Source organism: Coregonus lavaretus (genome assembly GCF_964263955.1).
Source record: "Coregonus lavaretus genome assembly, chromosome: 12".
NCBI lineage: Eukaryota > Metazoa > Chordata > Actinopteri > Salmoniformes > Salmonidae > Coregonus > Coregonus lavaretus.
In genome coordinates this window covers 25,685,414-25,965,018 of record NC_139999.1, presented here as the reverse complement: position 1 = coordinate 25,965,018, position 279,605 = coordinate 25,685,414, and the positions used below count along the sequence as shown (strand labels likewise).

General features: G+C 43.4%; 13 protein-coding genes across 27 annotated transcripts; 7 read left to right on the top strand and 6 right to left on the bottom strand.

Moving 5' to 3' along the window:
• Positions 1 to 8,172: 8,172 nt before the first annotated feature.
• Positions 8,173 to 17,388, bottom strand: LOC311138784 (alkaline phosphatase-like; the record flags this gene model as incomplete). The annotated part of the gene is made up of 8 exons (XM_084173608.1): positions 8,173 to 11,703; positions 11,863 to 11,982; positions 12,115 to 12,306; positions 12,487 to 12,621; positions 12,763 to 12,832; positions 13,019 to 13,159; positions 17,019 to 17,194; positions 17,382 to 17,388. 8 exons carry the CDS (start codon positions 17,386 to 17,388, stop codon positions 11,438 to 11,440), a joined length of 1,107 nt encoding a protein of 368 aa, XP_084029734.1. The 3' UTR covers positions 8,173 to 11,437.
• Positions 17,389 to 38,943: 21,555 nt separating this feature from the next.
• On the top strand, positions 38,944 to 67,894 carry LOC311138495 (endothelin-converting enzyme 1-like). The gene is made up of 18 exons (XM_084173199.1): positions 38,944 to 39,418; positions 43,749 to 43,887; positions 49,305 to 49,517; positions 50,652 to 50,776; positions 51,028 to 51,174; positions 56,500 to 56,565; positions 57,876 to 58,064; positions 58,351 to 58,493; positions 58,749 to 58,863; positions 63,924 to 64,034; positions 64,141 to 64,239; positions 64,529 to 64,606; positions 64,818 to 64,921; positions 65,264 to 65,374; positions 65,591 to 65,658; positions 66,078 to 66,268; positions 66,514 to 66,609; positions 66,791 to 67,894. Exons 1-18 carry the CDS (start codon positions 39,293 to 39,295, stop codon positions 66,965 to 66,967), a joined length of 2,298 nt encoding a protein of 765 aa, XP_084029325.1. The 5' UTR covers positions 38,944 to 39,292; the 3' UTR covers positions 66,968 to 67,894.
• A 1,621-nt stretch (positions 67,895 to 69,515) lies between these two features.
• On the top strand, positions 69,516 to 152,724 carry LOC311138490 (eukaryotic translation initiation factor 4 gamma 3-like). 7 transcript variants are annotated; one of them, XM_084173189.1, is made up of 36 exons: positions 69,516 to 70,103; positions 89,356 to 89,455; positions 91,184 to 91,351; positions 92,500 to 92,592; positions 92,987 to 93,037; positions 93,243 to 93,275; positions 101,062 to 101,082; positions 102,803 to 102,982; positions 103,097 to 103,208; positions 103,450 to 103,556; positions 104,573 to 104,698; positions 108,011 to 108,146; positions 108,334 to 109,095; positions 109,389 to 109,477; positions 112,399 to 112,672; positions 112,801 to 112,925; positions 113,993 to 114,115; positions 114,557 to 114,718; positions 114,931 to 115,128; positions 120,620 to 120,763; positions 120,961 to 121,197; positions 127,886 to 127,990; positions 128,366 to 128,504; positions 128,763 to 128,899; positions 129,542 to 129,632; positions 129,749 to 129,875; positions 129,989 to 130,200; positions 130,325 to 130,440; positions 142,879 to 143,051; positions 143,157 to 143,282; positions 143,644 to 143,725; positions 143,985 to 144,083; positions 144,204 to 144,350; positions 148,636 to 148,717; positions 148,823 to 148,969; positions 151,663 to 152,724. In XM_084173189.1, exons 1-36 carry the CDS (start codon positions 69,940 to 69,942, stop codon positions 151,842 to 151,844), a joined length of 5,370 nt encoding a protein of 1,789 aa, XP_084029315.1. In that variant the 5' UTR covers positions 69,516 to 69,939; the 3' UTR covers positions 151,845 to 152,724. The 7 variants fall into 7 exon arrangements, with proteins under 7 accessions (XP_084029315.1, XP_084029314.1, XP_084029312.1 ...); XM_084173188.1 differs by having other exon boundaries at positions 114,554 to 114,718; XM_084173186.1 differs by having other exon boundaries at positions 113,993 to 114,148.
• Positions 122,350 to 125,558, top strand: LOC311138514 (uncharacterized protein). Its single transcript, XM_084173230.1, has 7 exons — positions 122,350 to 122,607; positions 122,691 to 122,884; positions 123,024 to 124,598; positions 124,689 to 124,751; positions 124,826 to 124,891; positions 125,013 to 125,201; positions 125,394 to 125,558. The coding sequence occupies exon 3, from the start codon at positions 123,787 to 123,789 to the stop codon at positions 124,558 to 124,560; it is 774 nt and encodes a 257-aa protein (XP_084029356.1). The 5' UTR covers positions 122,350 to 122,607; positions 122,691 to 122,884; positions 123,024 to 123,786; the 3' UTR covers positions 124,561 to 124,598; positions 124,689 to 124,751; positions 124,826 to 124,891; positions 125,013 to 125,201; positions 125,394 to 125,558.
• An 8,779-nt stretch (positions 152,725 to 161,503) lies between the features above and the next one.
• On the top strand, positions 161,504 to 163,840 carry LOC311138505 (E3 SUMO-protein ligase ZBED1-like). The gene is made up of 2 exons (XM_084173213.1): positions 161,504 to 162,919; positions 163,074 to 163,840. Exons 1-2 carry the CDS (start codon positions 161,739 to 161,741, stop codon positions 163,738 to 163,740), a joined length of 1,848 nt encoding a protein of 615 aa, XP_084029339.1. The 5' UTR covers positions 161,504 to 161,738; the 3' UTR covers positions 163,741 to 163,840.
• A 296-nt stretch (positions 163,841 to 164,136) lies between these two features.
• Positions 164,137 to 169,679, top strand: LOC311138499 (uncharacterized protein). Of its 3 annotated transcripts, none has more exons than XM_084173204.1 (12): positions 164,137 to 164,236; positions 164,770 to 164,845; positions 165,134 to 165,347; positions 165,449 to 165,611; positions 165,710 to 165,853; positions 166,390 to 166,461; positions 166,727 to 166,881; positions 167,138 to 167,228; positions 167,346 to 167,505; positions 167,652 to 167,763; positions 168,064 to 168,231; positions 168,346 to 169,679. In XM_084173204.1, the coding sequence occupies exons 2-12, from the start codon at positions 164,779 to 164,781 to the stop codon at positions 168,827 to 168,829; spliced, it is 1,830 nt and encodes a 609-aa protein (XP_084029330.1). In that variant the 5' UTR covers positions 164,137 to 164,236; positions 164,770 to 164,778; the 3' UTR covers positions 168,830 to 169,679. The 3 variants fall into 3 exon arrangements, with proteins under 3 accessions (XP_084029330.1, XP_084029331.1, XP_084029332.1); XM_084173205.1 differs by having other exon boundaries at positions 165,452 to 165,611; positions 168,346 to 169,678; XM_084173206.1 differs by lacking the exon at positions 164,137 to 164,236 and having other exon boundaries at positions 168,346 to 169,678.
• Positions 169,680 to 178,574: 8,895 nt separating this feature from the next.
• LOC311138508 (SH2 domain-containing protein 5-like) lies at positions 178,575 to 184,604 on the top strand. Of its 6 annotated transcripts, none has more exons than XM_084173216.1 (10): positions 178,583 to 178,698; positions 179,461 to 179,572; positions 179,776 to 179,856; positions 181,649 to 181,723; positions 181,820 to 181,966; positions 182,086 to 182,286; positions 182,435 to 182,627; positions 183,080 to 183,185; positions 183,496 to 183,655; positions 183,777 to 184,604. In XM_084173216.1, the coding sequence occupies exons 2-10, from the start codon at positions 179,522 to 179,524 to the stop codon at positions 183,963 to 183,965; spliced, it is 1,203 nt and encodes a 400-aa protein (XP_084029342.1). In that variant the 5' UTR covers positions 178,583 to 178,698; positions 179,461 to 179,521; the 3' UTR covers positions 183,966 to 184,604. The 6 variants fall into 6 exon arrangements, with proteins under 6 accessions (XP_084029346.1, XP_084029342.1, XP_084029343.1 ...); XM_084173217.1 differs by having other exon boundaries at positions 178,599 to 178,644; XM_084173218.1 differs by having other exon boundaries at positions 178,632 to 178,698; positions 179,468 to 179,572.
• Positions 184,605 to 196,660: 12,056 nt separating this feature from the next.
• Positions 196,661 to 203,845, bottom strand: LOC311138503 (specifically androgen-regulated gene protein-like; the record flags this gene model as incomplete). The annotated part of the gene is made up of 4 exons (XM_084173210.1): positions 196,661 to 197,883; positions 197,962 to 198,157; positions 198,353 to 198,513; positions 203,794 to 203,845. The coding sequence occupies 4 exons, from the start codon at positions 203,843 to 203,845 to the stop codon at positions 196,661 to 196,663; spliced, it is 1,632 nt and encodes a 543-aa protein (XP_084029336.1).
• A 10,601-nt stretch (positions 203,846 to 214,446) lies between these two features.
• Positions 214,447 to 218,908, bottom strand: LOC311138513 (ubiquitin thioesterase OTU1). The gene is made up of 3 exons (XM_084173229.1): positions 218,833 to 218,908; positions 217,999 to 218,221; positions 214,447 to 217,878 (listed from the first exon to the last, which is right to left on the bottom strand). The coding sequence occupies exons 2-3, from the start codon at positions 218,204 to 218,206 to the stop codon at positions 217,175 to 217,177; spliced, it is 912 nt and encodes a 303-aa protein (XP_084029355.1). The 5' UTR covers positions 218,207 to 218,221; positions 218,833 to 218,908; the 3' UTR covers positions 214,447 to 217,174.
• Positions 218,909 to 222,820: 3,912 nt separating this feature from the next.
• pfkfb2b (6-phosphofructo-2-kinase/fructose-2,6-biphosphatase 2b) lies at positions 222,821 to 242,617 on the bottom strand (the record flags this gene model as incomplete). Of its 2 annotated transcripts, XM_084173211.1 has the most annotated exons (16): positions 222,821 to 222,946; positions 225,198 to 225,220; positions 225,919 to 226,104; positions 230,365 to 230,429; positions 230,625 to 230,687; positions 230,785 to 230,914; positions 231,009 to 231,113; positions 231,340 to 231,486; positions 232,097 to 232,304; positions 232,526 to 232,650; positions 232,808 to 232,864; positions 233,055 to 233,129; positions 233,227 to 233,290; positions 241,175 to 241,271; positions 241,650 to 241,775; positions 242,530 to 242,617. In XM_084173211.1, the coding sequence occupies 16 exons, from the start codon at positions 242,615 to 242,617 to the stop codon at positions 222,877 to 222,879; spliced, it is 1,629 nt and encodes a 542-aa protein (XP_084029337.1). In that variant the 3' UTR covers positions 222,821 to 222,876. The 2 variants fall into 2 exon arrangements, with proteins under 2 accessions (XP_084029337.1, XP_084029338.1); XM_084173212.1 differs by lacking the exon at positions 225,198 to 225,220.
• Positions 242,618 to 245,469: 2,852 nt separating this feature from the next.
• LOC311138496 (protein PHTF1-like) lies at positions 245,470 to 255,641 on the bottom strand. Its single transcript, XM_084173200.1, has 17 exons — positions 255,014 to 255,641; positions 254,682 to 254,794; positions 254,533 to 254,589; positions 254,359 to 254,428; positions 254,091 to 254,249; positions 253,778 to 253,958; positions 253,493 to 253,601; positions 253,128 to 253,289; positions 252,803 to 253,042; positions 252,545 to 252,673; positions 252,068 to 252,337; positions 251,854 to 251,985; positions 251,637 to 251,723; positions 251,297 to 251,452; positions 246,973 to 247,068; positions 246,710 to 246,835; positions 245,470 to 246,541 (listed from the first exon to the last, which is right to left on the bottom strand). The coding sequence occupies exons 2-17, from the start codon at positions 254,709 to 254,711 to the stop codon at positions 246,521 to 246,523; spliced, it is 2,025 nt and encodes a 674-aa protein (XP_084029326.1). The 5' UTR covers positions 254,712 to 254,794; positions 255,014 to 255,641; the 3' UTR covers positions 245,470 to 246,520.
• Positions 255,642 to 256,149: 508 nt separating this feature from the next.
• ora1 (olfactory receptor class A related 1) lies at positions 256,150 to 257,106 on the bottom strand (the record flags this gene model as incomplete). The annotated part of the gene is made up of 1 exon (XM_084173223.1): positions 256,150 to 257,106. One exon carries the CDS (start codon positions 257,104 to 257,106, stop codon positions 256,150 to 256,152), a length of 957 nt encoding a protein of 318 aa, XP_084029349.1.
• Positions 257,107 to 260,804: 3,698 nt separating this feature from the next.
• ora2 (olfactory receptor class A related 2) lies at positions 260,805 to 261,935 on the top strand (the record flags this gene model as incomplete). Its single annotated transcript, XM_084173222.1, has 2 exons — positions 260,805 to 260,880; positions 260,983 to 261,935. 2 exons carry the CDS (start codon positions 260,805 to 260,807, stop codon positions 261,933 to 261,935), a joined length of 1,029 nt encoding a protein of 342 aa, XP_084029348.1.
• Positions 261,936 to 279,605: the final 17,670 nt, after the last annotated feature.

Genomic DNA, 279,605 nt, shown 5'->3' with positions numbered 1-279,605 from the left:
AAATAACCTAGCGATGGCAGCTATTAGTCTACTATAGCATGAGTCGGCTTGATTGGTTGCGTTCTCTCCCTCCTCTCCTCCCTGCACCCCATGTCACCCACTCACAATACGCCCCATCCCCCGCCTGCTAGAACGCTACCTCTCTCCCTCCTCTCGCGCTTTCTTAGCTCCAGTTAATAAAGTAGCTTAAAAAATGACTTTTCTGCTGCTTCCCTCACTCGGATCGGACCGGGTCTGGATCCTCCCAGGTCTATAAGGAATGGGTCTAGTTTTCCTCAGGTACGTTTGGAATGGGTCTCTATATTTAGATAATGGTTTCAGTATAGTTGTGTTTTTTTGTTTACGAAATAGTTTTAGCATTAAAAAAATTATATATATATTTTCAGTTTTCGTTTACTATAATAACCTTGCTGAGATACAATAAACATTCATCACAGTGGATTACAATGTCATTGAAGAGAATGCCCTGAGGCAGCAAGGCTAGGTACATAGGGGATAGGACTGTCTATAGGGGATGTCATAGGGGATAGGGATAGTCTGCGCTCCAGTGGGTATATCTCACTGGTCATCCCCAAAGCCAACACCTCCTTTGGCCGCAATTCCTTCCAGTTCTCTGCTGCCAATGACTGGAACAAATTGCAAAAATCTCTGAAGCTGGAGACACTTATCTCCCTCACTAACTTTAAGCATCAGTTGTCAGAGCACCTTACCGATCACTGCACCTGTACACAGCCCATCTGAAATTAGCCCGCCCAACTACCTCATCCCTATATTGTTATTTATTTTGCTCATTTGTACCCCAGTATCTCTATTTGCACATCATCTCTTGCACATCTATCATTCCAGTGTTAATACTAATTGTAATTATTTTGCACTATAGCCTATTTTATTGCCTTACCTCCATAACTTGCTAAATTTGCACACACTGTATATATATGTATTTCTGTTGTATTTTTTGACTTTGTTTTGTTTTACCCCATATGTAACTCTGTGTTGTTGTTTTTATCGCACTGCTTTGCTTTATCTTGGCCAGGTCGCAGTTGTAAATGAGAACTTGTTCTCAACTGGTTTACCTGGTTAAATAAAGGTGAAATAAAAAGGACTGGGGACAGAACTTACCACAAACTCAGAACACACATTTTTCTTCACTATTTTGAGTGGGTTTCTAAAAAATAAGTAATAACCCATTTCAACCTCTCACATCTAAATAAATATATTTGTTACAGTTAATAGGATTTTTTCCCTGCTGTTGCATTTTTTATTTATTGTGTAAAGAGTGTTTGCAATTAGCCACTTAGGTTTGCGGAGTATGTACTTTATCTCCTCTGATTGCAAATTTCCTCACTCTAAATGTGACGTAAGTCTTGGTTTCATTCTTGAGTTCACAAAATTGGATGCTCCAGTTTCCTAACATCACAGGGCATTTTAGGCCTTTATTTATCATAATTATCATAATAGGGAGGCTGTAGGGAGGATAATTAAAGGAAACCAAATGGAAATATGCACAGCAGGGAAAGCAGGGCTTTCCGGTATTTCCACACTCATTAAAACACAATACAGAGAGAGGGCTGGAGAGGAATTTGCTTTCCTATTCATAAGAAACATTTGTTGTCAATACAACAGTTGTCAATACCGGCAGAGGTCGAAAGGGCACAAATTCGAATGAACAATTGGAACTTGTTCAGTTCTCTTTAGTAATATGGCTTTGTGATATAATACACAACAATTATTAGATTACTGTAAACTGCCCAGTGAATGGCTGGCTTTCACTTATTCACCCTGTGTAGCTCTGTGTACTATTCCATCTATCAAACACCATACTAAAACTGAACTCTCAAAGACCATACTAATACTGAACTGGGTGAGAGGGAGTTGATTGGCTGTGGCATGCTTATAACGGTGCTCTACTAAGCTCAATCACTATGGGGAGCAGGGTCAGGGGCTATTGTTACATTATACAGTTATCTGGTGAACAATCCACAACTCAAAAGTGACAACTTACAGTGGGGAAAAAAAGTATTTAGTCAGCCACCAATTGTGCAAGTTCTCCCACTTAAAAAGATGAGAGAGGCCTGTAATTTTCATCATAGGTACACGTCATCTATGACAGACAAATTGAGAATTTTTTTTCCAGAAAATCACATTGTAGGATTTTTTATGAATCTATTTGCAAATTATGGTGGAAAATAAGTATTTGGTCACCTACAAACAAGCAAAAAATAAGTATTTGGTCACCTGGCTCTCACAGACCTGTAACTTCTTCTTTAAGAGGCTCCTCTGTCCTCCACTCGTTACCTGTATTAATGGCACCTGTTTGAACTTGTTATCAGTATAAAAGACACCTGTCCACAACCTCAAACAGTCACACTCCAAACTCCACTATGGCCAAGACCAAAGAGCTGTCAAAGGACACCAGAAACACAATTGTAGACCTGCACCAGGCTGGGAAGACTGAATCTGCAATAGGTAAGCAGCTTGGTTTGAAGAAATCAACTGTGGGAGCAATTATTAGGAAATGGAAGACATACAAGACCCCTGATAATCTCCCTCGATCTGGGGCTCCACGCAAGATCTCACCCCGTGGGGTCAAAATGATCACAAGAACGGTGAGCAAAAATCCCAGAACCACACGGGGGGACCTAGTGAATGACCTGCAGAGAGCTGGGACCAAAGTAACAAAGCCTACCATCAGTAACACACTACGCCGCCAGGGACTCAAATCCTGCAGTGCCAGACGTGTCCCCCTGCTTAAGCCAGTACATGTCCAGGCCCGTCTGAAGTTTGCTAGAGTGCATTTGGATGATCCAGAAGAGGATTGGGAGAATGTCATATGGTCAGATGAAACCAAAATATAACTTTTTGGTAAAAACTCAACTCGTCGTGTTTGGAGGACAAAGAATGCTGAGTTGCATCCAAAGAACACCATACCTACTGTGAAGCATGGGGGTGGAAACATCATGCTTTGGGGCTGTTTTTCTGCAAAGGGACCAGGACGACTGATCCGTGTAAAGGAAAGAATGAATGGGGCCATGTATCGTGAGATTTTGAGTGAAAACCTCCTTCCATCAGCAAGGGCATTGAATATGAAACGTGGCTGGGTCTTTCAGCATGACAATGATCCCAAACACACCACCCGGGCAACGAAGGAGTGGCTTCGTAAGAAGCATTTCAAGGTCCTGGAGTGGCCTAGCCAGTCTCCAGATCTCAACCCCATAGAAAATCTTTGGAGGGAGTTGAAAGTCCGTGTTGCCCAGCGACAGCCCCAAAACATCACTGCTCTAGAGGAGATCTGCATGGAGGAATGGGCCAAAATACCAGCAACAGTGTGTGAAAACCTTGTGAAGACTTACAGAAAATGTTTGACCTGTGTCATTGCCAACAAAGGGTATATAACAAAGTATTGAGAAACTTTTGTTATTGACCAAATACATATTTTCCACCATAATTTGCAAATAAATTCATTAAAAATCCTACAATGTGATTTTCTAGAATTTTTTTCTCATTTTGTCTGTCATAGTTGACGTGTACCTATGATGAAAATTACAGGCCTCTCTCATCTTTTTAAGTGGGAGAACTTGCACAATTGGTGGCTGACTAAATACTTTTTTCCCCCACTGTATATAAGATGTTAACCATCAATTACTTTCCAAAGAGCAAAAACAATTGTGATATCAGGAGAGGTGTTGCAAGTTTGCAACAGATAGTTGAACAAATATTTATTGAGAATCCAAAACCCACATTTTACATGCCGGACATGAGAACACCTTGGGAACAATTGTAGTGGGGTGATATTTTATATGTATATTATATACTATACACCACACAGGTGACTCGTAATAAGACTATGCAATTAGCCCATGAAATGAATGATCTGTCTCCATAGGATAAATAACAATATACAAGCAAGCATTAGGCAATGAGTTGATGTTGACTAGCAAGAATTGGTCTGAGAATTGTCTATATCAAAGGTAGATATTTAATTACATTGTAAAATGAATGAATTCGCTTACAAGGCATAAAGCTGAAGTTACAAGGCAATACTGACATTAACAAAGCATTATCCTAGGCATATACAGTGGCTTGCGAAAGTATTCACCCCCCTTGGCATTTTTCCTATTTTGTTGCCTTACAACCTGGAATTAAAATGGATTTTTGGGGGGTTTGTATCATTTGATTTACACAACATGCCTACCACTTTGACGATGCAAAATATGTTTTATTGTCAAACAAACAAGAAATAATACAATAGAACAAAAAACTTCAGCGTGCATAACTATTCACCCCCCCAGACATAGCGTTTTCCTTGATGGCCAAAAAGCGCCATTTTAGTATCATCTAACCAGAGTACCTTCTTCCATATGTTTGGGGAGTCTCCCACATGCCTTTTGGCGAACACCAATCGTGTTTGCTTATTTTTTTCTTGAAGCAATGGCTTTTTTCTGCCCACTCTTCCATAAAGCCCAGCTCTGTGGAGTGTACGGCTTAAAGTGGTCCTATGGACAGATACTCCGATCTCCGCTGTGGAGCTTTGCAGCTCCTTCAGGGTTATCTTTGGTGTCTTTGTTGCCTCTGATTAATGCCCTCCTTGCCTGGTCCGTGAGTTTTGGTGGGCGGCCCTCTCTTGGAATGGTGCCATATTCTTTCAAAAAAAAATTATAATGGATTTAATGGTGCTCCGTGGGATGTTCAACGTTTCAGATATTTTTTTATAACCCAACCCTGATCTATGTTTCTCCACAACTTTGTCCCTGACCTGTTTGGAGAGCTCCTTGGTCTTCATGGTGCCACTTGCTTGGTGATGCCCCTTGCTTAGTGGTGTTGCAGATTCTGGGGCCTTTCAGAACAGGTGTATATATACTGAGATCATGGGACAGATCATGTAACACTTAGATTGCACACAGGTGGACTTTATTTAACTAATTACAGTGGGGAGAACAAGTATTTGATACACTGCCGATTTTGCAGGTTTTCCCACTTACAAAGCATGTAGAGGTCTGTAATTTTTATCATAGGTACACTTCAACTGTGTGATCCAGAAAATCACAATGTATGATTTTTAAGTAATTAATTTGCATTTTATTGCATGACATAAGTATTTGATCACCTACCAACCAGTAAGAATTCCGGCTCTCACAGACCTGTTAGTTTTTCTTTAAGAAGCCCTCCTGTTCTCCACTCATTACCTGTATTAACTGCACCTGTTTGAACTCGTTACCTGTATAAAAGACACCTGTCCACACACTCAATCAAACAGACTCCAACCTCTCCACAATGGCCAAGACCAGAGAGCTGTGTAAGGACATCAGGGATACAATTGTAGACCTGCACAAGGCTGGGATGGGCTACAGGACAATAGGCAAGCAGCTTGGTGAGAAGGCAACAACTGTTGGCGCAATTATTAGAAAATGGAAGTAGTTCAAGATGACGGTCAATCACCCTCGGTCTGGGGCTCCATGCACGATCTCACCTCGTGGGGCATCAATGATCATGAGGAAGGTGAGGGATCAGCCCAGAACTACACGGCAGGACCTGGTCAATGACCTGAAGAGAGCTGGGACCACAGTCTCAAAGAAAACCATTAGTAACACACTACGCCGTCATGGATTAAAATCCTGCAGCGCACGCAACGTCCCCGTGCTCAAGCCAGCGCATGTCCAGGCCCGTCTGAAGTTTGCCAATGACCAGACTGGATGATCCAGAGTAGGAATGGGAGAAGGTAATGTGGTCTGATGAGACAAAAATAGAGCTTTTTGGTCTAAACTCCACTCGCCGTGTTTGGAGGAAGAAGAAGGATGAGTACAACCCCAAGAACACCATCCCAACCGTGAAGCATGGAGGTGGAAACATCATTCTTTGGGGATACTTTTCTGCAAAGGGGACAGGACGACTGCACCGTATTGAGGGGAGGATGGATGGGGCCATGTATCGCGAGATCTTGGCCAACAACCTCCTTCCCTCAGTAAGAGCATTGAAGATGGGTCGTGGCTGGGTCTTCCAGCATGACAACGACCCGAAACACACAGCCAGGGCAACTAAGGAGTGGCTCCGTAAGAAGCATCTCAAGGTCCTGGAGTGGCCTAGCCAGTCTCCAGACCTGAACCCAATAGAAAATCTTTGGAGGGAGCTGAAAGTCCGTATTGCCCAGCGACAGCCCCGAAACCTAAAGGATCTGGAGAAGGTCTGTATGGAGGAGTGGGCCAAAATCCCTGCTGCAGTGTGTGCAAACCTGGTCAAGACCTACAGGAAACGTATGATCTCTGTAATTGGAAACAAAGGTTTCTGTACCAAATATTAAGTTCTGCTTTTCTGATGTATCAAATACTTATGTCATGCAATAAAATGCAAATGAATTACTTAAAAATCATACAATGTGATTTTCTGGATTTTTGTTTTAGATTCCGTCTCTCACAGTTGAAGTGTACCTATGATAAAAATTACAGACCTCTACATGCTTTGTAAGTAGGAAAACCTGCAAAATCGGCAGTGTATCAAATACTTGTTCTCCCCACTGTATGTGACTTCTGAAGGTCATTGGTTGCACCAGATCGTATTTATGGGCTTCATAGCAAAGGGGGTGAAAACATATGCACGCACCACTTTTCCATTATTTATTTCTTAAGAGTTTTTTGAAACAAGTAGTTTTTTTCATTCCACTTCACCAATTTGGACTATTTTGTGTATGTCCATTACATGAAATCCAAATAAAAATACATTTAAATTACAGGTTGTAATGCAACAAAATAGAAAAAATGCCAAGGGGGATGAATACTTTTGCAAGGCACTGTAGATCCTAAGGTTAACTTACAAGACAAAACATGAAAAAAGAGATGCCTACTAAGCCAGAGGCAATTTGAATTGATCATACAATCTTCCTCCATGGGCTGGATACAGGATAAGAGTGAGAAGAAAGGCATTTAATTCCATTTATAAACATCTGAAGGTGTAACCTTCACAACCAAAACCAACGACCATTAACCAATCAAACGATACCAAGTTTACAGTGTGGGCCTTGGTGGTCAGTTTAATCTCCACATGGTATCACAGCATCTAAAGGTTTGTGTGGGGGATGAGGCCAACGTAAATGAGACAGAATTCCTGAGAAGACAATAACAACCCTTTGCATAGAGTAATTCAGAGTTCACCCTGTACAGATACAAGTTAGCAAAGAGATAATACATCCATATAATTTAGATAGCATCAGAGTTATCCTCAGTGAGCAAGTTTCAGATTGATATCAAACATGGATACTATAGTGTTATTGTATCACATATTCAATAGTCAGTCCTCTGGATACTGTAACAGAGATACATTTTGGCGCCTCAGAGGGGGAAGTGCTGACCAGTCATTGGGTATTGTCCTGTGTGCTTTCCTTGTGTCCCTGGACCATTTGCCGAGCCTAAACAATCCACAACTCAAAAGTGACACACTAAATATTATTGACAATCCAAAAACCCACATTTCACATGCCAACAAAGGTCCTGTGTGGCTCAGTTGGTAGAACATGGCGCTTGCAACGGCAGGGTTGTGGGTTCGATTCCCACGGGGACCAGTACGAAGAAAGTATGAAAATGAATGACCTCACTACTGTAAGTCCCTCTGGATAAGAGTGTCTGCTGAATGACAAAAATGTAAAATGTAACATCTGGTGAACAACTCAAAAGTGACTCACAACTTATATAATATATTTACCATGACAATGACTCTCCAAAAAGCAAATAAAATTGTGACTTCCAAGAGAGCTGTTGCAACAGATATTGTAGAATGGAGGGGAACTTTCTGACTGGATGATGCATCACATGCTTATTACTAGATCGAGTTGTGGTCAGGGAAACAATAAGAATCCAATCACAATTCTGGAATGCATTCTCGAGAATCCAAAACCCACATTTCGGATTCATCAAAGGACTGTGGCTGCAAGACTGCTGTGGTCTCCTTTGGTGCTAACTGAGAAAAGTTATCCTCTCCTGTTGGGAAGACAGTAGTGGTGCTGTGATGGGTGGGGAGGTACAGTATAAATAACAATGTAAAGAAAACTAACAACTCTACTATCAGCCTAGTTGGTTCATGATTAACCTTGTTTGAGATGGAGCAGGAAATGAAAACAGTTGGTGAAACTGGCCTCTTTCATTTAAGGCAAAGTACTTACGTTTGTGCATTACAGAAGAAGCCATATATTCCAGACTTATTTATTTTTTATTACTGTACTTTAAACAAGCATATAAATGAGTAGGGGAGGCAGTTAAAAGTATACTTCAATGTTTATGTTTTAAAGCTTGAAACTGTTAAATTCCCCCAATTATTCCTACAAAAGACAGGATTACAGAAATATCATCAGATAGATTGCCGTCTTATCTTGGCTGGTGGAAGATGAGATGATCAGAGTAAAGCGTCTCCTGCAGTGAGAAGGTTTATGTAGGAGGAAGACACCAGACACAGACCCCCAGGGCCCAGATTCCAAGCAGGCTCAATGTGCAGCACCCATATAAAGAATGCCCCAGAGTGTGTGAACTATATTTCATACCCATTTTAGCTAAACCTCCAATTTCATGCTCCAGTCACCATGAGTCCTTCTCTGTTTTTCCAATTACTATACTATGCCAAGGGCTATGTAGCTTGAGTCCATTCACATTCCACACAAACCACAGCAGTGCATGTTGTTGACAAGATGCACCATGCATCAAATGCTGGGTATGGGTTTGTTTGAACATAACATTCCAGCTATTCTACATTGTTGCAATTTTCTGTTTCTGTTGTCTATTTTGAAATCGCTTCCAACTGCACTATTTTAACATTTATTTAAATAGCTAAAATCTTCCTTTTGACAAGGTATTTGAAAAATTCCAATATGAAAAATGGAACAAATTAATTTGTGTAGCATTAAACATTCCTCAATGAAGTGACACATTTGTTATAATATATATTATATTATAATATTTATATTATTATATTATTATTATATATATTATTATTATATATATTATATTATTATATTCCATCCCAAATGGTACCCATAATGCTTATTGAAAGTGTAACCAAAATCAGTTCCTGGCAAACTGACACATTATCTACCATTTACAGTACACACACCAAGAATGTAAACACAACATTTTCAGAAAAACCAACAGGACCTAGTTTATTGGCTAACTTATTTTTATGAAATTCTGACAGTGGGCACTGAATTCAGTGCTTTAGGGAAGTATGTACAAATGACATGGAATGAATGTTTTGGGTTTGTTTGTTTAAACCATACATTCAAAATAGCTTCTACTTTCCTTATTGTAATGTTTACACGATTGTTTAGGGAATCTGATGAGAGCTTATGAAGTAGATTATTTTTCCTGTTTGTATATACTGTTTTAAAATATTCACATTCAAATCTAGGGGAACGTTATAAAAGGAACTGGCTTCTTTTAAAAATTGACTGATTCATAGTCATGCAATTGACAGAAAACAAATATATAGGTGGGCAGCAACATTGATTTGTCATTAATACTGGGAGATAATTTTTTCCCATACAATGATTGATATAAATTCAGAGATATACCCTTCTCTTAAACCCACTGATATGACAGAATTCTTCACATAGTTTTGGTGTTACCTGAATGGTGATAAATACCAAAGTAGAATAACACAACCTATCCTATATGATACAGTAGAAAGGAAGTGATATCCTCCTATTTTCCCTAACACTAAATCTGATTGAACTTCACCAATGCTCAAAACACTATTCTTTTAAAGTGGATCTGACAGCATTTTAGCAACATCTTATTAAAATCTGTTCATATACATCCCCAGGAAGAATTACTTATTTTATACATTTTCTGACTAGTGAGCACTTCGATATGGTCATTTTCACGTTTTCATAAATTCTTAGAATGTTTGAGAATTACGTATACTAAGGTATTAGTGCAAATTCTATAGCAATATAGAGTGGGAAAGCGGCCATGCGTTTGGACAATTAATAGACACTGCGGTAAATAAAACCTAATAAAAACATCTGTCTCGTCCAGGACCGGAGCCTACGCAGACCGGTGCACCATAGCCAATTAGATGTACAGTAGGCTTATATGCAAACAAGCCATTTCCCACAAGGGCCTGCCATCATTCACTTTGAACTGGACTGTGTGTTTACAGGCAGTTGCAACATCGCAAAAATGTAGCTAAATACCACGGGAGTCCACTTACATTTGGGAACTTTACAGTCCAATTGATCAAACAACCATAAAAAGGTAGGCTATATTTCCTTATATGCACGTCAACAACAACCCTCTCAAACTTTTTCAGCTAGTTGGCCATCAAAATTGCACTGATAAATGATGGGGAATAGCCTGTCCTTCTGCAGCTTGCTTGCCAATGCATGCGTTTCCCAACCAAGCACTCAAGCTAACTGGCCAAAGTTGACACAAATGACCATTTTACTCACCCTAGCAGAGCTGGTTAGGCTGTTTACATGTTATATAGAGTGTTCGTGACTAACTATTACTTTTTTTGCCTACGGTTACTGACACAGTCATATTCAGCAGGTCTTGCGCGTTCATAAATTCATCAGCTATTCAGCGCTCTGGCACATTCAGACAAGAGTGCTCTGAAATTGGAGAAGAACGCAAGAGATGTGCTAACTGGATAACAGTCATTCAGCATAGCTAGCAAAGCGATTAACTATTCTTGCTAGCTAACCAAATGACACGTGCATCTCTAGCTATGTAGCCACCGAAAAAACGATACGAGGGGAAAAAGTCGGTGAACGTCCTCACTCACTCATGACGTCCTCCTAGCAGCTAGCTAGCTATCTAGCTAACATTAGGCTCTGTGTTTTTAGCTAGTTACATAAATAGATATGCTAGCATATTAGCCACATTATGACTGACTTGTGATCATTGCCCTTGCTAGTTTGATTGTATTGACATTCACCCATTTTTGTCAAAAATATTGAGTAATTGAAACTGAAATAGTGCATCCCGAATGGAGGCAGCAAACAATGTACCAGGCCAGCTGTGATTTACAAGCTGATAGCAATATTTCTTCGACTACCAATTATATATGAATTTTTATTAATCATGCATTGAACTGCATCCATCTATTCTGCCAGCAATGCCTTAGTGTACGTCATGTAATGTTGAGCCAAATAGAACCAATTTTTAAAACCTCTTATCAAGTTGGTTTTGTAGCATAAACTGGGAATTTGATATTTTTGACTGATATTGTGATTGTCTTTCTGTTTCATATCTGCAAAGTAGTTAAAACACTGTCAGTTCCACTTTAAATGTCCTTACAGTTGTCCCAAAGTCATTAAACTGTACAGAATTATTTAAAAAAAATCAACATTAGAAAAAATAAAATCCACATTATATCGACACTATAAAAAAGGTGTGAGAGTAATACATGTATACAGAGAGGAGGGGTGGGTGTGGTGCAGGAGGGGGGCTGGGGTGAAAGGTCAGCAGAGGAGGTGGGTGAGTGTGAGGAGAGCTGTCAGGCTGGGCAGAGCAGCGCTGAGACTAGAGGCTCCACTGGATGACATGCAGTGGTCTCTATTCTGGCCGATGCAGGCAGCATAGGCCATGACATGGGGAATGTAGTTCTGCTCGTGGACACCGTGCAGCAGGTGAGCCATGGGGCCCTTAGCAAACACAGCCACATCCTCTCCTCCATGAGTCTCCATACTCAGCGGCACTGCAGACTGGGCCTGGTAGTTATTTTCCTCTGGATAGAGGGAGGGAAGGGAAAGGGTGGAGGTAGAGAAAGGGAAGGAGAAAGGGATCAGATGGATGATTTTCTGGCATGCCAAAGACCAAGTGGTGTTCTCTAAGAAAGAGGACTGTCAAAATGGCAATACTGCATTGATGATAAGATTTCAGTTACCGTAGTCAAGGGTGGAGACGTTCTCTCTCAGACCATTGACTACTTTGAACCCTGGTCCGTTCCCATATAAGATGGCGGTGAAGGGCTTCTGGTCCACATCACTCATCATGGGAGCCAGTCCTGTGGATAGAGAGGAAAATAATCAACCATCTCCATCACAAACAATTAATCACAACATCCACAACATCCAAGTGACTGATGACTGAGTGTAGCCACATACAATACATGGTTGCAAAATCATCCATTTCTCACCAAATATTGTGTTCCCCCTTGGCGTGTAGCCTCCGAAGTTGAACATGTGAGAGTGGTCAGCAGTGACGACAGTCATTGTGTCATATATGCTGGTCATGAGGCCGGCGTGGCCAATGGCCCGGTCCATCTCCACTGCCTCATGCAGGGCCTGCTTGGCTTTACCCTCGTGATGCCCATGGTCAATGCGCCCCCCTGCCGACGCACAGCCTGGTTAACCTCTCTCTCTCTCAGGCAGATGAGAAAATCTAGCATCAGCATTGGCAAAGCAGCCTCAGCTGTGCAAACTTCACATTCAACATGATATACATTATTAATTAACCTTATGCAACAGATACAGTATTTACTGGTGCCAGAGTGTAAAACAACACTCACCCTCCACCAGCAGGTAGAATCCCCTGGGGTTTTTCCTCAGGATCTTGATGGCCACCTCCACCATCTCTGTCAGGGAAGGATCTCTCTCATTGTTTCTCTCCAGGTCGTAGGGAAGATCTCCCGGCTCAAACAGACCTGTGTTAACACGGGAAGCTGGGTTTATTATATTGAGAAATAGGTAGAGAAGATGATCAACAGTGGTTAACATGAAAACAAAAGATGAAACAGGCCGATCGTGAAATCAGTATAGAGCAACAATTTTTAAAAATAACTCACCCAAAATGTAATCCACACTATTAGGATTTAGCGATAAAAGTTCCTTCTTGTTCCATACATAGTGGGCTTTCTGATCATTTAAAAAATAAAACAATACATAATATGGCATTGATCTAACCCTGTGACAACCTAAAATTATTCAAATGTTCTTGATACGAAAAATTGAGAAAGGTGGAGGACAGAGAAGAACAAGGAAGAAACAGCAGGACATGGTAGAAGAGGAGAGAGAAGGACTAAGACAGACTAAACAGCTGACCTTGTTTTTCATTCTGTTATTCCACTCCTCCACCAAGTTCCTTCCATCGATGCGGGTACCAAAGTGTTTCTTCTCTCCAGGATACTCCACATCTGACTGGTTTTTGGGGAACATGTACTTCCTCCCTCCTCCCATAATCACCTAGACACCCACCATAGAGATAAAACATTTGATTTATATCTATGGACATCCCCGGTAGGGTTGAATATTTTCCTGGTATTTTACAAATGTTCCATCCCGAGAATAAATCACTTTTCTCCCGGGTAACCTGGTATTTCCCGCCAAAACCGGAAGTGTCATTCAAAAGCATTTTTAAGCATATAAATAGGCCTGTCTGGATTTGATTAGAGCGTTGATCGAAAATTCATGCCTGATGCTACCTGAGCCTGATGAGCCATACATTAAAGACATTTAATGAGCCCTATCCCAAAAAAGGATTGTGCCGTTATCCAATAGCCTACATACAGTATGATAGTCTACTGTACATTACGCAGGACAGAAAAACATAAAAGCCCATAGATGTAGCTAGCTATATGCTCTCTTGGGTAAATAAATGATACTGGCTCCAGTAGGCTAATCCTTTTGAGTGTGTACTGTATTGTATTCTCCCGCATTATATGGACTGTAATTACGAACATCGTTCAGGCTAGCGAATTTGATTTTAATTTGGGAATATAATAGGTTTTATTTGTACACTGAACAAAAACATAAACGCAACATGTAAAGTGTTGGTCCCATGTTTCATGAGCTGAAATAAAAAATCTCAAATGTTCCGTACACACTAAAAGCATATTTCTCTCATTTTGTCCACAAATGTGTTTACATCCCTGTTAGTGAGCATTTCTCCTTTGCCAAGATAATCCATCCACCTGACAGGGGTGGTATATCAATAAGCTGATTTAAGCAGCATGATCATTACACAGGTGCACCTTGTGCTGGGGACAATAAAAGGCCACTTTATAATGTGCAGTTTTGTCACACAACACAATGCCACAGATGTCTCAAGTTTTGAGTGAGCGTGCAATTGGAATGCTGACTGCAGAGCTATTGCCAGATAATTGAATGTTCATTTTTCTACCATAAGCTGCCTCCAATGTCGTTTTAGAGAATGTGGCAGTATGTCCAACCGGCTTCACAACCGCAGACCACGTGTAACCACGCCAGCCCAGGACCTCCACATCCGGTTTCTTCACCTGTGGGATTGTCTGTAATAAAGCCCTTTTGTGGGGAAAAACTCATTCTGATTGGATGGGCCTGGCTGCCAAGTGGGTGGGCCTACAGTATGCCCTCCCAGGCCCACCCATGGCTGCCCCCCTGCCCACTCATGTGAAATCCATAGATTAGGGCCTAATGCATTTATTTCAATTTACTGATTTCCTTATATGAACTGTAACTCAGTAAAATCTTTGAAATTGTTGCATGTTGCGTTTATATTTTTGTTCAGTATATAAATAGTAGACTGACGCATATATACCTTTTCATAATATTTCCCCTAATGTTATTAGCCTACCTCATCTTTCTCTCTCTTGTTGCTTCATTCCTTCCTCCTTTCAACAGTTTGGCTAAATGAAATACATTTCATTGTCCTTATCTTTATCATTTTAATTACAACCTGGGGCGGCAGGTAGCTTAGTGGGTAAGAGCGTTGTGCCAGTAACCGAAAGGTCGCTGGTTCTAATCCCTGAGCCGACTAGGTGAAAAATCTGTCGATGTGCCCTTAAGCAAGGCACTTAACCCTAATTGCTCATGTAAGTCGCTCTGGATAAGAGCGTCTGCTAAATGACTAAAAAAATGACCTAGAAAAATAAAATTTAATAAAACCTTGAATAATATAGGACTACAATTCGATGCAGAAGGCTTTCACTTCTCTTCATAAAGATTGAATGGGTCTGAATAAATAAATGCTATAGCCTACCGCCATCGCGCGTTCGCTTTTCTGTCAAACTACCCGTGAGTTCTATTGGCTGCTGTATTTAACATTCAGCAAACAAGAGCTTGCATCCCTCTTTGAATAGTCTATTGGTATAAGAAATGCAACAACAAAAAAATAGAGTCTATTCTAGTCTAGCTTTTCCTGCATGCAAGAGAAAGAGGCTATAAATTAGAAGCGTATTATGCATAACCCATAGGCTGTTTTAAAACTCTGTTGCTGCAATTAAAAAAATAATCTTTACAATAAAAACATATGGTGACCCTTGAAAGCCAGATGGAGATGGGTAAATTAGACGCGTATTTGGTCTTTATATTACTGTAGCACAAACTATGCTGCAGCAAATGGAGGCCTACCTGTCACAAGGAAAAAAGTTACCATAATGAGATGATCGGTCTACATGCATTGTGAACGGCGCTCCATACTGAGATGCGCTGTCTGTCCACACCCTGAACGTTGATGATATACTGTATCATGCAGAGGCCGTATAGAAGCCAGATTTAGACATCACATATAATTTAACAGTTCCATTTCACGCCATGCTGTTCATATAAATAATGTATTATAATTTACAGGTTTCTCAAAGTTATTTATCCCGGGAAAAGGGAGTGGTTTTGGGCAACAAATCCCAGTAAATCTCGGTAACCGGGTTCCGCCATGCAACCTTAATCCATGACAAGAATAATCAGGAGAGGAATTATTTTTGAGCCATTACATTACAGGTGCAAGTTGCTCCAAATTACTGTCTGAACAATTTATACAGAATAAATAGCAATCATTGTTTTGGACAATAGTTGTTGCTTATAAAAATGCTCTGTTTTTAGCATGATTACTGGATATTTTCTGTAATATCAGGATCCATATTATATACACTACATGACCAAAAGTATGTGGAATCCTGCTCGTCTAACATCTCATTCCAAAATCATGGGTATTAATATGGAGTTGGTCCCCCCTTTGCTGCTATAACAGCCTCTTCTCTTCTGGGAAGGCTTTCCACTAGCTGTTGGAAAATTGCTGCGGGACCTGCTTCCATTCAGCCACAAGAGCATTAGTGAGGTCGGGCACTGATGTTGGGCAATTAGGCCTGGCTCGCAGTAGGCATTCCAATTCATTGGGTTGAGGTCAGGGCTCTGTGCAGTCCAGTCAAGTTCTTCCACACCGATCTTGACAAACCATTTCTGTATGGACCATGCTTTGTGCACAGGGGCATTGTCATGCTGAAACAGGAAAGGGCCTTCCCCAAACTGTTGCCACAAATTTGGAAGCACAGAATCATCTAGAATGTCATTATATGCTGTAACGTTAAGATTTCCCTTCACTGGAACTAAGAAAAACAGCCCAAGACCATTATTCCTCCTCCACCAAACTTTACAGTTGGCACTATGCATTGGGGCAGGTAGCTTTCTCCTGGCATCCGCCAAACCCAGATTTGTCCGTCTGACTGCCAGATGGTGAAGTGTGATTCATCACTCAAGAGAACGCGTTTCCACTGCTCTAGAGTCCAATGGCAGCGAACTTTACACACCTCTAGCTGATATTTGGCATTGCGCATGGTGATCTTAGGCTTGTGTGCGGCTACTCGGCCATGGAAACCCATTTCATGAAGCTCCAGACGAACAGTGCTTGTGCTGACGTTGCTTCCAGAGAAATGTTGGGACTCGGTAGTGAGTTTTGCAACAGAGGACAGACAGATTTGTACATGTTACGTGCTTCAGCACTATACAGGCCCGTTCTGTGAGCTTGTGTGGCCTACCACTTTGCGGCTGAGCCGTTGTTGCTCCTAGACATTTCCAATTTACAGTAACAGCACTTACAGTTGACCGGGGCAGCTCTAGCAGGACAAACTGACTTGTTGGAAAGGTGGCATTCTATGACGGTGCCATGTTGAAAGTCACTGAGCTCTTCAGTAAGGCCATTCTACCGCCGATGTTTTCCTATGGAGATTGCATGACTGTGTGCTCGATTTTATACCCTGTCAGCAACGGGTGTGGCTGAAATAGCCGAATCCACTAATTTGAAGGGGTGTCCACATACTTTTGTATATATAGTGTATATGCTGTGACTCACATCGATGTTGGGAATGTTCTCAAAGAGCTGCCTGGCGATATCCTTGCAGCCCGCCTGTACTGCCTCAGCAGGCATCTCTCCATCGGAGTACCAGTCCCTGTCCACACAGTGGGCGTAGGCCGCACTGGGGGTGGCATGGTTCACACGCGTTGTCGTGACTATTCCCACTGACTTGCCTGGGTAACAAACACACAAACAGTTTTTGAACCTGCTGCTTGGATTCTGTGCAATAGTCTGCCAGATCTGAAGACAACCAATTGCTCCAAAGAATCTGCTAATTCTAGTTGAACTTGAACAGAGTGTCAGTTCATTTTTCAGTCATTTGAGAAATGACCATTTCTGTATTTTTTGTTTGTTGATTACCTATCATGGTTATAGTACTTACTATGTTAGACAGAGAATTGTGGTTATACAAATATCTCCACTGAGGATGAGTGGGTCAGAAACTAAAGAGTTAAAGACTGTTCCTGATGTGAGTTATCTATTTCTGTATCCTTTGTCTCAAGAGGAGAGAAAAGCTATGGAAACTTACATAGCCGAATCTTTGAGACAGGGATACATACGGCCCTCCACTTTTCCCGCCTCCTCAAGCTTCTTTTTTGTGAAGAAGAAAGATGGAGGGTTGCGCCCGTGCATCGATTACCGTGGTCTCAATCAGATTACTGTGAAATACCGTTATCCACTCCCTCTGATTGCGACCATGACGGAGTCATTGCATGGAGCGCGGTTTTTCACAAAACTGGATCTCAGGAGCGCGTATAACTTGGTGCGCATTAGGGGGGGCGACGAATGGAAAACAGCGTTTAGTACCACGTCAGGTCATTTCGAGTATCTCGTCATGCCATATGGGTTGATGAATGCTCCATCAGTCTTCCAATCCTTCGTAGATGACATTTTCCGGGATATGCAGGTGCAAGGGGTGGTCGTGTACATTGATGACATTCTAGTGTACTCGTCTACCCGAGCCGAGCATATAGTCCTGGTGCGTCGTGTATTGAGGAGGCTGTTGGAGCACGACCTATATGTCAAGGCAGAGAAATGTCTGTTTTTCCAGGAGTCGGCCTCCTTTTTGGGTTATCGGGTCCGCGTCAGGGGTGAGAATGGAGGTGGATCGTGTGTCAGCTGTGCGTAATTGGCAAACCCCAACCACTGTCAAAGAGGTGCAGCAGTTCTTGGGCTTTGCGAATTACTACCGGAGGTTTATCTGGGGTTTTGGACAGGTGGCAGCTCCCATCACGTCCCTTCTGAAAGGGGATCCGGTGCGCCTGCAGTGGTCAGCTGATGCGGACAGGGCCTTTAGGAGACTGAAGGACCTGTTTACGTCGGCTCCGGTGCTGGCGCATCCGGATCCTGCATTACCCTTTCAGGTCGAGGTGGACGCGTCTGAGGCCGGTATAGGGGCCGTACTCTCTCAACGGTCCGGCACGCCACCTAAACTCCGCCCCTGTGCTTTTTACTCTAAAAAGCTCAGCCCGGCGGAGCGAAATTATGACGTCGGGGACAGGGAGCTGTTAGCTGTAGTTCAGGCCCTTAAGGTGTGGAGGCATTGGCTTGAGGGGGCTCAACACCCTTTCCTCATTTTGACTGACCATCGGAACCTGGAGTACATCCGGGCAGCGAGGAGACTGAACCCTCGCCAGGCTCGATGGAGTATGTTTCTCGCCAGGTTCGTATTTAAAATCACGTACATCCCTGGGTCCCAGAATGGTAAGGCAGATGCGCTGTCCCGGCGGTATGACACGGAGGAGAGGTCCGTTGAGCCTACTCCCATACTACCGGAGTCTTGTCTTGTGGCACCGGTGGTGTGGGAGGTCGATGCTGAAATCGAGCGAGCGTTGCGTACCGACCCCAGCCCTCCACAGTGTCCTGAGGGTCGGAAGTACGTTCCGCTCGAGATTCGGGATCGACTCATTTACTGGGCTCACACGTCACCCTCCTCTGGACATCCGGGTATTGGCCGGACAGTGCATTGTCTTAGCACTAAATACTGGTGGCCCACGTTAGCCAGGGATGTGAGGGTTTATGTCTCCTCCTGCTCGGTGTGCGCCCAGTGTAAGGCGCCCAGACACCTGCCCAGGGGTAAGTTACAACCCCTGCCCGTTCCACAGCGACCATGGTCCCACCTCTCGGTGGATTTTGTGACAGACCTTCCTCTCTCTCAGGGGAATACCACCATCCTGGTCGTTGTGGACCGGTTCTCTAAGGCCTGTCGTCTTCTCCCTATGTCGGGTCTTCCTACTGCCCTACAAACCGCGGAGGCACTATTTACCCACGTCTTCCGGCATTACGGGGTACCCGAGGATATAGTGTCTGATCGAGGCCCCCAGTTTACCTCCCGAGTATGGAGAGCGTTCATGGAGCGTTTGGGGATCTCGGTGAGCCTTACCTCAGGGTACCACCCGGAGAGTAACGGGCAGGTAGAACGAGTCAACCAGGATGTGGGTAGGTTTCTGAGGTCGTATTGCCAGGACCGGCCTGAGGAGTGGGCTCGGTACATTCCCTGGGCCGAGATGGCCCAGAACTCTCTCCGCCACTCCTCTACCAACCTAACCCCCTTCCAATGTGTGTTAGGTTACCAGCCGGTTCTGGCACCTTGGCAGCAGAGCCAGATCGAGGCCCCTGCGGTGGATGATTGGATGAGGCGCTCGGAGGAGACGTGGAACGCTGCACACGTCCACCTGCAGCGGGCCATCCGTCGTCACAAGGCGAGCGCCGATCTCCACCGCAGTGAGGGGCCGGTGTACGCACCCGGAGATCGAGTCTGGCTCTCTACCAGAAACCTACCCCTCCGCCTGCCCTGCCGGAAGCTGGGTTGGCGGTTTGTGGGGCCTTTTAAAGTCCTGAGAAGATTGAACGAGGTGTGTTATAGGTTACATCTGCCTGTTGAATATAAGAATATTAACCCCTCGTTCCATGTGTCTCTTCTCAGGCCGGTGGTAGCTGGTCCACTCCAGGAAGGTGAGATAGGAGAGACTCCTCCGCCCCCACTGGACATCGAGGGGGCTCCGGCGTACACCGTTCGGTCCATCTTGGACTCAAGACGCCGGATGGGTGGTCTCCAGTATCTCGTGGAGTGGGAGGGGTACGGCCCGGAGGAGCGGTGCTGGGTGCCGCGGAGGGACATCCTAGACCCATCTCTCCTGTCGGAGTTCCACCGGGACCATCCCGCGCGCCCTGCTCCGCGCCCTCCTGGTCGTCCCCGAGGCCGCGCGTCAGGGGGGGGGGGGGTACTGTCACGGTTTCGGCCGAGGCTGCTCCTCCTCCTTGTTCGGGCAGGTTTCGGCGGTCGTCGTCCCCGGAGTACTAGCTGCCACCGATCTATGTTTCATGTTCGTTTGGTTTTGTCTTGATGTTGTACACCTGTGTCTAGTTAGTCCTCATTAGTGTCCTATTTAGTTCTCGTTGTGTGTGTTTGGTGTTGTGTGTGATTGCTCATCTGTTTGGTGTTCTGAGCTACGTATCTTCCCTCCGTTGTTTGGAGAGGTTTTCGCACATGTTAGTGCGCCTTTTGTTTGACGCCTGTGTGCGCCTTTATTTCGCCTCCGGGCTTATTGTTCTCGTGTACTACGTGAATAATTCACTAAAGTCTTTTGGACTTAGCTTCTGCGTCCTGCGCTTGATTCCTGCACCACACCCACCTTCAGCACCCCTGACAGTAAGAACCTGTTCCATATCAAATGTATCTTAATTACAAACCTTATGTTTATGAACTGAATTTGTTGGCTGCCGTTGCTGTTAACAAATCATCTACATTTGGAGCATCTATGTGTGATGACCTGGTGCACAAAAAAAAAGTATAGTGTGCAATTACGATTTTCATTAACGTTTGCGACCATGACATGAGGTAATAACTTTAGCATAATTCCCGGGGCAACTGGTTTCTGCATTACCAAAACAAGTAATTCCCTGCATTTTAGTCTAGCCTACTCACTGACTTAATAATTGTTGCCTTATTATGATCATGTAGGCAGATAAAGCCTTCTACCATGTCTTGAACACACTTTCATTGTAGGAAAAAAATGATATGCTAATGTTAAATGCATAGTTGGTTTGTTACTAGCGGACTAAACTCAACTTTACGATTTAGGATGGTGTTGAGGAGCAACTAGTGTGGGCGGACTGGAATTCTGACGTCACATAAAACGCCCGCATTAACCCAATACAATGTCATGAGTAAATGCGGGCTATTCTTTTGGTGTTGAAATCCATAGTTTTTGATAAAAAAACGTTTTTATGTTAAGTCAGAGCTCCAGTCCACCAGTGGAGGCTGCTGAGGGGAGGACTTCTCATAATAATGGCTGGAACAGATACAATGGAATGTATTTGATACCATTCCGCTCCAGCCATTACCACAAGCCCGTCCTCCCCACTTAAGGTGCCACCAACCTCCTGTGCAGTCCACCCACACTGGTCGCTGCTCAACTCCATGGTAAATCGTGGAGTTTAGTTTATTCGGCTAGTTTGTTACTTGTCACCATCCTTGTTTGTATAGTGGTTATTCATTACCTAGGGCCCAAGGGTGAGCATGAGAGTTTCTTGGCAGTAAACATAGGCCTACATGCAGCAGCAGACACAGGTAATCTAATGTTATCTACCTGAGCTGTAATGTCCAGGTGTAAACAAGCTTCCATATGCCACTCCTTAAAAGGCGACTGCACCACAAATAGAATAATGAGCCAGATATTTCACCGGATGTATAAATGTGAAGTTTTCTGTTTCCAAAAGTAGAATCTGTAACAAACAGAGTGGATTGTGTTTTGTAGACTTTACCCTTTGCCACAGTTATTGTGCACTTCACAGAGTATGCAAATAAATGCTAGAACGCACCAATAGGATCTCACTAGCTCGTGCTTGGCTCTGCCCACCTTCATGCTTGTTCTGCCTACTATGATTAATTTGCTCCCATTGGAAACGACGGGCTCTGGTCTATCTTGGGTTAGTTGTAAAAATCTTTGACTGCATTTTTATGGTATAATGGCGGTCCGCAAACAAACGTTTAATATAAATAAACCCCTTCTAATTTCAAACAAACTCTCCCCATTATTATAATTGTTTTAGTCATTTAGCAGACACTCTTATCCAGAGCGACTTACAGGAGCAATTAGAGTTAAGTGCCTTGCTCGAGGGTATGTCGGCAGATCTTTCACTTAGTCGGCTCAGGGATTCGAACCAGCAACCTTTCGGTTACTGGCCAAACACTCTTAACCGTTAGGTTACCGCCCCCTCCCCAAAACCCTCCCAACCCCATCAAACTTATCTCTATCATGCTGAGACAATTAGCATTTCAAAAATCATGTCGACAGTAACATGTTACTCCTAATAACTGTTGCCATAACCACAATAATCTTCAACCTGGCATTTCTGCTTTCCACAATCCGAGTCGTGTTGATAACCTTTCCAATGAAAGCTATGAAGTCACTTTTATTTACTATCAAAGTGTCCTTTTGACACAGAACATTTATGGGAACAAGATTTCCAAACAGGCCTCGAAACCATGTCAGGACTAGTAGAAGCACCAGTTCTGACAGTAGGTCCACTTACTACGGGAGCAACCATGGTAGCTCCATCAGTCCGCCTATAGTTCTACCAATCTGTCTTACAGCCTCTGCATATGAGACATCATGATTCTATATCTCTGGGCCTCTCCAGCCTCTCTCTGCACCTGGCATCCACCAAATGCTGCACTGTGTTCCACCCCACAATTACAACACTTAGCCTTCACATTGTTCCCACAGTCACCGTAAACATGTTCCCCTCCACACTTTTGTTTTCTTTACACTGAGCAGCTACATGTCCCATTCTTTGTCATTTAAAACACCACAATGGGGATGGGACAAATTCTCTGACATTTAAACTAAGAAATCCAATGCAGTACTTTTCAGACAAAACCTTCTCAAACACATGGCTTTTGATCTTCTTCCCATTGAGAGTTTCTATTTGAAGAATCTTCCGCTGCTGACCACAGAATATTAGCAGTCTACCATTTCCAATGAACCAGGCTAGTTGTACTTCACCTATCTCTTTCTTTACGTTAATGGGATAGGGTGTAAATGCGGCCCTGTGGTCACATCAAACACCATCACAACTTTAAACTCAGACACATCATTACTCTTGTTTCCTATCTTCACCCTCTTCACGCTCTCTGCACTAGAAGCACCACTGCTTTCAGTAGTATGGTCTCTCTTTCTCCTATTACTTTCCACTACAGACCATTCAGGTCCTTGACACTCATTCTCCCAAACCATATCATCAGAACTATCAACCATATTGATCGCATTCCAGCGCAGCTGTTGCTTCTCCAACCTTCTCTCCATATCCTCCATCGCCGCAATAAATTGCACAATGTACTGTAAATGAGACAAATATTTTCATGTTGCACAATTTTTCATTTTCTTATTAAATGCGTTCAATATTTGTACATGCATTTCCACAATTTAATTTAAATTTGGAGCTATTGGAATTTTTACATATTGTTCCATGTACATTGTGTAATTTACCAATGGTGCCTAACTAGCCCCATAAGGATATCCAAAGTCAACCCAAATTTACCACAGGCATTACGATTGGGTCGTGTACAGCTGCACTTAGAATGGATGATTACTTATGTGCTGCCAGCTGTGGGCATGTGGGCAGGATTGAAACAAACCCAACCTTCATATAAGTTGTGATGCAGTCACGAGCACAAGTCTCACAAAACTCTGTTTTGGACACGATTGACTTTATGACCGTAATTAACGTATTTACACATTGTAGTCAATTTCGATAGTAGAATAAATGTTTCTGACTCATATCGATGCCACAAAGGCTTTCTAAATGAGGAGTTGTTTTTTAGAGGCAGTTGCTCTTTAAATCCCACATCATGCAGATAAAGTATTTCTCCATAGATATTCTCATGTTACACCTGGAAGGGAGCCTACATGATGTCTCTCATTCATTGAGCAGTAGCCCTTACTACTTTTTGTGGGTCGTTTTTGTGTGTGGAGAATTTAGGGTTATGTCCCTGACATCATATCGGATACGGAATGATCTCAACTGCAGTATTGTTTTACTGTACACATGACTGCATAAGGGTTCTGTAATGAAAATCATGAAGGGACACCAAGTTCATAGTGTCCTTTGACAAGGATGTGGGAATCACATTATCCAGGAGTTTTGTGATGGTTTATAGGGGATTGGTGGGGTTGAAGTGTTATAAAGGTATAATTAACTCTACAATCATTGCTTTATTAACAATTGCTTAAACAAACTCTACTTATAGTTTCTCTATGTTTTTGAATGATAATTTTATTTATTTAATGATATTAAAGCTGTTATTGGAGTCATTATCTGGTGATTTAATGTAGTATCTTTATGATGATAATGGATGTTGGGGCCACTCTGTGTATGCCTATATAGAAAGAGAACAGCGTATGAGAGGACGCACCTGGGTGTCAGAATTTACAGAACCTCTCAGAGTCATATTGATGTTATGTTCTGGGCTAATAAGGGTTATCCTATAGTTTTGTATGTTTAGCTTGTGTTGGAGAAAACGCCCTGATACTGCGAGGTGCCGGCTGAAAATAATATTTGTTTTCAGCCGGCACCTCTCAGTATCAGGGTTTTTTTTCCAAAGAAAACATGCAGAGAAAGACATTTACCACCAGGGCTTGTGTGACATCATAGGTCATGAGCTGCAGTCTTCAGCGACGCAGTCGGTCTCATCTATGGCCTCAAGAAGCCTGGGGTAGTAAAACATTAGACCTAATGTTGGGCCTACGTGATGTGTTGGACTGGTTTGTGTTGTGGGTTGGCTGTGATAACTGTGTCAAATCACAATGGAAAGCTATTTACATGGCTGTGTTTGTGTGTGTGATGTTGGAATCTTTTAAATATGTTCTTAGCTACAGCGGCTCCCCCTAGGGTACACTAAAGTGTTAACATTTGTTTTACTGCTGAGGGGCAGTATCTACAGTTGAAGTCGGAAATGTACATACACCTTAGCTTTTCACAATTCCTGACATTTAATCCTAGTAAAACGTCCCTGTCTTAGGTCAGTTAGGATCACCACTTTATTTTAAGAATGTGAAATGTCAGAATAATAGTAGAGAGAATGATTTATTTAAGCTTTTTTTCTTTCATCACATTCCCAGTGGGTCAGGAGTTTACATACACTCAATTAGTATTTGGTAGCATTGCCTTTAAATTGTGTAACTTGGGTCAAATGTTTGGGTAGCCTTCCACAAGCTTCCCACAATAAGTTGGGTGAATTTGGGTCAGGTTTGTAGGCCTCCTTGCTCGCACACGCTTTTTCAGTTCTGCCCACAAATTTGCTGTTGGAATGAGGTCAGGGCTTTGTGATGGCCACTCCAATACCTTGACTTTGTTGTCCTTAAGCCATTTTGCCACAACTTTGGAAGTATGCTTGGGGTCATTGTCCATTTGGAAGACCCACTTGCGACCAAGCTTTAACTTCCTGACTGATGTGTTGAGATGTTGCTTCAATATATCCATATAATTTTCCTTCCTCATGATGCCATCTATTTTGTGAAGTGCACCAGTCCCTCCTGCAGCAAAGCACCCCCTTCACGGTTGGGATGGTGTTCTTCGGCTTGCAAGCACCCCCTTTTTCCTCCAAACATAACAATGGTCAATATGGCCAAACAGTTCTATTTTTGTTTCATCAGACCAGAGGACATTTCTCCAAAAAGTACGATATTTGTCCCCATGTGCAGTTGTAAACCGTAGTCTGGCTTTTTTATGGTGGTTTTGGAGCAGTGGCTTCTTCCTTGCTGAACGGCCTTTCAGGTTATGTTGATATAGGACTTGTTTTACTGTGGATATAGATACTTTTGTACCTGTTTCCTCCAGCATCTTCACACGGTCCTTTGCTGTTGTTCTGGGATTGATTTGCACTTTTCGCACCAAAGTACGTTCATCTCTATGAGACAGAACGCGTCTCCTTCCTGAGCGGTATGACGGCTGCGTCGTCCCATGTTGTTTATACTTGTGTACTATTGTTTGTACAGATGAACGTGGTACCTTCAGGCATTTGGAAATTGCTCCCAATGATGAACCAGACCTGTGGAGGTCTACAATTTTTTTTCTGAGGTCTTGGCTGATTTCTTTTGATTTTCCCATGATGTCAAGCAAAGAGGCACTGAGTTTGAAGGTAGGCCTTGAAATACATCCACAGGTACACCTCCAATTGACTCAAATTATGTCAATTAGCCTATCAGAAGCTTCTAAAGCCATGACATCATTTTCTGGAATTTTCCAATCTGTTTAAAAGGCACAGTCAACTTAGTGTATGTACATTTCTGACCCACTGGAATTTTGATACAGTGAATTATAAGTGAAATAATCTGTCTGTAAACAATTGTTGGAAAAATGACTTGTGTCATGCACAAAGTAGATGTCCTAACCGACTTGCCAAAACTATAGTTTGTTAACAAGAAATTTGTGGAGTGGTTGAAAAACGAGTTTTAATGACTCCAACCTAAGTGTATGTAAACTTCCGACTTCAACTGTATATAGTACTGTAGTGTGGCTCACTGACTCTGGACAACCTACATGTGGCAGGGACAGGCTATGGTCCATGATCCCTCGGAGTGGCTCTGTGAGTTTAAAGCAAAAGCAGTTTAAGACAATTCTAGAAAAATATAAAGTACATATTCATTACACTCCTAGTAAGTCCACATGCATTGTAGGACACATGCAGTGTAGTTCACCAGTCCCAGTTTAATTAGCCTACATTCTAGGGGTGTAATGGTTAACTAAATCCACATACCTCGGTTTTTGGGTCACGATTCACATTTTTCGGTACAGAAGGAGGGAACACATTTTTATTACATTTAACTGCAGTAGATCACTGCATTTCATGTGTACCGCATCCCATGAACCAAGGTTCCATACCTTATGGTTCGAATAGGTAGGCTACAGTTAGAGACTTACTACATTCCTTTTACTAATGACTTGGCCGTTTCAGGAATACAGTTCCTTCTCATGTAAAGGAACATCAGTAGTTTAACAAAAGATGTAGGACAGGCCTACCTATCTCTCATCTGGCTTTACCTGTAGGGATGGTCACTTATAGGATGCAGTTTCCGTGACCTGCTTGTAACCCTGTTTACTCAGGAAAGGTAGGCCTACAGGTCTTAGAACAGGTGTGGAGAACTCATTTAGACAGCTTGGTAAGATAAAAGATGAACTGAATGGTATTTTCCCTCACTACTCTTGTCCAGCACATTATCATGATCTCCAGATATGATGCTTAACTTGTAAGTAAGATCAACAGCGACTTCCTGCCACAGTTACACTGTGTTTTGGAGGGTGACTAAAATGTTGTTTGATTAGTAAATTTGGAGAGAAAACGTTAACCCTTTATACTTGTGGGAATTTGCCTATTTGGATAGGCAAACATTTGATGTTTCTTACAGAAGAAATATGAAAAGCATTTGCATAAGTGTGGTAGCAATTGAAAGGAAACATTTGGAAGATTATGGGAAAATTATTAGACCAAAGTTGAGGACACAACACTGGACTGAATCCAAACATTACACTGTTGATTTTAGGGCTGACCCCAATTAGTCGACTGCTCTATTGTTTGGTCGATAGGCTGTTGGTCGACCAATATTTTTTTTTGTTGAGCAGTAGCAAATATATATATTTGTGCCCATCTCAGTGCACTAATACATTGCAGAGGCCTAGACTAAAAGCCAATTTATGCTTGACCCGAAAATGTGGTCGGAGGCATGCAGAGGCCAAATCAAACTCTGTACAGCATTGCTGTGCGCCTCCCAAATTTTGTAACAATACGGAGGGCTCTGTATAGCTCCGCATTGACATGATTGGTTGACAATAGGTGGGGGCGGTACATCCTGTATAAACACAAACTCACTTCCTTGACAACAGCTCTGCGCTGCTCCGCGAAGTGCAAGGAGTATGAATGCCCTGACTTCTACAAAGGCTGTATCACCGTAAATGCTGCACGGCCAATGCAGATGTCAGATTGACCATGCAGCGCCCAGATGCACAATGCACTTCTCTCTCCAGAATGTGCTCTCTCCCACCAATTTATGCACATTAATTGTTTCATAACTTCATTGTGTGAATTGTTAGCGTTTGATTGTTAGTGTCTATCGATTCCCCATTACATACAGTGGAGGAAAAAAAGTATTTAGTCAGCCACCAATTGTGCAAGTTCTCCCACTTAAAAAGATGAGAGAGGCCTGTAATTTTCATCATAGGTACACGTCAACTATGACAGACAAAATGAGAAAAAAATTCCAGAAAATCACATTGTAGGATTTTTTATGAATTTATTTGCAAATTATGGTGGAAAATAAGTATTTGGTCAATAACAAAAGTTTCTCAATACTTTGTTATATACCCTTTGTTGGCAATGACACAGGTCAAACGTTTTCTGTAAGTCTTCACAAGGTTTTCACACACTGTTGCTGGTATTTTGGCCCATTCCTCCATGCAGATCTCCTCTAGAGCAGTGATGTTTTGGGGCTGTCGCTGGGCAACACAGACTTTCAACTCCCTCCAAAGATTTTCTATGGGGTTGAGATCTGGAGACTGGCTAGGCCACTCCAGGACCTTGAAATGCTTCTTACGAAGCCACTCCTTCGTTGCCCGGGCGGTGTGTTTGGGATCATTGTCATGCTGAAAGACCCAGCCACGTTTCATCTTCAATGCCCTTGCTGATGGAAGGAGGTTTTCACTCAAAATCTCACGATACATGGCCCCATTCGTTCTTTCCTTTACACGGATCAGTCGTCCTGGTCCCTTTGCAGAAAAACAGCCCCAAAGCATGATGTTTCCACCCCCATGCTTCACAGTAGGTATGGTGTTCTTTGGATGCAACTCAGCATTCTTTGTCCTCCAAACACGACGAGTTGAGTTTTTAACAAAAAGTTCTATTTTGGTTTCATCTGACCATATGACATACTCCCAATCCTCTTCTGGATCATCCAAATGCACTCTAGCAAACTTCAGACGGGCCTGGACATGTACTGACTTAAGCAGGGGGACACGTCTGGCACTGCAGGATTTGAGTCCCTGGCGGTGTAGTGTGTTACTGATGGTAGGCTTTGTTACTTTGGTCCCAGCTCTCTGCAGGTCATTCACTAGGTCCCCCCGTGTGGTTCTGGGATTTTTGCTCACCGTTCTTGTGATAATTTTGACCCCACGGGGTGAGATCTTGCGTGGAGCTCCAGATCGAGGGAGATTATCAGTGGTCTTGTATGTCTTCCATTTCCTAATAATTGCTCCCACGGTTGATTTCTTCAAACCAAGCTGCTTACCTATTGCAGATTCAGTCTTCCCAGCCTGGTGCAGGTCTACAATTTTGTTTCTGGTGTCCTTTGACAGCTCTTTGGTCTTGGCCATAGTGGAGTTTGGAGTGTGACTGTTTGAGGTTGTGGACAGGTGTCTTTTATACTGATAACAAGTTCAAACAGGTGCCATTAACACAGGTAACGAGTGGAGGACAGAGGAGCCTCTTAAAGAAGAAGTTACAGGTCTGTGAGAGCCAGAAATCTTGCTTGTTTGTAGGTGACCAAATACTTATTTTCCACCATAATTTGCAAATAAATTCATTACAAATCCTACAATGTGATTTTCTGGATTTTTTTTTCTCAATTTGTCTGTCATAGTTGACGTGTACCTATGATGAAAATTACAGGCCTCTCTCATCTTTTTAAGTGGGAGAACTAGCACAATTGGTGGCTGACTAAATACTTTTTTCCCCCACTGTATTTCACCAGTAGTACATTTACCATTAATTCCTATAATTTCTAATCTACAGTGTTTGTTTGGTTACGGCATTTTCTAATGCATTCAATATATTATTATTCCAGTCTTTTACCGTTCTCATTGTCAGAGAGGACACATTGTTTGCAGAGTGCACAACCTATCCTACACTTGTGAGAAACAAGTTTTGGTTTATTTCATTCCTTTTAGGAGTTTTGTCAATTTAGTTATTGTCTTTTGTTTGGAGCCCTCCTGTCAATGTTGAGTAAGGACGCGCACCTGATTACACATAGACAAAAAACATGTGTAAGGGGTTTGATTGAGAGGACTAACTGGTATCCACACACCTCTCCAAAGTGTGCAAAGTTCCTAGGTCATTTTAATACACTTTTATGACTCAGAGACTAAGGTGCTTTTTTGAGCTCTCCTAGCTGTGTCGTTGAGGAACTAGACCAAGCACACTTGTAGTTATTTTGAACACAGCCCTGCATCCCCGCCATCACACAATTTAATGCTGTTGTTTACACAATTAATTTCAAAGCTTGTTCTATTGCCAACATGACTAGCTAAGTTATAAAATACGGTCTTACAGTGTTAGGCTTTTACAGAGCTATTCAGAGAAACTGATCATAATTTTGATGCACATAGAAAGGAGTCATGCGTGCATTCAGGTGCGTGTTCTGCTGCAAATGTTCTTCACAATAGACTTTTAACTGTACATCAAACAGTGATCATAAACGTTCACACTGTATATGACATGTTTTATGTTCTGGAAATGTGAAGAGCACATTTGGACTTACAGGTGTTTGGCTTGCTTGTATGACATCAAAGCGTTATTTATTATAATCATCAACGTCTCATCTTTCAAAATACATAGAGTCCTCTTAATTTATAGCATTTCCTTCACTCAGACAACAAAGCATTTTCAAAAGTTGCCCAATTAGCAGGAGGGATGGGGGCAACTTCTTGTTGCATGCAGTGCTCAAGTTCAGAACAACTGTCAGTCAAAACCCATACAATTAAGGCGCTTATGAGTGCCCAAATTTGCCATTTTCAACCCGGGTACGAGTGTAAAGCGTTAAGGAGATTGAAGGAGATCTGTTACTCACTTGTCAGTTATGAAATGAATTTAATTGATGGAGAGGATAATCTTCTTAGTTCTTTGCAATCCAGGGATAGCTATGTTTACGCCAAATTAACAAGATGCCAATGTCAGCCGTGGACCAAAACCACATAACCCTCTGTCATAGTCCATAGACATTTGGCCTTGTGAAACTGATATTTATTTGCAAATTGTGGTCCTAGCCATGCATGCCCATATCCCAGAAACACATACCCAAATACATGCACAAACACACACACCCCTTACACATGTAATGTTGTTATTCCTGGAGAATGCTCCTGTGCCACAAATAATTGTCTGGTTTGCAGGATCAGTGATGAATTACTGACTCATGCTTGTGGTTTACAGCCTCGCTCAGAAGCCATGGCTTCACTGGGGTCCAAGAATCCTGGAATATTGACCTCTCATAGCCATCTGCTGTTCTATGAGACACATCCCCACATGCTGTGGAGGAACACAAGCAAAGACACTATGTAGGGTCATGTCCCTGACCCAGTCCATGAGACCATGAGAAATAATAGTCCATGGATAAAAAGATGATAGTTGGAGCTGTATTCAGTGCAGCCTTCTCTATTTTTACAAATGATTTGCCACTGGTATTACACAAAGCTAGAATGACTATGTATGTGGGTGATTCTAAATGTCAGCACCCAAAGCCAGTGAGCTCTCTGAAATTCTAAATAAGGAGTTACAGTCAGTATCAGAATGGGTGATTATTAATAAACTGGTCTTAAATACATCTAAAAGCATTGTATTTGGTTCAAAACATTCTCAAAGACCTACATCTCAACTGGAGTTGTACATAAAGGGTGTGACATTGAGCAAGCTAAAGGTATAACATTGGAATGTCAATTATCATGGTCAAATCATATTGACATAATTGTTGTGAAGATGGGGAGGGGTCTGTCTGTTATAAAAATATGTTCTGCGTTTTTGACACAAATCAACTGTACTAGTTGTTCAGTCTCTGGTCTTGTCCAATCTTGATTACTGTCCGGTAATATGGTCAAGCGCAGCAAATAAAGACCTAGCAAAGCTGCAGCTGGCTCAAAACAGAGCAGCACACCTTAACTGCACATACAGAACAAACATCAACAACATGCATCCCAGTCTTTCCTGGTTGAGGGTTGATGAGATTAACTGCTTCTCTTCTAGTTTGTATGAGAAATATTACTGTGACGAAAATTCCAGATTGTCAGCACAATCAAATAACATTCAGCTCAGACACCCATACATACCCCACAAGACATGCCACCAGGGGCCTCTTCATAGTCCCCAAGTCCAAAACGAATTCACGGCAATGCACAGTTTTATACAGAGCCATGATCGCATGGAACTCCCATCTTCAATTACTCAAGCTAACAGCAAAATTACCTTTAAAAACCAGATTAAACAACAGCTCATGGAACGGCGGGGACTATGAGAGGACAAACACATGTAAACACATAGTTTTTTTGTTGTATTCTTTGTATCATTTTTTACTTGTATTGTTTGTATGTCATTGTATTTTACATTTGTGTGACTGTCCTTGTCCATCAGTGTATCAGTGTTTTGTTACTTGTTATGTTTTGTGTTTTTTTGTGGACCCCAGGAAGAGTAGCTTCTGCAAAAGCTAATGGAGATCCTAATAAACGAATAATAACACCACGGGACCAAGGGATCACTTGTATATGGTTGTTGTGGGTCATGTGGGGTTAATTTACCTGGTTGGTTGAACTGTTGTTTGTGTATCACAGTACGTTTTAGTCAATAATCACCTTTGGGTGCAGCAAAACAGTGAGCTGGCATTGCCTTTCATTATATGCACCAAACCCAGAAAGGCTTTAAGAAATCAGAGTGAATGTGTCCTTTCTTCCTGTTAGGATCTCATATAATTACGTTATGGAATGCCTATGACCTCACACTACCACTATCTGTGGCCTCGGTAGCATCCGACTCCTAAAATATAGAGGTGTTCTCATTGACAAAGTCTATTGACAGGATACACACTTACACAGGTGCTCCTGCTGAGTCATGAAATAACCCCCTAACCCTGACTAGCCTTACATTAGTCACTCCACCTCTCAACAGCAGGAAACGGAAGACCCTGTCACCATTGGGTCTTTGATGCAGTGTTAACTGTGGCAATCTGTGGCAACATGCAGGAATGCTTTGAGGCACATCTGCAGACACATCAGTGCCAGGAAAGTGTCTAAATATGAGTGTGTGCTCTTGGGAATGACTGTGCATTAGGTGGGTTTGTGCCAGTGAATATCCCAACTTATGTAGGTTTAGTACAGTAACGTGGTGCCTCGACTCATCAACAACATGTATTTATTGTAGATTGTGACTGAAGAGTTGCAGATGTTTTGGGTGTAAAATGCATTCGCTCCATACAAGGAGGCTTAGGGACAGCCATACACACTACCAGTCAAAAGTTTGGACACACCTACTCATTCAAGGGTGTTTCTTTGTCTTTTAGTATGTTTTACATTGTAGAATAATAGTGAAGACATCAAAACTATGAAATAACACATATGGAATCATGTAGTGCCCAAAAAAGTGTTAAACAAATCAAAATATGTTATATTTGAGATTCTTCAAACAGCCACCCTTTGCCTTGATGACAGCTTTGCACACTCTTATCATTCTCTCAACCAGCTTCACCTGGAATGCTTTTCCAACAGTTTTGAAGGAGTTCCCACATATGCTTAGCACTTGTTGACTGCTTTTTCTTCACTCTGCCGTCCGACTCATCCCAAACCATCTCAATTTGGTTGAGGTCGGGGGATTGTGGAGGCCAGGTCATCTGATGCAGCACTCCATCACTCTCCTTCTTGGTAAAATAGCCCTTACACAGCCTGGAGGTGTGTTGGGTCATTGTCCTGTTGAAAAACAAATGATTGGCCCACTAAGCCCAAACCAGATGGGATGGCGTATCGCTGCAGAATGCTGTGGTAGCCATGCTGGTTAAGTGTGCCTTGAATTCTAAATAAATCACAGACAGTGTCACCAGCAAAGCACCATCACACCTCCTCCTCCATGCTTCACTGTGGGAACTACACATGCGGAGATCATCCGTTCACCTACTCTGCGTCTCACAAAGACAAGACGGTTGGAACCAAAAATCTCAAATTTGGACTCCAGACCAAAGGACAGATTTCCATCGTTCTAATGTCCATTGCTCGTGTTTCTTGGCCCAAGCAAGTCTCTTCTTCTTATTGGTGTCCTTTAGTAGTGGTTTCTTTGCAGCAATTCGACCATGAATGCCTGATTCACACAGTCTACTCTGAACAGTTGATGTTGAGATGTGTCTGTTACTTGAACTTTGTGAAGCATTTATTTGGGCTGCAATCTGAGGTGCAGTTAACTCTAATGAACTTATCCTCTGCAGTAGAGGTAACTCTGGGTCTTCCTTTCCTGTGGCGGTCCTCATTAGAGCCAGTTTCATCATAGCGCTTGATGGTTTTTGCGACTGCACTTGAAGAAACTTTCAAAGTTCTTGAAGTTTTCCAGATTGACTGACCTTCATGTCTTAAAGTAATGATGGACTGTCATTTCTCTTTGCTTATTTGAGCTGTTCTTGCCATAATATGGACTTGGTCGTTTACCAAATAGGGCTATCATCTGTATACCCCCCTACCTTGTCACAACACAACTGATTGGCTCAAACGCATTAAGAAGGAAACAAATTAACTTTTGACAAGGCACACCTGTTAATTGAAATGCATTCCAGGTGACTACCTCATGAAGCTGGTTGAGAGAATGCCAAGAGTGTGCAAAGCTGTCATCAAGGCAATGGGTGGCTACTTTGAAGAATCTCAAATATAAAATATATTTTGATTTGTTTAACATTTTTTTGGTTACTACATGATTCCATATGTGTTATTTCATAGTTTTTATGTCTTCACTATTATTCTACAATGTAGAAAATAGAACAAATAAAGAAAAACCTTGGAATGAGTAGGTGTGTCCAAACTTTTGACTGGTACTGTGTGCGTGTGTGTGTGTGTGTGTATGTATATATATATATATAACAAACAGAAAAGGGGAGGAAAATGTCTGTCATTGGAATCTCAGTCATCAGCTATGCATATCAAATCAAATCACATTGTATTTGTCAAATGCTCCATAAACAGGTGTAGACTAACCTGTGATGATTACTTATGGGCCCTTCCCAACAATACAGAGAGAAGAAAATAGAAATTATTGAAAAATAATAACACAAGGCATAAATACACAATTGGCTATATACAAGGGGTACCAGTACCGAGTCGATGTGCAGGGGTACGAGGTCATTGAGGTAAATATGTACATATAGGTAGGGATAAAGTGACTAGGCAACAGGAAAGATAATAAACAGTAGCAGCAGCGTATGTGATGAGTCAAAAGGGGTCAATGCAGATAGTTAAATAGTAATCAATAGCTACCCTGACTAACAATTTTGGCTTGGGGGTAGAAGCTGTTCAGGGTTCTGTTAGTTCCAGACTTTCTGCATCGGTACCGCTTGCCGTGCGGTACCAGAGAGAACAGTCTATGACTTGGGTGGCTGAAGTCCTTGACACTTTTTAGGGCTTTCCGCTGACATCGCCTGGTGTAGAGGTCCTGGATGGCAGTGATGTACTGGCCCGTACGCACTACCCTCTGTAGCGCCAAGCAGTTGCCATACCAAGCGGTGATGCAGCCAGTCAAGATGCTCTCAATGGTGCAGCTGTATAACTTTGTGAGGATCTGAGGGCCCATGCCAAAACTTTTAAGCCTCCTGAGGGGGAAGAGGTGTTGTGCTTTCTTCACAACTATGTTGGTGTGTGTGGACCATGATAATTCCTTAGTGATGTGGACACGAGGAACTTGAAGCTCTCGACCCGCTCCACTACAGCCCTGCTGATGTGGATGGGGGCGTACTCGGCCCTCCGTTTCCAGTAGTCCACGATCATCTCCTTTGTCTTTTTGACGTTGAGGGAGAGGTTGTTGTCCTGGTACCACACTGCCATGTCACTGACCTCCTTCATATAGGCTGTCTCATTGTTGTCGGTGATCAGGCCAACCACCTTCATGTTGTCTGCAAACTTAATGACGGTGTTCGAGTCGTGTGCGGCCTTGCAGTCGTGGGTGAAAAGGGAGTACAGGAGGGGACTAAGCACGCACCCCTGAGGGGCCCCCGTGTTGAGGTTCAGCATGGTGGATGTGTTGTTGCCTACCCTCACCACCTGGTGGTGGCCCATCAGGAAGTCCAGGATCCAGTTGCAGAGCGAGGTATTCAGTCCCAGTGTCCTGATCTTAGTGATGAGTTTGAGGGCATTATGGTGTTGTACGCTGAGCTATAGTCAATGAACAGCATTCTGGCGTAGGTGTTCCTCTTGTCCAGGTGGGAGAGGGCAGTGTGGAGTGCAATAGAGATTGCGTCATCTGTGGATCTGTTGGGGCAGTATTCGAATTGGAGTGGGTCCAGGGTGTCTGGGATGATGGTGTTGATATGAGCCATGACCAGCCTTTCAAAGCATTTCATGGCTACAGATGTGAGTGCTACGGGGTGATAGTCATTTAGACGGGTTACCTTGGCGTTCTTGGGCACAGGGACTATGGTGGTCTGCTTGAAACATGTAGGTATTACAGACTGAGTCAGGGAGAGGTTAAACATTTCAGGGAAGATGCTCTTACTATGCGTCCTGGTAATCCGTCTGGCCCTGCAGCCTTGTGAATGTTAACCTGTTTAAAGGTCTTACTCACATTGGCTACGGAGAGCGAGATCACACATTAGTCCGGAACAGATGGTGCTCTCATGCATGGTTCAGTGCTGCTTGCCTCGAAGCGAGCATAGAAAGAAATGAGCTAATATGGTAGGCTCGTGTCACTGGGCAGCTCGCGGCTGGGTTTCCCTTTGTAATCCGTGGTAGTTTGCAAGCCCTGCCACATCCGACAGGCATAGTAGGATTCGATCTTAGTCCTGTATTGATGTTTTCATGGCTCGTCGGAGGTCGTAGCGGGATTTCTTATAAGTGTCCGGATTAGTGTCCCACTCCTTGATAGCGGCAGCTCTAGCCTTTAGCTCAGTGCTGATGTTGCCTGTAATCCATGGCTTCTGGTTGGGATATGTACATAAGGTCACTGTGGGAACGTCGTCGTTGATGTATTTATTAATGAAGCCGTTGACTGATGTGGTAAACTCCTCAATGTTATCGGATGAATCCTGGAACACATTCCAGTCTGTGCTAGTGAAACAGTCCTGTAGCTTAACATACGCTTCATCTGACCACTTGTTTGAGTTTTTGCTTGTAAGCAGGAATCAGGAGGATAGAGATAGGGCGAGGGAGAGTTTTGTGTGCGTTTCTGTGTGTGGACTAAAGGGGATGAAGAGTATGTTTGCCTCTAGTTGCACAGGTGATAAGCTAATAAAAAATTAGTTAAGACGGATTTCAGTTTCCCTGCATTAAAATCACCGGCCAAAAGGAGTTTGTGGTGGTAAATAGACAGCTACAAAAAATATTGGTAAACAGTATGGTCTCTTGGTAAATAGTATGGTCTGCAGCTTATCATGAGGTATTCTAACTCAGGCGAGCAAAACCTTGAGACTTCCTTAACAATAGAGATCAGCACTAGCATTAGAGATCGGCACTAGCTGTTGTTAACAAAGAGACACACACCTCCCCCTTAACCTTACCCGAAGCTGCTGTTCGGTCATGACGATGCATAGAAAAAACAGCTAGATGTATGTTATCCATTTCCTTGTTCAGCTACAACTCCAAGAAACATAGGATATTACAGTTCTTCAGCTCCCGTTGATGGGATAGTCTCGAACGGAGCTCATCCAACTTGTTCTCTAGTGATTGTAGGGTAGAGGCGGTTTATTTACTTGCCAACATAGTCTCGTCAGGGAGCCCGTTTGTTTAACTCTCTTGCGCCGTATCTTCCTCTTTCAAGTCCCGGGGATTAGGGCCTGGTCCGGAATGAGCAGTACATTGCCGACTTGTTGAAGTAGAAATCTTCATCCAAATCGAGGTTAGTGATCGCTGTTCTGATGTCCAGAAGTGGTTTTCGGTCATAGGAAATGATGGTGGAAATATTAACCAAAAAAAAGGATAAGATCAGGATAAAAAACACACAAAATAGCAGAATTGGTCAGGAGCCCGTAAGACGGCAGCTATCCACTGCAGCGCCATCTTCTTCCACATACAGTAGTAGGCATTATGCTGAGAACTGAAGCTCACTTCAGTCTGAAAATGTACTTGAAAACCACTAAAAATAAGTGGTTGCCACAGAAGTCGTCTCCCAGTCTTTTTCTCATCCCTCTCATCACCTCTGTGTGTCTCCCACCATCTCTCTCTCTCATCAGAACGGTCCCTCCACAGGGTGATGATGGGACTGAGCAGGACCTTGTCAAGGAGAGCAAAGTATATCAGTGTGGGCGTCAGTGGGCATGTTTGCAGAGTGGCCTGGTGGAGGTTAACAGAACACTAGTGGCTGTCCGCTGTGCTGTTCAGGCCTTGTGATACTGCCGGTAGGGTTGACTGGCGCTGTCCATGTACTAGAAAGCTGGGTTTGGTTTGGTAGGAGTGGAGTCTGTGGTTTGGCTGCAGGCTGGTCTAGCAGTTACAGCTGCCTATTTGGTGTCTGGAGGCTGAAGATGCATAGCTGTTGACAGGAGTTATAGGAGAAGGAAACTAAGCTTGGCCTAAGGGGAAGTGTCATGGATTAGATTGAAAACAGGAGAAGAACTAGTACTACACTTTTAAATTATAGCAGTTTACCTAATTACAATGGACATAATTTTTTAAGAAATGAAGGGTAAGGGGTTAGACAGGGTAAGGATTGGAACAATCGACTGTCATGCCTATCGGGTGACGGTAACCCGGGCAACAACTGAAAGCATGACGGAGGGCATTTCCATCCAGACTCCACCCTCTGGTCTTGAAAGTCCTATGGATAGGAGAGTGGGAGTGAACTAACCTACAAAAGTTCCCTCCCTAAATCTATATGAAACCCATCTGTGGAATGCGCACACTCCCTCTCACACTCCCTCACTCTCAGTCACGTAAGTCGATTAAGTCAATGCTCCTTCCTGTTTTTCGCAAGTTCCCTCTCTGTTTTGTTTCTTGTTTGGCTAGGTTGGGCTTAGTTGGAGCTCCAGGAGAGCGTGTACTGAAGGAGGGCTGAGCAGAACAACATAGTTGCTAGAGAGGAAGGGCTGTTTCTTTGAAAACCTTTACAGGACTTTTTAAGCAAAGTTTTGAGGGCGCCCACGAGATTAGCCCCCAGGAGTAGCCGAATGATGCAATGGGGGGTTGTTGAGTAGGGGGCAGGGAGGTGGTGAGTGTGCCTGGGAGGTGGAGGGAAGAGGGTAGGAAACACTGGGGCGCTGAATTTAATATTCCTGTTAAAGAGTAAACGTCACACACATCCTGACCGTAGGAAAGGAAAGGAGAGGGTCTTGAGGAGCATGGAAGCACTGAGGGAGTCTTTTCTGCATTTGACCTTTCAGATGTCCACGTACAAGAGAGCCACTCTGAATGAAGATGACCTGGTAGATTCCAACAGGGATGAGATCCACCCCTCTGGCATGCAGGTAGGCACAACTATTCCTTCGTATAAAAATAATGGAAGAGCTCTGACACATGCCAAGTCTGTCTATACGCACTCATTCTGCTGCTTCTGTTGTTACGTTATGATCTGCTTGCATTGAATGACAAATTCCATTCCAAAGAAATGAATAAGCATTGAGCTAATCAAATTCCAGATATTCTATTGTCTTTGTGAGGACTTTGAGCGTCATGGTATTTCCTGAGAGCCTGCTATTCTCTGTCAGCCATGTGCTACATTTAACATTGAGGGCTACTTGAGGAGAAATACTATAATCTGCTGATGCTGATACAGTATCTGTATTTCTGGGTGCTTCAAAACGCTTGGATAATCAGTTGCAGAGCCCATCCTACAGAACAGATGTCTCAAGTTGCATGTGTTTCTATAATATTTGACAGGCAAGGAGGAGCTCACTGCTTGTGGTATCCTAGGTTTCCTGTTGATACAAAGTCTGTCAGATTAACACTAAAGTTAATCATATTGAAAACCCATGTGTTCACTGTACCTGCACTGTTATGATAGGATTTTTCAGCCCACAGATGTAAGTATATAAACACACTCCATCTGTATTTTTACTCTCTGCCTAATGGATACAACAGTCTTCTAACCATAGAGATCCTATTAAAGTATTTTAATTCCTAATTCTATGCTTACAACTCTGAAATAACCCCTGTGCAAGATTCTTCTTTCTCCCCTGCACTAAATAGTCACCAAGAACCACTCATTTTTAACAGAGAAACACTACATGACCAAAAGTATGTGGACACCTGTTCGTCGAACAGCTCATTCCAAAATCATAGGCATTAACATGGAGTTGGCCCCCCCTTTGCTGCTATAACAGCCTCCACCAGACATTGGAATATTGCTGCAGGGACTAGCTTCCATTCAGCCACAAGAGCATTAGTGAGGTCGGGCATTGATGTTGGCCGATTAGGCCTGGCTCGCAGTCTGCGTTCCAATTCATCCCAAAGGTGTTCGATGGGGTTGAGGTCAAGGCTCTGTGCAGGCCAGTCAAGTTCTTCCACACCGATCTTGACAAACCATTTCTGTATGGACCTTGCTTTGTGCACGGGGGCATTGTCATGCTGAAACAGGAAAGTACAGAATCGTCTAGAATGTCACTGTATGCTGTAGCGTTAAGATTTCCCTTCACTGGAATTTAGGGGCCTAGGCCGAACCATGAAAAACAGCCCCAGACCATTATTCCTCCTCCACCAAACTTTACAGTTGGCATTATGCATTCGGGCATGTAGCGTTCTCCTGGCATCCGCCAAACCCAGATTTGTCCGTCGGACTGCCAGATGGTGAAGCGTGATTCATCACTCCAGAGAACGCGATTCCACTGCTCCAGAGTCGAATGGTGGCGAGCTTTACACCACTCCAGCCAACGTTTGGCATTGCGCATGGTGGTCTTAGGCTTGTGTGCGGCTGCTCAGCCATGGAAACCCATTTCATGAAGCTCCCGACGACAGTTCTTGTGCTAGCGATGCTTCCAGAGGCAGTTTGGAACTTGGTAGTGAGCGTTGCAACCGAGGACAGACTATCTTTACGTGCTTCAGCACTCGGCAGTCCTGTGAGATTGTGTGGCTTACCACTTTGCGGCTGAGCCGTTGTTGCTCCTAGACGTTTCCACTTCACAATAACAGCACTTACAGTTCACCAGGGCAGCTCTACTCGGGCAGAAATTTGACGAACTGACTTGTTGGAAAGGTGGTATTCTATGATGGTGCCACGTTGAAAGTCACTGAGCTCTTCAGTAAGGCCATTCTACTGCCAATGTTTGTCTATGGAGATTGCATGGTGGTGTGCTCGATTTTATACACCTGTCAGCAACGGGTGTGGCTGAATTAGCCGAATCCACTAATTTGAAGGGGTGTCCACATACTTTGTATATATAGTGTATATCCACTATCCACAACTGATTAAGTGGGAGAAAGCAGAACAACACACTGCACCTACTGTGGAATGTTGACAAACGTATCAGTAGATAAAGGTATATTGAAGACACTGTTGCCTAACTTTTTAGAGGCTGCAACAACAGTAGCTACGTAACTGAGAATCATAACAGGTTATACATTGGACCTGCGCTGTCTGAGTCAATGGCTTCACACATGTCTGGCTAGAAGTCTGTTATACTAGATAATTAAATATATAGGGTTAAATATTTCCATTTTACTTCAGCCAGCTCTTTTCCTCCTGCTGAGAATCTGAGCTTCCTCTGAAATCATATCATTCCTAACATATTTTCCTTTGGCTAAGAGGAGAAATAACATATCCAGAACGTTTAATCAAAAAAACTATTTTTCTACCATCACATTGTGCAGTGGTTTTTACTGTGAGAGTCTGCGATAAAGCACAGACCTCAACCACACTGACTTGGCAGAAGTACCTTCTCAATTGCACACAGAAATACAGATTAAAGTTTTTTTTAAACACCCAAACCTCTGAAAGTGGGGGGTGGCAGGTAGCCTAGCAGTTAAGAGCATTGGGCCAGTAACCGAAAGGTTGCTGGTTCGAATCCCCAACCCGACTAGGTGAAAAATCTGCCGACATGCCCTTGAGCAAGGTACTTAAATCTAATTACTCCTGTAAGTCTGCTAAATGACTAAAATGTAAATGTAAAAAATCAAAGTCTGAAGGATTAGGAACCCTGTTGCGGCTTTGGCACCAGGGCTGCTCACATTCAGTGTGACATTTGAACTCTTGCCTTAGCTAATGGGACTAAATCTAATTCTTTAACAGGTCTGGGATAATTGGTTTTCACAGGGTGTGTAAAGTTCAAAGTCAGGGGAAACCACACTAATTCCTACAGTAATTGAGCAGATCCTGCGCCCAAATAAGCTTCTTATCACCAATGAATGCCTATGTACACAATAACAAAAGAAGGACCAACATGAAAAGTTTACTGCTTTACAAATGTAGTTTAAGAGCGACTGCCCCTAAAAAGCAACTTCTTGTTTTGAAAACGCCTATGTGGTATCGATATGAGTCAGATACATTTATTATAGTGTAAAAATGTACTACAAAGTGTAAATAGGAGAATTTTGGTCATAGTCAGTCTTGTCCAAAATGGAGATTTGCGAGATAGGGGGAAAAAATTGTATGTCACGGAATGAAGGGTACCGTAGCAGTTTTCCTTGGGTTGGGTTTATTTCAATCCTGCCCACAGCTGGCAGCACACAAGTAATCATCAATTCGGAGAGCAGCTGCACATGACCTATCGGGTAATGCCCATGGTCAATTTGGTTTGACATTCGATATCCCTATGGGGCTAGTTAGGGATCATCAGTAAATGACATAGGACAATATTTTAAAATGTCAATAGCTCAACATTTATATGACTTAAAAACCTCAAACAACTATAAATTGTAGAAATTCATATAGAAATATTGAAAGTTTTTAATGATACAACTAAAAGATGTGCAACATGAAAATATTGTTCCATTTACATAGTGTAATTTATTGATGGTCCCCCCAGAGATAGGCTCTCCAATGTCAAACCAACATTGCCATGGTTGCGCACCAGCTGGCTGAAGCTAAATGGCGACTTCAAGACACAAGGCCTGGTTAGACTGTTTCAAATTATCTGGAAGGGTGAGTGACTGTGTACTGTTTAGGCAGAGTGAATGTACAAACGCTTGACACATGCTAACACACACACACAAGAGACACCCACATTAAACCATCCCCCCAAGACCACTCTTGTTTGGATTCAGTCATGGCTGCTGCATTTCTTAATGACCAAGCTGAAAAACGAGGCCAAATCGTTTTCACAGTTTCCCATGGATAATAATGACATGTTTTCTGTGGGGCCTGTGTTTTTATTTTTCTGACTGATGGCTCTTTCAGTTAAAAAACATGACAATGTCGTAGTTCATCCATTGTGGTTAGTGCTCTGCCTTCCCGTTATCTGGGGCAGAGGCACAATGCATTTTAATGATACCTTCTGAAGAACTAGAAAAGAATGAACAAAAGATGAATACATTACCTTCATATAGAGGGGTGTTGAAAGGCGATATGGTATATAATCTGTTATTAAAACCATGCGAGTCATTTCAACCATAACCAGGACATTCACACAGTACTAGCCCCAGTGCCTCTGTGGTATTGAGTGTATCATCTCTGACCAGACAGAGGATACCATTCATCATAGGATCATAGAACATAGTGGTTTGTTTGCCTGAGTACTGTGGTTAAGGGTGACTTGTGTACCAATCTTTGTAACCTTTACTCACATAACCAGTGTATGTGTATCTATGGAGATGACACTGTGGTGCCCTGTGCTCATTGCAGTGTGTGTGTGTGTGTGTGTACAGGTGACACTGCGACATGGTCCTGGTCCCAGGTGTTGGGCTGAGAAGACACACACTGAGCGGAGGCTGTTGGTCCTAGTGTGTGCACTGTCTGTTGCCTTGTTCTTCTCGCTCATCACTGTCGGGATCTTCTACAAAGAGAGTGAGTGACTGAGATTATTAAACCTGATTTGGCTAAATAATCCTGAGAAGAGAATTGACCAAACACAACCTAGGGTTGCTCCTTCATGTTCATATAATCTGCCAAGATTTTCTAAGGTACAAATCTTTACTGTACCGTCTGTATTTTCTCAGCTCAGTATTAATTTCCTTGTTTTTTGAAAAGGGAACCAAATGCCACTTCCTCATATTCAACCACCTATCAGCCCACACGACAAATCACTGTCGTCTGTTATGTGCTTTTACTAGACCATTCACCTTTCCACTCCTTTTATTCAGCTATAATTTTAATCATTGATTAAAAAACTAAACTTATTGTCCTAAAAAAACAGCCTTAAACATGAGACAGAATGAGAATGCACTAACTAGACTTTGGGTTATGAATTGTTATCCCTCTAAAAATATAAACATGTTTTCCACATCCTTTCCCAAAATAACACAAAGGGAGTTGCCAAATGCCCCTGGGCTGTCCCTCAGCTTTTGCAACTAGTCCCAAATTCCAGAGAACTTTCTAACAAAATTGTTATCCATCACCTTTCAGTCCAGTGAAAGGGAAAGAATACTCAGTGAGCTCAGTTTACACTCCTGCTTCCACAGCCAGTTAAATATATGCCAATCACGTCAAAGCCAACAAATGCCCATCTTAGAATGGCAGCAACGGACAATGGCCTGCTGAGAATTTTCCCCAACCGTGCTGCGGCATTGTCCATGAGTGAGGGAACCCAGAGAGAGGGGCCTGGCTGGGTGATTGATACCCTGCACCTGTGGAGCACATTCAGGTGTGACAGGTACAGTGCATTCGGAAAGTATTCAGACCCCTTATTCTAAAATGGATTAAATAAATAAAAATCCTCAATCTACACACAATACCCCATAATGACAAAGTGAAAACACGTTTGTAGAAATGTTTGCAAATGTATAGAAAAAATAAATATAAAAAATACCTTATTTACATAAGTATTCAGACCCTTTGCTATGAGACTCGAAATTGAGCTCAGGTGCACCCTGTTTCCATTGATCATTCTTAAGATGTTTCTACAACTTGATTGGAGTCCACCTGTGGTAAATTCAATTGATTGGACATGATTTGGAAAGGCACACACCCACAACCGTCTATATAAGGTCCCACAGTTGACAGTGCATGTCAGAGCATAAACCAAGCCATGAGGTCAAAGGAATTGTCCGTAGAGCTCTGAGACAGGATTGTGTCGAGGCACAGATCTGGGGAAGGGAACCAAAAACTTTCTGCAGCATTGAAGGTCTCCAAGAACACAGTGGCCTCCATCATTCTTAAATCCAAGAAGTTTGGAACCACCAAGACTCTTCCTAGATCTGACCGCCCGGCCAAACCGAGCAATCGGGGGAGAAGGGCCTTGGTCAGGGAGGTGACCAAGAACCATCTGGAGATGGGAGAACCTTCCAGAAGGACAACCATCTCTGCAGTACTTCACCAATCAGGCCTTTATGGTAGAGTGGCCAGATGTAAGCCACTCCTCAGTAAGAGGCACATGACAGCCAGCTTGGAGTTTGCCAAAAGGCACCTGAAGGACTCTGACCATGAGAAACAAGATTCTCTAATCTGATGAAACCAAGATTGAACTCTTTGGCCTGAATGCCAAGCGTCACATCTGGAGGAGACCTGGTATGGTGGTGGCAGCATCATTCTGTGGGGATGTTTTTCAGCGGCAGGGACTGGGAGACTAGTCAGGATCGAGGGAAAGCTGAACGGAGCAAAGTACAGAGAGACGCTTGATGAAAACCTGCTCCAGAGCACTCAGGACCTCAGACTGGGAGAAGGTTCACCTTCCAACAGGACAACGACCTAAGCACACAGCCAAGACAACGCAGGAGTGGCTTCGGGACAAGTCTCTGAATGTCTTTGAGTGGCCCAGCCAGAGCCTGAACTTGAACCTGATTGAACATCTCTGGAGAGACCTGAAAATAGCTGTGCAGCGACGCTCCCCATCCAACCTGACAGAGCTTGAGAGGATCTGCAGATACGAATGGGAGAAATTCCCCAAATACAGGTGTGCCAAGCTTGTAGCATCATACCCAAGAAGACTCGAGGCTGTAATCGCTGCTTAAGGTGCTTCAACAAAGTACTGAGTAAAGGGTCTGAATACAAACCGTGCCAATATATCCTCCAAACACCAGCTTCGAGGGCAATATCATTTTTATACAACGGGTTACCAACATATTCAAATAATAATTTACATATTTTCATTAATGTTATTTTGATAACTTTATTCATACTATTTGAACCTTCCACAAGATATAGTCCCGACACAAATCTAGGGTTGCTACCCAAGCCGGCTGGTCGTTCGTTCTATCGGTTCGGTTGCCAGAGACACAACCTTTTTGTTCTGTATCCAGTCGTTCTTTCTAAATGTTCCATTGCCATACTGGCTGACAATGTTCTTATCCCTTGCTTGCTAGCTAGCCAACTACAGCTAACTTAGTCACGTCAAACATTGCAGCCAGAATAACAACAAAGTAGCTGCATTTGTGTTTGTTTAAGCTGTGTTCTATTGACATTTATTTGGATATATCCATAACAATGAGCTAATGATGTGTAATTTTGCGTGGCGTAGAAAATGTGCTCTCTCGTCAGGACACTGTTGTTCAGAGGAGCTAGCCAACAACACAGCTAACACAATCACTTCAAACAAAGCTGTAAAGACAGCAAACTAGCTGCACTTCGTTTGACCTGTTTTCTATTGATAGTTCTTTGTATATATCCGTAAATATGATGCCGATTCATGATTTCGACTGGCTGAGAAAAGCTGCCTGCCTTTCTGTTTCATCCCAACTCCCGACACGTTCATTACTATGGGACAGCTGGAGATCGAATTTGAATATTGAAACAATGTTGCAAATGTCGGAGAGACAGACAAATCTCCGCTGTTGAAAACTAAATGTTAGTCTAAAAGAAATGTGAGAATGTCTAAATGCTTTTTATAGTGGCGATCAAATTTATAAATTGCCTTGCTGGGCTGATGAGACAGTGGATTGCGCAGTCAGATGGAACAGAGTAAATATGCATTTCCAGGGGCGCAACTTTCACTGGGGATGGGGGGGGGACATGTCCCCCCCCCACCCCCACACACACATTTTGAAATGGCATTTTTGTCCCCCCCAGTTTTAACATTTCAATGTGATACAAAACAATGCAACGGTGTGCTTTAGGACCATGTGGACGCCTCCGAGCAGTCGGGTAGGATGTTTGGAGTGTTTATCCAACTGAAAAAATTTACACTACCGTTCAAAAGTTTGGGGGTCACTTAGAAATGTCCTTGTTTTCGAAGGAAAAGCAATTTTTTGGACCATTACAATAACATCAAATTGATCAGAAATACAGTGTAAACATTGTTAATGTTGTAAATGGCTATTGTAGCTGGAAACGGCTGATTTCTAATGGAATATCTACATAGGCCCATTATCAGCAACATTTACATTTACATTTTAGTCATTTAGCAGACGCTCTTATCCAGAGCAACCATCGGTCCTGTGTTCCAATGGCACGTTGTGTTTGCTAATCCAAGTTTATCATTTTAAAAAGGCTAATTGATCATTAGAAAACCCTTTTGCAATTATGTTAGCACAGCTGAAAACTGTTGTGCTGATTAAAGAAGCAATACAACTGGCCTTCTTGAGACTAGTTGAGTATCTGGAGCATCAGCAATTGTGGGTTCGATTACAGGATTAAAATGGCCAGAAACAAATAACTTTCTTCTGAAACTCGTCAGTCTATTCTTGTTCTGAGAAATGAAGGCTATTCCATGTGAGAAATTGCTAAGAAACTGAAGATCTTGTACAACGCTGTGTACTAGAGAACAGCGCAAACTGGCTCTAACCAGAAGAGAAAGAGGAGTGGGAGGCCCCAGATCACAACTGAGCAAGAGGACAAATACATTAGTGTCTAGTTTGAGAAACAGACGCCTCACAGGTCCTCAACTGGCAGCTTCATTAAATAGTACCCGCAAAACACCAGTCTCAATGTCAACAGTGAAGAGGCGACTCCGGGATGCTGACCTTCTAGGCAGAGTTGCAAAGAAAAAGCCATATCTCAGACTGGCCAATAAAAAGAAAAGATTAAGATGGGCAAAAGAACACAGGCACTGGACAGAGGAAGATTGGAAAAAAGTGTTATGGACAGACTAATCGAAGTTTGAGGTGTTCGGATCACAAAGAAGAACATTTGTGAGACGCAGACCAAATGAAAAGATGCTGGAGGAGTGCTTGATGCTATCTGTCAAGCATGGTGGAGGAAATGTGATGGTCTGGGGGTGCTTTGGTGGTGGTAAAGTGGGAGATTTGTACAGGGTAAAAGGGATCTTGAAGAAGGAAGGCTATCACTCCATTTTGTGGATGGCGCTTGATTGGAGTCAATTTCCTCCTACAACAGGACAATGACCCAAAGCACAGCTCCAAATTATGCAATAACTATTTAGGGAAGAAGCAGTCAGTTGGTATTCTGTCTATAATGGAGTGGCCAGCACAGTCACCGGATCTCAACCCTATTGAGATGCTGTGGGAGCAGCTTGAACGTATGGTACGTAAGAAGTGCCCATCAAGCCAATCCAACTTGTGGGAGGTGCTTCAGGAAGCATGGGGCAAAATCTCTTCAGATTACCTCAACAAATTGACAACTAGAATGCCAAAGATCTGCAAGGCTGTAATTGCTGCAAATGGAGGATTCTTTGATGAAAGCAAAGTTTGAAGGACAATTATTATTTCTATTAAAAATAATTATTTCTAACCTTGTCAATGACTACATTTTCTATGCATTTTGCGATATTTCCTATTCAAACTCATTTGATGTATGTTTTCATGTAAAACAAGGACATTTCTAAGTGACCCCAAACTTTTGAACGGTAGTGTATGTCCCCCCCACTTCTAAAACCAAAGTTGCGCCCCTGGGCATTTCAACATCATAGATTTAGCAGGTGGTAACTTGTGGAATAGACATTGGTTGGAATGCGGTTTTAACCCATCAGCATTCAGGTTTAGATCCACCCGTTGTATAAAGTGGGACAATGACTGACAGTGACCTCGTCTGTGACACAACCTCTCGAGGGGCAGCCCTTCTCTCCTCTATGGAAACTCCATCTATCTATTTTTCACTGTTTATTTCAAGAGCTTAGAGAGAGAAGTTATTTTTCTGAGGTTATGTTTTGGCAGTTACCTGTAGAAAACAATGGTTTCCAGATGGTCTGAAAACACCCATGTGCGTTTTCGATCTCATTATATATTTTGGATGATTTATTTAAAGGCCCTGAAATATACTAGCTGTTTAAGCAAAGAGATAGTGTTGTCCAACTGTTGAGGCTAAAGTAGCAGTGTCTGTAAAATATATTATATACAGTATGTTTAGCTGCTTGTCCCACTCCCTGTTGGCAGCTCACCCTGGCATGTGTCGGACGGAGCCATGCGTTACTGTGGCCAGTGCTGTGATGGGAGCCATGGACCGCTCTGTGGACCCCTGCCATGACTTCTACAACTTTGCCTGTGGGGGATGGGTGAGGAACAACCCCCTCCCTGAGGGAAAGTCCCGATGGGGTCCCTTCAGCAACCTATGGGAGCGCAACATGGCCGTCATGAAGCACCTGCTAGGTAAGGTTCCTCCTTAGGGGATAGGGAGTCCTTAGCTGCCCCTCTCTCCCTAAACAACCTAGAGAAATACAAGCAAAAAGTTATGGCCTAAACTAAAAGTAGAGCATGCGTGATTTATTTTAGAATGCATTGTTGGGCGGGTTGTTTGCTTTGACATCTCGCTCAATTAGAAAGAGTCTCTTTTTGCATTTTATTGCTGGCACTGTAGTAACACAAAACAAAAATTGTGTCATTCACTTTTTTCTAGCTAATTTCAATTGGAAGAGGTAGCTTAGGGTTGAGGCTTTACCATACATGCTAAATTAGACCAATTTATCCACTTATGGAAACAACCTCGCTATAAGCAAAGATGATTGGCGATATGAACTATCCTGCTAGCATACAGTTACTGCTCTGCCTGTCCCGTCCTTTCCACCTGCCTCGCTCTGCTTGCTCCGCTCACCCGCTTCTGGTGAGTTTAGGCTTTATTGCCTCACTGTTCTTTCTACAGGTGTGTTATAGTTACGTTCCCCAGCAAGAAAACCAAACATTTCGCTCAAACCAAAGGGGGAACTAACAAAGAGTCACTGACCAACAACCAAAATGAAACCGGTGGGTTTCTGAAAAACACTCATGGGGGTGTCCACTGAAAGTTGACTAGCAACAACAACTGGGACCTAAAAGACACCCACCAGGAGCGCCCACTACATTTGCCCAAAAAGAGGCTAACAAAGAAAAACCCACACCAAACGTAAAGACAGGAACCAAACCAAAAAGTTGAGCAAAATGAACAGGGAAGATCAGATAAAGGATTGTTTGTCTAGAAATCAAAATATTGAGCACCAACTAAAGGTGATGACCCTCCACATCTCTCAAGACAACTGGAGCACTGGGCCAGTCACTCTTAAATAGCACCTGGGCCAGCACTGGTGAAACACCTTCCCACTAACGAGATGGCAACCAGCACAGGTGTAGCACATACTGACTAACGAGGTGTCACCAATCTGTGCGCCCTACGTGCTAAAGAGCTATACGGGCTGAAGTCCAACCTCAAAACATAAATGGAAAAACGAAAGCCAGTAACAGTTATCCTTTCATTGTTATGTAAGAGAAGTTTGGAGAAGACTTAACTGTAAAACATGTTGTGTTTGGCAGAGAACACCACCATGAAGGGGCTGAGCAAGGCTGAGGAGAAGGCCCAGAGGTATTACAAGGCCTGTATGAATGAGACTAAGATCGAGGAGTTAGGGGCTAAGCCTCTACAGGAGCTCATCAATCAAGTGAGTTCTCTCCTCAAGAGGCATCCTCATCTAGTCGTCTGACATGGCCCTATGTAGCTATAATGTCACGTTTGATGTGCTAATAGATGTGTAACGTATTCTTTATGACATACAGTAAATGTAAATAGTTACATACATTTATTTTTTTTCATTTATCCTTGATGTATCCATTGCCCTGATATTAAGGATCACAACCTCTCAGGTTTTAAGTGAGCCTCTCTCTGAAGGAGATCATACATTTTATTTTTCAGATGGGAGGATGGGCCCTAACTGGCTCCTGGGACAACAACAATTTCCAGGAGATTCTACGCACTGTGTCAGCCAACTACCACTGCTCCCCCTTCTTCACTGTGTTTGTCAGCACAGACTCCAAGAGCTCCAACAGCAATATTATCCAGGTGAGAGGAGAGCCAGTGGCCCCAGTGGCTCCAGGCTCAGACAGTGGCCCCAGGCCCAGACAGTGGCTCTAGGCCCAGCTACTCCCACAGGCCTTCTCCTAACTTATTTAGCTTTTGATTTACATTCCTATTTACATTTGGTAGAACATTAATCAAACATCACTTATCCCCAGATCTGCTCAGAGAGGATTTACAGTGGGGAAAAAAAGATTTTAGTCAGCCACCAATTGTGCAAGTTCTCCCACTTAAAAAGATGAGAGAGGCCTGTAATTTTCATCATAGGTACACGTCAACTATGACAGACAAAATGAGAAAAAAAATCCAGAAAATCACATTGTAGAATTTTTAATGAATTTATTTGCAAATTATGGTGGAAAATAAGTATTTGGTCAATAACAAAAGTTTCTCAATACTTTGTTATATACCCTTTGTTGGCAATGACACAGGTCAAACGTTTTCTGTAAGTCTTCACAAGGTTTTCACACACTGTTGCTGGTATTTTGGCCCATTCCTCCATGCAGATCTCCTCTAGAGCAGTGATGTTTTGGGGCTGTCGCTGGGCAACACAGACTTTCAAATCCCTCCAAAGATTTTCTATGGGGTTGAGATCTGGAAACTGGCTAGGCCACTCCAGGACCTTGAAATGCTTCTTACGAAGCCACTCCTTCGTTGCCCGGGCGGTGGGTTTGGGATCATTGTCATGCTGAAAGACCCAGCCACGTTTCATCTTCAATGCCCTTGCTGATGGAAGGAGGTTTTCACTCAAAATCTCACGATACATGGCCCCATTCATTCTTTCCTTTACACGGATCAGTCGTCCTGGTCCCTTTGCAGAAAAACAGCCCCAAAGCATGATGTTTCCACCCCCATGCTTCACAGTAGGTATGGTGTTCTTTGGATGCAACTCAGCATTCTTTGTCCTCCAAACACGACGAGTTGAGTTTTTACCAAAAAGTTCTATTTTGGTTTCATCTGACCATATGACATTCTCCCAATCCTCTTCTGGATCATCCAAATGCACTCTAGCAAACTTCAGACGGGCCTGGACATGTACTGGCTTCAAATCAAATCAAATTTTATTGGTCACATGCGCCGAATACAACAGGTGCAGACATTACAGTGAAATGCTTACTTACATCCCTTAACCAACAGTGCATTTATTTTAAACAAAAAAAGTAAGAATAAAACAACAACAAAAAAGTGTTGAGAAAAAAAGAGCAGAAGTAAAATAAAGTGACAGTAGGGAGGCTATATATACAGGGGGGTACCGTTGCATAGTCAATGTGCGGGGGCACCGGCTAGTTGAGGTAGTTGAGGTAATATGTACATGTGGGTAGAGTTAAAGTGACTATGCATAAATACTTAACAGAGTAGCAGCAGCGTAAAAAGGATGGGGTGGGGGGGCAGTGCAAATAGTCCGGGTAGCCATGATTAGCTGTTCAGGAGTCTTATGGCTTGGGGGTAGAAGCTGTTGAGAAGTCTTTTGGACCTAGACTTGGCACTCCGGTACCGCTTGCCGTGCGGTAGCAGAGAGAACAGTCTATGACTAGGGTGGCTGGAGTCTTTGACAATTTTGAGGGCCTTCCTCTGACACCGCCTGGTATAGAGGTCCTGGATGGCAGGGAGCTTTGCCCCAGTGATGTACTGGGCCGTACGCACTACCCTCTGTAGTGCCTTGCGGTCAGAGGCCAAGCAGTTGCCATACCAGGCGGTGATGCAACCAGTCAGGATGCTCTCGATGGTGCAGCTGTAGAATTTTTTGAGGATCTGAGGACCCATGCCAAATCTTTTTAGTCTCCTGAGGGGGAATAGGCTTTGTCGTGCCCTCTTCACGACTGTCTTGGTGTGTTTGGACCATGATAGTTCGTTGGTGATGTGGACACCAAGGAACTTGAAGCTCTCAACCTGTTCCACTACAGCCCCGTCGATGAGAATGGGGGCGTGCTCAGTCCTCTTTTTTTTCCTGTAGTCCACAATCATCTCCTTTGTCTTGGTCACGTTGAGGGAGAGGTTGTTGTCCTGGCACCACACGGCCAGATCTCTGACCTCCTCCCTATAGGCTGTCTCATCGTTGTCGGTGATCAGGCCTACCACTGTTGTGTCGTCGGCAAACTTAATGATGGTGTTGGAGTCGTGCCTGGCCATGCAGTCATGGGTGAACAGAGAGTACAGGAGGGGACTGAGCACGCACCCCTGAGGGGCCCCCGTGTTGAGGATCAGTGTGGCAGATGTGTTGTTACCTACCCTTACCACCTGGGGGCGGCCCGTCAGGAAGTCCAGGATCCAGTTGCAGAGGGAGGTGTTTAGTCCCAGGATCCTTAGCTTAGTGATGAGCTTAGAGGGCACTATGGTGTTGAATGCTGAGCTGTAGTCAATGAATAGCATTCTCACGTAGGTGTTCCTCTTGTCCAGGTGGGAAAGGGCAGTGTGGAGTGCGATAGAGATTGCATCATCTGTGGATCTGTTGGGGCGGTATGCAAATTGGAGTGGGTCTAGGGTTTCTGGGATTATGCTGTTGATGTGAGCCATGACCAGTCTTTCAAAGCACTTCATGGCTACAGACGTCAGTGCTACGGGTCGGTAGTCATTTAGGCAGGTTATCTTAGAGTTCTTGGGCACGGGGACTATGGTGGTCTGCTTGAAACATGTTGGTATTACAGACTCAGTCAGGGACATGTTGAAAATGTCAGTGAAGACACTTGCCAGTTGGTCAGCACATGCTCGGAGTACACGTCCTGGTAATCCGTCTGGCCCTGCGGCCTTGTGAATGTTGACCTGCTTAAAAGTCTTACTCACATCGGCTACGGAGAGCGTGATCACATAGTCGTCCGGAACAGCTGGTGCTCTCATGCATGCTTCAGTGTTGCTTGCCTCGAAGCGAGCATAGAAGTGGTTTAGCTCGTCTGGTAGGCTTGTGTCACTGGGCAGCTCGCGGCTGTGCTTCCCTTTGTAGTCTGTAATAGTTTTCAAGCCCTGCCACATCCGACGAGCGTCAGAGCCAGTGTAGTATGATTCAATCTTAGACCTGTATTGACTCTTTGCCTGTTTGATGGTTCGTCGGAGGTCATAGCGGGATTTCTTATAAGCGTCCGGGTTAGAGTCCCGTTCCTTGAAAGCGGCAGCTCTACCCTTTAGCTCAGTGCGGATGTTTCCTGTAATCCATGGCTTCTGGTTGGGGTATGTACGTACGGTCACTGTGGGGACGACATCATCGATGCACTTATTGATGAAGCCAGTGACTGATGTGGTGTACTCCTCAATGCTGTCTGAAGAATCCCGGAACATGTTCCAGTCTGTGCTAGCAAAACAGTCCTGTAGCTTAGCATCTGCGTCATCTGACCACTTTTTTATTAACCGAATCACTGGTGCTTCCTGCTTCAGTTTTTGCTTATAAGCAGGAATCAGGAGGATAGAGTTATGGTCAGATTTGCCAAATGGAGGGCGAGGGAGAGCTTTGTATGCGTCTCTGTGTGTGGAGTAAAGGTGGTCTAGAGTTTTTTCCCCTCTGGTTGCACATTTAACATGCTGGTAGAAATTAGGTAGAACGGATTTAAGTTTCCCTGCATTAAAGTCCCCGGCTACTAGGAGCGCTGCATCTGGATGAGCGTTTTCCTGTTGATTAATGGCCTTGTACAACTCATTCAGTGCAATCTTAATGCCAGCATTGGTTTGTGGTGGTAAATAGACAGCTATGAAAAATATAGATGAAAACTCTCTTGGTAAATAGTGTGGTCTACAGCTTATCATAAGATACTCTACCTCAGGCGAGCAAAACCTAGAGACTTCCTTAGTATTTGATTTTGTGCACCAGCTGTTGTTTACAAATATACACAGACCGCCGCCCCTTGTCTTACCAGAGTCAGACGTTCTGTCCTGCCGATGGAGCATATAGCCTGCTAGCTGAATGTTGTCATTGTTGTCGTTCAGCCACGACTCCGTGAAACATAAGATATTACAGTTTTTAATGTCCCGTTGGTAGGATAACCGTAATCTTAAATCGTCAATTTTATTCTCAAAAGATTGAACGTTGGCTAATAGGATTGATGGGAGAGGCAGTTTACTCGCTCGCCGTCGGATCCTTACAAGGCACCCGGATCTGCGTCCACGATATCTCCGTCTCTTCCTCACGGGGATCTGGGCCTTGTTGGGTGTCTGTAGAATATCCTTCGCAAACGCCTCGTTAAAGAAAAAGTCTTCGTCCAATGCGAGGTGAGTAATCGCTGTCCTGATATCCAGAAGCTCTCTTTGGTTATAAGAGACGATGGCAGAAACATTATGTACAAAATAAATTACAAATAACGCGGAAAAACACACATAATAGTACAATTGGTTAGAGGGCTGTAAAACGGCAGCCATCTTCTTCCGGCGCTGTTATCTTCTAGGCTTAAGCAGGGGGACACGTCTGACACTACAGGATTTGAGTCCCTGGCGGCGTAGTGTGTTACTGATGGTAGGCTTTGTTACTTTGGTCCCAGCTCTCTGCAGGTCATTCACTAGGTCCCCCGTGTGGTTCTGGGATTTTTGCTCACCATTCTTGTGATCATTTTGACCCCACGGGGTGAGATCTTGCGTGGAGCCCCAGATCGAGGGAGATTATCAGTGGTCTTGTATGTCTTCCATTTACTAATAATTGCTCCCACAGTTGATTTCTTCAAACCAAGCTGCTTACCTATTGCAGATTCAGTTTTTCCAGCCTGGTGCAGGTCTACAATTTTGTTTCTTGTGTCCTTTGACAGCTCTTTGGTCTTGGCCATAGTGGAGTTTGGAGTGTGACTGTTTGAGGTTGTGGACAGGTGTCTTTTATACTGATAACAAGTTCAAACAGATGCCATTAATACAGGTAACGAGTGGAGGACAGAGGAGCCTCTTAAAGAAGAAGTTACAGGTCTGTGAGAGCCAGAAATCTTGCTTGTTTGTATGTGACCAAATACTTATTTTCCACCATAATTTGCAAATAAATTCATTAAAAATCTTACAATTTGATTTTCTGGATTTTTTCTCTCTCCATTTGTCTGTCATAGTTGACATGTACCTATGATGAAAATTACAGGCCTCTCTCATCTTTTTAAGTGGGAGAACTTGCACAATTGGTGGCTGACTAAATAAAAAAATTCCCCACTGTACATGCACATTTACATGCTCTTTCTTGTAAAGGAGATGTTAGAAATTGTATGGTTAATCGAAGCTGCAGTATACTGTAGATCCTTTAATACTATACTGTCAAAGCAACAGTGGGGACACAGGCTCACTTTGCTCAGAGCGCTGAAATGTTTCAATGGGGTGTGAGCTGGTAGTCATGTGCTGTTCCTCTTACCTACTGTACAGGTGGATCAATCCGGGCTGGGGCTCCCCTCTCGCGATTATTACCTCAACAAAACTGCCAATGCAAAGGTACTGACAGGCGGCTGCACTATGGCTCTAAGGGTTCAACTGGGTGAATGGGCTTAAAAATTGCAAAAATTGTAGCATGATGAAAGACAGGGTAAGGGAGGACTTAAAATAGATCCGTGCCTTGATACAGAGGCCAGATTAAATTAGGAAATTAACTTTATAAATTGGCACACTATACTGAGAAACTTATCTCGCTAGATATTTATGTTTCAGTAGCTAGGTTTCCATCCAATTGGCGACAGATTTTCAGGTGAATATTCTAAAATGTACATAAAAATAATATGTTAATTTTCCCACCAGAGATGTGTTTCCATCAAATTGACTTGTTGCTGATAAAAGGCTATGCGTGACGATGTAGTGCACATAAAAATAACTTATGCGGTTACATTCCATGTACCGAATTTAAAAAAAAAAAGAAGTTAAATGGGTTTCCATCGTATTTTCAACTCTACTGATGGTTTTGTCACTACAAATGTTATATAGCGAATGTCTTGACACATGCATTCTAGTCAACAGCTCGCAGATACAGTGCGAGTATAGCCTAAATCAGGGGTATTCAACTCTTACCCTACGAGTTCCGGAGCCTGCTGGTATTCTGTTCTACCTGATAATGAATTGCACCACCTGGTGTCCCAGGTCTTAAATCAGTCCCTGGTTAGAGGGGAACAATGAAAAAACGCAGTGGAACTGGCTTCGAGGTCCAGAGTTCAGTTTGAGGGGCCTACATGATGAGATAATTATGGACAAAAGAGCGAGATTATTTTTATTGGTCAAACGGCAGCCAAGAATTGATCATCCTGTCACTAGAATAAGGAGCATCAAGCTCATCACTGTGCACTTTCACCACCCTGTGAAGTTCATCGTAACTTATTTCATCTGTAGCCTAATAAACAGCATGCGTTCCCGAGTCGTAGTGGAAGGACCACACAACTTATCATTGCGTGACTCAACGTTTACTTCGATATGATGGTTATTATATAAATATTTGGTTTTGTCTACATTTTTTTGTCGACAAATGTGCTGTTTCCATCAGGCCTGTTGTGACATTTTTTTATCCGACATGTACTTTACTGGCATAAAAAGGTTGGATGGAAACCTGGTTAGTAGGAATAGAAAACAACCAAAGGGGCAGTATAAAACCCTACAGTATCCCACTTGAACAGAAAATGAAGAAATAATAGAGAAAGAATGTATAGCTCAAGGGATAACGCTCTGCTTGTAATAGTCAGTATTTTCCTAGTGCTGGATTGTGTTTTTAATTGAATTTAACCAACATCTCTCCCTCTGTGCTGCCTACATGGTCTTGGCAGTATCTGAATGCATACCTAGACTTCCTGGTGGATTTAGGGGTCCTGTTGGGGGGCTCACAGGAGACGTCCAGATCGCTGATGCAGGAAATTGTGGACTTTGAGACCACCCTGGCCAACATCACCGTACCCCAGGAGGAGAGGAGGGACGAGGAGCTCATCTACCATAAGATCCAGGCAAAGGATCTGCCGGTCAGTACCAGCCCAACTTGCGTCTCTCTGCCCCTTCAGCTGATCCAAACATCAACACCATGTCCACCTGCAGTATCACCAGATACAAACATACAGTAGATTGAACTGTCTCAATCAACAAGTGTATTTTGAATAGATTGCATTTTTGGATTAACAGTGCCTTCTCCTAGGTCTTTCTTTCTACTTTCTGTTCATACCTGCTGATTAAAAAAGCAAAAAAATACAAATCTGATGGAAGTGCACGAGTAGATGTTGACAGTATCATTGTTTCTGTGTGTGTCTGTAGACCTTGGCTCCTGCGGTGGACTGGATGCCCTACCTCACGGATGTGTTTGCTCCTGTTCCCCTAAATGACTCGGAGCCTGTGGTGGTGTACGCCAAGGACTACCTCCAGAAGGTCTCTGACCTCATTGCAAGCACTAACAAGAGGTTAGAATCACTTCCTATCCCTTCCTTCCACTCATGATTCATATAAAAATTCTGATGGACAGCACTTTGTAATTAAGGTAACCATTGGGGTGATATGGTTTATGCAAGATTTCGGAGAGTGATATGATATGAGCAGCACAGGGGACATTATAAAACGTTATGCAAACTACATATAGAATATAACCTTTTGCTTCCTTTCCTGAAATGTTAATGCGATGAATGGTGTAATTATTTAATCTACTCCTACCTGAGCAGTGTCCTGAACAACTACATGATCATGAAGGTGGTGAGGAAGATGGTGTCCATCCTGGACAAGAAGTTCCAGGATGCTGAGCAACGCTTCTTTGAAGTCATGTACGGAACCAAGAAGGTGAGAGAGAGATGGAGATAGCGTCAGGGCTGTAAACTGGCAGGGAAATTGGCAACAGACCTACATATAAGGGTACTCAAGGGGGACCGGCTTTTCCTGCTGCCTCAGTCAGAGGTAAAGCTATATTTGCTTATAGCACAGATAAAAAATAAATTAGTGGCTGAAACTATGTGCCTATAAAGTAAACTGTAAACAGAAATTGGCATAGATAAAACTTAATGAGATGTGCACTTGTCAGTGGCGTTAAAGGGGAACTTAAAGGGACACTTTGGGATTTTGGCAGAGGCCTTTTATCTACTTCTCCAGAGTCTCTTTGTCCAGTATGAAGAAAGTTTGAGGTAATTTTGTGAGCCAATGCCAACTAGTGTTAGCGCAATGACTGGAAGTCTGTGGGTATCTACTAGCAACGCTAGTTAGCAATTGCACTAGTTAGCAACTTCCTTCAAAAAAAAAAAAAAAATGGTATCCACGAGTTCATCTGACTCTGGAGAAGTAGTTAAAGGGCCTCTGCCAAAATCCCAAAGTGTCCCTTTAATTAAACAAGGAGCTGATAAGAAATACTTTAGCTGAGTCACTGTCATCATTAGGCACACACAGTGGGGAAAAAAGTATTTAGTCAGCCACCAATTGTGCAAGTTCTCCCACTTAAAAAGATGAGAGAGGCCTGTAATTTTCATCATAGGTACACGTCAACTATGACAGACAAAATGAGAAAAACATTTCCAGAAAATCACATTGTAGGCTTTGTTAAGTATTTATTTGCAAATTATGGTGGAAAATAAGTATTTGGTCAATAACAAAAGTTTCTCAATACTTTGTCATATACCCTGTTGGCAATGACACAGGTCAAACGTTTTCTGTAAGTCTTCACAAGGTTTTCACACACTGTTGCTGGTATTTTGTCCCATTCCTCCATGCAGATCTCCTCTAGAGCAGTGATGTTTTGGGGCTGTCGCTGGGCAACACAGACTTTCAACTCCCTCCAAAGATGTTCTATTGGGTTGAGATCTGGAGACTGGCTAGGCCACTCCAGGACCTTGAAATGCTTCTTACGAAGCCACTCCTTCGTTGCCTGGGCGTTGTGTTTGGGATCATTGTCATGCTGAAAGACCCAGCCACGTTTCATCTTCAATGCCCTTGCTGATGGAAGGAGGTTTTCACTCAAAATCTCACGATACATGGCCCCATTCATTCTTTCCTTTACACGGATCAGTCGTCCTGGTCCCTTTGTTGATTTCTTCAAACCAAGCTGCTTACCTATTGCAGATTCAGTCTTCCCAGCCTGGTGCAGGTCTACAATTTTGTTTCTGGTGTCCTTTGACAGCTCTTTGGTCTTGGCCATAGTGGAGTTTGGAGTGTGACTGTTTGAGGTTGTGGACAGGTGTCTTTTATACTGAGAAGTTCAAACAGGTGCCATTAATACAGGTAACGAGTGGAGGACAGAGGAGCCTCTTAAAGAATAAGTTACAGGTCTGTGAGAGTCTGTTAGACCTGCACCAGGCTGGGAAGACTGAATCTGCAATAGGTACGCAGCTTGGTTTGAAGAAATCAACTGTGGGAGCAATTATTAGGAAATGGAAGACATACAAGACCACTGATAATCTCCCTCGATCTGGGGCTCCACGCAAGATCTCACCCCGTGGGGTCAAAATTATCACAAGAACGGTGAGCAGAAATCCCAGAAACACACGGGGGGACCTAATGAATGACCTGCAGAGAGCTGGGACCAAAGTAACAAAGCCTACCATCAGTAACACACTACGCCGCCAGGGACTCAAATCCTGCAGTGCCAGACGTGTCCCCCTGCTTAAGCCAGTACATGTCCAGGCCCGTCTGAAGTTTGCTAGAGTGCATTTGGATGATCCAGAAGAGGATTGGGAGAATGTCATATGGTCAGATGAAACCAAAATAGAACTCTTTGGTAAAAACTCAACTCGTCGTGTTTGGAGGACAAAGAATGCTGAGTTGCATCCAAAGAACACCATACCTACTGTGAAGTATGGGGGTGGAAACATCATGCTTTGGGGCTGTTTTTCTGCAAAGGGACCAGGACGACTGATCCGTGTAAAGGAAAGAATGAATGGGGCCATGTATCGTGAGATTTTGAGTGAAAACCTCCTTCCATCAGCAAGGGCATTGAAGATGAAACGTGGCTGGGTCTTTCAACATGACAATGATCCCAAACACACCGCCCGGGCAACGAAGGAGTGGCTTCGTAAGAAGCATTTCAAGGTCCTGGAGTGGCCTAGCCAGTCTCCAGATCTCAACCCCATTGAAAATCTTTGGAGAGAGTTGAAAGTCTGTGTTGCCCAGCGACAGCCCCAAAACATCACTGCTCTAGAGGAGATCTGCATGGAGGAATGGGCCAAAATGCCAGCAACAGTGTGTGAAAACCTTGTGAAGACTTACAGAAAACCTAATTGCCAACAAAGGGTATATAACAAAGTATTGAGAAACTTTTGTTATTGACCAAATACTTATTTTCCACCATAATTTGCAAATAAATTCATAAAAAATCCTACAATGTGATTTTCTGGAGAAAAAAAATCTCAATTTGTCTGTCATAGTTGACGTGTACCTATGATAAAAAATGACAGGCCTCTCTCATATTTTTAAGTGGGAGAACTTGCACAATTGGTGGCTGACTAAATACTTTTTTCCCCCACTGTATCTGAGAAAGATCCTGTTCCCCTGGCCTTGCTTTCCTCTGGGGTCACACTGTCAAAACATACCAAGAGCTTTCTCATCCTGGGGAGTTTGTGTGTGTGTTTATGCACGTGTGTGTGCACCAGTGGCGGTCAGTGCCGTTTATGATGAGGGAGGACTATTTTTTATTTTCATAAGCATGGCCTTATTTCTATTACAGCATGTTGGATGACTGTCATGCATATTCCATTCACCCAGTTCAATGTAACATTGATAGGTTTAGGCTACTACATGATACTCACATTTTCCCTATACCCATCATGAGTTTGCTACAACCTAGCCTATAAATGAAAGATTACAACGTAGGTGCACACAGGTCGAGAGAAAATGTTGAGATGACAGACAGTGACACATGGACAGACAGTGACACATTCAAAAGCGCCTTGCACACTCTTGCCTGCATCTAGCTTATCTAGGGTGTGATGATTAGTCCAACAGTTGCAAACAAGAGTTTCTATTGGACAAATTCAGGTATTTTTATCCCTGTTTCGTTTGCTTCCGTTTTAAGAAAAAAAATTCAACAGAATCAGCAGAATGAATACACCGCTGATCACGCATAAACACAGTTCCTCCTCTATGCAATCTCCTCCTCTCACCTTTTCCCTTCGTTTGTGGACTTCAATGAACAACACATCAGCTGTATGTGTTTGGAAAAAACCTTTCCAAACTATGTCATAACCGCTTACACACAGCCTACATCATTGTCCCCATATTAGCTAAGGTAACGTCCTAGTCAACATAGGTAATAAAACTAATGTATTAGTAAACCCGCTACAATCAAACAATAACGTTAGTGTATAGTCAGTAAGCAGTTACACCGGTGAGCCCCGGTGGCAATAACTTAATCAATCCAAAAGCTTACCTTGACTTGGAAGAGTTCCAGTGTTGTGTTGGATACATTTACATTTTAGTCATTTAGCAGACACTCTTATCCAGAGCGACTTACAGTTAGTGAGTGCATACATTTTTCATACTAGCCCCCCATGGGAATCGAACCCACAACCCTGGCGTTGCAAGCGCCATGCTCTACCAACTGAGCTACAGCTAGCTAACATAGCATCGCTCTGTTTGAGCTGGGTGTTTGAGTAACTAATCTAGCCAGCTGCATTTGCTAGCTAAGTAAGTGAAACTGAAACTGAAAAAAAATGACACTCTCTCCCTCTTTCTTGCTTCTCCTTCATTTTTGAATTAATTAATCTGCTGAAAACTGTTCAACTATTGTCTTTCTCTCTCTTTGAGTCAACTACTCACCACATGCACTGCACTGCTAGCTAGCTGTAGCTTATGCTTTCAGTACTACATTCATTCTCTGATCCTTTGATTGGGTGGACAACATGTCAGTTCATGCTGCAAGGGCTCTGATAGGTTGGAGGACGTCCTCCGGAAGTTGTTATAATTACTGTGTAAGTCTATGGAAGGGGGTGAGAACCAAGAGCCTCCTAGGTTTTGTATTGAAGTCAATGTACCAAGAGGAGGACGGAAGCTAGCTGTCCTCCAGCTACACCATGGTGCTACCTTACAGAGTGCTGTTGAGGCTACTGTAGACCTTCATTGCAAAACCGTGTGTTTAATCAATTATTTGGTGGCGTGAATATATTTAGTATAGTTTTATCTAAAAATAATGTTTTTCAATGTTTTACCATTTTTATTTTTATGAAATTCACTGAGGAGGATGGTCCTCCCCTTCCTCCTTTGAGGAGCCTCCACTGGTGTGCACAATTCCTGAAAGCCTCTACACAACACTTTTAGCACCTCTCCCTTTCTACCCCCCACTCACTGTGTCAATGTTTCCCCTGTCTCTACTCCTATCTCTCGTTCTCTCGCTCACCTGTTTCCACTCTGTTGACCTCTCCCTTTCCCCCTTTCCTCTGTCTGCATAGTCTTAGTTTGGATTCTAATATTCCCAGTAGTCGAGAGGAAGTTGGGGACGATAGGGCTGTCCTGTTGTTGCCAATCTCTGAGAGTCTTACAAAAACAACAGTCAGCCCTTTTAAAGGGGAACATGCTGTCTCCCTACACACTCTGATAAAGGCTTCACCTCCAAGGCATAGCCATGGATTCCAAGGAAATATTTTTTAGGTCATGGATTCCAAGGAAATATTTTTTAGGTCATGGATTCCAAGGAAATATTTTTTCTTCAAAAGCAACACTGTACTACTTATTTCATGCTTGAGGGGCATTTTAAAATCTAATACAGTTACAGACTGGGTTGATATCATGCAGTGTTTTCAAGTATTTGTATAGGTTTGGTATAGTCTGAGAGACAGTGCTATCTTGTGTGTAGGTGATGTCAGTGTTTTTGTGTATAGGTGGTTTGGTGTCATAGTTCTCATGTGTTTGGTGTGATGTTTCAGAGCTGCACCCCACGCTGGAAGCTGTGCGTCAGCGACACAGACAGTGCCCTCGGCTTTGCTCTCGGGGCCCTCTTTGTCAAAGCCACCTTCGCTAAGGACAGCAAGGCCATTGTAAGTGTTTCAAGGTATCGCCCACGCATGCACTACCTACCTCCACTGTGAGCTGCCACTGGGTGAGATTCTGACAAGCCTTTCCTTTTCCCTGTCTGTCTATCAGGCAGAAGATATGGTCTCTGAGATCAAATGGGCATTTGAGGACAGCCTGAAGTATGTGGACTGGATGGACCAGGGGACCAAAAAGGCAGCCAAAGAGAAGGTGGGAGAGATGGGTTGCTTTGACTAAGTTGTAGAAAGATGTTTTCCACTGCTGGGGAAAGGAACTTGTCATTACACAGACTAGCAACTCCGGAAAAGTTTATTCCCTTGTAACTAACATAAGGTATGTTGCAGCAATAGCATTTCCATTGTATTCCATAAGAGATTGCCAGACAGGACACAGAAAGCATAGTCCTTATTGCTTTATCGTACTGCTCGTGAAACAGTAACTCTGCAGTGCCATCTGGTGTTAGCATCTGTCTCAATTCACCTCATCTGCTCTGTTATAGGCTGATGCCATTTACAACATGGTTGGATATCCAAAATTCATAATGGACCCCAAGGAGCTTGACAAAGTGTTCAATGATGTAGGTAAATATGTGATTACATTGAATATGCATACTTCTATATTATGAAGTCCATGTCTCATCATATGTTGATAAAAAGACCCAACTCATTTATGTTATTTTATTGTAAGACACCCTGGTTCTGAGGGTTGCCAAATTTACAGTATCTCCTGTTTGCATTGCTTGTGTGTAAACCTCTTTCTCTCCCTAACCTGATTCCCCTCTTTCTCAGTTTGAGGTGGTGTCTGACCTGTATTTTCAAAATGTCATGCAGTACTACAACTTCTCTGCCAGAGTGACTGCGGACCAGCTAAGGAAAACCCCCAACAGAGACCAGTGAGTGTCTATAACCCCCCCCCCCCCCCCCCCCCCCCCCGTTGCTCGCCTCTCTAGGGAGGAGGTCAAATGCTCTGACAGGTACAAATTCCCATTCTGCTGACTCTATGGAATACTACTGGCATCCAGAAACGTTCCCCGGCAGCCAATTTCCCTCAGCTGAACTGATATTTTTATCTCAATACATAGTATAAGAGAGCAGTTTAGGGTTCTCATGCTTTCACACTGATCTCTAGTCAACAGCCTAGCTAAGGGGATAGGGGAGAGTCAACGACTGGTTGCCACCCTGATCTCAGGCTTTTGTTCCCTGTCTGTCTTATATCCTTTGTCTTGCATACACAGGTGGAGCATGACCCCTCCTACAGTAAATGCATACTATAATCCCACCAAGAATGAGATGGTGCTCCCTGCAGGAATCCTTCAAGCTCCTTTCTATAGCCGCTCATGGCCAAAGTAGGTCCCTCTTCCCTTTTCAGTTCCCTAATACCTCCCCATCTCAGGAAAAATTACAAGTACACCACATTTGTGTGTGTGCCTGCGTGAATTGTATACAGTATGTGTGTGGTGTCTCCTTGAGTGCCTTCACATAGCCCAGAATGTAATTGCTTTGTTATAAAATGCTTTTATTTACTTGAAAGGATTTTGTTGAACTGTTGAATACATTTCCAGGGCCCTGAACTTTGGGGGGATTGGTGTAGTTATGGGACATGAGTTGACACATGCTTTTGATGACCAAGGTAAGACTTTGTATTTTCATATACGTTGTAGTGTCTTAACTCTTGTTACTTTATATGGGAGACTCAGAATAAAAGGATGTGAATATAGAAGTTTTTCTACAAACTAAAAGACTCATTTTAGAACTATAGCTAGGCTGTACACTTACAGTACCTGGCAGGGGAGACACCTTGATCATGAAGGAGGTACACACAGGGTGAGGCTCGGCCCTCGAATTCCCCAGATGTGGGAATCTCTACTGCATAATTTGTGGTAGTGGGGGACTATGTCCGCACCCCCCCCCCCCAAAAAAAATAATTATTATTATTATTATAGGCTGTAATTTCTGTGAGTTGTAAGCATCACACCAATCAAACATATGGCACATTATGATTTCAAATGAGGTCTCCCTTTCTGAAGCATATTTGGCTTTATGTTAAAGGGAGGGAGTACGACAAGGATGGGAACCTCCGCTCCTGGTGGAAGAACTCGTCTGTGGAGGCCTTTAAGAAGCAGACCCAGTGTATGGTGGAGCAGTACAGTAACTACAGCATCAACAAGGAACCCCTCAATGGAAAACAAACCTTAGGAGAGAACATAGCTGACAATGGTGGCCTGAAGGCTGCCTACAAGGTTTGTATGATAGGGAGGTGTTGTTAGGGTGGGCTAGGGGGGAAGTAGACTTGACAATTCAACTTACAAACACGCATACTGAAATGTGCAGACGTTTCAGAATCATCAATGTGGGATGCAGTATTTGGAAGGTCTGAGGGCAAGAAAGAGACTCTTTAAAAATAAAAATAAATGTTTTACTGTTCTCTATGGCAAGAGGAGGATAATGCATGATGCCTGTAACATGACCCTTGTCTGCTTTGAAGGCTTATGTGAACTGGATTGCAAAGAATGGAGAGGATGCCACACTGCCCGCCCTGGGGATGACTAATCTTCAGTTATTTTTTGTTGGATTCGCCCAGGTTTGTGCCACTTACAGTACCTCCATGTCTGTGGCAAATTTAGTAATGCATTCTCTAGCATGCCTGCCTTCAACATTGTTATGTATTAATTTGAATGACCTATTACATTGATCATGTAAATAAAGGACTATTCACTCTAAAATCCTTAATAATATGTGTCTGTGCTTCCTGCTATGTGTAGGTATGGTGCTCAGTTCGAACTCCGGAAAGCTCGCATGAGGGCATCATCACAGATCCACACAGTCCGTCAAGATTTCGAGTTATTGGCACCATCTCCAATTCCCATGAGTTCTCCGAGCACTTTGGCTGCAAGGCAGATGCCCCAATGAACCCTAAACACAAGTGTGAGCTTTGGTGATGCCTAGCTACACATTGGTCGGTCTGGCAGGTGGCAAAATGGGCACTGGGGACATGGAGCAAAATAGAGGCAGAGGTAAAGTCTCTAAGGAAGGAGAGTACTGGTCTCGATACCACTGAAAATCTTACCGACTATACCGTTCTCATGGTCCTTATGAGGACTGAAGCTGGAAGTTGAGCCAGCCCCAACTTCCTCCATAAAGAAAATGTGTTATAGAAATCAGCCTCTCTTTCCCCAATGGAACTCTGAAAATGTGCCTTCATGTTCACATAAAGGAGGGACAATTTTAACACTGGAAACCAAAGGAATGGTTCTAAAAAAGGGGAAAACGAATGGGAACTTCTCTCAATCAGGTTTTATGAAGTTGTCATATGCGTTATTTTTCTACAGGGAGTGATATTTATTTTTTGTTTGTATCCAATCAATCCACCTCTATATGTTGTGTCTTCAGTTATTGTATATGTTTAGACTGCAAAATAAAATGACAAGAGTTGCAATTCCTGGATTTGGACTGAGATATAATCCAGAGGAAACAGTCAATCACATCTACAGTATAATACCAGTCAAATTCCTGTCATAACAAGTGGATTGTAAAAGCCATATTTTATTATTGCCCATGATTGAGCCGGTCAATGAGCTATATGTGTAGGCCTAGCTTGTTTCTGCATCAACAAAACCTAACACTACATCATATAATTTGTTTAAAGTCTGATTGGGTTAATGTCTCCAGTATATGCAGTAGTGGTGTTGTAAGGAAGTGACCCTCACAGAATTGCTGAATGCCTGATATGATAAGACATATTTGAATATATTTTTTAATCAGAGCATTCTGAAACTTAAGGATGTACTGAACAAAAATATAAACGCATCATGTAAATTGTTGGTCCCATTTTTCACAAGCTGAAATAAAAGATCCCAGAAAAGTTCCATATGCACAAAAAGCTTATTTCTCTCAAATGTTGTGCACAAATTTGTTTACATCCCTGTTAGTTAGCATTTCTCCTTTGCCAAGATAATCCATCCACCTGACAGGTGTGGCATATCAAGAAGGTGATTAAACAGCATGATCATTACACAGGTGCACCTTGTGTTGTGGACAATAAAAGGCCCCTCAAATGTATTTATGTCTGTAATAAAGCCTTTTGTAGGGAAAAACTCATTCTACATGGCTGCGCCCCTGCCCAGTCATGTCCATAGATTAGGGCCTAATTTATTTAAATTGACTGATTTCCTTCTATGAACTGTAACTCAGTAAAATCTTTGAAATTGTTGCATGTTGAGTTTATATTTTTGTTCAGTATATTCAGTGGTGGAAAAAGTACTCAATTGTCATACTTGAGTAAAAGTAACGATTCCTTAATAGAAAATGACTCAAGTGAAAGTCACCCAGTAAAATACTACTTGAGTAAAAGTCTAAAAGTATTTGTTTTTAAATGTACTTAAGTATCAACAGTAAATGGAACTGCTAAAATGTACTTAAGTATCAAAAGTAAAGTAAAAGTAAAAACCATTTCAAATTCCGTATATTAAGCAAACCAGCCGGCCCAATTTTATTTTATTTTTAATTGACGGTTAGCCAGGGGCACACTCCAACACTCAGACATAATTTACAAAAGAAGCATTTGTGTTTAGTGAGTCCGCCAGATCAGAGGCAGTAGGGATGACCAGGGATGTTCTCTTTATAAGTGTGTGAATTGGACGATTTTCCTGTCAAAATGTAACGAGTTCTTTTCTGTGTCAGGGAAAATGTATGGAGTAAAAATTATATATATATTTTTTGGAATATAGTGAAGTAAAAGTTGGCAAAAATATAAATAGTAAAGTACAGATACCCCAAAAAACTACTTAAGTAGTACTTTAAAGTGTGTTTACTTAAGTACTTTACACTACTGAGTATATTAACCATTGAACAAGTCACATAACAAAAATAGTTTTACCATTCAGTATCTGGTCATGCATGACATGACTTCTCTAATTGTTCTAATCTCATAGAAATGTTGTCACCATTCTATTTCGATGGCCCATCTGAGGCTTCATAGTGACACATTTAATGTAATGATGAGCCTCCGTTGTATTCCCAAACATTAAAACTAAATTAATAACATGTAAATTGATGGTTATCAACGCTAGATGTCGCTGCACACGAACAATACAGTACCGAGGACAGTACAATCTACTACAAAGTTCCCTTCTGCCTCTAAATACACCATCGGTCCATCATTATTATGTGTATAGATTACAGTACCTGAACCTGATTACATTTGTATACACATTATTCAGTGAGTGGTTCTTGAGAATGACCCTATACATATAGCAGGAGACAGTTTAGTTTACACACACACTTCAAGACAGCCACCACAGTTAAAATAATAAATACCATGCATTCTTTAAAAATAGCATAAAGCGTAGTTATTTAGAACAAGAATAATGCAGTACTCAATATACATGAATGTAGGCCTATGTGCCAGTCAGTATAGATAATTGGCCACATGAACGCAAGCGTCATTTTCTATAGCTGTAGTTAAGACGAACATACCCGTAATTGGACGAGAATAGCCGAATCATCTGTCCTACTGGACTGGAAGCGGCCGCAACGCCATGTTGACGAAGTCTCCCATCTCCGTGGAAAAATGATTATAGAAAAATCTATCGTTGAAAACAAATGTTAAATTTTCGAAGGAGAAAAGACGCCGGCGATAGTGCTCGGAAGAACTGAACCGGATCTGCAGAGGTCCAGGCGGGCAAGGGAGGCAAACCTCCCACTGTCCCCATGAATAGCACCACAGACCCGAACAGCGACTTTCCATGAAAAAAAGCTATTCTGAGTTGCTATAATAGCTAGCTAGCCCTGTCGGCAAAAGGACTTGCGGCCTGTTTCAATAATATTCAACGCTTGCTATATTTATGAAAGCTAGATATATTTTGTATCAGTATTTATTAGTGTATTGTTTTCTTTTGTTTATTTTTTTGCAATGAGTTTGCCGGCGAAAATAGTCCCAAAACCCGCCACTGTCGCAGTAAGTGGACCTGGAACTGGCCCGTCTCCGTCGAGCCAACTGCGGGCTACCCTGACCTCGGTGTCTTTACCGTCGGGAGCCCCAGGCGCTCCTCAGCCGAACGCCTTGCCGCCTCCTCAGTATCCTTCATTGACAAGAATAACCCTGCCATCTCTTGGTCAAGTATTCGGGGGAGAAACATTTAGGTAACTAGCTAGTAGGTAACGTATTGGTGAGCGGTTGGGTGCGGGTGAATGACTGATGTTTCCAAGAACAGGGAGGGGACAATTAGCTTGCTAACGTTAGCTAGCTAACAGATTAGTGGTTTATTGACAATTTGCTAAAATGGCTAGCTAGTCAATTTAGCTAAACTGCAGATAATGAATTTTATTGGCCAATGCAATTTGAACTGTTGTGCGTGTGGGGATCAGAAACTGCGGGCTAGACACAATTTCACGAGTTGGCGTAGCTAGTTAGCTAACTAACTGCTAGAGGGCCACCGCACCGGCTTTGTTCGGTTTACCGGTAGCTAGCTAACTAGTCAGCCACTTTCATATTTGCAGCTGTAGACACGTAACTAGCTAATCCGGCTAACATATTGGCAAACTATTTTATTCGGGCCAGTATTGTGTGAGAGACGAGAGGGTTGCGGTTTGGGTGGACTAGATTTTGTAGCCATCAAAACGTAGTTAGCTAATCGTCCTAAAACTATTTTCTTGCTACCTCGTATTAGTGAATGTAAACTAGCTGGGTACAGTAGTAACCTAGCTAACTAAGTTGGGCCTTCTCCCCGGTATCCATAAAGGGATGCTAACTGTATTTATTGAGTTAGCTAACTAGGCCGTGCGTTAAACCGGGTAGTAGATGGCAGCCGGTGCAACACCGGTATGCCCATCTTGACACGGTAGTGACGCCACATGCATATTTGCTGGTAGGCTACGTTAGCAACTGTAGTACAGTGTAATGAGTTTTATCCAGTTTGCGTTTACTGGTATTCCTATTTTATTTGTAGTTGGGGATATACATATTTCATGATTGTATGAATGATATTCAGTAAGCCTATGTCAAGTCACTGCATATTGAAACTCATGGCTTTTGGATTCTTTTGAGAGTTACCCTTGCTGTCAAGTTTGAGTAGCATCAATATACTTTTTGGAAACAGAAATGGATCAAGATTATTTTGGTGATTATTAGTTCTCAAAGATGATCTTGTTTAAAAATATATAGCTCCATTATAATTTCTACATACTTTATATCTGGTTTTAGCCTTTTAAGTTTACACTGAAGACGTTTTATCCTGAACATAATTTTCTAAAACAAATATATATTTTTTTGAGTGGCGGCAATGATTTGGCTAAATGAATATAGGGGAAATACTAAAATGAGATGCATCAAACTATGCTGATTTCTATCTATATAGAAAAACATCAATGTCATTAAGCTCACTGACCCTCCTGGTGACTTCCCCTCCTCTCACTCTGTGTGTGGTCAAGAGTGTGGGAGCATGTTATTCTCTGTCTGCCCTCTGCTTAACTAGCCTCTCAAAGCACTTCATGATGACAGAAGTGAGTGCTACGGGCGATAGTCATTTAGTTTAGTTACCTTTGCTTTCTTGGGTACAGGAACAATGGTGGACATCTTGAAGCAAGTGGGGACAGCAGACTGGGATAGGTAGAGATTGAATATGTCCGTAAACACTCCAGCCAGCTGGTCTGCGCATGCTCTGAGTACTCTGCTATGGATGCCGTCTGGGCCTGCAGCCTTGCGAGGGTTAACATGTTTAAATGTCTTACTCACATCGGCCACGGAGAATGAGAGCCCACAGTCCTTGGGAGCGGGCGAAGAAGGTGTTTAGCTTGTCCGGAGCAAGACGTCGGTGTCCGCGACGTGGCTGGTTTTCCCTTTGTAATCCGTGATTGTCTGTAGACCCTGCCACATACGTCTCGTGTCTGAGCCGTTGAATTGCGACTCCACTTTGTCTCTGTACTGACGTTTTCCTGTTTAATTGCCTTATGGAGGGAATAACTACACTGTTTGTATTCGACCATATTCCCAGTCACCTTGGTTAAATGCGGTGGTTTGCTCTTTCAGTTTTGCGCAAATGCTGCCATCTATCCACGGTTTCTTATTTGGGTAGGTTTTAATAATCACAGTGGGAACAACATCCGCTATACACTTCCTGATGAACTCAGTCACCGTGTCAGTGTATACGTCGATGTTATTCTCAGAGGCTACCCGGAACATACCCCAGTCTGCATGATCAAAACAATCTTGAAGCATGGATTCCGATTGGTCAGACCAGCGTTGAATAGACCTTAGTACAGGTACTTTCTGTTTGAGTTTCTGCCTATAGGAAGGGATGAGCAAAATGGAGATCAAAATCATGATCTGACTTGCTGAAGGGAGGGCGGGCCTTGTAGGCATCCTGGAAGTTGGAGTAGCAGTGGTCGAGTTATTTAGCTGTGCGAGTACTACAGCCAATGTGTTGATAGAACTTCAGTAGCGTTTTCCTCAAATGTGGTTTATTAAAATCCCCAGCTACAATAAATGCTGCCTCAGTCCAGTGTAGTTCCTTGAGGGCCGTCGTGGTATCGGCTTGAGGGGGAATATACACGGCTGTGACTATAACTAAAGAGAATAATACGGTAATACGGTCGACATTTGATTGTGAGGTATTCTAGGTTGGGTGAACAAAAGGACTTGAGTTTCTGTATGTTATCACACCATCAGTAGTTAAACAAACACAACCACCTTTCTTATTCCTGGAGAGTTCTTTATTCCTGTCTGTGTGATGTACTGAGAACCCAGCTGGCTGTATGGACGGGGACAGTATATCCGGAGAGAGCCATGATTCCGTGAAACAGAGTACGTTACAGTCCCTGATGTCTCTCTGGAAGGAGATCCTCGCCCTGAGCTTGTCTACTTTATTGTCCAGAGACTGAACATTAGCGAGTAATATACTCGGAAGCGGTGGATGGTGTGCACGCCTCCTGAGTCGGACTAGAAGTCCACTCCGAATACCTCTTCTCCGCCGGTGCCGTCTTGGAGCAGCTTCTGGGATAAGTTCAATTGCCCTGGGGGGTACGAACAAAGGATCCATTTGAGGAAAGTCATATTCCTGGTCGTAATGCTGGTGAGTTACCGCCACTCTGATATCCAAAAATTATTTCCGGCAGTATGTAATAACACAAACGTTCTGGGCTAATAATGTAAGAAATAACACACAAAAAAACAAAATACTGCAAAGTTGCTTAGGAGCTAGAAGCAGAGCTGCCATGTCTTCCTCTCCGGCAACTGAGTTAGGAAGGTTGCCTGTATCTTTGTAGTGACTGGGTGTATTGATACACCATCCAAGGCGCAGGCTAGACCTGCAGGCTAGACCTGGGTCGTCTGAATGCCTACTCAGTATTTTTTAAATATTAAAAAAAAATCTCCAACAGTTTGAGAACATTTCAACATGCATACATAACGCACCTGTCCTGAACTCTAACGGGTGCTATACGGCCCTACATGACCTCTCTGTTGGGTACATATTACTCAACTGCATTGCACAGTATAGGCTAGTGTTAATCTACTTCTAGTCTTAGCTGTTCCTACTGCTTTACAGCTCCACTGCATATATAGTGAACTTTACAAGTCCACTGCAGATATGTATACTGAATGTAGGGGTTACCCTGCTCAATAGAGCATACAACTACCCATGACGCCACATTCATTAATTTTAACAAGTTACTTTGCGCATGAACCCTGTTTCAATAATAATAATGATAATAATAAGCAAGACAAAACAATTGTATTAGAAAAGTAAAATGGAAGAAAAGGATGAAGCAATCAATGTCAGTAGAGAAAATAGGATTGAGGAAAAATAAAGAGTAAAGAGTAGTGATGGGGAGGGGGAATTGATAGTTACATAGCTTGACTCCAAGTATCGATTGAGAAGAAAAAAAAGGAGAACTAAAACTAGTCTGCTGTTTCTGCTCCAAACCGCCGTAATTTTTAATCCTATAGCTTGTTCTCCATCTTTTTAAATAGTGAGACATGTTTTGAGCACTTTTAGTCCCATAACTGATCAAAACTCATTTTCTCATGCTCTCTCGTCTCTCTGCAGCAGACATATAGTGAGCAATATGTTTGGAAAATCAAATCGCAATATCGAATAGCAATACATACAGAATCGTAAGAATTGCAATACATATTGTATCGGCACCTAAGTACCTTGATAATATCGTATCGTGAGGTCCCTGGCAATTCCCAGCCCTTGTAAAGAGTGAGCGAGTGAGAAGGGAGGCCTTTACTTCCCGGCTCAGCCCGGGCTGCTGTAGGCTGACCTGGGCCTTTGTTGGGAGACGGTGGGAAGAGCAGCCTTGGCCTCTCGTGCTGCATGCTAAGCAGCACTGCCATTGTCTGGGGTGTGCAGTAGGGATGGGGGTTTGACATAATTTCACTATTTGAATAGTATCATGAATATTTGTTGGATATCCGGATATTCTAAATACATGTTTTTATTTTTAACGTACATTTTTAAACTGAGCACTGCTGCGTGAGGGAGAGGCTGGCGCTCCATTGCTGCAGCGGAACAGGCTGAGAGAGAGATGGGAGTGAGCAGACTAAGGGAGATGCCAAGGCAACTCAGCTACAGCCAAGACTAGCTAGCTAACTTGCAGCAGCCACAATGAGTACGTTTACATGCACACAATACGATTATTGTGGATAGTCAGATGAATATAATAGTTTGTTTAAAACGTTTACATGCTTTGCAAGAAGAACGATTTCCCTAATAATCCTGTTTACATGGACACATCTGAAATCAGGCTACCTGATGAGACTTAAATACAGAAAATCGGCAATCAAAATAAACGTTCTACCACAGCGACCATGTAATTTCTGCAAAGCCTACTTGATTGTGAATTTGGACATATAAAGTTTGCTCGCGCAAAAGAGCTGACTGAGGCTTGCGCTGACTGTACTGGCACATGCACAGATCAAATACACCGCTGGAATGCCGACTTTAAGCAGTTTACGTGTCTTAATAATTTGAAAGATTGCTTAGAGCACCAAGGGTTTTAATCGGTATATGCAACCTTACGTTGATTAAGATAAGCAGAGTAAGGTGTTGACATGACTATTGCCATACTCTGCCGTAATCTGTTTAATATCTAATTATCATTGTGCAGATAAACATACTCAATTGTATTTAGAAACAGTGCCTCTCTTGACTGGAGTAGCCTAGGGAAGCTAGCTAGCTAGGCTAATTGAGGCCACATGATGCACTTTCTCCACAACCCAATTCAGATAAAACAAAAGCCTACCTGCTCGTTGTCGCCTACTCCTTTTTAAATCCGTAATTTGATTCCATCTTGCATTGCATTAGTGAACTCTCACTCCACTTACTTGAGCCATCTTTGCCGCTTTGATTGGCCAACATAAACAACAAGCTACACATGTGAATGCTACTGGTCTTTTTATTGGCTGCAATGTGCAAACTACATTGAAAAGTTTGTTTTATTAAATTAATCATTTGAAATGTCCTGGTATATCCTTGTATGTAACAATGTCACATGGCTATTTTAAATTAATTTAGAAAAAGGCTTTTCGGTTTAAAAAAAGGCCTATAAAAAAAGTCAAGTATTCAAATACTAACGTCCATTCGGATATTCAAATAATCGTGCACATCCCTAGAGTGCAGCAGCACAGGGTGTCTCTCTGGCAACCAGGAGCACCATCTCTGCCCACACACAGTTATTGTATAATTGTGTAACTGACTTATTATGGCTGAAGACTGTCATGAACATTTAAAGGGAAAGGGGATACCTAGTCAGCTGCACAACTGAATGCATTCAACCGAAATGTGTCTTCCGCATTCAACCCAACCCCTCAATCACAGAGGTGCTGGGGGCTGCCTTAATTGACGTCATCGGCGCCCAGGGAGCAGTTGACATTGATGTTTATCTATGTATATAGAGACATCTACATAGTTCTCATCTCAGTGTTTCCCTTGCTCAAGGGCAGAACGACAGATTTCTCCACCTTGCCGGCGCTGGGATTTGAACGAGTGACCTTTCGGTTACTGCCCGACGCTCTTAACCGATAGGCTACCTATAACAGTCATAACAGTTTTAATAATTTATTTTAAAAAACACTTTTAAAAAAATGTTTAACTTCATATTCAAGTCGACAAACTTTACCCAAAAGCAGCAAAGTAAAAGTAAGCTTGGTTTACATCTAACAGCCAATATACAGTCGTATGAAAAAGTTTGGGCACCCCTGACAATTTCCATGATATCCATTTATATGGGGCGGCAGGTAGCTTAGTGGGTAAGAGCGTTGTGCCAGTAACCGAAAGGTCGCTGGTTCTGAGCCGACTAGGTGAAAAATCTGTCGATGTGCCCTTAAGCAAGGCACTTAACCCTAATTGCTCATGTAAGTCGCTCTGGATAAGAGCGTCTGCTAAATGACTAAAATGTAAATGTATAAATAATTGGGTGTTTTGGATCAGCAATTTCATTTTGATCTCTCAAATAACTGATGGACACAGTCATATTTCAGTAGTGAAATGAGGTTTATTGTATTAACAGAAAATGTCCAATATGCATCAAAACGAAATTAGACCGGTGCATAAATTTGGGCACCCCAACAGAAAAATCACATCAATATTTAGTAGAGCCTCCTTTTGCTAAAATAACAGACTCTAGACTCTTCCTGTAGCCTCTAATGAGTGTCTGGATTCTGGATGAAGGTATTTTGGACCAGTACCGACACTGGCTACACAGCCCCACAGCATGATGGAACCCCCACCAAATTTTACTGTGGGTAGCAAGTAGGGGTGTAACGATTCGTTTTAACAACGATTCGATTTGTATCACGATTCGTGGTTGTCGATACGATTCAAGGACGATATTGGTTCATTTAGAACGATACGATCCGAAACGATTCAGTGACTTGAAATCGATTCAGTAACCTTTTAGCCAAAAATTCAACCAGTGTGACTGAAATAAATACCTGGATACTGGACAGTGCAGGTGAAGTTTCCTAGATTCCTGTTTCTTGTAAGGACCGCAATGGTGGCTTGATAATTTCTCGCTCGTCGGCTTCTCTGTTGTCGGCTTCTCCTCTGTTGTCCGCTTCTCCTCTGTTGTCCGCCATGCTTTGTTTTGTTGTCTTGGAGCCTTTGCGCTGCTGCTGGCGCGATGACGTCACGGATAGGCAGACTGAATCGAGTAATGTTTAAAGCCTTTATCATTAAAAGTGCTAAGAAAAAACATCCATATAAAGTCTGACGTGCTTAAATCCAATGGGTTATTTCCTAGTATCGATACAATCGATTTATTAAATTTTAAAACGATGTTAGATCGATATATGTTGTCCAAAAGGCCAACTCGCCGAGCACAGATCGATGTTGTTGGATCATAGGAATATAAATCGATACATCGATGTAGTAGATGGATCGTTACACCCCTAGTAGCAAGTGTTTTTCTTGGAACGCTGTGTTCTTTTGCCGCCATGCATAACGCCCCCTGTTATGACCAAATAACTCAATCTTTGTTTCATCAGTCCACAGCACCTTATTCCAAAATGAAGCTGGCTTGTCCAAATGTGCGTTTGCAAACCTCAAGCGACTCTGTTGGTGCCGTGTGTGCAGAAAAGGCTTCTTCCGCATCACTCTCCCGTACAGCTTCTCCTTGTGCAAAGTGCGCTGAATTGTTGAACGATGCACAGTGACACCATCTGCAGCAAGATGATGTTGTAGGTCTTTGGAGGTGGGCTGTTTTTGACCGTTCTCACCATCCTTCACCTTTGCCTCCAATATTTGTAGCCTTACCCTAAACCATAATGTTGAACAATCTTTGTTTTCAGGTCATTTGAGAGTTGTTTTGAGGCCCCCATGTTGCCACTCTTCAGAGGAGAGTCAAAGAGAACAACAACTAGCAATTGGCCACCTTAAATACCTTTTCTCATGATTGGATGCACTTGTCAATGAAGTTCAAGGCTTAATGAGCTCACCAAACCAATTGTGTGTTCCAATTAATCAGTGCTAAGTAGTTACAGGTATTCAAATCAACAGAATGACAAGGGTGGCCAAATTTTTGCATAGCCTATTTTTCACATCTGATTTAATTTCATACAACTTAATATTGCTACACTAAAAATCTTTGTCTGGACAATACTCCAGTACTCAGCTTTTATTAGAAAATGAATGGCATGCCTCTGTGATCATTTTCTGTGACGACAGAGTAAATTATTATGCAGCCTCAGAGGGGTGCCCAAACTTTTTCATACGACTGTATGTAAGAATGCTGTTCATTGACTATAGCTCAGCCTTCAACACCGTAGTACCCTCCAAGCTCATCATTAAGCTCGGGGCCCTGGGTCTGAACCCCGCCCTGTGCAACTGGGTCCTGGACTTCCTGATGGGCCGCCCTCAGGTGGTTAAGGTAGGAAAAAACCCCTCCACTTCGCTGATCCTCAACACAGGGGCCCCACATGGGTGTGTGCTCAGCCCCCTCCTGTACTCCCTGTTCACCCATGACTACGTGGCCACGCATGCCTCCAACTCAATCATCAAGTTTGCAGACGACACAACAGTTGTAGGCCTGATTACCAACAATGATGAGACTGCCTACAGGGAGGAGGTTAGGGCCCTGGTGGAGTGGTGCCAGGAAAATAACGTCAACAAAACGAAGGAGCTGATCGTGGACTTCAGGAAACAGCAGAGAGAGCATGCCCCTATCCACATCGACGGGACCGCAGTGGAGAAGTTCCTCGGCGTACACATCACTGACGATCTGAAATGGTCCACCCACGCAGACAGTGTGGTGAAGAAGGCGCAACAGCTTTTGGCTTGGCCCCTAAGACCCTCACAAACTTTTACAGATGCACAATTGAGAGCATCCTGTCGGGCTGTATCACCGCCTGGTACGGCAACTTCACTGCCCGCAACCGCAGGGCTCTCCAGAGGGTGGTGCGGTCTGCCCAACGCATCACCGGGGGCAAACTACCTGCCCTCCAGCACAACTACAGCACCCGATGTCACAGGAAGGCCAAAAAGATCATCAAGGACATCAACCACCCGAGCCACGGCCTGTTTACCCCGCTACCATCCAGAAGGCGAGGTCAGTACAGGTGCATCAAAGCTGGGACCGCGAGACTGAAAAACAGCTTCTATCTCAAGGCCATCAGACTGTTAAATAGCCATCACTAGCCGACTACCACCCGGTTACTCAACGCTGTACCTTAGAGGCTGCTGCCCTATATACATAGACATGGAATCACTGGTCACTTTAATAATGTTTACATACTGCTTTACTCATTTCATACGTATATACTGTATTCTATTCTACTGTATTTTAGTCAATGGCACTCCGACATTGCTCGTCCTAGTATTTATATATTTCTTAACTCCATTCTTTTACTTTAGATTTGTGTGTATTGTTGTGAATTGTTAGCTATTACTGCAATGTTGGAGCTAGAACACGAGCATTTCGCTACACCCGCAATACCATCTGCTAAATATGTGTATGTGACCAATAAGATTTGATTTTGATTTGATTTGAAACCGCTCAGGGATTTCACCAAGAGGCCATTGGTAACTTCAAAACAGTTACAGAATTAAATGGCTGTGATGGGAGAAAATTGTGGATGGATCAACAACATTGTAGTTACTTCACAATACTAACCTAAATGACAATGAAAAGAAGGAAGCCTGTACATAATACAAATATTCCTAAACATGCATCCTGGCACTAAAGTAAAACTTCAAAAAATATACTTTATGTTTTGAATAAAAAGTATTATGTTTGGGAAAATCCAATACAACATATCACTTGTGTACCACTCTCTTAATGCTTTCAAGCATGGTGGTAGCTGCATCATGTTATGTGTATGCTTGTCATTGGCAAGCACTAGGGAGTTTAAGGATAAAAATAAACGGAATAGAGCTACGCACAGGCAAAATCCTAGAGGAAAACATGGTCCAGTCTGCTTTCCAACAGACACTGGGAGACAAATTCACCTTTCAGCAGGACAATAACCTAAAACACAAGGCCAAATATATACAAGTTGCTTACCAAGACGAAATTGACTTTTCCTGAGTGGCATAATTGGTTTTAATTTAAATGTAATGTATGGCTAGACTTGAAAATGTCTGTCTAACAATGATCAACAACCAACTTGACAGCTTGAAGACATTTTAAAAGAATAATGGGCAAATATTGTATAATCCAGGTGTGCAAAGCTCTTATACTTACCCAGAATGACTCACAGTTGTAATCGCTGCCAAAGGTGATTCTAAAATGTATAGACTCGGGTGTCAATACTTATGTAAATGAGATATTTGTGTATTTCATTGTCAAAAAGTGTGCTAATATTACTAAACATGTTTTCATTTTCACACTATGGGGTAGTTTGTGTAGATGGGTGACCAATTTTTTTTTTTTTTATCCATTTTGAATTCAGGCCGTAACACAACAAAATCAAATCACATTTTATTTGTCACATACACGTCTTTAGCAAATGTTATTGCGGGTGTAGCGAAATGCTTGCGCTTCTAGCTCCGACAGTGCAGTAATATCCAACAATTTCACAACATGTACCCAATACACACAAATCTAAGTAAGGAATGGAATTTAAGAATGTATACAGATATGGACAAGCATATCTTTCTTGGGGTGCTCTAAGTTGATGTTATGTGTTTCTGGCATTGAGAAATAGGTGCTACACTCCCTTTTTAAGCATTTATTTGTTGTAGTGGGAACAGCAACTTAAGAACTCTATAATTTAAAAATGTATATATTTTTATTTAGAAATGATTGGCTTCTGTTCCGTTCCTACAACACTATGTATTGTTTTAAAAAAAAGTGTGTATTACAGTGTCTGTAATGAAGAAAAAATTAATAATAATCTTTGAAAACCTGTAGCTGTTGAAATGAAAACATGTAGCTCCCCTCTCTTCCCTACAAAGCAAACACAATATTGATGAGTATAATGTAAAACTGGAGAAGTTAATGCATGATCCCATAATAATAGGTTTTCAATATTGCTGACCAATTTAAGATCAATTTGATGTAAAGTTACTCCCCCATGAAGCCAGTAGAAAGAAATTGCAATAGTCAAGATCAATAAATGACTCTTAGTGCAATATAACGTAGGAACTGGTTCGCTCAGACTCTCTAAAAAACTTTATGTGATGTGTACACATTAGGAATTTTCCATGAGACTGACCAGGTGAAAGCTGTGATCCCTTATTGATGTCACTTGTTAAATCCACTTATATCAGTGTAGATGAAGGGAAGGAGACAGGTTAGAAGGATTTTTAAGCCTTGAAACAATTTAGACATGGATTGTGTATGTGTGCAATTCAGAGGGTGAATGGGCAAGGCAAAATATTTAGTGCATTCGGAAAGTATTCAGACCCCTTGACATTTTCTACATTTTGTTGCTTTACAGCCTTAATCTAAAATGGTTTAAATTGTTTTTTTCCCCTCATCAAAGGCCACTCTAAAAGGTGCAGTTTTGTCACACAACACAATGCCACTGACTGCAGGAATGTCCACCATAGCTGTTGCCAGAGAATTGAATGTTAATTTCTTTACCATAAGCCGACTCCAACGTTGTTTTAGAAAATTTGGCAGTACGTCCAACCGGCCTCACAACCGCAGACCACGTGTATGGTGTCGTGTGGGCGAGCGGTTTGCTGATGTCAACATTGTGAACAGAGTGCCCCATGGTGGCAGGTGGGTTATAGTATGGGCAGGCATAAGATACGGACAACGAACACAATTGCATTTTATCGATGGCAATTTCAATACACAGCGTTACCGTGACGAGATCCTGAGGCCCATTGTAGTGCCATTCATCCTCCGCAATCACCTCATGTTTCAGCATGATAATGCATGGCCCCATGTCGCAAGGAACTGTACAGAATTCCTGGAATCGTTCATCTTTCCCTCGATCCTGACTAGTCTCCCAGTGGTTTTTGCTCTGACATGGACTGTCAACTGTGGGGCCTTATATAGACAGGTGTGTGCCTTTTCAAAATTGTGTCCAATCAATTAAATTTACCACAGGTGAACTCTAATCAAGTTGTAGAAACATCTCAAGGATGATCAATGTAAACAGGATACACCTGAGCTCAATTTCGAATCTCATAGCAAAGGGTCTGAATACTTATGTAAATATGTTTTATAAATTTGCAAAAATGTCAACTGTTTTCGCTTTGTCATTATGGGGTATTGTGTGTAGATTGATGAGGGGAAAACATTTAATTAATCAATTTTAGAATAGGGCTGTAACGCAACAAAATTCAAGGGGTCTGAATACTTTCTGAATGCTGTGTGTGCTCAAAATCTGTTTTGTATTCCGCAGATTTCATTTAGAAAAAGCCCATGTTATCACACACGAACCTGCAGCCACTAGCTACAGTGGGGAAAAAAAGTATTTAGTCAGCCACCAATTGTGCAAGTTCTCCCACTTAAAAAGATGAGAGAGGCCTGTAATTTTCATCATAGGTACACGTCAACTATGACAGACAAAATGAGAAAAAAAAATCCATGAAATCACATTGTAGGATTTTTTATGAATTTATTTGCAAATTATGGTGGAAAATAAGTATTTGGTCACCTACAAACAAGCAAGATTTCTGGCTCTCACAGACCTGTAACTTCTTCTTTAAGAGGGTCCTCTGTCCTCCACTCGTTACCTGTATTAATGGCACCTGTTTGAACTTGTTATCAGTATAAAAGACACCTGTCCACAACCTCAAACAGTCACACTCCAAACTCCACTATGGCCAAGACCAAAGAGCTGTCAAAGAACACCAGAAACAAAATTGTAGACCTGCACCAGGCTGGGAAGACTGAATCTGCAATAGGTAAGCAGCTTGGTTTGAAGAAATCAACTGTGGGAGCAATTATTAGGAAATGGAAGACATACAAGACCACTGATAATCTCCCTCGATCTGGGGCTCCACGCAAGATCTCACCCCGTGGGGTCAAAATGATCACAAGAAAAATCCCAGAACCACACGGGGGAACCTAGTGAATGACCTGCAGAGAGCTGGGACCAAAGTAACAAAGCCTACCATCAGTAACACACTACGCCGCCACGGACTCAAATCCCCCTGCTTAAGCCAGTACATGTCCAGGCCCGTCTGAAGTTTGCTAGAGTGCATTTGGATGATCCAGAAGAGGATTGGGAGAATGTCATATGGTCAGATGAAACCAAAATAGAACTTTTTGGTAAAAACTCAACTGTCGTGTTTGGAGGACAAAGAATGCTGAGTTGCATCCAAAGAACACCATACCTACTGTGAAGCATGGGGGGTGGAAACATCATGCTTTGGGGCTGTTTTTCTGCAAAGGGACCAGGACGACTGATCCGTGTAAAGGAAAGAATGAATGGGGCCATGTATCGTGAGATTTTGAGTGAAAACCTCCTTCCATCAGCAAGGGCATTGAAGATGAAACGTGGCTGGGTCTTTCAGCATGACAATGATCCCAAACACACCGCCCGGGCAACAAAGGAGTGGCTTCGTAAGAAGCATTTCAAGGTCCTGGAGTGGCCTAGCCAGTCTCCAGATCTCAACCCCATAGAAAATCTTTGGAGGGAGTTGAAAGTCCGTGTTGCCCAGCGACAGCCCCAAAACATCCCTGCTCTAGAGGAGATATGCATGGAGGAATGGGCCAAAATACCAGCAACAGTGTGTGAAAACCTTGTGAAGACTTACAGAAAACGTTTGACCTGTGTCATTGCCAAAAAAGGGTATATAACAAAGTATTGAGAAACTTTTTTTTACTGACCAAATAATTATTTTCCACCATAATTTGCAAATAAATTCATTAAAAAACCTACAATGTGATTTTCTGGATTTTTTTTTCTCATTTTGTCTGTCATAGTTGACGTGTACCTATGATGAAAATTACAGGCCTCTCTCATCTTTTTAAGTGGGAGAACTTGCACAATTGGTGGCTGACTAAATACTTTTTTTCCCCACTGTAGCTTGTCAGTTGACGTTCGAAATTGGCGTTCTGCCCACGGAGCAGTGACAGAGTTCTATTGGGCAGCGGGACACACTTTTCACGGCACTTAGATACAAAGTGATTTTCGTAGCAGGTTAGGAGAGTATTTTTTCTAACCCTTTTCCTAACCTTAACCTCAGTCTCCTAACCTGCTTCGTTATGGAAGGATAATGTCCTCAAACTCGGGTTGGGCAGTATCCAGATTTTCATACCGTTCTTGTACCATACCAGGGTATATGGTATTACCAGCAGTACACACAAGGGATGCTATTTCTTTCCAAATGGGGGAAAAAATGACTAATTAGGGAAGCAGGGATCTGCTGTAACCAAGAAGCTTGATCTTTCAAGCTAGCCACTTAGCTATCAAGTTAGCAAACCAAATGCATAGCTGGAGCCCTGAGGTGGAGATAATTTATTTGGCACATCTAAGATAGTTATCTTAAAAGTTATAAGCAGTGGCATAGCATGAGCTTTAGGGCGCCCCAAACAAACAAAAACAAATTGACAGTATTGAAAATGTTTTTTTTCTTCTAAATACCCCGCCCAAGCCTACCTCACACTGATTAAAAGCCCAAGCCACACTTTGATGGCTCTTTTTAACACAGGAGACTTCTCATTAAAATTATAGTAAAGTCAACCTTACATTTTCTCAAGAACCTTGCTCCAAGATCTGCTAAAGGCGTCTGAATAAGCTAACTTCCCATGTATTGTCAGTAGTAACTGTAGTGAGAGGCAGTCCCAGGCCACAGCAGGCAGCGTCTTGAACCTTGTGTTTATTCAGTGCTGTGAGAACCTGGTCTGGTGGGCCAACGGAACGGAGCACAGTGAAGGGGTGGTTTTGTGTCTGCACCATCTTGGCTGTCTCCAGTCACTTCCTGTGCCTCCACTCTGAACCCAGTGCACTCTGCCTCAGGTAGGCTATAGCTCCAGGCTGCTACAACTACAGACTGGGAGGGAGCCTCAGGGTTAGTCACTGTGCTATTAGATGGGTAGAGGAGAATACTCTGTAGTAGATACAATTTGCATATCAATGCTATAACAAAAATGTCTGTTTCTTGTCATTATAAAGTGTAATGATTTCTTCACTCTTGAAAGTGACTCCTTTCTCTGGGCATTCTGTGAGTCTGGTGATTCAGAAGGTCATTTGAGATTTTGTTCATTTAGGCCAACATTTTGTTCTCACGGAAACACTTTTTAGTTGATCTAATTTGTCTGCAGAACAGTCAAGTCAGCAGAAAATCCTATTTGACTTTCTAACACTGAACTACTCCCTCTCCCTTTCCTTTCTCTTATTCTATCAGCACCTCTCGTTCTCTCTCTCTCTCGCACTCCCACATACACACGCCGCACATAAGTGGCTTTACATGATGATACAGGGACACAGCGGCTTTTCCAGTTGCTTTTCCTCCTTTGCTGGCTCTAATTGGGAAAAGTCGGTGGAGGGTCTTGGCTACTGTACGTTCAAAGGCAAAATAGGGGTCGGGATAGGATGCAGGATAGTGCCTGTAGCAGTGGCCCCAAAATGATTGGTAATGAACTAGACATTGGATTGGTAATGAACTACTAGACTGTTGCAGAACCTGGTGATCTGTGTCAGAGCCTGGATACCTGAACCTGTACTTGAGATCGGCTTTGGGGTTAGGTTACAGGTCTGGGCTGACCTGGCAGGAGGCAAAGGAGCAGAGTGGCTTAGAGGGTTGGTTTTTGTTAACATCATGGTACAGTGCCAGTGTCTACTGAGCTGTGATAGGTGCCCTTCACCGATCAGAGTGTTTTACATGCATGTAAAAAGGTTGCTGTCCGGGGCAGACCAGGGTTTCCCTTCCCAAGTTTCACTGTGTTCTGTCTGCTGCATCAAAACATGACATGTTTTCTAATGAAGCTGAAGCCTAGGTTCCCTACAGTTGCTAAAGCTCACTTGTTATCCAGTCCCTATTGGCCACAGGTAGCGATGAGCTGATTACCTGGCTGTGCATAATTGTACAGACATTAATTTATTTTGTCTGATCCCTTGGCCTTTTGTAACTCTAATAGATGACATATTTTCCTCCGCTCTCGCTGCAGAAACTAATTGAAGCTCAAACTAATGACTAATTAGTGTGGTCAGCAACTCTCATGGCTGTAGCTGGTGCTTGCAGGGTTGAATGGGTAGTGCCAGTTAGGGCTGGCACAATTACCGTTAACCGTGTAACTGACGGTTATGGATGAAGACAGTCATGAAAATACAATAACCCTCAAAACGGTAAACATTTTTTTATAATATTAGTTTTTTGTGTGTGTGTGGAACGAACAGCTGACGGATGAAGGGACGGCCGGTCATTTGTGCAGTAGAGTCAGTTTCTGCAGTAACTTGGATGAACTCTTTACAACGTGATGAAACGTTTGTTTCTCATTGCTGAAACAAGCAAGCAAGTCTTCGGTGTCTGCAGTCATTTGGCTGACCAGTAACCGTCATCTAAAATTTCATGACCATCACATCCCTAGTGCCATTGCCTCTGAGGGTAATATGTGGGTATGCATGTCATTATAAGGCCCAGTGGAATTGGGCTTGTATAACAAAATATGGTAGCTAGGACACTGGCCTTTGTTGACAGCCAGTTCTTTCCCCTCCAGTCGCCCTTTAGATCAAAGTCTAAGCCACATTTTGCCAAATGTATCAATGGATTCACACTTGTTTATGAATCATATTGTGTTAACAAAATCTTGCTTTGCACATGCAAAGGGATTTGGTTAGGCAATTCATCACTACATCGCAATTGCAGCAATCAGATCAAATTGTAATTCCAGTAAGAGACATGCGGTCCCTCCTGCCAAATCCCTGGCGGTGTCAGCTGTCTCGTCTCACTTGATCATTTTCCCCTCTGCTGTCGCGTGGCCTGCTAACCTCTGACCCCTGGAGGAAACGTCCTTGCTGCCTGCGAATCACATTCCCTTATTGTCACTACCCCCTTATCTCCAGCCCCTCTCACACAGACACACCACACAAGACCGCACCGTACCAGGATTCACTCCTGTCTGTTTTATCCCTAGACTGTGGCTATAGCTGTCCCCCTGACCATGTTAAAGGTTAGTGAAGTCACACTCACAGTAGGGATCTCCACTCAGACTCTGTTTGGCTTTATTTAGCACCTCCAAGTGCCTTTTTGATGCTCTATTTCCTCTTCCACATAAGGGATATTTATACCCTACGGAGACTGACCCTACGGAGCGTAGCGCAGTGTCGTTTTTCGTCACAAAAGGGGCGGCTCCTTGTAGTGCGCTGTGACATTCTATGTACTCCGTGCCACATGAAAATTGTAACGTGCCATATCATTCCTTGCATAGTCATGGGGGCATGGTTGTGTAGGCAATGAAGCTCGCTTGGTTCCTTAATCTGATCTATAGGCTATGCATCAAAGTAACCTATTTTGCATTGATAAGTAAATATAATCTCAGCGACTGTTCAAACAATAAACCAAACAACATTGTAGCCTTATTAGAATCCCCCCCCAAAATGAATTTTGTTTTAGAAGTAATAACTATTTATTCCAGGCTATTGGTAAAAACAGCTGTGAAATATGTACTTTTTCTCTGCGACCAAAACAGGATGACATTCTACTTTTAGAATACATTGAAGCAGCATATCAAATTGCGATAATGTAGGTTACAAGTATAAAAATATTAGCCAGGGCATATTATTTAATTCTGAATCTGATTATTTCACATGGCGATGTGGGAAGCTAAAGGGCTAGATAGCTTGCAGTGTTTAGCCAACTTGCTAGCAAGGGAATACATTTACATTTGAGTCATTTAGCAGACGCTCTTATCCAGAGTGACTTAGTTAGTGCATTCATCTTAAGATAGCTAGGTGGGACAACCACATATCAGTCATAGTAAGTACATTTTTCCTCAATAAAGTAGCTATTTTGTTAACACCAATATGATTCATTAACAAGTGCCAGTCCATTGACGCATCTGGCAACATGACTTAGACTTTAACAAGACAAGAGAGACTCTGATTTTGCTTTCACAACAAATGAGAAGATGAAAATAACCTCTGTCGCACCCTTGTGAATGTTGCTATTTTGGAGTCTGGACCTGCGAGGTATCATGTTACCAAAAGGTGCACATTACTCTAAAGAAAATCTGACTCCACCCAGCGCACGAACACCCGTAGATCTACGCACGTTAAGTGTGGAAACCTATAGCAGGCCCTCTTTATGCTGCGTAGCTGCTGTCTCCAGTTCCACCGTTATAAAACATATTGGGAGGAGTGGTGGTTTTTGGCGGGAAGCCAGGGGAGACTAGGGCCCCTGCAGGCAAGGAAAGAGTGAGGGAGAGAGGGATTGGTGGGAGGAGGGCGGGATTTGGGGAATGACTAAAAAGTGTCAAGAGGGGAAAGAAGAAAACCAGGCGTTCTATTTCCCTGAAATCATGTGACCAGTGTGTGTGCCGCTGTAAGTCCCAACAAACCGCCTGAGCAGGTTACTGAGCTCCTCTATCTGTCTGGCATTCCCCCTCTTTTCATCCTCCTCATCACTCCATCATTGCAGTCACTGATGAAATCAAAGTTTATTTGTCACATGGATACAGGGTGTAAAAGGTACAGTGAAATGCTTACTTGCAAGGTCTCCTCAACAGTGCAGTACACTATCAAAATATTAACAAATTAGTAATAAAAAGCAGTAAAAAATTGTGATGTTGGAAATATATACACAATAAGAATATACAGTAAATACTATGACATTTGCGAAATTGAACACAACCTGATAAACATCAGTCATGACTCATGATCACATGTTAACAACCCTATCAGGAAATAGAAAGACCAGACTGTCCCTGGATAAGGGGTTCTTTAAGTAGACTAGGCCTAGATGTGACACAGTACATTTCAGGAATTTATTTTCAGCAGTCATGATTGACCTATTAAGTTAGTAATAGATTCTAAAATGAACTTTGAATTTGGTACCTTGAATGAAACTCGTTTCTTGAGTAAAATAGGAATCGGCCATCTGGAACACGATCATTCCTAGAGTAGGAGTTTTGGAAGTCCATGTCGGGATTTCCCTTTGACACACGCTCCCTGGTAAAGGTACACAGTGTACTCTTGGAGATGGGGCATTTAGGGAGGGGGGCCAGTGGTGTCCGGGATGGGGAAACATTGGCTAAAAACCTGCTAAAGGAACTAGAGAACTTGAGGACAAAGATGTGATAAACTTGCGATGTATGAAAGTTTCAATTTAAAGACTTGAATGTTTTTGCCAGATTTATTAGCCGTAGACTGTTTAGAACAATGCATCAATATCCCAAAGCATGTGAATGTGTGTTGCTCCTGCTGTTGTTGAGGTTGTTGATGTCCCCACCTTTTACCCGTTTTGGCCTTAAGTTGACACTTTTTCAGAATTTTCCTTAATATGACGCGTCCCAGGTTCTCTCGGGTTCAGCCATCCCTGGATGACCGCATCTTCCCCACACAGCCCGGTGTCGCTGCCGTCTACAGCGTGAGTACATATACCCTGCACCACACACACTCACACATTCCTACTGCACCACATACCCATACGCTCATACCACACACACTCTGGTTGTGAACCTCGCAAGCAAACCTCAACCACATCTCAGGTCTGATGCACAGTCTGTTTAGTTCTCACATTCATAAAATCTAGAAAACAAAGGCCTGGTGTGTGTATGTAATGTTGCGTATGTGTAATGTATGACAGAAACAGAAGGGAGATCACTTCTCAACCTGACCTCGGCCTGCTGCTGGAAAGATGTGGCTTTCACCTCAGGGGCCCACTGCAACATAGTGATTCATAATAACCGTCAGCATCACACCCCACCTACCCCTGCTGTGCCCCCAGTCCACTTACTCTGATGCATGAGCTGACCCCCTCTCCACTGCAGTGTGTGTGTGTGTGTCTGAGCTGCTGCTCTGCTAGATGATGCTGTGCTGAACTGGAGGTAAGGGTCTGTGAGGGGGAGGAGACAGGAGACAGGAGCCACCCATACATTGGAGATGATGCTGTGGATTATTTGAGAACGTATGAAAAATAGAACATCATTTTCAGAACCTCTGCTTGGAAACCAGACACCGGCATCTCTTCCTATTGATTGTGGTCCAGTGGAAGTAAAGCATAAAGGTTTATACACAACAGGAGTCGAAAACCAAATCTGTAATAATGCACTGAGGTTATCAACTTTGCTATCTCACTTGTATTTAAGTTGAATACAGATTTGTGCGCAAGGTAGTTTTGTCATACGTTGTCTGATGTAATTGAGGTCCTATCACGTCATGCTAGCTAGTTGATAAGGACATACACAGCATTGAGAAGTGTCAGTTGCAAATGACTGTGTGGGATTGGTTAGCGGTTTGAAAGGCTTTGGTCTGCTCTGCTGCTGAGGAGAGGGCTGCTTTCTGGACTCTCTTCCCCTGCATGTGTGGCTCCTGCCCCTCCCCCACCCCGACTGTCACACTGCGTGTCAGTGGAATCAGTCACCGGCAGAGACTCCTCCCCTGGCAACAGAAGTCAGATTAGCTGCTTTATCCTGGGTCAACCAGGGGAAATGGGCCACACAGAGAGAGATGCTAGGGAGAGTAAACCAGCGTTAAGAGAAAAACAGTATAATTTTGTCGTAGGACAAACAGAGGAGTGTTACCGCTACCTCACAGAGACTCCTGTGCAGAAGCAGCAGCAGCGGTGTAGGCAGCACCTGCCTGCCTGCTGCCTGCATTATCTGCTGTGCCAGGCCTGCTGCCGCAGCAACACCTGCAGTGGGTTACAGCTCACAGTAGAGCACAGTGGCAAGGCAGGGGGATAGTACAGCATGAAGCACACTGCCTGCAAAACACTGCAAAGGGAAAGACCGGGCAGCACTTCACAGCCAGGGCAGAGCCTGAGTCTGCACAGCAGGGCACAACACACTTCATGTCCAGCATAGGCTCCTCTGCACAGAAACAGACAGGGGTTAATCCCTGCCTTAGCACCTTATTTATATTCCTCAGCAGGAGCAAGTCTAATGACCTGTGGAATCCTGTGCATGTGTGACTGTGAACATTCTCTGGGTGATTCTTTGCCAAAATGTATACAGCTTCAACACACTAACAAATACCGGATATCATGTAACTCAACACACATACAAGCATATACCCTCTATCTTCCTATGTCTTCAGTGACTCTTTCATTTTGTAATCATCTGATGTCCTCTCTATCTCTCTCTGTGTGCTGTAGGTACCGAGGCACCCTGGTCCTCCCTACACAACTCACGACTACACAAAGGGACACCCTAACCTGGCGGGCACGCCGCCAGGGCATGCCCACTCGCAGGCGCTCTCTCAGGTATCATTACCCACAGCTTCCCCATATCGCTACCCTAAGGGCTGGGAGGCAGGCGGAGGGGTGAGTGTAGCCGAGTCTCCGCCGTCATCCTCTCTGCATCTGACCATTAGTCTGTCCGTCCGTCTGCCTGTGTGTTTGTCTGTATTTCTCTCGCTCTCGCTAACATCTTTATCAAAATGCCTGTTGCAGCGTGCTTCGAGTGTGTGAGTTTGTTAATGAGTTAAATACACAGAGTGCCTGTTGATTGGTCGACGGTTGTGTTTTTGTAACTCTGTATGTCCTGTGCTGTTTGTCAATAGTCCAAGAGAAGCACATTTGTCTTAATGATCAGAATTCCATAGGACATCAGCAGCTTCCAGACTGCTGCGGCGCTCTCTTTTTTCCTCTCTGCTCTCCATAAGAGCCTGCTAAAGGGGTCATCAATTTGTCACTGAGACAGCAAGTCAATTACATTGCTTTTGCTGTGATTTGCTAGTTTCTCCTACTGCCTTGAAGTGCACACGCACACGCACACACATACACATAATCAAAAACACTTGGTTGCAATTCCATAATGTGTCAGCCTTTGCGGAAGCTGTGTGTGTGTGTGTGTTGAAAGGGTTCCCATGACCCTGTGTGTTCACCATGGTCCCCCCAGCCCACACACTGCCTCGGCCTGAAGGAGCTGCTCTCTCTGGCCTAATAATAGTGTCTGCAGCCGGTGGCACAACTTTAATTATCCCAGCTATATAGCCACACCACCAGCCTCTCATGAGGACAAGAAGAGCTGCTTAAATTCCCTACACTGCACACATGAAGTGATGCGATACAGGGGCTGGTATTATAAAAGCTCCTTGGAGATGTAGTCAAGCACAAGATATCCCCATATTTAGCTCTCAGGCCTAACCCCTGCAGAATGTACCAGATAGGCTGAGACATTGGTCTTTTTCAGTGTTTAACTAGACTACTACAGTAGATTTACCATGCTAACACACACACTGTCCATTATTCTCCATTGCTGAGGAGAACAACAGTTTGGTTGGTCTAAATAATTGTGAACTCAGGTGAAATGTCCAAACTGATGAGTCATCCCATCTCTCATCAGCTTGTTCTTAACTACTATTTTCCATCTCTCTTCCCTTTTTCTCTGTCCTAAATACGACCCCTTCTCTCTGTCCTTTCCTCTCTTTCCTACATCCATCCATCCCTCTGTCCCACCCCTATGACAGTCTCCATACACCACTGGACAGAATACTGGCTCAGCACCTCTAGTGTACTCTCCTCAGACCCAGCAAATGAACACACAGCCGCAGAGTCGCCCGGTAAGTGCCCGTTCTCTCTCTCTGCATCATTCGTATGTATTATGACTGGTGTGCTTTGGGAAACCCAGACAGATCATGTTTCATTTTGATTGGCCTGGAGGGGTACGGTGTCATCTGAGGTAGTGATTGACATGTTCTGGGTTCAGTAATGAGTCTGATGACGTGTCTTCCAGGAAGTCCTCTACACACCCTCTGGCATCTGCTGTGTCTGTGATGCTTTCCAGTCTTGAGTTATCTAAAAGTTGTTGATAATCATTCCCGTAAATGGTGTGATCATTTTGTGTTACCTGATTTTACAATGTCACCCAGTCATAATGCATTTATTCAGTGTGCCAATGACTTTAAGATGATATACTTAAAGGATTGTACTGTTCTATCTGCACTTTCAATGTAGTCATCCATGCCCAGCCCCAGCCCCAGCCCCCCTGTCATATGGAACCACCAGGTCTGCATCATCTCCTCTAATGGCAGTAAACATGACAACGTGGCAGATCTACTGCTCTCTCTGTGGTTTTGTATTACCGTGCCTCAGTGTGCCCCTCATTGTTCATCTTGTCTCTCTGTCTCTCTTTGTTACTGTCCTCCTCTCTCTGCTTTGCCATCGCTGCCTCACTCTCTTTCTGCCGGACCTCTCACCTTCTCCCCATCAGTTTGCGACGGGCCCTCGACCAACCCACCATCAGGTAACTTACCCCATTTTGTCTGTCCTCCCTTCTTTTCCCTTAGCAAGAACTGCTTAGTGCACTTTACCACACTACTGTTATTGGTTGGCAAAGAGCTTCTGCTCTCAGTGGAAATAGGCCCTGTTTATATAGGAAGTCAGTGTTTCCCAACTCCATTCCTCAAGTACGTTTTGGCTTCCCAGTAGATTACAACGGCGATGGACAGAGTATGTTGCCACTGCTCAATGAGAATAGCCTATGCAGCTGCCAACACCTCAAACGTGTTGACGCATTTACGCCGACATGACCCCAGTAATCCTACTGGGGTCAAGACAGAAATCCACAATAAAAAATAAAAACAAAAACAAGACTTTGTCTCCCCTCTGCATTCAAGCATCCCTTCGCAGCTGATTCTGACCAGGCCAAAGAAATTACAAGAGCGATAGATATGTTTATAGCCACGGAAATGCGCCCCTTCTCGGTGGTTGAGAAGAATAGGGGGTTTCAACACTTCGTGAAAGTACTTGAGCCACATAACGAACTTCGCCCTCTCGCACCCATTTCAGCAAACAGGTAGTACCCGCTCTACAGTTGAAGTCGGAAGTTTACATACACCTTAGCCAAATACATTTAAACTCAGTTTTTCACAATTCCTGACATTTAATCCTAGTAAAAATTCCCTGTTTTTAGGTCAGTTAGGATCACCACTTTATTTTAAGAATGTGAAATGTCAGAATAATAGTAGAGAGAATTATTTATTTTAGCTTTTATTTCTTTCATCACATTCCCAGTGGGTCAGAAGTTCACATACACTCAATTAGTATTTTGTAGCATTGCCTTTAAATTGTTTAACTTGGGTCAAACGTTTCGCGTAGCCTTCCACAAGCTTCCCACAATAAGTTGGGTGAATTTTGGCCCATTCCTCCTGACAGAGCTGGTGTAACTGAGTCAGGTTTGTAGGCCTCTTTGCTCGCACACGCGTTTTCAGGTCTGCCCACACATTTTCAATAGGATTGAGGTCAGGGAAATGTGATGGCCACTCCAATACCTTGACTTTGTTGTCCTTAAGCCATTTTGCCACAACTTTGGAAGAATGCTTGGGGTCATTGTCCATTTGGAAGACCCATTTGCGACCAAGCTTTAACTTCCTGACTAATGTCTTGAGATGTTGCTTCAATATATCCACATAATTGTCCTTCCTCATGATGCCATCTATTTTGTGAAGTGCACCAGTCCCTCCTGCAGCAAAGCACTACCCACAGCATGATGCTGCCACCCCCGTGCTTCACGGTTGGGATGGTGTTCTTCGGCTTGCAAGCACCCCCTTTTTCCTCCAAACATAACGATGGTCATTATGGCCAAACAGTTCTATTTTTGTTTTATCAGACCAGAGGACATTTCTCCAAAAAGTACGATCTTTGTCCCCATGTGGAGTTGCAAACCGTAGTCTGGCTTTTTTATGGCGGTTTTGGAGCAGTGGATTCTTCCTTGCTGAGCAGCCTTTCAGGTTATGTCAATATAGGACTCGTTTTACTGTGGATATAGATACTTTTGTACCTGTATCCTCCAGCATCTTCACAAGGTCCTTTGCTGTTGTTCTGGGATTGATTTGCACTTTTCTCACCAAAGTACGTTCATCTCTAGGAGACTGAACGCGTCTCCTTCCTGAGCGGTATGACGGCTGCGTGGTCCCATGGTGTTTATACTTGCATACTATTGTTTGTACAGATGAACGTGGTACCTTCAGGCGTTTGGAAATTGCTCCCAAGGATGAACCAGACTTGTGGAGGTCTACAATTTATTTTCTGAGGTCTTGGCTGATTTCTTTTGATTTTCCCATGATGTCAAGCAAAGAGGCACTGAGTTTGAAGGTAGGCCTTGAAATACATCCACAGGTACACCTCCAATTGACTCAAATTATGTCAATTAGCCTATCAGAAGCTTCTAAAGCCATGACATCATTTTCTGGAATTTTCCAAGCTGTTTAAAGGCACAGTCAAGTTAGTGTATGTAAACTTCTGACCCACTGGAATTGTGATACAGTGAATTATAAGTGAAATGATCTGTCTGTAAACAATTGTTGGAAAAATGACTTGTCATGCACAAAGTAGATGTCCTAACCGACTTGCCAAAACTATAGTTTGTTAAAAAGACATTTGTGGAGTGGTTGAAAAACTGGTTTTAATGACTCCAACCTAAGTGTATGTAAACTTCCGACTTCAACTGAATATAAGCAAGCTGAAGTTGTCAATGAATTACGCCGGATAGTGAAATGAGAAGTACCGTGCTACAGACACGCCCCCTTTGTGTGCCACACAAGTGTGCATATTTTTCTCTTTGTAAGAACATTACAGGATAGGCCTATACAATGTCTGAGCCATGTTTACATATTGATTTCACATGCATATTGTACTTTATTTTTGTGTTGTTGATGAGTAATTGTGTGTTTTTCATTTAAGAAAAAACAAAGTGTTGGTATTCCCGATTTGTGCTCTCATCAGGCATTATGACTCATGATCATACACTGCTCAAAAAAATAAAGGGAACACTAAAATAACACATCCTAGATCTGAATGAATGAAATAATCTTATTAAATACTTTTTTCTTTATATAGTTGAATGTGCTGACAACAAAATCACACAAAAATTATCAATGGAAATCAAATTTATCAACCCATGGAGGTCTGGATTTGGAGTCACCCTCAAAATTAAAGTGGAAAACCACACTACAGGCTGATCCAACTTTGATGTAATGTCCTTAAAACAAGTCAAAATGAGGCTCAGTAGTGTGTGTGGCCTCCACATGCCTGTATGACCTCCCTACAACGTCTGGGCATGCTCCTGATGAGGTGGCGGATGGTCTCCTGAGGGATCTCCTCCCAGACCTGGACTAAAGCATCCGCCAACTCCTGGACAGTCTGGTGCAACGTGGCGTTGGTGGATGGAGCGAGACATGATGTCCCAGATGTGCTCAATTGGATTCAGGTCTGGGGAACGGGCGGGCCAGTCCATAGCATCAATGCCTTCCTCTTGCAGGAACTGCTGACACACTCCAGCCACATGAGGTCTAGCATTGTCTTGCATTAGGAGGAACCCAGGGCCAACCGCACCAGCATATGGTCTCACAAGGGGTCTGAGGATCTCATCTCGGTACCTAATGGCAGTCAGGCTACCTCTGGTGAGCACATGGAGGGCTGTGCGGCCCCCCAAAGAAATGCCACCCCACACCATGACTGACCCACCGCCAAACCGGTCATGCTGGAGGATGTTGCAGGCAGCAGAACGTTCTCCACGGTGTCTCCAGACTCTGTCACGTCTGTCACGTGCTCAGTGTGAACCTGCTTTCATCTGTGAAGAGCACAGGGCACCAGTGGCGAATTTGCCAATCTTGGTGTTCTCTGGCAAATGTCAAACGTCCTGCACGGTGTTGGGCTGTAAGCACAACCCCCACCTGTGGACGTCGGGCCCTCATACCACCCTCATGGAGTCTGTTTCTGACCGTTTGAGCAGACACATGCACATTTGTGGCCTGCTGGAGGTCATTTTGCAGGGCTCTGGCAGTGCTCCTCCTGCTCCTCCTTGCACAAAGGCGGAGGTAGCAGTCCTGCTGCTGGGTTGTTGCCCTCCTTCGGCCTCCTCCACGTCTCCTGATGTACTGGCCTGTCTCCTGATAGCGCCTCCATGCTCTGGACACTACGCTGACAGACACAGCAAACCTTCTTGCCACAGCTCGCATTGATGTGCCATCCTGGATGAGCTGCAATACCTGAGCCACTTGTGTGGGTTGTAGACTCCGTCTCATGCTACCACTAGAGTGAAAGCACCGCCAGCATTCAAAAGTGACCAAAACATCAGCCAGGAAGCATAGGAACTGAGAAGTGGTCTGTGGTCACCACCTGCAAAACCAGTCCTTTATTGGGGGGTGTCTTGCTAATTGCCTATAATTTCCACCGGTTGTCTATTCCATTTGCACAACAGCATGTGAAATGTATTGTCAATCAGTGTTGCTTCCTAAGTGGACAGTTTGATTTCACAGAAGTGTGATTGACTTGGAGTTACATTGTGTTGTTTAAGTGTTCCCTTTTATTTTTTTGAGCAGTGTATATGGAATCAGGAATAACAATAGGTTGTATTTTCTTAAATAAACACAAATTAACTACAGTAACTTTTGCCGTTTCATTTTCCTGCTGTACCGAAACCGAACAGTCACCCCAAAACCGCAATACGTACCGAACTGTGGGTTTGGTGAACCGTTACACCCCTAGTGTTGGGGGTACTTGAGGACGGGAGTTGGGAAACTCTGAGAATATATGGCTCCCCTTCCCGCCTGCTTTCCACCCAGGCATGCAGTCTGATTGTGTTTGTCAACAGCCATTCTCTCTAGATTTTTGCCACATTGTTGTTAAAGGCATATCCAAGAAGCCTGTTGCCTGACTGCCAGTCGCACAATGATGCTAGATGTTTGCCATACTATAGTGATGACTTCTTCTCATGTTGTGGACTTGCTAGTCAAACTGTTAGTCAGACTTAGTGTCAACAAGTGTGGTACTGCTAGTAGTGCGCCAACATTTTGGAAACATCTTGTCCTGTTTTCTGACATTGGCATGCACTATGTTCTCGATTCTTCTCCTTTTAATGAGGGTTATACTGAGTCAATGTGTTTTTAGATTATCTGATGAATAGATGCTTCATATGAATATGATTGCATGTTTTGTTTGTGAATTGAGTGTGTGTGTGTATGTGTGTGATTGAGCATAACTATGTGATTGCTGAGACGATCCTGGGCACAGAAACGGAGCCCGTAGCACCTTCCTGGTGTCTCCTTCTGAGAAGCAGATGCCATTTAAAGACACTGGGTCCCATAGGCAGACAGGCACCCCCCACCCCGTCCATAACTTGTTGTCCAACATTCTCACCTTCTGGATCATTCTGTGTTGGTCATTTTGACAGACTATTAATAGGCAGCCTCCTATGTCAGTCAGGCTCAGTGTGTCTGAATCTGAACTGTTTACTGGCACAGAATACACAGGACATGCCCTGTCACATACTGGCTCTGCTCTGTGCTGGCACTGGCCTCTCTTGTGCCGCCACGGAAGTGGAGTCGGAAAGCAGATGAAGCAGAACTAAAGGGCTATTATACGGCCAGAGAAAATGGGCCTTGTCTCTGAAATAAGTTGCAATCCCCACGCACAAAAAGTGTTACATAGTGATCTGAAAATTCATTCATCTTCCGAAAACCTCTCTTTATTCAGCTGGATTACGTCATCCAACCTCTCCGTGTTACTCTTGATTTATCTTTGCTAAAGTAACGTCAGTCTTTTGCTCTTTTAAGGCTGCGAACCAAGAGGTCAGACATAAGGATAAAGTTGTTGTATGGTAGGACAATATTAGTTGTAGCCTATATCTCCACTTTAGAGACATCCAAGTAAATTGTATCGGTATTGTTTTTGAGCTGGTGTTTAATGTGAGTAGTTTTCATCCAGCTTTCCTAGTAAGAGTTCAAATTCAGTCATTGAAAGGTCCGATATTAGCATCATTAACATTTTGCATCTTGCATTAACATTTAACTTGCGCGGTTGAGGCCATGTCATTGTGGTCTGTTTGAAATACAGTGGGGGAAAAAATTATTTAGTCAGCCACCAATTGTGCATGTTCTCCCACTTAAAAAGATGAGAGAGGCCTGTAATTTAGTCAGCCACCAATTGTGCATGTTCTCCCACTTAAAAAGATGAAAGAGGCCTGTACACATCAACTATGACAGACAAAATGAGAAAAAAAAATCCAGAAAATCACACTGTAGGATTTTTAATGAATTTATTTGCAAATTATGGTGGAAAATAAGTATTTGGTCAATAACAAAAGTTTCTCAATACTTTGTTATATACCCTTTGTTGGCAATGACACAGGTCAAACGTTTTCTGTAAGTCTTCACAAGGTTTTCACACACTGTTGCTGGTATTTTGGCCCATTCCTCCATGCAGATCTCCTCTAGAGCAGTGATGTTTTGGGGCTGTCGCTGGGCAACACAGACTTTCAACTCCCTCCAAAGATTTTCTATGGGGTTGAGATCTGGAGACTGGCTAGGCCACTCCAGGACCTTGAAATGCTTCTTACGAAGCCACTCCTTTGTTGCCCGGGCGGTGTGTTTGGGATCATTGTCATGCTGAAAGACCCAGCCATGTTTCATCTTCAATGCCTTTGCTGATGGAAGGAGGTTTTCACTCAAAATCTCACGATACATGGCCCCATTCATTCTTTCCTTTACACGGATCAGTTGTCCTGGTCCCTTTGCAGAAAAACAGCCCCAAAGCATGATGTTTCCACCCCCATGCTTCACAGTAGGTATGGTGTTCTTTTGGATGCAACTCAGCATCTCAGCATTCTTTGTCCTCCAAACACGACGAGTTGAGTTTTTACCAAAAAGTTCTATTTTGGTTTCATCTGACCATATGACATTCTCCCAATCCTCTTCTGGATCATCCAAATGCACTCTAGCAAACTTCAGACGGGCCTGGACATGTACTGGCTTAAGCAGGGGGACACGTCTGGCACTGCAGGATTTGAGTCCCTGGCGGCGTAGTGTGTTACTGATGGTAGGCTTTGTTACTTTGGTCCCAGCTCTCTGCAGGTCATTCACAAGGTCCCCCGTGTGGTTCTGGGATTTTTGCTCACCGTTCTTGTGATCATTTTGACCCCACGGGGTGAGATCTTGCGTGGAGCCCCAGATCGAGGGAGATTATCAGTGGTCTTGTATGTCTTCTATTTCCTAATAATTGCTCCCAGTTGATTTCTTCAAACCAAGCTGCTTACCTATTGCAGATTCAGTCTTCCCAGCCTGGTGCAGGTCTACAATTTTGTTTCTGGTGTCCTTTGACAGCTCTTTGGTCTTGGCCATAGTGGAGTTTGGAGTGTGACTGTTTGAGGTTGTGGACAGGTGTATTTTATACTGATAACAAGTTCAAACAGGTGCCATTAATACAGGTAACGAGTGGAGGACAGAGGAGCCTCTTAAAGAAGAAGTTACAGGTCTGTGAGAGCCAGAAATCTTGCTTGTTTGTAGGTGACCAAATACTTATTTTTCACCATAATTTGCAAATAAATTCATTAAAATTCCTACAATGTGATTTTCTGGATTTTTTTTTCTGAATTTGTCTGTCATAGTTGACGTGTACCTATGATGAAAATTACAGGCCTCTCATCTTTTTAAGTGGGAGAACTTGCACAATTGGTGGCTGACTAAATACTTTTTTTCCCCACTGTAAGCAGAGCTATCATTGTTGGCACTCCTTGATACAAACAACAAGCTCATGTCTGCCAGCCAAAGTGGAGCAAAATCCTAGTTGGGCTACCATGCATGTTGCCAGGGCAAAGCAAACTGAAAGGGAATAAAAAGGAGCGTTCCCATCAGGATAGACTCGGACTCCCGCCTCCCTCACTCTCTCTGTCTTTACTCCGAGATGTTGGGAATAATACTGTGGTCACACTAGTGAGCCTGGCTGAGTTTATTCCTATGTGAATGGTAGCAGCTAGATAGACTCTGTGATGTCACATAACTCAAGAGTGTAGGCCCTGGCTCGCAGCCCTCGACACCCTGTCTGTGTTGCTAAGTCATCGCTGTGGGAATAGTCGGCTCCACACTGGGACTGATAACCACCCAGTTGGCAAAAGGGTCCACCGGCTGCATATTGTTACGGCGTGTGTGTGTGTGTGTGTGTGTGTTGTGAATGATTGCCCGCTGTGTTGGGCTCCACACTCATCAGTGCAGTCTCCCATTGGCTTTTCTCTCTTTCTTGCTTCAATACTCAAGGGAGGATTCAGGCCCATCCAGGTAATAATGACTCTTATCATAACTCTCTGCAGATGCATGAGGAACACTCCTACCTACCTACCTACCTACCGGTCCTAACCCCTAACATTTAACCTTTAACCTCAGAGTCTTCCTGTGGCCATCATCTTCACTACATTTTTCTAAGTAGAAAACCCCTCTCTCCCCCCAACATAATAATCTAAGACCACCACACTCACTCTCATCATCTTCTCTCTTTTTAACAAACAAAACCTTTTTTAATAATTCCATCATTTTGATCAATTTTTCTTTCCTCATGTTTGCTTAGTTTGGATGAACTGCATGCAGAATATTAGAACTGTTAACTCTTCCTTTTTTGTGTGTAATTTTTACCCCCTTTTTTCTCTGCAATTTTGTGATTACGATCTTGTCTCATCGCTGCAACTCCCCAACGGACTCGGGAGAGGCGACGGTTGATTCATGCATCCTCCGAAACATGACCCGCCAAACCGCGCTTCTTAACACCTGCCCGCTTAACCCAGAAGCCAGCCGCACCAATGTGTCGGAGGAAACACAGTTTAACTGACAACCGAAGTCAGCCTGCAGGCGCCCGGCCCGCCACAAGGAGTCGCTAGAGCGCGATGAGCCAAGTAAAGCCCCCCCGGCCTAACCCGGACGATGCTTGGCCAATTGTGCGCCGCCATATGGGACCCTCGGTCAAAGTTTTTATTTTTATGAAAGGAACCTGATTTAAAGAAAGGTTGTGTACACTTCAGGGTGCCTGGTCTCTGAAGAATTATTGGAACCTGAGTCAACTATGTGGTGAACTTGAGCTCTAGTCGTTAGGATGTCGGCCACAGCTGTTTGGAGTCTTTCATCTTTCCCCGAGTACATTGATTGCTGCGTAAAATGTTATGAGTTCCCCCAAAAGAGCCTGGAAGCACTGAGCATCCCATTGATTGTGATATTTAGTCTTCTGCAATCAGCATAACTTCTGCAGTCATGAGAACATTTTCATAATTTTGTGTTTTGACATGTGAAGAAGAGCTGTCTCCAAATCGTAAACACAACCTATACACAGAACTATATTACACTGTAACCCCAGGTATGTATAAATTAGCTATAGTATAAACAGTAACAATTTATCTTAGAGCACTATACAAATGTGAACGTTGTGGACACTGCATTGTAAAGGCCATTTGGTTGCATATAGAGTCAGCATGTGTGGCTGCGGAGATAGATAAGTAGGTACAGGTGTTGCTGTGCGCTGGTGGACTCTGGCAGCATGGCACAGTGCTCTCAAAGCCCTGTTGTAACAGCACAGCAAGTTGGGAGGCAGAGGCGGCTGGTAGACCGCTGTGTTCTGAGACCTTTCACAACCTCCATCTCTCTCTGATGAGAGGGCTGAGTGAACCCAGCTGGTGGGGTCAAGGAGTCCTATGGGTGTGCTATGGGTTTGTTAATGCTGCCTGGGGAAAGATGTGCTCTGACTGTTTGAGAGTGTCTCTCTGTAGACCAGAACAGAGAGTGATGGAGTGGAAGTGCCATCCACCTGGTCCTCTGAGATGATGCCGTCTGTCCCTAAGGCCTTAGTGGCTTCTCTCTCTGAGCCCCTGCGTCCCCAAAGCTGAAATGAGACCACACAGGACAGGCATGAAGAGATGAGTCTGCGGTTAGGACAGTTGTGGATCCTCTCTTGCTTCTCTGGGACTAACTTCTCTCTCATTTATTATCTTTGTCTCTCTGTGTGTGTGTGTCTCAGTTTTTCCAGAGGGCTCAGATGCAGACAGCGCGGCCAACCATCCCCACCAACGCTCACTCTATGCGGCCTGGCTCTCAGAACCCCACAGCGGCGGTGTACTCCCCCAACCAGCCCACCATGATGATGATGGCCCCCATGCCCTTCCCCTCCCCACAGGCTGCCCAGTACTACATCCCACAGGTGAGACTGACTGACTAGGCTGCTGCTACTCTCCAGCAGGCATTCCTCTCCTATTGCCCCACACTGCTTGTAACCCTTTGTTCTATTCTATCCCCTCCATTTGTCTCTCTGCAGTATCGCCACAGTACGCCCTATGTGGGGCCGCCCCAGCAGTTTTCAGTGCAGCCACCGGGGTCTGGCACCTTCTATCCTGGCCCTGGCCCGGGGGAGTACCCTGCTCAGTACGGTGAGTCTCAGCCAAGCACACAAACACCCCACCAGTAATGGCTGTGTCTCCCTCCACAAAGCACACAGATAGACTCTGTTAGCTGTTAACTGTGACTCTCTGTTAGCCCTTTCTAGTAAAATTATATTTTAGTACAGACCCCTTCAAGTCACAGTTTGTTCCTCAGCTACAAAAACACACACACACACACACACACACTGTACTCTGCTTACCCTTTTCTTCTTCCTCCTCCCTGACACAGCTCCCGGACCTCAATACTATCCAGGACAGCAGGTGTACCCCCCCCCACCCCCCATCATAGTGCCTACACCGCAGCAACCTCCACCAGCCAAGCGTGAGAAGAAACCAGTGAGTATCTCAGCATGCTGCCGTCTAGCATAGGCCATCTGCTCAGTGACGCACCAGCTTGTCTGTTTCCACATGCATACTGTGAGAGGATATGAGAAATGATCCCTGATATTTCTGATGAGACATTTCTGGATACATCAGCCCTTTTGAGTTACATTATAAAAGAAGGAAAGTATATGAGGGATGACATGGGTTGATTTGGATCAAGGCTGCCAGGAGAGTGTTTCTGTGTGTGGAAGGAGGGTTGGTTTGAAATGTATGCCAGGCCTTAATCTGGCTGTATAACACTAGAGAAGCCAGGCCTCGAGGGACCCCACTTTGAGCCTATTAGCAGTCATTTTGACTGCAACATTCTAACAGTCTAATAAATAGATTTCATATATGCTATCGGAACAAAATAATATTTTGGTTGTGTTTATGAAGGTCTTGGGTATTTCAAAGAACACAATAGCATTTATTAGTTTGTTACTGTAGGCTATCTGCTGCCGCATGCTCACTCGTGAAGCTCATGGAACAGCGTTTATTCTTTATATTTTGAAATGGAGGTAATCTCTTCAAATTTGAGACTTATTTTGCAAAGGTAAGTGTTGTTGAAACCTCAGAATCTGCTCTTTCTGGTACTATATAGAAATCAAAACGTCTTACCTGCATGCGACTGTAGGAGGATTTGAAAAAGTCACTTTTTGTCGCTCCATTTCCCTGCCTCTGTCAATTACAATATACAGTTTGACAATTCATAATTGTCAATGTAATCTCTTATGACACACTTGTGAAGACCCACATGAAAATATATTATCTTGCCAGAAACCTTTCAAGTGCCTTTGCTGAAATAGTGTTAAACTTTTTCTCTCTACATTTGCACAAGATGAATAAGAATGTCTGAAACTTTTGGTCACAGATGCACTCCTGTACGCACTACACAGCACACTCACTGTTTTGAATGGCTGAGGAAGGGTTGCTCTGAGACTCTGGCGCTTTAGTGAGATGCCGCTCTTTTCGTGTCATTGTCCTCCCAGATCCGTATCCGGGACCCCAACCAGGGCGGCAGGGACATCACAGAGGAGATCATGGCAGGGGGCACAGGGAGCAGAAATCCAACCCCCCCTGTCGGACGACCCTCCTCCACCCCCACCCCACCACAGGTAATGACACATCTACTCTCATGCTGCCTGCTCTTAGGCTTATTTTCTCTCTCTCACACACACACACAGGTTGCCATGGCGTGCCACTGGCCCACTGAACTGAGCTGTTAGCCTGTCACCCATGTCTGCCCAGGGCAGACTGCTTGGTGTTGGGAGGGAGTAGGCGATTAAGCCACCAGGGCTTTGGCACTACGACAGACAGAGCCATGCACCAGACCAGGCACAGCACATTTTCTGTGTTTGTAATCCATCCTCTGCCATGCTGCGTTAGACACAGCCAGCCACTCAGACTTCAGCCACTGTCCCTGACTCCCTGCCCCCCACCCATTGCTCTGCAACTGGGCCCAAACACACTCACCTGGCCTTACCTGGCCTCACCTTCATAACCTTTGCTATCCAATTTGAGTAACAGAAAACCTTGGCTATTTTACAAAGGTGACCTAAACACTATTTCATTGTTCATAGTAAATGAGTTATCATATTAATCTTGGACACACCGATATATGGCTTACACACACACTCATTGTTCATAGTAAATGAGTTATCATATTAATCTTGGACACACCAATATATGGTTTACACACACACACACACACACACACACACACACACACACACACACACACACATATATATATATATATATATATATATATATATATATATATATATACCTACCTGCATGTATCACTGTATCTCCTCCCTCACTTGTGCAGTAAATGTTGTTGTGGAACATGTAGTTTCTGGTTTCTGTCCCTCCATGAAGAATCCAGAATAAGATTCTATACTTATTCATTGATTCAAACAAAATGAGTCATATATGTGCTGAGAACATTTTAATAGACTGGTTAGCTGACAACGTCACAAACTATGCTCACGCTTTAATGGGGCAGAAATCCTTGTGTTGTGATTCTGGATGGTCAGATAGCTAGCAACAATGACAAGAAGCTGCCATGTGGGGAGTTGTACAGTGAGGGAAAACAGTATTTGATCCCCTGCTGATTTTGTACGTTTGCCCACTGACAAAGACATGATCAATCTATAATTTTAATGGTTGGTTTATTTGAACAGTGAGAGACAGAAGAACAAAACAAAATTCCTGAAAAACGCATGTCAAAAATGTTATAAATTGATTTGCATTTTATTGAGGGAAATAAGTATTTGACCCCTCTGCAAAACATTACTTAGTACTTGGTGGCAAAACCCTTGTTGGCAATCACAGAGGTCAGACGTTTCTTGTAGTTGGCCACCAGGTTTGCACACATCTCAGGAGGGATTTTGTCCCACTCCTCTTTGCAGATCTTCTCCAAGTCATTAAGGTTTCGAGGCTGACGTTTGGCAACTCGAACCTTCAGCTCCCTCCACAGATTTTCTATGGGATTAAGGTCTGGAGACTGGCTAGGCCACTCCAGGACCTTAATGTGCTTCTTCTTGAGCCACTCCTTTGTTGCCTTGGCCGTGTGTTTTGGGTCATTGTCATGCTGGAATTGCCATCCACGACCCATTTTCAATGCCCTGGCTGAGGGAAGGAGGTTCTCACCCAAGATTTGACGGTACATGGCCCCGTCCATCGTCCCTTTGATGCGGTGAAGTTGTCCTGTCCCCTTAGCAGAAAAACACCCCCAAATCATAATGTTTCCACCTCCATGTTTGATGGTGGGGATGGTGTTCTTGGGGTCATAGGCAGCATACCTCCTCCTCCAAACACGGCGAGTTGAGTTGATGCCAAAGAGCTCGATTTTGGTCTCATTTGACCACAACACTTTCACCCAGTTCTCCTCTGAATCATTCAGATGTTCATTGGCAAACTTCAGACGGGCCTGTATATGTGCTTTCTTGAGCAGGGGGACCTTGCGGGCGCTGCAGGATTTCAGTCCTTCACGGCGTAGTGTGTTACCAATTGTTTTCTTGGTGACTATGGTCCCAGCTGCCTTGAGATCATTGACAAGATCCTCCCGTGTAGTTCTGGGCTGATTCCTCACTGTTCTCATGATCATTGCAACTCCACAAGGTGAGATCTTGCATGGAGCCCCAGGCCGAGGGAGATTGACAGTTCTTTTGTGTTTCTTCCATTTGCGAATAATCGCACCAACTGTTGTCACCTTCTCACCAAGCTGCTTGGCGATGGTCTTGTAGCCCATTCCAGCCTTGTGTAGGTCTACAATATTGTCCCTGACATCCTTGGAGAGCTCTTTGGTCTTGGCCATGGTGGAGAGTTTGGAATCTGATTGATTGATTGCTTCTGTGGACAGGTGTCTTTTATACAGGTAACAAGCTGAGATTAGGAGCACTCCCTTTAAGAGTGTGCTCCTAATCTCAGCTCGTTACCTGTATAAAAGACACCTGGGAGCCATAAATCTTTCTGATTGAGAGGGGGTCAAATACTTATTTCCCTCATTAAAATGCAAATCAATTTATAACATTTTTGACATGCGTTTTTCTGGATTTTTTTGTTGTTATTCTGTCTCTCACTGTTCAAATAAACCTACCATTAAAATTATAGACTGATCATTTCTTTGTCAGTGGGCAAATGTGCAAAATCAGCAGGGGATCAAATACTTTTTTCCTTCACTGTAGGTGGCTTGTTTCAGCTAGTTTTATCTTGTTCTTGATACCATGACTTGTTTTGAGGTGTTTTGACTGTCTATGCTAATATGGCTCAAATTGGCTAGCTAGCCAACCAACAACTGTAACGATGTATTTGAGACGACAAGTGCTCATTGTGCAAATGTATTTATATTTTCAATAAACATTGGAGACGAATTATAGTTTACATGTTGTCAACAATCTAAGCCAACCCTGTCTGTATTGCCCCATAGTTGCGCACGCATCAGTTTTGTTAAACAACCAACCCGTGTATAGAAATAGGCAATCATCTTAAATTACAGTTCTTGTTCTGGATTCTGTGGAGGGAAAGCTTTTATTGTGACACTTCCTCCCTGTCCTCTCCTTGGACATTAACATTGTCTCTCCTCTCTTTCTGTCTTTTGTTGTTTCTTTTTACGCTCCCTTCTTTTGCTTTGTTTAACCTTGTGTGCCTCCATTTCCCTGTCATTCACTCTCCACCTCCCCTACTCTTGCACTCTTTATTTTTTGCTTCTTCATCTTCTCCTTTGCTCCGCTTTTGCCTGCTTTCTCCTTTCTTGTCTTCCTCCGTCTTTTCCTTGGCTAATGTATCTAACCATACCCACTGGTCTCCTTGTTTCCGCTTAATTCTATTTTTGTGCTCGTTTGTGCTTATTTGTCTGTCTGTGTTGCTAGTTTTTATGGACGCACCCTCATTATCCTCACATTTTCTACCTCAAATCGCAGCAGCAGCCGGGCGGCAGCCAGACTCCGGAGCAGGGCCAGGGCCAGGCCCACTCAGCCTACAGCCTGGAGCCCTCCCATCAGCAGCAGCCACAGCAGCAGCTCACGCCTGGGGCTGCAGCCAGCAAGCCAGGGCCAGGTCTGACCCTCTACCCCCGGCCCTCACCCCTCCACCCTCCAGGCAGAATACATCCCTGCTTTGAGAGCAGCGGACTGAGGAATAAAAAGCTTTTTAGAACCTGAACGTTGACTCAATAAAGAGATTGGCACAAAGAATTGTATTTTCTTTTGTGTTTAATTACAATGTTATCTGTTCTCTTTTCCAGTAGATGATAAGTCAAAATTGGAGTCGCTTGTCCAGAAGTCTTCCTCTCCCGGGCTTGGACAATCAGAACCTTCAATGGAAAGGCGAGAGGCCAGTGCACCTGTAACTGCTCCCTCTCCCCACTTGGATCCAGAGCTTCCCTCCCCAACCCCAGTGGTGGTTTCCCCCTTCCCGGCCCCTCTTCCTGTAGCTGGCCCCATTGAGCAGCCCTCTGCAGTGGAGCCCGCTGCTCCCCCTTCCTCCTCTGCAGCGGACCCCAAGCCCATGCCACCCACGACTCAGTCCCAGACCCCAAACACAGAGGAACTTCTTCCAGAAGCCCAATGCACCCTGGCTGCTTCCCCAGCCCTAACCCCTAAGGCTTTGAATGGCCATGCTGACACTGGGGCTGAGATGAACACCCAGGCCCAGGAGCCCTACCCCCTAGCTCCCTCCCTTTCCCCAACCCAGCCCCAGGCTTCAGCCCTGGCCTCCAGAGAAGACTGCAGTGAGGCTGTGCCCAGTGAGGTGAGGGCAGAGATGCCCCCTGCTGTCACAGACCCTATCGCACCAATCGCTGTAGTGCCAGTCACTCTGACCTCCAGCCCTGTGGTTCCAGCGCCTCCCCCTGGCCTTCCGCCACTAGTGCAGGCCACAGCGGAGCCCAGCAAGCCCTCGGACACTAAAGACGTCCTTCTCAAAGCAGGGACAGAGGCACTCATCACACCAGACAGCAAGCCTGAACCACAGCTACAAGCCCTTTCCAGAAAGAGTCCCACTACAGGTATGTGCATAGCCATGGGTACAGATATGACAGTGTGGATGTCACATGGATGCCTGTGTGTATACCATAAATCAACAGTTAAAGGTTGCTGATGGACAAGACTTGGATCAGCCAGACTGAACTCAATGCTGACTGCTGAGAACAGCACAGTGCTTACACTAACAGCTGGATTTTATGGTTATGCTGGGGAGAAGGCCACTTTTCTGCTTGTAAAAGTCTCTAGTCATTGATTTGTGGTAAATCGCTAGCCTATAGCTGACTTCAAAATGTATTTGCTGTTGTTTTCTCTGCAGTATGTCAGACTGCTCCTGCTACACCAAAGACCTGGAAGAAACCAAATGAAGGGAGTCCTGTTGGAGATGCACCACAGAGGGAGACTGAGGTAAGCAATGAGGCTTCCTATTCACTCTGCGGGGGGGGGGGGGGGGGGGAATTCAAATGGAAAATGTTTCCACATGTGCGGCAGTGGAACACAGACTTTAATGACTTGAAGTGTTGTTATCGTCAGATTTTTATTAGGATCCCCATCAGCCGACGCCAATGGCGACAGCTAGTCTTACTGGGGTCTGACATATAACTAAAAAGACTACAGACAAAAGTTAATTTACATACATTTAAAAACATGAATATGTAGTGTGTGTGTGTGCATCAGAGTATGTGAGCGGAGTTGAGCGGTTGGAAATCCCGCTCGTCACTCACGGAGCGGTGCTTGCACAACGCTCTGACGCTCCACGTCCTTTCCAGCCTCTCATTGAAAGAGGTAATATGTCAGCCCTATTGGGCCAAAATCAATGATCGCCTATTGTATAGATAATAGAACAAAACTTTTAAGTTATCTGATTTTTAAATACACTGCTCAAAAAAATAAAGGGGACACTTAAACAACACAATGTAACTCCAAGTCAATTACACTTCTGTGAAATCAAACTGTCCACTTAGGAAGCAACACTGATTGACAATAAATGTCACATGCTGTTGTGCAAATGGAATAGACAACAGGTGGAAATTATAGGCAATTAGCAAGACACCCCCAATAAAGGACTGGTTTTGCAAGTGGTGACCACAGACCACTTCTCAGTTCCTATGCTTCCTGGCTGATGTTTTGGTCACTTTTGAATGCTGGCGGTGCTTTCACTCTAGTGGTAGCATGAGACGGAGTCTACAACCCACACAAGTGGCTCAGGTAGTGCAGCTCATCCAGGATGGCACATCAATGCGAGCTGTGGCAAGAAGGTTTGCTGTGTCTGTCAGCGTAGTGTCCAGAGCATGGAGGCGCTACCAGGAGACAGGCCAATACATCAGGAGACGTGGAGGAGGCCGTAGGAGGGCAACAACCCAGCAGCAGGACTGCTACCTCCGCCATTGTGCAAGGAGGAGCAGGAGGAGCACTGCCAGAGCCCTGCAAAATGACCTCCAGCAGGCCACAAATGTGCCTGTGTCTGCTTAAACGGTCAGAAACAGACTCCATGAGGGTGGTATGAGGGCCCGACGTCCACAGGTGCTTACAGCCCAACACCGTGCAGGACATTTGGCATTTGCCAGAGAACACCAAGATTGGCAAATTCGCCACTGGCGCCCTGTGCTCTTCACAGATGAAAGCAGGTTCACACTGAGCACGTGACAGACGTGACAGAGTCTGGAGACGCCGTGGAGAACGTTCTGCTGCCTGCAACGTCCTCCAGCATGATCGGTTTGGCGGTGGGTCAGTCATGGTGTGGGGTGGCATTTCTTTGGGGGGCCGCACAGCCCTCCATGTGCTCACCAGAGGTAGCCTGACTGCCATTAGGTACCGAGATGAGATCCTCAGACCCCTTGTGAGACCATATGCTGGTGCGGTTGGCCCTGGGTTCCTCCTAATGCAAGACAATGCTAGACCTCATGTGGCTGGAGTGTGTCAGCAGTTCCTGCAAGAGGAAGGCATTGATGCTATGGACTGGCCCGCCCGTTCCCCAGACATGAATCCAATTGAGCACATCTGGGACATCATGTCTCGCTCCATCCACCAACGCCACGTTGCACCACAGACTGTCCAGGAGTTGGTGGATGCTTTAGTCCAGGTCTGGGAGGAGATGCCTCAGAAGACCATCTGCCACCTCATCAGGAGCATGCCCAGGCGTTGTAGGGAGGTCATACAGGCACGTGGAGGCCACACACACTACTGAGCCTCATTTTGACTTGTTTTAAGGACATTACATCAAAGTTGGATCAGCCTGTAGTGTGGTTTTCCACTTTCATTTTGAGGGTGACTCCAAATCCAGACCTCCATGGGTTGATACATTTTGATTTCCATTGATTCTTTTTGTGTGATTTTGTTGTCAGCACATTCAACTATGTAAAGAAAAAAGTATTTAATAAGATTATTTCATTCATTCAGATCTAGGATGTGTTATTTTAGTGTTCCCTTTATTTTTTTGAGCAGTGTACTTTGCTACAATGACACACTTAGCTAGCTACCCACCTCATTCCTTAGTTGTGGACACTACATCACCACACTCCCTCTCTTGCTCTTGATCCTCCTCATCTTTGTAAGTCATCTTGATTTTGAACCTGTGTCTTATCAGTTTCTTTATGAAAATATTTAGCGAACTACATGACACTAGCTAAAGCAAGGGGCTAACACAAGTAGCCTACAAATGCATGCTGGACCGGGCATGCCCTGAGCTCGTGAAGTGAGCGCTACTGGAGCGAAATTGGGAAAACGCGCTCCAGTCAAATTGGGCACGCTCCAGCTCCGCTCCGCACACATACTCTGGTGTGCATCTATCAGTTACACATACATGTCAATACATGCACGCAAAAAGTAGGCCACATGGGGGAGAGGCGTTGTGCCGTGAGGTATTGCTTTATTTGTTTTTTTAAACCAGGTTTACTGTTCACTTGTGCTATATGAGATGGGAGTTCCATTCAATCATGGCTCTGTATAATACTGTACATTTCCTTGAATTTGTTCTGGACCTGGGGACTGTGAAAAGACCCCTGGTGGCATGACTGGTGGGCTAAGTGTGTGTGTGTGTGTGTGTGTGTCAGTGCTGTGTTTCAGTTGACTATGCAAACAATTTGGAATTTCCAACACATTAATGTTTCTTATAAAAAAACAGAAGCAATGCAGTCAGTCTTTCCTGAACTCTTAGCCAAGAGAGACTGGCATGCATAGTGTTGATTGATATTAGCCCTCTGATTACAATGAAAAGTCAAGAGGACGTCGGAAAGGAGTTATCCATCATGATCAGTGTTCCAAGCCCCATGTTTGAAGTCCGCTCTATCCCTCTATCTCACCCCCTCTCCCTCCACTCCCTCCCCCAGGATGAGATCAAGCCTGTGGAGGAGGCTGCTGGAGACCAGGCCCTGCAGCCCGTCAGGCCCCGTAGTAGCAGCACCCCACCCCCACCCTCAGCAGCGCCTCCAGCCATGGAGGCAGAGGAGAAGCCCCCTGCCCCAGAGGAAAACTGGGAGGCTGAGCTGGAGCCCATGAGGAACGGGGCAGGGCACACCTCAGAGACGGAGAGCAGTGACAGTGGGGCCACCCCTGGGGACAAGGAGGGCTCTATAGGAGCACCCCCAGACCTCTTCCAGGAAGGTAGGAGGGCAGTTATTAGCCTCAGTTTCATTAGTGTTTTTCACTTCGTTTTCACAATCAAGTCATACAACCTTTGCACAGTATGAGATGAGCAGGGCTGTTTTCCTCACCTCTTGTTGTTTCCTCAGATCTGGCGGAGACCAACGGGAAGCGTCAGTACAACCGGGACTTCCTGCTAGGCTTCCAGTTTATGGCTGCCTGTACACAGAAGCCAGACGGGCTGCCTCAGATCAGTGACGTGGTTCTGGACAAGGTGTGTGTGAGTGGTCTGATCAGAGCTTCAACCTAGTGGACAGAATTAGTTAGCTGTGAGCAAGGCCCTAAACCCCACAGTGGTTCAGTAAATATTCTGGACTATAAATGGATAGTGTAAGATGTTAGCAAAGCAAGTTGCTTTTGAAAAGGGATTATGTATTTCTATAGAACAAATAGTGTGAGTAGCCTTATGTGATCCCTATAGTAAACATAAGACCAGATGTGTAGGTTTTTTCAGGTATTCAGTCTAATAGTCATTAATGAAATGATAGGCTTCTGGTAAATTAATCTCCCTCTTCTCCACATAGGCTCCATACTGTTGGAGCCTATAGTGGCTAGCCCATAGACATCCTGTTTTGATTAAAATCACATTGCTATTATGTCACACTTGGCAGTGTTGATAATTCAGCCCCAGAAAAGGAGCAATAAGACTGGCAACGATTGATGTACAGTCCCAGGAGTCATATTATTCTCCCTGAGAAAATGTTCACTAGTGGAGAGTACTAAGGGAAGTCAAGGACAGCTGAGAGAGCTGTAGTTGTTCTCCCCCTTCCCTTCCCCCACAATGTTCCCCTTAGTTCTCCTTCCACATCTGGTTCTGACTTCACTCACTTTGCCAGTCACAAAATGTGTTTAAACATAATTTATCAAAAGCATAGCTGAAACACAAAACAACATACAAAGTTGGTGGTGATCTAGGACTGTTATTGAGAATCCACCACCGCTCAGTGAACACCAGTGGGATAGACCTAAGGGAGGGGGGTCTGGCCAGTCTCTTTCTCCCCAGTGGTAGGCCAGAAACAACTCCCAACCCCTACCTCAGGCACTTCATGTAGATCTGAAAGGAGTTGATGGGTATAAGCAATATGGCGCTTTCACCATATTGATTATTATATTATTATATTGATTATTGCACCTATCCGGGGTATGTGACAATAAAACATTATTTGATTTTGATTATACAGCCACTTCTTTCCCCTATGGCTAGGCCCACAGTGTTAGAGAATCACTGCTCCCCCTGCTGGTCTGTCAGTTCACCATCTCGCTCCCTGTGTGTCTCTGCAGATAAACCAAAACAAGCTGCCAACCCGGGCTGTGGAATCCAGGGTGATCTCTCGAGGCCCTGACTTCACACCGGCCTTTGCTGATTTTGGCAGGCAGATGAGTGGAGGACGCGGCGGCGCTGCAGTGAGTCACGCACACGCTCAATCCCAGGCTCACGTAATTACTACCCCTCCTGACACCAACAGAAACACTGCTCTCTCTCTCTCAAATAATGTCTCTTGTCTTTGTGTTTCTCATCTTTCTGTCTCTCTCTCTCTCTCTCTCACACGCACTCACAGAATATTACCTTGTGAGTTTCATTTCCCACAGTCTTCTGGTATAGTAACAAACAACATCGCTGGGCTGGGATCATAGTGAGATAAATGAATCATGGGGAATGATTTGAATCTCTTGTTGGTTTGCTAGAGAAGTCATTTCCCAAAGTCTTACTCATTCAAGGAAAGTCGTAAACTGAATATGAGCACACAACCCAAGCCCTTATCTGAGGAGTCTTGGCGAGGTGTGTTTTGTTGGTGGTGAGCTGCAGAAGTGACGTGTTGTTCTCTCTTCTCTGTCCTCCAGCAGATGATGAACATGGGGGGTGGTGCCCGGCGGCCCCCGCCCAGGAAGATTATCCTGAACGTGTCGGCGAACGACGAGGTGCAGCTGAAGAAGGCCGAGAACGCCTGGAAACCTGGCATGAAGAGGGCAGGGCCATCAGACGACCCTGAGGTCATTACAACACAGGTAGGATGAGCCCAACCTTTCATCAGACAAAACCACACAGTCAAAACACACACCCTACTCAACTACAAGATATTATGAGTTTCTTCTGCAGTGGCTCCACACAGGAAAGAAATGTTGTGACCAAGGAGTTGTCAAGAGACCGAAGATGAAATGAAGTGTGAGTGAATGAATGTTCACCTCAATAAATGATGATGATGTTGGTGCCTTGTCAGGAGCTCTTCCGGAAGGTGCGCAGCATCCTCAACAAACTGACGCCTCAGATGTTCAACCAGCTGATGAAGCAGGTGACGGACCTCACTATCGACACGGAGGAACGCCTCAAGGGTGTCATCGACCTGGTCTTTGAGAAGGCCATCGACGAGCCCGGCTTCTCTGTGGCCTACGGGAACATGTGCCGCTGCCTCACCACGGTATGTAATGCTCAGTTCTTTATCATTCAGACATGATTACTTGTGGTTCCTCTGAATGCTGCTAGCCAACATCAAAAGATAATCTGTCAAGAGGAGTAAAAGGAGGTTGTCCACTATCGGCATATCTATTTATTATGGCCATGGAAATGTTATCTATTAAAATCAGATCCAACAATAATATCAAGGGATTAGAAATCCAGGGCTTATAAACAAAGGTGTCATTGTACTCTGATGATTCATGTTTTCTTTTAAATCCACAATTTGAATCCCACCACAGCCTCATAGAGGATCTAGATACATTTTCTAACCTCTCTGGATTACAACCAAATTATGATAAGTGTACTATATTATGTATTGGATCACAAAAAAAATACAACTTTTACATTACCGTGTAGTTTACCAATAAAATGGTATGATGGTGATGTGGATATACTCGGTATACATATCCCAAAATACATTTTAATAGAAAGTTAGCAAAATAGATAAGATCTTGCTACAATGGAAAGGTAAATACCTGTCTATTTGTGGAAAAATCACCTTGATTAACTCTTTAGTATTATCCCAGTTTACCTATTTGCTTATGGTCTTGCCTACGCCTAGCGAACAGTTTTTTAAATTATATGAGGAAAAAATATTCAATTTTATTTGGAACGGCAAGCCAGACAAAATTAAACGGGCCTATTATGAATTGATATGAATATGAATTCGGAGGACAGAAATTACTAAATATGAAAGCATTAGACCTATCACTAAAAGCTTCAGTCATACAAAAGTTATACTTAAATCCGAACTGGTTCTCTAGCAAATTAGTAACATTGTCTCACCCTATGTTCAAGAATGGCCTTTTTCCCTTTATTCCGATTACAACCTCTCACTTTCAGTTATTTGAAAAGGAAATAATCTCCCAAATATCACTATTTCTAAAACAAGCCGTAGAAAGTTGGTTGCAATTTCAATTTAAGACTCCAGAAACGACAGAACAAATAATGCAACAAATATTGTGGTTAAACTCAAATATACTAATTGATTTTAAAAAATGTAATTTTTTGAATAAAAAAAAAAAAGGTATAATCTTTGTAAATTATATCAGAGGTAGGACTGGTGGAGTTATGTCGCACATGCAGCAAACAAAAACATATGGAAATGTCTGCTCTACCCAAAATTACAACCAAATAATTGCAGCATTACCGCAAAAATGGAAGAGGAAAGTGGAAGGGGGAAAAGTAAGGAACTTGTCTGTTGGCCCTGTATTAAAGACCATAATTGGTTAAAGAAAATTGTGATAAATAAAAAAGTAAACCAGTTCCATTTAAGGGCCGAAGGTTTGACAGCTGTCCTATATAGATTGCAAAATAGTTGGGAAGAGATTTTTGACGTATCGATTCCATGGCACATGGTTTATGAACTGATACGCAAAACGACGCCGGATTCAAAACATAGAATTTTTCAATTTAAATTATTATACAAAATTCTTGCAACCAATAGAATGTTATTTATATGGGGGGATACAATCTTCCCAACTCTGCAGATTTTGCTGCGAAGAGACAGCATCATTAGATCATTTGTTTTGGTACTGTCCATTTGTAGCTTGTTTTTGGTCACAGGTCCAGGAATGGCTGAAGAATTGCAATATTTACCTGGAGCTAACCCTGCAGATAGCACTACTGGGTGATCTGAAAAGTCATAGTCAATCGATCAATAATATAATAATACTTTTAGCAAAAATAATGTTTATTTTCCATTTACAATCTGTAGAAACAATGAGAATAGAAAGGTTCAGAACTTTTGTGAAACATTACAGTACAGTTGAAAAATATATGGCAAATAGAAATCCAATATGGTTGGTGTTAAGAGATGAATGGGAGGGGTTGAATGGAGCTGAAGGTTGGGACTAATAACAACTAATAGCAACAAGATAACTAATGTAAAACATACGGTGTCCATAATACGTATATAGGTTATAGGTTAAGAACTTTTGTGAAAGAGCACAGTTTGAAAGATATGGCATATAGAAGCAAACCGGATGGACATCATGAAAATGATCGGATAGGTTGAGGATAGAGGAAGTTCAGGAGTAAAAACAAACAAAATATAACTATTGTAAAATTGACTGTGTCCATAAAATGTATAAGCTGGAAGTAGAGGCCTAAGCGTTGTTGTTCACTAGTTTACTCCAATTAGGGGAGGGGTGGTAGGGTTAAAAAGTAATAAAGGAAAATATATATTAAAAAAGGATATGTACACAACCGTTCAAAAGTTTGGGGTCACTTGGAAATGTCCTTGTTTTCGAAAGAAAAGCAATTGTTTTGTCCATTTAAAATAACATCAAATTGATCAGAAATACAGTGTGGACATTGTTAATGTTGTAAATAGCTATTGTAGCTGGAAACAGCTGATTGTTAATGGAATATCTACATAGGCGTACAGAGGCCCATTATCAGCAACCATCAGTCCTGTGTTCCAATGGCAAGTTTATCATTTTAAAAGGCTAATTTATCATTAGAAAACCTTTTTTGCAATTATATTAGCACAGCTGAAAACTGTTGTGCTGATTAAAGAAGCAATAAAACTGGCCTTCTTGAGACTAGTTGAGTATCTGGAGCATCAGCAATTGTGGGTTCGATTACAGGATCAAAATGGCCAGAAACAAATAACTTTCTTCTGAAACTCGTCAGTCTATTCTTGTTCTGAAAAATGAAGGCTATTCCATGCGAGAAATTGCCAAGAAACGGAAGATCTCGTACAACGCTGTGTACTACTCCCTTCACAGAACAGCGCAAACTGGCTCTAACCAGAATAGAAAGAGGAGTGGGAGGTCCCGGTGTACAACTGAGTTGCAAATAAAAAGCCATATCTCAGACTGGCCAATACAAATAAAAGATTAAGATGGGCAAAAGATCACAGACACTGGACAGAGAAAGATTGGAAAAAAGTGTTATGGACAAACAAATCGAAGTTTGAGGTGTTCGGATCACAAAGAATAACATTTGTGAGACGCAGACCAAATTAAAATATGCTGTAGGAGTGCTTGATGCCATCTGTCAAGCATTGTGGAGGCAATATGATGGTCTGGGGGTGCTTTGGTGGTGGTAAAGTGGGAGATTTGTATAGGGTAAAAGGGATCTTGAAGAAGGAAGGCTATCACTCCATTTTGCAACGCCATGCCATACCCTGTGGACGGCGCTTGATTGGAGCCAATTTCCTCCTACAACAGGACAATGACCCAAAGCACAGCTCCAAACTATGCAATAACTATTTAGGGAAGAAGCAGTCAACTGGTATTCTGTCTGTGCTGGCCACTCCATTATAGTCACCGGATCTCAACCCTATTGAGATGTTGTGGGAGCAGCTTGACCGTAAGAAGTGCCAATCAAGCCAATCCAACTTGTGGGAGATGCTTCAGGAAGCATGGGGTGAAATCTCTTCAGATTACCTCAACAAATTGACAACTAGAATGCCAAAGGTCTGCAAGGCTGTAATTGCTGCAAATGGAGGATTCTTTGACGAAAGCTAAGTTTGAATTGCACAATTTATTATTTCAATAAAAAATCATTATTTCTAACCTTGTCAATGACTACATTTCCTATGCATTTTGCTATATTTTCTATTCAAACTCATTTCATGTATGTTTTCATGGAAAACAAGGACATTTCTAAGTCACCCCAAACTTTTGAACGGTACTGTATATGTATATGTATGTATTTATGTGTATGTATGTCTATGTATATGTACAGTTGAAGTCGGAAGTTTACATATACTTAGATTGGAGTCATTAAAACTAGTTTTTTTCAACCACTCCACAAATTTCTTGTTAACAAACTATAGTTTTGGCAAGTTGGTTAGGACATCTACCGGTACTTTGTGCATGACACAAGTAATTTTTACAACAATTGTTTACAGACAGATTATTTCACTTATTATACACTGTATCACAATTCCAGTGGGTCAGAAGTTTGCATACACTAAGTTTGTGATGGCCACTCCAATACCTTGACTTTGTTGTCCTTAAGCCATTTTGCCACAACTTTGGAAGTATGCTTGGGGTCATTGTCCATTTGGAAGACCCATTTGCGACAAAGCTTTAACTTCCTGACTGATGTCTTGAGATGTTGCTTCAATATATCCATGTACTTTTCCTTCCTCATGATGCCATCTATTTTGTGAAGTGCACCAGTCCCTCCTGCAGCAAAGCACCTCCACAGCATGATGCTGCCACCCCTGTGCTTCACGGTTGGGATGGTGTTCATTGGCTTGCAAGCCTTCCCCTTTTTCCTCCAAACATAACAATTGTCATTATGGCCAAACAGTTATATTTTTGTTTCATCAGACCAGAGGACATTTCTCCAAAAAGTACGATCTCTGTCCCTGTGTGCAGTTGCAAACCGTAGTCTGGCTTTTTTATGGCAGTTTTGGAGCAGTGGCTTCTTCCTTGCTGAGCGGCCTTTCAGGTAATGTCGATATAGGACTCATTTTACTGTGGATATAGATACTTTTGTACGTGTTTCCTCCAGCATCTTCACAAGGTCCTTTTGCTGTTGTTCTGGGATTAATTTGCATTTTTCGCACCAAAGTACGTTAATCTCTAGGAGACAGAACGCGTCTCCTTCCTGAGCAGTATGACGGATGCGTGGTCCCATGGTGTTTATACTTGCGTACTATTGTTTGTACAAATGAACGTGGTACCTTCAGGCATTTGGAAATTGCACCCAAGGATGAACCAGACTTGTGGAGGTCTACAATTCTTTTTCTGAGGTCTTGGCTGATTTCTTTTGATTTTCCAATGATGTCAAGCAAAGAGGCACTGAGTTTGAAGGTAGGCCTTGAAATACATCCACAGGTACACCTCCAATTGACTCAAATGATGTCAATTAGCCTATCAGAAGCTTCTAAAGCCATGACATCATTTTCTGGAATTTTCCAAGCTGTTTAAAGGCACAGTCAACTTAGTGTATGTAAACTTCTGACCCACTGGAATTGTGATACAGTGAATTATAAGTGAAGTCATCTTTCTGTAAACAATTGTTGGAAAATGACTTGTCATGCACAAAGTAGATGACATAACCGACTTGCCAAAACTATAGTTTGTTAGCAAGAAATGTGTGGAGTGGTTGAAAAACAAGTTTTAATGACTCCAACCTAAGGGTATGTAAACTTCCGACTTCAACTGTATATGTTTGGGAAAATATATATATATGTGGGATTGGAAGTGATGCAGACACTTACATTGATGGAAGTTACAATGTATCTGCAATATTAAAGCTGTTCTTCCACCTAAAAAACCCCAAAAGAAAATAGATAATCTGTATATGCATGGGTCCTCTAAAGCCCCATAAACATTCAGCAAAATGTCCCTAAATATATATTTCTGTCCCCCATTTAACTCTTTCGACACCTCATCTCCCGTTCAACTCAAAATGTTTCTCTACTCTGTTCTTTCCCCCATTTTTCTTCCCCTCTAACCAAATTGTTCCTTATCTCGGTTGCTCTCCAGCTCAAAGTGCCCATGACGGAGAAACCCAGCACCACAGTGAACTTCCGTAAGCTTCTGCTCAACCGCTGTCAGAAGGAGTTTGAGCGGGACAAGGTGGACGACGTGGTGTTTGAGAGGAAACAGAAGGAGCTCGACTCTGCACAGGTACCTAAACCCTAAACACACACTACCCAGATCACCAACCTGTCTGTCACCTATTGTCCCTAGTAGGGGAATACAGAGCAGAGAATTCTATGGGACCCAGTCAGTTACTGATGTTAGTTGTGAATAGTTAGTGGGGGGCACTGGGGGCTCATTGTTTGCTGTTAAGTCTGACAATCTACTCTCCATCTCTTCTCCAGTCCAGTGATCAAGAGAGACTACGGTTAGAGCTGGAGGAGGCCAAGGACAAGGCCCGCCGGCGCTCCATAGGGAACATCCGGTTCATTGGGGAGCTGTTCAAACTCAAGATGCTGACAGAGGCCATCATGCACGACTGTGTGGTCAAGCTGCTGAAGAACCACGACGAGGAATCGCTGGAGTGCCTGTGCAGGCTGCTCACCACCATTGGCAAGGACCTGGACTTTGAGAAGGCCAAGGTGAGCCATAGGGATGAGCTGGGGAGGACAGGGGAAAGGAGGGGGCTTAAATGAATTCCAGCTGGTGGTATGGGGAAGCCTGCAGGGATGTGGGTGACGAGACATGGGTGAAGACATCTCACTGCTCCCTCTTGTCTGCTGTTGTCTGGCCTGTTTTAACCTGCTGCTGGCCAAAGGAAAGGCTCCTAGACATGTACAGAAGTGTTCTCCTCTTTGAGCTCTGCCAGAGTTTTAAGACGCTTTGGTCCTCACTCATACTACGCTGACTCTGCAACACACACACACACACACACACACACTACATACGCTCACACACACAAAACACACGCATGCATATTGACACAGTGCACAGACACACTCACACAAACACACTTACACACTTCACATACGCTGTTGCTACTCTGTTTATTATATATCCTGATTGCCTAGTCACTTTTACCCCTACCCACATGTACATACTGAATTACCTCAACTACCTCGTACCCCTGCACATTGACTCGGTACTGGTACTCCTTGTATATAGCTAATTTTGCCCCAACATCGGACATCCCCTAACTTCGGACACTCTCTAGCGGTTGGAGGACTAAATCACCTCGAGCTCAACATTTTAATGGACTGGAAAATAACGGTAAGTTTTGCGACTAAAGACACCCTTCTAGCTAGCTGACCACTGATTTTCAGTGTGATTTATGTAAGTTAAGTTAGGTTTTGAGAGTTTTCAAAAAAGTGATATATGTACACATTTTGTGGGACACGCTGCATATTGTAAAATTTGACTGCGCGACAGACCACACATAATTCAATATCCAACTTTTTACCTCTGAAATATAGCTAACAGATTTTCTAATGTTGCTAAATGTTGATAGAACTGCTAAGACAGCTAAAAAGGAAAGAAATTGTGAGCGTTAGATAATACATATCATGAAAACAGCTGAATGTTGTCAAGCTGTGAGTCCTCTTGACGGGGGCGTTTTGCACAATCTGCAAAAATCTATTTGGAACTTTGAACCATGAACTTTTTGACTCCTATCACTGTTGGGTATGTTTCATCTTACAACAGCTACATAGAGGCAGTATTTAGTCAAATGTTACAATGCATGCATCAATATTAAACTAATTGGGACACACATTTTCATTACAGATAACATCAAACAAAAAAACGTGGGTACACTTTCAGTTATTGTGAAAACTTTCATGACCTTTCAATGCCTTAGCTTTGAAATGTAAATGTTTATACATATTCAGATTGAGTTATCTTTCTAAAATGTATATAGAATGCCAAGTTATTTAGCTACATGTATTTACCACCACAGCATGGAGAAAGTCAAGAGGAAGCAGTGGAGTGAGGTGGACATGTTCCATGCCATGGAGGACTGCGTGGCAGGGATGGCTATCCACCAGGCTGGCAAGGTTAGGCATCTTTTGTTTTTAGTAGATTACCATGTGTATGTGAATTTTATCTGCTAGTAAGTTTTCTTTTCTTATCTACCAAGGTGCATGGTGTACCTCGGCAGACCATGGCAGACAGGCTGAGCGGCCGGGTGACCCATGGTTGTCGCAGTGGACCACCCACATTGCTTGCACCAGAGGATTAAAATTCTCTGGTGCAGTACTGTATCTACTGCGCCAGCCATGGGTTCCCCTTCACCAGACAGAGGCTGATTAAATACGACAACAAAATACACAGGTATTTGGTGTTCTATGTGTTTATGTATGTAGATTGCTGGACTGACTGTTCTCAATGTGTGTGATGTGGATGTGTATGGTGATGCCAAAACAAACATTTTCATCCTGGATGGACAATTATATATTCTATTCTATTGTAGGTTTCGGCACCCAGGGGAAACAATCCCACCACTGGGGAAGAGGTGGTGGGAAATGTTCAGGAGGAGGCACAAGAACCTGAGCATGAGGAGGCCGGACACCCTGGACAGGGGGAGAGCGTGTGCCACACGTCCAACGATGGACACATTTTTCACTTCTTATGAGAAGCACTTGGAGGAGAGTGGGTTGAGGGAGAAACCTAGACAAATCTATAACTGCGTTGAGTCTGGGTTTCGTAGCGACCAGAGCAGGCACAAAGTGCTGGCTCCCCGGGGCGCAAAACATGTGTACCAGCAGGCTCCGTGGACCAAGGAGCACATCACAGTGCTGGCCTGCTTCAACGCAGCTGGGGAGGACGTACCCCCATTTATCATCTACCCCAAGTGTTTCCCCGGTGGCCACTACACACTGGGAGCCCCCCCAAGCCTTGTATGGACGGTCAAACAGTGGCTACATTGACGGGGACCTGTTCAGGAAGTGGTTTCAGCACTTCATTAAGCATGCAGTGAAAGAGCGCCCTCTCCTTCTCCTCTTCGATGGGTACAAGAGCCACATAGACCCGGAGGTGCTCGTGGCGGCACTAAGGGAAGGGGTTATACTTCTTTGTCTTCCACCACACTGCACCCATGTCCTGCAACCGCTGGACGAGGCATACTTTGGCCCTTTAAAGGCTGAGTTCTCCAAGGTAGCTGGAGACCTTAGCCATTTTGACCACTCCTACATGGTAAACAAATCAGAATTTGCCAGTATCAGCGCTGCAAGGACATGCGCTATGTGGTGGAAGGGTATAAGAAGTGTGGCCACTTCCCTTTTGACCCTTCAGCCATTGAAGGGTCCCGTTTAATGCCGTCTCGGTCCCTACCGGGTCCCACCACCGCCTCTCCTGTAACCAGCAGCACTGTGCCGTCCATCAGCACCTCCTCCCCAGTGATCACAGGAGGACCCTCAGCCCCTGCTCCAGTCCCAGCCCTAGCTCTAGAAGAGCTCCCCCTAATAGAGGGGGGGCTGATAGCGAAGGACCTGGGGCACATCCTTACTGTCCTGAAGTATCGGCTAGACCGATACAGAAGACTCCCTGTGGTCGCCACATGCATCACCGGGGAGGAATACATGCGCCAGTGGCAGGAGAGGGGTGAGAAGGAGAGGGCCGAGGCAGAGGAGAAAGAGCGTCGGGCAGCCCTCAGAACACAGCGGGCACAGGAGAGGGCTGCCATGGATGAGACCATTGACGCCATCGCCTCTGCTGGACCCCCTGCTGGAACCACTCCTGACAGCTGCATCACCACTGCCTCCCAGTGTGCAACACCTGTAGGAGCCGCGGGAGTCCCCAGCTGCAGAAGAAGGCCACGTGCCTACTCTCCCGGCCACACCATCGTTGGCCCCTCAACCCCACCATTACAAACACCGACTCCTCCAAGCCATCGTCGGCGGTTTTGTCCACCACCACCACGATGCACACCACCCCCCCGTCTGTCACCACCAACACAGCCTCCTCTGGACCAACTGCCTCCTCCGTCTCCTCTGTTCACACCACCATAGCAGCCTCGTCTGCAATTTGAATACAGCCACCTCCACAGGTAAACACATGTTAAATTATGAAAAAATGACTTATCTGTTTTATAAAACAGCAATGTAAAAAAATATATATAATCTTTACATATCTACAGTCCATAGCACCAGCCCTCAAGTCATCTCCACCTCCTCCAAAACTTCTGCAGCTTCCTCCAGAGGTATTGATGTAAAAAAGTTAAAAGGGTTTTCATGAAACATACTCTGTCTAACACTACTTTTTCTTAAATTGCAGCACAGAAAAGGAAGAGAAAAGCTCCACTGGACACCTCTGTCACGCCACCCATGGCACCACTCTCAGGTACTTCATAATCTGTTTTTCTCTCTCTCAGTTGTATCAGTTACTATTGTTGTTGAAGACCTTCTACATTTTTCAAAACCATGTTAATCAATTTGATTATTATTTTATTTTTTTATAAAAGAAGACACCACCTCGCCATGGGGAGCATGATCCGCCTGCAAGCTCCCTTCAGGAGTGTAGATCCAAGGTGCCATGGGTGTGCTGTGACTTCTGCCAGCACTGGTTCCACTGCAGGTGTGTGCAGTGGGATCCAGAGGTAGCGGTGGAGCTGGATTTTTATTGTGATTTTTGTGACAATATAGGGATGGAGGTCTTTAAGGAATACCTGGGATAGGATAAAGTAATCCTTCTACCCCCCCCCCCCTTTTACTCCAACCCCCCCCAAAAAAAAAAAAAAACATTGTAAAGTGGTTATCCCACTGGCTATAAGGTGAATGCACCTATTTGTAAGTCGCTCTGGATAAGAGTGTCTGCTAAATGACGTAAATGTAATGTAAATGAGGTCGAGATTTAATTGTTTGTTTTGTTTGTGTTCATATGAAATTATTTATTTGTACAAAAAAATATGTCTAAAATATAATATATATATTTATTCAACCCATCTTGTGTATTTCTTCCTTTACTTTCCAAGTGCATCTCTGCAACACAAACTCCAACAGTGTTTTCATTGTTTATGTCAATGCACATTATTGAAATAAAAGTTTTATTTTATGTAAATTATTCATACTCATTTATATTTTAGTATTCAACTGTTATCTACTTTCTCAAAACATAAGATTAATCTGTAAAACAAATTGAGACATTATTTGGTTATAACAACACTGAATATGTTGGTGAAGAACAATTTTTTAAGAGTCCACAGGAGGCGCACCGGGCTACCCAATGAAAAGTTGACAGGCAAGTCATAATTCTTTACCGGAAGGCTAGCCAACTATCTAGTAAACACTTTGGATACGAGGTTGGTGTCTCTTTTTTTTTAAACAAAATTAAACGGATATATCTTGTAATTGAACAAAATAGTAAGGTGGCCAATAACTGGTGACCGTATGCCGATTATACGGGACGTATTTTTTTGCTAAACCGCTTATCAAAAAGCTTTTAATAGTAGTATTTCCACTGAAATGTCAAACATGCGAATTGCTAACCCGTTAGCTAACATTTTTACGACACCAATAATAAAAATAAATTGATGGCTTGATCACAAGATAACACTCTTGAAGGTAATATATTTCTTAGACGCTGTTGAATATGCAGATAATACGGGGTTCCACGCTAGTCTCGTTATTGTTTTTGTGTTACTATTTCCTTTTTTATTTAGCAAATATTTGTCTTACTTTTGAACTGCACTGTTGGGAATGGGCTTGTAAGTAAGCATTTCACTGGAAAGTGTACACCTGTTTTATTCGGCACATGTGACCAATAACATTTTATTTTATTTGATCTGGCACATTTAGCCCTGAGACTGTAAATCATATTTAGTAGTGTGTGTTTTGTAGGCCAAGAAAAGGCTTTTGTTTTACTTGCTCCCGAACTGCTCAGTTTAGTCTGGAGCAATACTACACTGAACAAAAATATAAACGCAACATGTAAAGTGTTGGTCCTATGTTTCATGAGGTGAAGTGAAATAAAATATCCCAGAAATGTTCCATGCTCACAAAAAGCTTATTTCTTTGTGCACAAATTTGTTTACATCCCTGTTAGTGAGCATTTATCATTTTCCGAGATAATCCATCCATCCATAATGTTAATTTCTCTACCATAAGCCGCCTCCAACATCGTTTTAGAGAATTTGGCATTACGTCGAACCGGCCTCACAGCGCAGACCGTGTGTAACCACGCCAGCCCGGGACCGCCACATCCGGCTTCTTCACCTGCGGGATCGTCTGAGACTAGCCACCCGGACAGCTGATGAAACTGTGGGTTTGCACAACCGAAGAATTTCTGCACAAACTGTCAGAAACCGTCTCAGGGAAGCTCATCTGTGTGTTTGTCATCCTCACCAGGGTCTTGACCTGACTGCAGTTTGGCGTCATTACTGACTTCAGTGGGCAAATGCTCACCTTCGATGGCCACTGGCATGCTGGAGAAGTGTGCTCTTCACTGATGAATCCCGGTTTCAACTGTACTGGGCAGATGGCAGACAGCGTGCATGTGGGCGAGCGGTTTCCTGATGTCAATGTTGTGAACCGAGTGCCCCATGGTGGCGGTGGGATTATGGTATGGGAAGGCATAAACTACGGACAACACACAATTGCATTTTATCAATGGCAATTTGAATGCAAAGAGATCCTGAGGCCCATTGTCTTGCTATTTATCCACCACCATAACCTCATGTTTCAGCAGGGTAATGCACAGCCCCATGTCACAAGGATCTGTACACAATTCCTAGAAGCTGAAAATGGTCCAGTTCTTCCATGGCCTGCATACTCACCAGACATGTCACCCATTGAGCATGTTTGGGATGCTCTGGATCGACGTTTACCACAGTGTGTTCCAGTTCCCACCAATATCCAGCAACTTCACACAGCCATTGAAGAGGAGTGGGACAACATTCCTCAGGCCACAATCAACAGCCTGATCAACTCTATGCAAAGGATATGTGATGCGCTGCATGAGGCAAAATGGTGGTCACACCAGATACTGACTGGTTCTCTGATCCACGCCCCTGCCTTTTCTTTTTTTTTAAGGTATCTGTGACCAACAGATGCATATCTGTATTCCCAGTCATGTGAAGTCCATAGATTAGGGCCTAATTTATTTATTTAAATTGACTGATTTCCTTATATGAACTGTAACTCAGTAAAATCTTTGAAATTGTTGCATATTGCGTTTAAAAAATATATAAAGTATAAAGATATAAAGTGCACAGTGAATTGCTTAATGGAGTGGAATGAAATGAATGGAGAGCATCTGGCTGTCCTCTGGAGTGAATAGTGAAAATGTATTAATACACCACTTTGCATTGACCCTTAATTTCTCTCTTTCTTGTCATAGCCTCGCATGGATCAGTATTTCAATCAGATGGAGAAAATTGTGAAGGAGCGGAAGACATCGTCTCGGATACGGTTTATGCTGCAAGATGTGATAGATCTCCGATTGGTAAGTTGTGTGTGTGTGTGTGTGTGTGTCTCCTGTGTGTTGGTGGGGATATGTGCATGCATGCATTCTTGAGATTTGTGGTTGTGTCTGTCCAGCTCAGCTGTGAGGATGTATTTTCCATTACAGTAAATCAAAATGTTCATTTTCAGTACCTCCATTTCACGCAGGCTCCCTGAGCACACCAATAATTAGATCTGAGGAAGAAAACTAATCAGTGAGATTTGAGCGTAGAATAAAAAATTGTTCTGCACAGCCCTCCACACAATACTGTGACTGTAGGCCAATTATGTTGTACACAGTTTACTAATTCAAAACACCAGATTGTCTCTCTGAGGAAACTCCTTGCGTAGGTCTAACACTGCTCTTTTCCTCCAGCACAACTGGGTGTCCAGGAGAGCTGACCAGGGACCCAAGACCATCGAGCAGATCCACAAAGAGGCCAAGATCGAAGAGCAGGAGGAGCAGAGGAAGGTGCACCAGCAGCTGCTCTCCAAGGACACCAAGAGAAGGCCAGGTCAGCCAGGCCCATGGGCTAAATCCTCTTTAAGGCTTACAGCCACACTGGCATCCCCTCCCCATAGCTTGCAGACTCAGAGATGCTACGGTGGCCCACAGTGGACAGAAGGCTCCCCCACTCTCTCCCATCTGTCAACTCACCCCACAGTATTCTCTCAAGCCTGGGCCATAAGGAGTTGATGTTGTCACTATTTGAGTTGTCTTTAATAAACCCATTAACATCTCATCCCCCGTGTGTGTTCCCTCTGTCCTCCAGAGCAACAGCAGAGAGAGCAGCAGAGAGACCAGCAGAGGGAGCAGCGTGTGCAGCAGAGAGAGGAGACCTGGAACACTGTGCCCATGACCAAGAACAGCAGGACCATCGACCCCACCAAGATCCCCAAGATCTCCAAGGTCAGCCCCGAAAACACCTGTAGACCTCAACTTTTGACTTCCTCTTTTGGGTGGTTTACCATGGAGGTAGTGTACTCCATTGTAATTACAAAATGGCATTAGACAATAATTGATGTTTGGTTCCTTCAAGTCTTTACAAGTTGGATGACATAAGTCAGCCTGACATTTTGAGTTATGTTTACCCGATCAATTAAGAATTGTGTCCTCATTGGTCTACAAGCACAAGTCTTCCTGGACATGTTTGCATTCGTATTAGGTACATGGTCTTCCCTACTGCCATACAATGCCAACTAGTAGATTAAACGCTACTGTGTTGTAATGTCTACAGTACACCGCATTAGCTATCTCCTCACTTATAGGAATCCTGTGGTTCTTCATTAATACTTCTATGTGGCACACAACCCTGTCCTCATGAAATTGTTCTAGTGGCGAAATAATACGTCCACCTGCTGGATAGCATGGCTCCCCCTGCTGGAGGAAATATGTTAGAAACCCAGACAGTCCTCTGTGTGTCAGGACCAATGATGTATGAGGCAGCTCTCCATTCTCAGAGACTCTTGGTCATTATAGCGTTGTAGGCCCAGATCACATGATATGAGTATTGGAAGGTGAACTGTTTCTGTCCGTCATCATCCTGTTTAGCCTCAGATGGATGAGAAGATCCAACTGGGACCACGGGCCTCACTCAACTGGATGAAGGGCAGCAGTGGAGGGGCCAAGGCCAGTGACTCCGGTAAGGAGACATACCGTCTCACACACACACACACACATTGGTGATCCAGTTGAATTAGTTGTAATTGTGTCCTGGTTGAATTGTAATGTCTGCTGCTTCATCTTGTCTCCCATCAGAATTATCCCGGTCTGGTGGTGGTGGTGCCAGTTTAAACCGGTATTCTGCACTCCAGTCCACCCCATCTCAACCCACCAGCCCACCTGCACAGAACCCAGAGTATGACACTAGAAGAGCCTTGGGCAGGTAATGATCATATTTTGAAACTTATATAATGGATTTGGTCTCTGAACTTCTTATTTCGAAGCAAAACATTCTGATTCGCATTGTGTGTGTGTGTGTGTTTTCTCCTCCCTCAGTCGAAGCAGTGCAGGGAGAGAGCGAAGCGAGAAGCCCCTGAGCTCAGCCCCGTCACGGCCTGGTTCCTTCGTCCGAGGCGTCAATGCCAAAGAGCTGCTGGAGAGCCCGGCCCTGAGCCCCGAGGAGCCCTGCAGAGAGCTGGAGAGCCCCAGGAGGCCCAGCGTCAGCGAAGACAAGACTGAGCCAGAGCGCTGCAGAGCCAGGGAGCCTGGTGAGGGAACAGAACCCAGTTCTAGAGACATACACTGACTAAACACACAGTCAGTGGACACACTCACACACACACTCTCTCTAGCAGGGGAGCGCTCTTGTAACAGTGTTGTTTCCCCCTGCAGTGAAAGCAGAGCCTGTGGTGGCCCATTCTCCAGACAGACCTGCTCTCTCTGAGGAGGAGATGGAGAGGAAGTCCAAAGCTATCATTGACGAGTTCTTGCACATCAACGACTTTAAGGTACAGTCATTTAAAGTGGAACTGACACCATTTGAACTGCTTTACAGAAATTAAACAAACAGATCATCATAATATCGGTCTACAATATCAAATTCACAGTTTATACTTCAAAACCAACTTTATAAGAGGTTCTATTTCACTCAAAATTCCATTACATAGATTAAGGCATTGTTGGCAGAATTAAATGGATGCAGTCAATGCATGATTAATAAAATTCACCAATAAATCGCTAGGTAGTCTATTAAATATTGCTATCAGGTTGTATATCACAGCTAGTACATTGTTTGCTGCCTCCATCCATTCAGGGGATGAACTGTTTCAGTTTCACTGACCCAATATTTTGAGAAAAAAACACGAAGTAAAGGGCAGTGATTGGGAATCTCAACACAATCAATCTAGCTATGCAGTCCCGTTACATGGCTAAGGCTAAAGCTAGCTTATCTATTTAAACTGAACAAAAATATAAATGCAACATGTAAAGTGTTGGTTTCATGAGCTGAAATAAAAGATCCCAGAAATGTTGATGGCTGCTAACGTTAGCCATCAAGCTAACGAAATTAGTCCCAGATTTGTTTTCCAATGGAGCCCTCTTTGTCTGGAGAAGTAAATGAACGGTTCCAGCGCTGTAGGAGCTGTATCTATTACGCTTCGTTTCGGGACAAACTGGATCACTCAGAGTTCCAATGCGGCAATTGTTTGCTTGCCGAGGATTATAGGCTTGAGGTGGCATCCTTGATTATGCAGGTAGCCAGCCTACGTAAGAAACTGGGGAAAACGCAGAGTGGAATGTTTACCTTTTCTACACCGGTGGCAGGACGGCGTTCGCATGTTGGATGCATCTCCATCTTGACGTTTTATGTTATCTGACTGGCCGGTGTTGCCCGGAGTTCGTTCGCCAGGGGAGCCATCTCCTGCCTCTCCTCCCCCATCTGATAGCGGAGTCGAAGGAGCACAGGAAGAGGAGCATGGCAATCAACAATGGTCGCATCTCACAAGCCGTGGAAGCCGAAGACAGCGGCCTCCCGCAAAGCAGTCTACACTCCCAACGAGAAGCCCGGAGTGGATACAAACAACGAATAGTTTCGCCGCCCTGGAGCCTGATCTTCCTGCACCTTCGTCACTGGGATTGCCTGTGTCTGCGGCCGCTGTGCCTACTCCTTCCCCTACAATTTCGAAGTCAACGTCGGCAACCTTCCTGCTCTGGATCGAGCGGGGATTCTCAATCTGTCAGAGGCCTGCACCATCCTGTGAAGCGTGGTAGTGGGCGGATTTCCTCGTCCTTCTCGCCAGTCATGATTTTGGGCAGCTCCATGGTAAGAAATGTGACTGTTCCTGGTGCAAAAACAATGTCCTATCCCAGAGCTTGAGTAAATTACATTACTAAGCTGCTCCCAAATGTACTACGCCAGGACACGGACATTGATTCTATCGTAGTCCATGTGGGTTTTAATGACATTATGAAGGCTAGCTCTGAACAGTTGAAACTGGATTTCAAAGAGCTGATTGACTCTGCTAGACACTAATAAAAGACCCATCATATTTACATTTTTACATTTTTAGTCATTTAGCAGACGCTCTTATCCAGAGCGACTTACAGTTAGCGCATACATTATTTTATCGAACCCACAACCCTGGCGTTGCAAACGCCATGCTCTACCAACTGAGCTACATCCCCTGCCGGCCATTCCCTCCCCTACCCTGGACGACGCTGGGCCAATTGTGCGCCGCCCCATGGGTCTCCCGGTCGCGGCCGGCTACGACAGAGCCTGGATTCGAACCAGGATCTCTAGTGACACAGCTAGCACTGCGATGCAGTGCCTTAGACCACTGCGCCACTCGGGACACCGAGGTCCTGTGCCCTCTCTGAATCGTGGCATTGAACGCTTTAGCAGGATTCTTTCTCTTCCCAACAGGCTACGGGATTATTGCAGTTCAATGGGTGTAACCCAAATAATTTGGGTTCCTGGATCCTTTCACAACATAAGGCTGCGTTGAGACAATGACTTATCAATGACCCAAGTTAATCCCTACCATTGTGTCGCTGAGTCATCATAATGCTTTAGCAAATGTACATTATACCAGGGGCATTGTTAGACACAATGTAAGTAACCTAATTTATGTCTCTCGAACTGCCCTGAATGCCTCTGCTGATCCTACAGCTATTGTATGCAGCAATCATGTGCCTATGAACCAGATTTATGCGGTTAGCGCTGAGGCGGTGTGCCCTAGTAGGAAGTCCACTGTGTGTAGCTCACCTTGCACTAACATAAATAACATGAGAATATCTACTTCTGCTAAGCTTCCCAGTAAAGCAATGAAAACAAGCAAGCATCCCAGAAAAGTGTTCAAAATAGCCTGCATTAACATATGTAGCTTAACAGATGACATTCATATTCTGACTATCTCTGAAACTCACTTAGACAATACCTTTGATACAGTGGTAGCAATACAAGGTTATAACATTTACAGAAAAGACAGAAATGCCAGTGGTGGAGGTGTTGCTGTTTATATTCAGAACCACATTCCTGTAAAGATTAGAGAGGATCTCATGTTAAATACTGTTGAAGTAATATGGCTACAGGCCTCACCTAAAGCCCATTCTTGTGGGAAGCTGCGATAGACCACCAAGTGCTAACAGTCAGTATCTGGATAACGTGTGAAATGCTTGATAATGTTAGTGATATCAACAGAGGTATATTTTCTGGGTGATTTTAAATATTGACTGGCTTTCATCAAGCTGCCCATTCAAGAAAAAGCTTCAAACTGTAACCAGTGCCTGCAACCTGGTTCAGGTAATCAGTCATCCTATCAGGGTAGTTATGGAACAGCGGGGACTGTGATGCAACACAAACATATGCACTATACACACACGTACACATGGATTTTGTGTTGTTGATATGGGGTATTTACAGTGCCTTGCAAAAGTATTCATCCCCCTTGGCGTTTTTCCTATTTTGTTGCATTACAACCTGTAATTTAAATGGATTTTTATTTGGATTTCATGTAATGGATATACACAAAATAGTGTAAGTGTAAATAGTGTAAAAAAGTGAAGTGAAATGAAACAAATAACTTGTTTCAGAAAATTCTAAAAAATAAATAACGGAAAAGTGGTGCGTGCATATGTATTCAGCCCCTTTGCTATGAAGCCCCTAAATAAGATCTGGTGCAACCAATTACCTTCAGAAGTCACATAATAAGTTAATTGCACACAGGTGGACTTTATTTAAGTGTCACATGATCTCAGTATATATACACCTGTTCTGAAAGGCCCCAGAGTCTGCAACACCACTAAGCAAGGGGCACCACCAAGCAAGCGGCACCATGAAGACCAAGGAGCTCTCCAAACAGGTCAGGGACAAAGTTGTGGAAAAGTACAGATCAGGGTTGGGTTATAAAAAAATATCAGAAACTTTGAACATCCCACGGAGCACCATTTAAATCCATTATTAAAAAATTGAAAGAATATGGCACCACAAAACCTGCCAAGAGAGGGCCAACCACCAAAACTCACGGACCAGGCAAGGAGGGCATTAATCAGAGAGGTAACAAAGAGACCAAAGTTAACCCTGAAGGAGCTGCAAAGCTCCACAGCAGAGATTGGAGTAACTGTCCATAGGACCACTTTAAGCCGTACACTCCACAGAGCTGGGCTTTACGGAAGAGTGGCCAGAAAAAAGCCATTGCTAAAGAAAAAAATAAGCAAACGTGGGAGACTCCCCAAACATATGGAAAAGGGTATTCTGGTCAGATGAGACTAAAATTGAGCATTTTGGCCATCAAGGAAAACGCTATGTCTGGCGCAAACCCAACACCTCTCATCACCCGAGAACACCATCCCCACAGTGAAGCATGGTGGTGGCAGCATCATGCTGTGGGGATGTTTTTCACACTTCTGGATGAATGATGGATGGCGCTAAATACAGGAACATTCTTTGAGGGAAACCTGTTTGTCTTCCGGAGATTTGAGACTGGGACGGAGGTTCACCTTCCAGCAGGACAATGACCCTAAGCATACTGCTAAAGCAACACTTGACTGTTTAAGGGGAAGCTCTCTCTGTGACCAAGAGATGCTTATCTTTATTCCCAGTCATGTGAAATCCATAGATTAGGGCCTAATGAATTTATTTCAATTAACAGATTTCCTTATATGAACTGTAACTCAGTAAAATCTTTGAAATTGTTGCATGTTGCGTTTATATTTTTGTTCAGTGTACAGTCGTGGTCAAATGTTTTGAGAATGACACACATATTAATTTCCCCAAGTCTGCTGCCTCAGTTTTTATGATGGCAGTTTGCATATACTCTAGAATGTTATGAAGAGTGATCAGATGAATTGCATTTAATTGCAAAGTCCCTCTTTGCCATGAAAATGAACTTAATCCCCCAAAAACATTTCCACTGCATTTCAGCCCTGCCACAAAAGGACCAGCTGACATCATGTCAGTGATTCTCTCGTTAACACAGGTGAGAGCGTTGACGAGGACAAGGCTGGAGATCACTATGTCATGCTGATTTAGTTAGAATAACAGACTGGAAGCTTTAAAAGGAGGGTGGTGCTTGAAACCAATGTTCTTCTTCTGTTAAACATGGTTACCTGCAAGGAAACGCGTGCCGTCATCATTGCTTTGCACAAAAAGGGCTTCACAGGCAAGGATATTGCTGCTAGTAAGATTGCACCTAAATCAACCATTTATCGGATCATCAAGAACTTCAAGGAGAGAGGTTCAATTGTTGTAAAGAAGGCGTCAGGGCGCCCAAGAACGTCCAGCAAGCGCCAGGACCTTCTTCTAAAGTTGATTCAGCTGTGGGATCGGGGCACCACCAGCGCAGAACTTGCTCAGGAATGGCAGCAGGCAGGTGTGAGTGCATCTGCACGCACAGTGAGGCGAAGACTTTTGGAGGATGGCCTAGTGTCAAGAAGGGCAGAGAGGAAGCCACTTCTCTCCAGGAAAAACATCAGGGACAGACTATTCTGCAAAAGGTACAGGGATTGGACTGCTGAGGACTGGGGTAAAGTCATTTTCTCTGATGAATCCCCTTTCCAAATGTTTGGGGCATCTGGAAAAAAGCTTCCTGAGACCATTCATGTGTGGGGTTGCTTCTCAGCCAAGGGAGTGGGCTCACTCAAAATTTTGCCTAAGAACACAGCCATGAATAAAGAATGGTACCAACACATCCTCAAAGAGCAACTTCTCCCAACCATCCAATAACAGTTTGGTGACGAACAATGCCTTTTCCAGCATGATGGAGCACCTTGCCATAAGGCAAAAGTGATAACTAAGTGGCTCGGGGAACAAAACATCGAAATTTTGGGTCCATGGCCAGGAAACTCCTCAGACCTTAATCCCATTGAGAACTTGTGGTCAATCCTCAAGAGGCGGGTGGACAAACAAAAACCCACAAATTCTGACAAACTCCAAGCATTGATTATGCAAGAATGGGCTGCCATCAGTCAGGATGTGGCCCAGAAGTTAAATGACAGCATGCCAGGGTGGATTGCAGAGGTCTTGAAAAAGAAGGGTCAACACTGCAAATATTGACTCTTTGCATAAACTAAATGTAATTGTCAATAAAAGCCTTTGACACTTATGGAATGCTTGTAATTATACTTCAGTATACCATAGTAACATCTGACAAAAATATCTAAAAACACTAAAGCAGCAAACGTTGTGAAGACCAATACTTGTGTCATTCTCAAAACTTTTGACCACAACTGTATATATTTGCAGAAAACCATTCAGGTTTCTTTTGTGATTTTTGCTACTGCTTTCTAAACAATGATTGCGCTGTTCTGCTGCCTGTAAACACAGTCCAGTGCAGTGCAACAGCAATTGCAAAGTGAATGGCATGGCCCGTATGGCATGGCCTTTTTGCATAATAGGCCTACTCTAGCTGTGATTGGTTATGGTGCACCGGTCTGTGTAGAATCCGGACCTGGACAAGACTGACAAGTTTTTATTCATTTTTATTTACTGCACTGTCTATTAATTGCCCAAACGCACCGCTGCTTTCCCATGTATATGTACAGTGAGGGAAAAAAGTATTTGATCCCCTGCTGATTTTGTACGTTTGCCCACTGACAAAGACATGATCAGTCTATAATTTTAATGGTAGGTTTATTTGAACAGTGAGAGACAAAAAAATCCAGAAAAACCCATGTCAAAAATGTTATAAATTGATTTGCATTTTAATGAGGGAAATAAGTATTTGACCCCTCTGCAAAACATGACTTAGTACATGGTGGCAAAACCCTTGTTGGCAATCAGAGGTCAGACGTTTCTTGTAGTTGGCCACCAGGTTTGCACACATCTCAGGAGGGATTTTGTCCCACTCCTCTTTGCAGATCTTCTCCAAGTCATTAAGGTTTCGAGGCTGACGTTTGGCAACTCAAACCTTCAGCTCCCTCCACAGAGTTTCTATGGGATTAAGGTCTGGAGACTCGCTAGGCCACTCCAGGACCTTAATGTGCTTCTTCTTGAGCCACTCCTTTGTTGCCTTGGCCGTGTGTTTTCGGTCATTGTCATGCTGGAATACCCATCCACGACCCATTTTCAATGCCTTGGCTGAGGGAAGGAGGTTGTCACCCAAGATTTGACGGTACATGGCCCTGTCCATCGTCCCTTTGATGCGGTGAAGTTGTCCTGTCCCCTTAGCAGAAAAACACCCCCAAATCATAATGTTTCCACCTCCATGTTTGACGTGGGTATGGTGTTCTTGGGGTCATAGGCAGCATTCCTCCTCCTCCAAACACGGCGAGTTGAGTTGATGCCAAAGAACTCCATTTTGGTCTCATCTGACCACAACACTTTCACCCAGTTCTCCTCTGAATCATTCAGATGTTCATTGGCAAACTTCAGACGGGCCTCTATATGTGCTTTCTTGAGCAGGGGGATCTTGCAGGCGCTGCAGGATTTCAGTCCTTCACAGCGTAGTGTGTTACCAATTGTTTTCTTGGTGACTATGGTCCCAGCTGCCTTGAGATCATTGACAAGATCCTCCCGTGTAGTTCTGGGCTGATTCCTCACCGTTCTCATGATCATTGCAACTCCACGAGGTGAGATTTTGCATGGAGCCCCAGGCTGAGGGAGATTGACAGTTCTTTTGTGTTTCTTCCATTTGCAAATAATCGCACCAACTGTTGTCACCTTCTCACCAAGCTGCTTGGCGATGGTCTTGTAGCCCATTCCAGCCTTGTGTAGGTCTACAATCTTGTCCCTGACATCCTTGGAGAGCTCTTTGGTCTTGGCCATGGTGGAGAGTTTGGAATCTGATTGATTGATTGCTTCTGTGGACAGGTGTCTTTTATACAGGTAACGAGCTGAGATTAGGAGCACACTCTTAAAGGGAGTGCTCCAAATCTCAGCTTGTTACCTATATAAAAGACACCTGGGAGCCAGAAATCTTTCTGATTGAGAGGGGGTCAAATAATTATTTCCCTCATTAAAATGCAAATCAATTTATAACATTTTTGACATGCGTTTTTTCTGATTTTTGTTGTTGTTATCACATTTACATTTACGTCATTTAGCAGACGCTCTTATCCAGAGCGACTTACAAATTGGTGCATTCACCTTATGATAGCCAGTGGGACAACCGCTTTACAATTAAAAATATATATATATTTTATATATATATATATATATATATATATATATATATATATATATATATATATATATATATATATATATATATATATATATATATATATATATATATATATATAAAATAAACGATTTTTTTAATTTTTCAGAGTATATATTATTTTTTTCATTTGTTTTATATATATATATTGTTGTTTATTTTTATTTATTTTTTATTTTATGTTATTTATTTTTATTTTATTTTATATTTTTTGGGGGGGGGGTTGGGGTAGAAGGATTACTTTTATACTATCCCAGGTATTCCTTAAAGAGGTAGGGTTTCAAGTGTCTCCGGAAGGTGGTCAGTGACTCCGCTGTCCTGGCGTCGTGAGGGAGCTTGTTCCACCATTGGGGTGCCAGAGCAGCGAACAGTTTTAACTGGGCTGAGCGGGAACAGTGCTTCCACAGAGGTAGGGGGACCAGCAGGCCAGAGGTGGAAGAACGCAATGCCCTCGTTTGGGTGTAGGGACTGATCAGAGCCTGAAGGTAAGGAGGTGCCGTTCCCCTCACAGCTCCGTAGGCAAGCACCATGGTCTTGTAGCAGATGCGAGCTTCAACTGGAAGCCAGTGGAGTGTGCTGACGAGCGGGGTGACGTGAGAGAACTTACTCTCACTGTTCAAATAAACCTACCATTAAAATTATAGACTGATCATTTCTTTGTCAGTGGGCAAACGTACAAAATCAGCAGGGGATCAAATACTTTTTTCCCCTCACTGTATGTATATATATTATTGTGGGTGTGTGTGTGTGTATGTATATATATATATATATATATATATATATATATATATATATATATATATATATATATATATATATATATATACATATATATATACATATATATATATATATATATATACATATATATATATATATACATATATACATATATATATATATATATACATATATATATATATATATACATATATATATATATATATACATATATATATATATATATACATATATATATATACATATATATATATACATATATATATATATATATACATATATATATATACATATATATATATACATATATATATATATATATACATATATATATATATATATATATATATATATATATATACACATATATATATATATATATATATATATATATATATATATATATATATATATATATACATATATATATACATACATACATACATACAGTGGGGAAAAAAAGTATTTAGTCAGCCACCAATTGTGCAAGTTCTCCCACTTAAAAAGATGAGAGAGGCCTGTAATTTTCATCATAGGTACACGTCAACTATGACAGACAAAATGAGGAAAAAAATCCAGAAAATCACATTGTAGGATTTTTCATGAATGTATTTGCAAATTATGGTGGAAAATAAGTATTTGGTCAATAACAAAAGTTTCTCAATACTTTGTTATATACCCTTTGTTGGCAATGACACAGGTCAAACGTTTTCTGTAAGTCTTCACAAGGTTTTCACACACTGTTGCTGGTATTTTGGCCCATTCCTCCATGCAGATCTCCTCTAGAGCAGTGATGTTTTGGGGCTGTCGCTGGGCAACACGGACTTTCAACTCCCTCCAAAGATTTTCTATGGGGTTGAGATCTGGAGACTGGCTAGGCCACTCCAGGACCTTGAAATGCTTCTTACGAAGCCACTCCTTCGTTGCCCGGGCGGTGTGTTTGGGATCATTGTCATGCTGAAAGACCCAGCCACGTTTCAACTTCAATGCCCTTGCTGATGGAAGGAGGTTTTCACTCAAAATCTCACGATACATGGCCCCATTCATTCTTTCCTTTACACGGATCAGTCGTCCTGGTCCCTTTGCAGAAAAACAGCCCCAAAGCATGATGTTTCCACCCCCATGCTTCACAGTAGGTATGGTGTTCTTTGGATGCAGCTCAGCATTCTTTGTCCTCCAAACACGACGAGTTGAGTTTTTACCAAAAAGTTCTATTTTGGTTTCATCTGACCATATGACATTCTCCCAATCCTCTTCTGGATCATCCAAATGCACTCTAGCAAACTTCAGACGGGCCTGGACATGTACTTGCTTAAGCAGGGGGACACGTCTGGCACTGCAGGATTTGAGTCCCTGGCGGCGTAGTGTGTTACTGATGGTAGGCTTTGTTACTTTGGTCCCAGCTCTCTGCAGGTCATTCACTAGGTCCCCCCGTGTGGTTCTGGGATTTTTGCTCACCGTTCTTGTGATCATTTTGACCCCACGGGGTGAGATCTTGCGTGGAGCCCCAGATCGAGGGAGATTATCAGTGGTCTTGTATGTCTTCCATTTCCTAATAATTGCTCCCACAGTTGATTTCTTCAAACCAAGCTGCTTACCTATTGCAGATTCAGTCTTCCCAACCTGGTGCAGGTCTACAATTTTGTTTCTGGTGTCCTTTGACAGCTCTTTGGTCTTGGCCATAGTGGAGTTTGGAGTGTGACTGTTTGAGGTTGTGGACAGGTGTCTTTTATACTGATAACAAGTTCAAACAGGTGCCATTAATACAGGTAACGAGTGGAGGACAGAGGAGCCTCTTAAAGAAGTTGTTACAGGTCTGTGAGAGCCAGAAATCTTGCTTGTTTGTAGGTGACCAAATACTTATTTTCCACCATAATTTGCAAATAAATTCATAAAAAATCCTGCAATGTGATTTTCTGGAGAAAAAAAAATCTCAATTTGTCTGTCATAGTTGACGTGTACCTATGATGAAAATTACAGGCCTCTCTCATCTTTTTAAGTGGGAGAACTTGCACAATTGGTGGCTGACTAAATACTTTTTTTCCCCACTGTATATATGTGTGTGTGTGTGTGTGTGTGTATGTATGTATATATGTATGTATATGTATGTATGTATGTATATGTGTATATATATATATATATATATATATATACAGTGGGGAAAAAAAGTATTTAGTCAGCCACCAATTGTGCAAGTTCTCCCACTTAAAAAGATGAGAGAGGCCTGTAATTTTCATCATAGGTACATGTCAACTATGACAGACAAATTGAGGAAATAAAATCCAGAAAATCACATTGTAGGATTTTTTATGAATTTATTTGCAAATGATGGTGGAAAATAAGTATTTGGTCACCTACAAACAAGCAAGATTTCTGGCTCTCACAGACCTGTAACTTCTTCTTTAAGAGGCTCCTCTGTCCTCCACTCGTTACCTGTATTAATGGCACCTGTTTGAACTTGTTATCAGTATAAAATACACCTGTCCACAACCTCAAACAGTCACACTCCAAACTCCACTATGGCCAAGACCAAAGAGCTGTCAAAGGACACCAGAAACAAAATTGTAGACCTGCACCAGGCTGGGAAGACTGAATCTGAAATAGGTAAGCATATTGGTTTGAAGAAATCAACTGTGGGAGCAATTATTAGGAAATGGAAGACATACAAGACCACTGATAATCTCACTCGATCTGGGGCTCAACGCAAGATCTCACCCCGTGGGGTCAAAATTATCACAAGAACGGTGAGCAAAAATCCAAGAACCACACGGGGGGACCTAGTGAATGACCTGCAGAGCGCTGGGACCAAAGTAACAAAGCCTACCATTAGTAACACACTACGCCGCCAGGGACTCAAATCCTGCAGTGCAAGACGTGTCCCCCTGCTTAAGCCAGTACATGTCCAGGCCCGTCTGAAGTTTGCTAGAGTGCATTTGGATGATCCAGAAGAGGATTGGGAGAATGTCATATGGTCAGATGAAACCAAAATAGAACTTTTTGGTAAAAACTCAACTCGTCGTGTTTGGAGGACAAAGAATGCTGAGTTGCATCCAAAGAACACCATACCTACTGTGAAGCATGGGGGTGGAAACATCATGCTTTGGGGCTGTTTTTCTGCAAAGGGACCAGGACGACTGATCCGTGTAAAGGAAAGAATGAATGGGGCCATGTATCGTGAGATTTTGAGTGAAAACCTCCTTCCATCAGCAAGGGCAATGAAGATGAAACGTGGCTGGGTCCTTCAGCATGACAATGATCCCAAACACACCACCCGGGCAACGAAGGAGTGGCTTCGTAAGAAGCATTTCAAGGTCCTGGAGTGGCCTAGCCAGTCTCCAGATCTCAACCCCATAGAAAATCTTTGGAGGGAGTTGAAAGTCCGTGTTGCCCAGCGACAGCCCCAAAACATCACTGCTCCAGAGGAGATCTGCATGGAGGAATGGGCCAAAATACCAGAAACAGTGTGTGAAAACCTTGTGAAGACTTACAGAAAACGTTTGACCTGTGTCATTGCCAACAAAGGGTATATAACAAAGTATTGAGAAACTTTTGTTATTGACCAAATACTTATTTTCCACCATAATTTGCAAATACATTCATTAAAAATCCTACAATGTGATTTTCTGGATTTTTTTTTCTCATTTTGTCTGTCATAGTTGACGTGTACCTATGATGAAAATTACAGGCCTCTCTCATATTTTTAAGTGGGAGAACGTGCACAATTGGGGGCTGACTAAATACTTTTTTTCCCCACTGTATATATACATACATACATACATACATACATACATACATACATACATACATACATACATACATACATACATACATACATACATACATATTCACCTATGTATGTGCTCGCTTGTCACAAAAGGATTTTCCCGAGGGTGTATATGAACATATTGTAATAACATTTGATGGTGCTTAATCTGTGTCAGGTCCTCTTTAATAATGCTATAATTCTTTATACTGTGTGTGCATGCTTTTGTATTTTACTCTCTACAGGAAGTTTGTAACACCAAGATGTGTGTTTTGTATTCTCTGTAGGAGGCTGTGCAGTGTGTGAACGAGCTTGACCTGTCCTCTCAGCTCCACGTGTTTGTGCGTGTGGGGGTGGAGTCCACTCTGGAGCGCAGTCAGATCACACGGGACCACATGGGCCAGCTCCTCTTCCAGTTAGTGCAGCAGGGCACCCTGCCCAAGCCCCAGTTCTTCAAAGGGTCAGCCTGCCTACATATCCGTCTGCTCTCATTCAAGCTGTGTCGTCTAACAACTGTGCTGTATCTAAAATGGCCGTCTCATCAGAATATCTGTGTTTCCTTCAGGTTTGCTGACACCCTTGAGCTGGCGGACGACATGGCCATTGACATTCCCCATATCTGGCTGTATCTGGCCGAGCTGCTTAGCCCTGTGCTGAGAGACGGGGGCTTCTCTATGAGAGAGCTCTTTAGGTAACCCTGCTACTCTACATCGCCACAATATTGTATTGTTATCTCCCTGTAACGCTATGGAGATCAAGAGGGGTTTACTATTGCATCAACAGAGCTTATCTGATCAGATCAGTCCACATGCAACCCATATTTATTCAGATCTCACATAGTCTGCAGGATGAGTAAAATGTACCCCATTTTGTTCCCTCTGTCAAGGATTGCTGCTTGTTGCTATCGCAGTTCTTTCATTATGGAGTGTTAATGTTGGCTCTCACACCTCCATTCCCTGCTATGGCTTTCTGTAAACTGTGATATGAAGGAAAACAGTTGGGCGGGATGGAACCGCTGGAGACATCTAATGCTTTTCTCTGTTTGTCCACAGTGAATTAAGCAAACCTTTACTTCCTGTGGGAAGAGCTGGGATCTTATTTTCTGAAATACTGCACATACTATGCAAACAAATGGTAAGTTACATTGTGTGGGCTTTACTCCTCTAGTTGATTATTTCTGAAAGAATGTCTTACCCCTTTAGCTCTTCTGACCTCAGAGAGAATTTCACACAGCATCTTTCTCACAGAGAACTGTGTTAATATAGCTGTCGGTTATTTTTGCATGGCTTTTGTCGCGGTGCGAGTGAGTTACCAAGTGCATATCAAGCCAGCAAACCCATTAACTATTGGAAGCCAGGGTTCTGACATGTTGTCCTGTCTGTCTCCTACACAGAGCCATAGGAAAGTAGGCACCTTGTGGAGAAAGTCAGGCCTCAGCTGGAGTGACTTCCTGCCGGAGGAAGAGGACGTCCTGGATTTCATCTCACAGCAGGTTAGTGAGATAGACACCATGTATTACGGCATGGAGGCATCCCAACAGAAACAGTTTTACAGCAACCTAACCCTTCTCTCCTCTCTGTCTCCCCTCTTCTCCATGTCCTCCTCCTGTCAGAAGCTCCAGTTCACTATGGCGGACTGCTCCAGTCCTGAGGCAGCCCTCTCTGCGACGGAACTGTCCCCAGAGGTGCTCAACCAGCAGCTGGAGAGACTCTTGCTGGAGGACATGGCCAGTGATGAGCAGATCTTTGACTGGGTAGAGGTACAGACTGTAACATTAAGCCCACCACACAGCTCAGCACAGCTACGTTTGGCTTCGTGTCATACACATGTTGGTTTATAAATGCATAGTGTTGCATATTTCAAGTGAAGTAACAGAGATGCAGGCACTGATATCGTGCAGCTTTCCCATGTCTAAGCGGAGCTCCTTTGTGCTCCTCTGAATGATATAATGGCGCCGGAGGAGATGGCTGCCGTTTTACGGGCTCCTAACTAATTGTGCTATTGTGTTTTTTTGCGTTATTGAGGAGTACACCACATCAGTCACTGGCTTCATCAATAAGTGCATTGATAACGTCGTCCCCACAGTGACCGTACGTACATACCCCAACCAGAAGCAATGGATTACAGGCAACATCCGCACTGAGCTAAAAGGGTAGAGCTGCCGCTTTCAAGGAGCGGGACTCTAACCCGGACGCTTGCAAACTATTACGGTCTACAAAGGGAAGCACAGCCGCGAGCTGCCCAGCGACACAAGCCTACCAGACAAGCCTTACTTCTATGCTCGCTTCGAGGCAAGCAACACTGAAGCATGCATGAGAGCATCAGCTATTCCGGACGACTGTGTGATCACGCTCTCCGTAGCCGATGTGAGTAAAACCTTTAAACAGGGCCAAACGGATTCTGAGCATGCGCTGATCAACTGGCAAGTGTCTTCACTGACATTTTCAACCTGTCCCTGACTGAGTCTGTAATACCAATATGTTTCAAGCAGACCACCATAGTCCCTGTACCCAAAAACACTAAGAGAACCTACCTAAATGACTACCGACCCATAGCACTCACGTCTGTAGCCATGAAGTGCTTTGAAAGGCTGGTCATGGCTCACATCAACACCATTATCCCAGAAACCCTAGACCCACTCCAATTTGCATACCGCCCCAACAGTTCCACAGATGATGCAATCTCTATTGCACTCCACACTGCCCTTTCCCACCTGGACCAAAGGAACACCTACGTGAGAATGCGACTCATTGACTACAGCTCAGCATTCAACACCATAGTGCCCTCAAAGCTCATCACTAAGCTAAGGACCCTGGGACTAAACGCCTCCCTCTGCAACTGGATCCTGGACTTCCTGACAGGTCGCCCCCAGGTGGTAAGGGTAGGTAACAACACATCTGCCACGCTGATCCTCAACACGGGGGCCCCTCAGGGGTGCGTTCTCAGTCCCCTCCTGTACTCCCTGTTCACCCATGATTGCATGGCCAAGCACGACTCCAACATCATCCTTAAGTTTGCCGACGACACAACAGTGGTAGGCCTGATCACCAACAATGATGAGACAGCCTATAGGGAGGAGGTCAGAGACATTACATTTTTACATTTACGTCATTTAGCAGACGCTCTTATCCAGAGCGACTTACAAATTGGTGCATTCACCTTATAGCCAGTGGGATAACCACTTTACAATTATTTTATTTTTTTGGGTGGGGTGGGGTAAGGGGGGGTTAGAAGGATTACTTTATCCTATCCCAGGTATTCCTTAAAGAGGTGGGGTTTCAAATGTCTCCGGAAGGTGGTGAGTGACTCCGCTGTCCTGGCGTCGTGAGGGAGCTTGTTCCACCATTGGGGTGCCAGAGCAGCGAACAGTTTTGACTGGGCTGAGCGGGAACTGTGCTTCAGCAGAGGTAGGGGAGCCAGCAGGCCAGTGGTGGATGAACGCAATGCCCTCGTTTGGGTGTAGGGACTGATCAGAGCCTGAAGGTACGGAGGTGCCGTTCCCCTCACAGCTCCGTAGGCAAGCACCATGGTCTTGAAGCAGATGCGAGCTTCAACTGGAAGCCAGTGTAGTGTGCGGAGGAGCGGGGTGACGTGAGATAACTTGGGAAGGTTGAACACCAGACGGGCTGCGGCATTCTGGATGAGTTGTAGGGGTTTAATGGCACAGGCAGGGAGCCCAGCCAACAGCGAGTTGCAGTAATCCAGACGGGAGATGACAAGTGCCTGGATTAGGACCTGTGCCGCTTCCTGTGTAAGGCAGGGTCGTACTCTCCGAATGTTGTAGAGCATGAACCTACAGGATCGGGTCACCGCCTTGATGTTAGCGGAGAACGACAGGGTGTTGTCCAGGGTCACGCCAAGGCTCTTCGCACTCTGGGAGGAGGACACAACGGAGTTGTCAACCGTGATGGCGAGATCATGGAACGGGCAGTCCTTCCCGGGGAGGAAGAGCAGCTCCGTCTTGCCAAGGTTCAGCTTGAGGTGGTGATCCGTCATCCATACTGATATGTCTGCCAGACATGCAGAGATGCGATTCGCCACCTGGTTATCAGAAGGGGGAAAGGAGAAGATTAGTTGTGTGTCGTCTGCGTAGCAATGATAGGAGAGGCCATGTGAGGATATGACAGAGCCAAGTGACTTGGTGTATAGCGAGAATAGGAGAGGGCCTAGAACTGAGCCCTGGGGTCACCAGTGGTGAGAGCACGTGGTGCGGAGACAGCTTTTCGCCACGCCACTTGGTAGGAGCGACCGGTCAGGTAGGACGCAATCCAAGAGTGAGCCGCGCCGGAGATGCCCAGCTCGGAGAGGGTGGAGAGGAGGATCTGATGGTTCACAGTATCAAAGGCAGCAGACAGGTCTAGAAGGACAAGAGCAGAGGAGAGAGAGTTAGCTTTAGCAGTGCGGAGAGCCTCCGTGACACGGAGAAGAGCAGTCTCAGTTGAATGACCAGTCTTGAAACCTGACTGGTTTGGATCAAGAAGGTCATTCTGAGAGAGATAGCAAGAGAGTTGGCTAAAGACGGCACGCTCAATAGTTTTGGAGAGAAAAGAAAGAAGGGATACTGGTCTGTAGTTGTTGACATCAGAGGGATCGAGTGTTGGTTTTTTGAGAAGGGGTGCAACTCTCGCTCTCTTGAAGACGGAAGGGACATAGCCAGCGGTCAAGGATGAGTTGATCAGCGAGGTGAGGTAAGGGAGAAGGTCACCGGAGATGGTCTGGAGAAGAGGAGGGGATAGGGTCAAGCGGGCAGGTTGTTGGGCGGCCGGCTGTCACAAGTCGCAAGATTTATTCTGGAGAGAGAGGGGAGAAAGAAGTCAAAGCATAGGGTAGGGCAGTGTGAGCAGGACCAGCAGTGTCATTTGACTTAACAAACGAGGATCGGATGTCGTCAACCTTCTTTTCAAAATGGTTGACGAAGTCATCCACAGAGAGGGAGGAGGGGGGAGGGGGAGGAGGATTCAGCTGGGAGGAGAAGGTGGCAAAGAGCTTCCTAGGGTTAGAGGCAGATGCTTGGAATTTAGAGTGGTAGAAAGTGGCCTTAGCAGCAGAAACAGATGAAGAAAATGTAGAGAGGAGGGAGTGAAATATGCCAGGATAACAACCTCTCCCTCAACGTGACCAAGACAAAGGAGATGATTGTGGACTACAGCAAAAGGAGGACTGAGCACATCCCCATTCTCATCGACAGTGCTGTAGTGGAGCAGGTTGAGAGCTTCAAGTTCCTTGGTGTCCACATCACCAACGAACTATCATGGTCCAAACACACCAAGACAGTCAGGAGACTGAAAATATTTGGCATGGGTCCTCACATCCTGAAAGTTATACAGCTGCACCATCGAGAGCATCCTGACTGGTTGCATCACCGCCTGGTATGGCAACTGCTCGGCCTCCGACCGCAAGGCACTACAGAGGGTAGTGCGTACGGCCCAGTACATCACTGGGGCCAAGCTTCCTGCCATCCAGGACCTCTATACTAGGCGGTGTCAGAGGAAGGCCCTAAAAATTGTCAAAGACTCCAGCCACCCTAGTCATAGACTGTTCTCTCTGCTACCGCACGGCAAGCAGTACCGGAACGCCAAGTCTAGGTCCAAAAGGCTTCTTAACAGCTTCTACCCCCAAGCCATAAGAAACCTGAACAGCTAATCAAATGGCTACCTGGACTATTTGCATTGTCCCCCACCCCCTCTTTTTACACTGCTGCTACTCTGTTTATTATCTATGCATAGTCACTTTACCTCTACCCACATGTACATATTACCTCAATTACCTCGACTAACCTGTGCCCCCGCACACTGACTCTGGACCGGTACCCCCTGTATATAGCCTCACTACTGTTATTTTACTGTTGCTCTTTAATTATTATTATTTTATTTCTTTTTTACTTATCTATTTTTTCTTAACACTTATTTTTCTTCAAACTGCATTGTTGGTTAAGTGCTGGTTAAGGCTTGTAAGTAAAAATTTCACTGTAAGGTCTACACCTGTTGTATTCAGCGCATGTGACAAATAACATTTGATTTGATTTGTTGTCCTCCACATCCCAGGCAAATCTAGATGAATCTCAGATGAGCTCGTCTCCGTTCCTGAGAGCTCTGATGACTGCTGTGTGTAAGGCAGCGGTGAAAGGTAAGCTGTCATTCCTTTAGCTTGGGACAGTCCTCTGTTGTTTTTTATATATTATATAGCTAGAGCAGCTCACAACAATTTTCTCCATCTTTGTTTCTTGTGTAGATGAAAGCACTTCCTGTCGAGTGGATGTAGCCATTATTCAGAGGAGATTGCCCGTATTACTCAAGTACCTTAACTCAGACACTGAGCGACAGCTACAAGCACTTTATGCACTTCAGGCGCTGATAGTCACACTGGATCAGCCTCCTAGTAAGTAACATCCCACTCAGACGTTAAACCTCAAGATTCACTATAAAGATAAAGCGCAGTTCTGTCTCACACCCTGTACAGAACCATTTTACATGTACTTTTTTCCCCTGACAAAACTAAAATATTTTTTTGTCACATACACATTTACATTTTTTTTACATTTTAGTCATTTAGCAGACGCTCTTATCCAGAGCGACTTACAGTTAGTGAATACATTTATTTATTTATTATTATTATTTATTTTTTTATACTGGTCCCCCGTGGGAATCGAACCCACAACCCTGGCGTTGCAAACGCCATGCTCTATCAACTGAGCTACATCCCTGCCGGCCATTCCCTCCCCTACCCTGGACGACACTGGGCCAATTGTGCGCCGCCCATGAGTCTCCCGGTCGCGGCCGGCTGCGACAGAGCCTGGATTCGAACCAGGATCTCTAGTGGCACAGTTAGCACTGCGATGCAGTGCCTTAGACCACTGCGCCACTCAGGAGGTCTTCGATGTAGTGGCCTTAGACCACTACACCACATCAGTGCAGTGAAATGTTTTGTTTTACAGGGTCAGACATAATAGTACGGCGCCCCTGGAGCAAATTGGGGTTAAGTGCCTTTCTCAAGGACCCATCGACACATTTTTCACCTTGTCGGCTCGGGTATCCGAAACAGCAACCTTTCGGTTATTGAACCTATGCTCTATACGCTAGGCTAGTTGCCGCCCTGAAGACATCCTTTTATGGTTTTATCTCCTGCAGCCATTGCTATTATATAAAAAGAATTTCTTCACCAACTTACTATGAAAATTGAGACTCATTTAAAGCTAGAATCCTTAGTTGCTACATCCATTTTTTGACTTATAAATTAATGATATATACCCATTTAATTATTGAATAATATAACTTATAAATCCCTCATGAGCTTAGTTGAACTGTCCTACCCCATTAGATCCCAAAATAAGCTTGTTTTATTCCAATGTTTGTAAACAATGTAACATGGTTAAAACTCAAATGTTGATATCATGGATGGTTAGTCCTTGCATACATACAGTGAGGGAAAAAAGTATTTGATCCCCTGCTGATTTTGTACGTTTGCCCACTGACAAAGACATGATCAGTCTATAATTGTTGTTATTCTGTCTCTCACTGTTCAAATAAACCTACCATTAAAATTATAGACTGATCATGTCTTTGTCAGTGGGCAAACGTACAAAATCAGCAGGGGATCAAATACTTTTTTCCCACACTGTACATTACCAGTCAAAAGTTACATTGTAGAATAATAGTGAAGACATCAAAACTATGAAATAACACACATGGAATCATGTAGTAAACATAAAAGTGTTAAACATATATTTGAGATTCTTCAAATAGCCACCCTTTGCCTTGATGACAGCTTTGCACACTCTTGGCATTCTCTCAACCAGCTTCACCTGGAATGCTTTTCCAACAGTCTTGAAGGAGTTCCCACATATGCTTAGCACTTGTTGGCTGCTTTTCCTTCACTATGCGGTCCGGCTCATCCCAAACCATCTCAATTGGGTTGAGGTCGGGGGATTGTGGAGGCCAGGTCATCTGATGCAGCACTCCATCACTCTACTTCTTGGTAAAATAGCCCTTACACAGCCTGTCCTGTTGAAAAACAAATTAATAGTCCCACTAAGCCCAAACCAGATGGGAGAGCGTATCACTGCAGAATGCTGTGGTAGCCATGCTGGTTAAGTGTGCCTTGAATTCTAAATAAATCACAGACAGTGTCACCAGCAAAGCACACCCACACCATAACACCTCCTCCTCCATGCTTTACGGTGGGAACTACACATGTGGAGATCATCCGTTCACCCACACCGCGTATCACAAAGACACGTCGGTTGGAACCAAAAATCTCCAATTTGGACTCCAGACCAAAGGACAGATTTCATTTATTTCGGCTGCAATTTTCTGAGGCTGGTAACTCTAATGAACTTATCCTCTGCAGCAGAGATAACTCTGGGTCTTCCATTCCTGTGGTGGTCATCATGAGAGCCAGTTTCATCATAGCGCTTGATGGTTTTTGTGACTGCACTTTGATGGTTTTTGTGACTGCAGCCCCCCCCCCCCCCCATGAAGCTGGTTGAGAGAACGCCAAGAGTGTGCAAAGCTGTCATCAAGGCAAATGGTGGCTATTTTAAGCATCTCAAATATAAAATATATTTTAATAATAATAATAATAATATGCCATTTAGCAGACGCTTTTATCCAAAGCGACTTACAGTTGTGCGTGCATACATTTTTGTGTATGGGTGGTCCCGGGGATCGAACCCACTACCTTGGCGTTACAAGCGCCGTGCTCTACCAGCTGAGCTACAGAGGACCACCCAGCTACAGAGGACCACCCATTTTGATTTGTTTAACACTTTTTTGGTTACTACATGATTCCATTTGTGTTATTTCATAGTTTTGATGTCTTCTATTATTTTACAATGTAAAAAAATAGTACAAATAAAGAAAAACCCTTGAACGAGTAGGTGTGTCCAAACTTTTGACTGGTAGTGTAGCTCTGTCTATGAATTTGAGTGGTTACATTTCTCTAGGCCCATCCCTCAGCTTTTTACCAAAATGTAGGCGGGGAGCCAATTTATTATCGTTTCAATTAAGGAGTCTTGCTTTAAGCCATGGGATTTGGTTATTATAGCACTTTCCCCTCTGTCTCTGTCTCTCCAGACCTGCTCCGGATGTTCTTTGACTGTCTGTATGATGAGGACGTCATCTCGGAGGACGCTTTTTACAAGTGGGAGACCAGCAAGGACCCTGCGGAGCAGCTGGGCAAGGGTGTGGCTCTCAAGTCTGTAACCGCTTTCTTCACCTGGCTGAGGGAGGCCGAGGAAGAGTCGGAGGATAATTGACAAGGGAGCAGGTGGCTGCTGCAAGCCCCCAGGACAAGAGGCCAGCTGTTGCTACATAGAATAACTGCATCCTCGTAGCAGAACAAACGGACAAACCAACAAAATGCGTGCGGGCAGAACAACATGTATATAGCGGGAATTTTTTCTGCGTTATGGTTCTGAGACATGCCGCCATTTTGTGTTTGAATTCTAATGGCGGAAGCACTAAATACCTGTATTATACATAGAAAATATTTTTGTTTTACATTTTAACTTACTTTTCTTTTGTTACTTTTTAAGAAGAGACTTAAAGATACATAGGTTCCGGACTCTTTAATTTATTATTTTTTTAAGGACTGCAAATATGGATGTTTATTTAACATTTGCAGATGCTCACAATGAGGAGAACATTGATGAATAGAAATAACAATATTAATTATAATAACAATAATAATAATTGTGAAATAAATAGCCTCCCTGGATTCCACATTGTTTGGTTGAAAACAGGGTAAAAAGTTGTTTTGGAATGAAGGGGAAGGCAGAGAGAGTGAATGCACAGGGACAACTGAAGACATCAGTGGTCAAAGGTTATCAGTGATTAACCACAGGAAGTGTTTCCTCTGCTTTGGCTTGCTCTCTATGTGATATGTACGTAAACCTCCCAAGAGGCAGCGGTATGCGTTCAAGAAGCAATGTAAATCAGTCCACAAAAGAACATCACATGAACATAAATAAACAACAACAATGAACAATAGATGCATTCAAATGAAATAAGCAAAACGCAAGTTTAAAAAGCAAATGCCAGGGTTGCTGAACATGAAGTGCTTGTAATACTTCAGACCTACACAGCAAATTAAAAGCCTGTAAATACATTAAAGACAAAAAGGTATTTAAAACAATATAGCAGATGCAATCAATGGTGGTTATTTTGTAGAGTGGTGATGTTTGCACTACAAGAAGATTTTTTTTTACTTTGTTTTAACATTGCTTGCAATGCAGTCTGAAGTTGAAAGTGAATTTTGTGTTAAAAGTGTGCCAGTGTTATGTGCCATCTCTAAAATGAGACTACAGTATAGGAATTGTAAAATATACACTACATGACCAAAGGTATGAGGACACCTGCTTGTCGAGCATCTCATTCTAAAATCATGGGCATTAATATTGAGTTGGTCCCCCCTTTGTTGCTATAACAGCATCCACTCTTCTGGGAAGGATTTCCACTAGATGTAGGAACATTGCTGCGGGAGATCCACACCGATCTCAACAAACCATTTCTGTATGGACCTCCCTTTGTGCACGGGGGCATTGTCATGCTGAAACAGGAAACGGCCTTCCCCAAACTGTATTCCACAAAGTTGGAAGCACAGAATCGTCTAGAATGTCATTGTATGCTGTAGCGTTAAGATTTCCCTTCACTGGAACTAAGGGGCCTAGCCCGAACCATGAAAAACAGCCCCAGACCATTATTCCTCCTCCACCAAACTTTACAGTTGGCATTATGCATTCGGCAGGTAGCGTTCTCCTGGCATCCGCCAAATCCAGATTCATCCAGATGGTGAAGCGTGATTCATCACTCCAGAGAACGCTTTTCAGCTGCTCCAGAGTCCAATGGCGGCGAGATTTACACCACTCCAGCCGATGCTTGGCATTGCGCATGGTGATCTTAGGCTTGTGTGCGGCTGCTCGGCATGTTGCTCCTAGATGTTTCCACTTCACAATAACAGCACTTAACAGTTGACCGGACAGCTCTAGCAGGGCAGAAATTTGACGAACTGACTTGTTGGAAAGGTGGCATCCTATGACAGTGCCACATCTTCAGTAAGGCCATTCTACTGCCAATGTTTGTCCATGGAGATTGCATGGCTGTGTACTCTTATATGCCTGTCAGCAAATGGTGTGGCTGAAATAGCCAAATCCACTAATTTGAAGGGGTGTCCACATACTTTTGTGTGTATATATAGTGTACGAATTAACTCTTGGAGGACAATGAAGTTAACTAGAACAACTATACTCTATTATTGAACCTTTTCTAATAAATAAATATAATTCTAGTCCACTTCCATTGACTTCTAAGAGTTGCCAGTTTTCTCCATTCATGCACCTTGGTTGAAGTGAATTAGCGACAGTAACTTTTCCTCAACAGGGATTGACCTTATCTTATTTTATACCCTGTATTAGAGTGAGGAAATATTGTAATGAACTAGTTGAGCCTGATGTAAGATGGGGCATGATTGTGGTAGGACAAGTAATATCTTGCATGTCTTAAATAGCCTTATGATGTTTGCCAGCATTCCTATGTAATGCTCATGTGATCTGTGATCTCTGATTCAGGTGTAGTTACTGAACTGAAGTTATACTCCACTGTAGTGGATGAGAGGAAACCTCTGCAGAGGGCATTCACATACAGCCTGCAGAAATGTAAGTGGGTAAGTCTGTATCTACCATTGTCTTTGATCACATTTCAGATGATTTCTAATTTTGACAGACTAGAAACCAGTATGGTATTTGAACTCTAGAATGGAACTGAAGGAAACCAACCATTGGGGAAATGAAATATTCAACCAGTTTTGATAACAAATACTTATTGGATAGGATTTCATTGGTAGCTTCATGTGTTAACCCACAGGTATGGGATGACCTAATCTTGGGGAGACTCAGGTTAACCCATAGAGATAAGGACTAGTGCCCAAAAGTCTGTTTTAGCATGGGCAGCGCCATTGAGGACTTTCACCATTTTTAAGTAGTGAACAGGGATTTCCTGTGTGTTAAGGAAGGGTCACATAATTACATCCAGGTCATCCGGTGCAGTCAGCCAATGAATTATATTAATGAGCAAACATTGGCAGTAAATCGCCAACCTTGGATTTATACCTGTTCAAACACATTCGAGGTGGCAGTATACAGTCGTGGTCAAAAGTTTTGAGAATGACACAAGTATTGGTGTTCACAAAGTTCGCTGCTCCAGTGTTACGAGATATTTTTGTCAGATATTACTATGGTATACTGAAGTATAATTACAAGCATTCCATAAGTGTCAAAGGCTTTTATTGACAATTACATTAAGTTTATGCAAAGAGTCAATATTTGCAGTGTTGACCCTTCTTTTTCAAGACCTCTGCAATCCGCCCTGGCATGCTGTCAATTAACTTCTGGGCCACATCCTGACTGATGGCAGCCCATTCTTGCATAATCAATGCTTGGAGTTTGTCAGAATTTGTGGGGGGGGTTTTGTCCACCCGCCTCTTGAGGATCGACCACAGGTTCTCAATGGGATTAAGGTCTGGGGAGTTTCCTGGCCATGGACCCAAAATGTTGATGTTTTGTTCCCCGAGCCACTTAGTTATCACTTTTGCCTTATGGCAAGGTGCTCCATCATGCTGGAAAGGGCATTGGTCATCACCAAACTGTTCTTGGATGGTTGGGAGAAGTTGCCAACGGAGGATGTGTTGGTACCATTCTTTATTCATGGCTGTGTTCTTAGGCAAAATTGTGAGTGAGCCAACTCCCTTGGCTGAGAAGCAACCGCAAACATGAATGGTCGCAGGATGCTTTACTGTTGGCATGACACAAGACTGATGGTAGCGCTCACCTTGTCTTCTCCGGACATGGTGTTTTCCAGATGCCCCAAACAATCGGAAAGGGGATTCATCAGAGAAAAGGACTTTACCCCAGTCCTCAGCAGTCCAATCCCTGTACTTTTTGCAGAATATCAGTCTGTCCCTGATGTTTTTCCTGGAGAGAAATGGCTTCTTTGCTGCCCTTCTTGACACCAGGCCATCCTCCAAAAGTCTTTGCCTCACTGTGCGTGCAGATGCACTCACACCTGCCTGCTGACATTCCTGAGCAAGCTCTGCACTGGTGGTTCCCCGAACCCGCAGCTGTATCAACTTTAGGAGACGGTCCTGTCGCTTGCTGGACTTTCTTGGGCACCCTGACGCCTTCTTCACAACAATTGAACCTCTCTCCTTGAAGTTCTTGATGATCCGATAAATGGTTGATTTTAGGTGCAATCTTAACTGCAGCAATATCCTTGCCTGTGAAGCCCTTTTTGTGCAAAGCAATGATGACGGCACGTGTTTCCTTGCAGGTAACCATGGTTAACAGAGGAAGAACAATGATTTCAAGCACCACCCTCCTTTTAAAGCTTCCAGTCTGTTATTCTAACTTCTATCAGCATGACAGAGTGATCTCCAGCCTTGTCCTCGTCAACACCCTCACCTGTGTTAACGAGAGAATCACTGACATGGCAGCTGGTCCTTTTGTGGCAGGGCTGAAATGCAGTGGAAATATTTTTGGGGGATTAAGTTCCTTTTCATGGCAAAGAGGGATTTTGCAATTAATTGCAATTCATCTGATCACTCTTCATGACATTCTGGAGTATATGCAAATTGCCATCATCAAAACTGAGGCAGCAGACTTTGTGAAAATTAGTATTTATGTAATTCTCAAAACTTTTGTCCACGACTGTACACCCTTTCAGTTTGTTTACCAACTAATAGAAGTAGTAGATGAAAATTGACTACTTGAAAATGGAGCTGGCCTCAATGGCCCAGAGCCATAATGGGACAGATACAATGTTGCGTACTCTAACTATCTATGAGTTAACCCTATTCTGCTACAATCAAGTAGGCCTACACTGTAGTCCACAGTGACTTCTGGTGCCTGGTTAGATAGGCCTCCTGTAGCTCAGTTGGTAGAGCATGGCGCTTGCAACGCCAGGGTTGTGGGTTCGATTCCCACGGGGGCCAGTATGAAAAATGTATGCACTCACTAAGTCACTCTGGATAAGAGCGTCTGCTAAATGACTGAAATGTAAATAGACCTGTCTTCACATGAAATTCAGGCAGAAAATACATCTGAACCAAAGATAGTTAATCTGCGTCGTTTACAGTGAGAGCAAATTAAGCATAGTGGGCAAAACAAGCAAGAAGGTAGGCAAAGCCAAGCACGCACTAGCGAGATCATATTGGCGCGTCGTAGCATGTATTTGCATATGTAATAGAATGCCTCTTAAGTACCCATGTGCACAAACTCAAGTTGACCTTGCACTCCTTCAAAACAACGTGATTTTTTTAAAACTTTGGCAAAGCGTAAAGTCTTTCAAACTTAGTGCACTGTGTTCGTAACGTATTTTAGTTTTGGGAACAGAATTTTGAGATCAGATGTTTCATCGATCAGAAAATTAGCAGAATGTCGGCCCAGTCTCACCTAGTTGCATCCTCTCCCACTCGCGACTGGACATCATCTCACTACCATATTCGGTGGTGAGAAAACGTTCTAAACGGATGCTTCAGCTTTATAGCCCCTGTGACATGTCTGGGTTAACCCTTTCTGTCTGTGTCTGAACCTCTCAGGTCGGAATGTCGCAGCCATTTTGGAATGACACGTCGGTTGACCAACAAAGGATAGTCAGCAAATTGGTCTCCTTTGTTGTTCAACATGCCATTCCAAAATGGCTGCTGTGGCTTCTGCTATAGACATAAGGACAGTTTAAAATTAAAAACGAGCAGTATTTCAATCTTCTCAATTCATCATTTTAGATAATGGGATAATTAGTACAGCAACATCTTCCATCCCTGGATTGAGGTACGTTTTCCCAGCCATAACCCGGCCCTTCTACAGTGCTGTCCACATTCAGGCAGCTGTGCGTTTCGACCTCGGGTCGGAACAGTTCTGTCTAGTGCCTGGTAAGCATATCTGGGAGGGGCATATCCCAGATAATATACTGCAGCATTTCAATTAGAATTGCTACATTCTTACTTTCAGATGTTCAAAAGCATTTTACAACATTGGCATTCAATGGAATTGGGTTGAGCACAGCACTGCAAAATCACTGGTTTATGAATCACCTTGCATCCCAAATAAGTACTCATTGGGTGCGTTGCAGTAGGTCGTCTTGCGAGCCAGGTCGCTGCATTTCGTCATGCTAAACCGATTTTGAGATCACAACACCTGGGAGAAGTGTTTCATGTCTCAGGAAGCACCTAGTGCATTGGTAAAGTTACACATTCTAGCAGATACTGAAATGTCTATAAATTGCTGTCTCGGTCGGTGAGTGAAGAAGTCACCAAGTGGTTACAGAGCCTAGAGCATGGAGTATCCACATTTTACACAGGATGGAACGCAAGTAATGCCGTTCGAGGGGATCGACCAGAGCGAGATGCTGCACATATTTTCGTACTTTGATCACATTTAGTTAAGAGTAGTTATTTGGGATGAATACAAGGTGATTTGTAGATCTTAATTCTCCACCGCGTGCCTTGCGACAATCCCTCAAATGCTCTAGTTGCATTTCAGGTTGTCTTCATGAGCACATCAGAGGATTGCTATATATAATATTGATGTGGTTCCCAAGATGTTACCCACACCTCGAGGCCTTTTGAGATCTGATCATCTGTACAGTGTGACTACCTTTCTGGAACACACCAGCGCCTTCAGAATGTGTCTATGCGTTCCAGATCCACAAGTGGTGTTCCAGGTTTCGCAGTTTGAGTAACTCCCGGAAGTGACGTTGCAGGCTAGCTCAGTGCTGCCCCCTCTCCTTGAGTATTTCAAGTTGAAGGCTGACCGGGGTACTGCAGACTGCCATTAGCTGCTAAAATATCTTTATAATCTTCTGTGTGATAAAAAAAAATATATATTGGTTCAAGGACATCTGATGTAATAGAAACAATAATTGGTACCATGATTGTCTTTGGAGAAAAACTAATATTTACACGAACATTGAACACGAATATTGTCATTTCCCCATTCACTATAGTGGGGGTTCCTGTTTTCGGCAAACAATGCCTACAGTACAGCAGTCAGCCTTTCGTGGCTTCAATGAGAGGGGGCAGTCGTTCTCCACTGACTTAAAGAACGGTTAGTGCTATCCGGGATCCTTGGGACAAGGGGTTAGTTATAAATATCTGTGCCTTAACCACAGAGTTTCAAAACCCGGAGGCGCAACATCGCGAGACTTCCGGGAACGCTTGCTAAACAGACCAGGCCGGGGTTTTGGTTTTGAGAAGTCAGAGTGAAGTGAAATTATTCCTGAACTTTCTCAAAATCTAAAGGCACAACCTAGATTCGAGTCAATGTCTTACGTAGTTGAACATGTTTTTACTCCAACCTCGTGAAACGTGCAAACTGACACGTTTTCATTTTCGTAAAAGCTTTATAGTGAAGGAGTAACTTGAATGGTTTGCACATACGCAGTTCGGCGCGAGACTACCGTTAGACCCGTTTGTTTCTGCGCGTGTTTAGCGACCCAACGTCGCCATGACATCGCCTAATAATAAGGCGTCAGCATGCTTCAGTTCGAACCAACGTCAACGAGTGTGCTTACATACTCCCTTAAATGACCTTCACTTGAAAAACAAGAAAAAAACGGCAATAGTACTGTTTGTCAATTTTGAGACGCCGTAGCCAGTATATGCTTCCTCAAAATAGTCAGAATTAATGCAAGATAACTCAAGACATTGATTTTGACGTTTTTGCCTAGATCTAATAGTCTAAATTTGCATGAGGACGAGTCCTCTTGTTGAATTACAACGGGCACTTCATTGAAGAATCCGTCTACTGTCGACCAATCGCAGACAAGGGGGCGTAGACTTCGGCTACCGACTTCGGCTTGCCTCAAACATTTCGTGTGCCCCAACAGCCGAAAAAAACCTTGCTGAAGTCCAAAACGAACAAAAACGTCAGAAGTCCTCATAATATATGCACGAATGTTTCGTCTGGGAAGCATACAGATCTTCATACTGTACTCAGTGGTGAACAAAGTACCCAATTGTCATACTTGAGTAGAAGTAAAGATACCTTAATAGAAAATGACTCAAGTGAAAGTCACCCAGTAAAATACTACTTGTCCTGAGTAAAAGTCTAAAAGTATTTGGTTTTAAATATACTTAAGTATCAAAAGTAAATAATTGCTAAAATACACTTAAGTATCAAAAGTAAAAGTATAAATAATTTCAAATTTCTTATATTATGCAAACCAGATGGCACAATTGTTTTGTTTAGCCAGGGGCACACTCCAAACACTCAGACATAATTTACAAAGGAAGCGTTTGTGTTTAGGTTGTCCGCCAGATCAGAGGCAGCACAGATGACCAGGGCTGTTTTCTTGATAAGTGCGTGAATTGGAAAATGTTCCTCTCCTGCTAAGCATTCAAAATATAACAAGTACTTTTGGGTGTCAGGGAAATGTATGGAGGATTTTCTGTAGGAATGTAGTGGAGTAAAAGTTGTCAAAAATATAAATAGTCAAGTACAGATACCCAAAAAAAACTACTTAAGTAGTACTTTAAGGTATTTTTACTTAGGTACTTTACACTACTGACTGTACTGACTTTCCCTTACAAGGGAAGAATGACCGCCCCTCTCATTGAAGCCACGGAAGTTCAAAGGTGGCCGCGGTACTGCAGGCATTGTTAGCAGAAAACGACATGATTCCCCATTATAGTGAATAGAAAAATAGCAATCTTCGTGGTCAAACTTCGTGTAAACAAAACATTTTTCGATGACAATCATGAACCAATAATTTCCTCTAATCGCACACAGAAGAAGTTATAAGGATAATTTAGTTGCTAATGGAATCCTGCAGTATTCCGGTCGGCCTTCAATTTGAGTTACTCAATGAGAGGGGGCAGCATTGGGCTAGCCTGCAACGTCACTTCCTGGAGTAGCTCAAACTGGGCATGATATGCCGCGTTCAAAACAACTGGGAACTCGGAAATGTCGGACTTCAGTGCATTCAAGACCACTGGGAACTCAAAAAATATATATAATAATCAGCTCCGACTGGGATTTTGTTTTGGAATGGTCATCCAACTCGGGACCTCGAGCCTCTTTCTAGAGCGCCGACTTTCCGATCTGGAGATCATTGACGTCATGATTTGTCCTCGTATTTTTCCGAGTTCCTAGTTGTCTTGAACGCACCATTATGTCTCCATGAGACATAATCTTAATCGAGTCATGGGTAACTGCATAGATAGTCTGAAAGTGGGCGTGTCCACAAGTGATGTATGGAAATCAGATCAGCTAATTGGACAGATTTGTTGCCACTCAAGACCATTTGGCGTGGCTAATTGGCCTGCACTACAAGTCAAACGCTTTTCCTGACCATAACCTCGTTCTCCTAACCTGCCATGTTAATTATCCTAACCTGCTACGCTAATTCTCTTAACCTGCTATGTAAACATTAAACTGAGCCCCAGTGCACCTGCAATGGCTGGTCTAACTAATAATGGAGCGCTGATGTTACCTTACATCCGTCGCTGTTGATCCACCCACTGATGTTACACCCATAGCTGTTGATCCGATCCACCCACTTATTTTGCAAGACCACTTTCAGACAAACTCCCAAGTATGCAGTTACCAGTACTTGTCTTAACTGACTTCATTTGGCTTCAATGCTTATTGAGTCTTAACATAGGAATGAATGGTGTCAAGTGGTCGATGGCTTTATCCAGTCATATAAACAGTCATTGACCTTAACCTTAACCTCTACCTTAACTATAACCCTTACCTTATTAACAGTTTTGTAAATGTTAACTTCAATGGGGTGACGTCAGAGTTGGACGTCCCAAGGATTCTGCATAGCAAGAACCAACAAAGAACTAGTGATGGGTCATGCGCACAAGCATCGGCTCTGAGAGCCGGCTCTTTGTAGTGAATCAGAAGAGCCGGCTCGCATCGAGTGAGAGCCGGCTCCCAGTTTTTTGCCCATTCGCTGCTTAGGTTTCACTTTCACAGAGGTCTGTTATGATTGGCCAGCATGGCGACCAGCATGCGGCATTCACGTGAGAATTAAGGATGTGTAAACAGAGAGGGGGCGGGGCAGACACACCACTTGACTCCACTGCAAGTGAAGAGAGAGACAGAGCGGACTGAGGAGCGTGTGTGCGTCTTGCATTGTCGTGTCGTTTAACTATGAGTGACACTAGAAAGCGAAGCAGCATCTGGCTGCAGTTTAAAGATATTGGGAACAAGAAAGCAGAGTGCCTTCACTGCAAAACGAAGGTCACTATAAGAGCAGGTTCCACCACAAACCTGCATAGACATACAAGAACTGTCCATCCTACAGTGCAGTTAGAGGAGAGAGGGCAAGCCAGCTCACCATCTACTGATCCTGGTGTGTCTCATACCAGAACAACAGCTGCTGTAACGTCTACTGCCATCCCCATGCGTGCAAGTATAACCTCTCCTACTGCAACTCAAAGCAAAATAAGTCAGTTTTTACCTAAACTGATGACCCCAGCCAAACAGCACAGTATTGATGATGAGTTGGCTAAAATGGTAGCTTCTGATTTTCAACCCTTTTCCATTGTGGAGGACAAAGGAATGAAAAACTTTGTCAAAGCCCTAAATCCCACATACACTCTACCCAGTAGAAAAACACTTTCCCAAACAATGATCCCAAAACTATATGACACAGAACGTGCATTATGGCAAGAAAGGGTGACAAAAGCTCCATCAGTTTGCCTGACAACTGACTGCTGGACCTCCAGAACAACCTGCTCTTTCATGTCTGTCACTTGCCACTTTATTGAAGATTACAAGATGACATCTTGCCTTCTGGACTGCTTCGAGTTCACCGACAGACACACTGCAGAAAACTTGGCAGTGGAGCTACTAAGAGTGGCAAAAGAGTGGCAAGTAGAGGACAAAGTGGTGTGCTGTGTGAGTGATAATGCTGCAAACATCACCAAAGCCATAAAAGTTTTGAAGTGGACCCATCACCCATGTCTGGCGCATACACTAAACCTGGTGGTTAGAGATGCTCTGAAGGTGATCAAAACAACCGTGGATAAGGTGAAGGCTGTTGTGGAGTTTTTCCACAAAAGCACAGTAGCAGCACAGAAGCTAAAGTCCACACAGCGCCAAATGGGGATTCCTGAACTGAGGCCCAAACAAGAGTGTGCCACCAGGTGGAACTCAACATTTGATATGTTGAAACGAATGCTTGAAATAAAAGATGCCATCATCTCCACCCTGGCCCTCATCAACGCATCTATTGAGCCATTAAGCCAAGAGGAATGGGAGCTGGTGAAAGAGGTCTGCGCCGTCCTGCAACCATTCCAGGAGGTGACTGTGGAGATAAGTGCAGACAGGTACCTAGAACCATTGAAGCATTGTTTTCTCTACTACTATTCAGTCACTATTATACATTGCAAACACAACACATACAGTATAATGCATCACGTATAATATGCCACATACTTTTAAAAAACTAAATTCTAAAAGTTGCTGTTTTCTCTCCTTCAGCTATGTCACAGCCTCGAAAATGCTCCTGCTTTGCAAAGGTCTGCAGCTGGTGACAGCCGAGAACCAATGGACAGTAACTGTGCAGAAAGTGAAGGAATTAGTTGCAGCTCTTTGTTCAGCCATGGACCGCAAATTTCTGCGGATGGAGTACAACACTGTCCTTTCAGAAACTACCTTATTGGATCCAAGGTTTAAAAAACTTGCCTTCAGTGATCGTAGAGCTGTTGATGAAGCTCTTCAGAGGATTAGTGCAGCAGCAGCAGCAAAATGCACCCCCAGCAGCCAGCCAGCTCCACCATTACAGGGCCAAGTGGAGGAGGAGCAGCAAACCTCTGCTGTTTGGAGGCTTTTTGATGACAGAGCTACAGGAGATGCTTCAAGGAGAAATCCGACAGCTGATGCTATAATGGAGGTGAGGAGCTACCTTGAGGAGCCCCTCATCCAGAGAGCAGAAGACCCACTGAGCTGGTGGCAGGCCAAGGCCTCAGTCTTTCCACTCCTGGTGAAGGTGATGGAGGGGAGACTATGTATTGTTGCCACATCAGTTCCTTCTGAGAGAATCTTCTCCAAAACAGGGCAGATACTCACGGAGAGGCGAAATCGTATCAGGCCTATCAGCCCATCCAAGCTGAGGCATCTGATCTTCCTGAATGCCAACCTGCCCTGAGGACTAATGCTGTTTGCTGGAGTTTGGTTCTGGTTTTGATTCTGTTCTGTGGATTTGTTTGAAGTTTATTGTTAATTTGTGCAATAAAAAAGTTTAATTGAAATAAACAAATGTAAGAGTGGTTTTGTCACAGAATAAATGCACAGAATTAGGCATTATAAGGTCTCTCATAAAAACACTGAAAGCAAAAGGGTTTTCAACACATAAACCATGATTTTTTTTCAAAGTTAAGGTAAAATATAGGCTACAAAAGATCCTAAATAAAGAGCCGTTCGGGAGTCGAAAGAGCCGGCTCTTCTTTGGGAGCCGAGTCAAAAGAGCCGGCTCTCAGAAAAGAGCCGAACTTCCCATCATTACAAAGAACACACACAACGTGACACCACACCCCACGAGGTTGCTACGTGTACGTTCAAGGGGGAGGGGCACGTATCAAGAAAAAAAAAGGAAAGGAGAGCGAAACGATTTTTATTTCAACATCTTCATAGAAAGTCAAAAGGTAAGAATATTAACAATTGTTCATGGTTAGTCCCTGCAAAAAGCGTTTGACATTAGAGCTCTTGCAAAAATGCATGCGCCGTTGTCTTATTTTCCAATGCAACTTCGGTGCATTTACCATCAGCTCTATGCAGCGCCATTACGGTGTGGGGTAGCCTAAATCAATGGACAAAATGGCCATATTAGAATTTTTGCTGGAAGACGTGCATCTTAACCGATATACATTTTTGCTAACTATTTACATGCCCCCACCATTCCAAAACATCATAGAAAATTGCACACTCTTTGTGGTTTTATCGATGTTTGACGATAATGTACTTTGCAAAGAGCAGTATCTTGCATTTGATGAATGCACAGGCCATGATTAATGTTGCCTCGCACATACAGAAGCAGTGGGTGACTGCTTGATGTTACCATTGGGTCTTGCTAAGTTGCTTTAGATCCAACAACTTTATTGTGATCGATAATACATAATTTATCTGTCAGTGCTGAGGAAATGTTTTAATTTATCATTTACATCTCTATGGTCAACAGTTTGGAGTCATGCCTATACGTCGTGCAGCTGGGACTCCACCCCAGGAGACACCCCCCTCGGCTGCACCAGATGGAGGTGAGTTCAAGACCCTCGACATGAACAGGAACTATGCTTTGGGATTCATATTGGTACCCAGCATTGACAGACTACGAGTGAATACAGTCACCAATTGACAGAACCTGATTGGAATTCTGGTGAATCTGGGTCTTTCTCCCTATTAGTGATTATTTTAGGAAAGATTGGAATCGGACATCTCCCCATTGTTCAGAGTTCTTGTTGTTGAGAGGCATGTAATTAAAGTTTTAGATCTACTTGCTGAATTGACATTCACTCTTGTCTTCCTCCCTCCACATTTCTTTTCAGAGCCTGATGCCAGCTCTGAGGAATCTGCCTCTGTTGAGGAGGAGCAGGAGGTAGCCCCAGTAGCCAAGAAGGGGGAGGGTCAAGGAGATGGTGAGGGCACAGGTGAAGGAGACCCAAAAGAGAATGGTGAGAAACCTGAGGGAGAGAAACCTGATGAATCGACTGGAAATAAGACTGAGGAGAAGAAGGCTGAGGGGGAAGATGCTGAGAAGGAGTGAGTTGCTTGTGCTCATACCCTGCAGATGTTGCTTTCATATCTATGTAGATGCATGTTTAATTTCACATTTTTGTGCTTGCTGTGTTGTGGTTTGGCAGCAGAGAGAAAGATGGAGTGAAAGAGAAAGTCAAGAAGCCAGTTAAAAGGACCATTCCCGCCTGGGCCACCATGTCTGCAAGCAAACGTGCAACGCTCACTAATAAGAACACCTCCACCATGCAGCCGCCTAGGATGGACGACATCCTCATCGAGGCTATTGAGGTCTGTACACAACACTCTTATTACCTTTTTTATGATGTTGTTATCCCTTACTCCCCACGAATGCAGCACCTGCAACTCATCATATTTCCTCTCTGCAGTCCTGCAAGGAGAAGACTGGGGCCTCAGCTCATTCTGTCATGAAGTACATTGTGAATAAATACCCTAACCTGGAGCTGGACAAGAGGAAATTCCTCCTCAAGAAGGCTCTCAAGAGGCAGCTGGAGAAGGGCACCATCAAACAGGTAACCATGAATTAACATGAATTGCAAATGTTAGGCGTCAGCCTATCCTAGTGTTCTTGACCTGTCAAATCAAATTTTATTTGTCACATACACATGTTTAGCAGATGTTATTGCAGGTGTAGCGAAATGCTTGTGTTTCTAGCTCCAACAGTGCAGTATATATAACAATTCACAACAATACACACAACCTAAAAGTAAAAGAATGCAATTAAGGAATATATAAATATTAGCATGAGCAATGTTGGAGTGGCATAGACTAAAATACAGTAGACTAGAATACAGTATATACATATGAGATGAGTAAAGCAAAAATATGTAAACATTATAAGTGACTAGTATTCCATTATTAAAGTGGCCAGTGATTTCAAGTCTATGTATATGGGGCAGCAGCCTCTAAGGTGCAGGGTCACGTAACTGGGTGGAAGCCGCCTAGTGATGACCTGTGGGTTACTTGTTGTGGTGCCCTATACCCAGTGCATCTGGTGCTTTATCGGCCTGCATACTCATGTTGCTTTACCTCTTATTCACTCGCACAGCTGAAGGGTAAAGGCCTTTCTGGAAGCTTTACCATTGGGAAGCAGCCCCCTAATAAACCCACTGCTAAAGGGGTAGGTATTTTCAGTCACCTATCTACAAACTTAAACAATAGCAATGTGCCATTTATGTGATTGTCCCATTAGGCTTTTAGCAGACATAATTTGAATATAATATAATATATGCCATTTAGCAGACCCTTTTACCCAAAGCGACTTAGTCATGCTTGCATACATTTTCAGTACGGGTGGTCCCGGGAACCGAACCCACTATCCTGGCGTTACAAGTGCTATGCTCTACCAACTGAGTTTGACTGTGATTCTGATGGTTTGGTACTAGAAGCCGATGGCAGTAGCACCTGGGTTGAAGGCCGAGACCCTTGGGGATGCTCTGCCCTTGATCATCACACGGCTATGTGAGCCCAAAGAGGCGTCTTACATCCTGATCAAGAAATATGTGGAGCAGCACTTTCCTCAACTCAACGTGGAGCATCGGTAAATACCTATATTTGATTGAGGATGGGTTCAGTGATCGGGTCCTGTTATTCTCTGAGTACGTAAACATGCTAACTTGACGTATTACCTGACATGGTAATGCAAACTTCTGCACAACCCAAATCTACAGTGTGTTTAATGCAGTCTGAAAATAAGGAACCCACTACCTTTTGAACTGTGGGATGTCCATCAAAGTGGTGTGGATTGGTGTAGGTTAAAATAAGGTTCTCAATGCAGTCACCCATTTCATTCCTAGGCCGGATATCCTAAAGAGTGGCCTGGTGAGAGCTGTGGACAAGGGTCAACTGGAGCAGATCACTGGAAAAGGTGCCTCTGGAACATTTCAGGTTAGTCTTTTACTAAAGGAATGCACAATTCAGTGTACTACATAAAGGCCTTTGGCATCTATAATGTTAGATCTTTGCTCTGAGGTGTTTCTCTCACTCTCTCTTACCCTCTCACAGCTGAAGCGGGAAGGGGGCAAGTTCCTGCTTAAAGGTGGCCCCCTGGAGGACGCTATCATGACAGCCATCGTGGCCATGAACGAACCCAAGACTTGCAGCACTACCACACTCCGCAAATTCCTGTTAGAGACAAACAAGGACAGCATGGAGTACCGTGTGGGTAAGACCTGTCCCTGACTCTCCTAACCGAACCACTGCTTTGACAAGGTGTGAATACCTACCTGCAACTGCAGGAGCTCTCATTAGCTGGGTTGAATCAGAGATGTTAAGATGCTTTATTGACACTGGGCACTTCTCTTCCCTCAGTGAACAGCCTGAAGAGGACCCTGCAGAAGTGCAAAATGATGGGCTGGATGGAGCAGATCACTGGGAATGGGCTAAACGGGACCTACCAGCTCTGCTACCCTTACCACCCCAGGTAGAACACTACTCTAGGAAGATTACTATGTGAAGTTCATTGCTGTCCTCTGTACATCATTACACAATTGTGTTCTGTACCAGGAACAGTATTCTCTGTTTAGAAAGATGCTGACTACACTACAAATCATGTCAGTTATCATTCATGTTTACTGAACCTCTGATGTACTGAATATTTCAGCAGTCTGGCAGTAATGAGAGACAGTCGTGGATCTAACAGAAATGGCTGCACTCTTGAAATACCCGTTAATTTTTTTATTTTATTTTTAGTTGGCTCAGATTGTCCTTTCTTATTCCACAGCCCAGCCATTCTGTTCCCAGAAAAACAGAAAGCGAAAGAGCAGAAAATGGCAGAGAAGGCCAAATGCAGAAAGATGGTTGACTCGTCTGATGAGGAGGACTCTGATGAGGAGGAAGAGGAGTCGTCTGAGGAGGATGAGGAGTCAGATGATGAACCCCCTCCTAAGAGGTGAGTCGAAGGTCAAGTTGCTGAAATCCGAAGAAAATATTTTTATATTGTCATACATAGTGGGTTTTGAAATGGTTCACTGCTAACAGTGTATTTGTTCAATACAATCCTTAGGAAAGCTGTGAAGCGGCCACCACCTAAAGCACGTCGCCCTCCACCCAGCAAGAAGTCACAGCCAGCAAGTCAGTCAAGGGCTAAGGGCAAGAAAAGGGCTGCCCCTGCGAAGAGATCTGCACCCCCAGTCAAGAAACCAGCACCCCCAGCTAAGAAAGCAGCACCGCCAGCCAAGAAGTCTGCTCCCCCAGCGAGGAAACCCGTGCCACCAGCAAACAAACCAGTGCCCCCAGTTAAGAAACCTGCAGCCACCAGTAAAGCTGCAGCCTCAAAGAAGGCATCCCCTCCAGCTAAGGCGGCACCCACACCAGTCAAGAAAGCTGCTCCGGCGAGCAAGCCCAAAACGCCCATCGTCAAAAAGCTTACGAGCAGGGCATCAAAGCGGCCAGCGCCCAAAAAGTCACCACCTGCAAAGAAGGAAGCAGCCAAATCTGCAGTGAAGGCCAAGCCAGCAGCCCGCAAGTCTCTGAGGGAGAGGAAGTGAGCTCACTATTGCCCAGCAGTGGAAGTTTAACTGTAGCTCTGAAGACCACAGTGCTCTGCCTCTATTCTTGCTCTCTTTCGCATCATTGTTTTCCCCCTGTTTGGGGCTCTAGAATTCTTCTCTGTATGATAGGGATGTGACAGTTATCACTTCATGTCAATTTACTGTACTTTGTGAACTGTTACATTTCTGTGAATCCAATTTTTAAACGCCATTGTGTAGAAAGTCCTCATCAAAAACTGTAAAACTGCCTAGGTATTCAATTGTGTAATTTCACAATTTCCCTCACACACTTGTGTATATGCAGAGATCTAACATAAAATCAGTGACTTGTCTTTTCATTTTTAACATTTCATCCCAATCCACTTTCCCATATTTTAGCTTGACACATTCCTTGTATAAAAATATAGATTTCTCTACATTTAATCTGGATAAACTCAAATCTTAAAGGATATTGGGATATATGTTATTAAGTGAATTTGAGAGCATGAGAGACAACTTTCCTTTTAGTGAGTTATGTTATTTTAATTAACATTCCTTGATCAGTTGCTGGGCCCTTGGTTGAAATACTTAATTTGATTGGAGACTGACATCAGGAAGCACAGTTTGTCATTGTTATGTTCAGTACTACTGCATAGTATTAGGGGAATATTTTTTTAAAGTGTGAAAAACTAATCAGTTCATTGTACCATATAAAGCTAAAAATAAAAATAAAAAAAACATCTGTGTAATAGTGCAGGATTGAATAAACTTCATTTTGAAGGTGTGTAGCTCATGTATACCCTGCATGCGTGTACTCTTTATGTTATGCTTTTTTCCAAGTCGTTATTAAAATGGCTTATTTGTACTAAATTCCTCGTTATTCATTCTGTCATGGTCTCGAGGAAGGGTACAGACACCTGCTGGTGGATCGTAAATTGGAGCTAAAGTATACTATACATTGTAGGGTAGTGGCTACAAACTACAAATCAATAGATGTCAATTTGGTTCACTCATTAATAAAGTGCTGGAAGTTTCATTAATAAAGTGGGGGGGGGGGGGTAGTCGACATGGTCATAAAAAGGCTAGAGAACGGGTTTTCTCCCAAGGGAAAAAGGGGGGTGCGCAACTCAATAGTAGGAAGGTGTCCTTAATGTTTTGTACATTCAGTCTCGAAAAAGTCACGCCCAAACACCAGTGAATGGCTCGGTGGGTGTCAGGGGTCCGTGTACGTTTCGTTATCAAAACAGAAATGAAAAACGGAATTTCAGAAATCTACTTGTTTTCTCATTTATTGTTTCAAAATTGGACATGGAATAATGGAAAACTTGAAATATATTACATTTTTCGTTTTGTTCTTACCCAGAAGTACACACCCCCTCATCGAATATTCAGGATCTTAGGGGGGGGGGGGTTTACAGCCTAGGTTGGCAGCACAAAGAAAAGATTAGACCAGGGTTGTCAAACGTACGGCCCGCGGGCCAAATCAGGCCCGCAAACGGGTTTAATCCGGCCCGCGAGATGATAAAAAAAAACAAAAAAAAAAACATTGTAAAGTATAAAAATGCGCTGCAATTTTTCAATAAAATAAACTGCTGTTCCAATTGCGTCCACTGGATGGCGCAATAGCAATTGTGTTAAGGAAGCAAACTGTTTATACAGAGCAAGTAGGTTAAGCACGTGCAGCCAATGAGCTACTTTGTTTTGCCCGCGATATTTATTACGGCTTCTACTTTTAACATTATGTGCTTTGGCACCCTCATTGCCCCAATATGTCTCTGTCAAAAAAAGAGAAAAGTGGACACAGAGTGCAGAGTGTTCCAAGAAAAATGGTCATCCTATTTAATCACGGAATTGAATGGGAAAGCTGTATGTTTGGTGTGTTCAGAGCATGTTGCAGTGCTGAAAGAATATAACCTTCGTCGCCACTATGTGAGTCTTCATGCCGACAAATATGACAACTTTCAAGGACAGCGGAGATGAGAGAAGGTGAATGAACTGTTGGCGGGTCTGAAGAAACAGCAGTCTGTGTTTACTCACAGCCGAGACATCAGTGACGCTGCAGTGAAAGCTAGCTACCTCATTGCTAATGAAATCGCAGTGGCTTCAAAACCATTTAGTGAGGGTGAATTTGTAAAAACATGCATGATGAAGGCAGCGGAGATTGTGTGCCCTGAAAAGCGGCAGGCTTTTGCAAATATCAGCCTGACAAGAAACACAGTTGCAGACAGGATTTCCGATCTTTCGGTGGATTTGGACAGCCAGTTGAAGCAAAAAGTAAAGTCATTTATTGCGTTTTCGGTTGCAATTGGTGAAAGCACGGACATTACAGATGTTGCACAACTGGCCATTTTTTCATCCGCGGAGTTGATGACACATTGACCGTCACCGAGGAGTTCGTGGAGTTGGTGCCGATGACAGATACAACGACAGCAGCTGATATTTTTACCGCACTCGTCGGCGCGCTGGACAGGGTCGGAGTGGACTGGTCCCGCGCTGTCAGCCTGGCTACAGATGGTGCGCCCTCAATGATCGGGAAAAAAGCAGGCGTTGTGACAAAGTTCAGAGAGAAAGTGCAATCTGCAAATGGAGGACGTGATTTTTTGACTTTTCACTGTATTTTGCACCAGGAGGCTTTGTGTTGCAAGTCATTAAAGATGGATAACGTCATGAAGGTGGTCATCCAAACTGTTAATTTCATCCGATCCAGAAGCCTGAATCACCGTCAGTTTGACAGCCTTCTCAGAGAGAAAGACCACATCTATGGCCTGCCATACCACACTGAGGTAAGATGGTTAAGCCGAGGTGCTGTGCTGAGGCGTTTCTTTGATTTACGAGAAGAAATTGAACAGTTCATGGAAGAAAAGGGCAAACCAGTGTTAGAATTTCATTCCGCAGAATGGATGCCGGACCTTGCATTTATGGTGGATGTTACAGAGCACCTGAATAACTTGAACAAACAGCTGCAAGGGCGCAACAAAGTTGTCACGCAGTATTATGACAGCATACGTTCTTTCAAGTTGAAGCTGTCATTGTGGGAGACGCAACTTGCCGGTGGTGATGCAGCTCACTTCCCCTGTCTGAAAAATGTGTGCGCGACCCAACATGTGGCAGACATGAAGCGGTTCAAAGATAAAATAACTGGACTGTTACAGGAGTTTGAGCAACGCTTTCAGATTTATGTTTATATGTTTTTATGTTGATGTGCTATTGTTTTTAATTGATTTTATTTTATTTGTATATTTAACCTATTCTTGACTCTGTGGTTCTTGCACTTGTTTGGGGAACAGGATTTCATTATTGTTATCTACATTTCTGCCTGAGAAATGACACCCTGATATAGTTCTGTGATCTGTGATATACTTCTGTGAATCACTGAGGCATTGTGTGTTTGTGTGTTCTTTGTCCTCAGAACTTTCAAATAACTTGAGGTGTTTTATGATTAATAGTGATGTTGTGCTTTTGGACACTGTCCTCAGGCTCCAGCTTTATGTTTATATGTTTTTATGTTGATGTGCTATTGTTTTTAATTGATTTTATTTTATTTGTATATTTAACCTATTCTTGACTCTGTGGTTCTTGCACTTGTTTGGGGAACAGGATTTCATTATTTTTATCTACATTTCTGCCTGAGAAATGACACCCTGATATAGTTCTGTAATCTGTGAAACAGTTCTGTTAATCACTGAGGCATTGTGTGTTTGTGTGTTTGTGTGTTCTTTTTCTTTAGAATTTTCAAATAAACTTGACGTGTTTTATGATTAATAGTGATGTTGTGCTTGTACTATTTTGGACACACTGTCCTCAGGCTCCAGCTTTATGTTGTATGTTGATCGTATTAAAACAAAGAAAACAATCTGAAGTTGTTGTTTTTAAGTTATATATACCATGATTTTTCCGGTCCGGCCCACTTGGGAATAGATTTTCCTCCATGTGGCCCCTGAGCTAAAATGAGTTTGACACCCCTGGATTAGACCATGTGTGACAGGAAGATAAAAAAAATACTCATGGTAGCTAAGATTCAAAACTTATTATGAAGTTAGCATGCAAATAGAACAAACTCAACAACTGAATAAAGTTGGCTTGCACAAGATGTGTAAAGACAAAGTACTATCATGAAATCTCATTTTGTCACAGGTAAAATGCAGCAATTACATTTACTTGTATTACTTATCAAGAGAAGGTAGGGGGAGAGAGTTTTTTTCAGCAAAACCCATCTATCCACTCTCTCCCACCACACCCACCACATCCCTCCATACAAATGCCATCTGTCAACTTTCAGTAAAAACCACACTTGAAGGAAATTTAAACATTCAATTAAACCAATTTAGTCAAATTACGTGGAAACAATGTTGATTCAACCAGTGTGTGCCCAGTGGAGAGAGACACCTTGAGAGCATCATGCCTAACATGAATTGTAAAGAAGGGTCTTTCCATGAAGGACGGGGAAGGAGAGGAGGGTCTCAGCTGAAGTCCAAGAATTCTGATACGTTCTGTCCAGTTGTCCCTCAAACGGGCCTGCAGGTGCCATCAACCAGTCTACATACTATCGCTATGTCGAGAGAGAGAGGGTTAACTTAATTTGTGATCATTCTTTCCACTTGCTTTGGCAATGTTAACAAATGTTTCCCATGCCAATAAAGCCCCTTTGAATTGAATATATATAGAGAGAGATAATCACTGTTGAACATACCATTTAAAATAGTGTAAAACTGTTCTAGAGTCATACTGTCTCAGCACCAGTTGTGGAGAAGATACCTTAATAGAAAGTAAAAGTGAAAGTCACCAAGTAAAATACTACTTGAGTAAAAGTCTAAAAGTATTTGGTTTTAAATATACTTAAGTATCAAAAGTAAATGTAATTGCTCAAATATACTTAAGTATCAAAAGTAAAAGTATAAATAATTTCATATTCCTTATATTAAGCAAACCAGACGGTACAATTTTCTTTTTTCTTTTATTTATGGTTAGCCAGGGGCACACTCCTACACTCAGACATAATTTACAAACAATGCATTTGTGTTTAGTGAGTCCCCCAGATAAGAGGCAGTAGAGATGACCAGGGATGTTCTCTTGATAAGTGTGTGAATTGGACCATTTTCCTATCCTGTAAAGCATTCAAAATGTAATGAGTACCTTCGGGTGTCAGGGAAAATGTATGGAGTAAAAAGTACATTATTTTCTTTGGGAATGTAGTGAAGTAAAAGTTGTCTAAAATATAAATAGTAAATTAAAGTACAGATACCCCCAAAAAAGACTTAAGTAGTACTTTAAAGTCATTTTACTTAAGTACTTTACACCACTGCTCAGCATGGTAGGGTACAGCAGGGTTAGAGAGATATAGTGCATTCGGAAAGTATTCAGACCCCTTCCCTTTTTCCACATTTTGTTACGTTACAGCCTTATTATAAAATAGATTACATGTATTTTTTCCCTCATCAATCTACACACAATACCCCATAATGACATAGCGAAAACAGGCTTTTACAATTTTTTTTGCAAATGGATAAAACAAAAAAACAGAAATACCTTATTTACATAAGTATTCAGACCCTTTGCTATGAGACTGGAAATTGAGGTCAGGTGCATCCTGTTTCCATTGATCATCCTTGAGATGTTTCTACAACTTGATTGGAGTCCACCTGTGGTAAATTTAATTGATTGGACATGATTTGGAAAGGCAAACACCTGTCTATATAAGGTCCCACAGTTGACAGTTGACAAAAACCAAGCCATGAGGTCAAAGGAATTGTCCGTAGAGCTACGAGACAGGATTGTGTCGAGGCACAGATCTGGGGAAGGGTAGCAAAAAATGTCTGCAGCATTGAAGGTCCCCAAGAACAGTGGCCTCCATCCTTCTTAAATGAAAGAAGTTTGGAACCACCAAGATTCTTCCTAGAGCTGGCCGCCTGGGCAAACTGAGCAATCGTGGGAGAAGGGCCTTTGTCAGGGAGGTGACCCGATTGTCACGCTGACAGAGCTCCAGAGTTCCTCTGTGGAGATGGGAGAACCTTCCAGAAGGACAACCATCTCTGCAGCACTCCACCAATCAGGCCTTTATGGTAGAGTGGCCAGACGGAAGCCACTCCCCAGTAAAAGGCACATGACAGTCCGCTTGGAGTTTGCCAAAAGGCACCTACAGGACTCTCAGACCATGAAAAACAAGATTTTCTGGTCTAATGAAACCAATATTGAACTCTTTGGCCTGAATGCCAAGCGTCACATCTGGAGGAAACCTGGCACCATCCCTACTGTGAAGCACGTGGTGGCAGCATCATGCCGTGGGGATGTTTTTCAGTGGCAGGGAGACTAGTCAGGATCGAGGGAAAGATTAACAGAGCAAAGTACACAGAGATCCTTGATGAAACCTGCTCCAGAGCTCTCAGGACCTCAGACTGGGGTGAAAGTTCACATTCCAACAGGAAAACGACCCTAAGCACACAGCCAAGACAACGCAGGAGTGGCTTCAGTACAAGTCTCTGAATGTCCTTTAGTAGCCCAGCCAGAGCCAGGACTTGAAGCCAATTGAACATCTCTGGAGAGACCTGAAAATTGCTGTGCAGCGACGCTCCCCATCCAACCTGACAGAGCTTGAGAGGATCTGCAGACTGAACTTTTTTAATGGTCTCGTCGGTGTGTGAGAGAGACAGAGAGAGAGAGGAAAAGGAGAGAGAGTGTGTGTGGGGGGGGGGGGGGGGGGGATCAGTAACCAAGTAATGTTCCGTATCACTGATCATCAACCCCCCCACAGGGGGTATGTACAGATGTAGGATCTTAATTTGATCATTTTCTCACAGCAGGTAAATCTTTTTTTATTAGGGCAAATCAACTCTGACATTTTAAAGTGGAAATTACAAACTTTAGAAGCCTTTTTTAAACCTTGAATACACTACACGTTTGCATTTCGGAATGTCCTGCAAGAACAGGGTGATCCAATTAAGATCCTACACCTGTATACATTCAGAGAAGTAGGACAATTGGCTGATGTAAGTACATGAAGTTGATGATGATCTGCTCAGATGCCATACTGTGCCCTTCTCCTGCAGGAATATTCAGATCTCACACAGACAGACAGACAGACACTGACTATAGCTTAATTGGATATTGTTGTATGTGAAGCTATGCAAAGTGCCAGATAGGTAACCATTTACAGTAACTGCTGTTCATCATTACTCAGTCAATAAATACCATCAGCCGACAGAAGATCTAGCTAGGTTAGCTACAGAAAGTAATGGAGAAATCTGACCTTTCTGCAGCAGGTAGCTCTGGCCGGGCAGCTTAATCTTGTAGCAGGTTGAGGGACTAACTTACTTCCACTTACTACTACTAGCTAGCATAACTATAGCCAGTAACCAGATAGGCCTAGATAGCCAGACTGCTAGCTAGTCAGTAGCCAGTAGCCTGCTAGTAGTGCAAGCCAACTTTGTTCAGTTGTGTTTGAGTTTGTTCTATTGGCATGTTAAGTTTTTGAAAGCTTTTGAAAATGCCCAAAGAGCATTTAACACCATACACATAATCTGTATGATTTGAAGCTGGTTCTGAATTCGGGTAAAACAAAATGCATGGTATTTTCAAATGCCAGGCATGTTACTAATCAATCAATCAATCAAATGTTATTTATAAAGCCCTTTTTACATCAGCAGATGTCACAAAGTGCTATACAGAAACCCAGCCTAAAACCCCAAACAGCAAGCAATGCAGATGTAGAAGCACGGTGGCTAGGAAAGGCAGAAACCTAGAGAGGAACCAGGCTCTGAGGGGTGGCCAGTCCCCTTCTGGCTGTGCCGGGTGGAGATTATAACAGTACATGGCCATTAAGGCCACATTTTTCTCCAAGATGTTCAAACGTTCATAGATGACCAGCAGGGTCAAATAATAATCACAGTGGTTGTAGAAGTTGCAACAGGTCAGTACATCAGGAGTAAATGTCACTTGGCTTTTCATAGAGGTTGAAATAGCAGGTGTGGTAGAGAGAGAGTTGAAAACATCAGGTCTGGGACAAGGTAGTACGTCCGGTGAACAGGTCAGGGTTCCATAGTCGCAGGCAGAAGAGTGGAAACTGGAGAAGCAGCACGACCAGGTGGACTGGGGACAGCAAGGAGTCAGGTCAGGTAGTCCTGAGGCATGGTCCTAGGGCTCAGGTCCTCCGGGAGGGGAGGGAGAAAGGGAGAAAGGGAGAATTAGAGGGAGCATACTTAAATTCTCACAGGACACCAGATAAGACAGGAGTTAAACATTAGATATAACAGACTGACCCTATCCCCCCGGCACATAGACTATTGCAGCATAGATACTGGAGGCTGAGACAGGGGGGGTCGGGAGACACTGTGGCCCCATCCAACGATACCCCCGGACAGGGCCAACCAGGTAGGATATAACCCCACCCACTTTGCCAAAGCACAGCCCCCACACCACCAGAGGGATATCAACAGACCACCAACCTACTACCCTGAGACAAGGCTGAGTATAGCCCATGAAGATCTCCTCCATTGCACAAGCCCGAGGGAGCGACAAACAGGAAGATCACGTCAGTGACTCAACCCACTCAAGTGATGCACCCCACCTAGGGACGGCATGGACAGCACCAGTAAGCCAGTGACTCAGCCCCTATAATAGGGTCAGAGGCAGAGAATCCCAATGGAGAGACAGGAACCAGCCAGGCAGAGACAGCAAGGGCGGTTTGTCGCTCCAGTGCCTTTCCGTTCAGCTTCGCACCCCTGGGCCAGACTACACTCAATCATAGGACCTACTGAAGAGATGAGTCTTCAGTAAAGACTTAAAGGTCGAGACCGAGTCTACGTCTCTCACATGGATAGGCAGACCATTCCATAAAAATTGAGCTCTATAGGAGAATGCCCTGCCTCCAGCTGTTTGCTTAGAAATTCTAGGGACAATAAGGAGGCCTGCGTCTTGTGACCGTAGTGTACGTGTAGGTATGTACGGCAGGACCAAATCGGAGAGATAGGTAGGAGCAAGCCCATGTAATGCTTTGTAGGTTAGCAGTAAAACCTTGAAATCAGCCCTAGCCTTAACAGGAAGCCAGTGGCTAGCACTGGAGCACTGGAGCACTGGAGTAATATGATCAAATATTTTGGTTCTAGTCAAGATTCTAGTAGCCATGTTTAGCACTAACTACGGTTTATTTAGTGCTTTATCCTGGTAGCCAGAGAGTAGAGCATTGCAGTAGTCTAATATATAAGTGACAAAAGCATGGATTAGCGTTTCTGCATCATTTTTGGACAAAACATTTCTGATTTTTGCAATGTTACGAAGATGGAAAAGGCTGTCCTTGAAATATTCTTGATATGTTCGTCAAAATAGAGATCAGGGTCCAGAGTAAAGCTCAGATCCTTCACTGTTTTTTTTAGACGACTGTACAACCATCAAGATTAATTGTCAGATCCAACAGAAGATCTCTTTGTTTCTTGGGACCTAGAACTAGCATCTCTGTTTTGTCAGAGTTTAAAAGTAAACCATTTTCCACCATCCACTTCCTTGTCTGAAACACATGCTTCCAGGGTAGGCAATTTTGGGGCTTCACCATGTTTCATCGAAATGTAGAGCTGTGTGTCATCCGCATAGCAATGAAAGTTAACATTGTGTTTCCGAATGACCATTAAATAAATGGTGTTATTTGTTTTCCGTTACTCCATGTCCAATTTTGACACAATAATTGAGAAAACAATTGAGAAAATGAACCGTTTTGCGTTTTTCCATTCTCCGTTTTTATTGGAAATCAAAATAACGAAATGTACACGGACCCGTCAGCTTGATAAAGTGAAGCAACCTTGAGGAGGAGGGGAAATCAGAGTTTGGAATTGGAACTGTGACACGGGGTAAGGAATACGAGTGCGGAGGTGAAACGAGTGTTGGTTTGAAACTAAATTAAGGTATTTTATTATAATGTATTTATTGCCATGATTTTTACCAAACTTGCCACTGCAGGTTAGAAAGACTTCATCCGTGCGTAAATGTTTGCTCTGGCCGCTCATACAACAGAATAATGTGTGTCACCCGCGTGCTCTGACTGCTGTAGTAATAGGCTGAAAGCTATGGAATTTTAAATGTGCTAAAATCCATACCAGTAGGACTAAGGGTGGTTACTGTATGCTACTGACAATGTTTGGCTTGTAATGAGACGATTCAAACGAAACAGTCGCAACAACCTATTCGATTGCAGGTGCGCATAGAATTTTCAGAATTCGCGAGGACAAGGGTTAGATCCAGTGCTTGACTTGGGCAGGAGCTCACCGGAGCTGAGTACCGGCACCTCAAAAGTTCTACTGTTTGAGCTCCTGTTCCTCTTATAGAATATTAGCTCAAAAGTATTGTGTAGCTCCTGCACCTAAATATAAACAGTACCGGCACCCATAATGAGTACCGGCACCTATTTCAGTCCAAGTCAAGCACTGGTTAGATCTGACAGTCTCGAGTTTTGGAAATTGCTGTTGATTTACTATCTACCACCAAACACATACCTGTTTCTTGCTTAAGTTGAAAGGTTTATATAATGTGTTCACAACTCTTTTTATCACTACTACCTGGTTACAAAAGCATTTTTCCCATGGGGAAGATAACACTACCAGATGTGATGTTGTTGACATGTCCAATGTTGATAATGCTGGGTGCTACAATGCTATCTGCTCCTGCAGCACTCAGGAGAACTCATCCAGAAACAGCTGCACGAAGTAGTCTAACTCAGGAGTGATAAGGATGGGTGAGACACAGGTCAGGGATGATGGCACAGTTACAAGGTCAGCTGAGGTAAGCCATTTCCATTGACAGAGCAAAACACATCTTTCTCCTCCCCATATAGAAGTAATATTTGTTTGAAATAAAAGTACATCCCAAGAGGAAGAAATCTTAGTGGCCTTTTATACTTCCCTTGTATTCTGCACCTGGTTACATTATGATGTCTATCTATAATTGATAGTATGTGTAACATGTAGTCTTTCTTCTTTATGAAGTATGTTGGCTCCTTTCCTGTGGATGACTGCTGTTTAGATGATCAGATGCAGCAGTTGCACACACAGCTCAAGTCTCTCAAAGTAGGTGCTGATTACAAATTAGAAAGCAGCAGTACTTTAAGACAAGTCTTGACTGTTAACAAAGATTTATGGTGGAGATAGGATCGTGCACAGACCTTTTCATGGGCAGGTGCTCAAACCAAAAAAAGGGCATGAAAGCAATAGGTGGACATATCTTAATGGCTACTTAAATGACACATACAGTGGGGGAAAAAAGTATTTAGTCAGCCACCAATTGTGCAAGTTCTCCCACTTAAAAAGATGAGAGGCCTGTAATTTTCATCATAGGTACACGTCAACTATGACAGACAAAATGAGGAAAAAAAATCCAGAAAATCACATTGTAGGATTTTTTAAACTCGTTACCTGTATTAATGGCACCTGTTTGAACTTGTTATCAGTATAAAATACACCTGTCCACAACCTCAAAGTCACACTCCAAACTCCACTATGGCCAAGACCAAAGAGCTGTCAAAGGACACCAGAAACAAAATTGTAGACCTGCACCAGGCTGGGAAGACTGAATCTGCAATGGGTAAGCAGCTTGGTTTGAAGAAATCAACTGTGGGAGCAATTATTAGGAAATGGAAGACATACAAGACCACTGATAATCTCCGTCGATCTGGGGCTCCACGCAAGATCTCACCCCGTGGGGTCAAAATGATCACAAGAACGGTGAGCAAAAATCCCAGAACCACACAGGGGGACCTAGTGAATGACCTGCAGAGAGCTGGGACCAAAGTAACAAAGCCTACCATCAGTAACACACTACGCCGCCAGGGACTCAAATCCTGCAGTGCAAGACGTGTCCCCCTGCTTAAGCCAGTACATGTCCAGGCCCGTCTGAAGTTTGCTAGAGTGCATTTGGATGATCCAGAAGAGGATTGGGAGAATGTCAGATGGTCAGATGAAACCAAAATTGAACTTTTTGGTAAAAACTCAACTCGTCGTGTTTGGAGGACAAAGAATGCTGAGTTGCATCCAAAGAACACCATACCTACTGTGAAGCATGGGGGTGGAAACATCATGCTTTGGGGCTGTTTTTCTGCAAAGGGACCAGGACGACTGATCCGTGTAAAGGAAAGAATGAATGGGGCCATGTATCGCGAGATTTTGAGTGAAAACCTCCTTCCATCAGCAAAGGCATTGAAGATGAAACGTGGCTGGGTCTTTCAGCATGACAATGATCCCAAACACACCGCCCGGGCAACGAAGGAGTGGCTTCGTAAGAAGCATTTCAAGGTCCTGGAGTAGCCTAGCCAGTCTCCAGATCTCAACCCCATAGAAAATCTTTGGAGGGAGTTGAAAGTCTGTTGCCCAGCGACAGCCCCAAAACATCACTGCTCTAGAGGAGATCTGCATGGAGGAATGGGCCAAAATACCAGCAACAGTGTGTGAAGACTTACAGAAAACGTTTGACCTGTGTCATTGCCAACAAAGTGTATATGACAAAGTATTGAGAAACTTTTGTTATTGACCAAATACTTATTTTTCACCATAATTTGCAAATAAATTCATTAAAAATCCTACAATGTGATTTTCTGGATTTTTTTTCTCATTTTGTCTGTCATAGTTGACGTGTACCTATGATGAAAATTACAGGCCTCTCATCTTTTTAAGTGGGAGAACTTGCACAATTGGTGGCTGACTAAATACTTTTTCCCCCCACTGTATTTAATGTGAATTGCAGGCAGTGGGTTCAGAACAACAATGACAAACTGTATACAAAGAATATATATTGTTTTGGCCCCAAAAAAGGGCACTTTAGAGACTGGAAGGATGTGCCTAACTGAAGTGTTACATTTTTTCACAGACATGCAAGAAAAGGAGGTCTGTGTCCCTGAAATTTTCCATCAAAGGTGTGAAGATGTATGATGAAGATGAGACAGTAAGAGTTGACCTTCCCAAAGCAAAGCAAGTGTATCATTGTTGTTAGAGCTGTGTGCACTACATCAACATTCTTTTTTACTTTCCTTGTCTGTAGACCATCCTCATGGCCCATGCGCTACGAAGGGTCTCCCTTTCCACCGCCCACCCCTCGGACGCCCAGTTTGCCTTTGTTTCACACAACCCAGGCAACCCTGATGCCCAACTATACTGCCACCTCTTCAAGGCTAGTCATGCCAGAGCAGTAAGAACCAGCGTTGGATCTTTGCCTCCCAAGATGGTTGTCAACGAAATCCCTCTTTGATGGCTTTAAGCTGCAGGTTATTGTCTCATTTGTCTCTCTTTGGGTGTGTTCCCTCCCAGGCCCAGTTCCTGAACCTGTTGCTGTGCCGCTGTTTCCAGCTGTCCTACCTGGAGAAGCACCCAGAGGTGGCTCAAGATGAGTCTGCAGGCCCACTGCCCAACTGCACCCCCTCCCTCCTCAACCAGGGCTTCCCTCTCAGTGTCAGTGCCCTTGTGTCCTTCAGAAGGGCCCCCACTCAGGGCTTACTCCCAGGGGAAAAGGTCAGTCAAACCTGTTTGTTTTAACTTAATTGTGAAAGCATTATTTCTCTGTGCCATTTTTTTATTTGTTATTTGTGTAGCTGAGCCCTGTACATTGTGCTGGCCTAGCTGTTGACCTGTTAACACTTTCTATGGGTCTTTATTGTAGGTCTTCCCATTGAAGAACAACAGTGCAACAACTGAGGAACAACCAAGCATCCAAGAGGAGGTCTTCACCTCTCCTTCCCTTGTGCGCAAGAAAGCCATCCGCAACAAAGTACTGTGCTCAGGGGCCTATCGCTCCTTCACTTACAGCCCTCACAAACAACGCCACCTTCAGGATCGGCTTAACTCTCCACAAGGTGGGCCAAGTGTGCAGAGAGCTCTTTCAAGAGTGAAACAGTTCATTAGGTAATGCATACCCTTAGTGCTATGTGATGGGCACTCACTCAACGTCTGTGGTGTAGGCAGTTTTCATGGTATCGATTTGTCATTACATACACCCTCTGATAAACTTACAGGCACTTATTTTTCACAGGGGTCAGATTTACTGTAACGTTAAAAGCTTTTTACCACGCATTTAAATTGAACATGTTATGACGTTTTATGAACTCCTTTATCACAGTTTCCCTTGAAACAGTAGTTGTACTCACATCAGTAAGTTTTTCCACTGTGACTCCACTTGAGGTGGAATGGAAATAGATTGGAGGTTATCCAAAGCAAACAAGCCCCTTGAAATATTTCCTTTGAGGGACCTCTTGAAATGTGATCATCCCAAGATGCTATGGAATCCCTTATCTTGAATGTGAAACAGGAAAGGGGCAGGACAAAATACCAGTGAGGAGAGCCCGGCCCCCGAGCCTTGCCGAAACAGAAGAAGCTCTGGCTCAAGCGGTGTGGTGTTGGGCAGGCATCGCCACGTGAGTCACCACCTCTCATTTGTTATAATAATAATAATATATGCTATTTAGCATACACTTTTATCCAAAACGACTTAGTGATGTGTGCATACATTTTTTGCATAGCGTGGTCCCAGCGGGAATCGAACCCACAATCCTGGTGTTGCTAGCGCCAGGCTCTAACAACTGAGACACATTTACCTGACTCACACTTATCCCAGAACAGTTCCTTGTGTGCTTTATGGTGTGTTTGCTTGATGAGAACTCATGTCAGTCATCTCAGGGCTGCCATTGGTCTTCAACCCCCCCCCCCCCCCTTCATGTGTTACAGTGACAGAAGCTCCTCTCTGCTTGCAGAGGACGTCCTGGGCTCGTACCTCCTGTGCCCGCATCCTAAGAGATCTGGCTGTGGCTCTCTCATCATTCGTTTCTCTTCTGGCCTCGTCACCCACCTCATAGACAACACCTATAAAGGGACATACCTGCTTGAGGTGAGCTGTCTTATGGTCAATCATTCAATTTTCATCAACTTTCTTTAACTTCCAATTTAAGCTCTTCGTTAATGTATTTTCAATTCGTAGATAATAAGTAATTTTCATGTTTATATACTAGAACTGCCACATAGAATTCTGCACCATTGCTGCCTTGATAGAGCACTACACAGAGTTCGAGGAGCTGGACTTTCCGCTGAGTTGTGCCCGCGTAAACCACTGCTACGAGTGGGAGGAGAACGTTGGCAAGGCACACCAAAGCTTCAAAAGAAAGAATGCAAAATATAACCAGAGGAAGCAATGGGTTTAAAAGTAATTTCTGAACATAGGATTGATTGACGTATTCCATTCTCTAAGAGACACTGACAACATGTGTTACACTGACACCTTTAATTTCTTTGCACTTAAATACAGTACAATTAATTCACTTCAGTGCTTCACTTAGGGCACTTTTGTTATTGTTTTGAGATTTTTGAGAAACATTTCTTATCACAGTTCACCTGCTAAAGGGAAGTTTGATCGCTGGGGTTTTGATAAATGTAAGGCTCTGGTATGGAGTAAGATGTTGGCACTTAGCCTATGATGTCGTTTTTTAAAATGTCAAAAGTGTGTTTTAGATGTATATTCTTCTTCTGTGTTTTAGCTGCACCTACTTTTTAATTATATACATTTTCTAAAGTAGGAATTTAGATATATGTATGTATATGTGTTGTTGTTTTTTTTGGTCTGTATGTTAAGCTTCTGCCTCATGTTAAACTGTCTGTTTTTCACAGGCATGTTTTAAAATGTTCTGTGAGAAACACATTTTGAGATGTCATGCATGGTACATGACTCCCTTTACAGCACAAAGTGTCGCCTATTTTTACGTTTTATATATATTTTTTGTCAGGTTATGCATAATGTATTGCCGTATTTTATACATAAATGCACATATATTTCTATGAACTTTATCTAAGTCTGTTGTTTTTGAGGGGGAACAAGAGGTGATTTCGATTATGGATCTTTGGAAAGACAACAGGCAATTTTCACAAATTACGTGGTTTTATGGTTGCCTAGCAACTTGGAACGCCGTGGGAAGGGGACAGACAGCGAGATGATATTGTTGTTTGCATAGACTTTTGTTTATGTGCACGGATTGTATTCATTGAACGACATGATGCCATCTGCCAATACTACGTTTTTATAGCACGTGGATAATTGACGTGACAAGAAATGATTCCAACCGATTAGCAGTCTGTTTAGCTAGTACAGGTTGTGAACTTGTTTGCTTTGATGCTTGGTCAATGTGGCTGTGTACCTTAGCTTAGTTAGCTAGCTAGCAAGCATTCTGATTTGCTGTCATGCTTCTGTGACCAGATCAACAGGTTAGATTAGGCTATTCTGATCACTTCAGTTGTAGCATGTCAGCTGGAAAGATGTCTGTCATAGCTGCTAGTTAGATTAATTGTTTAGTGTCCAAATAACAGTACGCTAGCTATTTATTTTCCTATTACTATCTAGCTTGCACAATGCCTGAAATGGATTCAACAACTGATGATTGACATTGGTAGTGTTAAGTTGCGTCAATTCAAATCTGGTATTGGAACAAAAAGAGGTCAATACACGTCTTCTAAAATAGACTAGTATTTTAATTAATCCAAAACACTTCAATGGTAAATATGATGTTCGTATATACGGGTCCACTGAAATACCACGCAGGGCAGACAGAGAACTGGTCCATTGTTCTAAGTTCTTCTTTAAATACTCTGACAGAGATAGTTCCCGCTCCCTGCTGGCCTATCAGAGTAGAGACTGAGCGTGGTTTAGACTTACTCAGCCTATCGTTGGCGCACAGGCTGGTCCCAGTCCCTTGGCGCTTCACTGTTGCCAGGTGTCAGTTGTTTTCTCCACAACTTGTCTCGAGTCAGCAACCCCAGACATCTTTGTAGCAGAACACATGTCCTTGAGCGTTCTAACAAAGAGGCAGTGTGTGTGTGTGTGTGTGTGTGTGTGTATGTGAGACACAAGTCTTATCTCAGCCTACCCCCTAATAGTTCCCCACATTAATCACAGCTTGTTATGTTGACCAATTTATATTAGTACAGTACAAACCTATTATGTTTAATCATTAATGCTTTCTTATTAAGCTAACAGCACATCTAAAATATAAGAGAATAATTTCCCACAGTAGTCGATATCAAAATGTATAGTCAGATGTTGCCTTGCATGCTTGTCACCAGTAAGCGTGCCTGATATCAGACATCCCAAGAAGACTGAGGTAAAAATGGCTTCAGTCAATGAATGAGGCAAAAATGGCTGCAGAGTCAATCAAGGTAGTGGTCAGGTGTCGGCCGATGAATGATAGGGAGCACATTTTGAATTGTAAGATGGTAGTATCAGTAGAGATGAGTCGCTGTCAGTGTTTCATCAAGAAGCCAGGGGCAAAGGAGGAGCCACCAAAGCAATTCACCTTTGATGGAACCTACTTCATTGACCAAACCACTGAGCAGATGTACAACGACAAATCGCCTACCCTTTGGTTGAGGTAGGCCTACAATAAATTCTGCTACATTTTCACAACCTGATTATGGTGGATTACATACAGCAGCAGCAGCTCATAGGTTATTGGACATATCCAGTAGATATATGGAACTAAATACCACGTCAGTTAGGAAAACAAGTGTGCCGCTGCCAATTAGAATATATCCCCTAGCTAATGACCTCCGAGCTCATCATTTAGAGAAGAGGCTGCCATTAAACAACTGCTGAGGTCAATTGTAAAGCATATAGGCATTCTTCTACAAGCATGTCAATGGTGTAAACAGACTGTTCTTGCTACCAACAGGGGGTGACTGAAGGGTACAATGGGACCATTCACCATGCAGGGGGTGTCTGAGCCAGCAGGCCAGAGAGGGGTCATCCCAAGGGTCTTTGAGCACATCTTCGAGAGCATTCAGGTAGTCTTCACCTCTATTGTACTGCCATCAAGAAACTCCCAAGGATGAGTTGGTGGGGATCATTATTTTAGAAGTGCTGTGGTTGTAAAAAGCTGACCTCAGACAAGGCCTTTTGTATGACTGGCAGAGCCCCATTGAGTGGCCAGCTTGTACTACTGTATGTCGCATGAGTGGGCTTTATCATCAAGTGTTTCCTCTCAAGAACTGGTTCTTATTCATTTGGTGTCTTCTATGTAAAATAGTGTGCAGAAAATACAAAGTTCCCGGTGAGGGCTTCCTACCTAGAGATCTACAATGAAGAAATCCGAGACCTTTTGGGAAATGACACCAAACAGAAAATGGAGGTAAGAAACCATAGTACCAGAATATTAGGGCGAGTTCGCCTAATTTCAGTTTGTGACAAAACAAGCGACAGCGAGAACTTCGCCAGCAACTACTTCAAGCCTAAGAGAGTCAACCAGTTGCTGGGCGTTGAGCCCCTGAAGGGACTTGGTAAGACCAGGAGCTACAGGCCCTTCCCCTGACCCCTGAACCAATAGCCCAGCGCCTTTTCACTGCGCTCAATATTATATATGGGTAGGGCTTGTTTCTTACTGGAAACTGCAGAGGGCAATCTTCTCACCTGAATTCAACTGTGACTGAGGTGCAATTAATGTTAACATAAAACAGTCAAACTATTAATTGGTATTTAATGAAGTGTGCAGACCGACGGGAAAGTGCCTGAATAGATAATAAAATAATACAATTCAGATACTTTTGGAATCAACATTCAAATAAAATGTGACAATTATAGCACCACTTAATACCAACGTACTGCTTGCTAGTACAAAATTGTTTTATAAGGGTCCAAGTCAGTTACTGGAAACATTCAAAATATCTAGCCTGCTATCTACTTAACTTCAACAGATAATTTGCCCTACATGTGTGGTTGTTCCACTGATGACCTCTTTCCCTGCAGCAGTTCACTCAGCATCCCAGGGGAACGGGACGCCTCACCTGACCTCCAGCGGCTCCAACATCGGCCCCAACATCGGCCCCTCGCTCAGCGCTGAATCCCTCCTCCCTCACCCCTTCTGCCTCGAGTCACTGGGGATCACCCCATCCAATGGCAAGGTGAAGAGGATGAAAAGCAAAACATACATCTCCAATGAGGGGAACTGAGAGAGCTGGGCTAGAGGGGCACTCTACTGTCACCTCCTCCCCCAGTCTATCCAACATTTCTACCTGCCACCCTTTTTGACCACTAGAGACCTCACTATTCGTTGGCTTGTTTAGGTAGAGTATTTAATTAATCCACTGTGATTGACCCTAGGTTGTTAGTAGTTCTCTATTGAACTTTCAGTAACCAGCAATATAATGGCACTTTTACATGGACACTTGGTCTCGCAATGTGATGCTTCTGGTGTTTTTTTGTTGTTGCTACTTTTAAATGTTAGCGAACATAATGCTACTACTTAATGCCACACGCCATAGTGCTTGCAGTGACTCTTAATGCTGTGATACAATGGTTTATCCAACCTTGAATGTACTATTTATCACAGTGGTTTTTGCTGCTCATGTACTGTAACTGTTAATCAAATATTTTTTCTATAGCTTTCTGAGTATCTTGTTCATTTCATGTCTACAGTCGTGGTCAAAAGTTTTGAGAATGACACAAGTATTGGTCTTCACAACGTTTGCTGCTTCAGTGTTTTTAGATATTTTTGTCAGATGTTACTATGGTATACTGAAGTATAATTACAAGCATTCCATAAGTGTCAAAGGCTTTTATTGACAATTACATTAAGTTTATGCAAAGAGTCAATATTTACAGTGTTGACCCTTCTTTTTCAAGACCTCTGCAATCCACCCCGGCATGCTGTCAATTAACTTCTGGGCCACATCCTGACTGATGGCAGCCCATTCTTGCATAATCAATGCTTGGAGTTTGTCAAAATGTGTGGGTTTTTGTTTGTCCACCCGTCTCTTGAGGATTGACCACAAGTTCTCAATGGAATTAAGGTCTGGGGAGTTTCCTGGCCATGGACCCAAAATGTTGATGTTTTGTTCCCCGAGCCACTTAGTTATCACTTTTGCCTTATGGCATTGTTCGTCACCAAACCTTTCTTGGATGGTTGGGAGAAGTTGCTCTCAGAGGATGTGTTGTGTGGGAAATTATTCTCTTATATTTTAGATGTGCTGTTAGCTTAATAAGAAAGCATTAATGATTAAACATAATATGTTTGTACTGTACTGATATAAATTGGTCAACATAACAAGCTATGATTAATGTGAGGAACCATTAGGGGGTAGGCCGAGACAGACTTGTGATTCACACAGACACACACACTGCCTCTTTGTTAAACCGCTCAAGGACAGACTATGTCTGAGGTTGCTGACTCGAGACAAGTTGTGGAGATAACAACTAATGCCTGGCAACAGTGAAGCGCCAAGGGGCTGAGACCAGCCTGTGCGCCAACGATAGGCTGAGTAAGTCTAAACCACGCTCAGTCTCTACTCTGATAGGCCAGCAGGGAGCGGGAACGATCTCTGTCAGAGTATTTAAAGAAGAACTTAGAACAATGGCTTAGTTCTCTGACTGCCCTGCGTGGTGTTTCAGTGGACCCGTATATACGAACATCATATTTACCATTGAAGTGTTTTGCATTAATTAAAATACTAGTATATTTTAGAAGACGTGTATTGACCTCTTTTTGTTCCATTACCAGATTTGAATTGACGCAACTTAACAGTTGGTACCATTCTTTATTCATGGCTGTGTTCTTAGGCAAAATTGTGAGTGAGCCCACTCCCTTGGCTGAGAAGCAACCCCACACATGAATGGTCTCAGGATGCTTTACTGTTGGCATGACACAGGACTGATAGTAGCGCTCAACTTGTCTTCTCCGGACAAGCTTTTTTCCGGAAGCCCCAAACAATCAGAAAGGGGATTCATCAGAGAAAATGACTTTACCCCAGTCCTCAGCAGTCCAATCCCTGTACCTTTTGCAGAATATCAGTCTGTCCCTGATGTTTTTCCTGGGGAGAAGTGGCTTCCTCGCTGCCCTTCTTGACCCCAGGCCATCCTCCAAAAGTGTTCGCCTCACTGTGTGTGCAGATGCACTCACACCTGCCTGCTGCCATTCCTGAGCAAGCTCTGCACTGGTGGTGCCCCGATTCCACAGCTGAATCAACTTTAGGAGACAATCCTGGCGCTTGCTGGACTTTCTTGGGCGCCCTGAAGCCTTCTTCACAACAATTGAACCTCTCTCCTTGAAGTTCTTGATGATCCGATAAATGGTGGATTTAGGTGCAATCTTACTAGCAGCAATATCCTTGCCTGTGAAGCCCTTTTTGTGCAAAGCAATGATGACGGCACGAGTTTCCTTGCAGGTAACCATGGTTAACAGAGGAAGAACAATGATTTCAAGCACCACCCTCCTTTTAAAGCTTCCTGTCTGTTATTCTAACTTCTATCAGCATGACAGAATGATCTCCAGCCTTGTCCTCGTCAACACTCTCACCTGTGTTAACGAGAGAATCACTGACATGATGTCAGCTGGTCCTTTTGTGGCAGGGCTGAAATGCAGTGGAAATGTTTTTTGGGGATTAAGTTTATTTTCATGGCAAAGAGGGACTTTGCAATTAATTGCAATTCATCTGATCACTCTTCAGAACAGTCTGGAGTATATGCAAATTGCCATCATAAAAACTGAGGCAGCAGACTTTGTAAAAATTAATATTTGTGTCATTCTCAAAACTTTTGACCACGACTGTAGTACAACTTCACTTCCCAGAATACATGTCTGGTTGTGCAAAATATTTGGCTTTGAGCATCACTAACAGGAAGGTAAGCATCAGGGCTAAGAAATTAGATCTGAGAGCCAAACATGTCAGACCAGTTTGTGTCACACCATCTGGATGACTCCACAAATGCACTGGGGCCAGGGTGGTGTTGTCATAGCAGCAGTGTTAACAGGCCATGTATGACGGTGGAGGGTGGCCTCCGGTTTCCTGTCCTCTGAAAAGACGTGTCAAAGACGTGTTGTCTGGGAACAAGATGAGTGTGAAGCAACCTTGTGACCTCCAGGGAGCTGAGTGACACAGCCGACCTGAATTGATTATTACAACCTGGGAACAATCTGAGCCGGACTTGTTTGGCAGCAAAATGTATTTACCTTTCCAGAAAATGACAAATTTCAATAGCATTGACAATTAAGTTAAAGGGATAGTTAACCCCAAATTACATTGTTTTCCTTACACTGTAAGAAGTCTATGGACAAGGTATGACAGCAATCCATGCTTTGGCACTGTTTCAAATGCTAACTTTTTTGCATTTATGGCACAAATCCAATGCAAGTCAATGGTACCTACAGTGCCTTAAAGTATTCATACCCCTTGACTTATTCCACATTTTGTTGTTACAGCCTGAATTCAAAATTGATTAAATATCTATTTTTCACTCACCCATCTACCCACAATACCCCATAATGACAGTGAAAACATGTTTTTAGACATTTTTGCTAAGTTATTGAAAACAACAAATACAGAAATATCTAATTTACATAAGTATTCACACCTCTGAGTCAATACATGTTAGAATCACCGTTGGCACCGATTACAGCTGTGAGTCTTTCTGGGTAAGTCTAAGTGCTTTGCACACCTGGATTGTACAATATTTTAAAGTCTTGCCATAGATTTTGAAGTCGATTTAAGTTAAAACTAACTAAGAAACTCAGGAACATTCAATGTCATCTAGGTAAGCAGCTCGTTTATATTTGGCCTTGTTTTGGGTTATTGTCCTGCTGAAAGGTGAATTTGTCTCCCAGTGTCTGTTGGAAAGCAGACTGAACACGTTTTTTTTTTTTTTACCCATCTACAAATAGGTGCCCTTCTTTGCGAGGCATCGGAAAACGTCCCTGGTCCTTGTGGTTGAATCTGTTTGAAATTCACTGCTCGACAGAGGGACTTTACAGATAATTGTATGTGTGGGGTACAGAGATGAGGTAGTCATTAAAAAATCATGTTAAACACTATTATTGCACAGAGTGAATCCATGCAATTTATGTGACTTGTTAAGCACATGTTTAACTCCTGAACTTATTTAAGCTTGCCATAACAAAGGGTATGAATACTTATTGATTAAAGACATTTCAGCTTTTCATTTTTAATACATTTGTAAAAAAAATATCTAAAAACATAATTCCACTTTGACATAATGGGGTATTGTGTTAATCAATTTTAAATTCAGGCTGTAACAACAAAATGTGGAAAAAGTCAAGGGGTGTGAATACTTTCAGAAGGCACTGTATATTAGCCTTTTCACGCTTCATGTTGACATCTATAACTAACTTAATTGAGTTACACAATACATTTGTAGATACTTTAGGATGATTTGGATATGAAGCATGGAAATGCTAAAATAGGTACCATTGACTTGCATTGGATTTGTGACATAAATGTGAAAAAGTTAGCATTTGAAACCAGGTAAACAAAACCAAAGCATGGAATGCTGTCATACCTTGTCCATAGACTGTTTACAGGGTAAGGAAATCAATGTAATTTTGTAATTTGGGTGCACTATCCCTTTAATGTCCCTAACCACATACTGTAAATTGCCATCACAATGGAACATCACTTGGGGGTTGTCCATTTCGTCTGAAGATCGATTAATCAAATCATCTAATTTTTCTTTCTCTGTATTGTGTTCCCCACTTCGGCAATGGATAGATTTTTCCATCCATTGTTCAATATGGCTTGACCTGCGGCAGGCGTTTCAGTTGAGAGAGGTTACACCATCATATGCTAAGTACTCCACTCAGACATGGATATGGCTCCACTACAATAATACCTCACTGAGAGATAACACTGCAGTGGAACCATAGCAACACTGATGTTGTGACCATATTTCGAGAGAGAGGGTTCCAACACTATTATATAATATACTGACCTCTCTATGAAACTGTTTAATGAAATGAAAGAGCTGTTTGGACATTAGGAATGAGCACCACAGAAAATAAAGCACTGGTCTGTTCAGTTGGACAGGTTCACATAGAGGTGCAGTCCAAGATAATCCGATAACACACAGACAGCTGAGTAGGCTTTCTCATTGCGAAAGTGGCATGTGTAAAATGAGTAGTATGATTGATAGTCTGTAAGAGGAGAGGAGGGTGCACTGAGGCAGAGAAAGGTAAAGCTGGTGGAAAGTACCTGTACAAAACATATTCATTGATTGGGTTGGAGGAAAAACAAATGGCTGTAATTTAACAACGGGAAGCTCAGTCGGGAAAAAATGGAAAGGAAATTGTTAAATTATTATTAATGAAAAATAAAACACTAATATATCTTCATTAAATAAGTATTCACCCCCTGAGACAATACATCCCACTGGGCACAGATGTCAGTTCAACGTCTAGTTTTGATTTACATTTGGTTGAGTTGTCAACTTCATGAAAAAAAGTTGGGTGAAAAATACTAAATGCCCTTAAATTGATGACTTTTTGCAAATCCAATTAGGTTTCAACGTTGATTCAATGTCATCGCAGATTTTTGGGGGTTCAAACTGTTTTTGCCCAGTGGGATGTTAGAAACCGCTTTGGCAGTGATTACTGCTGGGAGTCTTCTTGGGTAAGTCTCTTAGGGGCCGAATCAGACTTTGCCTTTCCTACGCACGCCTTTCCTATGCACTTCTCAGTATTTGGTGTTCAGACTTACCTTATTCAGACGCTTAATGCGCTCTGCAGGTGTGGATACCGTGTGCGCTCGGAATAAATTTGATTAAGCCCCTGAAAACCCTCACACTTGCTGGCCAACATAGTGGTTTCAGTACATTTATCTTAAGCCATCCATTTAAAAAACGGTGTACCTTTTAGTTTGAATTTTGTCGACACTCACTAGAATATATAGAGAGAACTGGTTCAGAATATTAGGGATCAATGAAAGAAAGCCATCTAAATATATGCATATTCGACTCCGTTTCACCAATTGGTAGATTAAAAAATACTCTGATCTTGTAGATTATTTAGGTTTAGGAAAATATTTTAGAATCATAAAAAACAGGTTTGGAGAGCCTCTACACATGAAAGAAAGAAAATGGTGGTTTGATTAATTCTGAAAATGGCCTCATTCAGTTCCTCAACCAATGGTAATGTTGAAAGATTAGTGTACATACTGTAGAATTATAATAGGGAGAATAGTGTACAATAGTAGGCTGTACCCTCGTCTATTGCCTGCACTAACCATGGAACTGTGTGATGACATGGCCAAGTATTGCGCCATACGTCAGGTTCAAACTGTTACGGCTTGGTCTGCGCGCTGCTCCATAATGATTTAATTAGCTTACATTTCTAATTTTTTTATATCATCAATTGTCACTAATGATCTTCAGCAACAACCACAGTGTCGTGACGGCGTTTACAGAGGAAGCAACTTAAGGTAAACGAAACAATGTAATGAAATGGAATGATAATGTAGGCTATACCAACTGAAGGGAACTAACAGTAAATTGGCAGTTGAATATGTGTGGTTTTTAGGCCAGCTGACAATCGATACTGACAGTGGTTCATATTTATCATGATAGAAATAGGAAACAGAGAAAGTCAGGGTAGCCTATAATTAAGACATTCGAGAGTGCACATCCCTGCAAGTAAAAAGACATACAATTTAAAATCTGCATAATGGCACAGCATTTCATAAACTTGACTGTGGGAAAATTGATACGTTGATATGCTCCAGTTTGCTGCCATATGATGGTTTCACATTTGTCTCCAGCGATTATAAGGTAAAATAGATCTAAAACAAGTGTCATTTATATTTACAATTCCTTTATCCAAACTGATTACTCATTTACCTAGCTCTTATCAATAGCTCTTATCAAGTTGTAAATGACATTGCATGGAGAATAGTATTATTTATTTCGGAAAAAATAAAGTAGATGCTTTTTCCACTTGGAAATGGTGGGTTCGCTAGACCTTATTCATGATTTCCTCGCATGTAAAGGTGGTGGAATTATTAGGGAATTAAGTCAAGGTCAGAATACGCCATATCTGTAGACACACCTCCGCCACACCTTCATTTATTAGATCTCCACCCCAAACGAATAGCGGGTGAATAGCATGCTATTCTCATGCTTAAATTCAAGGTCAGAATACTCATAGAGAGAAAAGTGCATAAAAAGGGAATTATGTTCCATTTATGCACGCTTAACTCGGGTCGGAATCAGACCCTTAAGGATGTGCACACATGGATTATGCAATATTTGTCCAGTATTCTTTTCAAAATTCTTCAAGCTCTGTCAAGTCTTGCCATAGATTTTCAAGCCCATGTAAGTCAAAACGGTAACTAGGCCACTCAGGAACATTCATTGTGGTCTTGGTAAGCAAGTCCAGTGTATATTTGGCCTTGTTTTAGATTATTGTCCTGCTGAAAGGGGAATTTGTCTCCCAGTGTCTGGTGGAAAGCAGACTAAACCAGGTTTTCTCTAGGATTTTGCCTGTGCTTAGCTCCACTCCGTATCTTTTTATCCTGAAAAAGTCCCATACCTGCCGATTACGAGCATACCCATAACATGATGCAGCCACCACCATGCTTGAAAATATGGAGAGTGGCACTCAGTGATGTGTTGGATTTGTCCCACACATAAGGCTTTGTATTCAGAACAAAAAGTCAATTCCTTTGACACATTTTTCTTTAAAGGCTTTCTTCTTTTCACTCTGTGATTTAGGTTAGTATTGTGGAGTAACTACAATGTTGTTAATCCATCCTCAGTTTTCTCCTGTCACAGCCATTAACCTCTGTAACTGTTTTAAAATCCCCATTGGCCTCATGGTGAAATCCCTGAGCGGTTTCCTTCGTCTCTGGCAACTCAGTTAGGAAGGACGCCTGTATCTTTGTAGTGACTTAGTGTATTGATCCACCATCCAAAGCCTAAATAATAACTTCACCATGCTTAAAGGGATATTCAGTGTCTGCTTTTTTTTACCCAGCTACCAATCGGTGCCCTTCTTTGCAAGGCATTGGAAAACCTCTCTGGTCTTTGTTGTTTAATTATTATTTAGGCTTGCCATAACATAGGGGTTGACTACTTATATAACCAATACATTTTAGTTATTTATTTTTGACTAATTTGTAAACATTTATAGAATTTTCTTTTCACTTTGACATAATGGAATATTTTCTGTAGATCAGTGACAAAAAAATCACAAGAAATCCCTTTAAATCACACTTTGTAACGCAACTAAATGTCAGGGGGGGGGGGTGAATAATTATGATAGGCACTTCTCTGATCTTCTTTAAAAGAGTGTTCAGTGACTGATAATGTTGTTAAACAACTGACATGAAAATTAAACTGCAGTAACAGTAAATTAGTGCTGAGCGATTAGTGCTTTTTGAGGTCGGGTTGGTTTCTATACAGCTGCTGCCTATGCTGTCTGACAAAATCACAATTTTAGTAGTTCTTCAAAGTAAATAAGGCATACTTAGATCATGTATTTTTAGGTAGATATAACTCGTGAAGCAACTGCTCTCTATCCCTCTTGATCGAGCTTTCTTCTGTCTCTTCTCTTGCTCTCCGTGTCTGCCCCACACTAACGTAACGTTGCAGGCGTAAAAGAAACACACAGACGGACAAGCAGGCGCAATGGATTATCGTCATTGAAGTTAATTACCATGTTTTCTGCACTAAACTATGTAGAATATTGGCCTGTTGGAAAATACAACTCCCTACTACATCACACAGTTCAGGCTTGTTCTGCTTTATCTCTTGAGAAACTGCGCAATGTTCACATTGAGCTTACAGAAAAGAAAACGGAACAAAATTGAATTAAAATAATTGAACCAACATCTCAGTTAATTGCTCAGCACTACTGAGTAAAGTAAACTGCAGTACTCTCTTAAAGAGAGAAAAGGAAGAAAGAGGCCAGTCTTTTCCTGATAAGCCAGCATGTTCAATGCTCAAAAAATTTCCTGAAATCGGTTAATTCCCCACTTCTTGATGCTTCCCTCCCTAAGGTGGTGGAAGTCTGTTTCATTTTATACCCTCTATATATCTGTTTATCTACTGGGCAGATATTTGGCTGCCCTCTCTCTGGGCCTAGTCTTTCAGCAGCCCCAGCTTCCTAAGTGCCTCTCGTCTATCTTCTCCCATGCTGGGCACCATCACCACACTGATGCCTGGGCAGTGCGGGGTCTTGTGGGGGGACACTGGCTGTGCAGCGGGGGTTGTTTTCACCTGTTCTGGGGCTTTGTTGGGAGCAGGTGGGGTGCAACGTCCACCCTCCCTCTGGCTGCCCAGGGTGGCGGAGTGGGGATCGGGAGGTATCCCATGGTCAGACTTGTAGCTCCCAAGCCCCAACCCTGAGCGCTCCAGGTTGGCAGCTTTGACCCCACTCGGTTTGGCCAGGTGTGAGAGGGGGACGGTGGGCTGCTCCTCACTAGAGCGATGTAGGAAGCTGCTGCTGCTTTGTACTGGCCTGATGTTAGATTCTCTGGGTCCCTGGGAGGTGGTTGAGGGCTGGCTTCTTGTTGGGTTACCATGAGGTGGAGCTTTGACTCCCACACTGGCTGACGTTAGTTCCAAGGAGGAGTGAGATTTGGAGGTGCACAGTGGCGTAACAGGCTTAGGTTGGGACTCATTATTGTCTCTCAGGAGCCCCAGCTTTTGTAAGGCCTCCTTTCTCACCCTCTGGGGGTCCGACAAATGCCTGTCACTGGGCAATGAGCCCAAGGAAGTGGCACTGGAGTCTGTGGTGGGGTTGGCAGTATCCTTTTGGTTATTCAGCGCAGTGTGGGAAGGTATTTTGTTTTGGGGGGGAAACACGACTGGAGGACTGGCCTTGTGCTTGCTGGGCTCCTGGGGGAGTATCCCCTGGGCTGGGGTGACTGAGGGGCCTCTGGGTGTGCTTCCATGATGCGGGTGAATGGGTATGTCTGATGCAGAGGGCTGCCTGTTCCAGTCTCTGGTCTCAGCTGTGGGACTTTGAGGGGTTCTCTTCATGGAGGCACTCTTCCTTAGCTGCACTAGGGCTTCATAGGACAGAGGGCCTCTGGGTGAAGGGGGTGGTCTCTGACCAGGGTAGTCTTTGGGCTTTGACGGAGGGGGAATCACAACAACATTGACCTCAGGGGGTACACAAGGGTGGTGGCCCTGACATGGCCTGTTGTCCAAGGCAGTGACCTTGGGCTTTGGGAGAGAGTTCTCCTTATCTGGGGGTATGCCTGGCCTAGCCTTGGGCAGGATGCAGGAGGTGCTGTTGGCCAGGATGAACGGAGTAGGAACCAGGTAACCGTGCTGCTCTCTGGGATATTTTGATACATCTGAAAGACAAACAAAATACTAATTAGATGCTTTTGATATTCAAGAGGATCTAATTCCCTCCTTGGCAGGTCACTCACTGTTGAGTTTGTTTTGGCCAATGGAGGCAGAGAGGTGGGCCATCTTGGTGGCCACATTGCCGGTGGTGGGCAGGCAGTCAGGCTCATTATTGGATAGTCCACTGTCCTCCTCAGTCTCTAGGGACTCTATGGTCTCTTCCAAGAACATGAGACATGCCCTCTCCTCAGCAGACAGGTGCTCAAAGCTATCGTCACTCTGCAAGACACACAAGACCCATTTAAAAACACTTAAAACCCCAGAACTCCCTTAAGGTATTGTCAATTCAGTTCATTCTGAGCTGTTTAGTTCTATGTGAGATGCAGTCATTTGTCACAAAATGTATTTGGCAAAACGTATTGTGCGGGTTCAGGAATACAACTTGAGAGATGTGAGGATAACACATGTACTTACAAATCCAGAGTTCATGCTGACAACACTGTCACAGCTGCCTGCACTGTCCATGCCAGTCATCGTCTCTATTGTGACACCACCCGGCCATGTGTCACTCTTTGGCATTGTAAGGATGAAGGAGTCCAAGGCAGTAATAGAAGTTGGTAGTAGAAAACCTTTATCTTGCTCCGTTAAAAAGAAACACAAAACAACTTGATGCATACAGTGAGGGAAAAAAGTATTTGATCCCCTGCTGATTTTGTACGTTTGCCCACTGACAAAGACATGATCCGTCTATAATTTTAATGGTAGGTTTATTTGAACAGTGAGAGACAGAATAACAACAACAAAATCCAGAAAAACGCATGTCAAAAATGTTATAAATTGATTTGCATTTTAATGAGGGAAATACAGTGGGGAGAACAAGTATTTGATACACTGCCGATTTTGCAGGTTTTCCTACTTACAAAGCATGTAGAGGTCTGTAATTTTTATCATAGGTACACTTCAACTGTGAGAGACTGAATCTAAAACAAAAATCCAGAAAATCACATTGCATGATTTTTAAGTAAATAATTTGCATTTTATTGCATGACAAAAGTATTTGATCACCTACCAACCAGTAAGAATTCTGGCTCTCACAGACCTGTTAGGTTTTCTTTAAGAAGCCCTCCTGTTCTCCACTCATTACCTGTATTAACTGCACCTGTTTGAACTCGTTACCTGTATAAAAGACACCTGTCCACACACTCAATCAAACAGACTCCAACCTCTCCACAATGGCCAAGACCAGAGAGCTGTGTAAGGACATCAGGGATAAAATTGTAGACCTGCACAAGGCTGGGATGGGCTACAGGACAATAGGCAAGCAGCTTGGTGAGAAGGCAATAACTGTTGGCGCAATTATTAGAAAATGGAAGAAGTTCAAGATGACGGTCAATCACCCTCGGTCTGGGGCTCCATGCAAGATTTCACCTCGTGGGGCATCAATGATCATGAGGAAGGTGAGGGATCAGCCCAGAACTACACGGCAGGACCTGGTCAATGACCTGAAGAGAGCTGGGACCACAGTCTCAAAGAAAACCATTCGTAACACACTACGCCGTCATAGATTAAAATCCTGCAGCACACGCAAGGTCCCCCTGCTCAAGCCAGCGCATATCCAGGCCCGTCTGAAGTTTGCCAATGACCAACTGGATGATCCAGATGAGGAATGGGAGAAGGTCATGTGGTCTGATGAGACTAAAATATAGCTTTTTGGTCTAAACTCCACTCGCCGTGTTTGGAGGAAGAAGAAGGATGAGTACAACCCCAAGAACACCATCCCAACCGTGAAGCATGGGGGTGGAAACATCATTCTTTGGGATGCTTTTCTGCAAAGGGGACAGGACGACTGCACCATATTGAGGGGAGGATGGATGGGGCCATGTATCGCGAGATCTTGGCCAACAACCTCCTTCCCTCAGTAAGAGCATTGAAGATGGGTCGTGGCTGGGTCTTCCAGCATGACAACGACCCGAAACACACAGCCAGGGCAACTAAGGAGTGGCTCCGTAAGAAGCATCTCATGGTGCTGGAGTGGCCTAGCCAGTCTCCAGACCTGAACCCAATAGAAAATCTTTGGAGGGAGCTGAAAGTCCGTATTGCCCAGCGACAGCCCCGAAACCTGAAGGATCTGGAGAAGGTCTGTATGGAGGAGTGGGCCAAAATCCCTGCTGCAGTGTGTGCAAACCTGGTCAAGACCTACAGGAAACGTATGATCTCTGTAATTGCAAACAAAGGTTTCTGTACCAAATATTAAGTTGTGCTTTTCTGATGTATCAAATACTTATGTCATGCAATAAAATGCAAATTAACTACTTAAAAATCATACAATGTGATTTTCTGGATTTTTGTTTTAGATTCCGTCTCTCACAGTTGAAGTGTACCTATGATAAAAATTACAGACCTCTACATGCTTTGTAAGTAGGAAAACCTGCAAAATCTGCAGTGTATCAAATACTTGTTCTCCCCACTGTAAGTGTTTGACCCCCTCTCAATCAGAAAGATTTCTGGCTCACAGGTGTCTTTTATACAGGTAACGAGCTGAGATTAGGAGCACACTCTTAAAGGGAGTGCTCCTAATCTCAGCTTGTTACCTGTATAAAAGACACCTGTCCACAGAAGCAATCAATCAATCAGATTCCAAACTCTCCACCATGGCCAAGACCAAAGAGCTCTCCAAGGATGTCAGGGACAAGATTGTAGACCTACACAAGGCTGGAATGGGCTACAAGACCATCGCCAAGCAGCTTGGTGAGAAGGTGACAACAGTTGGTGCGATTTTTCGCAAATGGAAGAAACACAAAAGAACTGTCAATCTCCCTCAGCCTGGGGCTCCATGCAAGATCTCACCTTGTGGAGTTGCAATGATCATGAGAATGGTGAGGAATCAGCCCAGAACTACACGGGAGGATCTTGTCAATGATCTCAAGGCAGCTGGGTCCATAGTCAACAAGAAAACAATTGGTAACACACTACGCCGTGAAGGACTGAAATCCTGCAGTGCCCGCAAGGTCCCCCTGCTCAAGAAAGCACATATACAGGCCCATCTGAAGTTTGCCAATGAACATCTGAATGATTCAGAGGAGAACTGGGTGAAAGTGTTGTGGTCAGATGAGACCAAAATTGAGCTCTTTGGCATCAACTCAACTCGCCGTGTTTGGAGGAGGAGGAGGAATGCTGCCTATGACCCCAAGAACACCATCCACACTGTCAAACATGGAGGTGGAAACATTATGCTTTGGGGGTGTTTTTCTGCTAAGGGGACAGGACAACTTCACCGCATCAAAGGGACGATGGACAGGGCCATGTACCGTCAAATCTTGGGTGAGAACCTCCTTCCCTCAGCCAGGGCATTGAAAATGGGTCGTGGATGGGTATTCCAGCATGACAATGACCCAAAACACACGGCCAAGGCAACAAAGGAGTGGCTCAAGAAGAATCACATTAAGGTCCTGGAGTGGCCTAGCCAGTCTCCAGACCTTCATCCCATAGAAAATCTGTTGAGGGAGCTGAAGGTTCGAGTTGCCAAACGTCAGGCTCGAAACCTTAATGACTTGGAGAAGATCTGCAAAGAGGAGTGGGACAAAATCCCTCCTGAGATGTGTGCAAACCTGGTGGCCAACTACAAGAAACGTCTGACCTCTGTGATTGCCAACAAGTGTTTTGCCACCAAGTACTAAGTCATGTTTTGCAGAGGGGTCAAATACTTATTTCCCTCATTAAAATGCAAATCAATTTATAACATTTTTGACATGCGTTTTTCTGGATTTTTTTGTTGTTATTCTGTCTCTCACTGTTCAAATAAACCTACCATTAAAATTATAGACTGATCATGTCTTTGTCAGTGGGCAAATGTACAAAATCAGCAGGGGATCAAATACTTTTTCCCCTCACTGTAAATAAAATAATTAATTACACTTTGGTACTTTGAATATACCACACATTCCTATTTCACATGTTCATATCTAAATGTCCACTAATAAAACTTAGCTAATCAATTATTATAATCCATTTCACAATCTATTTTCTCCCTATCAAACTCTCTCTCACACACCTTTCTCAACCTTTTTATATCACAGTCAGATCTCCTTACATAACTATATAAGTGATTCACACAGACCTGATGAATGAGTAGCAGAGCTAGTGGAGAAAAACAGGGTATCATGGCTAAGTCTATTTCTGTGAGATATCTTAGCTAACTACTCTCCTGGCCACATGTGACTCAGATTACAGCACACACTACTCTAATCTCCTTCAGAAGGATCAATTTCAGCAAGAATGAAAGACAATACAAATGATATCTCTCCTTAACGCTACATACTACTTAACCATATACCTGTTGGTATAGATAGAGTAGCATTGCTTGTTTGTTAAATTATGCATTTGAAAATGTAGAATGATGTAGGTAATGATGGATCGATTGTTGAACTAACTCTTTCACACCATTTTCCGTATTATGTGTGAATGCACAACAAACAAACAGATGTGAAATATGAACCTCTAATTAAATAGTCTGAGACCATAATAAAGTACTCCCTGATTGAGGGGTGTTTTAGAAGAAAAGCCTTGAGTGGTTTCAACACCTGAGTGGGGCTACTAAGTAGGTCAGTAGAGAGACAATAGCAGTTCTGTTCTGTTCATTGCTCAGGATTTGTCATGTTACTCCATACCAGGCAATTTCCCTATGGAAGTTAAGTCCTCTATCCACAGGCATTTATGTAAAATCTCTTTCCAAATCTCTATCTGCTCTTGAGATGTGGATTTGAATGTGACGAAGTTCGTGATAATGTTTATTGTCTTTTAACCTGTCCCAATCTGGACTGATCTAATGCAAATAGCAGGGCAGTGGCAGCTCAAGCAGACAATGGAGAGCACACGGCCTCATTTATTCTGGTTCAAAAGAAAAGTGTGACAAAGTGGAATAATACAGTCGATACTGGATAGAAAAGTAGTAAAATGTCTTATCCGTGGTTATCAGTCCCCTATAGATGTTTCACTAGATGTGAGATATGCAGAAGATATGAAATGAATAACCTCCATTGTGTTTTGTGCTATATATTTCACAGATGTTTAACCAAGACACACAAAATACTTTAACCCTCATGCCCCTATCATGCCAATGTGTATGATCAGCCTGCCCTATGGGTGAAAGAAGGGAAAATAGATGGAGGTTATCACCACACAGTATTATCAGTTGTACAGTATTTACAGAACTTAGCTATATCACACAGGTAGTGTGACATCATGCTAATTTCCTCAGAATGACAAACCTCAGATCATCTAGTTAATCATTACTTCAACCCACCACTTCTGACATAGAAGTACATTTACTTATTAGCCAGAACAATGTTCCTGTCCACTGCTCAAAGGGCTTAGTCATGGTTCATATTGAATACAATCCATATGTGTCTGTGATGGTGAGTCACCTGACACACAATGAAAAACAAATGTGTCATTCTCCATCAATTCAGGACAAACTCTATTGTAAACATTGTTGCAGGATTTGCTCAAACATACACATGCACTGGGGGCAATAACATAATATGGGGAATAACACGTTGTTGTCATAAGGCAGGTTAAGGTTTGCTAGCAGACATTCAACACCAGGGTCAATGTCTTTTTCTGATCTTGATACTCCCATTGGACTCAGCTACAGTATGTTTGTACAGAGGCAATTTTATAACTTGTGAGTAAATGTATGCCGTGCTGGTCTTGTGTCTTATGCAAGAATGTAAATTGATCTGTATTATCAATAGTTGCCATACAATCTAGGCAATGCAGTAGCCATGCAGATAGTTTACAGCAAAATCTATGTAGGCTATACATTTGTTTGAATTTCAAGAATCATTCAGAATCATTATTTTATCTTATAAAAATATAAAAATAGCTATTCTCTATTGTATTATAATTAAGCTTACCTGTCATTTGTTGCAATTGTACAGGCTTTGCGCTAATAACCCCACATTCCATCAATCGCACAGGGCTCATCCGTCCACCTGTTGCCTGCCTGTATCGTCGGCGCTTCTGTTCAGCACTGTGCTACTACAGGTGATAATAAACCATGTGCCACACATTCTTAACCAATCATAGCACTGTACACCTAAGCCATTGAGGCTTCATTCAAGCTACACATCTATGTAGTAGTAGGTCAACTACATGTTTTAGTGGTGTTACCTTGATCCTTGAAGAAGTACGCAATTTTGTTATAGTATCTACAAAAAATGCCTACCACTAGTGTTTTATATTCTCAGAATACCTGTGTGGGAATAGCCCTGAGAGTAGCCGTGTGTCACTGTTGTCATGCACAGGTTTCTAATCCTATTGTTGGAGATTGAAGGTTCCTTAAAATAACATGTCTAATCCAGTGAATTGACAATGATTCAATTTATTTAATCCTGTTTGTAGGATTGGGATTTATTATAACTGCCTTTGGTCACTGAGTCCTGCTGGGTTGTTTAGGCCATACAGCAAACTATCAAACAAGATTAAATATTACCCACAACAAATTATTAAAGTGAATCTACTACAGAGGCTTGCGAAAGTATTCACCCCCCTTGGCATTTTTCCTATTTTGTTGCCTTACAACCTGGAATTAAAATGGATTCTTGGGGGGGTTGTATCATTTGATTTACACAACATGCCTACCACTTTGAAGATGCAAAATATTTTTTTATGTGAAACAAGAAATAAAAGAAAACTAGAGCGTGCATAACTATTCACCCCCCCAAAGTCAATACTTTGTAGAGCCACCTTTTGCAGCAATTACAGCAGCAAGTCTCTTGGGGTATGTCTCTATAAACTTGGCACATCTAGCCACTGGGATTTTTGCCCATTCTTCAAGGCAAAACTGCTCCAGCTCCTTCAAGTTGGATGGGTTCCGCTGATGTACAGCAATCGTTAAGTCATACCACAGATTCTCAATTGGATTGAGGTCTGGGCTTTGACTAGGCCATTCCAAGACATTTAAATGTTTCCCCTTAAACCACTCGAGTGTTGCTTTAGCAGTATGCTTAGGGTCATTGTCCTGCTGGAAGGTGAACCTCCGTCCCAGTCGCAAATCTCTGGAAGACTGAAACAGGTTTCCCTCAAGAATTTCCCTGTATTTAGCGCCATCCATCATTCCTTCAATTCTGACCAGTTTCCCAGTCCCTGCCGATGAAAAACATCCCCACAGCATGATGCTGCCACCCCCATGCTTCACTGTAGGGATGGTGTTCTCAGGGTGATGAGAGGTGTTGGGTTTGCGCCAGACATAGCGTTTTCCGTGATGGCCAAAAAGCTACATTTTAGTCTCATCTGACCAGAGTACCTTCTTCCATATGTTTGGGGAGTCTCCCACATGCCTTTTGGCGAACACCAAACGTGTTTGCTTATTTTTTTCTTTAAGCAATGGCTTTTTCTGGCCACTCTTCCGTAAAGCCCAGCTCCGTGGAGTGTATGGCTTAAAGTGGTCCTATGGACAGATACTCTAATCTCTGCTGTGGAGCTTTGCAGCTCCTTCTGGGTTATCTTTGGTCACTTTGCTGCCTCTCTGATTAATGCCCTCCTTGCCTGGTCCGTGAGTTTTGGTGGGCGGCCCTCTCTTGGCAGGTTTGTTGTGGTGCCATATTCGTTCTATTTTTTAATAATGGATTTAATGGTGCTCCGTGGGATGTTCAAAGTTTCAGATTATTTTTTTATAACCCAACCCTGATCGGTACTTCTCCACAACTTTGTCCCTGAGCTGTTTGGAGAGCTCCTTGGTCTTCATGGTGCCGCTTGCTTGGTGGTGCCCCTTGCTTAGTGGTGTTGCAGACTCTGAGGCCTTTCAGAACAGGTGTATATATACTGAGATCATGTGACAGATCATGTGACACTTAGATTGCACACAGGTGGACTTTATTTAACTAATTATGTGACTTCTGAAGGTAATTGGTTGCACCAGATCTTATTTAGGGGCTTCATTATACATTTTTTAGAATTTTTTGAAACATGCTATTTTTTAAATTTCACTTCACCAATTTGGACTATTTTGTGTATGTCCATTACATGAAACCCCCCCCCCCCCCCCCCAAAATCAATTTAAATTACAGGTTGTAATGCAACAAAATAGGAAAAACGCCAAGGGGGATGAATACTTTTGCAAGGCACTGTAACTAAATTGTGCAAGATCAAACAATATATATATATACTGCGTCTGCTAAATGACTAAAATGTAAATGTAGTGGGTGATGAGGACGGAGTCAGGCGCAGGAGGTGTGAATCACAGAATATGGTTTATTCGTCCAATACAGCAGTTCGCAGCAATGTAAAAACCAAATACAGTGCGACTTCAATGCGCACTGGGAAAACCAAACACACGGGTGAATATCCCAGCGACAAAAGTAACATGAATGTTCAACCGAGCTAGCGACACCTCCACATGGAAACAATAACACACAAAGACATGGGGAGCAGAGGGAATACTTATACAGAGACTGATGAGGTGTGTGTGAAAAACAAGACAAAACAAATGGAATTATGAAAAGAGGAGCGGCAGTGGCTAGAAGGCCGGTGACGACGAAGCCTGCCCGAACAAGGAGAGGAGGCAGCTTCGGAGGAAGTCATGACAGTGCAATAGCATTGCCATGTCATAGCCTTTTTGCTGACATCCTAAAATATTTCCAATTAAATATTCACTGGCTCACCAACGTGAGTTTTCAAATCAATCCCATCTGCATTGTACATAAGGAAAACAAATCTAAGCAGCATTACTGTATTCAGTTAGGTGGGAATTCCGAACAGAGTTAAGCGCGCTTAAATGGAACATAATTCCCATTTTATGCACTTTTCTCTATATGCGTATTCTGACCTTGAACTTAAGCATAAGAATAGCATGCTATTTACCCGCTATTAGTTTGGGGTGGCGATCGAATAAATTAAGGTGTGGCGGAGGTTTGTCTACAGCTACGCTATATTACAAAATAGCCTCCAACACTCTACTCAGCAAATTGGATGTAGTCTATCACAGTGCCATCCGTTTTGTCACCAAAGCCCCATATACTACCCACCACTGTGACCTGTACGCTCTTGTTGGCTGGTCGTCACTACATATTCGTCGCCAAACCCACTGGCTCCAGGCCATCTATAAATCACTGCTAGGCAAATCCCCTCCTTATCTTAGCTCATTGGTCACCATAGCAACACCCACCCGTAGTATGCGCTCCAGCAGGTACAGTGGGGAAAAAAAGTATTTAGTCAGCCACCAATTGTGCAAGTTCTCCCACTTAAAAAGATGAGAGAAGCCTGTAATTTTCATCATAGGTACACGTCAAAAATGACAGACAAATTGAGAGAAAAAAAATCCAGAAAGTCACATTGTAGGATTTTTAATGAATTTATTTGCAAATTATGGTGGAAAATAAGTATTTGGTCACCTACAAAGAAGCAAGATTTCTGGCTCTCACAGACCTGTAACTTCTTCTTTAAGAGGCTCCTCTGTCCTCCACTCGTTACCTGTATTAATGGCACCTGTTTGAACTTGTTATCAGTATAAAAGACACCTGTCCACAACCTCAAACAGTCACACTCCAAAGTCCACTATGGCCAAGACCAAAGAGCTGTCAAAGGACACCAGAAACAACATTGTAGACCTGCACCAGGCTGGGAAGACTGAATCTGCAATAGGTAAGCAGCTTGGTTTGAAGAAATCAACTGTGGGAGCAATTATTAGGAAATGGAAGACATACAAGACCACTGATAATCTCCCTCGATCTGGGGCTCCATGCAAGATCTCACCCCGTGGGGTCAAAATGATCACAAGAACGGTGAGCAAAAATCCCAGAACCACACGGGGGGACCTAGTGAATGACCTGCAGTAGCTGGGACCAAAGTAACAAAGCCTACCATCAGTAACACACTACGCCGCCAGGGACTCAAATCCTGCAGTGCTAGACATGTCCCCCTACTTAAGCCAGTACATGTCCAGGCCCGTCTGAAGTTTGCTAGAGTGCATCCAGAAGAGGATTGGGAAAATGTCATATGGTCAGATGAAACCAAAATATAACTTTTTGGTAAAAACTCAACTCGTCGTGTTTGGAGGACAAAAAATGCTGAGTTGCATCCAAAGAACACCATACCTACTGTGAAGCATGGGGGTGAAAACATCATGCTTTGGGGCTGTTTTTCTGCAAAGGGACCAGGACGACTGATCCGTGTAAAGGAAAGAATGAATGGGGCCATGTATCGTGAGATTTTGAGTGAAAATCTCCTTCCATCAGCAAGGGCATTGAAGTTGAAACGTGGCTGGGTCTTTCAGCATGACAATGATCCCAAACACACCGCCCGGGCAACGAAGGAGTGGCTTCGTAAGAAGCATTTCAAGGTCCTGGAGTGGCCTAGCCAGTCTCCAGATCTCAACCCCATAGAAAATCTTTGGAGGGAGTTGAAAGTCCGTGTTGCCCAGCGACAGCCCCAAAACATCACTGCTCTAGAGGAGATCTGCATGGAGGAATGGGCCAAAATACCAGCAACAGTGTGTGAAAACCTTGTGAAGACTTACAGAAAACGTTTGACCTGTGTCATTGCCAACAAAGGGTATATAACAAAGTATTGAGAAACTTTTGTTATTGACCAAATACTTATTTTCCACCATAATTTGCAAATAAATTCATTAAAAATCCTACAATGTGATTTTCTGGTTTTTCTTTTCTCATTTTGTCTGTCATAGTTGACGTGTACCTATGATGAAAATTACAGGCCTCTCTCATCTTTTTAAGTGGGAGAACTTGCACAATTGGTGGCTGACTAAATACTTTTTTTCCCCACTGTATATCTCACTGGTCATCCCCAAAGCCAACACCTCCTTTGGCCGCCATTCCTTCCAGTTCTCTGCTGCCAATGACTGGAACGAACTGCAAAAATCTCTGAAGCCGGAGACTCTTATCTCCCTCACTAACTTTAAGCATCAGTTGTCAGAGCACCTTACCGATCACTGCACATGTACACAGCCCATCAGAAATTTGCCCACCCAACTACCTCATCCCCATATTGTTATTTATTTTGCTCATTTGCACCCCAGTATCTCTATTTGCACATCTCTTGCACATCTATCATTCCAGTGTTAATATTAATTTTAATTACTTTGCACTATGGCCTATTTATTGCCTTACCTCCATAACTTGCTACATTTGCACACACTGTATATATATTTGCTGTTGTTTTTTTAACTTTTGTTTTACCACATATATAACTCTGTGTTGTTGTTTTTATCGCACTGCTTTGCTTTATCTTGGCCAGGTCGCAGTTGTAAATGAGAACTTGTTCTCAACTGGCTTACCTGGTTAAATAAAGGTTAATTAAAATATTCTGACCTTGACTTAATTCCCTAATAATTCCACCACCTTTATGCACGAGGAAACCACGAATAAGGTCTAGCGAACCCACCCGTTCCAAGTGGAAAAAGCATTTTCCTAAAAATTTTCCGATAGACATAACACCATTCTCCATGCACTGTAATTTACAACTTGACGAGAGCTATTGATAAGAGCTAGGTAAATAAGTAATCCGTTTGGATAAGGGAATTGTAAATATAAATGACACTTATTTTAGATCTATTTTACCTTATAATCGCTGGAGACAAATGTGAAACCATCATATGGCAGCAAACTGGAGCATATCAACGTATCAATTTTCCCACAGTAAAGTTTATGAAATGCTGTGCCATTATGCAGATTTTAAATTGTATGTCTTTTTACTTGCAGGGATGTGCACTCTCGAATGTCTTAATTATAGGCTACCCTGACTTTCTCTGTTTCCTATTTCTATCATGTTAAATATTAACCACTATCCGTATCGTCCGTCAGTAGGCCTAATAACCACACATATTCAACTGCCAATTTACTGTTAGCTCCCTTCAGTTGGTATAGTTTACATTATCATTCCATTTAATAAAATATTTTCGTTTACCTTCATTTGCTTCCTCTGTATACGCCATCAGGCCGTGTGGTTGTTGCTGAGGATCATTAGTAACAGTTGATAATAAAAAAAACAAGCCTAACATTTTGAACCCGATGCATGGCGCAATACTTGGCCATGTCATCACACAGTTCCATGGTTAGTGCAGGCAATAGACGAGGGTACTGGCTACTATGGTACACTATTCTCCCTATTATAATTATATGTACACTAATCTTTCAAAATTACCATGGGTTGAAGAACTGAATGTGGCAATTTTCAGAATGAATCAAACCACAGTTTTCTTTCTTTCGTGCATAAAGGCTCTCCAAACCATTTTTTAAATGATTCATAAATACTTTCCTAAACCTAAATAATCAACAAGAGCAGAGTACTTTTTTAATCTACCAATTGGTGCTGAAACGGATACGAATATGCACATATTTAGATGGCTTTCTTTCATTGGTCTCTAATATTCTGAACCCGTTCTCTCAATATATTCTAGTGAGTCTGTCGACAAAATTTGAACTAAAATGGTACACCTTCTTTAAAGGGATGGCTTAAGATAAATGTACTGAAAACTCCACGAGAAAATCTGTTGGCCAGCAAGTGGGAGGATTTTCAGGGGTTGAATGAAATGTATTCAGAGCCTGCAAGGTAGCCACACCTGCAGAGCGCGTTAAGCGACTGAATAAGGTCAACCTGAACACCAAATACTGAGAAGTGCATAGGAATGGCGTGCATAGGAAAGGCGTACATTTCCTAAGTCTGAATCGGCCCCTTACTGATGGTGTCTAGGGTTGCTGTCATAGAGCTGCACATTTCATTCTCCCATCAGACGCTTTACAACATAGAACTAAAGCATAATCCCAACAGAGACCCTTGTACACTGTTAGAACAGAGTAGGCTACATTTCAGAAGGCTAACAGTGAATGGCAGTCCTACTATTGCTAAGAGAGATATTTCATTGGTTGACAATACAGTATCAATTTAAAGGGCTTAAAGCACATTAGAATCTGAAAACGAATACAAAAACACATTCACTCAAATAATCTCCTAAATGATTACTTTTATTGTGACACAACATTGGAAAAATCAAGTAAACCCAGTTTCTCTGTAGTGCTTTGTGTGCAATATTCATTGAACATTTCCTTGAACACCCACTAGAACCATGCCCCAGACCTCTTACACACCAGTCTTTGAAAAGTCCAAGCAAGAACAGGGAAACATATTCCACACAAAGCCGGCCCTGACCCAGAGTATTTCATTGTAAGACAAGCTTTCATTATGCTGATAAATGCTGTCCATTTTCTATAAATAGAATTCAGAGTTTTCTGAATTGTACAGTGCCTTGCAAAAGTATTCATCCCCCTTGGCGTTCCTATTTTGTTGCATTACAACATGTAATTTAAATTGATTTTTATTTGGATTTCATGTAATGGACATACACAAAATAGTCCAAATTGGTGAAGTGAAATGAAAAAAATAACTTGTTTAAAACAATTCTAAAAAATAAATAAGGGAAAAGTGGTGCGTGCATATGTACTCACCCCCTTTGCTATGAAGCCCCTAAATAGGATCTGGTGCAACCAATTACCTTCAGAAGTCACATAATTAGTTAAATAAAGTCCACCTTTTATTTATTTTATTTCACCTTTATTTAACCAGGTAAACCAGTTGAGAACAAGTTCTCATTTACAACTGCGACCTGGCCAAGATAAAGCAAAGCAGTGCGATAAAAACAACAACACAGAGTTACATATGGGGTAAAACAAAACAAAGTCAAAAATACAACAGAAATACATATATACAGTGTGTGCAAATGTAGCAAGTTATGGAGGTAAGGCAATAAAATAGGCTATAGTGCAAAATAATTACAATTAGTATTAACACTGGAATGATAGATGTGCAAGAGATGATGTGCAAATAGAGATACTGGGGTACAAATGAGCAAAATAAATAACAATATAGGGATGAGGTAGTTGGGCGGGCTAATTTCAGATGGGCTGTGTACAGGTGCAGTGATCGGTAAGGTGCTCTGACAACTGATGCTTAAAGTTAGTGAGGGAGATAAGTGTCTCCAGCTTCAGAGATTTTTGCAATTTGTTCCAGTCATTGGCAGCAGAGAACTGGAAGGAATTGCGGCCAAAGGAGGTGTTGGCTTTGGGGATGACCAGTGAGATATACCCGCTGGAGCGCAGACTACGGGTGGGTGTTGCTATGGTGACCAATGAGCTAAGATAAGGCGGGGATTTGCCTAGCAGTGATTTATAGATGGCCTGGAGCCAGTGGGTTTGGCGACGAATATGTAGTGAGGACCAGCCAACAAGAGCGTACAGGTCACAGTGGTGGGTATTATATGGGGCTTTGGAGACAAAACGGATGGCACTGTGATAGACTACATCCAATTTGCTGAGTAGAGTGTTGGAGGCTATTTTGTAAATGACATCGCCGAAGTCAAGGATCGGTAGGATAGTCAGTTTTACGAGGGCATGTTTGGCAGCATGAGTGAAGGAGGCTTTGTTGCGAAATAGGAAACCGATTCTAGATTTAACTTTGGATTGGAGATTCTTAATGTGAGTCTGGAAGGAGAGTTTACAGTCTAACCAGACACCTAGATATTTGTAGTTGTCCACATACTCTAGGTCAGACCCGTCGAGTGTAGTGATTCTAGTCGGGTGGGCGGGTGCAAGCAGCGTTCGGTTGAAGAGCATGCATTTAGTTTTACTAGTGTTTAAGAGCAGTTGGAGGCTACTGAAGGAGTGTTGTATGGAATTGAAGCTCGTTTGGAGGTTTGTTAACACAGTGTCCAATGAAGGGCCAGATGTATACAAAATGGTGTCGTCTGCGTAGAGGTGGATCTGAGAGTCACCAGCAGCAAGAGCGACGTCATTGATATACACAGAGAAAAGAGTCGGCCCAAGAATTGAACCCTGTGGCACCCCCATAGAGACTGCCATAGGTCCAGACAACAGGCCCTCCGATTTGACACATTGAACTCTATCTGAGAAGTAGTTGGTGAACCAGGCGAGGCAGTCATTTGAGAAACCAAGGCTATTTAGTCTGCCAATAAGAATGCGGTGGTTGACAGAGTCGAAAGCCTTGGCCAGGTCAATGAAAACGGCTGCACAGTACTGTCTATTATCGATTGCGGTTATAATATCGTTTAGGACCTTGAGCGTGGCTGAAGTGCACCCATGACCAGCTCGGAAACCGGATTGCATAGCGGAGAAGGTACGGTGGGATTCTAAATGGTCGGTGATCTGTTTGTTGACTTGGCTTTCAAAAACTTTTGAAAGGCAGGGCAGGATGGATATGGGTCTGTCACAGTTTGGATCTAGAGTGTCACCCCCTTTGAAGAGGGGGATGACCGCGGCAGCTTTCCAATCTCTGGGGATCTCAGACGTTACGAAAGAGAGGTTGAACAGGCTAGTAATAGGGGTTGCGACAATTTCGGCGGCTAGTTTTAGAAAGAAAGGGTCCAGATTGTCTAGCCCAGATGATTTGTAGGGGTCCAGATTTTGCAGCTCTTTCACCTGTGTGCAATCTAAGTGTCACATGATCTCAGTATATATACACCTGTTCTGAAAGGCCCCAGAGTCTGCAACACCGCTAAGCAAGGGGAACCACCAAACAAGCGGCACCCTGAAGACCAAGGAGCTCTCCAAACAGGTCAGGGACAAAGTTGTGGAGAAGTACAGATCAGGGTTGGGTTATAAAAAAAAAAAATCTGAAACTTTGAACATCCCACGGAGCACCATTAAATCCATTATTAAAAAATGGAAAGAATATGGCACCACAACAAACCTGCCAAGAGAGGACCGCCCACCAAAACTCACAGAACAGGCAAGGAGGGCATTAATCAGAGGCAACAAAGAGACCAAAGATAACCCTGAAGGAGCTGCAAAGCTCCACAGCGGAGGACCACTTTAAGCCGTACACTCCACAGAGCTGGTCTTTACGGAAGAGTGGCCAGAAAAAAGCCTTTGCTTAAAGAAAAAAATAAGCAAACATGTTTGGTGTTTGCCAAAAGGCATGTGGGAGACTCCCCAAACATATGGAAGAAAGTACTCGTCAGATGAGACTAAAATGGAGCTTTTTGGCCATCACGGAAAACGCTATGTCTGGCGCAAACCCAACACCTCTCATCACCCCGAGAAGCATGGTGCTGTCACCACCCGAGAAGCATGGTGGTGGCAGCATCATGCTGTGGGGATGTTTTTCATCGGCAGGGACTGGGAAACTGGTCAGAATTGAAGGATGGTGCTAAATACATGGAAATGCTTGAAGGAAACCTGTTTCAGTCTTCCAGAGATTTGAGACTGGGATGGAGGTTCACCTTCCAGCAGGACAATGACCCTAAACATACTGCTAAAGCAACACTCAAGTGGTTTAAGGGGAAACAAATGTCTTGGAATGGGCTAGTCAACGCCCAGACCTCAATCCAATTGAGAATCTGTGGTATGACTTAAAGATTGCTGTACACCAGCGGAACCCATCCAACTTGAAGGAGCTGGAGCAGTTTTGCCTTGAAGAATGGGGGGGGGGGGGGGGTGAATAGTTATGCACGCTCAAGTTTTCTGTTTTATGTCTTATTTGTTGTTTTTTGGGGCATCTTCAAAGTGGTAGGCATGTTGTGTAAATCAAATGATACAACCCCCCCAAAAATCAATTTTAATTCCAGGTTGTAAGGCAACAAAATAGGAAAAATGCCAAGGGTGGTAAATACTTTCGCAAGCCACTGTATATGGGACACTCTGTTTTTGACCAGCTGACAAAAGCTTAAATAAATCACCGGCTGTTCACCTCTGCCAACAACAAAACATTTTTTGCCAGTAACAACAGTATCAACCTCTTGAAGAAAACGGTCAGAATGAATGTATTTTCATGTGTGAATTATAAGGTTCAACAATCTCAATGGCTCTGCTTCAAGAGCAAGGCATGAGACCATGGTGGCTGTCATCTGTGAAAGTATAACGAAGAATGGCAGTCTTCCTCTTGACATGCATTTAGATTGAACACACAGTTAGTAGGTCTCCATCCAATTGGAGACAGATTTTCATGCGAATATTCTAAAATACACAAAGAAAATATGCGCATTTTCCACCAAACTGACCTTTTGCGGATAAACATCAGTGCATGATGTCGTAGTGCACACAAAATGTAGTTTTTCACTAAAGTTTTCATGTACCAAATAAAATCTAAAGTTCAGTGTGTTTCCATCACATTTTCAACTCTACCGATAGTTTTGTCACAAAAACTGTTGCGTTAAATAGCAAGATGTGGCTACTCTGGTCTTGGCACGTGCGCTCTATCCAACAGCTTGCAGATACAGTGCGGGTAGGCTAGTCTACATTATGAGATTATTATGGATAAGAGTGATAATATTTGTTTGTCAAACGGCAGTCAAGCATAGATCATCATATCACCAGAATAAGACCCTCGATATTTCTTAGAAAGGAGCATCAAGCTCATCACTGCGCACTTTCACCACTCTGGGAAGTTCATAATTTATTTAATCTGCAGCCTAATGAACTGCATGGTTTCCCGAGTCGTAGTGGAAGAACCACACACCACATCATCGCGTGACTCCAAGTTTACTTCGATATGATGGTTATTATATCAATATTTGGGCATAAAGGGCACTGACATTTCTCACATAATTAATTTCACAGACAAAAAGATCCCACCATGTCGAACAAACAAATTATCTGTCGGCATTTATAAAACTGTACCTAAGATTCCTGTTTCCATCACAGCTGTCTTTTTTTAATAAGGTATGACTTAACTTGCATAAAAACTGTGGATGGAAACGTGGTTTTAGAACAACATTACAACTATGACATCACTTGGTGGTCCTCACATTAGTCCAACAAGACCTCCAGGGTATGTGAGTGAGAGGCTAATGGGAAATGAAAAAGAAAAACACTATTATGAAGAGAACGTTGAGAAGCAAAGCACATTGTGTACAGTACCTGAACTACAAATATAAAATCATTCATCCCATAGATTTACATTCTATATCATTCAGTCTCTGTCTAATAATTCCAAGATTAAAATGTAAATAAAACAGGCATATAGCATTTTCTTATCCATTCTCTGAAATACAAAATACCACAATTACATTTACGTCATTTAGCAGACGCTTATCCAGAGCGACTTACAGTTAGTGAGTGCATACATCATTTGTTATACTGGCCCCCCATGGGAATCGAACCCACAACCCTGGCGTTGCAAACGCCATGCTCTACCAACTGAGCTACATCCCTGCCGGCCATTCCCTCCCCTACCCTAGACGACGCTGGGCCAATTGTGCGCCGCCTCATGGGTCTCCCAGTCGCGGCCGGCTACGACAGAGCCTGGATTCAAATGACACTTGTTCAGTTAAATTACACCATAAAATAGACACAAATAAATATAATAAACAAAAATCAATCCCACTGTGGGTAATGCCATGGCTTTTTAATGTCAGAGTGCCATTTCATGCAATTATTATCATGCCATGGTTCTCTGACAATAAAAAGCCATGGCATGATAATAATTGCATGAAATGTTAATGTTCCACACCAAGGTGAATGGAGTTATATTTCAACCTCTGACTGACAACCCCACACCGCAGAAAATAACAAAATAAATTCAGTAATAGCTTATACAATAGCTTATACAGTTGTCACAGCACCATTGTTGAATAATTTAGGGTTGTATTGACCTATAAGGAATCTAGCTAAACTCTGCTATTACAAATATTAAAGACATTGCCACTGCAAAATAATAAAAGTGACTGACTGGGGTTATATTTGATATTTTGCAACAGTTGTCACTGTTTTTCAAGGTACTAGTGAGGCATCCACAAACAAAAACCTTTTAATTAATATTGTCATTGATGTGTGAAATCAAATATGTATCATGCCACAATGGCCCTGGAAAAAGATTTCTGATTTCTGTGGTAGTACTATCTAGCAATGCTATGCCGATTGTGCCACAACAAGTCAGAACTGAAAAAGCAAGGCATTTCCAGGCATCTCCAGTTTTGGTATTAAGAAAGTTCTGCTCCATTAGTGTCAACAAACTGAACAAACGATACATTGCTGAGCAACAAGACTTCAACAAACAATCACTCATCATGTTTTGCATTTAGTGTAAAGACTCAAAACAGAGCTTAAAAATGTCCCCAAAACAATTGTAGAGGATATTTTTTATGAGATCAGAACCTTACAGTAGAGTAGCCTGTGAGCTGACAGCTGTAGTAGTAATACTTAACGGGTAAAACAGAACACAGGGTCTGCAGAATCTCACTGGACCAAGTGAGGTAGAGGATCATACAGACACAGATGTGGCGGCATGGGGGTGGTGGTTGTGAGGTAGGGGGGGGAGGAGTGCTCTGACTCACACCTCTCCAAAGTTGGTGTGGCCCGTCTCCTTAGCATGTTCCCGGGCCTCCTTCTGTCCTACTAGGCCTGTCTGACACACCATGCAGCGCAGGGCAAAGCGGTTGATGTCCGTGAACTGCCGCTTCCTTCGTGCCTCGTCTGCTAGCTCCAGGGCCTGGGCCAGGATGATGTCGTCTGTGGTGGAGAAGATGGTCTGGGGCGGCGCGTCGGAGCCAGGAGTTTCTTTCTGCAGTGGGTCGTAGTGGATGCCGTCGTAGATGAGCAGCACACGTTTGTGGTAGCCAGCGTCCTCACCAAATCGATCCACACGCACCGTCTGCGTATCCACTACACAGATCTCACACTGGTAGAATTTGGACAGGATGGACACCTCGATGGCTCCGCCCCAGGTGTCGTCACGTCGGATCCAGGTGCAGTACTCCTCGTTGGTCTTTCCCAAAACCGCCTCAGAGTAAGCCGTGGGGTCGCTGGACACGATCTGGGCAATGAGGCCTCGCATCTCAGGGGCACAAGCTGGGTCATATACCCCACCCTCCACCACGTAGGAGACACTGGTGAACAGGCAGGAGTTGTCTGCTGGAACGACCCTTCTGGCCAGCACAGGGGGAGACTCCAGGCGGCGTCCCTTGGTTACAGCTGAATTTGTTGTCTGGGTCTTCATCTTGTTCTTCTCCTCCTCCTCAACGATGAGAGTGTCTCCTGCAACACGAGTCATTTTCTGAATCAAATACAGCCATGACACTGCATGGTGACGTGTATCCAGCTGTGTGAAAGTCAAGTGATTGATTCAAGTGAGAAGAGAGAGACAACATAGCCTACCTGATTTGATGGGGTAGTCCTTGAGGTGAGCTTCTCCGTTTCGGAGGTCCAAGCTCGAGGGAGGGTAACCAACCATGATCTTCTGTACATCACAGGGGATACCTGTCAGCTCCTCTATCTTGCTTTTCAGCTCCTGCACACAGGACTGATGGGTCAGGCCCTGCATTATGTGGCTCCCATTTTTGGTCTTGCAACGCAGACGCAACATCCTGGGGTCCTTAAACTGTGGGAATAAAACACCATTCAACAAGGGAACATCACAGGCTGCGTAAAACTGAAGAAGTGAATGCTAGTTTATTCAGGCCAAGGAACCTTGTAGCTAGACATTACTTTAATTTCTAATGGAAAAGTGATTTGTTTCAAGTCACAGCATGCTGATGACACTTCAATGGGGCTAAACAAGGGGCTAAACTGCTGATCACAGCATTGCAAGCAAAACAACTGACTGCAACCATTTCTTTGTTCTGCCACTCCCAATAGTATTTGTGCTAGGACAACCACCAGTTAGCAAGCTAGTTAGCTACGCTAGCATGTTGTTGCCACTTTCCTCTTCTGCTAGCTACAATACGAGACGAGCTGGTTTCAGTGAAATTGTAAAAACTCAACAAACTGTCTAGCAAAACACAAGCAAATGTGTTACGAATGAGCAATGTGATTGATGAATTGATGTTGAGTGGTAGCTAGCTTGACAACTACCGTTAGCTAGCTAGCCGAGTGTTTGGCTAGCAAACGGCTAACATTAGCTGTACCTCTTTACATAACTAGCTACATAGATACCAATGCTACGTAATTAACCTCTTTAATTAATAATCGAACCATTATTTACTTGCTTACCTGATGAAAATTGTACCCCTGCCTCGGACAATAAATATGAACCGACAATGTCTAATGTGTAGAACGTCACAAATGTGAGTGTGTTGTTATTCGTAACGTTGTTGCCACACAGATATGACGTGTACACAAGCTGTTTCCTTTTGGCTAGAAGAGGGGATATATCCACTCACTTGATGGATCCAGTCTCTTTTAAAAAGAAATGTTAACTTCTGTGACATACCTTCTCAAGCACATACTTCTGTCAAATACAAATTACAGCAATTGAAGTGAAATTACATGAGCTAACTTTACATTTCAGCAGACACTCTTATCCAATGCAACTTACAGGAGCAATTGGGGTTAAGTGCCTTGCTCAAGGCAGATTTTTCACCTAATCAGTTCAGGGATAAGAACCAGCGACCTTTCGGTTACTAGCCCAATGCTCTTAAACGCTAGGCTACCTGCCGCTTGTGTGCATAGTGCTTAATAGTTCTCTTGAGCAGTACAGAGATTAGGCGAATTAACTTGAAACATGCCACCTCCTCCTTCCCCAAAACTCACACAGAAAAAGCAGACATCAATTACACCTGTTTTACATATTTTATTACTCTTTAATACAGTTACATCTTAAATACAATTAAACTATGCTAAACTAGCTAATTGATGCAATGAAGTCCATATCAACAGGCAACATTTTACATGTCAAAATTCACATGAGAATAATGCTGCAGGCGGGTATTGAGTACAGTACATTCTTGAGCTGAGCAGGCTATCCTTGGAAAACTATCAAATATAGTCACAACTCTTGACATTTCTTTGGAACCTTCTTGTGTATGATTATACACCTCTTTACAATTGTATTATGCACAGAACATATTCGTTTTCAGTAAGGCTTTCAACATGCCCCAAAAGGCACAGGCAATAACTCACATCATAAATAAATGTGACACTGTAGTTCACACAGTCATTGGAATAATTGGGTGTGCGTAATAGCACAACTTTTATCTTAATTAAAAGGATACTTGTGTGCCACTACTGACTAGTGGCTTCCAGTGCAAATGACCAGAAAGCTCCTCATCACTTTATGCAGGTTATTAATGAAAACATTCAAGACAATACAAACTCTAAACACAGCAGAATGTCAAACACATTTATACAAATAGCAACATCTCAATTAAGCAATAAGGCCCGAGGGGTTGTGGTATATGGCCAATATACCACGGCTAAGGGCTGTTCTTATGCACGATGCAATGCGGAGTGCCTGGACACAGCCCTTAGCTGTGGTATATTGGCCATGTATCACAAACCCCTGAGGTGCCTTATTGCTATTATACACTGGTTACCAACGTGATTAGAGCAGTAAAAATAAGTGTTTTGTCATACCCGTGGTAGATATACCACGGCTGTCAGCCAATCAGCATTCAGGGCTCGAACCACCCAGTTTATAATACTTAATATACACCTACTGTACATTCTTCTTCTGGTATTCTACATATCAACATCCTATAAAGATTGTGTGATCAGAAAAACCTTATCTTGTCACACCTTGACTATGTCAAACATTTCCTTCAAATATCTCAGAGCATCTGTTAAAATATGGGATATTTGCACAGTTTTGGTTTCAGTGGTAGTGGCTAACAAGCCACATTTATTAATAGTGGCATGTCTGTAATAATTGGTTAAAAGGCATGATTCTCAACTAAGCATTGAGTTGCTTAAAAAACTACTAGTGTAAAACATTTCCTCAACCATGAATTTAATCAAAGGGACAATTCAGCAAGAATTTCATAAGAAAGGTCTTGAAGCTACACTATGATAATTAGGACCGTAGTACTTTTCTTATACCATGTTTACATATTTTTGTTACTCCTTCATGTTACCTGAAGACAGAGTAAATCATTGACAGATAAATACATTCATTTACATGACAACTTCCCTTTTAAGAGCACTGGACTAACTTCTAATCTAAAATATATACAGTATATTCTTATTGTAACTGGTTCCACACAGACTATATATGACCACGATATCAAAATATCCTACTATGTTTTTCTGTGTTCATAATGTCACGTGATGGCTAATGAGGATGTACAGTTGAAGTCGGAAGTCATTAAAACTCGTTTTTCAACCACTCCACAAATTTCTTGTTAACAAACTATAGTTTTGGCAAGTCGGTTAGGACATCTACTTTGTGCATGACACAAGTCATTTTTCCAACAATTGTTTACAGACAGATTATTTCACTTATAATTCACTGTATCAAAATTCCAGTGGGTCAGAAGTTTACATACACTAAGTTGACTGTGCCTTTAAACAGCTTGGAAAATTCCAGAAAATGATGTCATGGCTTTAGAAGCTTCTGACAAGCTAATTGACATCATTTGAGTCAATTGGAGGTGTACCTGTGGATGTATTTCAAGGCCTACCTTCAAACTCAGTGCCTCTTTGCTTGACATCATGGGAAAATCAAAAGAAATCAGCCAAGACCTCAGAAAAAAATTGTAGACCTCCACAAGTCTGGTTCATCCTTGGGAGCAATTTCCAAACGCCTGAAGGTACTACACTCATCTGTACAAACAATAGTATGCAAGTATAAACACCATGGGCCCACGCAGCCGTCATACCGCTCAGGAAGGAGACACGTTCTGTCTCCTAGAGATGAACGTACTTTGGTGTGAAAAATGCAAATCAATCCCAGAACAACAGCAAAGAACCTTGTGAAGTTGCTGGAGGAAACAGGTACAAAAGTATCTATATCCACAGTAAAACGAGTCCTATATCGACATAACCTGAAAGGCCACTCAGCAAGGAAGAAGCCACTGCTCCAAAACCGCCATAAAAAAGCCAGACTATGGTTTGCAACTGCACATAGGGACAAATATCTTACTTTTTGGAGAAATATCCTCTGGTCTGATGAAACAAAAATAGAACTGTTTGGCCATAATGACCATCATTATGTTTGGAGGAAAAAGGGGGTTGCTTGCAAGCCGAAGAACACCATCCTAACCGTGAAGCACGGGGGTGGCAGCATCATGCTGTGGGGGTGCTTTGCTGCAGGAGGGACTGGTGCACTTCACAAAATAGATGGCATCATGAGGAAGGAAAATTATGTGGATATATTGAAGCAACATCTCAAGACGTCGGTCAGGAAGTTAAAGCTTGGTCGCAAATGGGTCTTCCAAATGGACAATGACCCCAAGCATACTTCCAAAGTTGTGGCAAAATGGCTTAAGGACAACAAAGTCAAGGTATTGGTGTGGCCATCACAAAGCCCTGACCTCAATCCTATAGAAAATGTGTGGGCAGAACTGAAAAAGCGTGTGCGAGCAAGGAGGCCTACAAACCTGACTCAGTTACACCAGCTTTGTCAGGAGGAATGGGCCAAAATTCACCCAACTTATTGTGGGAAGCTTGTGGAATGCTACCCGAAACGTTTGACCCAAGTTAAACAATTTAAAGGCAATGCTACCAAATACTAATTGAGTGTATGTAAACTTCTGACCCACTGGGAATGTGATGAAATAAATAAAAGCTTAAATAAATCATTCTCTCTACTATTATTCTGACATTTCACATTCTTAAAATAAAGTGGTGATCCTAACTGACCTAAGTCCGGGAATCTTTACTAGGATTAAATGTCAGGAATTGTGAAAAACTTAGTTTAAATGTATTTGGCTAAGGTGTATGTAAACTTCCGACTTCAACTGTATCTGATAATTGGCAAGAATGTTTTATGCTGCAGTAGTGGGAAATGATTTCATGATACCATAACATGCTGCCACATATATTCAACAAGACACAAAGGGTCTCTGATACACATAAGGCATTACCGCCTAAGACTAGTAACAGCCATGGTTTTTAGGATCATGTTCGATCTCTATTGGCATACATGCAAGAGGTGTGTTTTTGTTATAGTTGTGCCACCAGTTGTTCCAGATATTTGGCATGCAGGGAAATGATGGTATGATGTGGAAGGCCATAGGGACATGGAGGAGAGGATGAGCAGAACTTCAGTGTCACAGGGAAAAACTGAGGCACCAGCTGAACTTGAAGGTGACTTCTTAGTCACTCAGAAGCGAACACAGCCACTAGTTTCTTCTGGGCTGTCATAGCCGATTCCTTCACACAGGGAGTCCTTTAAACAGAAACAGACATGATTAATATTCTCGGTTGTTTGTTCTATCCCTGTCTTAACATGAGTCTAAACACTCTGACCAATTATTGTCTTGAAGGCAAAGAAGACAGGTCTTATATTACTACTAGTGTTTTGCCTCAGCGAGACCAATGAAAAGAAACTTCTCATGATACACCATCATCATTATAAAACAAAGAGGGAACAAAATGATTAGTACTATTAGTAGTGAAGTGTATGTACAGTGAGGGAAAAAAGTATTTGATCCCCTGCTGATTTTGTACGTTTGCCCACTGACAAAGACATGATCAGTCAATAATTTTAATGGTAGGTTTATTTGAACAGTGAGAGACAGAATAACAACAACAAAATCCAGAAAAACAATGTCAAAAATGTTATAAATTGATTTGCATTTTAATGAGGGAAATAAGTATTTGACCCCTCTGCAAAACACGACTTAGTACTTGGTGGCAAAACCCTTGTTGGCAATCACAGAGGTCAGACGTTTCTTGTAGTTGGCCACCAGGTTTGCACACATCTCAGGAGGGATTTTGTCCCACTCCCATTTGAAGATCTTCTCCAAGTCATTAAGGTTTCGAGGCTGACGTTTGGCAACTCGAACCTTCAGCTCCCTCCACAGAGTTTCTATGGGATTAAGGTCTGGAGACTGGCTAGGCCACTCCAGGACCTTAATGTGCTTCTTCTTGAGCCACTCCTTTGTTGCCTTAGCCGTGTGTTTTTGGGTCATTGTCATGCTGGAATACCCATCCACGACCCATTTTCAATGCCCTGGCTGAGGTAAGGAGGTTTTCACCCAAGATTTGACTGTACATGGCCCTGTCCATCGTCCCTTTGATGCGGTGAAGTCGTCCTGTCCCCTTAGCAGAAAAACACCCCCAAAGCATAATGTTTCCACTTCCATGTTTGACGGTGGGGATGGTGTTCTTGGGGTCATAGGCAGCATTCCTCCTCCTCCAAACACGGCATGTTGAGTTGATGCCAAAGAGCTCGATTTTGGTCTCATCTGACCACAACACTTTCACCCAGTTCTCCTCTGAATCATTCAGATGTTCATTGGCAAACTTCAGACGGCCCTGTATATGTGCTTTCTTGAGCAGGGGGACCTTGCGGGCGCTGCAGGATTTCAGTCCTTCACGGTGTAGTGTGTTACCAATTGTTTTCTTGGTGACTATGGTCCCAGCTACCTTGAGATCATTGACAAGATCCTCCTGTGTAGTTCTGGGCTGATTCATCACCGTTCTCATGATCACTGCAACTCCACGAGGTGAGATCTTGCATGGAGCCCCAGGCCGAGGGAGATTGACAGTTCTTTTGTGTTTCTTCCATTTGCGAATAATCGCACCAACTGTTGTCACCTTCTCACCAAGCTGCTTGGCGATAGCCCATTCCAGTCTTGTGTAGGTCTACAATCTTGTCCCTGACATCCTTGGAGAGCTCTTTGGTCTTGGTCATGGTGGAGAGTTTGGAATCTGATTGATTGATCGCTTCTGTGGACAGGTGTCTTTTATACAGGTAACAAGCTGAGATTAGGAGCACTCCCTTTAAGAGTGTGCTCCTAATCTCAGCTCGTTACCTGTATAAAAGACACCTGTGAGCCAGAAATCTTTCTGATTGAGAGGGGGTCAAATACTTATTTCCCTCATTAAAATGTTTTTCTGGATTTTTTTGTTGTTATTCTGTCTCTCACTGTTCAAATAAACCTATCATTAAAATTATAGACTGATCATTTCTTTGTCAGTGGTCTAAGGCACTGCATCGCAGTGCTAGCTGTGCCACTAGAGATCCTGGTTCGAATCCAGGCTCTTTTGTAGCCGGCCGCGACCGGGAGACCCATGGGGCGGCGCACAATTGGCCCAGCGTCGTCCAGGGTAGGGGGGGGGGATGGCCGGCAGGGGATGTAGCTCAGTTGGTAGAGCATGGCGTTTGCAACGCCAGGGTTGTGGGTTCGATAAAATAATGTATGCGCTAACTGTAAGTCGCTCTGGATAAGAGCGTCTGCTAAATGACTAAAATGTAAATGTAAATGACAAACGTACAAAATCAGCAGGGGATCAAATAGTTTTTTCCCTCACTGTACATGAACTGAAATTGATACAGCATCATACTGTATGATGATATTGGTTAAAGATGCTATACATAACCCATTGTCTTATTGAGATAACATCTCATGTGAAGAAGTGAAAACATACACTAAATTGGAGGAGTTCTGCGGGAATTTATCTTAAATACTCACAGACAACAGCTTCCTATCCGAGGCTGTGACAACACAGACAGGGAGGGAGGGAGAAAAGGAAGAGACAGAAAGAGATAGAAATGGGGAGACTAGCTGAAGCACTGAACTCACAACAAAGCAAAGCGAACCAACACACTCGCATCACAACAGCAACTTTGAATATGCATCTCAAGACATCAACATTTCTATATTTACGACCCTTGTATGGCATTGATCTCTGACACTAAGTGTTGTTCAGTGCATGTTTCTCCTAAGATCACCATATGACTAATGTATAACACCTGGTTACTGGAAGACTTTTAAACTGTGTATCATCTGGAATGGTACTTAAGTGATCTATTCATAAGATGTAAATTAGTAAAAGAGGTTAGTGGTGCAGTTTATTTAGGACAGGCATAGTGCTGTGCATATTCAAGATGGAGACACACAGCCCATGATGAAAAGGGGAGGCCATGTAAGACAAACAGCTGATGTTGGGGGAGAGACAGACAAATTATAAAGAGGGGAAGCCACCAACAAGACCACAACATGCCAGGGAGACATCCACTCTGTTTTTATCACAGAGTCTGAATTATCAAGGGGATTTCAGGGTGAAGTGAGGGGATGCTAAGGATAAAGAGGGGATTGGCTTGGGGTGGGGGTGGCAGGTGGGAGGAGGGAGGGGACTGAGTTGAATTAAGAGTGATTAATTAAGAGGGAGCCATCAATTTCTGACACTAACTTGGCTTTGCTGCAGCACCCCCTCTGGCATCTCGGGGAACTGCAGGGCCGATGGGGTGGGGCGTTGGGGGAGCCAGGGCCGGTTGCCGGCACTGTAGAGCCTGGGCCGCTTGAACTGGTCGTGACTGGACAGGGGGGTATAACTATTCCGCCGGAGGATGGGAGCTGGGTCCCTCGGGACCTTATCCTGGTTGGAGATGGGTAAACACCAGGTGCATTAAAGAAAGAGACCTGGGCGCACACAGTGTTACTGGGCCGATTCCCCAAAACACAGCAATCAAACAATCGTTCTGCTTGACCAACCACTACAATAGGACGTTTGCTATGTGATATGAAAAAGGTGATTCTGCATAGTAAAAAAAAAATGCACTAACAGATTCCACTTAATTCTGCTCCTCTCAAATATATTGTCTATTGCATCTCACTAATAGCTTAGACACACCGGTAGGATTGTGAAACGTTTGCCTGCCGACTACTTAGCACTTCTGAACAGAGTGTCGGCAGTCTCTCCCTTTTGTGTTCACACAGCAAAGACCTTGAAGTAGTCAGCCACTCAGCCTTGTTAAAATACTTCAAACCAGAAGGTGGCAGTAGCGTTATTTGGAAATGCATGTCCGTGTGTGTTGTTTTATGGTCTACAGTCACGACCAGTTCAAGCGGCCCAATGTTAGCTAGCTATCCAGCTAGCTGCGGTAATGTTTTTTCATTTTCTTTGTAAACAATTTTTATTTATTTTTTTATTTTTTTGGGGGGGGGGGGTAGATCAGCTTAATATTGCAGATAGATTGTAACTTCCATCAATGTAATTGTCTGTATCACTTCCAATCCCCCATGTTTTTTATATATATACTCCCCTTTATTACTTTTCAACCCCCCCATCCTTTCCCTACTTGGGGTAAATTAGTGAACAACAATGCTTAGGCCTCTACTTCCAGCTTATACTTACTATCTACATTTTATGGACACAGTCAATTTTACAATAATTATATTTTATTTGTTTTTGCTCCTGAACTTCTTCTACTCTCAACCTCTCTGATCATTTTTCATGATGTCCATCCGGTTTGCTTCTATATGCCATATCTTTCTAACTGTGCTCTTTCCCAAAAGCTTCCAACATACAACCTATATACTTATTATGGACACAGTATGCTTACATTATTAGTTATCTTGTTATTATTTGTTATTAGTCCCATCCTTCAACTCCATTCAACACCTCCCATCTATCTCTTAACACCATCCATATAGGATTTCTATTTGCAATATACATTTCAACTGTACTGTGATGTTTTACAAAAGTTCTGAACCTTTCTATTCTCATTGCTTCTACAGATTGTGAATTAAAAATAAACATTTTTGCTAAAAGTATTATTATATTATTGATCGATTGACTATGACTTTTCAGATCACCCAGTAATGCTATCTGCAAGGTTAGCTCCAAGTAAATATTGCAATCCTTTAGCAATTCCTGGACCTGTGTCCAAAACAAGCTACAAATGGACAGAACCAAAACAAATGATCTAATGATTCTGTCTCTTCACAGCAAAATCTGCAGAGCTAGGAAGATTGCATCCCCCATATAAATAACATTCTATTGGTAGCAAGAATGTTATATAATCATTTAAATTGAAAGATTCAAATTTTTGAATGTTACTATTGTTGTAGAAAGCCCTTGTTGATATAGCCAGATGGCCACAGCTAGATAACTAACTAGCAAGATGACAAATAAACAATTTAATTCACTCTCCAAGATCGCTACAGCCCATAGATACATTTTTTGCTAGCTGGCTAACATTATGGTTATCATGATTCGCTAGCTAGCTAGATGTTGTGCTAGCTAGGTAAAGTTAAGACACTGCATTGACTCTCGGCAGCCAGCTACAGGCAGCTGCTTCATGGAAACTAATCAATTGTGATTTAATTACAGTACCAGTCAAAAGTTTGGACACACCTACTCATAATTGTACTATTTTCTACATTGTAGAATAATAGTGAAGACATAAAAACTATGAAATAACACATATGGAATCATGTAGTAACCAAAAAAGTGTTAAACAAATCAAAATACATTTTATATTTGAGATTCTTCAAAAAGCCACCCTTTGCCTTGATGACAGCTTTGCACACTCTTCGCATTCTCTCAACCAGCTTTATGAGGAAGTCACCTGGAATGCATTTCAATTAACAGGTGTTCTTAAAAGTTAATTTGTGGAATTTATTTCCTTCTTAATGCGTTTGAGCCAATCAGTTGTGTTGTGACAAGGTATACAGAAGATAGCTCTATTTGATAAAAGACCAAGTCCATTTTATGGCTAGAACAGCTCAAATAAGCAAAGAGAAATGACAGTCCATCATTACTTTAAGACATGAAGGTCAGTCAATACGGAACATTTCAAGAACTTGAAAGTTTCTTCAAGTGCAGTCGCAAAAACCATCAAGCGCTATGATGAAACTGGCTCTCATGAGGACCGCCACAGGAATGGAAGACCCAGAGTTACCTCTGCTGCAGAGAATAAGTTCATTAGAGTTACCAGCCTCAGAAATTGCAGCCCAAATAAATGCTTCACAGACTTCAAGTAACAGACACATCTCAACATCAACTGTTCAGAGGGGACTGTGTGAATCAGGCCTTCATGGTCGAATTGCTGCAAAGAAACCACTACTAAAGGACACCAATATGAAGAAGAGACCTGCTTGGGCCAAGAAACACAAGCAATGGACATTAGACCGGTGGAAATTTGTCAATTGGTCTGGAGTCCAAATTTTGGTTCCAACCGCCGTGTCTTTGTGAGATGCGGTGTGGATGAACGGATGATCTCTGCATGTGTATTTCCCACCATAAAGCATGGAGGAGGAGGTGTTATGGTGTGGGGGTGCTTTGCTGGTGACACTGTCTGTGATTTATTTAGAATTCAAGGCACACTTAACCAGCATGGCTACCACATCATTCTGCAGCAATATGCCATCCCATCTGGTTTGGGTTTAGTGGGATAATCATTTGTTTTTCAACAGGACAATGACCCAACACACCTCCAGGCTGTGTACGGGATATTTTGCCAAGATGGAGAGTGATGGAGTGCTGCATCAGATGACCTGGCTTCCACAATCCCCCGACCTCAACCCAATTGAGATGGTTTGGGAGGAGTCGGACGGCAGAGTGAAGGGAAAGCAGTCAACAAGTGCTCAGCATATGTGGGAACTCCTTCAAGACTGTTGGAAAAGCATTCCAGGTGAAGCTGGTTGAGAGAATGCCAAGATTGTGCAAAGCTGTCATCAAGGCAAAGGGTGGCTACTTGAACAATCTCAAATATATATTTTTTTAACACTTATTTGTTTACTACATGATTCCATACGTGTTATTTCATAGTTTTGATGTCTTCACTATTATTCTACAATGCAAAAAATTTTAAAAATAAAGACAAACCCTTGAATAAGTAGGTGTGTCCAAACTTTTGACTGATAGTGTATGTTACTATCTACAGTGGCCAGATTGGTAAAGTATTTAGTGTTGTGTGCATTGTGCTGCACTTACCACCCCATTCGTTTCATATGAAGTGTGTGTAACTGCCTTGTCAGTTAGCAAGCTAACGTTAGCTAGCTAGCTAACTAATAAGCTAGTGCAAACCTAACAAAAAAATCCTTCTTCAAGCACAAAACTCTTTAGCTAGACGTAAAATATATAAAGATTTGCTCTAGAAAAAAAATATGTATTATGCAGCTTTATTGTTTTAGTTAGAACAATTCTGATGAAAAGGGTGTATTAGACCGGAAAAAGTGCCCTCTTCTTTTCAATTTTCTTGTCACTGTCGGCTCCCCCACGTAGAGGTTCTTGCTCTCAGATTGGCTCAAAGACAAGTTGTCGGCCACTGCCGAGCATTGTGATTCTACAAGTAGAAACGGCAGGTTTGTCGGTACCAGGTCGGTACACAGCAGGTACGTATTTTGTTCTAGCAAGAGAAGAGGCCTCCTACTGTGATAAGTACCTATAGGCAGTCTGTTGGCAGTCAGATTCTCATTGCGTTTCTTGTTAAGACAAATTCTGGGTATGTGTAAATGTACTTGGCAAATAAAGGTGATTCTGATTTTGAAAAGCCTCCATAAAAACAAAGTAAAAAGAAGACAATCTAACAGCAGGTTCAGAGGGGAAAGGTAATGCAGTAAACACCGTTGTCCTTTACACCACAATGTGTTGTACACCCATCAACACAAGTCAGTTATTAAAGGAGACTGGAGCAGTGGTGGCGGTGTTCGCAAGCAGGGAAAGGTGATCAGTCATAGCTTACTACAATTTAAATATAAAGTCATACTAACTACTCATTTAACCAGACATAGCTTGAGCTAGTTTGGTTAAAGAGGTTCCGTGAAGCATGTGATATGTGAACAGAACAGAGCAGGGATGCCAAAAAGGAGCAAAGCCTTGCCACTGAGGATAACATGCGATGTTACTTACAAGTGGTCGGTCGCGATGTGTGTTCACTGCCTCCACATTAAGGTAAAACATTTCCACTTTACAGCCTGGGGATAGTTCCAGAGATAAATTAATGTGACCCATTCCTAATTGTCAAACTACTAGTGGTGATCCAATTTGTAAGTCGCTCTGGATAAGAGCATCTGCTAAATGACTTAAATGTACTCCATCAGATGTGAACATAACACATAACATAATTGTCCATTTATTCTGCCATAAGCCTAATGAACACAAAGTCTTACCATAGGCAACAGGGCTGAGCTTGAGCACCGTGTGCAGTGGACATTTCAGGTAGGGTAGGTCATCTATGAAAGACAAAATAGTTTAAAAAAAAGTGTAAATTACCTCTGGTGTTTGTGACACTGTCAGTAAGTGTGTACTGCTTGGTGTGTGCTCACCCACCTGCACTCTTGTCCAGGAAGTAGGCTAGCAGGCAGCGCATTACAGCCTGGTGACAGATGACCAGCACATTGCCCTGTCTCTCTAGCTCCATGATGACAGGCTCTAACCGCTGCACTAGGTCCTGGTAGGACTACAGGGAGGGAGAGAGGACACACTGAGCCTTAGTCATCCCTAAGCCTAACAAGAGAAGGGCTCCATATTGTGGTAAGTGGGTAGGACTTTACCTCCCCTCCTAGGTAGCGGTAGTGGTACTTGTCCTGGTCCCTCAGGGCAAACTCTTCTGGAAAGGAGTTCTGGATCATATCATATGTCATCTCCTCACACACACCCTAACAGACAGGAAAGAGAGAACTCTGGAAAATTAGCCTTGGCAGTTGAGTTGCCAGATAATGATAAATCCTTACTTATTATACAAACAATGAATATAACAAGTCCTTTATGAAATATCAAATTCATTTAAAATCACAAATGGTGTCTACCTAAATTAAACCATCATGGTATTCATTATTTTAGACCAGTGATAGGTGAGAGATCAGCGGTAAAGTCAGTACTGACAGCATCTATCTCGTTGAGGATCTTCCACTGTTCGTAGGGCACAATCAGCTCCTCAGCAGTCTGGATGGTACGTCTCAGCTGGCTTGTCCACACCTTCAGGTCCGACAGTTTGTGCTCCTCGATGAAGCCGCGCAAGGCATGGGCAAACTGGACCAGAAAGGGAAAAGAAGAAAGTGAAGAATTGTGAAGAGAGATTAGTGTCAATAACAGGCCCATCCATCAGGGTACTTTTTACTGTACATGGCCATGGTAAACATGCTATTAACTATTTAAGAGTACATAATAAGTACATGATCAGGTTACCAGTGTTTCCTCAAATTTAAAGTACAGGAGCTTTAATTAGTATTTTCCATTAGCTGTTCAACTAAATCTACATAGAAAATCGGTAGGATCCACTGACTCAAAGACACATGTCAGTGTTACGCCTGACTGCTCCATAGAGATTGATAGAGGCTTCTAGTGGCCAAAAGGCCGTATTAGCATGGCCAACGCCACTGAGGGCTTCCATCATTTTAACTTCATTGGCTGATCCCTCCTGGTAACCCTGTTGGAGTCATGTCCAACTGGGTCATCAGGCGGGATCAGCCAATCGTGAAGAAGAAAATGGACTACTTCAAAATGGTGATGGCCTCAATGGCGCTGCCCATGCTATCACAGATGCTATAATGGCACAGATACAAAGATGAGTCCTCTATATATCTCTATGGACTGCTCTCTCTGGACTAGGCCTAACGGTCATGGTGGACAGGACACATACCTTTTTTCCCCCTGGGGAGAGCTCCGAGTCGCCTCCGATACGGCCCTCCATGTTGTGATTGCTCTCTCCATGCCGGCACAGGTAGAGGGAGTGAGAGTGCACTTGGATGTTCATGAGGTAGTACACTATCTTACTCTGGATGTAGTCCTGCACCCGGTTCACCAGGAAGCGCCGGCCCACATTCTCCACCTTGATGAAGGATAGGTCCCTACGGGAGACACAGTAACACAATTGTCTGTATGTATTCTGTCTCCACCTGGTGGCTTACATCTGAACATCTGAGCAAATTTACAGGAATTCTCAAGAAATACAAACGTTAACGCCTACTATGTATAACACATGATGATCAGTATGGACAGTTGCCTCTAATTGAAGCAATGTCCTATTCAATGGCAACACACTGAGATAGACAGCTTTGGTCATTCTTACTTGTCATAATCATCGGGATCCAGAGGTTGGTATGTAACCTTATAGCACTCTATGCGTTTGAGAAAGTCATCCATTACTCTCTCTCTGTGCCTCTCTGGGTAGTCTGGACTGGACACCTTCACCTCCTGTTTAGAGATATGACAAATTAGAATGTGGGCAAAGAAACAATGAGAGTCGTGACATAACAAGGATATAGTCAGTTTATAATTAGGTTATAGTTTTGACCCTGGCCTGGGGTCATAGTAAAGCACTGCAATCCCATATGGTGACATCGGCACATACCAGAATATTAGCAGCAATGACTTCTGGGTCGTCACACACAGACTCCACAAAGAACACCTGTTGGAAAGAAAGCAGCTCAGACTGCGCTACTAAAATGTACTGCCTCACCACAGGGCTGGATGCAGTGTCACACCACACACTATCAATCTTAATAATGAATGGGTGTCCATAATACAGAGTAACGTTATATGGAGATACAATTCAAACTCAAAAATATATTTGGCAATTTAGCACATTGCATTTTTACCTTGAATGCATTCTCTTTCCCAAAATCAAGAATGAGGTCTCTCCTCTCCCTTGTTGTATTTGTTGCATCAAATACCTAATCAAAGCAAAGCAAACATCACAAAACTGGTGGATAAATGTCAAATATATTGAACAGACAAAAAGGAATCTTAAGGAAAGAGTATATGCCTTACAGCGATTTGTCCTCCTTCAGTTAGATATCCTTTCACATCCTCCAGGGCTACCAGAGCACACTGTCTGTGGGAGAGGAGAGGGAAATACAATGACAGTAGTCTTATAATCCATCAAAGGGTTCAACAGTGGGTCTGCAGAAAAGGGGGCAGGTATGCAATCCAACCTCAGATAATATACACTACCGTTCAAATGTTTGGGGTCACTTTTTTTGTCCATTTTTTGTCCATTAAAATAACATCAAATTGAAAAAAGCCATATCTCAGACTGGCCAATAAAAAGAAAAGATGGGCAGTCTGAGATATGGCTTTTTCTTTGCAACTCTGCCTAGAAGGTCAGCATCCCGGAGTCACCTCTTCACTGTTGACGTTGAGACTGGTGTTTTGCGGGTACTATTTAATGAAGCTGCCAGTTGAGGACCTGTGAGGCGCCTGTTTCTCAAACTAGACACTAATGTATTTGTCCTCTTGCTCAGTTGTGCACCGGGGCCTCCCACTCCTCTTTCTATTCTGGTTAGAGACAGTTTGCGCTGTTCTGTGAAGGGAGTAGTACACAGCGTTGTACGAGATCTTCAGTTTCTTGCCAATTTCTCGCATGGAATAGCCTTCATTTCTCAGAACAAGAATAGACTGACGAGTTTCAGAAGAAAGTTATGTTTTTGGCCATTTTGAGCCTGTCATCGAACCCACAATTGCTGATGCTCCAGATACTCCATAAACTAGTCTCAAGAAGGCCAGTTTTATTGCTTCTTTAAATCAGCACAACAGTTTTTAGCTGTGCTAACATAATTGCAAAAGGGTTTTCTAATGATCAATTAGCCTTTTAAAATGATAAACTTGGATTAGCAAACACAACGTGCCATTGGAACACAGGACTGATGGTTGCTGATAATGGGCCGCTGTATGCATATGTAGTGTGACGTCACGAGAGGCTACACGGCTTTCAGCGGGATTGCTCAAGTAGTGCAAGGAGACAAGGTTCAAACAAAACAAGGATTTTATTAAAGGTCTTGGGAAATTAACGAAAATATAACAAAATTCTGTTCTCTTGTGGCTCTTTAAGGGTTAACAGTTCAGGGATGTCTCTTCCACATCCAAAATCATAATTCTCACTCGCTCAGATAACTTTTCCCCAGCCTTACTGTAGTCCACGTTGCAGCTAGTGGCCAACCCAGCAAAAAGTCCTTCCAAATGTCTCTCACGTATTTCTACAGGTGCATATATCCAAAGGTGAGTATTTCCCAAAGGTAAGTATCTCCAAATCCTTATATTCCTCATGGAAGTGGACGTGCAGCACTCTTGTCCTCCAGAGAGCCCAGGTTGGAGACTGTGTTTCTTCACCCCCCACACACCCTCTCAGTGTGTCTCTTCCCTTCCAAAACCTTCAGCTCATCAGCTCCTGATTTGTTTCAGCTGCGTGGGAAGATTGGCCATAGAGGGGTGGAGTTCCCGACCATACCAGCAGATGGAGCCATAGCTGTCTGGGTTTGCAGCCATCTCAGGGGGATGTAACGTCCCTCCAGGACACAGCCTCTCGTGACATCACACATCCCCCTCCTCGGGACCGACGTCCTCGTCGGGGTAAAGGCAGCGAAGAAGGCATCACGCCGGGAGAGGGCGTCCGCATTGCCGTGGTGCTTGCCAGCCCATACTGGCCTGTGAGAGGGGGAAGCTCTTGGGTGCCTGGGACGTCTTCTTCCCTGGAGAACGGAGCACTTTCCTGGGCTGCGTTCTCTTCTCCCGTATCCGGACCAGTCTCTGTGTCGGTCTGGGCACCTGCCATCCCTATCAGAGCCTCTCCGTTTCCGAGGTACTCGGGTTATCCTCTCCTGAGACTCTCTCCAGAGTGGGTAAAAGGCTGGGCAGTCTCGTCCAATTAGGACAGGGACGGGGAGGGAATCAACCACCCCCGCCGTCGTGTGTATGGTTCCCCGTGTGCTGGTCATTGTAAGTTCAGTAATGGGGTATTCTCTGGTGTCTCCATGGACACAGGAAACTGGGAGGACTTTCCCCGGGGTCAGACACGTTGGGCCCACCAAATCCTTACGCACCAGGGTGGCCCGGCTACCAGAATCTAGTAAGGCCTCCACATCATGGTGATTCACCGTTACCGGGCAGGTGGGGGGTCGATCTGGGCCGCCATCTACGACTCCCAAGAGCGAGGCAAAACGGTGTGTGGGTGCTGAGCTGGAGGACTCCGCAGTGGGCATAGGTTCATCGGCTGGTTTCCCACACTGCCAGGAGATATGTCCCATCTCCCCACACCGGTAACCCTGTCGAGTTTCCCCCTCCTGGTGTACTCTTCTTGGACCCGCCTGGTTTCTGGCTCCCCCTGGAGCCGGGATAAGTCCTGACGTGGCTGGGTTCGAGACCTTGGGGTCCTTTGGACGGGTTCTTCCCATTTGTGGTGGGGCCGCACTCCTGGGGTCTTTTCGGGAAGCATTCAGCATCTCCGCTGTGGCCTGGTACTTTTCCACAGCTTCCACGGTCAGATCAGCCGTGGTCAAGGCCAGTTGACTGATGTACCGCTTTGCCTCATAAGGCAGGGCGCGTAGGTAACGATCCACCACAACGGCCTCCACCACCGCCGCTGCTGTATTCCTCTGCGGATCCAGCCATTTCCTTGCGATTCGGACAAGTTCATGCATTTGCGCCCGAGGAGGTTGGTCTGGTTGGAAGGTCCAGCTGTGAAAGCGCTGGGCCATACCAAACTTTGTGAGTCCATATCTGCTGAGGATCTCAGACTTCAGGGCATCATAGTCAGTAACCTGGTCAGGGCCCAGGTCCCGGACAGCATTCAGCGATTCCCCGGTTAGGAAGGGGGCTAACAGACCAACCCACTGTTGCTTGGGCCAGGCTTCCCTAGTGGCCGTGGCCTCAAATGCATGCAGGTATGCCTCAATGTCATCGGTAGCTCCCATCTTAGATATAAAGTCACTTGCCTTTATTGGGCGGGTATTTTGGACAACCCTCTGTCTCTGCAACTGCAATTCCTCTGCCTTCAGAAGGTTGGCTTTCTTTTGCTCCTCCAAGAGAGCCACGTTTGCTTGCATCTGGGCTTGTTGGCCAGCAACAAGGGCTTTCAATATGTCCTCCATTTCAGTCGGCGGGGAGCCTACGGCCAACTTGGAAAACTGGGTGATCAAACCTTCGGTATCCTCCTCTGACATGCACTATTAACGCTTGAGCTTGCCCGTATTCTCCACCATCTGTGACGTCACGAGAGGCTACACGGCTTTCAGCGGGATTGCTCAAGTAGTGCAAGGAGACAAGGTTCAAACAAAACAAGGATTTTATTAAAGGTCTTGGGAAATTAACGAAAATATAACAAAATTCTGTTCTCTTGTGGCTCTTTAAGGGTTAACAGTTCAGGGATGTCTCTTCCACATCCAAAATCATAATTCTCACTCGCTCAGATAACTTTTCCCCAGCCTTACTGTAGTCCACGTTGCAGCTAGTGGCCAACCCAGCAAAAAGTCCTTCCAAATGTCTCTCACGTATTTCTACAGGTGCATATATCCAAAGGTGAGTATTTCCCAAAGGTAAGTATCTCCAAATCCTTATATTCCTCATGGAAGTGGACGTGCAGCACTCTTGTCCTCCAGAGAGCCCAGGTTGGAGACTGTGTTTCTTCACCCCCCACACACCCTCTCAGTGTGTCTCTTCCCTTCCAAAACCTTCAGCTCATCAGCTCCTGATTTGTTTCAGCTGCGTGGGAAGATTGGCCATAGAGGGGTGGAGTTCCCGACCATACCAGCAGATGGAGCCATAGCTGTCTGGGTTTGCAGCCATTTCAGGGGGATGTAACGTCCCTCCAGGACACAGCCTCTCGTGACATCACAGTAGATATTCCATTTTTTAAAATCTGCCGTTTCCAGCTACAATAGCCATTTACAACATTAACTTTGTCTACACTGTATTTCTGATCAATTTGATGTTATTTTAATGGACAAAAAAAATAGCTTTTCTTTCAAAAACAAGGACATTTCTAAGTGACCTTAAACTTTTGAACGGTAGTGTATACAGTCGTGGTCAAAAGTTTTGAGAATGACACAAGTATTGGTCTTCACAACGTTTGCTGCTTCAGTGATTTTAGATATTTTTGTCAGATGTTACTATGGTATACTGAAGTATAATTACAAGTATTCCACAAGTGTCAAAGGATTTTATTGACAATTACATTAAGTTTATACAAAGAGTCAATAATTGCAGTGTTGACCCTTTTTTTCTCCAGACCTCTGCAATCTGCCCTGGCATGCTGTCAATTAACTTCTGGGCCACATCCTGACTGATGGCAGCCCATTCTTGCATAATCAATGCTTGGAGTTTGTCAGAATTTGTGGGCTTTTGTTTGTCCACCCGCCTCTTGAGGATTGACCACAAGTTCTCAATGGGATTAAGGTCTGGGGAGTTTCCTGGCCATGGACCCAAAATGTTGATGTTTTGTTCCCCGAGCCACTTAGTTATCACTTTTGCCTTATGGCAAGGTGCTCCATCATGCTGGAAAAGGCATTGTTCGTCACCAAACTGTTATTGGATGGTTGGGAGAAGTTGCTCTCGGAGGATGTGTTGGTACCATTCTTATTCATGGCTGTGTTCTTATGCAAAATTGTGAGTGAGCCCACTACCTTGGCTGAGAAGCAACCCCACACATGAATGGTCTTTACTGTTGGCTTTACTGTTGGCATGACACAGGACTGATGGTAGCGCTCACCTTGTCTTCTCCGGACAAGCTTTTTTCCAGATGCCCCAAACAATCGGAAAGGGGATTCATCAGAGAAAATGACTTTACCCCAGTCCTCAGCAGTCCAATCCCTGTACCTTTTGCAGAATATCAGTCTGTCCCTGATGTTTTTCCTGGAGAGAAGTGGCTTCCTCGCTGCCCTTCTTGACACCAGGCCATCCTCCAAAAGTCTTCACCTCACTGTGCGTGCAGATGCACTCACACTTGCCTGCTGCCATTCCTGAGCAAGCTCTGCACTGGTGGTGCCCCGATCCCGCAGCTGAATCAACTTTAGGAGACGGTCCTGGCGCTTGCTGGACTTTCTTGGGCGCCCTGAAGCCTTCTTCACAACAATTGAACCTCTCTCCTTGAAGTTCTTGATGATCCAATAAATGGTTGATTTAGGTGCAATCTTACTAGCAGCAATATCCTTGCCTGTGAAGCCCTTTTTGTGCAAAGCAATGATGACGGCACGTGTTTCCTTGCAGGTAACCATGGTTAACAGAGGAAGAACAATGATTTCAAGCACCACACTCCTTTAAAGCTTCCAGTCTGTTATTCTAACTCAATCAGCATGACAGAGTGATCTCCAGCCTTGTCCTTGTCAACACTCTCACCTGTGTTAACGAGAGAATCACTGACATGATGTCAGCTGGTCCTTTTGTGGCAGGGCTGAAATGCAGTGGAAATGTTTTTGGGTGATTAAGTTCATTCTCATGGCAAAGAGGGACTTTGTAATTAATTGCAATTCATCTGATCACTCTTCATAACATTCTGGAGTATATGCAAATTGCCATCATAAAACCTGAGGCAGCAGACTGTGTGAAAATTAATATTTGTGTAATTCTCAAAACCTTTGAGGTCGGAAGTTTATATACACCTTAGCCAAATACATTTAAACTCAGTTTTTCACAATTCCTGACATTTAATCCTAGTAAAAATTCCCTGTCTTAGGTCAGTTAGGATCACAACTTTATTTTAAGAATGTGAAATGTCAGAATAACAGTAGAGAGAATGATTTATTTCAGCTTTTATTTATTTAATCACATTCCCAGTGGGTGAGAAGTTTACATATACTCAATTAGTATTTGATAGCATTGCCTTTAAATTGTTTAACTTGGGTCAAACGTTTCGGGTAGCCTTCCACAAGCTTCCCACAATAGGTTGGGTGAATTTTGGCCCATTCCTCCTGGCAGAGCTGGTGTAACTGAGTCAGGTTTGTAAGCCTCCTTGCTCGCACAAGCTTTTTCAGTTCTGCCCACAAATGTTCTATAGGATTGACTCCAATACCTTGACGTTGTTGTCCTTAAGCCATTTTGCCACAACTTTGGAAGTATGCTTGGGGTCATTGTCCATTTGGAAGACCCATTTGCGACCAAGCTTTAACTTCCTGACTGATGTCTTGAGATGTTGCTTCAATATATCCACATAATTTTCCTTCCTCATGATACCATCTATTTTGTGAAGTGCACCAGTCCCTCCTGCAGCAAAGCACCCCCACAGCATGATGATGCCACCCCTGTGCTTCACGGTTGGGATTGTGTTCTTCGGCTTGCAAGCACCCCCTTTTTCCTCCAAACATAACGATGGTCATTATGGCCAAACAGTTCTATTTTTGTTTCATCAGACCAGAGGACATTTCTCCAAAAAGTACACTCTTCGTCCCCATGTGCAGTTGCAAACCGTAGTCTGGCATTTTTATGGCGGTTTTGGAGCAGTGGCTTCTTCCTTGCTGAGCGGCCTTTCAGGTTATATCGATATAGGACTCGTTTTACTGTGGATATAGATACTTTTGTACCTGTTTCCTCCAGCATATTCACAAGGTCCTTTGCTGTTGTTCTGGGATTGATTTGCACTTTTCACACCAAAGTACGTTCATCTCTAGGAGACAGAGCTTGTCTCCTTCCTGAGCGGTATGATGGCTGCGTGGTCCCATGGTGTTTATACTTGCATACTATTGTTTGTACAGATGAACGTGGTACCTTCAGGCATTTGGAAATTGCTCCCAACGATGAACCAGACTTGTGGAGGTCTACCATTTTTCTTCTGAGGTTTTGGCTGATTTCTTTAGATTTTCCCATGATGTCAAGCAAAGAGGCACTGAGTTTGAAGGTAGGCCTTGAAATACATCAATGGGTACACCTCCAATTGACTCAAATGATGTCAATTAGCCTATCAGAAGCTTCTAAAGCAATGACATCATTTTCTGGAATATTCCAAGGTGTTTAAAGGCACAGTCAACTTAGTGTATGTAAACTTCTGACCCACTGGAATTGTGATACAGTGAATTATAAGTGAAATAATCTGTCTGTAACCAATTGTTGGAAAAATGACTTGTGTCATGCACAAAGTAGATGTCCTAACCGACTTGCCAAAACTATAGTTTGTTAACAAGAAATTTGTGGAGTGGTTGAAATGAGTCCAACCTTAGTGTATGTAAACTTCCGACTTAACTGTATATATTTTTTACACTCAATCTTAAAGGCCCCTGTATCATTTTGTGTTTGATTCTATGGTAAGCAGTCCAGTAGACTAGAATGATATACTGTATGCCTATCTTTCTTCTGTACAGACACCTGAATAGTAACACTGACAGAACAGTGAGGGAACATACCGATGCAACATTTTGCAAGGAGAGAGTGAGTGGCAGCAATATATTTAGATCAGCATTCTGTGATGTTGTCAAGAGCAGTAAAGCCATTTACAGGTCTATAAAGGGCAATTCTCTACACAGACTACTACATTCACTTTCTGAGCCTATTCAGATGTCTCATTCAGTGATTATTCTGGATCAAGTTTAGTGCTTGCTTAAAAAACTTTCAGCTAGTTGGAAAATAGTAATCCATCACAAATTCCTATTAATATAATATGGATATTTTGTACACTGAATAACTACTTGCACAGCAGACAGTGTGTTGGTTCAGAAACTCACTAGCCATTGACGCCAGCCGGGGCTGCAAAGTACACCTGTGAAATCATGCATGAGAGAACCTGGAGTGCTGCTGGAGCAATAAGATTGACTCAGATCTGACCATGCTGATGGAAACAATACTTGATTAATGAATTTTTTTTCTAACATGTTACCATTGATAGAAAACTTTGTCTGTCATATGTGAACTCAAGTTCTAAGCAAATAAAAATGAAAAATGTGCCATCAAAACAGTGTGCAAGGCAATTGTGAATGCTTTCTCAGTATGGCTCTGCTTGAATAAAACAAATGTAACTTACTTCCTTATTTCCATGGCTTCCTTGTTGTCGTGCCTGAAGAAGTCGTAGGACTTGTAAGCTTTGACAGCCTCTCGGCGGTAGACACCCAAGTTAAACACTACAAAATTACCAAAATGGCACCAACAACTGAGTTATGACTTGCTTTTATCAGTGTCTACATGGTCTATTAAGTTAGGGTTGTCTCCCATCATAGAAATGGGACTGGTTCAAATTAGGATCCTATTCAACATGGGGCATCTCAGTTCTCAGGAGCTTTACATTTTTTATTTAAAACTTGACATTTACCTAATAATGAAGGCACTTACTTTATAGGACACAATACACTGGTGATTTAAAGTTGACTGAAGTGCTTATTTAAAGATATCTCAAACACCAGAGGATTCCACCATCAATAGTCTGTCATAATGGAAGACTTAAAGGGACATGTATAATGTCTTCAAAAGTGATGTTGTAGAGGCTGTCTTTCCCCACTCACCTTTGGTTGGCACTCCTATCCAGTTGAGGTATCGTGTCAGTTTCTTAGACATATAGGTCTTTCCCCTGGCAGGTAGGCCGATCATTACAATCACTGTGGGAGAGTTTGTCATGTAGAATGCCCATGCTGAACAGAAAGACAGACAGACATACATACATACTATAGTGCATTAGCATCGGACTAACTCAGATACTACTGTATACTGTCTATACTGTATACCTATATACAGTATAGACAGTGATACACAGGCCTGACAATTCAATGAGATACAGTAGATAAGGCAAAACAATTTAACTATCAAAGTGGTTGGTTGGTATGATCAAACATCATTGGATTAATTTCTTATCCTTGATTTCCCATGTACTGTATACTTAGATTAAAAGGGATAGATCAAAGTGAACTGGCAAGCCATGGCTTGCTATTCTCAAATAAATTACGGCTGCAACAGGACTGCAGATAGACTGAATAATGTATAGAATATGGGCTAAATATAATCAGATTTCAACATAATCTGCATGATAAAAATATATAATGTGGAAAGACGATGAATAATTTGCCCAAAATATGCCCAACTGAATAATTTTCAGAGAAGACTAATCTCTCTCAAAATATTATAAACGCAGTTGTATTCCTTTTAAACTCATTTGCTTGTTAATGTGTGCATCAGCATCAACAAAAAATGCATTCCAGGCATAGGGAAAGCTTTACATCATAACGAAGACAAAACTAAATAACACCTCATTCTGTGCCAGTCAAAACAGCCTGAGGCAATCATGCAGACTGCAGCGGAATTGTTGCTGTCTTGCCTATGGTCCTGCCTGTGCACAGCTCTCCTGCATTGAAGATGTTGCTCTTGGAGGATTATCAGTAGGCTACTTACAGCATTTCTTTTCGTTTACTCTGAGCTCTGTTTTCTTGGCTTCAGCAGAGTTGGCCGAGCCAGTCTCTCTCTGAATGGTTGCGGACATGGTGGAGTTGTGTCCTTGTCGTACCAGGTTCCCAAAGGCTCTAGAAGGGCATGGCCCCAGACAATCTGAAACACAAGGTTGATTTATTCTAGCAGTAGGTCTAGGCCTACGTATCTCATTACATTTGTATTTATATTTCCTGAATAAGAATGACAAATGTATCTACTATCTGAACAATATTCAATTCAATTGAAGTTGATACAAAATCTGTACAAAAGTATGTGGACACCCCTTCAAATTAGTGGATTCGGCTATTTCAGCCACACCCGTTGCTGAGAGGTGTATAAAATCGAGCACACGGCCATGCAATCTCCATAGACAAACATTGGCAGTAGAATGGCCTTACTGAAGAGCTCAATGCCTATCAACATGGCAACGTCATAGGATGCCAACTTTCCAACAAGTCAGTTTATAAAATTTCTGCCCTGCTAGAGCTGCCCCGGTCAACTGTAAGTGCTGTTATTGTGAAGTGGAAACGTCTAGGAGCAACAATGGCTTAGCCGCGAAGTGGTAGGCCACACAAGCTCACAGAATGGTATCGCCGAGTGCTGAAGCAACACTCACTACCGAGTTCCAAACTGCCTCTGGAAGCAACATCAGCACAAGAACGGTTAGTCGGGAGCTTCATGAAATGGGTTTTCATGGTCGAGCAGCCGCACACAAGCCTAAAATCACCATGTGCAATGCCAAGTGTCGGCTGGAGTGGTATAAAGCTTGAGGCCATTGGACTCTGGAGCAGTGGAAATGTGTTCTCTGGAGTGATGAATCACGCTTCACCATCTGCCAGTCCGATGGATGAATCTGGGTTTGGCAGATGCCAGGAGAATGCTACCTGCCCCAGTGCATAGTGCCAACTGTAAAGTTTGGTGGAGGAGGACTAATGTTCCGGGGCTGTTTTTCATGGTTCGGCCTAGGCCCCTAAGTTCCAGTGAAGGGAAATATTAACGCTACAGCATACAATGACATTCTAGACGATACTGTTCTTCCAACTTTGTGGCAACAGTTTGGGGAAGGCCCTTTCTTGTTTCAGCATGAAAATGCCCTGTGCACAAAGCGAGGTCCATACAGAAATGGTTTGTCCGAGCCAGGCCCAATTGCCCAACTTCACTAATGCTCTTGTGGCAGAATGGAAGCATGTCCCCGCAGCAATCTTCCAACATCAAGTGGAAAGCCTTCCCAGAAGAGTGGAGGCTGTTATAGCTGCAAAGGGGGAACCAACTCCATATTAATGCCCATGATTTTGGAATGAGATGTTCAATGAGAAGGTGTCCACTTACTTTTGGTCATGTAGTGTATATAGGCTACACTAAAAGCACTTCAAATCACAATTCATTAAGTATTATGAGTCTGATGAACTTTCAAATAAATTAGAAAGTAATGGCACGACTTGACATTTGCTGTAATGTAATTAGGCTACTTTTATATTAGGTTAGATACAGCTTCCTTTTCTGTCAACAGCCTTCAAGCATATTGCAACACAGCAAAGTGAGGGACTGCCATTTCATCCTCACAGCCACCATGTATTGCGCAGCCATATGCACTCATCAAAAGCGCGCTAACAAAAACCGGGAATCACGAAATGATGCCAAAGCCATTTACCGCAGTATGTAATATTATAATGCGACGACACTACTGCAGTCCAATCGGATAGTCTCGGGCCAGGGTCACTGTCTGTGTCGGGAACACTGATAATAGACGAATCGGCTGTTTCCATAGAGATAGTTAGAGGGCGCAACATCTTATCTGTCCGATAATTGCGTCTGTGAGAGCATGGGCAGCGCGATTGAGGCCATCTCCATTTTCTACGAGTTGGTAAACAAACTGACAGGGTGCATACTGCCACCTGGAGTGTGTTATTTGAACAGGTATAAAGCCAAGGTTGGCGATTTACTGCCACCTGCCATTATGGAATATTTGCTCATAAGTATAATGAATTGGTCCCGAGTATAACCCATTGATTCCTCCTAATGACGTGGATGGAATTATGTGATCCTTCCATAACCCATAGGAAGTCCTACCCAGTTGACTACTTCAAAATGGTGAATGGCCTCAATGGCGCTGCCCATGCTAAAAAGGCATTTTGACCACTAGAGTCCTCTATCTAGCTCTATGGTTGTTTCACACCTAAATATCACAGGCTACTTACTGTACACTCTCAAAAGCTATTGCAATTTACCTGCAATATGAGAGCCGATGAGGGAATTAGAACATTGATCGGACGTCCAATCCGCACGTTCTGCTATCTCTGACTCTATGAGGTTTCTGTCCAACTCCAGCCGGTGACGCGACTGTTCAGTCGTATTGTGGTCGACGCTGTCCTTGTGCGGAGGTTGGTGGCGCCGCACCGGTTGATGTCCTTCCAAACCAGAAAAGCATGAGAAGGTGTGCCATTTGCGTCACAACTTCTTTACCGTAATCTTCATAATATACAGATTTATGATGCGCATATAATGTATATTCAGTGGTGGAAAAAGTACCCAATTGTCATACTTCAGCAGAAGTAAACTTACCTTATTACCTTAATAGAAAATGACTCGAGTATAAGTGGAAGTCACCCAGTAAAATACTACTTGAGTAAAAGTCTAAAAGTATTTGGTTTTAAATATACTTAAGTATCAAAAGTAAATGGAGTGTGTAGCTCAGCTGGTAGAGCACGGCGCTTGTAACGCCAAGGTAGTGGGTTCGATCCCCGGGACCACCCATACACAAAAAATAAAATGTATGCACGCATGACTGTAAGTCGCTTTGGATATTATTATTATAATAAATGGAATTGCTCAAATATACTTAAGTATCAAAAGTAAAAGTATAAATAATTTCAAATTCTTTATATGAAGCTAACCAGACTGCACTATTTTCTTGTTTTATTTATTTATGGATAGCCAGGGGCACACTCCAACATCATTTACAAACGAAGCATGTGTGTTTAGTGAGTCTGTAGTACTTTAAAGTATTTTTACTTAAATACTTTACACCACTGTGTATATTATGTAGGCAGTGGAAGTGAGAACATTATGTGCACTGACCAGACAGCAGTAATAAAATAATTGCGAAAGATTTATTATCAAAGGAAATAAAACATTCCTAATTTATAGCCTATTAACGTTTCTTTGTGTAATTTTTTAAAATCAAACTATACTATCTGTGAATAGTTGCTTAGCAGAACATATTGGTCTTCAGTACTAAGGCCAAAGGTTACAATCTATGTGTACCATTATGTCAGTAATGAAATACAGACAAACCCCAAATAAATAAAGCCCCCATAAAAGCTACATTACATTCCCCTTAAAATATCACAAAAATCGGTTTAGAGTAGTTAAATATCATATAAAAAATAAAATAATGCAATTCATCAATTTAGTTCAGTAACCCATTTTGAAGATTTGTATTTTAAAAAATCATTTAAAAAGTATTTAACGCTGTCTAACAGCTGAGTACATGTCAAACCATGCTGGAATGTCAAATTCTTTCATAACAGTTTGTTCATTCTTGTTTCCTATTCCATCCTTTCTCCATGTCTTGAAATGGTTCACATTCAAATGGCCAGCAAATTTCTCAGTGTTCAGAAGGCACCCATTGGCTACTGTTTCTCCACTTAAGAACCAGGAAGTGGCCAGGTCCAGGGACTTTCTAGATTCTGGCACTGGGTTACTGGAACTGCTGCAGCAGATCGGTTCAGGCCACAATGATTACGTAGCCTAGGATGTGTGTATCATTGATTGTAAAGAGCTCATGCTTGTGTATGACCACAATGGTATTGTGTGATTTAAAGTTCAATGTTCCTGGGAAGGCACGGAGATGCATAGGCGATCACTCAGTAGGTTTGCACAGATGGCAAGCTGTGGATGGTAGGAGTTAGCAGAGTCTCCAGTGTCCAACAGTTAGTGGTTTAGCAAGTTCACATTAAGGCTTAATCTTCCACAGCTGTAGGAGAGACAACAAGGAGGGCACATTTAAAAACACAGCATATATACTCACTTTTGGAAGTTGTGCCAGGAGGAAAACAACTCTGACAGACGTGAAGATTCACTGTATGACAAAGATATCAGTGTTTAGCAACAGCATTGTGGGATTAGAAGTGTCTCCACTCACTCTGATGTTGAAGCCGAGCAGGTCGCTGACCACAGCGGAGACTGCAGACAGGATGACCACGCGTGTGATGTTATAGATGAGAGGGTTCACAGTCAGCCCCAGCAGTCGGAAGGGGGTGTCAAGCTCCTGTGAAAGGGTTGGTATGAGAAGCCAGTCAGAGATGCTTTCATTGCACGTTATGCTGAATAAACAACTACCAGCCCAGTAGATTTGACTAAAGTCCAAAATGTCATTATGGGGCTGAAGTTGAGAGACATCCTTACTTTCATTAGTTTTGTTGCAAGCTTCAGAACATTGTTCACTATGTTCAAATTTTCTTTCTTGTTGGGCTTCTTTTCCATCTTAAGATACAAGTTGATCTGAAAGAAGAAAATAATTGAGGGAGATGTATTAAAGTAATGTTTGTGTGCGTGCGCGCGATTGTGTGTGTGTGTCTGTGTGCGTGTTGTCAGGGGTCGCATTAGCATTCACAAATCTGCCTTTTCAAAACGCAAAACGTGTTTTAAACCATTTTACCTGCGTTTCATATTTAAAGTATTTTTTTCTTTTTTGCTTCAATAGAGTTGTAGCATAGGTTTTTGTATTATACTTTTATTTTGAAACTATATTGAGTCATTATTACTGACAGTACCCCTTTAAGACTTTTATTGCAAAGCACTTAATTATTCCCAGAAGGCATCTGTGCATATCCAGCAGTGGTGTAAAGTACTTAAGTAAAACTACTTGAAAGTACTACTTAAGTAGTATTTTTGGGTATCTGTACTGTACTCTTTTTATTTTTGGCAACTTTTACTTCACTACATTCCTAAAGAAAATTTGGTACTTTTTACTCCATACATTTTCCCTGAAACTCAAAAGTACTCGTTACATTTTGAATGCTTAGCAGGACAGGAAAACTGTCTAATTCACATCCCATGTCATCCCTACTGCCTCTGATCTGGCGGACTCACTAAACACATGCTTCGTTTGTAAATTATGTCTGAGTGTTGAAGCATGCCCCTGGCTATCCGTACATTTTAAAAACAAGAAAATGGTGCCGAATGGTTTGCTTAATTACATTTACATTTTAGTCATTTAGCAGACGCTCTTATCCAGAGCGACTTACAGTTAGTTAGTGCATACATTATTTTATTTTTTTCATACCCCCTGTGGGAATCGAACCCACAACCCTGGCGTTGCAAACGCCATGCTCTATCAACTGAGCTACATCCCTGCTGGCCATTCCCTCCCCTACCCTGGACGACACTGGGCCAATTGCGCTCCGCCCCATGGGTCTCCCATAAGGAATCTGAAATTATTTATACTTTTACTTTTGATACTTAAGTATATTTTAGCAATTCCATTTACTTGTAATACTTAAGTATATTTAAAACCAAATGCTTTTAGACTTTTACTCAAGTAGTATTTTACTGGGTGACTTCCACTTATACTTAAGTCATTTTCTATTAAAGGTATCTTTACTTTTACTCAAGTATGACAATTAGGTACTTTTTCCACCACTGATATCCAGAGGGAAAGAGAAGAGCTTTGACGTTGATGTGAATCCTACTTCAAATCAAATTTTATTTGTCACATACACGTGTTCAGCAGATGTTATTGCGGGTGTAGCGAAATGCTTGTGCTTCTAGCTCCGACAGTGCAGTAATATCTAACAAGTAATATCTAACAATTTCACAACATATACCTAATACACAATATCAAGATCTCTGAAACATCAAACAAACATCAGAGACACCGCCCATGCAGATCCACATGCATTTCACTATTGCGTTGAACTACCCCATTGTTTCTAGAAGCTTCTCCTCGTGGAAGACCCAGTTGGAGCTGGCTGTGCAACACATTTGGCAGAAAATCATTTTCATCAGATGACAACAGAAGTGCAATGCTATTTGGCTAGCAGCCACACATAAGTAAGTTAGCTTACAATGAAAAACCAAGGTATTTTTTGGCCATCATATTTCTAATGTTTATCATAGAAAGAATGTAGCCAGCTACATTTCCTAAAGTTCTGCTTGAAGTTAATCTTGCATTTGAACTTGCTACCAGAGAAGAACTAGTACCAGAGAAAAGTAGCCTACATTAGGGCTGTTGCGGTGACCGTATTACCGCCACACCGGTGGTCACGAGTCATGAAGGCAGTCAAATTCCATGTGACCGTTTAGTCACGGTAATTAGGCTTCTCCAAGCTCTGATGCTGCTGATGGTTATTTGTAGCCTACCAAACTTGCTAACTGCCTCGTACTCAGCACTCTATTGTCCCTCTAATTACTCTGACATAAATGCGAATGTCTTCGAAAATCTAATCAAACACTTCATGAGAGCCCATAAGCACATGTTGCGCAACATTTCAATAGGCTATGCAATTGCGTGAGAAAACAGAGTGATGGCCTCTACTGAAAAGAGGAGGATCAGCTTTCTATAGGCTAGGCCTACTATATTTATTTTTCAACTTTCCTAATATTAAGCACATTGCCTACCTGGCTGGCATGAAAATAAACCACGGGGAAAAGCATCCTCCATTCGCTATTTAAGTGCATAAATGACATGTATTTTTTCCCGCTGCCCCTGTTTCGATACAGGTGCATGATAATGGTCCATTCTAAATCAAAACAAATGTCACACATATATAATTTAGTATATGTAAAGACAAGATTAAATCAACAATAGCCTAATGGGTGACAATATTAGCCTATCACTTGTGAATGATATATTATCACTTGTGAATAAAGTCCAGCATAAGAAACAATGCTTTTTTTTGCGACTTTTTCGAATCATAGTCGAACACCTCACGTAGCCTAGCCTATAGGCCTATATGTTTTAACAAGGTTTGTATCACAACTAAAGTGGCCAAAAATGTATGCACATTAATCCACTTTACAACGGGTGTAGAGCCTAACTCCTCAAATCAAATCAAATGACTGGCAAACATAAGCAGCTTGTGAGTTTCAAGTTTGGGGAACATAATTTCCACCATAAAAATGCACCTTTATAATAAAAGCATTACATGCATAATTGCATTTGCGGTCACTTTTGATAATGGTGTTTTCCGCTAATGGAACATTCCCGCTTATAGCCTACTTCCATGTGCGCATTGCTGCGCTTATAATGTGAAGAAGTAGCCTAATAGTTTATCAACATTTTAAGCTAAACGTTCTGATCTGTTGCGTCAGCCACATTGCGTAAAAAATGTTTTTTGATGATAGTGGTTGTATTAATTTGGGTTCTATCGCATCCCACAACTGTCCTAGACTAGGTCGACCTTTGTACTATGGGGGCTAGTAGATTGACATAGGCTAGTGCTTTTGCTGTTGGTTAGGCCTACTCATCTTGTTGACTGACGAAAAGTAAATGTGGACAGTTCTTCCAATATCTTCAATATGCACCTAGAAATTGGATAAGGAAGCGCACAGTTGCATCCCCAATGTGTCTGTCTTCACTTGTAGCCTGTGAGATAGACCCGATCACGTGATGGAGTGTGCAGAACTCGGCAAGAAGGGCACAACGGCCACTGGCCGCAAAAGGCATGGATTTTTTTAGGGTGCATTACGGACACACAAAGGGGATGCCACCGTGAAATTCTAGGTATTATCAAGTGCTTGTCAAATTGTGAATGAGTGACTGATGTAGTGTATACGGCCTTATGCAAAAAACAAAGCAGAGCTCATGCCTTTCAAGCGACTTTTTTCAAATCATCATTAGAGTCGCATCATGCAGCCTTACAATGTATTAAAATCAAAACATATAGCTCAATGTTTGTAGAACAACTAAAGTTACATTAATAACTCTAAATTAAGCATATAGGAATATCTATTTCTTTGTTAACCGCTCAACACAGAATAGCAGCATGTGCGCACTCCCTCAAATCGTTTGGAGAAAATATCCTTTCTATTTTACTCAGCTTTGTTCAATTGTATTCTTGATACTATAAAATAATGCTATGGAATTCTAAGCAAATCTTGTCTGCTAAATGAACTAGTGTAGCCCACAGCCATTTGGCATAGCCAGATCAGGACAACTCAGAGTATGCTATTCTGTTCTTCTGAAATAGACTACATTTTCTTCATATCATGCTTCTTTAGACCTGTCTAAAATAAATAATGGATTTATTGTGAAGGTATAGGCTATATTACATGGATTTACTAGACTTTTTTAAATGTAGATGTTCCAAAGGTCAGCACCAGTGGCTTGTAGGCTATATGTGGAAGCCAGGAGATGCTAAATGTGTTTATGTTAATTAATGGTCAATTACCGTGAGACCGACAGTTATTTGCTTGACAATCACCGGCTGATGAAATTTCGTGACCGCCACAGCCCTAGCCTACATCAGTCAGAACGCTGTCTGGTGATCCAATGACGAGAGCAAAGATATTTCATCCGAGTGGAGAAGTGCAACTGAAGCACGAAATGAGTCCTTTTACATTCATGATTTGGAGCGAACACTGACTGAAGCCAAGCAGAATTTACAATAAGAAGCATTTTAAAATCTGCGTATATTTGTTCTGTGTTTTATCTTTCCTTTTCTGTGTGAAAAATGGAGAATCTTGCGTTCACGATACCCCTGGTTGTGTGTGTAGCAGGGGGCCTTACCTGTTCGGTCAGCAGCACTGACACGTTGCTGTATTTACAGTTGGTCTCGGAGCCCAGGGTGGCCAGACGGAGCAGGAAGAGGATGAGGGAGGAGCCCCACACCATGAGCTCCCAGTTGGTCTCAGAGTCCAGGAATGTGTGGGGACTGTTCAGGAGCTGGCAGTTAGAGATAGAAAATGAGTACTCATGATCTTAAATCTATTCTGTTTGTACAGGTTGGAGCTTAACAAATGCACATTCAGTCTTACAACAGGTATTTTGGATGGTAAATCATGGTATGTTTATTTGAATACTGTGTATTTATCAAACAAAGTACACTCTTTTTATCGATATGTCTCACCTGTGTACACAAGATGAAGGCGATGGAGAGGGCCAGGAGGAAGATGGAGGAGACGATGACATCAACGGAACGCTGGGGCCCACGTCTCTGTGGTGAATAGGAAATAATATTAGGGGACATTTCAATGAGGGCAGGACCTTCATCACCCCCTAGTGGCAAAACCATACACTGAAGTATACCAACAAAAAGGCATTCGAGTAGTGAGAGGAACTCAGACCTTGAGGAAGGAGCGGAGCGACAGCCACATCTTAATATTCTGCACATTCTTCAGCCTGAAGTGGGGGATTTCCGACTTCTTGGCCTTTCGTGCTGATGTGATGTGGTTGAAGAGTTTGGCGAAAACAAGCCTCTGTTGAAAGAGAAACATGCAACATTTCCAACATGTTCGTTATGTAGTAGTTTGTCTACAACAGTGGGACTAACATGCTGACCTGTTTGTAGGTCCTCTCTGCCACACACATCATGAAGAAAAAGAGTCCTGTGAGGCAGAGCCTCTCCACGGTGGTGATGAAGAGGAAGGCGTAGGTCTGGGCGTCGGGCGGCCCCACCGCCATGACACCCAGCTCTGCCAGGGACAGGGAGCTCAGGCGTGTCATGTCCAGCCGCTGTGCCAGGCGGAAGCCAAAGGGAAGCAGCACCAGTGTGGCAGTGACCAACCCCCCCAGGGCTAGGTAACCCATGCCCTGCTCCACCACCTTCACCTACACAGGAGATATCACCTCTGTTAGGAGGACAGAGTTATGGGGCACAGAGTACACAGCCCTAATGGTGTTTCTATAAATAGAAACAGTCAGAAACCCATTCCAGCCCTAAAGCATTATAGACCAGCATTCACTCTGTATTGAATGTGTGTTAATTGTACCAAAATGGCATCAGTGAGTGTAATGAAGTGGTCATAGGAGGTGTACCCGTGTGAGGATGATCCCACTGATCTCCAGTACTGACATGTCTGCTTTCTTGCACTCCCCCTGCTCCCAGATGATGGCACTGACCCGGTCTCTGGATGGGTGGCACGCCTGCAGCCACGATAGTTGGCCCTGTCAGGAGAGAAAGCTGGTGTGCTGATATACTAACCCTTTTTGGGGTTACATATTAGGTGACAGGGTATATGTGTGGTGTAGCTAAAAGGAACTGTGATTAAAGTGAGTCCTTGTGGACAGACCCACCTGCTGCAGGTTCTCATCATCACTGCTGAGAGTGGTGGATGGGGGGAGGGTCAGGCCCGGGCAGTACCGCCCCTCCCCCTCACTGTCACTGCTGCCAGTGGAAGCAGAGTCTGGCCCCTGAAGAAGATCCTCCCACATCGTGTCATCTGTGTCAGAGGCCGGGTGCGAGCCCTCGGACCTCAGGTGCTCCACTTGACGAGGGTTTACCTTAGTGGCCTTGGTGCCTCCACTACTTTCCTCCTGTGCAAATAATAGGACTGGTCAAACTAAATGTCCACCTTTCACTCTGGCTACAATGTGCAGGACTCACTGTCTTAGGGTTTACCTGAGGTGGTGAGGGGTTTGAGAAGGAGTGAAGGTGTCTCTTCCTGATGACAGAGGCAGGTGTCGGTCCAGCTACACCAGTGGGTGGTTTTGCTTCCTTATCATCTTCCTCCTCCTCTTCTTCACTGGAAAGCTCATCAGAGGCCCCAAAGCCTGACTTTCTCTGATTGGTCAGGAACAACATCACAAACAGCAATATAATTAGCTGGATAAACAGCAACACCACAAAGGAAACAAATAAATGTTGATTCACACAGACATAAAAAAAAAGGAAAAACTGCAACTCTGTTAATGACTGCTTGACTCACAAACAATCATTGTTTTATGCTCAGGTAGAGGATCTGATCCTTGTTTGTATGGCCTTACCCTTCTCTCCTCTGATCTGTACAACCTCTGGTTTTCCTCCAGCTGCAGCTCAGTGTCCCTGTTGTTCCCCTGTCCCTCTGTCCTCTTCAATCCTCTACCCTTCCTTGGCCTGAATGACGGGTGAGAAAATAAGGGAACATGTTATACAGTGTGAGAGCAGTTTGCGTTTGAGTGTATAAAAGGGTGCGTATGAACAGCATGTGTGTGAGCACCATGTTTGTGAGCAGCGTGTGTGTGAACAGTGTGTGTGTGAGCAGTGTGTGTTACTGGCAATAAGAACCCTACCTCCTCCTGCGTGCAGGGCTGGTGCCGCTGCTGCTGACAGGGCTGACTGAAGGGCTCCGGTTGGACTCAGTGGACACTATCTGGCAGTGCACTGTCCCCAGCAATAACATCAGACACATTGGCCCAAACTGCTCACTAGCACTGGCTGCAGGAACCTCCACGTACAACAATGCTGCTGCCACTACAGAGAGAAAGCTATTAATACACTATATAGGGGACTGAGAGTTACAGACCCATTTAGGTTTAATGAAAAATAATATTGGATTCCACAGTAGACACCTGAACCATTCCTAAAGGTGAGATGTGAGTTTACCTTGCATGAAGTAGAGCACCAGGATACAGGTGGAGATGGACCTGGAGGTCACCTGGATCCACCACTGGAAGAAGAAGGGGAAGAGGATCACCCTGACCAGACCCTTACGGGTCAACGCCGTCCATGGACTATCGGGCTTGGCCTTGCCGAATGTAGACCCTGGAATAGGAGAGACACAATCTATAGTGTTGCATGCACCATATCCATCCAATAAGCAAATAGTGCAAATAAGCATAGATATAACACCTTGTAATAAATGGATATTCACCTCTTACTAAGTCAACATCAATGAGGTCTGGCTTGATATGACCGGACCTCTTTGGTTTACGGTCAATGCCCTGTGTGGGAGACAGTTATCTTTGTAACAAATGCTGATCACATAAGAAATGAATCTAATGGCAGGTGAAATATGAGCATATTAGACCAAACGTCATGAACTTACATTAAGTTCAGCCTGTTCCAGAGATTTCTCCCAGACCTGCTGATCATATGCACCGATCTGTTGACACATGGACACACTTCAGTTTTTATTATATCATGTAGGGGATTTTAGACCCTCATTACATTGTCAGTAAGTGCAGCATGTCTTACCTTCTCTTGATACCATGCTATTCTCGCCATTGTCTTATGATTGTGGTGAACACTCAGTGTCAGGTCATTTCACAGGGGACACAGGCACAGATAAGATCTGGCTGCAACCCAGGCTTGTGTAACAACAAAACAAAGGAGAGAACATTAGAGATTAAGCAAAAACAATGCCATTGTGGAGTACAATGGGCATTTCCACAAAACATGTTCGCTCAATACCAGAAATGATCACTGCTAGCTAACTATAGCTTACTGTTTTTCATTGTGCTGCTTGTACAATTGTTATCCACAATACAAAAAATAACTACACAGAAATTCAACTGATTTTAACTTACCCCAAAGGATAATGTGGTTGAAGATAGGTGATAGAATTGTTCAACTGTGTTCAGGTGAAACTCTGTACTAGTGATCATTCTAAAAACATTGAAGACCAGTCAGTAAAACCATCATCCAGGAGCAGTATCATCAAGTGGGATGTCGCAGTGTGGATTGCAAACAAGCTCTGCCTTGCCATCATTGATGCAACTTCGGCTATACTTTTAAACTCGTAAAAAACACGTTTGAACTTGCCACTATTCAAAATAGGTAAACAGATTCGTGGCACATCTAGATAATCTAGATTAGAAATAAGTAACGTTAGCTAGCTAGCTAGCTAGCTAGCTACCATTAAACAAAGACAGTATCTCGCCAGCTCTTCTTGAGCCCAGGAGGAGTGGCGCGCGGCTCGACGACGTAAACTAGCCAATTAACGTGAGCAGCATCTCGCCTGTAGGAATTGCAATGACTTACTAGCTATTTTATCACAGTTATCAAAACGATTTTCCCAATGCAAACTTCGTTATCAGTTGTATTTCAAGTCGAATTCGCAGGAATGCACACCGACACAACTGTTTTTAGGCTCTTGCACTTCCTTTTTCCGGGTTGATCGGCGCTTGCTTGTTTGTTGACATAACTGTCAGAACTGTCAAATCTGTGCAGCCAGCGGCTGCGCGTGTGGCCTGTGGAAACGCCACATTCCAATGGAAATCCTGTGACAGCTAGAGCGTACTCCAGAATAAAAATCTATGCATATAGAATATAGTAAAAGTAAATAGCTACATAGAACAGAATAGAAAATCATTTTTTATTATTTTTTGTAAACATTATGTTCATTTCCATAGCATTTCGTATAGCTATTTTTTTCATTTTCTTTTTACAGTTGGACTACATTATTGTATTGTAGGCTACTGTATTTGCCGTCTATCTTCACAACTCCTGCTTCTCCAATAGAATGATAATATAGTTTCGAACCTCAGGTCAGACTAGTTCAATCTAAAATCCTGAAAACTGCAAATGATTTACACAAATAAATAAAAGGCCTATAACAAGTAGGCTACATAGGCATAATTACGTAAAATAAATCACAAGACCATCCATGAGGTATTAATAGCCCCAGAAAAAATATTTTTTTCCCCAGAGTTTTGGTAACATTTTACATCTTGTCATTGGAGTCCTGGGTGTCGACTGATGGCTGCTCTTGGTCGGCTGCAGCACACACCAACTTACTCTTGACCTTCTTATTGGAGCTGATGATGAAAAAGGGGCTGAAAGAGGCATAACAGGAGGAGAAGAAGACCCTCATGTCAGCCACCACTGGAGACACCTTAGCTACCGTCAGCATGTAAATCCAGATGATATTGTCTATGCCGAAGAATACAACATACAGCACCACCAGGGTGACCACTGTCTTGGCTGCCCTAGTCTCAGCTCCTCCACCCTGGGATGATCGTCGGATGCTTCTCACCTGGCGGCTGTGACGGTGGAGGAGGAGAAGGATGTAGCCGCTGGACCACAACATGAGCCCCACAAAGGCAAAGTCCCGTGTAGAGACTGCCACTCCATTGATCTTGTAGGACAGCATGTCCCTGAAGTCCACATGGCAGAAGCCCAGGTTGAGGGTGAAGGCAGGCACAGTGCCGTTGCGTGGGGCAATAGAGAAAAATGGAGCTGCGATGCATACAGCCATGTTGAGGAGCCACAGCCCTGCGATGGTGGGCACGATGAGGCTGGGAAGCCGGGCCTTAAGCCTGGACAAACAGGGTCCACCTGCAGGGGCGATGGTCACTGCCTGGAACACACTGAGCATACAGGTGATGCACACAGACAGAGCCCGGGAGATGCGGTAGGAGTAGATGACCACCTTGCAGCCCGGGTCATTCAGCAGGTCATGCAGGCCAAACACAGTCATGGTCTGGGGGACGCAGCGGGTGAGGAGCAGCATCAGGTCAACGAAGGCTAGGTGGCAGAGAATTATGTCCACAGGCTGGAGTCGGCGCTCAGAGCAGACGACCTGGGTGTAGGCCAGCAGCACCAGAGTGTTCCCCAGGATCCCTAACCCTGTTTGCAACAGGAAGGACACCCCTTTGATGGTGACACAGAGATCCAACATGATACCTAACTTGGGTACCACACTGAAGAATAGAGACAGAAAATGAAGTTTGTTAAACAGACTTATGAATACACCAACTGTGAACAAATGTTACTTATTGCACTCTCTATTAGACAAGGATTGCGGAAAGCATATTATTACCTGCAATTATTGATAAAGAAACAAGAACACAGTATTGGGCATTCAGTGTGGTTAATTTCCCCTGCAATTCCAATATATAGCATGTTGTAGTCTGTGGGGATTATTAGGGGACAACATTAGAACACTCACCCCACCCCTCCTAAAGATGTAAGAATCGCTACAATATGTAAACAAGAATAAGAACAACAGTTTTTTTTATTCAGATGGCAGCCATCAATGGCCATATTCTATTGGAACTTCAATTAAAGAAAAAAAAGTCATAATTTGGCTAAACTCTGGAAACAGTCATGTTTTAGGATGGCCCTGTCAAGGGGTAAGATTCAGTATTAGTGTTCCCATACCCCAGCAGAGGTTTTTGTTATTGTTGATGTAAAAGCAGTTTGATTAAGCTATTAGGAAGTAATTTAGAGGTTTTAACATGCACAGCTGGCCCCTTACACTGCTCTCCTCTATTCTCTCCTGTCCTGGGAGTATGTCACCTAAGCACACAGCAGCACAGGTCATTATCCAGCAATAACATATGTCTGGTCTAATTGGGAGCACTGGGAGAGTAACCTTCTATTCTGATGTTCTATTCTCTATTCTTAACACTGCGTTGTTCACCTATACTCTTAGAAAAAGGGTTCCAAAAGGGTTCTTTGCAGAGGAATAGGGTTCTACCAAGAACCATTTTGATCAGAAGAACCCTTTTTGGAGGAATAGGGTTCTACCTAGAACCTTTAACATCCTAAGAACTGTTTTTGGAAGAAAGGGTTCTTTGATGATTCTTTGGAAGGCAAGCAGGATTCTTTGGAAGGCAAGAAGGGTTCTACATAGAACTATATATAATATTTCCCAGCATGTTCTATTGCAGTGAGATTTCAGAATTGTTAGTGTAATATCTGTGTTTTTGCATTTACATTGGGATTGGTTAATACATTTTATGCTACACAAAGATAAATAACATACAGTTTTCTAAACTAATCCAATCTGTTGGATTTATTGCACCCGTTACTGAGCTGGTTGTTCCAGGTTAGATGATTGAGGTAATCTCAGTATTCAATATTCCCTACCCTGGCAGTCATACTGAATGCAGGTTGAGGGTGATTAACAATTCCACTTGTTGGATATCCTAACTCTGGCTGGATTCCAATAGGAAATACACATCACTTTGCAAGCCAGCATAATGTGACTTGCAGGCCTGATGTGGCCTGTAAACCAGGAGATTCCTAACACCACTGTGTTAGGGTATAACTAGGCCCTCAAAGAAAGGCCTTATGATATACAGTATGTCATGTATTGCCATAGATAATAACATTTAAAGGCTAATAAGGCTGGTGGAACTGTTCATAGAGGGTTCTAGGAAGAGCCACATACAGGGGGTTCTTTGAAGAACCCTACATAGAGGGTTCTAGATAGAACCCTCTGCAAAGGGTTCTACCCAGCACCAAAAAGGGTTCACCTATAGGGACAAACCGAAGACCCCTGTATGGTTCTACTTAGCATCTTTTTTTCGAAGAGTTTTCCAAAACAATCATCCTGTTCCACCAATACTCTTCTGCACCATACAATCCAGACAGTGAACATTTGTAATACAGTGTTGCTCCATTCTCAAAATTTGAATGTGTAATTTAGACTGCACAGCCTTTTGACTAATAGTCAAACTTAGAAGAAAGTCAACCAATACTGAAGGATCCTTGATAAAGGCTAAGGTGACGTTTGAATTTAATTTGCTAAACGCATCCTGGAAGCACTCTCTGGGGTACATCATGTAAAGGTGTTATTTCCCCATGTGTGTATCAAAATGTTTATATGAGTACAGGACTAATTAGAGAGCAAGCTCATGCATGTTCTTCTATGGGGATTCGATCATGTGTTCCAAGTCAGTGAGCAGAGGGTTTTTAATGTGTTTCCTCCAAAGACCAGACCTGTCCCCCCCTCCCTTCTAATTACTTTATTGATGTATTATTCATTGCAATGCCTCAAAGAGGTTGTCAAAAACTACAGACGACTGTTGAAAATCTCTAAAAGCTTCTCTGTTCACCAAGTTATTTACTCTCCTGTCCTATTTCTCCTCCCACCCTACTTTTCGTATCCCCATCTCTCTCTGTGGGAGACATTATGTCTTATTAAAGACTAATGAGGAGGGGTAGAGGTGTACACTACTATGTATACACTCCTTGGAGTGGGATCCACTTACAGGAAGATATATTTTTTATTCAATTCTAATGTGTTTTTATGTCGCATGGTGCCTTGCTTCAGCAGCACTTTCATCTCTGACAGAGTGACAGTGAGGCGGTCCACATCAATGACATCAAACAGGCTCTTTGTCTCACTTGTTACGCATTTCATTACAAGCATCAATCTGAAAGTAAAACAAACACGGTGCTCATATATTATTTTTCAGTTTGGTGTAAATATTTTACTCCTAAGTCAGAACTTTTTTAATAGAGTACCACAGTATGAGTCATAATACCCATAAAACCTAGTGGTCAAACAAGGAAATGGTTCTAATGGTTTTTCCGCCATTCATTTTTCAAAAGGGGATTTTAGAAACACTTAAAATGAGGCCTGTGTTTTGTGTAGGCTTACCCTGGCGTGACGTTTTGATAGCCATGTAAATCTCTCTAGGACAAGGTGACTTTTATCAATATATTCGCCTGTATTTACCCCCCCCAAAATGAAATGCTAATTAGCTGCTAATGTGGCTATCATAAAGAACTACAAATGCCATGGTGATCTGGACGAGACTGCCGTATCGAGGCAAAGGTAAGAATCTCTAAATTAACTATGTAATGTTAGCCAAAATTAGTAATGAATAAATTGGCTACATTTCTTGGCAATTCTGTGAACTGTCTTGTGCAAGTTTAAAATTTACACAATACCTGTTAGCAATACCATTTCCAAATCTGAGAGTAAATAGAGACGAATATACTGATGAAAGTCACCTTGTCCGAGAGAGATTGAACGTTTATCAAAACGTCACACCAGGGTAAGCCTACACGAAACAGCCCTTATTTTAAGTGTTTCTAAAATTCCCTATGGGAAAAATGAATGGTGGAAAAACGATTGGAACCATTTCCCTGTTTGACCGCTAGGTTTTATGTGTATTATGACACCTCCACCATGCGGCTCTCTGGCAAAAATTATACACTTATCTATCTTGTCACATCTTTCTCCATAGGGGGGCACTGTAGCCTTGTTGTTAGTCTTTACCTGGACCATAGCAGAAAGCAATTCAAAGGAACCATAGAAATAGAGCAGTAGACCTAGTCTATGATAATTGAAAGTGACAGGTCTGGCTGGGAATGCATTGAGCATTAGACATAGGGTTTTGTCCCCATTCAGATACTTCCTGAGACCTACAGTATATTTATATTCTGGCTGACTGTCCTCAGTACTGATCATATGTTTTGGTGCCATATGGCCACAGCTGGAACAGATGCAGTCATCTGTATTGATATCAGGTAATTGGAGGGAGACTGAAAAGCAGCCTAAAGTCAGTGGAGCATGCTGATCACTCCCTACAGTTACTGAACCACTCTAAGAGTATAAGAACACAAGGAAACTCACTAGTCATGGGGACTTTGGTCTGGATTACAAACAGATTTGTGATCAACAGACTCCAACTGCATCATAAAGCATACCCCTCAGGTAAGAGAACTGATGAATGCAATGGCCTTCTGAGATTATTGAATATATTGACAAATACTGATAGGCCTATGACATATATTTTCATATCCTTCATCCCTGCAGCCATGGAATCAGAGGAGGTGGTCCGGGGAATGCTGTACCTGTTCCTCACTGTGGTTGGCGTTCCGGGAAACACTGCTGTCATCGTGGCATTCCTCCTGGCACTGTACCAGGAGCATCAGCTTGTTCCTGCTGACGCCATCGTGCTGCACCTGGCTTGTGCCAACCTGCTAGTGGTGGGTGTGCGCTGCCTGCTGGAGACCCTGGCCACCTTCCGTCTGGCCAACGTCTTCGGGGACACGGGCTGCCAGGGGGTGATCTTTGTCTACCGTACGTCTCGCTCCCTCTCCATCTGGCTCACCTTTGTGCTGAGTGCCTACCAGTGCCTGAGCATCGCTCCTCCCGGCTCCAGCTGGGCCTCCGTCCGTGTCCTGGTGGCTCGCTACCTGGCAGTGATCTTCCTAACCCTTTGGGTCATCAACACCTCCATGAGCTCGTCAGCCATAGCCTTCTCCCTGGGCTCCCGGAATGACTCAGTCCTCATGCAGCACAGCATTAATGTTCAGTTCTGCTATGTTCGCTTTCCTACTGCTCTGTCCACACAGGTGAACGGGGCTGTCCAGGTAGGGAGGGACGTGGTACCTATGGCCCTGATGACCCTGGCCAGTCTGGTCATCCTTGTGTTCCTGTACCGCCACAGCCAGCAGGTGAAGGGACTCCGCTCTGGGGCTAGCGGTGGGGCAGAGCGGCGGGCAGCTAAGGCTGTAGTGGCCTTGGTGACCCTGTATGTGCTCCTCTATGGGGTGGATAATGGACTGTGGGTGTACACCCTCACCGTGAGGAAGACCATGAGCTCCTCACTGATCTCAGACCTGCGCATATTCTTCTCGTCGCTGTATGCAGCGCTTAGCCCCCTGGTGATCATAGCCACCAACAGGAAGGTGAACAGCAGGCTGAGGTGTGTGGTGCAGGCGAGGCCCATTCAGGACAAAGCCACTACACTATCTACTGTGTGAGTTAGGGACCTTATTGTAGTCAGATATGGTTACAAAGATGAGGAATGCTGATTATAAATGAATTCTATTGCTATTAGAATATGGAGTAGAAAACATATAGAGCTAACATTGACATTGTTAAAGGCGTGGCAAAAGTATATTGAACTCTTGCACTCAAATCTTTTAAGAAGATTTTTCTTCTGTTTAATATTCTTCAGTATATAAAGTTAATGTTTGAGCTGTTTTGATTATTATGTGGAAAAGTTGGTGGCAAGCTTGGATTTACGGAACTCAAAGGTCATGAAACCAATATATTGCTACAAATGTGCCTAGAACGTGCCTAGAAATAAAAAAAAAGCAGCATTGCAAGCAGTGTTTGATCCTTTTCTGTCAATGTCCTATCAGTGAAATTGCCATGATATTAATCATTCCAGATTTGTCCTGTTGTCGCTTTGTTTGTTCATTCATTATGCTCCATCTTTAATTGGGTGGAAACATTATAACTGGATGACTAACAGCACACTATAGCTTTCATTGTAATTCATGCTTTGAATAAGATCTGTGAAATGTCACACTGCTAATGAAGGTAGTTAATTGCCCCACAGAGACCCAGGTACAGTCTCATGGGAAAACCAACTCTCTTTAGAACAAGAAAGATTCACTTCATGTGAAAGGGATGGTTTTCAATTATAGGCCAGATAATAAAGATGAGACTACTAAGATAATAGTATCTGATTGGTTGATATTATAAATGTAGACATTTCCATCAACTTAGATGTTAGATTAAGTTGCATGAGCTAAATTGTACCCTTGATTGACTGACTCGCTAGGGGTGATATTTTCCATTTGCATGTAGTTATATTCTACTTCAGGAAAGCAAGGGCTGAGTAAAATGGACTAGGAGGGGTGGGGTTAGGGGTGTCTGAATGACAACTCATGATTTCAAAGCCTAATGATTTATGTACAAAGAATGAGTCATGAGTCATCATATCGCAATTACCACAAACCTTTTAAGTATTCTTTATAAGGGCTTTGAATTGTGTATAACCTGGCCACATATATTTAAATTTTGAGTGTTAGATGCAACTTGTTTTTTAGATGCATTTATATCAGTAGAGGTACTGTATGGCAGGTCACAAAAACTGCCATGAATGTAGAATGTTAATGAGCAAGATTCTGACCTTGCCCACCATGTTCGTGTAGAGATTGCAACTGTGTCATACACCAACCGATAAACACAAACATTCCTTAAATCTAATGCAGGAAGTAACAGGTTATTCATGTTTGCACCTCTCTGTCAGGCTTTTACTGAACTATGTAAAAAAATATTATATCATGTTTCTGTCATAATGCTGTATCGTAATCTGTAGCAGCATACAATGCAGTACAATGCTCAAAACTATTTTCCGAACAGGGCTAGATCTTGTTCGGAAATTCAGCTAAGTTACTGATTTGAGTCAAGATTCACAGAGTAAAGAATCCAACTCTCCAAATGTTTTCTGTTGATGATAAACTCCATGTTTCTTACTCTTCATACCACTGAAATCTGATTGGTTCATGACACAGACTCCGGTGGAATGAAGGATAAAATGCATGGATAATTCCAGTCAGCCTATGGGTCTTTTCCTTCATTCGCCCCAATTCATAGCGGAGTACTCCTTGGATTCTTGTCAGAAAACAAATCACAAAATTAGTCAAAATGGAACATGAAACACTGAGGAAACTCTGAGGAGAGAAGAATTACATACAGTTCACTCCATGTGTCTGTGTATTGTGCGTGGGCGCCTGTGTAGGTGTGCCAGCCTCTCCCTGCACAAGATGCAACCTGCTCCTGTTCTGTTCCATTCCTTCAGTGTGTTCCAGGCCCTGGTGAATGCCTTAGCCCTGTTAGACATATGCAGAGGCGGGGCTGAAGCCTCTGTGGCCCAGAATCACATTGTTTTGTATGTAATCCTGGACTTGGAAAATTATTTTTAGTTTTGCAATACTGAGTAGAAAATGAGATTTCAATATTGTGACTGCTACCTATCAATCAAAGGGTTGAAGGTCTGGATCACTGCATACCCTCTTTTTACATCGATACTGGAACTCTCAAATCTGACTCACCTTACTGGAGATTGACTTTTCAACTCTTGGGTCTCGTTTGATCCATACCTAAAAACAAAACAAAACACAACACAAATATGAAACATCAAACATCAAGCAACAGTTTCATCAAAAGATTTTCACAAATATTTGAGAACTTATTTCTGAGTAATCATTGAAGGTAAACAAAAAGTAAAGATGTCTCCGAAAGGTTTCTATACATTTCATTTGAAAGATAAATTAAATGAAGTAGTCCAGATCAATCTTTTTTCTGAAGTGCCTGATGTCAGTCTCACTGTCTTTTTACCTGCCCTAAGTAGAGGCATTTTAGCTTACAGCATGGACCAATGGCATTGCAGCAAAAAGAGCATGCCTTTCCCCCTCTATCTTAAAGGGAAACTTCGGGATTTTGGCAATGAAGTCCTTTATTTACTTCCCCAGAGTCAAATGAACTCAAGGTTACCATTTGTATGTCTCTGCGTACAGTTTGAAGGAAGTTGCTAACTAGTGTTAGCGCAATTGCTAACTAACGTTAGCACAACGACTGGAAGTCTATTGGAACAGTTGTTCCTGTAGACTTCCAGCCATTGCGCTAACGCTAGTTAGCATTGACTCATTAATCTACTTATAACTTCCTTCATATTGAAAGCAGACATAAAAATGGTATCAATGGTATTCATTGCCAAAATCCCGAAGTATCCCTTTAATACAGGTCAACACCCTAATATAGCCCTAGTGGCTAAATTCTGAATGACAGAACAAAACTTATCCCCCTCCCTTGAGAAACAAATTATCCCACCAACAAACACCCAACATTATTCAGCAGTATTGTTCCACATCTATTTTCACAATTTAGCATAAGAAATGATCATGAAACATTATCATACTCAAAGCATAAACCATCCTAAACTGTTGAAATGGATAGACCATTTTGGCTTTATTCTATTATTATTATAGGTCAACACAGTAGTATGTTTAATAGCTTTGTCTTTGGCTGTCTATGCTTGACAACAATCTATAGATGTGAGTTGTGCATCCTGAGGCAGAAATTCTATGGAAATGTGGGATATCATCAACCCACCTTCCTCCCAATCCTCCCCCTCCTCCCCTTCCTTACCTTCTCACCAGAGTGGAGTCTGTTTGGACATGTTGGCCAAGGAATTTGCTCGCTTTCTGGGTGACTGCAACTATGGGAGAGAACATGGAGATAAAAAGGAAACTTAATGCATGAAACCTGTATGCAAAAGAACAGTATTTTTATAGTCACAGGTAGCCCCCGGAATAATGCAAAAACAGTTGTGTATGATAAAAGAAAAACACCATATATTGTACTGTCCATGAGTGATGTTATGCTATGACATTACTTGTGAATAACATTTATGATTAAGATATTGCAGTTGACAAGTTGTGAGGGCAATATGTTATTAAGACTTCCTGTATAAAACAGGTATAATGTATGTTAAACAGAACAGAAAAGCTATTTCCACTTCCCTAGTTCCAGAGGGAGAGGAGAGGTCACTGTTTCAACATGCCTGGAATTCTACAGTGCAGGAAAGGAGTAGCACCTGTATATTCTGCTCCATGCCTGAATGAGAACATTTGTAATTCTGTGATACCAGATCTCATATCAACATGAATGTGTTCTGATGTATTTTGACTTCCTACCCTGTTTAAATGTATTCTATAGTCCTGAATAACGCATTGCGGTCTATCATGCAGGATTCTTTAAACAATAGTGAGATTGACAAATGTCTTCATGTTCAGCCTAGAAACATGATTCAGTTTGTGATTAGAGTACACATGTGAAGACAAAGGTTGCACTCAGTGGAAAGAGAACCGGACACTCTGAGAGGAGCAGAATGACACACTATGAGCAGTAGAACACTGTTTGTTTGTACAACTATGTGATGAGAGCATATTACTGTGATCCAGTTGAGGAGATTAAATGTCAGAGGAGCCCCTTGGGGAAGCAGGCCACATAGTAGACAGGGGTATGGAGAGTTACAGGAGCCCCCTGAAGGCCCGGGGCCAGCCACAGTCGCTGCTAGAGTCTCCTTCCAACCTACACTTTCAGGTAAGATATGTGTTGCTGTGTCTGGACATGCACAACATTCAAGGCTGGCTGCAATCTCCCTGTCACGGATTCTGCCGAGACTGCTCCTCCTCCTGGTTCGGGCAGGCTTCGGCGTTCGCCGTCCCCGGAGTACTAGCTGCCACCGCTCTATGTTTCTTGGTGTGATTGCTTTCGTCTGTCTTTTACACCTGTGTCCATTTGTGTGTTGATTACTTGTCCTATAAGTTCCTTGTTTTGCTTAGGCTAGATTGTGTGTTGTTTTTTGCCTGTCCGTTGTGCTGCGTGTTTTGTTCCTGTTTTCGTGTCATTTTGTTTTACGCACAGTTTGCGTATTTACTCGCCTCTGTTTTTTGTTGAGGCCGTTCTCTGTATTTTGCCATTTGGATTACTTCAGTAAACTTTGTTGGACTAGCTTCGGTGTCCTACGCCTGACTTCCACACACCATACACCTCAGCCCTTGACAGAACAACACACCTTTTTATGGAGTCAGCAGGAGCAGTGGCGGCACCCAAGTCGCTGGAGGATCGGATCAGCGATCAAGACACCATGATCCGGCAACTTGGGGCCGCCATGAACGAGGTGTCCAACACTCTGCGCCGGTTGGTGACTGGAGAGGTGCCCACGCCTTCTCACACCATCCCATCACCAACGGCCAGTCCTCCTCTCTCAGCACCGGAACCCAGTGGCATACGGCTCTCGCTCCCGAGGGCATATGACGGTTCTGCAGCCGGGTGTCAGGGGTTCCTCCTGCAGGTGGAACTTTACCTGGCTACCATACACCCAGCGCCCTCGGGGTACGAGAGCGTCTCCGCCCTCATCTCCTGTCTATCCGGCAAGGCGTTGGAGTGGGCCAACGCCGAATGGAGGGGAATAGACGCCGCTACCATCACCTACGCGGAGTTCTCCCGCCGCTTCAGGGCTGTCTTCGATCACCCACCTGAGGGGAAGGCGGCGGGGGAGCGTCTGTTCCACCTCCGACAGGGGAAGAGGAGCGCACAGGAGTTCGCCCTGGAGTTCCGGACTCTAGCGGCGGATGCGGGGTGGAATGAGAGGGCCCTCATCGACCATTACCGGTGTAGTCTACGAGAGGACGTTCGTCGTGAGCTGGCCTGCAGGGACACCAACCTTTCCTTCGACCAGTTGGTAGACATCTCCATCCGTCTAGACACCCTGCTGGCTACCCGCGGACGTCCCGAGTGGGGGTCGTCCATTCCACCCTCCAGCACCTCCGAGCCGGTTCCCATGGAGCTCGGGGGTGCTGGCGCTAGAGAGAGGAGGAGAGAGAACCCGAGGGGGGCCATCCCCTGCACCAACTGTGGCCGTGGAGGACACACCGCGGCCAGGTGCTGGGGAGGGTCGCCTGGGAGAGGGGACAACAGGTCACGCACTGGGGAGTCATTTCAGGTGAGTAGGCGCCCCACTTACCCAGAGCTCTCTGTTGGTCACATGAGTATACCTGTGAGATTTCCACAGGTGGCACCTCATTCCCAGCATAAGGCGCTAGTAGATTCAGGCGCAGCTGGGAATTTTGTTGATCAAGCTTTTTGTTATAAGTTAGGAATTCCCCTTCGGCCGGTAGAAGCCCCCTTTCCTGTTCACGCCCTAGACAGCCGGCCGTTGGGGTCGGGGCTGATCAGAGAAGTCACAGCACCACTTAAGATGACGACGCAGGGGGGTCATGAGGAGACCATTCAGTTTTATCTGATTGACTCTCCTGCGCATCCCGTGGTGCTGGGGCTTCCCTGGTTAAGCACTCATGATCCTACCATTGCGTGGCAACAGAGGGCTCTTATGGAGTGGTCTGCCCAGTGTGTAGGGAGATGTCTAGGTGTTTCCTTAGGGGCGACCTCGGTAGAGAGTCCGAACCAAGTGCCCGCAATGCACATTCCCCCTGAGTATGAGGATCTAGCACTTGTGTTCAGTAAGACGAGGGCTACACGGCTACCACCTCATAGACAGGGGGATTGTGCGATAGATCTCCAAACAGGAGCGGCACTTCCGCGGAGCCGTGTGTATCCACTGTCTCAAGAGGAGACAGCGGCTATGGAAACTTACATAGCCGAGTCATTGGCACAGGGATACATACGGTCCTCTACTTCCCCGGTTTCCTCGAGTTTCTTCTTTGTGAAGAAGAAGGACAGGGGGTTTGCGCCCGTGTATTGACTATCGTAGTCTCAATCAGATCACGGTTAAGTACAGTTACCCTCTTCCGCTGATTGCGACTATGACAGAATCATTACGCGGAGCGCAGTTCTTCACAAAGTTGGATCTCAGGAGCGCGTACAATCTGGTGCGCATTAGGGGGGGGGACGAATGGAAGACCGCATTTAGCACCACCTCGGGTCATTACGAGTATCTCGTCATGCCATACGGGTTAATGAATGCTCCTTCAGTTTTCCAATCCTTTGTTGACGAGATTTTCCGGGACATGCATGGGCAGGGTGTGGTAGTATACATCGACGACATCCTAGTGTACTCTTCCACCCGAGCCGAGCATGTAGCCCTGGTGCGCCGAGTGTTGAGAAGACTGTTGGAGCATGACTTGTATGTCAAGGCAGAGAAATGCCTGTTCTTCCAGGAGTCCGTCTCATTTTTGGGTTACCGGTTGTCCGCGTCTGGTGTGGAGATAGAGGTAGACCGTGTGTCGGCCGTGCGTAATTGGCAAACTCCAACTACTGTCAAAGAGGTGCAGCAGTTCTTGGGTTTTGCTAATTACTACCGGAGGTTTATCCGGGGCTTTGGACAGGTAGCAGCTCCCATTACGTCCTTGCTAAAGGGGGGTCCGGTTCGGTTGCAGTGGTCAGCTGAGGCGGACAGGGCATTTGCCAAACTGAAGAACCTGTTCACCTCGGCCCCGGTGCTGGCGCATCCGGATCCCTCTTTACCATTCCAAGTAGAGGTAGACGCGTCCGAGGCCGGCATTGGGGCAGTCCTGTCACAACGGTCCGGCACGCCACCTAAGCTCCGCCCCTGTGCGTTCTACTCCAAGAAGCTCAGCTCGGCGGAGCGAAACTATGACGTTGGGGACAGGGAGCTGTTAGCTGTAGTCCAGGCCCTAAAGGTGTGGAGGCATTGGCTTGAGGGGGCTCAACACCCTTTCCTCATTCTGACTGATCACCGTAACCTGGAGTACATCAGGGCAGCTAGGGGATTGAACCCTCGTCAGGCTAGGTGGAACATGTTCCTGACCCGGTTTGTTTTTAAGATCACATACATCCCAGGGTCCCAGAACGGTAAGGCAGACGCCCTGTCCCGGCTGTATGACACAGAGGAGAGGTCCATTGAGCCTACTTCCATACTGCCGGAGTCTTGTTTGGTGGCACCGGTGGTGTGGGAGGTCGATGCGGAAATCGAGCGGGCACTGCGTACCGACCCTACTCCCCCCGAGTGTCCTGTGGGGCGGACGTACGTCCCGCTCGAGGTTCGTGATCGCCTGATTTATTGGGCTCATACATCACCCTCCTCTGGACATCCAGGTATTGGCCGGACAGTGCACTGCCTTAGCGTGAAATATTGGTGGCCAACGTTAGCTAGGGATGTGAGGGTTCATGTCTCCTCCTGCTCGGTGTGCGCCCAGTGTAAGGCGCCTAGACATTTGCCCAGGGGTAAGTTACATCCCCTGCCCGTTCCACAACGACCATGGTCCCACCTATCGGTGGATTTTGTGACCGACCTACCCTCCTCCCAGGGGAATACCACCATTTTGGTCGTTGTGGATCGGTTTTCCAAGGCCTGTCGTCTCCTCCCAATGCCGGGTCTCCCTACTGCCCTACAGACCGCTGAGGCCCTATTTACCCATGTGTTCCGGCACTATGGGGTCCCCGAGGATATTGTGTCTGACCGAGGTCCCCAGTTCACCTCCAGAGTTTGGGGGGCGTTCATGGAACGCTTGGGGGTCTCGGTAAGCCTTACCTCGGGGTACCACCCAGAGAGCAATGGGCAGGTTGAACGTGTCAACCAGGATGTGGGTAGGTTTTTGAGGTCCTATTGCCGGGACCGGCCGGAGGAGTGGTCTAGGTTCATCCCCTGGGCAGAGATGGCCCAGAACTCTCTCCGCCACTCCTCCACCAATCTAACACCTTTCCAGTGTGTTTTAGGTTATCAGCCGGTCCTGGCACCATGGCACGAGAGCCAGATCGAGGCCCCTGCGGTGGACGAGTGGATTCGGCGCTCGGAGGAGACGTGGGACGCTGCCCATGTCCATCTGCAGCGTGCCATCCGTCAACAAAAGGCGAGCGCCGATCGCCACCGCAGTGAGGGACCGGTGTACGCACCGGGAGATCGAGTCTGGCTCTCGACTCGAAACCTGCCCCTCCGCCTGCCCTGCCGGAAGCTGGGTCGGCGGTTTGTGGGGCCCTTCAAAGTCCTGAGAAAATTGAACGAGGTGTGTTACAGGTTACAACTACCTATTGAGTACAAAAATATTAACCCCTCGCTCCATGTGTCTCTTCTCAGGCCGGTGGTAGCTGGCCCACTCCAAGAAGATGAGATAGGAGAGACCCCTCCGCCCCCTTTGGACATCGAGGGGGCCCCGGCGTACAGGGTCCGGACCATCTTGGACTCGAGGCGCCGGATGAGTGGTCTCCAGTATCTCGTGGAGTGGGAGGGGTACGGTCCGGAGGAACGGTGCTGGGTGCCCAGGAGGGACATCCTCGATCCATCCCTCCTGACTGAGTTCCACCGTGGGCATCCCACGCGCCCGGGTCCGCGTCCTCCTGGCCGTCCCCGAGGCCGGGGTCGGCGCACGGCTGGAGCCGCGCGTCAAGGGGGGGGTACTGTCACGGATTCTGCCGAGACTGCTCCTCCTCCTGGTTCGGGCAGGCTTCGGCGTTCGCCGTCCCCGGAGTACTAGCTGCGACCGCTCTATGTTTCTTGGTGTGATTGCTTTCGTCTGTCTTTTACACCTGTGTCCATTTGTGTGTTGATTACTTGTCCTATAAGTTCCTTGTTTTGCTTAGGCTAGATTGTGTGTTGTATTTTGCCTGTCCGTTGTGCTGCGTGTTTTGTTCCTGTTTTCGTGTCATTTTGTTTTACGCACAGTTTGCGTATTTACTCGCCTCTGTTTTTTGTTGAGGCCGTTCTCTGTATTTTGCCATTTGGATTACTTCAGTAAACTTTGTTGGACTAGCTTCGGTGTCCTGCGCCTGACTTCCACACACCATACACCTCAGCCCTTGACACTCCCCAGCAACACATTAGATCAGGAGAGAGTGCAGCTTTGAGTTTCACCTGTAGCCAACACATTGCTTAGTGCCCAATATTGTACAAGCTAAGAGAAAATAGGAGGGTAAATCGGGGAAGCAAAGCAGAACCCAATACGAGAGAAGAAGACACTTTGTGACAACTGGTGACAAGCCAAACTGGTATTAGAGTAGATTAACACATCTCACATAAAACATGTGAATTGATTTGGCAGAAAAATATACTTTGATTTGGTGCATCTGTTCCATTGTCGTTAATGTGAAGCAAATTATTTGGAACCGTGAAGTGAAATCAATCAATATCTGGAAGCTGATCTATATACATTAGGGTGTCAGTTTGCAAATATTAATTCCTTTGATGAAAACCAATGAGCCAATCCAGTGCCCTCCCTTGGGGGTGACTATGGCCGTGCTGTGTGCTCCCTGAATACTTAAACCTAGCTCCAAGATTCTAATCTCATTTAATGATTGTGGTTAAGAGCTGAAGGCTGAAGCTGGGGGAGGGTTGATTGTTACTCCTGAGTGACCCTGAGTCTGGCCCTGGTTAGTTGATTTTGGATTAGAATGTCACCTCATCTGTCTTTTGGCAATGACACATAAGAGCCACAGCCTGACAGCACAGTAAAACGTTCAAAATGTAAAACATAGGCAACACAATGTTTCACCATGGCAACAAATTTGGTGATAAGAGATGAATAGTCATTAATACAGTATGTTCTTGAACACAAGTAAAGCTGTTATAGAGGCCAGTTGTACAGAAACAGGTTATACCATACAGTACTAGGTTGTGTTATTGTGGTCCCCTGGCCACCCCTTCTTCTCTTTCAACCCACAGAGGTGGAATTTTCCACATGGGTGCTCCATAGACCACTGTGGAATGTAGACAAGATGGAACATGCTCTCGGAGTGTGCTGCCTCTCCTGAATCCTGCCAGTGAAGTCTTGTGTTGTAGTTTAGTACTTTACACGTGGACATCATCTCTGGTCTCCGGGAGACTCCTTCCCCCAAGGGGTGGTCAATTACTATGAATGTAGGCTACATCTTCTAGTCATTGGTGCTACTGACTCACTGCCCAGAGGGTCTTAATTCGGCTATTAACAGTGATAGATGGTTAGCTCTGCCTTGGAGCAGAACTTGTAAAGTTATACAACATGGGCAGGGCATGTGCTGACATAACAACAACCTTAGAGCTTTCTCTCTCTCTCCCATCCTCTACCACCCATATAGCTAAATGAATTGCTTACATGGCACACAAGAAGAAAAAGAAAAGTACAGAAAGAGTAGACCTTTTAGAAGCAGTAGATTCACAGATTCTGAACTATTTCCCCTAAACAGATTGAAATGTGATCACTGAGCTGCATGTCATGTTGGTGCAGTGGCACAACAAGACCATTCTTGCCAACATTGAACCTTTTACTGCAGTGGGCTAAATCAGGGTCACACAGCGTGCTTCTTGGTAGTCTTAAACAAATCTACTTTGAAACGAAAGTATACACCTCACACACATAGTTATGGGCTTACAAAAAAGAAGACACCTGTACCCTGTTAGATATAGAGTTGAAATGTATTCAATTTTGAGTTAGCATCCCAACATCAGACTTTATATACACTACCAGTCAAAAGTTTGGACACACCTACTCATTCAAGGGTTTTTCTTTATTTGTACTATTTTTTACATTGCAGAATAATAGTGAAGACATGAAAACTATGAAATAACACATATGGAATCATGTAGTAACCAAAAAAGTATACAGAAGATAGCCCTATTTGGTAAAAGACCAAGTCCAGATTATGGCAAGAACAGTTCTAATAAGCAAAGAGAAACAACAGTCCATCATTACTTTAAGACATGAAGGTCAGTCAATACAGAACATTTCAAGAACTTCAAAAGTTTCTTCAAGTGCAGTCGCAAAAACCATCAAGCGCTACGATGAAACTGGCACTCATGAGGACCGCCACAGGAATGGAAGACCCAGAGTTACCTCTGCTGCAGAAGATAAGTTCATTAGAGTTACCAGCCTCAGAAATTGCAGCCCAAATAAATGCTTCACAGACTTCAAGGAACAGACACATCTCAACATCCTGTTCAGAGGAGACTGTGTGAATCAGGCCTTCATGGTCGAATTGCTGCAAAGAAACCACTACTAAAGGACACCAATAAGAAGAAGGGACTTGCTTGGGCCAAGAAACACAAGCAATGGACATTAGACCAGTGGAAATCTGTCCTTTGGTCTGGAGTCCAAATTTGAGATTTTATGTTCCAACCGCTGTGTCTTTGTGAGACGTGGTGTGGGTGAACGGATGATCTCTGCATGTGTATTTCCCACCGTAAAGCATGGAGGAGGATGTGTTATGGTGTGGGGGTGCTTTGCTGGTGACACTGTCTGTGATTTATTTAGAATTCAAGGCACACCTAACCAGCATGGCTACCACAACATTCTGCAGCGATACGCCATCCCATCTGGTTTGGGCTTAGTGGAACTAACATTTGTTTTTCAACAGGACAATGACCCAACACACCTCCAGGCTGTGTAAGGGCTATTTTACCAATAAGGAGAGTGATGGAGTGCTGCATCAGATGACCTGGCCTCCACAATCCCCCCACCTCAATCCAATTGAGATGGTTTGGGACGAGTCAGACCGCAGAGTCAAATAAAAGCAGCCAATAAGTGCTCAGCACATGTGGGAACTCCTTCAAGACTGTTGGAAAAGCATTCCAGGTGAAGCTGGTTGAGAGAATGCCAAGATTGTGCAAAGCTGTCATCAAGGCAAAGGGTGGCTAATATATAAAATATATTTTGATTTGTTTAACACTTTTTTGGTTACTATATGATTCCATATGTGTTATTTCATAGTTTTGATGTCTTCACTATAAAATGTAGAATATAGTAAAAATAAAGAAAAACCTTGGAATGTGTAGGTGTGTCCAAACTTTTGACTGGCACTGTACATCACAGAAGACTGAAATATAACAAAACTGTTTGACATAGCAACACCGGATTTCCGGCGTTTATTTTTTAAACATGTTAATTAATTATGAAATTATGAAAAATATGAATAACATTCCACCCATGAGGCCACTAGGTCATTTGACTGCAGGAAAGGGCTACAACATGAGGCACTAGTATAATTTAATGGTTGTGGTGAGTGTGTTGAAAGGAGTCAGGCGCAGGAGGGTAATCACCGAATACAGAGTTTATTCCTTTACACACAAATGCACTCCAATAGCGATCAATGAAACAGGCATAGGGCAAACAAACATCCCTGGCAATTACACTGTAACGGAATCCAATAATACATAGGCACAGGGGGGAAATCTACCCTGGCAACACAATGTTATGAGTAGCTCCATCGAGCTACATACTCTCACAATTAACAATCACCCACAATGACAAGGGAGCAGAGGGAACACTTATACACGGACTAGTTAGGGGATTAGAACCAGGTGTGTGTGATTGACAAGACAATTGTGATGATGATTGGGGCGGCAGTGGTTAGTACTCCGGTGACGACAAACGCCGAAGCCTGCCCGAACAAGGAGGGGAGGCAGCCTTGGTAGAAGTCGTGACAGTACCCCCCACCCCCCGACGCGCAGCTCCAGCAGCGTGCCGACCCCGGCCTCGGGGACGGCCAGGAGGACGTGGAGCAGGGCGAGCCGGATGGCGACGGTGGAAATCCCGCAACAGGGAGGGATCGAGGATATCCCTCACCGGGACCCAACACCGTTCCTCCGGACCGTACCCCTCCCACTCCACGAGGTACTGAAGGCCCCCGACCCGACACCTCGAATCCAGGATGGCACGGACAGAGTACGCCGGGGCCCCCTCGATGTCCAGAGGAGGGGGAGGAACCTCCCGCACCTCAGACTCCTGGAGCGGACCAACCACCACCGGCCTGAGGAGAGACACATGAAACGAGGGGTTAATACGGTTATCAGGGGGGAGTAACAACCTATACGTAACCTCGTTGATTCTCCTCAGGACTTTGAACGGCCCCACAAACCGTGGGCTCAGCTTCCGGCAGGGCAGGCGGAGGGGCAGATTCCGGGGCGAGAGGCATACCCGATCCCCCGGTACGAAGATAGGGGCCTCACTGCGGTGATGGTCAGCGTTGGCCTTCTGACGACACACAGCGCGCTGGAGGTGAACATGGGCAGCGTCCCACGTCTCTTCCGCACGCCGAAACCAGTCATCCACTGCAGGAGCCTCGGTCTGGCTCTGGTGCCACGGTGCCAGAACCGGTTAGTAAACTAAAACACATTGGAATGGTGTTAGGTTAGTAGTGGAGTGGCGGAGAGAGTTCTGGGCATATTCTGCCCATGGCAAGAACACCGACCACTCCCCCGGCCGGTCCTGGCAGTAGGACTGCAGGAACCTACCCACATCCTGATTTACTTGTTCCACATGCCCATTTGACTCAGGGTGGAACCCAGAGGTCAGACTGACCGAGACCCCCAGACGTTCCATGAACGCCTTCCAAACCTTGGACGTGAACTGGGGACCTCGGTCGACACTATATCCTCTGGCACCCCGTAGTGCCGGAAGACGTGAGTGAACAGGGCCTCCGCAGTCTGCAGGGCCGTGGGGAGACCGGGCAAAGGAAGGAGGCGGCAGGACTTGGAGAAGCGGTCCACAACGACCAGGATGGTGGTGTTACCTTGGGAGAGGGGAAGATCAGTCAGAAAATCAATGCTAAGGTTAGACCATGGTCGTTGTGGAACTGGTAACGGTTGTAGCTTACCCGCTGGGAGGTGCCTAGGTGCCTTACTCTGGGCGCACACCGAGCAGGAGGAGACGTACACCCTCACTTCCTTAGCCAAGGTAGGCCATCAGTAATAATAATAATAATATGCCATTTAGCAGACGCTTTTATCCAAAGCGACTTACAGTCATGCGTGCATACATTATTTTGTGTATGGGTGGTCCCGGGGTTCGAACCCACTACCTTGGCGTTACAAGCGCCGTGCTCTACCAGCTGAGCTACAGAGGACCACACTTTCCTCTCAAGCAGCGCACTGTACGACCGATACCTGGGTGACCAGAGGAGGGTGACGTGTGTGCCCAGAAGATCAGACGATCACAGATAAGAGCAAGCACGTACTGCAGCCCAGCTGGACACTGCGGTGGAGATGGATCTGTGCGTAATGCCCGCTCTATATCCGCGTCCATCGCCCATACTACCGGCGCCACAATGCAGGAGGCCGGGAGTATGGGGGTGTTGTCTCTGGGCCTCTCCTCTGTGTCATACAGCCGGGACAGTGCGTCTGCCTTCACGTTCCTCGTACCCGGAATGTATGATAGTGTAAAATCAAACCGGGTGTAGAATAGGGCCCACCTGGCCTGGCGAGGATTCAGCCTCCTCGCTGCTTTGATTCTTCATAGAAAGTGTTTCACATCACAGGAGCAATTACTTTGATATGAAAACATAGTAATCATTGGGGAGGCTACAGGTACTTTATGCCAGGGGTTTTACAAATGCTCTTGCCCAGGGACCCCTGCCCAGGCAAACCTGCAACCCAGGGACCTCTTGTCTTATCATCAGGTGAATGATAATGGAAAGTAGAAGTAACATTTTAAAATGAATACATTTGGTAGACAGTAAAATTATTTTGACCTTCCCACAGTTCACTGGAAGAGAAAGTGTAAACTCTAACATAGTATATTAGCTAGTTAGGTATCTTGACGGCATAGAGAAAATGTTGCTGTTGTAAAGCAAATTTTCTGCAATTCTACACATTTTTCCATTGAGTTTAGAGAAAATGTTTCAGTTGTGAAGCTAATTCCCAGCAATTCTACATGGTTTGGCATGGAGCTGAGATACTATTTTGCAGTTCTAAAGCCAATTACCTGCAATTCTATGCATTTTACAATGGATAATCCTGTCTTAATATGCTCAAACATTACAACAAAATCAATGGGCATGTGCCCTGAATGCCAGTTTAAAAAATAAATAATTGTTGATTCTCCTTGACTGTCTAGCTTTTATTTGATTGTTCCGTCAGTACCAATAAATATACTGAACAAAATGATAAACGCAACATGCAACAATTTCAATGATTTTACTGAGTTACAGTTCATATTAGGAAATCAGTCAATTGAAATAAATTCATTAGGCCCTAATCTATGGATTTCACATGACTGGGCAGGGGTGCAGCCATGGGTGGGCCTGGGAGGGCATAGGCCCACCCACTTGGCAGCCAAGCCCACCCACTGGGAAGTCAGGCCCAGCCAATCAGAATGAGTTTTTCCCCACAAAAGGGATTTATTACAGACAGAAATACTCTTCAGCACCCCCCCACAGACAATCCCACAGGTGAAGAAGCCGGATGTGGAGGTCCTGGGCTGGCATGGTTACACGTGGTCTGCGGTTAGGAGGCCAGTTGGATGTACTGCCAAATTCTCTAAAACGACGTTGGAGGCAGCTTATGGTAGATAAATGAACATTCAATTCTCTGGCAACAGCTCTGGTGGACATTACTGCAGTCAGCATGCCACTTGTACGCTCCCTTCAAAACTTGAGACATCTGTGGCATTGTGTTGTGTGACAAAACTGCACATTTTAAAGTAGCCTTTTATTGTCCCCAGCACCTGTGTAATGATCATGCTGTTTAATCATCTTCCTGATATGCCACACCTGTCAGGTGGATGGATTATCTTGGCAAAGGAGAAATTCTCACTAACAGGGATATAAACAAATTTGTGCACAACATTGGAGAGAAATACGTTTTTTGTCCGTTCTTTATTTCAGCTCATGAAACATGGGACCAACACTTGTTCAGTGTAGTTCAGAGAGTGAGGCTCAAAGACATGAAGAAGGGGTAGGAGAGAGCACCACCTTCTGACCAACAATGGTATGGCTTCTAAAGTGCAACTGTGTCATTGGAGGTTGACAGAGAACCACTGACATACAGCATGTGCTCAGTCATAAACAGAGGGGAATTAATGCACAGCACAACCAAGGCAATAGGAGCTCAGAATGCCAGTGCAATGTCCTCACAATGTACAAGGCTGGGTTCAATCTACTTCAATGAGTGCCTTACATAAATAGATTATTGCCTTGCATGGCTCACAATTACAAAGCTCAAGCTGGGTCTGTCTGCAAATTCAGAGTGGGGTTCTACCAGCAATACACGAGAGCTGTAAGCTTGTAAACACACATAAAAAGATTTCTAGCTCTTTGGAGGGTGAATGTAATCTGCACTGTGCGATTTTGGGAGCGTTATTTAATGTTGACCATTTTCATATCCGGCCTTTCAGGTGCCACTTAAGCATTGTGCCTTTGAAATAGTGCTGTAGGTTCTCTAGTTGAACACCTTCCCTCTGCCAATAGGCTTTACAAGGGTAGTAGACAAAAACAAGAGCACAAAGCTTAATAGTCTGCACCGGCTGCCTGCTTCATTAAACAGACTCATTCTGATAGCGTCTCTACATTAAGGGCTTCTGACTCAGTCCTGGGTAAGTAGCCCACTAACTACCTTTAGCGTCTATTGAGATAGTATCTTCTGGCCGGTGGGTTTTGTTAAGAGCCCCAACGCTCGTTCTGAATGTTAAAACGCATCGCTTGCGGTACGGTTTTGGAAACATAAGGAAAGTATATTTCATATCACCAATAAACTATTTTCAAAAACATAAGGTTAAATTACTACACAACTTTATAGGGTTAGGGTTCCCACACGGCCATATTTCCATGTCACAGCGCTTGTTTTTGGAAAATGGACGGAAGACAGAGGCGTATCTGTGCTAATTAGCTATCTGCGTCTCCGAACACCTGTGTGTAAATGGTAGACGGACGCCACAAACATGTTGTCACTGACAAATACTGTCAGCTGCAATTGTGTTAAAACTGGTTAAAACAGTGTACAGTAAGTGTATATTTTGCATTTGTGAAATTATTTTGATGTTTAATGAATGTAGAGGGCTTTATGTTTCTAGAACCGTACCACAATTGAGAGGCCAGTCACGGCCTACCTACATTACATTCTCTTCATTAGTCCTGTTCCTCTAAGAAAGTGAAATACAGCCCTAGACACCACTTCCATCCACTTTACTCCCCCCACTACACCACCCAAACCCCTTCCAGCCTCTCTAACCCTTTCACACAATCTTTCCATATCCACATCATACAGTTCACAAAATATCAACATATGCCCCACCGTTTCCTCTACTAAACACTCATCACACAGACTTTTTTCATGTCTTGCTGTACCTTTCTTTTGTGTGTCTCCCTTTGGCTGGTCTCCACGATGATCGGCACACCCCTAATTGACACACCTGAGCCTAATGCCCTTAACGAGCCATGTGCCCATTACAAAAGGAGCTCCCAGCTCACTT

Coding starts and splice junctions, on each gene's coding strand:
- LOC311138495 (XM_084173199.1), top strand. CDS start 39,293: ATGGAAGCACTGAGGGAGTCTTTTCTGCATTTGACCTTTCAGATGTCC. Junction 49,518..50,651: donor CGTCATGAAGCACCTGCTAG/GTAAGGTTCCTC, acceptor TGTGTTTGGCAG/AGAACACCACCATGAAGGGG. Junction 65,375..65,590: donor TATAGCCGCTCATGGCCAAA/GTAGGTCCCTCT, acceptor ATACATTTCCAG/GGCCCTGAACTTTGGGGGGA.
- LOC311138490 (XM_084173185.1), top strand. CDS start 69,940: ATGAGTTTGCCGGCGAAAATAGTCCCAAAACCCGCCACTGTCGCAGTA. Junction 91,352..92,499: donor GCTGGGAGGCAGGCGGAGGG/GTGAGTGTAGCC, acceptor CCCCTATGACAG/TCTCCATACACCACTGGACA. Junction 103,557..104,572: donor CCAAGCGTGAGAAGAAACCA/GTGAGTATCTCA, acceptor TTGTCCTCCCAG/ATCCGTATCCGGGACCCCAA.
- LOC311138514 (XM_084173230.1), top strand. CDS start 123,787: ATGCGCTATGTGGTGGAAGGGTATAAGAAGTGTGGCCACTTCCCTTTT.
- LOC311138505 (XM_084173213.1), top strand. CDS start 161,739: ATGAGTGACACTAGAAAGCGAAGCAGCATCTGGCTGCAGTTTAAAGAT. Junction 162,920..163,073: donor GTGGAGATAAGTGCAGACAG/GTACCTAGAACC, acceptor TCTCTCCTTCAG/CTATGTCACAGCCTCGAAAA.
- LOC311138499 (XM_084173204.1), top strand. CDS start 164,779: ATGCCTATACGTCGTGCAGCTGGGACTCCACCCCAGGAGACACCCCCC. Junction 164,846..165,133: donor CTCGGCTGCACCAGATGGAG/GTGAGTTCAAGA, acceptor ATTTCTTTTCAG/AGCCTGATGCCAGCTCTGAG. Junction 165,348..165,448: donor GGGGAAGATGCTGAGAAGGA/GTGAGTTGCTTG, acceptor GTGGTTTGGCAG/CAGAGAGAAAGATGGAGTGA.
- LOC311138508 (XM_084173216.1), top strand. CDS start 179,522: ATGGGTGAGACACAGGTCAGGGATGATGGCACAGTTACAAGGTCAGCT. Junction 181,724..181,819: donor TGTATGATGAAGATGAGACA/GTAAGAGTTGAC, acceptor CCTTGTCTGTAG/ACCATCCTCATGGCCCATGC. Junction 182,628..183,079: donor TCGGCTTAACTCTCCACAAG/GTGGGCCAAGTG, acceptor AATGTGAAACAG/GAAAGGGGCAGGACAAAATA.
- LOC311138513 (XM_084173229.1), bottom strand. CDS start 218,206: ATGTTGCGTCTGCGTTGCAAGACCAAAAATGGGAGCCACATAATGCAG. Junction 217,879..217,998: donor GGACTACCCCATCAAATCAG/GTAGGCTATGTT, acceptor CTCGTGTTGCAG/GAGACACTCTCATCGTTGAG.
- LOC311138496 (XM_084173200.1), bottom strand. CDS start 254,711: ATGGCGAGAATAGCATGGTATCAAGAGAAG. Junction 253,043..253,127: donor CAAACCCCTCACCACCTCAG/GTAAACCCTAAG, acceptor TTATTTGCACAG/GAGGAAAGTAGTGGAGGCAC. Junction 252,338..252,544: donor GTGGGATCATCCTCACACGG/GTACACCTCCTA, acceptor TCTCCTGTGTAG/GTGAAGGTGGTGGAGCAGGG.